This window comes from Oncorhynchus nerka, linkage group LG28 (assembly GCF_034236695.1).
Source record: "Oncorhynchus nerka isolate Pitt River linkage group LG28, Oner_Uvic_2.0, whole genome shotgun sequence".
NCBI classification, from domain to species: domain Eukaryota; kingdom Metazoa; phylum Chordata; class Actinopteri; order Salmoniformes; family Salmonidae; genus Oncorhynchus; species Oncorhynchus nerka.
The window spans coordinates 71,725,614-72,013,971 of NC_088423.1; the positions used below are offsets into that span (position 1 = coordinate 71,725,614).

General features: G+C 46.4%; 2 protein-coding genes and 1 long non-coding RNA gene across 3 annotated transcripts; 2 read left to right on the forward strand and 1 right to left on the reverse strand.

Moving 5' to 3' along the window:
- Nucleotides 1-27,840: 27,840 nt before the first annotated feature.
- Nucleotides 27,841-222,468, reverse strand: LOC115112749 (zinc finger homeobox protein 3-like). Its single transcript, XM_065013077.1, is given in 13 exon segments — nucleotides 27,841-34,522; nucleotides 35,702-41,263; nucleotides 41,640-41,766; nucleotides 52,366-52,566; nucleotides 53,133-53,272; nucleotides 68,187-68,294; nucleotides 112,379-112,610; nucleotides 150,097-150,599; nucleotides 154,041-154,067; nucleotides 154,359-154,697; nucleotides 154,700-154,946; nucleotides 155,219-157,708; nucleotides 222,113-222,468. Coding segments are annotated over 12 exon segments (11,673 nt in total). The 5' UTR covers nucleotides 157,673-157,708; nucleotides 222,113-222,468; the 3' UTR covers nucleotides 27,841-32,789.
- On the forward strand, nucleotides 220,451-229,431 carry LOC135565604 (uncharacterized). The gene is made up of 2 exons (XR_010461730.1): nucleotides 220,451-221,897; nucleotides 228,201-229,431. It is a non-coding gene; the product is annotated as an uncharacterized LOC135565604 (long non-coding RNA).
- A 52,223-nt stretch (nucleotides 229,432-281,654) lies between these two features.
- LOC135565517 (uncharacterized) lies at nucleotides 281,655-282,200 on the forward strand. Its single transcript, XM_065012564.1, has one exon. The coding sequence runs from the start codon at nucleotides 281,655-281,657 to the stop codon at nucleotides 282,198-282,200; it is 546 nt and encodes a 181-aa protein (XP_064868636.1).
- Nucleotides 282,201-288,358: the final 6,158 nt, after the last annotated feature.

Below are 288,358 nucleotides of genomic sequence, written 5' to 3' on the forward strand. Positions count from 1 at the left end.
GTGCCTGGATTAGGACCTGCGCCGCTTCCTGTGTGAGGCAGGGTCGTACTCTGCGGATGTTGTAGAGCATGAACCTACAGGAACGGGCCACCGCCTTGATGTTAGTTGAGAACGACAGGGTGTTGTCCAGGATCACGCCAAGGTTCTTAGCGCTCTGGGAGGAGGACACAGTGGAGTTGTCAACCGTGATGGCGAGATCATGGAACGGGCAGTCCTTCCCCGGGAGGAAGAGCAGCTCCGTCTTGCCGAGGTTCAGCTTGAGGTGGTGATCCGTCATCCACACTGATATGTCTGCCAGACATGCAGAGATGCGATTCGCCACCTGGTCATCAGAAGGGGGAAAGGAGAAGATTAATTGTGTGTCGTCTGCATAGCAATGATAGGAGAGACCATGTGAGGTTATGACAGAGCCAAGTGACTTGGTGTATAGCGAGAATAGGAGAGGGCCTAGAACAGAGCCCTGGGGGACACCAGTGGTGAGAGCACGTGGTGAGGAGACGGATTCTCGCCACGCCACCTGGTAGGAGCGACCTGTCAGGTAGGACGCAATCCAAGCGTGGGCCGCGCCGGAGATGCCCAACTCGGAGAGGGTGGAGAGGAGGATCTGATGGTTCACAGTATCGAAGGCAGCCGATAGGTCTAGAAGGATGAGAGCAGAGGAGAGAGAGTTAGCTTTAGCAGTGCGGAGCGCCTCCGTGATACAGAGAAGAGCAGTCTCAGTTGAATGACTAGTCTTGAAACCTGACTGATTTGGATCAAGAAGGTCATTCTGAGAGAGATAGCGGGAGAGCTGGCCAAGGACGGCACGTTCAAGAGTTTTGGAGAGAAAAGAAAGAAGGGATACTGGTCTCTAGTTGTTGACATCGGAGGGATCGAGTGTAGGTTTTTTCAGAAGGGGTGCAACTCTCGCTCTCTTGAAGACGGAAGGGACGTAGCCAGCGGTCAGGGATGAGTTGATGAGCGAGGTGAGGTAAGGGAAAAGGTCTCCGGAAATGGTCTGGAGAAGAGAGGAGGGGATAGGGTCAAGCGGGCAGGTTGTTGGGCGGCCGGCCGTCACAAGACGCGAGATTTCATCTGGAGAGAGAGGGGAGAAAGAGGTCAGAGCACAGGGTAGGGCAGTGTGAGCAGAACCAGGGGTGTCGTTTGACTTAGCAACGAGGATCGGATGTCGTCGACCTTCTTTTCAAAATGGTTGACGAAGTCATCTGCAGAGAGGGGGGGGTGGAGGAGGATTCAGGAGGGAGGAGAAGGTGGCAAAGAGCTTCCTAGGGTTAGAGGCAGATGCTTGGAATTTAGAGTGGTAGAAAGTGGCTTTAGCAGCAGCGACAGAAGAGGAAAATGTAGAGAGGAGGGAGTGAAAGGATGCCAGGTCCGCAGGGGAGGCGAGTTTTCCTCCATTTCCGCTCGGCTGCCCGGAGCCCTGTTCTGTGAGCTCGCAATGAGTCGTCGAGCCACGGAGCGGGAGGGGAGGACCGAGCCGGCCTGGAGGATAGGGGACATAGAGAGTCAAAGGATGCAGAAAGGGAGGAGAGGAGGGTTGAGGAGGCAGAATCAGGAGATAGGTTGGAGAAGGTTTGAGCAGAGGGAAGAGATGATAGGATGGAAGAGGAGAGAGTAGCGGGGAGAGAGAGCGAAGGTTGGGACGGCGCGATACCATCCGAGTAGGGGCATTGTGGGAAGTGTTGGATGAGAGCGAGAGGGAAAAGGATACAAGGTAGTGGTCGGAGACTTGGAGGGGAGTTGCAATGAGGTTAGTGGAAGAACAGCATCTAGTAAAGATGAGGTCGAGCGTATTGCCTGCCTTGTGAGTAGGGGGGAAGGTGAGAGGGAGAGGTCAAAAGAGGAGAGGAGTGGAAAGAAGGAGGCAGAGAGGAATGAGTCAAAGGTAGACGTGGGGGAGGTTAAAGTCGCCCAGAACTGTGAGAGGTGAGCCGTCCTCAGGAAAGGAGCTTATCAAGGCATCAAGCTCATTGATGAACTCTCCGAGGGAACCTGGAGGGCGATAAATGATAAGGATGTTAAGCTTGAAAGGGCTGGTAACTGTGACAGCATGGAATTCAAAGGAGGCGATAGACAGATGGGTAAGGGGAGAAAGAGAGAATGACCACTTGGGAGAGATGAGGATCCCGGTGCCACCACCCCGCTGACCAGAAGCTCTCGGGGTGTGCGAGAACACGTGGGCAGACGAAGAGAGAGCAGTAGGAGTAGCAGTGTTATCTGTGGTGATCCATGTTTCCGTCAGTGCCAAGAAGTCGAGGGACTGGAGGGAGGCATAGGCTGAGATGAACTCTGCCTTGTTGGCCGCAGATCGGCAGTTCCAGAGGCTACCGGAGACCTGGAACTCCACGTGGGTCGTGCGCGCTGGGACCACCAGATTAGGGTGGCCGCGGCCACGCGGTGTGGAGCGTTTGTATGGTCTGTGCAGAGAGGAGAGAACAGGGATAGACAGACACATAGTTGACAGGCTACAGAAGAGGCTACGCTAATGCAAAGGAGATTGGAATGACAAGTGGACTACACGTCTCGAATGTTCAGAAAGTTGAGCTTACGTAGCAAGAATCTTATTGACTAAAATGATTAAAAATGATACAGTACTGCTGAAGTAGGCTAGCTGGCAGTGGCTGCGTTGTTGACTTTGTAGGCTAGCTGGCAGTGGCTGCGTTGTTGATTCGGGGGCTAGCTGGCTAGCTAGCAGTGTTGATTACGTTACGTTGCGTTAAAAGAACGACAATAGCTGGCTAGGTAACCTAGAAAATCGCTCTAGACTACACAATTATCTTTGATACAGAGACGGCTATGTAACAAATCAAACCGTTGTACTGTAATGAAATGAAATGAAAATGTGATACTACCTGTGGAGCGAGGCGGAATGCGCCCGGGTTGTTAAGTTCTATTCGGTAGACGTTGGCTAGCTGTTGGCTAGCTAGCAGTGTCTCCTACGTTAAGGACGACAAATAGCTGGCTAGCTAACCTCGGTAAATTAAGATAATCACTCTAAAACTACACACTCTAAACTACACAATTATCTTGGATACGAAGACAGCAAAGACAACTATGTAGCTAGCTAACACTACACTAATCAAGTCGTTCAGTTGAGGGTAATAGTTTCTACAGTGCTGCTATACGGTAGACGGTGGACGTTAGCTAGCTGGCTAGCTGCTGGGCAGATAGCAGTGTAGACTACGTTAGGACGACGAAATACGATAATTACGCAATTATCTTTGATACAAAGACGGCTATGTAGCTAGCTAAGAAGAAATTGCTAAGATTAGACAAATCAAACCGTTGTACTATAATGAAATGTAATGAAATGTAATGAAAAGTTATACTACCTGCAGACCGAAGTGCAGACCGAAGACTTACACATTAATTATAACAACTTCCGGAGGACGTCCTCCAGGCTATCAGAGCTCTTGCAGCATGTACTGAAATGTTGTCCACCAAATTAAAGGATCAGAGAATTAATCTCGTAATAAAACTATAAGCTACAGCTAGCTAGGACTGCAGTGTATGAAATGTGGTGAGTAGTTGACTCAAAGAGAGCGAAAGACAATAGAACAAATTAATTTCTTCCAAAATGAAGGAGAAGCGAAAGAGGAATAGAGAAAGAGATTTCCTCATTTTTTTCAGTTTCAGTTTCACTTACTTAGCTAGCATATGCAGCTAGCTAGTTTAGCCCACTGAAACACCCTGCTCAAACAGAGGGATGCTGCTATGACTTTCCCACACAACACTTTCCCACACAACAACTCTTCCAAGTCAAGATAAGCTTTTGGTATTACTAATTTAATGCCACCGTGGCCCACCGTTGTAACTGCTTACTGACTGTACACTGTAACATAACTGCATGATTGTAGCAGGTTTACTAACGTGTTAGTTCTATTAGCTATGCTGATTATGACGTTACTTTAGCTAATATCGTGACAATGATGTAGGCTGTGTGTAGCGGTGTCACGTTCGTCATAAGGAGTAGACCAAGGCGCAGCGTGGTATGTTTCCATCCTTTTTATTTAGAATAGAAAACTCAAAGAACAAAAACAATAAAACAAAACGTGAAGCTAATAATAATGCTCACAGGCAACTATACATAGTCAAGATCCCACCAATCACAATGGGGAAATGGCTACCTAAATATGATCCCCAATCAGAGACAACGATAAACAGCTGCCTCTGATTGGGAACCATACCAGGCCAATATAGATATATAATTCCCCTAGATGACCCACCCTTAATCACACCCCGACCTAACCAACATAGAGAATAAACAGATCTCTATGGTCAGGGCGTGACAAGCGGTTTGGCTTGGAAAGGTTTTTTCGCCTGGTCACATACAGTGTGTGCATTGAAGTTCACAAGTGAAGGGAAGAGGTGAGAGGAGGAGAGTGCATAGATGCAAGAAGGAATACAACGTGGCTGCTATAATGTGAACTGTGTTTCCTCGTGATCAGGGGTGTATTCATTCTGCCGATTCTTTTGAAAAAACTTTTCTTAAACGTAAGCAAACAGAACAAAACGGGGATAAACATACCTTCATTTGTCCAATCTAAACTCTTGTTTGCAACTGTTGGACTAATGATTACATCCTATATTAGCTAGATGCAGGCAAGAGTGTGCAAGGCGATATTGAATGTCACTGTCTGTCACCTGATATTTGTCTCTCCACCTGTGTGTACCTACGTTGCAAACTTTAATTAATATGCTTGGTTGTAGGAACCTCATGATGGGTTTAGTGAAAATGTGAGTATGCCTCGCAAAGAAGGGCACCTATTGGCAGACACAGAAAATCTCTTTGAGCATGGTGAAGACTTTGGATGGTGTATCAGTACACCCAATTACTACAAAGAGGGGAAGGAAACCGCTCAGAGATTTAACCATGAGGCCAATGGTGACTTTAAAAAAGTTACAAAGTTTAATGGCTGTGATAGGAGAAAACTGAGGATGGATCAACAATATTGTAGATACTCCACAATACTAACCTAATTGACAGAGCGAAAAGAACTAAGCCTGTACAGAATAAAAATATTCAAAAACATGCATCCTTTTTGCAACAAATCACTAAGGTAAAACATTCCAACAATGTGGCAAAGCAGATAACTTTTTGTCCTGAATACAGAGTGTTATGTTTGGGGCAAATCCAATACAACACATTACTGAGTACCACTCTGCATATTTTCAAGCATAGTGGTGGCTGCATCATGTTATGGGTATACTTGTAATCTTTATGGACTGGGGAGTTTTTCAGGATAAAAAGAAACGGAATGGAGCTAAGAACAGACAAAATCCTAAAGGAAAACCTGATTCAGTCTGCTCTCCGCCAGACACTGGAAGATTAATTCCCCTTTCAGCAGGACAATAACCTAAAACACAAGGCCAAATGTACACTGGAGTTGCTTACCAAGACGACATTGAATGTTCCTGAGTGGCCGAGTTACAGTTTTGACTTAAATCGTCTTGAAAATCTATGGCAGGACTTAAAAATGTCTGTCTAGAAATGATCAACAACCAACTTGACAGAGCTTGAAGAATTTTTTAAAGAATAATGTGCAAATATTGTACAATTCAGGTCTGCAAAGTTCTTAGAGACTTACCCAGAGACTCACAGCTGTAATCGCTGCCGAAGGTGATTCTAACATGTATTGACTCAGGGATGTGAATACTTTTGTAAATGAGATATTTCTGTGTTTCATTTTCAATACATTTGCAAACATTTCAACCCTAACCCTGGCATCAACCCTAACCATAGCTTTATGTCAACCTAAACCCTAACGTTGATTTATCATACTTTTCTCCTTGGACCTGTAAGTGCTGGAGCCTAGTTCTCTCTTTGACCCAAGTTGCAGGAGCCTGGCTCTCTCTTTGACCCAAGGTGCAGGAGCCTAGTTCTCTCTTTGACCCAAGTTGCAGGAGCCTAGCTCTCTCTTTGACCCAAGTTGCAGGAGCCTAGCTCTCTCTTTGACCCAAGTTGCAGGAGCCTAGTTCTCTCTTTGACCCAAGTTGCAGGAGCCTGGCTCTCTCTTTGACCCAAGGTGCAGGAGCCTAGCTCTCTCTTTGACCCAAGGTGCAGGAGCCTAGCTCTCTCTTTGACCCAAGTTGCAGGAGCCTAGCTCTCTCTTTGACCCAAGTTGCAGGAGCCTAGTTCTCTCTTTGACCCAAGGTGCAGGAGCCTAGTTCTCTCTTTGACCCAAGTTGCAGGAGCCTAGTTCTCTCTTTGACCCAAGTTGCAGGAGCCTGGCTCCAGCTAGCTCCTGCACAATTAAAAAACTGAATATCACTCCAAGATAAATGAGACCTTGGCATATGACGAATGCTGTGATTTCCATTTCTTCTGAGTTCCCTGTTGTCGATTAGGGCTGAAAGCTAAAAATGAAGTAATCAGTTATATCTGAAAATGAAGTAACAAGGAATGCGCTCCTAAGGGTCAGTGGGATTTTTCTGGGCAATGAATGTGGCCACGCAGGCCCAGTGACTCACAAGCCAACCACGACTTGGCTACATCTTTGTTACAAACGCAGATTATTACAAAGATGTCCCTTGGCAACTCATTATACCATCAGCTCAGGTCATTTTCTCCCCCAGTCTTTAATTAAATTTGAATTATTACAAAAATAAAGAAGAATCAACAGCTACATGGCTGCCAGCTAGTCTTGTATTGCGCCAGAAGGCAGGTGCCTTATCTTTTTAATTTGTCTGTTTTTTTCTGTCCATCTCTACAGCTCATTTTTATGCTCGGTATCATTTGCCATGTCTCTCCACACTTTCCTCTTGTCCGAAGCCCATAAACCTGCCCTTTGCTTGTTTCTTTGGATGTGGGGGTGGTGGAATCTAGTAGGCGCACACACACCTCTCAATACATTGGTTACATGTCTCTAATCACGCAGTCTCTTCATTTCAGACTGTCAAACGAGAAACAGGACAAATAAGTCCTTTTGAAGAGGCCTCCTTACAACACAAAAGAACCAAGCCTACAATGCTAACTGGTGACACTTTTGCACTATTGTATACAGAACATTACTCAAGATAGTTGATTATAGTGGTGCTTTGAATGTAATCTATTCTTGTCTTGTAAAACATCTCATTCCACATTGCGGAAAGAAAATAATGCATTTGACTCATTAAGATGTAAAAATTGACAATGTATTTAATTGAGAAATAAATAATTGTTACAACTTGTCATCACACTGATAAGAAAAGCAGCCAGACAAAGGTTTGAATGTTCCAAAGCGAAACAAGATGTTGTCAATAAGACGTCTCTCTCTTTACCTTCCTGGGCATCAGCAGTGTGGAAACACTGGCTGTCAGGCTTTGTTCCACAACGAACCCTTTGTGAATGGCTCTTTACTCTAATAAAAGACAGTAATTGCTGCAATGGTTGGAAATGTTGAAAACCATGTAATGTCAAGGTTGCATTTGAATGGTTGCTGATTAATTTCTCCTTTTGTGTGTCAAACTTATTATGAAAGCTGGAGATTGAAGGAGGGAAAGAAGTACACAGTCCTCTGTCTCTCTCTCTCTCTCTCTCTCTCTCTCTGCTCTCTCTCTCTCTCTCTCTCTCTCTCTCTCTCTCTGCTCTCTCTCTCTCTGCTTTCTCTATCGCTCTCTCTCTCTCTCTCTCTCTCTCTCTCTCTGCTCTCCCTCTCTCTCTCTCTCTCTCTCTCTCTCTCTGCTCTCTCTCTGCTTTCTCTATCTCTCTCTCTCTCTCTCTCTGCTCTCTCTCTCTCTCTCTGCTCTCTCTCTATCTCTCTCTCAAGGATGTTGGGTGCACATGCTTTCCAATGTGATACACAACAACCAATAACACAATGTCCTAGAAAAAGGAAAGTGGATGGAAAATTAAAGATTTCAATTTACTTCAACAGAAATAGACAACCATTTAATACCTTTCTGTTTTATTTCCCCTATCATTCAATTTCAACCTGAGTTTTAGTGAAATAAGTTTTCGAGAGTCAAGGTAAGGGCTCCACACATGACATGTTGCCATCTCTACACGAGACCAAGTAGCATAGATACGTTGAATAATCAGACATTTGAAATAGTGAATGAATATGATTTATATACAGCAGTTTGTTCAATAGTAGTAATGTAGGCAACAATAATATCAGTACAGAACGAACATGTGAGAGAATTACCCGTAAAATGTGCGTCCGTGAAAATCTATGCAGACATTTCACAGAATGTGTGTGTGTATATTCCAACAGTTATAAAGGAATGCTATAGGCCTACACAACATATATTTTTGTACAAAGAAACCCCATTTCAACATATATATGCTTATTGCAGGAGTGATCTTTACCGCATAGCCAGGGTGAAAGCCAAGCTTATGAGCTCACTGGGGGGCCGACCTTTCCCTAGGCCTAGCCCATACTATAAAACCATCCCGGTGACACCCAGGAGAGCAGAAACACTATTCATTACACCGAGCAAAGATAGCAGGGGTTCACCTCTGACAAAACAGCAACACAGTGATACATAGCATCTGAAACACACTGAATATATAGAAAAGCATGCATATTGTATCAGGGCAACCATTTTTTATTCTTACCATCATGAGTGATTTCTTTATTACTCCGTATCCTGACCTATTCATGACATTATGTGTGTTTCATCTCTACTATGTTAGTAAAGCATGAATAACCTGCTCAGGTTGCAGAAAACCCAGCTAAAATTAGAATGTTGGTGTTGAAATGTTAGAACTACAAATGAATGGAGAAGTTGCGGTCTTACCAGACAGGGGCCCTCTCCCTGAGCAGAGCACTGTGCTGCAGTCAGAATAGGAAGCAGAGAGCAGAGACCAGGCTGTGTGTGTGGGAGAGTGAATTATCAATCTGCTTTACATTTGAAGGTAATTCAAATTCTTAATTTCTTTTGAACAGGCCCTGCAGAAAGACGTGGGACATGGTAGGGTGACAGGTTAATTGAGGAATAATACCCTTCAGAATGATGGATTTTGGTGACTTGAGATGTCAGAATCCATTATAGGAAATTCAAATTTGCAATTAAAGTGGGAGGTGGGGTGCAGAACTCCTTCATTTTAATTTCCCATTGCTCCTCCCCTGTTATTATTAATGTTCTGCATTAAATGTCCGGCCCCTCTCACCCATTTTGTATCCCTCCCAACACGTTGCGTTCAAATGGGACTTAATTAATATTCTAATGCATAAGTACAACAGCTTTTACAGAACAGGGACATTGGACAAGAGGGACAGGCAAGAGGTAATTTAACACATTTTACATGAGTAAAAACACATGGCTACCATTCCCTACTCTCATTCTGGGTCACACTGTAAGCTCTGAAAGCATTCCTTGTTTGTGTTGATATGACAAGCCTTTATTTCCTATGTTATATAGTGTGAGGACTAATACTGTGTGATATTTGATCCCCAACCTGAGTCGAATCTACTCAGGCCCTCTGTACATTGGTGAGTGGGCAGGGAATTTCTGTCATTGGGCAGATGTTTGTGGTTAGGAGCTGGCATATGACATGTACAGATGTAGGATCTTAATTTGATCACCTTGTTGCAGGAGAACTTTCCTGAAATGCTTGATTTTCCCTTACGAAAAATGTACAGTATCAACCCCTACAGAAATGTCCATTAATCATAATCTACATAATAATTCAAATTTCCTGTTGCTGCAGGATTATTTTTCTGCTGTAGCAAGATGGCTCAAATTAACATTCTACATCCGTAGAGTAATGTGATGCTGGCCGACAGGTGACTGATGGTGATCATATCTCTGTCAGAGCTCACCTGTTTACATATCTCATACCCAGAGAATGTTGAGCTCCTGGAACAAGTGACTGATGTCAACAGTTGTGTCAGTAAATTCTTCTATAAAACTATCTCTGCTCAACACACTCTGAGAGTAGGATTATTTTTAGACATGATTGATGGTTAATGAATAGCACTATAAAGTTGTTTCATCCTGAATTGCATCATTTCAAGCATGTAATAAGCATGTTAAAAACAGACATGTAAGCTATTGTTGACAGAGTTGCTGAGGTTTGGAGTGATGTCTTAAATCGAACTGATCAGCTTATCAAATAACAATATAGCTAGTCTTACTTTGTGTGATCACATGCCTTCCTCCCCTCCACTGGTAAGAACTAATGTTGTACAAGTAATTCGTACACACTTTTGCAGCAGTTAGATTCAACCAAAGCTGTTGTTAGAGTTATCTTAAATATGATTATTGTTCATCCAGATAAATGCACTATATTGCCTCTTCTGTTATCTGTATACATATTCTTTTCACAGAGCACCATACAATTGGAAAGTGCTGCAGAGATGATTTTCCTTATGTGTGTTTTAATCGCCTGGAGAGGAAAAGGACTGATGATGCACAAAATTTGGGTGACTGCTCTCCAAAAAGAGGAGTGGGGTGAATAAATGCAGAATGTCTCCTGCGAAGGCAATCTCCAGCAACAGCACACTAACGCAACAGCTAGTGTCAGCTACTATATCACTAGTCAAGGTGACGAATAGGAGACAAGAGCCTCTCAAATATTCAGGGTACACAGCAGCAGAGGGCGGGGGACTGTTCAAATGAGATAGAAGATGGATACATGCACTTTGTTTTCCTCATTTTGAAGGGAGCTGGTGGGAAGAGGAGAGATGGAGTGAATAACAAAGACTAAATATATTTTGTGTGTGTTTTGGTAAGTGTATGTTATCATGACAGTGTTTTTGAATCGGGAACAAATGCATATTTTATTTTCTCACCCCTTCCCTGCCCATCCCCTAGCCCCCCTCCCTGCTCCTGCTGGCCCCCAACACACACCCCACCCCCATTTGGACAGCTGGAAACAGAATTCATCCGATTCGTTCTGCTGCTTCTCTCTCTCTCCCAACTGCCCCCTTCTCCCAACCCCTCCACCCCCTCCTCACTGTCGTAATAGGATCTGCAGGAATCATTCAAAGGCTAGATATAATTTACTGCTCGCTGTGCACAATGCCCCCTCCCCTTTCACCCCCTTTCTCAATCACACAAGGTGCCCTGCAGATGAACTAATCATACTTGAAATATTATTTCTGCTTCTTATTCCTCCATTTTATGAACAGCTCCGGGTTTTATGGCGCAATGGATTTAACCACTGCATGATCCTTGTTTATATGTGTCTCTTCTGCTTGTTTTGACAGCAAGGTCTTTTCTCTCATTTCTGTTTTACCTAAACCACGGTTTCCCCAGATGATGCTTCTATCTGTAATGAAGCACAGGCATTACACAGTGAACATGGAAACACAGCCAGGAACCTCTGCCACAAACCATAAAACGCAACTCCTCCAGGCTCTTTTACCCACAATCCCCATTCTCTCTTTATACAATCCACATATTTAGACTGTTAACCTTTCTTCATATATAATATATAACAGCTTTCATGTGAAAAAGCTAGTATTAACATATGTACTCCTCTTTAAAAAAAACATGAAAGTGATACACAAGACACAGTTGTAAAAAACATATAGCAAAGTATTCCATATTTCATGTGTAATATGATTTAATGTTGTATTTTGTATGCAAACCTTTTCTTTCCTTCAAAGCTTTCTGGTTGACCCTCTCATTAACTAAGACAGCAGTATGCATGTGTTTACCATTATGAGTGTCTATTGGAGTCAGCTAGCCTGCTCTGCCCTGCTTTGGAAGTTGGCTGGGCAGCTGGCAGGGAGATATAGCATGTGCCAGCACAGTTTGGTGGGAAAGTGACATAGATTTGTATGTAATGCTATTGATCTGGCACCACCCCCATTGATCTCCTGTGGGACAACGGAGGTCTGGATTAAGAATAAAGTCTTCTAAACCTGTATGGGGCATTACATCATCAAAGCGCTCCCGGGGCCTCATTCTCCAAACATGGTAAATGGATTTGGAGGGAATTGACTCGATTACAGGAAGATCATTTAGAGAAGTATAAATCAGCTTTATTGTTTTGATTCTGCCCCCAACTTATGCTTCCTTCGCTTTGGCACATTCAGGACTACTCCCATATGCTCGTTTCCTGCCCACACTCTCTTATTTGTTATATTTCTTCTCTGTTGCAAAAGGTGCCTTGCTGCTAACTCTAAATGATCCTTTTGAAAATAATGTATATCTGTATGTGGCCCTTTCCTTCTGAAGGGGAGAGGAACACAATCAGGCTGCAGGGCTCCTCTCGCAGATTGAACATAGCCATTGGATATATACTTTTAATTGTAGGCTATATTGTGTTTGATCCTTATTATTCCATAAAATTCTACTCCATTCTGTTTTGTTCCATTCTATTCTGAACCGTTCTTTTATATCCAATTAAATCTGTGGTTTTGATGGTTCATCTGAGTGGTTGTATAAATTATCCAGCTCAAAATTTGCCAGGAGCCTCGACAATAGAAGCCCATCAGAGCAGATGTCAAGTGCATAGTCCCTGTGCCTCAGGCTAGGAGGTCCCCAGATGAAAGGGTTAAATGGCATTTGGGACTGCTATTCTCTTAACCATCTGGGACCCAGTGTTCAGAGGCCAAGGTCGAACTGAACTAACCCAACACATCATGGTCGTAACGCCACGTTCTCGGTCAGGACAGATTTTTTGGCTACCTGTACTGAGCATCTCCTCTGAGGTAAACCTGTGACTTAAAGATGTACTCTCAAACGTTTGTATAATTTCAGCCAATAGTTTTGAAAGTGGTGCTCACGAGCCAAAACAGGTCCCCGTTTTTTGTGTACTACATCATCCAAGTGCGTACTACGTCATCCATTTCGTGTGATATGTTACGAATCCAATTTATGCAATATGTTAGAAATGTATTATGCTTAAGATCCCAGAGTGCATCTTTAAAGGAGAAGGCTGCTAGGCCTACATGACCTATCCCTCATCACACTAGCCAATCAGATCAACGTATGGCCAGGCACAACTGGAAGTACTCCCTTGGCACTTCCTCTGCATCTTTTACACTGACTTGGCCTCCGCACTGGGGAATAGATTGTCTTTACTGCTCAATTTGGACACACACACACACTCCAGCCACTAACAAGCCGTATCAGCTATCTTTTCTCGACTGTGTACAGGTATTGACTCAGCCTGAGACAGAGATGGAGGGAGTGAGATAGGGAGTGTGTGTGTGAGAGAGGGAGAGAGAGAGAAAGGTAAGAAAGGAGAGAGGATGGAAGAGATAGAGGGAGAGAGAGGGGTAGACATAAGGCCGCTCTCCGCTGTTCACTTGTACTTAAGGAGCGCATTTACTTTCCATTGATTTCCAATGTTTTAGTCAATTTCCTGTCACTTTTCATTGCAAGTACATGGGATCTCAGTTTAGTTCCTTACAGGAAAAGGGAGAAAGTCCAGAGGGGAGATGTGGGAAAGGTCCTTAGCCTGGCTTTCACAAGTTCCACTTTAAAATATCCCTTTTCATTTTGACACACACACAAAACAGGCTCATTCTGCCATGCCCACAGACCTAATATGTTTTTAATCTGTCATTAATCCTTACATTATTCAGATGTGATTTAGTGTGATTGATTGGGTATGCAGTTGATCAAATTGATGCGTCAGTAACATTGTCTCTATAATCCAAGCAAAGCATTATAATTCTCTATGATTGTGTTGCTTGTGGTACTTGTGCTTGTGGTACACCGGTTGCTTGTGGTACACAGGTCACAGAGTTTGTTTCTGCCAGTGGAAGCACGGTGAACAGAAACCTGAGATAGACCTGTGTTGTATTCATGTAATAATGGTCTCCAATTGCGGACGTTCTTATAGCAAATGCAAAAACTCAAGCCATATAAATGTTGCTGCACATACGTTGCCAAGACAACCACTTCATAGATCTCCTGTCCAAAACTAACATAGATGCCTCAATGGCACTGGCTGTAGGGCAAAATGATTTTACCTTGTCTGTTAATGTATCTCTCTCTCTATATATATATATATATATCTCTCTCTGTTTCTCTCACTCAACCACTCACCTAATTTTCTTTCTAGTTTCCTCTGTCTGTTCAAGTCCTCAGGGAACAGAGCCAAGCGAATATTTCCTTTTGAAAAACAGCACAACTCCAAACAAAGGCCATTTTTTCCTAAGACATCTGCCTGTGAGCGAGACAGGGCCTTAACACCTGGAATAAATAAAGGAGCAACACAGAGAGAAAATAAGGTAGATTAATGTTCTGTGTGAGGAAGAGATTATGTTCAGAGAGAAGACGGAGGAATGCTGCTACACTTTCACCCCGAGACAACAGGACTAGAAAGCAGTGCCTGATTAAAACGGAAATGAAGGGAAAGGGAACATCTGAAAACGCGGCACATACATGCATCCCAAGACAACCAGACTGAACAACAGCGTCTGATTAAACCTGAAGCAAAGAAGAGAGCATCTGAAAGCTACTGCACCACCTGCACTATAACTACAGTATTATTACCTGTCCACAGCCAAAAATAACATTAGTGATGAAAAACCACCAGTGGGTTTTCTCAATGTTGATAATATCTTTCTATTGCATTTCACTCCAATTTACCTATTGTTCAATTGACCTGGTTAGTATAATACTGTAGTTCATGTTCAGCATTTCACCAACCAGAGCTCTTTCAACATCGAACACCAGAGGCAGACAGCACACCAGTTCAACAGTTCCCTCAACGCTTATGAGCACCTATCTCTGATGAATATTAATCAGTTATCGAACATTACAAACTCCTTTCACTGTCCCTGAACATTTATCCACTAGTCTACAGCAACTGGATTGCACAGTACACCTATACATTGTTTTCACTGTATGTACTATACAATGCCCCCTACACAATTGCATGTAACAAGAACAGTCCGAAATGCTTTATACAGAAATGTCTGCTACCATATGTTCAATTGTTTGTATACCAGAGGTGCGACTTGATTTCCTCGACCATCTAGAGAAAATGACCCCATTGTTCCTCAGAAGACGGAAGAGACGGTGTAGAAAGGGAAGAAAAGGAATTGCGGGAATCACAGGAACAGGCAATTATTTGAGGGAAAGAAGACTTCCTGACTCATCTGCAGTCCTACCTTGAATCATTGAAAGGTTAGAAGGAGACAGGGTAGGAGGTAGAAACTCCATTCTTGCTATATATTCTTCCCAACTCTCCCGCCCTGAGCATACCAGAAAGGGAATGGAACCAAAACCTTATACACAGCAAGCCATTTTCTCGCTGAGGAGCGGGAGAGAGATCCCAGCACACACACTCTCTCCCTTTCTCATCGCTCTTCCTCATGTTGACTGGAATGACATTAGATGCCAGTGCTTGTTTGTGCTCTAATGACAAGTAACAGGGGACTGGGGTCTCCATGGCAACAGCCAAGGCTCAATACATCATACCTCGTTACAGTAGTCAAGAGGGGACATTTGGTCAAAAATTCATATATCAAGGGAGGAGGAGAGGGATGGAGGAGAGGGATGGAGGAGGGGAGGGAGGGAGGGAGGAGGGGAGGGAGGGAGGGGGGAGGAATTGCCCTGCATTTGTTTTATGAAGCTGATAACCCGGCATTTAAAAAGGTGGCCTTATTAATTTCAAACAGCGGCCCTATACCAAAATTAAATTAATGTGCAATAACCTTGGTTTGATTTTCCTGCATGCATGTGTTTGTGCATGTGTGTGTAACTCTGCGTGTGTGTGTACGCATGTGTGTGTGTGCATCATTGAAGGGTGCTGAGGGGAGGACGGCTCATAATAATGACTGGAACTGAGTGAATAGAATGAAATCAAAGTTTGATGTATTTGATACCATTCCACTGATTCTGCTCCAGCCATTACCACGAGCCTGTACTCCCGATTAAGGTGCCACCAACCTCCTGTGGTGTGCATTTGACTGAGCATGTGACCCAGAGGTGCACTTACAAAGCAGCTGATTGGCTGCTCAGCTGGTCCATAATATGTTGTGTAAGAAGTAGGCCAAATCAGTAGCAACAACAGACGTTGCTAGGAAGCTCGCTAAAAAAACACAACAGCCGTGTTGCAACTAACATTCTATCATAGAAGAACAATCAAATCAAATGTATTTATATAGCCCTTCTTACATCAGCTGATATATCAAAGTGCTGTACAGAAAACCAGCCTAAAACCCCAAACCGCAAGCAATGCAGGTGTAGAAGCATAGGGGCTCGGAAAAACTCCCTAGAAGGGCCAAAACCTAGGAAGAAACCTAGAGAGGAACCAGGCTATGAGTGGTGGCCAGTCCTCTTCCGGCTGTGCCGGGTGGAGATTATAACAGAACATGGCCAAGATATTCAAATGTTCATAAATGACCAGGATGGTCAAATAGAAAATCACAGTGAACAGGTCAGGGTTTCATAGCCGCAGGCAGAACAGTTGAAACTGGAGCAGCAGCACGGCCAGGTGGACTGGGGACAACAAGGAGCCATCATGCCAGGTAGTCCTGAGGCATGGTCCTAGGGCTCAGGTCCTCCGGGAGAGAGAGAGAAAGAAAGAGAGAAAGAGAAAATTAGAGAGAGCATACTTAAATTCACACAGAACACCGGATAAGACAGGAGAAATACTCCAGATATAACAGACTGACCCTAGCCCACCGACACAAACTACTGCAGCATAAATACTGGAGGCTGAGACAGGAGGGGTCAGGAGGCACTGTGGCCCCATCCAATGATACCCCCAGACAGGGCCAAACAGGCAGGATATAACCCCACCCACTTTGCCAAAGCACAGCCCCACACCACTAGAGAGATATCTTCAACCACCAACTTACCATCCTGAGACAAGGCCGAGTATAGCCCACAAAGATCTCCGCCACGGCACAACCCAAGGGGGGCGCCAACCCAGACAGGAAGACCACGTCAGTGACTCAACCCACTCAAGTGACGCACCCCTCCTAGGGACGGCATGGAAGAGCACCAGTAAGCCAGTGACTCAGCCCCTGTAATAGGGTTAGAGGCAGAGAATCCCAGTGGAGAGAGGGGAACCGGCCAGGCAGAGACAGCAAGGGTGGTTCGTTGCTCCAGTGCCTTTCCGTTCACCTTCACACTCCTGGGCCAGACTACACTCAACCTTATGTCTGAAACACAGGCTTCCAGCGAGGGCAGTTTTGGGGCTTCACCATGTTTCATTGAAATGTACAGCTGTGTGTCATCCGCACAGCAGTGAAAGTTAACATTATGTTTTCTAATGACATCCCCAAGAACAATAAATTCATCACATAGGTGGACGTGCGTCATGTCGGTGAAACAACATTTTGGCTCTGAGGAGATTTTCAAGCACTGAACAAAAAAGGACTATAATCAGAGACACATCTAGAGCGTTACATTATTTTTACATGACATAAAAATCTATTTTCTCATTTTAATATTATCTTCAGATGAGTGTGAACAAGATTGATTTACAGAACCAAGCACTCATCATATCAGAAGAGAAAATGTTTGTGTAGGAGTGTTTGCCTTTTCATTGTTTGAGCCCATATGGGGGAGGAGGAGAGAGGACCAATATGCTTCTTATTAAAGTTGTGTTTAAATATCTCTCAACAGTATTAGTCAGAATGGAGACTGTAATGGGAAGGGCAGACAAGGCCAAGGTGGGTTCCTCCAGCAGGGAGACAGAGAGACAGAGACAGAGACAGAGACAGTGACAGACAGACAGACAGACAGACAGACAGACAGACAGACAGACAGACAGACAGACAGACAGACAGACAGACAGACAGACAGACAGACAGACAGACAGACAGACAGACAGACAGACAGAGTGAGTGAGAGACAGACAGACAGAGTGAGAGACAGAGAGACAGGGACGTTGGGACAGACAGGGGCCTGGGAGGAGGCCCTGACTCCTGGCAGCACAGAGCCAGACCCACAGACCTCAGCCTCCTAATCTGCCTGGACAAGTCAATATTTATTCTATCAGTGCCAGTCAGGTGCACCAAGAGCAAGGGAGGAACAGAGAAAAAAAATGTAATATCAGCCACTCAATTGGCTGAACAGAACAGCTCACCTTTCTACTGCAAACAACCTTATTCACAAAGTAATAGGGATCTGTCTCTGAAATCCTATTTGCCTGGGTTCAAACTCTCAGCACGGCTGCCTCGGCCAAAGTGCTTTTTTCAAGAATAACTCCAAATGTCTGTAAACAATTTCATGTCAAGATGATACTGTGCAGTGGACTTATTCAGGAGTGGGTCTGTTTGCAGGGTGACAGAAATCTTTCATTAAAACAGAGAGACACCTACTGACAAGACTTCCTCACCTCCCTTCTCTCCATTCTCCCTCTGTCTCCTCACCTTCTCTCTCTCTCTCTACCTTCTACTCTCTTTCCCCCATCTCTTGCCAACACATAGCCCCTTTTATGTTCTACTGTTCTGTATCATTTCAAATGTTTTCTTATTTGGAGGAGAACCATGTTTCTTTCCTGTTAAAAATTCTACAGTTAACACAATGCCAATATTTGATTTATATGGTATAAAAACTGACACGCCAAAAGTGGAATTACATTGTACCTCACCAGATAAGCAACCCTGAGCGAAAGGCCTTTCAATAACCAGACCAAATGAATCAAATAGAAATCTTATTTTGCAATATTCCCATATTTTTCTGAACTGATTACTTCTGTATCTGTCAGCTCCTTGTTCATTTGACTGAGAAACTGATTGGTGCTTTTCCTCCTGGAATAATCCAACTGTCTCCCTCTTAAATTTAAGGGCCTATTTGCCCTCCTATTTGAATGAAGTATGTGATAATCTGGTGGAAACTATAGCCACTGATGATGATAAGGGTCATAATCAGTCTGATATTTATACATAATCAGAATGTAATATTTATCTGAGATGGATTGGGCTCTTATGGAGGAGGTCCTAATGAGGACTCATTTTCAGACGAGTCCCTCTTTAGTCATTTTAACTCTCTCCAATTGACATTTACTGACCTTATATGGAAAAAAAGGAGGTAGGGGATATCCAATGTGTTCACTCTAGCATCTGCTTCTCTTTGGGCTGTGGAGCACATGTTCTTTGTAGAGCGCCTGTGAAGGGTTAAATTATTGATGTTAAATGGCATGCTGGATTCTGTCTGCTGCCTGTTAATTAGATTGTAATTACAGCGGAGCTTTGCAAGCCTGTCTGCTCTGATTAGAAACACTTTTGTGGCCGATCCGCATGACCTTTCCTTTAAAACTTCACTACTTCAGATTAACAATGGCTACAAGGGGTAAACGCTCAACAAGTAAACTTGTTCTGGATGAAAGATAAGGAAAATGCTCTTCTTTATGGTACCAACACCCTGCACACATTCATATCCATGCTCTCTGACAAAAAATCACTGTGTTCCCATGCAATCTAAAGATCGGAGATTGCTTCCCACCAGTATTATAACTGCAAAACCAGATGTGGATTGAATTCATTGCATTAGCCCCCGCCTAACAAGACATAATTCCCAGTTTTAATAATTTCCATGCTGGATTTAACACTTATTAAGTTAGACAAGGCTTCCTACTTCCAAATGAAGAAACAAAGGCATATCTGGCAGCATTATACCACTGGGGACTGAGGAGGTGAGAATCATCTGTTGTAAGGTTTGTCATAATTCCCTTTGTGTGTGTGTGTGTGTGTGTGTGTGTGTGTGTGTGTGTGTGTGTGTGTGTGTGTGTGTGTGTGTGTGTGTGTGTGTCAGTGTGAACGCATATGTGTGAGTCTGTGAGGGAGCTCCCTGTCAGTGTTCATGAAGTAAAGGCAGTGTGGCCTCCCTCTCAGACTGAGGACTGAGGAGCGTCTCTGGCCCCCACTGCACACCTGGACTCCATTATCTCCCCATTTCACAGGCCTGCACCCCCTAACAGGGCAGCCTGGGAATGGGCCTGGCTCTTTCATCTTCCCATCATTACTGCTGCCTGCCCAGGGTCAGGGCCCAGTCTGACAGGCATTCCAGCAGCAACAGACAACAACTGATTTTGGTTAAGGAAAAAAGTAGGATGAAAAAAACTTTTAAAAATATGGAGTCAGAGAAATATTAATAAGAACAAGTCTCAGAATAATTATTGCATTAAGAATTTCTTCCCTAAGCTATGTGTAACTTGAAGCTGCACCTCAAAGGCTCTGGGAGAGAGATCCCTCCCTCCCTTTGCCCACAACTAAACCAGGTCCTGCTCACACACACACCCTCCACCTCATATAGATACACACAGAGTACTGTAAACTGTTTCACACACACACACACACACACACACACACACACACACACACACACACACACACACACACACACACACACACACAGACTGTAGATTATTGTAAAGCATACAGAAACCTACATATGCCACAGATATTTGATGTAGGAATGGTGGTCCGATGCTGAGTGTTAGATTTATTCTGTAGGTCTATCCCTCTTAAAACCTCTCAGCAGTACAATGACTAGAGACATGTGGATCTAGGTGAAGGCAGGATTCTATCCCTCTTAAAACCTCTCAGCAGTACAATGACTAGAGACATGTGGATCTAGGTGAAGCCAGGATTCTATCCCTCTTAAAACCTCTCAGCAGTACAATGACTAGAGACATGTGGATCTAGGTGAAGCCAGGATTCTATCCCTCTTACAACCTCTCAGCAGTACAATGACTAGAGACATGTGGATCTAGGTGAAGGCAGGATTCTATCCCTCTTAAAACCTCTCAGCAGTACAATGACTAGAGACATGTGGATCTAGGTGAAGGCAGGATTCTATCCCTCTTAAAACCTCTCAGCAGTACAATGACTAGAGACATGTGGATCTAGGTGAAGGCAGGATTCTATCCCTCTTAAAACCTCTCAGCAGTACAATGACTAGAGACATGTGGATCTAGGTGAAGGCAGGATTCTATCCCTCTTAAAACCTCTCAGCAGTACAATGACTAGAGACATGTGGATCTAGGTGAAGGCAGGATTCTATCCCTCTTAAAACCTCTCAGCAGTACAATGACTAGAGACATGTGGATCTAGGTGAAGGCAGGATTCTATCCCTCTTAAAACCTCTCAGCAGTACAATGACTAGAGACATGTGGATCTAGGTGAAGGCAGGATTCTATCCCTCTTAAAACCTCTCAGCAGTACAATGACTAGAGACATGTGGATCTAGGTGAAGGCAGGATTCTATCCCTCTTAAAACCTCTCAGCAGTACAATGACTAGAGACTTGTAGATCTACGTAAAGGCAGGATTCTCTCCTTGACTTTTTAACTGTTAAAGTGATTTAGCAGACCACATCAGACCAGGACAACCTGTGAAACACATTTATGGAGGAAAAGCATAGACCAAAAGACAGTGGAGCGCTTACATGGTCAAGCCATTGTCCTTTTTACATACAAGAACAAAATGAGGTGTGATAATTTATCTCTCACGACTGTGACATCAACGCAGAGCTATGATTTTCAGGGGTTAAAACACTCTCAAGCAGAGGTCTTGAAAAGCTCTCGATGCATAACATTACTTTGAGGTTACAGAAATGACACCTAGGAAAGAACTTTGAAATGATTTATTGGATAAAGGAGAAAAGAGGGTGAAGAGAGGGGAGGAGAGGGCAGGAGATGGAGAAGGAGTTGAGAAGGACAAACACATTCCCAGCACATATTCTCCTCATTACGATTGAGGGGTGAGCCGATCACTCAATTATTGGCTGCCGTCACAGGCTAATATTTCTGCCTGTCAGGCCTGATTCAGGCTCAGTTTTGGTCAGAGTTCTTCTGATGGACCTCATTTCCTGTTAAGCAGAACCAGAAGGTTTTGTGAAAAAGGCGACACCTGATCCTGTGTCCAGGAGATGGGAAATACTCTAGCAAGACCCAGTGTCTGCCAAGGCACACTCCACACCTCCCCATGGCTTCCAGGCTGGTGGGGGGCTAAGGGCCACTAGTTTGTCCTGCACAGGATGGGGGGTAGTAGACTGATATGGGTAAATGTCTATGCAAAAAACTATTTCTCAAGTAACAATTTTGCTAGGACTGTCTGAGAATGGTCTGAGTGGGGAGGGGAAAACTGAAAACTAGAGGTTTGGAACGAGAAGTTTGGAACTCTCTTTGTTATTGGTCAATTAACCAATTCACCGCATGGTGATGTCACCATGGAAAGCTGAAATTCCCACCCATGCAAATCTACTGATTAGAAGGTCCTGTGTAGATTGTATTATTTCAACCAGCAACTATCAGAAAATAACACTGATTACATTTTTCTTTACACTTTTACAGTGTTAGTTTCATCAGCTGTTGTACAACATGATACAAAACACAGGATAAACAGAATTTTGACTGCACTAAAATAGTGTTTGATAATAGCATGTATTATTATTAGTCTGATACATTTACAAATCCTGTATAACTCTATCCATAAGCAGTGTCCAGTAAGAGGTCAGCACTGCCAGCACTGACCCTCAGAGCCCCTCCCACAGACCTGTGTGTCTGTAGGTCACATGACAGAGTCTGATAAGGTCTTCTTTCCTCTGACATTCCCGTCTATCCCATCAGATTCCCTGGAGGTGGGAGGGATGCCTGCTTTAAAACAAGGCCTCACCCAGCCGTCTTCAATTTAAAAAAGGAACCCGTCTTTGCGTTTTAAATGTTTTATCCCGTTCGCCTTCCCTCGGATGCCCCTCACCCATCATTTCTCCTGACAGATGAGATTGAATTAGTTTGACCTGTCCTCGCGGCTCTGGCGTGATTTGGCTTTGACATTGATAGGGGAGGAAGACATTGTGGCACTGCGTGGATGGAGATCCAGGGGAGCTGGGGAGAAAAGGGGGGGAGCTCACTGGGCTAGGATGTGGATGTAGGATGTGGTAGTCCTGTGGTTTTTAGGCCTGACAATGAGAAGAATCCTTAGCCTCATGGTGTACCCTGTTATTGTCCCAGACTGGCTGTCAGAGGTTAGCCCTCAACAGCAGAGAAACCTGCTCATGTGTAAAGCAGCCCTGCTTAGCCATACTATAATTTGTTCCTTTGATACAGTTCAGAACAGTTTACCTACAATTCCAAATGTAACATGTTCCCAAAACCTCAAAAGGTTTGATAGCAGTGACAGTCCTGGCAAAGGATCCAGAACTCTTTGTTCCAATTCTCAACAAATCATTACACTGCATTACTTTAAATACCGTGTGTGTGTGTGTGTGTGTGTGTGTGTGCACGCGCCTGGGGGAAATGGTGGTTTCATGGCATCTCATTATGGGTTTGGAGTCTTTAGGACTTTGTGTTAATGTGACAGAGGTGAAACACCACAGTCAGATGGGTTGGTTGGCAACAGGATGCCCTGAACAGCCCAGCATAGGATTAAAAGCCATGATGGAATGTTTGGTAGCGTGATTTCCCTTCCATCTTCTGCTCCTCATTTTCTACCTTTGTGGTCTCCAGGGCCTGTGCCAACTTCAAACCAAACAACCATTTAAGAGCCATGTTTTTCATTTAAACAATGTCCGTGGTTACATAGAAATGCTATGTACAACCATGCCTTTTGTAGTCACTTTGGCTTCAGTTGTCTAACCTTCGTACCCTTGATTCACTGCAAATGTTGAAAGCAGATCCTAAAGAGCTTAAGAAACCCCACAGAGACATGAGTGGGACCAGGCCTCAACCCTCTACATGGCATCACCACCCAGCTAGAGCCATCCAGTCATACAGAGCGACAGATATTCTATCCAGCAGAGCTCTAATCTGCCTGTAGGGCCTGAGTGGGAGTGAGCTCTGATACATCAGGGGCCTTTTCTGGATATGTACAGGGCAGACAGGGGTAGAGAGAGAGAGGAGCGGCAGACAGGATCCTGTGGAGCTGTCACTCAGATCGAGGCCTACATACAGACCCCCTCTACTCACTGTGGCCTGACAGGCTATGTGAGGAGCAGTTGGCATGATAATTAACTATTGGGCCCCTACATTTTGTAACGTGGGGCCTGTTCCTCCAGGCCAGGGGAGTGTAAGATTGGGAGCTCACCTTGCCCATGGCCAGTGTTAGACTCAGGCGCTAACCCAATTTCACACTTGCAACTTGGGCTGTTACAATGCTACATGTGAGTGTGGGTGCCATCTGGTCCAGGGCTGGGGAGGAAGCGGCCTGGCTTTTCACTCTGATCCGATTAAGGTGCTTTTAATTCATTCGGGATGTACCCTTGCGTGTTAATTGGCTCAGCATGGCCGATGAATCAGGCTCCTTGCTCTAGACAGGATGGCCCCTGCCTCCAACTCTCTCTCTCTGGGGCTTCTCAGAAACCCTTTACCCGCTTTCCTAGAACCCCATCATGCACCGTAGTTAATTCAGCATGCATGTGGTATGAACACACACGTTCACAGCACACTTCTCTTTTATAATATTCAGTTCAATACTCAAATCATATTCCAATGAAAATCCTTAAGGAACTTTCAAGAATTCAGTAAGGCTCTCAAGGACTCCGCCCACCCTCTTCATCCCTATTTATAGTAAAACAGACAGCAATTCAATCAAATCTTCTAAGACTGGAGCTCACTAAAGGTCACAAGGCAATAATAACAGCGTACTCCTTTATTAAAGGAAACTTCCAAAGGGGAGCGCATGCCCTCGTGTGTCACACCGTTCCTGACTGGGGCTGGATAGGAGGGGGCCCCACTATCAAGGTCCTCCCTTGTTATTTCAGTTTGGTTTCTCACAAAAAGCATCTCGTTTCATAAAGTCCTCCAGCATTACAATCAAACCAATATGGTACAACCATGTCACGTTTGTGCATGCAAACCTTGCAAAGACAAGAAAAATACAAAGAATGCATTGGAAATGTGTTACTGATGCAAAAGGCCCTTTCCTGTTAATATTGTAGGGTGAATCGTAATGGCCCACTAACCTCTGTGACTCCTGTGCATAAAGTAAGGGAACAGCTTGGAGCCTACTGCATGCCAAAAACTACAAATAATAACACTGTGAATATGATACCTACTCTAACACTAAATCAATGTTACATTCATAAGTCTGATGTCATGCTGTACAGTTGAGATATACAGGTGAAGTCGGAAGTTTACATACACCTTAGCCAAATACATTTCACTTTTTCACAATTCCTGACATGTAATCCTAGTAAGAATTCCCTGTCTTAGGTCAGTTAGGAGCACCACTTTATTTTAAGAATGTGAAATGTCAGAATAATAGTAGAGAATTATTTATTTAAACTTTAATTTTTTTTCATCACAGTCCAAGTGGGTCAGAAGTTTACATACACTCAATTAGTATTTGGTAGCATTGCCTTTAAATAGTTTAACTTGGGTCAAACGTTTCAGGTAGCCTTCCACAAGTTTCCCACAATAAGTTGGGTGAATTTTGACCCATTCCTCCTGACAGAGCTGGTGTAACTGAGTCAGGTTTGTAGGCCTCCGTGTTCATACATGCTTTTTTAGTTCTGCCCACAAATTTTCTATAGGATTGATGTCAGTGCTTTGTGATGGCCTCTCCAATACCTTGACTTCGTTGTCCTTAAGCCATTTTGTCACAACTTTGGAAGTATGCTTGGGGCCATTGTTCATTTGGAAGACCCATTTGCGACCAAGCTTTAATTTCCTGACTGATGTCTTGAGATGTTGCTTCAATATATCCACATCATTTTCCTTCCTCGTGATGCATCTATTTTGTGAAGTGCACCAGTCCCTCCTGCAGCAAAGCACCCCCACAACATGATGCTGCCACTCCCGTGCTTCACGTTTGGGATGTTGTTCTTTGGCTTGCAAGCCTCCCCCTTTTTCCTCCAAACATAACAATGGCCATGATGGCCAAACAGTTCTATTTTTGTTTCATCAGACCAGAGGACATTTCTCCAAAAAGTAAGATCTTTATCCCCATGTGCAGTTGCAAACCGTAGACTAGCTTTTTAATGGTGGCTTTGGAGCAGTGGCTTCTTCCTTGCTGAGCGGCCTTTCAAGTTATGTCGATATAGGACTCGTTTTTACTGTGGATATAGATACTTTTGTACCTGTTTCCTCCAGCATCTTCACAAGGTCCTTTGCTGTTGTTCTGGGATTGATTTGCACTTTTCGCACCAAAGTACGTTCATCTCTAGGAGACAGAACGCGTCTCCTTCCTGAGCGGTTTGGCGGCTGTGTGGTCCATGGTGCTTATACTTGCGTACTATTGTTTGTACAGATGAATGTGGTACATTCAGGCGTTTGGAAATTGCTCCCAAGGATGAACCAGACTTGTGACGGTCTACAATTGTTTTTCTGAGGTCTTGGCTGATTTCTTCTGATTTCTCCATGATGTCAAGCAAAGAGGCACTGAGTTTGAAGGTAGGCCTTGAAATACATCCACAGGTACACCTCCAATTGACTCAAATGATGTCAATTAGCCTATCAGAAGCTTCTAAAGCCATGACATCATTTTCTGGAATTTTCTAAGCTGTATAAAGGCACAGTCAACTTAGTGTATTTAAACTTCTGACCCACTGGAATTGTGATACAGTGAATTATAAATGAAATAATCAGTCTGTAAACAATTGTTGGAAAAATTCCTTGTGTCATAATGACTCCAACCTAAGTGTATGTAAACTTCCGACTTCAACTGTATGTGGTAGCAGGTTCCTGGCCTATGGTTGGCTACAGGAGTTACTACATCTACTTGGATCAGAGTGAGTCGTCTCTTGGCCTCCAGGTTGCTCATTAGAAATCATAGAACAGCCTGTCCCAGCAGCCCTCTGAAAGGTCTCTTTCAGAGTCACAAAGTTAGGACAACTTTACAATGTTGAATATTGTTCTAATTCTAGACATTCAATTACATAGCATTGTTTAAATCATAGAGATCATACTAAATTACTAATGAAATGTATCATTCTTATTCTATGGTTTAAATATTCCCAATGTAATGTTAATGGGGAGCTAACATAGCTACCATAGAATGAGCTAGTGTCATGTAAATGCATCATAATGATGAAACCTCATTGGTCCAACTCTCTAAATACATGGCTCTGGTCTCGTTGTGCCATGTGTGATCGAGCTCTGGTCTCATTGTGCCATGTGTGATCTGGCTCTGGTCTCGTTGTGCCATGTGTGATCAGGTACAAGATCATTTGCCTTTCATTCTCACATCCTCATTCCAATAGTCATCCAAACACATGCAAAACAATGACACACACAGACACTTGTAGCACATTCTCAAGGCTGAGAGCTGCAAACAGCACACACAAGCACTAATAATTAGAAATCCAAGCTTCTCAATGACTTAATTTTCAAATGAGTGCCCAGTACTAATACACAATGCACTTGAGTTCCAACATCAGTCAAAAGGAATTAAAAAGTACTGATGTTCATAACATACTTCACTTGGAGGTATAATTTTTCTCATCCTTAATCAACTTGAATTAGTCACAAACAGCCACTTCTAATTAAGTGAGATCCTGCATTCGTTCCTTAATATGTTTTAATTAATCATGTCCAGAGAGCGTCCCTACCAGGGATCTAAATATGAAGGATGACACATCTCAGGGCATGGAAGATTTAGAAGACTCTCAAGAGATCGGACAAGATCACACTTTTTATGCATGAATTAAAATAATGACGATGCGAATGATGTTTTCAGATTATTATTACCCTTAATAAGATACAAATGTGAAGGATAAGGTTTGATAATAATAGATATTATGGAGAATACTGCTAAGCTATGGCTGTGTAAGGTTACTGTATTTCAACTCTACACAGTAAATACAGAAGAAAGAATAAAGGATGAAATGTTCATGGTTGGTACAGAGAGTGCAGCTATAATAGTATCAATGTATACAAATCAGTCATGGCAGGAAAGGCCTTCTGATTTGAGCTAAATGTACAAACCGCTATTTACTGTTCAACATTCTCTCTCTGTATGTAAACACTCAACTTTTGCACTCATCTGCACTTTTCATTCATACAATACAACCGAATTCAAACAAAACACGCAAGGATGAGGCACACAAGTCATGCATTTTATGCTCATCCTTTTTTAATGTATCACAATGAGCAAGAAACATACTTGATGAAATATTTTCAAAGGAGTATATTCAATTACCATCTACAATCAACTTAACTAGGACAACAAGGTTTTTGTGACAAAAGTTTCTTTAAAAGTCTGAAGTTCCATGTGGTTGTATGTATGTTAGTTTCCATGTAATTTGGTACAGTTTGGAAATCTTCATCATATAATTACAGTAACAAAAAAGCTAACAAGACTACAGTATAGAAAAGACATCAAGAACAACATTTTTGGTTTAACTTGCTCTTTTTTGTACATTGCAAGGCTGTTTTTTCTACCCTCAGTGGGCTGCCTGGAGCCACGGAGCCATGCTTGTGAGGCTCGGAGGAGGAATAATTCAAGGAAACAAAAAGAAAAAGAAAATGCATTTAAAAAAACTTTGTGGCACCAGGAGTCACAAAAGGAACAGAGAGAGCTCCAAGTAACAGTTCATCTTTGAAGTTGGAGCAAACAGTTTTGTTTGGTTGTTTGTAAGTTTGGTTGTTAATTTTGGTTGATTCGCTTTTTTTGTGTGTATCTGCCTCTTTAGGAATGACAGCCTAGAAAACCCTTCCCCTTTCTCTCTGGCTCATTTCTCTTTTTGGTTGGTGTGATGAACAGAGAGAGGGGCGAGCCGCCATCTGACTGGAGAGCTTATACTTGTCCATCAGCGAGACAAGCAGGAGGAAATGAAACAGGTAGCAACAACATGAACCGGGAGAAATGAAGCGAGCATCTCTGTCCATCCCGTCCAGAAGTGCGGAAACATGTCCGTAAAAGAGCAGAAGCCGAGGCCGAGCTGGAGAAGAGAGAGAGACAGACAGAGCCAGGAAGCAGCTGGAGCCACTATAGTTCAGCTTCTTTATCTAATGTCTTTCCTCTCTGTGTCACATGTCCACTGGTTCCAGAGTCCATTCCCATCTCAGAGATGTAAGCAAATATGGTTGTGATATTAAAGCCGCCTTGAGCCGGCCTTTGGCTCCCATGCCCAGTTTTGGTGTGCCCACAGCCTCCCCTGTCCTCTCAGCAAGATCTCCAAAGTTTCCCAGAGTTCATTTCTTCTTTTCATTCCTTCTTTATCATTTCAAACAAAAAAAGTTGATGTCTTGTTTTAAATATATCTATATCTGTATACATGTTCATTTTCACAGTGGGCAAAAGATGACCTCTACAGCAAAACCTTGTCTTTTTATTTCTTTGTAATTGTCCATGAAAATCAAGTATTCCAATGTGAGTGAAAGAATCTCAGTTATCTATTGTTTTGTGCCACAATAAAATATACACTTATCTGGGGCACAAATTGTAATTTTTATTTTTGTTTTTAACTGCATAAAGCTTTGGCCACATTCATATATTCAATCAAAATAAAAACTGCTCAGTGCTTCGGTATCATCGTTCTCCTCTTTTTGATTATTGTTACCTTTAAAATTCAAATTTTCTAAAACTTCACAATTTTATTCATAATCCAGCTTTCGGTTCAGTACGTTTTGGTGCGTAAATAAAGGTACAGTATAAAATAAAATGTATAAAAACTCAAAACTGATGCTGGCTCTTATGAAACACACTCATACGCACACATACAAACTCACACACACAGTCCATGCTGGCTGAATCTGTTGTGAAGAAGACCATGACCGTCTTCCACGAAAGAGCCCAAAACAAAGATTACACTTTGTCAAAAAAGACAAACAAATACACCATAAAGTGGCCAGGTCATAGAATAAAGTTTTTTTTTTTTAATTCAGCAATTGAAATTAAAGCTAGTGTTAATTTATATGAGGAAAAGTAATATACAGAAACTAAAATAACATACAAATAGTTATAAGAAAATAATAATACATGTCTGACATCTGAAAACCAAAATAAAGCAAACGCATTCAAGAATAAACTGTACAACATTAGAATTCTCAAAAAGAATCATATGAACAATATTCTAGAGAACATGATTAGAGGAGTGGCAAGCTTGCAGACCAAATCAACCCAATTTCAACAGCATGCGTAAGGAAGTATTAACACCAAATCACATTGCTCTGCAAGACGTAACACTTTTAACACACTTCCTAGATTGCAGCTTTGTATGAATTATGGCAAATACACTTGCTATACACTAGTGGCCGAAAACCAGTTATTCACAAATTTAAATATGCCTTGGTTTTGGTGTAAAGGAATTAAATAAAAGTTGTTAATCTATGAGAGAGTGTGGATAATTAAGCACATCCATTTCCACTGCAATAAGATGTAGCGAGTGACCTCTTTGGACATGAAGGCATGACATACCTCTTAACTGCAGTATCTGAACACAAGGGACATCTTCAAAAAAACTCCTGCTTTTTCCAAACTTATAACGCTTTGGAATGAAGACGTCCCGTAGAAACCTGTAATCAACATCGTGCGTGAAAATGGTTTAAAGCCCTGCAGACACCTGGGCCAAGTCACAACTGGATGTGCCAGAAAGTTGGGCCAGCACTCCAGACTTATCAAAACAGCCATTATTTCCTTCTGAGAAATGTAAGTTGAGAGGCATGATGATGTAACCTAGGAGACGCATCAGTACCAGATGTATCATATACATGTATTGGTAACCACTATTACTTCCTGATCAAGTGAGTAACAAACTTAACTGGAAGGAGGGGTTCTTATCAACTTTCCATGCCAGACACAAAATGACAGATCAGGTAATTTTGTTTAGCAAACAGAATGTAACTTTACTACACAACAGCTTACAGTCACCTTAGAAATGAGAAAAATATGTAATAATAATTCAAATGATTAAAATTAAATCAGTCCTTGCTTAAGAAATAAACTAAAAAAACGTTGATGTGATATTTGGAATGCACTGTTCTTTACTAATGTTATATATAATTGGCTTTAAACATTGGTCTGTTCAAAAAGAAAATCAGCAAAAATGTCCTTTGGAACATATATTCACAGTCTTCAAAGTTCCGTTTTTGCAAGAAAAAGAAAAAAAGATGTCGCAGAGGCAGGAAAATGGTTTATTGTTGTTTTAGTTAAAGCTTAGCCAAAAAGCAAAATGAGCATGCATCTAGCTAGGTATTCTTTTTTCAAAATTCTACATTAGCAGCAAAACGTATGTCCTTGAAGACCAGACCTTATACATTTTCTTTAAAAAAAAAAAAAACTTTTTGTGAGTAACAGAAAAGTTCAAACAAAGACTTATAACCTCTATCTTACAACTGCAATGGCTCTGTAACACTGCTACTCCACAATGCAAGGACAAGGTTCCTTTTTTGGTTTTTGGTATTCTTGGTATTTTACGTAAAAAAGCCACCTGTCTGCTTGCAAAGAAGCAAAAACGGCAACTCTGATGCGTACTCATTTATTTTAAAACTTTGTTTTCTTTCCTCTAAAAACAGCAACAAATTCTCAAGTATAAAGAAGCCTCTTTTCTCATCTTTATGCACCAATGGTGAAAGTGTTTAGTCTTTGGATTTTCTTTTTGTTTTAAAGCGTGGAAATTATTATTATTATTATTTTTTCATTTTCTTCATCTATGACAACAACAACGTAAAGTCTAAATGAAAATAAAGCCGAAAAAATACTGTAGCCACACTACATGAAGAACAAAAGGCCTGCTTCGTAGTGCACGAGGAGGAGTAACTATCTTCATATCTACAAATGCAGGGGACAAGAAAAACAAAGTGAGGAGAGAGAGGAACAAGTAAAGTGAGAATTATGAGTCAGACAGAGTTAAGTGCACAAAGGTAACAGAAATAAAATTAAATATTGTTTAACATTTCACCCCAGGTCTTTTTTTCTTTTTTGGTTAGAACCATACCAACCAAAACAGAGAGAAAAAAACATTTTGAAAGAGAGGATCCTGCCTAGTGGGAGAGTGGCAGTTGGGTGAACGTTAGCCAAGAAGCCGAGAAGAAGACAGAAATAAAGTTCAGGTAAGTTACTGCTCCATAATCTAGTCTATCGGAATGACCAAGACAACATCAAATGAAGCGCCTTAAAGTTGGACGATACAAAAGCTAAATGTACAAAGTTTTTTTTCAATCTACCATACTGTTTAAATTCATTTCCAATGCAACAATCTACTTAACACCAAAAATGTTCATATCTATCATAAATACAGAAAGTTTTTGAATCAAAGAAATCTTTTTTTATCCCCCATCAACATGTCTCCAATGCTCTCCAGATTGCAAATTTCCCCCTTTAAGAGTATTTCAAATGTTTAAAATCAGCAGATCAGCTACCCTTTTAAATGCCCAGAAAGCTATGCCTTTATGATATTTTCACTCATTTTAAAACTTTCTGTCATTAAAATCAATTTCTGGAAAAAAATAAAATAATAATGTTTCTCCTGTTTGGAACGAAAGGTGTAAAACAATGAATTTCTGTAACAGAAAAACGTCTGTGAGCTGTTGACCTGAGAATAAAATAGACATTACATTATTCTTTTTACTTTTGCAAGCCATTGGTATTTGAATGCTTTGATAGCAGAAAACTGTTAGACTATTCTCCCATACAGTACATACTGGCTTTTTGTGACTGTGCTATTAAGTGGAAATCATTACACAAACAAGGGACAGCTTGTTGACTTTGTCAAAAGGGTTCTTGGGCCATTTAACAACTTTGAGGCAGTCCAGCATTCCTCCATCATTACCCAAAACTTAATTGCAGTGATCTTTCTATTCTTATACATATAAATGTATATATTTCAGTTGAAAGAAATGAAAACCAGCATGTTGATATGGGAAAACAATCCACTAACATTTAAATTTTTGGTTACAAGCTTTGGAATTGCAGTTAGTCTTTACACATCTTTTTCTGAAATTGTTTTGTATACTTTTAAACGTATTTTAACATCGCTGCTTTTTTGTTTGTTTTTCCCATTTGTGTTTTTTTTTTGTCTTTTGCGTTTTTTAAATATTGTCCATAACCGAAAGCTCTTTTACAATCTGATGGAGTCCGTTCCTACACTAGCAAGATTACTACTACAACTACTACTGTCTTTGAGACAGCCGGGCTGTTGCGGCACCTCTGCCGTCCTGCCCAGCCTGTCTGCTGACTTCTGACTGCTGTCAGAGTCAGACTCGTCGGTAAAGACGTCTGTTGGTATCGAGGTCTGAACTCCTGAGGTGCTCAATGAACTTGAGGTAACCGTTGAAGGTGAGGATACTGGAGGAAAAGAAGAAGAAGTAGAAGAAGGAGTGGCATTGGGCTTCCCAGCTAAAGCTCTGGAGAAAGGGGCCTGGGGCCAGGGTTTGCCGGCAGCTGTGGTGTTGAGTGGGGTGGCAGAGGAGGAGCACAAGGATGAAGAGACAGAGGAGGACGGCATGGTGGCTGATGTCGTTGGCGGGGGAGGGGGGGTGCTGATGAGATGAGTGGCAGACTGCGAGGTAGATGCGGTGTTAGGATCGGGGAAGCAGGCTGAAGAGTGAGGTAATAAACTAGTAGCGTGCTCTTTGGCATTTCTGGCTGATCGCTTGATTGTTCTGTGTTTGTGCAAAGCCGAATCCAGGTGTTGACTAAGCGCTTTGTCCCCATCCAACGTGGTGTCGCAGGCCAGGCAGTCGTAGAGGCTGCCCATCCTTGCACCTGCGCCAATGGGGACACGCAACAACACCTCTTGCAAGTTTGCCACAGACTGACCGAAAAAGCAGATAGACTTCAGGTGATTGACGGCCGCTTCTTCCTTGCTGAAGACTGCTTGACATTTGCGACACGCCAGCCTGTACTGCACCTTGGGGACGATGTATTGGTCTAGAAGGGGGTCTGCAACTTTGCCATCCATCTCGTTCTGCTTGGAGGGTAGGTTATTGTGAGAGGAGAAGGAGGAAGAGATCTCTCTGTGGGGGTTGCCTTTCTGCTCCTCTGTTTTCGCTGGATCTTTGGCAGATTCTTTGCGGTCCCCCGAAGGTTGAGGGGGTACTGGAGTTTGGCTTGCTTTGGGTTGCTGGATCTGCTGAAGCTGCTGCTGCTGCTGCTGTAGCGCCTCCTGCAGGCTCTGCTGATATTGCTGGTAGTGCTGAAGCAGGGACCCTGGGGACAGGCCCATCAGCGCTTGGGACAATGTTGGGTTGTAGGGGAACATGCTTTCCATGCCGTACATTGGCTGCAGATAGCCGCCTTGGAGAGTCCCAGGTATCTGCGGGGCGTAATACGGGGAAAATCCAGGCATGAAGTAGGGCAGGAACTGACTAGTCAGTAGAGCTGTAGGGTCTGATGCCAAGGCAGCCTGCAGGGCCTGGAGCTGGGCAGGGTCTACCACATACTCCATACCCGGCGTGGGCATGGAGTTGGCAGGCACAGCTGCATCTTGTTTTTCTTTCTTGGCGCTGGCAGCAGAGGTGGATGGGGCTGGGGTGCCTCCAGTGGAGGATGGCGTTGAGGGCTTCTCTGTCTTCTCCTTGTGGTGGGGCTTCTCCTTCTCTCTTGACCTCTCAGCATTACGCTCTTTGGGGTGTTCAGGGCGGGAGCCTGACTGGGTTGTTGTGGTGGTGGAGGTGGAGGTGGAAGTAGGGCTGGAGTGGGCGACAGATGTGTTGGCCTGTGCTGGGCTGGGTGATGCCAAGGAGGAGGAGGAGGGAGGCTTGTTGGGTAATCCAGACGTAGGGAGGCTGGGTGAAGGAACACTGGCGCCAGGCATGTTCAGGAGGTTTGGAGGTTTGGGAGGAGTTAAAGCTAGAGGATTTGAAACAGAGAAATGGGAGAATTCAGAGTTAGAGGGGGATTCAAGACATTAGTTATTCATAGATGCATGTATGTGTTTTTCTAAGTAAGGTGTTCTAGAGAGCTACTGTACGCACTAATTATTGGAGCTCAGTGCATTAATAATAACTGAGCCATTCTTGAAGAGAAATGTTTTTCACCAGAGGTAATTCCTTAGATTGCTTTTGATGACTCAACGTTAGCCAATCAGAAACTCTGCCTTTCCAGGAAGGCCCATAAAGAAGAGGTCTCAATCACAATATTTACTAGAGTTAATCAATCAAGATGCAGCTGGGCAATAATAAAGAAAACAACAGACAAACTGAGGATTTAGTTACATCTTAAGATAATACAGACTCGTGTCTACTACTTCAAACATGTGCAAATGGTTTCTTTACATAAAGTATGACACTGACCTTTAAACAAACTTAGGAAATCTTAATCAAAACATGTAATTTAAATGATAATAAGGCCAAGTACTACTAATGTTCCCAAGGTCAAAGAGGTTTGAGAAGGAAGTGAGCTATTATTATTCATTTGAGGACTTGTTTAATGTTCTCTAACTGAATGGTAACAGTTCAAGTAGCTCATGAAGTTGACAGCAGATGTCTGGAGATGTTCATTCTGATTTTATATTGTATTTGTTGGTTGTAGCAGCGTCTCTCCAATAACGCAGGCCAACACTGTCAAATGAACGGAATGAAGGACTTTTACTAGAATGCATGACTCATTATGAAATACAACGTGATGTAAAACATAACATGCTTACAGGTGCCTGGCAAATCCAGATTAAAACGGAAGGTTCCTTCACACTGTTACATTGTATTACATGTAGAGTATGTAGTACAATGTGAATATTTCCAGATGACAGATTGATTGATGACAAGGGTATTTATTCTGAAGAAGGTCAAAACGTTGCCTACTGGAAAACGTAGGAGAAATTCAGAGCCCTATTTAATCCAGAAGTGCTTACTAGTTTTCCCAGTTAATACCTAGTTAATTGTTTTACTTGAATGAGACCCTCAGACTAGTACAGCACTTCTTTTCAATTGTGGATATTACAAAATATTAAATTTGATCCAAGAGGGCTTCATTGGTTTAAGACAATTCTGATGAAACAGTGATCTTTGTGACGTCTAAGCGATGAAATACCTGAGTTTGATGAGTTAAAGCCAGGTAGGGAGGTGCTTCCGACACCTGGCAGAAGTCCAGGGGGCATCCCTTGCAGATTTGAATAGGCAGACTGAAGGTTCAGGGCCTGCAGGGCGGGGCTATCAAAGATCCCCTGCTGCTGCATGGCTTGCTGCTGTGCCAGTCCCAGGACCTCATTGGCTTTCTTGATGCGATCCATCTCCTGCTGGGCCATCAGCTGGCGAACAGTGGCTGGGTCAAAGTACTCCTTCTCCTTGTCCAGTTGGCTCCCAATGGTGTCCTTTACCTTGGTGATGTGTTGCGCAGAGAAGATGTGATCTCGCACAGAGAGGCGGGCACTGTACTTGACACTGCACAAAGTGCACTCCGTCTTCGGCCCCTCGTAGGACGTGTGGTTGATCCCGAAGTGCTTAGCCATGCTGAGCTTAGCCTTTTTCTCCTTGGCGCGAGCATTCTGGAACCACACCTGAACCACCCTTTTTGGAAGTCCGATGTCATTGCCAAGTACCTCACACTCCAGCATGGTAGGTGTCCTGTAGTCATTGAAGCAGGACTTGAGTAGCTTCAGCTGGAGGTTAGTCATCTGAGTTCGGAAGCGCTTTTGGCCAGGACGGTCTCCACTGTCGATGCTCCTGCTGCCGGAAGCTCCGGGGCTTGGTGAGCAGGGATCAGCCAGACTGGAGGTCTCACTGTAGTCGATTATATTCTCATTTTCATAGTCTCTAGCATAATAGCTTGTCGCAGGGCTCACCAGTCCTGATGACATCTGGTCGTCATTTTCAAGAGAGGGGGCTGTACCCACAGACTTAGACAGGTAATCACCACTATTTTGACCATGCTTTTGATCAGCACTGTCATTGTCAGCATTGGCCTCATCACCAGTGGTGGTATCTGTGATGGCCGTATTTACTGAAGAACAGTCGTCATTATCAAGTTTGTTCTGGTCAAAGCTAAGATTGACAGAGGACATAGATGGACTCTCAAAGTCCTCCATTCCTCCTTCAACTTTAATGGATGAAGGGCTCAAAAGGGCCCTGGGAGATAAGTCCATATTTTTGCTCACTGGTGACAGAGAGGAGCATTGTCCATCATTGTTAGAAGGTGCAAGCTGGGAATAGCTGGAGATATCCAGAGGATCCATCTTCATTTGCATCCCTTCCTCAGTGAACATGCCAGCGAGAGCTAGGTTGTAACCAGCACGTTTGGCTTCATGCCAATGGCGGGAACGGATATGCGCCTCTAGTGCAGTTTTCGCCTTGAAGAGAGCACGACAAAAAGGGCATCGCCGGTGAGCTTGGGCAGGCCCTACAGCCCGAAACTGACCCTTCCTTTCCCTGGCTCTGGTATTTTGGAACCAAACTTGCACTACCCTCTTCTTCAGTCCCACCTCATGAGCGATGTGGTCAAGCATTTTACGAGTGGGGTTTGAGTCCAACAGGTATTTCTGGTAGAGGATCTCCAGCTGCTCAGGTGTGATGGTAGTCCTGAGGCGCTTGTCTCTTTGTGGCTCCTCCCCACTGTTGGTGCTGTCATTCTCTCCTGGGCTAGTGCCTGCTTTCTCCTCCAACTTCCTCTTCAGGGAGTTCATGGTGGAGGTGGGTGTTGATGGAGAGGTGGCAGAGCTGCTTGGGATCTGTGGCATGGCCCCAGAGAGGAGTTGACTGGCCAACAGGGGATTGCTTGGATCGAACAACATGAAGGGCATATCCATTGGGCGGTCCAAGAACTGAGGGTGGATGAATTGGTTTTGCACAGAGAGGAAGTGGAGTTGCTGGTGCTCCTGCCAGTGCTCAAAGGATGGGAAGCCAAGCTTGCACTGCTCACACTGGTATTGGATCATTTGCTGTGCCAGCTGTTGCTGTGATGCAGAGCTCATGTGAGGGTTGGGGACCATGTGGGAGCTCTGAGAAGCTCTCTCAGCCTGGGTTGTCTGAGAGACTGAGGGACCACAGTCACGTTGCTGCTGAGAGAGGGAAGGAGAAGAATGCTTGTTTGTCTTTGGGGCTGTTTGTGGCTTCTCATCTCGTGCTTCTCTTCTCTGATGTTGAGTCTCAGATTGGGGCTGATGCACAGTCTCCTGTTTGATGGTGGTCTGGTGCTCACGTGGATCTGAGGACATTTCAGCCAAATGTTTGGGCTTCTCATCATAAGAGTTTGATGTGTTAGCTGGTGAGGCTTCCTCCTTCTCAGAGGATGAGAGGTGGGAGAAAGCTGAGGTGGAGGGAGGGAGAGGGCAGAGGCTTGAGGAAGAAGGCATAGGGGTGTGACAGGAGGACCCAGAGGGGGTGTAGTATTCATGAGAAAGATCCATAGAGTCCTCGTTTTGGCTGTCGTATTGCCCGTCATCGTCTTCATCTTTGTAACACAGCTTCTTTTGGTGCTTTATGAGGTCAAATATACGCTGGAAAACCAGACTGCATTTCTTGCACTGGTAGTTCAGATTGGTGGTGCGAATGTAACGGTCATTGGACAGCTCTCTTCGTTCACCATCTTTACTTCCATCCCCCTGGTTTTCATAATTCTTGCGTGCCTTCTGACGAGCATTTTGGAACCACACCACAATGACACGTGTGGGGAGGCTCAGAAGGTTGGAGAGCTGTTCAAATTCATCATCTTTGGGGTAGGCGTTAGCATCAAAGAAGTCCTGAAGCACCCGCAATTGGTAGTCTGTAAACCTTGTTCTTGAAGATCTTTTACTCCCATAACACTCCTGTCTTTGAGGCTCAGGGGAAGGGGGTTTAGAGTCAATTTTGGTATCCTCCAGAGTGGTAATGGGTGGGTTGTTGAAGTTGTAGGGTGAGTCTTTGTTGCGCTGGCGCTCCTTGAAGAGGGTGTTGCGGAACCAGTGTTTGATGACTTTCTGGGGCAGCCCTGACTTATCTGCCATCTCTTTAATCTGCTCCTCATTGGGGGAGTTGTTGATGTCAAAGTACTGCCGAAGGACCCTAAGCTGGTCATCAGTGATACGTGTCCGGGGCCTCTTATTCTGCTGCTGCTGTAGCATGGCTGGTGTAAGCTGCTGTTGGTAAAGCTGGGCCAGATCGTTAGCCAGTGACTGTGACTCCACAGATGACATCTGGGAATGCATTTGAGATGGCATAGACTGTAGAGACATTGACTGCATCATGAGTGGTGAGAAGAGGGGCATATCCATTGGCATGGACATTTGAGCCATTTGAACAGGAGGCTGTGGGGTCGACACAGTTGGGGGTGTGATGGATGGAGCAGAGACAGGAATATTTGGTGTTGGGGCTCTCTGCGGAGGGGGTGGAGGTGGAGGAGGAGGAGGAGGAGGAGGTGGAGGAGCAGTTGGAGCAGCCTCTGGTGTCTGGGGTCTGAGTGGATACAGTTTGTCATACTGCTCTCTGTATTCCTTGGCAAATCTCTCCAGGGAGCGGAATGGGAAGAAGGCCTGGTGGATGTGCTCCTGATGACTCTTCAGAATCAGTATGTTGGAAAATAGTTTTCCACAGGCCTCACATTCCAGCTTCTCCAATCCCTCGATGGGGTCCACCACTCTCGTGATCCCACCAGGCGTGCTTGTTCCAGCTGGTCCAGGCCCTGCTGGCTTCTTCTGAGCTTTCTGCTTGTTTTCATTGTATTGAATCACTAGCTCAAACCCAAAGTTCTCCAGAAGAGCTTTAGTGGCATTTCCACGAGCATCTGATGCAATCCTTGGTGGAGGAAAGCCAGGATCGTGGTTGGAGTTCATTGCAGTCTGTTGCATCTCCTTTTTTTCGTTTGACTTGTTGTCAGAGCTGTCTTTTGTGACATGTTCCTCATTTTTCTCTCTTAGGTCTTTTTCTCTTTGTATTTCCCTTTCTCTCTCTTGCTTCTCATTGTGGGCGGCAGCAGCCTTCTGCTTTTTCTCAGCCTGGTGAAGGAGATTGGCACTCTGCTGAAGCAAAGCCATCTGGCCCTGGGCCTGAGAATGGGCTTGGGCCTGCTGTTGTTGGTGCTGCTGCTGAAGGTGGTGGTGCATCAGCTGCTGTTGCAGGCAGCTCTGAGCCTGAGCCTGCTGGGCAGAGTTCTTCAGGTCCTCCAACAGAGAGTTGGCAGTGGAGCTTGACAGGCCAAGTGCAGAACTGTTGAGGTTCATCTCTGGGTTCAGTTGGAATTCTGCTCCAGGGATGTAGAAAGGGAAGAGCAGCTGCTGTTGCTGCAGTGAGTGAAGAGCATCAGTTGTCATGGGAAAGTGCTGCAGAAGTGCTGGGTTGAAGAGCTGGGACTGGATGAGGGCAGCTTGTTGCTGGAGCTCTTGTTGGAGCTGGGCCTGGGCTTGGGCTTGGGCCTGAGCCAACTGCTGTTGTTGTTGTTGCTGTTGAAGCTGCTGCTGCTGCTGCTGCTGTCCCCTTGCAGAGAGCATGTCTGCAAATTTCTTCTTTTTTGATTCATGGTTTTCAGACGGTGACGGATGACAAGTCATCGAGGAGTTCCCAAGGCTTTCAATGCTGTGAGACTGGCTCATGTGGTTGCCTCCAAGAATACTCTGTGTAGTCTGAGCCCCAGAAGAGCTGTGGTTGCTAGAGCTGGTTGTTGAGTTAGAAGCTGTGCTTGGGCTTGGAGTTGAAGTGCTGATGGAGGATCCACCGCCACTAAATCCAGAGCCACTGCTGGAGCTGGTGTTTCCTCCTGCTGCTTCAAGCTTGGCTGCTCGGGCCTTGGTCTGGTGGAGGACAGAGCGCATGTGGATCTCTAGAGTAGAGCTCTGGCTGTAAGCCACGTTGCAAGTGTTGCACTTGAATGGTTTGTTGTCAGGGCTGCTGGTGGGCTCTGGTTGACCAGTGGTGGACTCCTGTAGGGCCCGCTTGACCTTGTGCAGGTGTGAGACAGAGTTGTAGTGAACCAGAAGGATGTTCTTCTGTGTGAATGACTCTTTGCACACCGTGCACTTGAAAGGACGAGATGGGTCCAGGAACTTCTCCATAGTAAAGTTAGGACCTTTCCTGAATGGCAGGGCACGCTTGGGCTCCGATCCAAAATCTTCTAGCAATGAGCCAGAGTCGCTGCCTGTTGGGCTTTGCTTCTCCTCTTGGTCACTGTCATCTCCCTCTTTGTCATCTTCTCCCAGTCCTCCGTGGTCCTCTCCAAGTGATGGATCTCCCATGACCATAAGGTCTCCGTTCATCAGTAAGCCTCCGTAGAGCTGTTGGATGTCAGCCTCACTCAACTCTAGGTGGCTGGTCTCCAAATGTTTCTTCAAGGCCTGCAGGGTCCTGAAGCTGCGTTGACAGAGGCAGCACATGGTGGCTGCTCTGATGACGTGGTACTGCGAGTGCAGCTGCAGTTTCTCCACCGTCTTGAAGGCCAGGCTGCACTGGTTGCAGCGGTACTTGTAGACATGCCGGTCCGAGACAGGCAGCTGAGGCCTTTTGTTGTGAACCTCGTTGAAGTGCACCTGGAGGGAGTTAGAGGACTTGAAGACCTGGTTACAGCCTTTCTTCCAACACAGGAATCCTGTGTCTTCCCTTCCAGACTGCTGATCCTCCAGAGGTGACTTGCGAGCTTCAGTTATTTCTGTAGGCAGTGAGACCCCTTTCTCAGGCTCAGCATCTGATGGTTCTGTCAATAAATAAAGCGAAAGAAAAAATGGATTAAAGAGGCTCCCACATAAGCAGAGTCTTTGTGCAAGAAAATGTAATTTCAACAGAGGACATCTTATCTCTACTTAGGAGTCCTTGACGCATGTATAATTTCAGAATCCCCAGGGAGGGGGTAGTTGCAAAACACAGAAGTAATAACTAATTCAGACTCCTGCAGATGCAGGGATCATTCTTTTTCCTTTGTTGTCAATGATGGCCTTGGCATGATCCCCTGCATTTTCATTACATTTTTCAAAGGGAGACTGGGTAATGAGAACATTGCCATCGCTATCCTTCACATTTAAATGAAAGGAGGGACAATTAAAGCATAGGTAAAAACATGGTGCTATACTGACCGGCTTGTTTCTTGATATCTTCAGAGCTGGAGTTAGCCGGGGCCTGTGGGGTACTGCTTTGTGTCTCTCTATCTGGGCCTGGTACTGGTATGAACATGCTTTCTGGCAGAACCTCTGATGCCGTCACCTGGAAAATCAAACACAAGACACGTCCCATGTTAGTTACTGTCTGGTCCTATTATACAACTGAGTTTCTGTAAGCTCACAAAAAGATTGTGTTGTTATATATTCTTTCCATCTAAAACTTCACACATATTTTCCTGATGGAATTGATAGACGTCTTAAAAAAATCGTGGAAACCCTTGCACAAGGTTTCTCTCTCACATGCACTCACACACACATGCACAAATAATCACATTACTTTTGACTTTATTTGCCATCCCTGGAATTTGCACTTTGATCACTGCTGGTGTTTTGTCATGCGAATGGTAAGTTCTGCTGCAGCCAATTAGTGAGACGGCCTGAAAAGCCTACCTTGGCCAACTGAAAAGCTTATTAGGCCACCTAATTAAATAATTATTCCATGAAAAAAGCGCATCCAAATAAAATCAAATAAAATCAAATGTTATTTGTCACATACACATGGTTAGCAGATGTTAATGCAAGTGTAGCGAAATGCTTGTGCTTCTAGTTCCGACAATGCAGTAATAACCAACAAGTAATCTAGCTAACAATTCCAAAACTACTACCTTATAGACACAAGTGTAAGGGGATAAAGAATATGTACATAAAGATATATGAATGAGTGATGGTACAGAGCGGCATGGGCAAGATACAGTAGATGGTATTGAGTGCAGTATATACATATGAGATGAGTATGTAAACAAAGTGGCATAGTTAAAGTGGCTAGCGATACATGTATTACATAAAGATGCAGTAGATGATATAGAGTACAGTATATACATATACATATGAGATGAATAATGTAGGGTATGTAAACATTATATTAGGTAGCATTGTTTAAAGTGGCTAGTGATATATTTTACATCATTTCCCATCATTAAAGTGGCTGGAGTTGAGTCAGTGTGTTGGCAGCAGCCACTCAATGTTAGTGGTGGCTGTTTAACAGTCTGATGGCCTTGAGATAGAACCTGTTTTTCAGTCTCTCGGTCCCAGCTTTGATGCACCTGTACTGACCTCGCTTTCTGGATGATAGCGGGGTGAACAGGCAGTGGCTCGGGTGGTTGTTGTCCTTGATGATCTTTATGGCCTTCCTGTGACATCGGGTGGTGTAGGTGTCCTGGAGGGCAGGTAGTTTGCCCCCGGTGATGCGTTGTGCAGACCTCACTACCCTCTGGAGAGCCTTACGGTTGTGGGCGGAGCAGTTGCCGTACCAGGCGGTGATACAGCCCGACAGGATGCTCTCGATTGTGCATCTGTAGAAGTTTGTGAGTGCTTTTGGTGACAAGCCGAATTTCTTCAGCCTCCTGAGGTTGAAGAGGCGCTGCTGCGCCTTCTTCACGATGCTGTCTGTGTGGGTGGACCAATTCAGTTTGTCTGTGATGTGTACGCCGAGGAACTTAAAACTTACTACCCTCTCCACTACTGTTCCATCGATGTGGATAGGGGGGTGTTCCCTCTGCTGTTTCCTGAAGTCCACAATCATCTCCTTAGTTTTGTTGACACCACACTCCGAGGGCCCTCACCTCCTCCCTGTAGGCCGTCTCGTCGTTGTTGGTAATCAAGCCTACCACTGTTGTGTTGTCCGCAAACTTGATGATTGAGTTGGAGGTGTGCGTGGCCACGCAGTCGTGGGTGAACAGGGAGTACATGAGAGGGCTCAGAACGCACCCTTGTGGGGCCCCAGTGTTGAGGATCAGCGGGGTGGAGATGTTGTTGCATACCCTCACCACCTGGGGGCGGCCCGTCAGGAAGTCCAGTACCCAGTTGCACAGGGCGGGGTCGAGACCCAGGGTCTCGAGTTTGATGACGAGCTTGGAGGGCACTATGGTGTTAAATGCCGAGCTGTAGTCGATGAACAGCATTCTCACATAGGTATTCCTCTTGTCCAGATGGGTTTGGGCAGTGTGCAGTGTGGTTGAGATTGCATCGTCTGTGGACCTATTTGGGCGGTAAGCAAATTGGAGTGGGTCTAGGATGTCAGGTAGGGTGGAGGTGAAATGGTCCTTGACTAGTCTCTCAAAGCACTTCATGATGACGGAAGTGAGTGCTACGGGGCGGTAGTCGTTTAGCTCAGTTACCTTAGCTTTCTTGGGAACAGGAACAATGGTGGCCCTCTTGAAGCATGTGGGAACAACAGACTGGGATAGGGATTGATTGAATATGTCCGTAAACACACCAGCCAGCTGGTCTGCGCATGCTCTGAGGGCGCGGCTGGGGATGCCGTCTGGGCCTGCAGCCTTGCGAGGGTTGACACGTTTAAATGTTTTCCTCACGTCGGCTGCAGTGAAAGAGAGTCCGCATGTTTTAGTTGCGGGCCGTGTCAGTGGCACTGTGTTGTCCTCAAAGCGGGCAAAAAAGTTATTTAGTCTGCCTGGGAGCAAGACATCCTGGTCCGTGACGGGGCTGGTTTTCCTTTTGTAATCCGTGATTGACTGTAGACCCTGCCACATACCTCTTGTGTCTGAGCCGTTGAATTGAGATTCTACTTTGTCTCTATACTGACGCTTAGCTTGTTTGATTGCCTTGCAGAGGGAATAGTTACACTGTTTGTATTCGGCCATGTTTCCGGTCACCTTACCCTGATTAAAAGCAGTGGTTCGCGCTTTCAGTTTCACGCGAATGCTGCCATCAATCCACGGTTTCTGGTTTGGGAATGTTTTAATCGTTGCTATGGGAACGACATCTTCAACGCACGTTCTAATGAACTCGCTCACCGAATCAGCGTATTCGTCAATGTTGTTGTCTGACGCAATACGAAACATATCCCAGTCCACGTGATGGAAGCAGTCTTGGAGTGTGGAATCAGATTGGTCGGACCAGCGTTGAACAGACCTCAGCGCGGGAGCTTCTTGTTTTAGTTTCTGTCTGTAGGCAGGGATCGACAAAATGGAGTCGTGGTCAGCTTTTCCGAAAGGAGAGCGGGGCAGGGCCTTATATGCGTCGCGGAAGTTAGAATAGCAATGATCCAAGGTTTTTCCAGCCCTGGTTGCGCAATCAATATGCTGATAAAATTTAGGGAGTCTTGTTTTCAGATTAGCCTTGTTAAAATCCCCAGCTACAATGAATGCAGCCTCCGGATATATGGATTCCAGTTTGCAAAGAGTCAAATAAAGTTCGTTCAGAGCCATCGATGTGTCTGCTTGGGGGGGAATATATACGGCTGTGATTATAATCAAAGAGAATTCCCTTGGTAGATAATGTGGTCCACATTTGATTGTGAGGAATTCTAAATCAGGTGAACAGAAGGACTTGAGTTCCTGTATGTTGTTGTGGCCACACCACGTCACGTTAACCATGAAGCATACGCCCCCGCCCCTCTTCTTACCAGAAAGATGTTTGTTTCTGTCGGTGCGATGCGTGGAGAAACCAGCTGGCTGCACCGATTCCGATAGCGTCTCTCCAGTGAGCCATGTTTCCGTGAAGCAAAGAACGTTACAGTCTCTGATGTCCCTCTGGAATGCTACCCTTGCTCGGATTTCATCAACCTTGTTGTCAAGAGACTGGACATTGGCGAGAAGAATGCTAGGGAGTGGTGCACGATGTGCCCGTCTCCGGAGTCTGACCAGAAGACCGCTCCGTTTCTCCCATTCCAATAATAAGGACCAGAACAGAAAAGAGGCATTCTGGGTAATATAAGCACTATCATTTTGGGGAAATATTCTACATCTTTCAACCCCGCATACGTCACAATATAGTGGTTTAATGTCAATTACGTTAGAGTTATTTCAGGTGCATTAAGAATACAAAATTAGAGCTACTATGGATAAATCCAAACATGAACAGGTTCAATAAAGATGTATGAACAAATATGCAACAAAATGATGTTTCAGGAGGAATGCTATGCATTTTCCACTATACAATGGTTTAATTTGTTTCTACCATTTTAATTAGAACATTTCAAGGAGCAATGAATATTGATTAAAAATGTGCAGAGAAGCGGCCAGGTTTTCTTTGCTCTCAAAAGGTTGAAGTCAATCATGGGTGAATGACAGCCACCTCCCCCCGTATTATCTCCCCCCACCACTCTTCCTCTCCCATATCTCCCCCTCATAGCCCCTCTTTCCCCTTAAAGAAATACAACAATTCATCAAATGCACTCATTAAGCGGGTCCTATTTAACAATAATCGGTAATTGAGATTGAAAGAGGTCGGGAGTTGAGGCACTGTCTGCGTCACCTTCCTTCAATTAACTCCCCAAATAGAATAATAATCCTCACTCCCCACGCCGCATTTCAATTCACAGTACCCCAACCTAACCCAACCCACTCCACCCTTCTCCCTAGTCCCCACAGTCCCTCCCCACCCTTCTCCCTAGTCCCCACAGTCTCTCCCCACCCTTCTCCCTAGTCCCCACAGTCCCTCCCAACCCTTCTCCCTAGTCCCCAGTCTCTCCCAACCCTTCTCCCTAGTCCCCACAGTCTCTCCCCACCCTTCTCCCTAGTCCCCACAGTCTCTCCCCACCCTTCTCCCTAGTCCCCACAGTCTCTCCCCACCTTCTCCCTAGTCCCCACAGTCTCTCCCCAACCCTCTCCCTACTCCCCAGTCTCTCCCCAACCCTCTCCCTACCCCCACAGTCTCTCCCCACCCTTCTCCCTAGTCCCCAGTCTCTCCCCACCCTTCTCCCTACTCCCCACAGTCTCTCCCCACCCTTCTCCCTAGTCCCCACAGTCTCTCCCCACCCTTCTCCCTAGTCCCCACAGTCTCTCCCCACCCTTCTCCCTAGTCCCCACAGTCTCTCCCCACCCTTCTCCCTAGTCCCCACAGTCTCTCCCCACCCTTCTCCCTAGTCCCCACAGTCTCTCCCCACCCTTCTCCCTAGTCCCCACAGTCTCTCCCAACCCTTCTCCCTACTCCCCACAGTCTCTCCCCAACCCTCTCCCTACTCCCCACAGTCTCTCCCCACCCTTCTCCCTAGTCCCCAGTCTCTCCCCACCCTTCTCTCTACTCCCCACAGTCTCTCCCCACCCTTCTCCCTAGTCCCCACAGTCTCTCCCCACCCTTCTCCCTAGTCCCCACAGTCTCTCCCCACCCTTCTCCCTACTCCCCACCCTTCTCCCTAGTCCCCACAGTCTCTCCCAACCCTTCTCCCTACTCCCCACAGTCTCTCCCCACCCTTCTCCCTAATCCCCACAGTCTCTCCCCACCCTTCTCCCTACTCCCCACAGTCTCTCCCCACCCTTCTCTCTAGTCCCCACAGTCTCTCCCCACCCTTCTCCCTACTCCCCACAGTCTCTCCCCACCCTTCTCCCTAGTCCCCACCCTTCTCCCTAGTCCCCACAGTCTCTCCCCACCCTTCTCCCTACTCCCCACAGTCTCTCCCCACCCTTCTCCCTAGTCCCCACAGTCTCTCCCCACCCTTCTCCCTACTCCCCACAGTCTCTCCCCACCCTTCTCCCTACTCCCCACAGTCTCTCCCCACCCTTCTCCCTAGTCCCCACAGTCTCTCCCCACCCTTCTCCCTACTCCCCACAGTCTCCCCCACCCTTCTCCCTAGTCCCCACAGTCTCTCCCCACCCTTCTCCCTACTCCCCACAGTCTCTCCCCACCCTTCTCCCTACTCCCCACAGTCTCTCCCAACCCTTCTCCCTACTCCCCACAGTCTCTCCCCACCCTTCTCCCTACTCCCCACAGTCTCCCCCCACCCTTCTCTCTAGTCCCCACAGTCTCTCCCCACCCTTCTCCCTACTCCCCACAGTCTCTCCCCACCCTTCTCCCTAGTCCCCACAGTCTCTCCCCACCCTTCTCCCTACTCCCCACAGTCTCTCCCCACCCCTCTCCGTGCCTTTATTAATCCTCTACCATTTCAGGTTCTCTTTACTGCAATGGACCACCCTTCTTCTCTCCTATCACGCCACAATGGTCATCCTGGCTTTGCCTCTTTACTTAAATGTGTATGTGTGGGTGATAACATCAAACGAGGCTATACAAAATGAAAAGGAATAATGTCATTCAAATAGCTGTTTTGACCTTTACTATCTAACATGATATTCATATTCTTCAAAAAGAATCAGTCAAATCTTATCAACATTTATTTAACCTTAAGTCACCAGGAGTGATATATAAAGGCATAATGGATTCACCTAGTCATCTGAAACATAAAATAATCAAATGCCTCTGTCTATATTTGTGTATTTTAGCCTTTGGTCTGGCCTGTGCTTCTAAAAGGAACACACTCTCTGTCAGTCTGCAACTGGCAGTGTGTCCAGCAAATAGTGACAATGAGGACATGTCTGTGAACAAAGCATGGCACACAGCTCCAAACAGGTCCACTCTAGTCCTACACAAGGCTGAGTCCTCCTCAAGCAACAGCGGGTTTGCATAGGGCCCCGGGGTTAAGTGGAACAGTAAACATTCTCTAGTCCATCACTGTGTGATTAGTCTCATCAGAAATTCACTGGAAAATGTTCAGACATTTTCCTTCCTTTCTGTTTTCTTCTCCCTTCTCTCTCTCCTCCAAACAGAGAGTGGCAAATTAATGCAACCAGCATGGAGAATACCACAAATACAAAACACAGCAGCGATTTACATTACAAAGTGGACTGTTTCTAGACAACCTCTTCATTAGACGACGAGAGGCAAGACCAGAGAGTATCCCAAGGTCACTTCTAATTTGGACCGCCTAATTGGCAAGCATAGTTCAAAATGGCTATCATCTAGCCAGACTCAGAATTAATGAAGCACAATTATTTTCATTACCCCTATCTTAGACAGACAGAAAATGAGACATAGAAGGAGAGAGGAAAGGGAGGAGAGAGAGGAAGAGAGAGGGAGCGAGAGACGGAGGGAGGGGTAATGGAAGGATGGGGATGCAGGAGAGAGAGAGAGAGAGAGCACATGGTGGATAAAAATGAAGGTTGAGAGAGTGTGTGCATCTTTATGCACGGTCGGCATGAAATAAAAGTCTTCTATTTCCGAATTCATTAGGCTCGTCTGCTACACATGTGAACAAAATAGAGTACCGTTCCATCTATATCCACCAGTAGAGTACCATTCCATCTATATCCACCAGGAGAGTACCGTTCCATCTATATCCACCAGTAGAGTACCGTTACATCTATATCCACCAGTAGAGTACCGTTCCATCTATATCCACCAGTAGAGTACCATTCCATCTATATCCACCAGTAGAGTACCGTTCCATCTATATCCACCAGTAGACTCCATTCCATCTATATCCACCAGTAGAGTACCATTCCATCTATATCCACAAGTAGAGTACCGTTGCAACTATATCCACCAGTAGAGTACCGTTCCATCTATATCCACCAGTAGAGTACCGTTCCATCTATATCCACCAGTAGAGTACCGTTCCAACTATATCCACCAGTAGATTACCGTTCCATCTATATCCACCAGTAGAGTACCATTCCATCTATATCCACCAGTAGAGTACCGTAGAGTAGAGTACCGTTCCATCTATATGCACCAGTAGAGTACCGTTCCATCTATATCCACCAGTAGAGTACCGTTGCAACTATATCCACCAGTAGAGTACCGTTCTATCTATATCCACCAGTAGAGTACCATTCCATCTATATCCACCAGTAGAGTACCGTTCCATCTATATCCACCAGTAGAGTACCGTTCCATCTATATCCACCAGTAGAGTACCATTCCATCTATATGCACCAGTAGAGTACCGTTACATCTATATCCACCAGTAGACTCCATTCCATCTATATCCACCAGTAGAGTACCGTTCCATCTATATCCACCAGAAGAGTACCGTTCCAACTATATCCACCAGTAGATTACCGTTCCATCTATATCCACCAGTAGAGTACCGTTCCATCTATATCCACCAGTAGAGTACCGTTACATCTATATCCACCAGTAGAGTACCGTTCCATCTATATCCACCAGTAGAGTACCGTTCCATCTATATCCACCAGTAGAGTACTGTTCCATCTATATCCACCAGTAGAGTATCGTTCCATCTATATCTACCAGTAGAGTACCGTTCCATCTATATCCACCAGTAGAGTACCGTTCCATCTATATCCACCAGTAGAGTACCGTTCCATCTATATCCACCAGTAGAGTACCGTTCCATCTATATCCACCAGTAGAGTACCGTTCCATCTATATCCACCAGTAGAGTACCGTTACATCTATATCCACCAGTAGAGTACCGTTACATCTATATCCACCAGTAGAGTACCGTTACATCTATATCCACCAGTAGAGTACCGTCCCATCTATATCCACCAGTAGAGTACCGTTCCATCTATATCCATCAGTAGAGTACCGTTCCATCTATATCCACCAGTAGAGTACCGTTCCATCTATATCCACCAGTAGAGTACCGTTACATCTATATCCACCAGTAGAGTACCGTTCCATCTATATCCACCAGTAGAGTACCGTTCCATCTATATCCACCAGTAGAGTACCGTTCCATCTATATCCACCAGTAGAGTACCGTTACACCTATATCCACCAGTAGAGTACCGTTACATCTATATCCACCAGTAGAGTACCGTTACATCTATATCCACCAGTAGAAATAAAAAAGGTGCTGGTTTTAATGTGCATTATATTACCTATGGTTGTCTCCTGAGTCTTTGTAGGGGCTCGGTGCATTATTATCTCTATAAAAGATAAATACTGCTGCCTTCCATACTAAAGTGTTCGCCATTTGCTTTCTAGCTGGACCAGGAAGATGGCTAGGCAGCTAGGTAGAGCACCGTTCTCCTGAATGATTGTCCAGCGAGCAATTCTGTTCCACAGGCGAGAACAAACGTCAACATTTGCACAGTAATTTACAGGAAACCAAAGGAGAGCAAATAAAACCATATTTCCCTTTGATGATGATTAAAACAAAATGAGCTCTTTTGCTGGGGTAATGTAGCAGAGGTAGACAGAGTCCATGTTGTAAATACTGATATTACATTTGTGTGAGTCTATATCTAACTTTATATCTATATATCTAACAGAATGTATATTCATGCTTTAGTCTTTACATTTTTTGTACTGCTCTGTATGGATATGTATGGGAAACGCTAGGAGTGATTGTACAGACACACAGTCTCTATTGTCTCTAGCTGAAATTGGTGCATTCATTATTCACGTGAGATTAAAGAAATAGTGAATAATAATATTTCCACTGCCTGAACTTGCATTTCATTAAAGGAAAAACGTATTAATTACATTTAAATGAATCTGTGTCACAATAACTTGAATATATTGTTTATAAAAGCCTTTGTTTAGAACAGCACTGAGGTGATCACAGACACTGAGAGAATATCAATGTGCTCCTGAGAATAAATGGACTGGGAGGTAAGATCTAGCAAACAACAGACTTATCTGTCTCTCTCTCCCCACCGCACTCAACTGACTACGATAACAATGAGACCAAAAAAAGGGCTCATTGACCATAGGCACATTCGACAACGGCACCTTAGAATATGGCTAAAGCATCTGATCCCCATAATACCTGACTGGCAGTGAGTCAATGGGATGCCTTGGAGCCATTTCACAATTAACAGTTTCCTTTGTATTTTGATAAAGCTTCAAATGTCATCAATTTGGAAGAGAAGACTGGAGAGACATGCTCCATTACAAACAGCCAGCCAGGCAGGCAGGCAGGCAGGCAGGGGGAGTAACAGTCATCTCTGGGCTGCAGAGAAGAGACACAGCTAAGGCCTCCATTGGTCCTTGACCTGATGGGGCCCAGCCAGCCTGCCTGCATGGCCCTTCGTGTACAGACATACGCTACATGCGCTAAGCTCACACACACAGAGCAACAAAAAGGCTGTGCGTATTCCCATGGCCTCTTCATCACTTCCCACAGAGAAAATAAATGACTAAACAGACACAATGGTAAATATAAATGTGGTAAAGGATGCATACTGTACAGGATGGGCTGGGTATTAAAGGCTAGGTGGCAGAGCCATGACATCCTGTGTTGTGCCTTCCTCTCAACGTATTCAGTGTGTTTAAAAAGGCCCTTGAAAAAAAGATGTCATGAAGTCCCCATGCAATCCAGTGGCCATGGATTAGGAGGATAACAGTAATCAATGTACACATCTCAGAGGCAGGCGCCTACCTGTAACTTCACAAACAGAAAGACCACAATGCAACAGAAGAAAGGGCAGGAAAACCCAGCGAGAGGATTATGGACTGAACTACATTGAACATCTCAGAACCATTTACGGCTGTTTAGCTTCTAAAACACCATATTTGTATTTGTACAATAGCTGATGTGAGGTGAGCCTTCTGGTACTAAATGGTTGCAGTACATCACCCAAGTGGGTGGAAGAGGTGACTTTCCCCCCTACTATGTAAAGCTCTTTGAGCACCTACTGTAGGTGGAAAGGCGCTATATAAATGCAATCAATTATTATCAATATTATTACAACAGTTGTGTTCACCCTATTTTACAGAGATGGATGTGTGCAGGAGGCTTGGCATTGATATTTTAGGATGGTTTCGTTTAGCTTGAGGGGATGTGCATTCCCTGTTATAATTGAGCTGACTATTGGTATGTAACAGCATTGCAGGGGCCATGGTTAAATATTTCTAAAGAATACAGTGCCTACACATACTGTATCCACAGTCCACACAGACACACACACAAACACACACGAACACACAAACGTACCGTGGCGATTAGCTTTTCCACGCAGTCGGGCGCCACGCTGTGGAGGTGTGTGAGGTGGAACTGCAGATGGATCTTGTTGTTCAGCATGTCCTGGCAGAGTGGGCAGCGGAACATGGGCTGGACAGAGTGCTGCGTCATCACGTGCATTCTCAGGCGGTTCAGGTCCGTGTTGCTGAACTTGCAGTAGGGACATTGGTACATCTGAAGGAAAGGAGGAGAGAGGGGAGAGAGGAGCACAGGGAGGTTAATGAGGTGAGATGGAGAGCTGTAGGTCTGCTTTGTGAGAGAGAGGAATTGGAATGGGAGGATGAATGGAGGAGTGTTGCCCCCTGTGTCTCTACCAGGCAGGTCCCTCTGATCATGGACCACTAGGCAATACGCAGAGCAGCAGTCCTGGCACACACTTCAAAGCTCTCTCATCTGTCAAATACTATATTGGTTTTCCACCTTTTGCACAATTAGCAATGCAACTGCAGCAGGAAAGCAAAACTCATTTTAAGGAGATTTGAAAAAAATCATGCATAATGCAAAAAGGCCCGGCTTTATTCAAATGTCTTTAAGAAAAATGCTTAGAAGTAGCTATGTCTTTACATTCCTTTTCTCAATTAATGTGTAAGTTTTACTGCTTATAATGAGGGCATGGTAATTGGGGATAACCTTGAGTTGATTGGCAAGTTCAAATAGTTAGAATAGTGAGTCTTAATATGACCATCCTCTATAATTTAAGATAGTGTGTTAAAGATAGAGCAGAAGGAGTGGGCTGTTACCTGCTCCGCAGCAGCACTCTTCTCAGCCGTCCTCGGACGCTTGGAGGAGAGGGGGCTCCCTGTGGCCCCTGACCGTGAGGAGGGCCTCTTAGAGGGGTTCGGGGAGTCTGTCTGGTCCCTCTCTGACTGGCTGGATCCTGCTACGCACGCACACACACACACACACACACACACACACACACACACACAGAGAAGAGCAGAGAAGAGAAGAGAAGAGAAGAGAAGAGAAGAGAAGAGAAGAGAAGAGAAGAGAAGCAGACTCATCAAAGCAAGGTGAAGACTTGGCAACCAGAGAACAAGTCAATCAATAAGTGTGCATAAAGGGCTTTGAAATGTCTTTCTTCAATGTGATATAACCACGTTTAATGGGACTTGGGCAGGGAAGCAGTTGATCAGCCAACCCACAGCTCCACATCCAAACCACCAGTCTGTATACTTCTCCTGCCATGCCAATGCAGCAACACACAGCCAAGATATGTTTGACGGCCTCTCTCTCCCCATGTTGGATCGTTAGGACACCAGATAGCGCCACATATGGCTAATCAAAACATTAGTTTGTCACATTGGGCAGCTTTAGGTTTCTCTCTACCTCAGATTTTCCATTTGAAGTGGCGCTGGAGATGAGGGATTCGCCAAACTTGAGACGAGGCAAACATCTCCTCGCACTCCAGCATTAAGGTAACGAGGTCCGTCCTCAGTTCAACTTCAAATGTGACCGTTTTTTTAACTTAGTTTCTCCCAGGTACTCTTTTACATCTGCTCTTATACAGGTACCCAGCTCTGACTAACAGAGAGGTGTGTATTCATTCACACCTCTTTTTCTATGGTTCCATTTACACAGCTACGATAGAAATAACACCATCTATAAATAGTTGCATAACATTAGCACAGATTGTTATTGTCTACAATGGTAGAATGGTCCCCATTGAGACAGTACATACAATTAGCTAGCAAGAGGGCCTACTATAAGTGAGTGAATCTACTGCCAGACTTTCATCAAGAGATGTAAACCTCATCAATTCCCAACTGTAATTTCAATTTCACCAATTCACACAATTATCAAAACAGACTGTCATGCTAGGCAAGGCCATATATACTGCTGAGGTGGCTGTGGACTGGTTGAGAAGGGAGCAAGAAATTGGATTTTCGCTTTCAAAGCACTCATGATCAATGACCACATAAGCTTGCTCCTCATCAAAATACATTTCTGTTGAAATTTCTACCAAAGAGGGGTGAGGTCCTTGGATTCCTCTGCCAGGAATGAAAAAGGAATGGTGTCAGAGTAAGGAGAGATGAGGTCCTTGGATTCCTCTGCCAGGAATGAAATAGGAACGAAGTCAGAGGAAGGAGAGATGAGGTCCTTGGATTCCTCTGCCAGGAATGAAATAGGAACAGTGACAGAGGAAGGAGAGGTGAGGTCCTTGGATTCTTCTGCCAGGAATGAAATAGGAACAGTGACAGAGGAAGGAGAGGTGAGGTCCTTGGATTCCTCTGCCAGGAATGAAATAGGAACAGTGACAGAGGAAGGAGAGGTGAGGTCTTTGGATTCCTCTGCCAGGAATGAAATAGGAACAGTGACAGAGGAAGGAGAGGTGAGGTCCTTCGATTCCTCTGCCAGGAATGAAATAGGAACGAAGTCAGAGGAAGGAGAGGTGAGGTCCTTGGATTCCTCTGCCAGGAATGAAATAGGAACGAAGTCAGAGGAAGGAGAGGTGAGGTCCTTGGATTCCTCTGCCAGGAATGAAATAGGAACAGTGACAGAGGAAGGAGAGGTGAGGTCCTTGGATTCCTCTGCCAGGAATGAAATAGGAACAGTGACAGAGGAAGGAGATGTGAGGTCCTTGGATTCCTCTGCCAGGAATGAAATAGGAACGAAGTCAGAGGAAGGAGAGGTGAAGTCCTTGGATTCCTCTGCCAGGAATGAAATAGGAACGAAGTCAGAGGAAGGAGAGGTGAGGTCCTTGGATTCCTCTGCCAGGAATGAAATAGGAACAGTGACAGAGGAAGGAGAGGTGAGGTCCTTGGATTCCTCTGACAGGAATGAAATAGGAACAGAGACAGAGGAAGGAGAGGTGAGGTCCTTGGATTCCTCTGCCAGGAATGAAATAGAAACAGTGACAGAGGAAGGAGAGGTGAGGTCCTTGGATTCCTCTGCCAGGAATGAAATAGGAACGAAGTCAGAGGAAGGAGAGGTGCAATTTGGCTTGGCAGTTAGAGCTTTAGAAGTTGTGGACCCAATATCCTCTGAAATCCTGCTGGAAACACTGACCTATAGCTTGACCCCGCTTGGGTAAATCCTCCTGCTCTTTGTGCCTACACAGCAAGTGAGTGCCATTGCAACTCTCGACTTAATTGGAATTTCTGTAACCAGCTAAGCCTCCTCCAGTGGTTTGTGGGTCGGGCCAAGTGGACTGTGACAAAGAGAGAGTGGATAGAGAGACTCATTCACACCCCAGGGCCTCACAGCCCAACCATGGGTTCCCCTCTTCACAAACCAACACGGGCACCAGGCTTCAAAACCACAACACGCTATTCAGCTCTTAGAAAGAGCAAGAATTTTGAGGAGAAACAAAACCTTTTTCCAAAGACCCTTAGGGGGATTCAATAGGGAATTAGCCTACTGATTAGCATCCATATGCACCACAGGATGTACAAGACAGCCATGCTTTGGTACACACAGTAGGCTGAAATGTAAATAGCGGTTAATTGTCAGGTACCTGCCCATCTCAGGCAGGAATACCCCCTCTCTACTGTCACTGCAGACTCCAGTGGGCTCTGCTCTACTAGCCAGCTGGACGTATCACACAGCTAATCCTTTTAATTCAACCTGCAGCAGCATTAACAATGCAGCCAGCTTCTCCCTCCATCCCGCTCCCTGTCTCTCTCCATCTCCACTGAGCCAGGCCCCACAACAAGAAGCTTCTGCTCAGCTAACCAGAGAGGAGAGCACTCCCTGTAAGAAACCCAAAAGAGAGAGAGAGGGAGAGAAAGAGAGGGAGGGGGGCAGACAAGAGAGAGAGAGAAATAAAGCCAAACAAAATGGGAGCGGCAAACAGAAAAGAATCACAGCTGAGTAAAAATACTCAGCTAAGCCGGCGCTCGTAAAGGAGCTAAATCCACACGGAGCCGGCGTGGGGGAGCCAGAGCACCACAGTGCCCCGCCGCCAGCGGAAAGAATTCACTGTGAAACTTAAGGAGGTGTCTTGCCGGCCCTTAACAAGGCCATAAAGAGTTAAATTTGGCCTGATTTGTACAGTCCTGGAAGGGCAAATTGGGAACAGGGGGCATTGGGAAGGGGGCGAGGGGGGTTAGGGGGGGTCAGGTTAAGCAGGGCTGACCACGCTCCTGCTCCAGACATTAAAATGTCAGCTCCAATCAGGCCGGGGGCAGCTGAGCTGATTACCCTGTGGGGCCCTGCCTTGGCTTTGGTCAGAGCAGCCTGCTAGATCTCCCAGAGACACTGGGATTGGCCAGGGAGGCCCTATTAGGTCCAGTCAGACACAATCCCATTAAACACATCAACCAATAAACAAAGGAAATGTTAAACAAAGGCACCTCCCCATTCCCTGACATTAACATCTCAGTCATGAACTGTCCTCACCACTTCCTCATCCACTTCACTCCACTTCACTGCCTCTTCACTCACTGCCCCCTGTCCTCACTCCTCTCACCCCATTTCTCTTTCCTGGCCCACTCACTCTCTGGTGGTAGTCCCCCCCTCGTGTTAAAAGACTGAGGTAAACCCTCCTACCAGACCAGGTCCTTGCTGCCTTGCTAAGCAGCTATCAGACTCTAACTGGTCAGTATCAGGGTGGAAATCCTCACACATAAAGACCATAAATGCTCATATGTGACCAGGCCTTCAGTAGAGGGCAAACAGCTGGAGAAGGGGAGGCAGCTGAAGCCTGCAGCGTTACTGGACAACAGTCTTCAATGAGGCTGATATGATCAATCAGGCCAGAGTAATGGACAACATAATGCATGGGCTATGGAGTCCCGAGGCCAACACACTTAATACATATATTAAATAATACACAAGAAACCCTGTAACAATAACCAGCAGCTGCCTGGGTCTACCAGTGTATAATGCATGTGGGTGTACATGTACAGTGTGTGTGTGTGTGTGTGTGTGTGTGAGTGAGTGAGTGAGTGAGTGAGTGAGTGAGTGAGTGAGTGAGTGAGTGAGTGAGTGAGTGAGTGAGTGAGTGAGTGAGTGAGTGAGTGAGTGAGTGAGAGAGAGAGAGAGAGAGAGAGAGAGAGAGAGAGAGAGAGAGAGAGAGAGAGAGAGAGAGAGAGAGAGAGAGAAAGACAGAGTCTGAGAGCGGGGTGGGAAGGCTTGTTCAGGGCACAGCCTTACCTCGTCACGGCCTGTTAGGTGTCCATAAATATGATCAATCGCTCTCTCCTAAGAATCCAAACCGCCCACTCCTGCCACCAGCCCTGTGACTAAAGTCCAGCTACCGTATCCTGTTTTCGTTGTCGAGTGAAGAGAAAAAAAGAGAGACCGACACAGTGCGAGCCTGGGAACATACCGGAACGAAAAGGAGGCTGATAAAAACAGAGGGTGAGGGGATTTTAGCGGCGTGTGCGGTCTGAGCGTGGCATGGTTGGGCTGGTAAGAACGTGGCCAAGCATCGGGACCGACCAGATCCATTAACAGGGGCTAGGAGCAGAACATGGGCTCTGCCTCCTCCAGGATCCACACTGTAATTCATGTGCACTGGGCTCAGCACACAGCCACATTCTGGCTATGAAAGGCATTGGGTTCAGTTGGAGGGAAAGCGTACAGTAAGGTGAACTCTATTGCTCTCTAAAGTCCCACTTCTTTTGGCCTGCCCTTGGGACGCAATTTGAAGTTTAATATGCCGCATAAAATGGCAATCAAGGATGTCAAGTTCTTTAATATTCAAATCTCGCTGTCTCTCTTTGTCAAATTACAATTGGAGGACATTCTGTGCTTTCATATATGGAGTCCCTGTGTGACCTTGTCCTGGAACTGTATGTGTAGCTCACCTGTGATAGGGTGTGAATCAGTTTGTCATCAGAGGGGCTGGGTACATCTTTATGGCTTCATCCATACATGTGGATCACTGTGGGGCCTCCCCAGTGACCTCTCTGACTGAGAGGACCCTGTGTGTGACCCTGACCTCTCCTCTCCGCTCATTACACACCCGCCTCACATCCAGCCCAAACCAACTCTGACAGATACACAGAGTGGACTTTCATCTGAGAGCACAAAAGGTATAGCAGGAGGGAAAGAACCCTTAAGAGTCAATTAGGTGATTATTAATTCATGGGCCTTTTCCGTAAACCAGGGGCTTTTGTGCTGTCGAGTCCCGTAAGTGAATTGGACTTTGGCACCTAGTCTCACCTCCCTGGGCTGGGCTGCATTACTCAGGCTGCAGCGAGGGGGCTGTCAGCACACAGCCTGGTCTCTGGAGCAATCACAGCCTTGTTGTGCTTTCAAGGGGGGAAAAGATGGCAGCTGAAGTGAGTGACCGACACAAGCCAGGCTGAATTAACACAACAGGTCTTCTGCCATTGAAATCTTCGAGGAATGCAATCACAGCTGTCATTGTGTCATTGATCTGTCTCTACATCCTTGGGAAGGGATATTACACTAGTTGGAGCTAACAGGATGGAGCTAACAGGATGGAGAGGAGAGGAAGAAGAAAGGGGGAGAGAATGATTTCCTGTGGCGGGTGTCTGGGTCTGGGATGTTAGACCTGGTGGTGCCCTCTTCTCTCACAACTGGCTGGAGAATCTTGACCATCAGTATGGACACTGTCGCCCAGGAGGCCTGGGAAAAGGATGCATGTGGTCAACAGCTCCTCCCCTTCTACCGACTGGCCCTATCCTGTCTGCAGACCCAGCTCTACCTCGGAACCCAGAAGCCTCCGGTCGTAAAAACATAAGCCACAGTTTCGGCTGCAATGGAGCCAGGCCACATGGCCCTACAGCCTGATACCCACCACTCTGCCCTGGGCCCAGGCCCAGTCGCTTCCTACCCACAACCACCCCTCTCACAATCCCTTCCCACAATGGCCTGATCATTCAGGGACACTCACAGCCATCTACTGTACTGGAACTCCCTCCATCCCGTCTCTTCCTCACCCCCTCCCCACTAACCCTCCTCCCACTCCACACTTCACAGGGCCAAATTACTGAAGCTCTCTCCCCATGTCCCTCTGCTCTTCACTCGCCTCTAGTCCCTCAGCAATTTAACCATTAATATGGAGAAGCAGGTTCAACTCCCCAGTGCTACAAGTCATTCACTTTTAATGCATATGCTAACAATAACTGAATATGATCTCTCTTTTCCCTCCCCTTTCTGCCTGTCTTTTTAATCTACAGGCCATGTTAGAGCCCTGAGCGACAAAGGGCTATATTCCACTTCACCTCATATTTCTCAGGTAATTACTCTGTATCAATTAATTTCAAATAAAGAAAATTACAACCAAAGCCCCACGCCAAAGCGACTCTATATCGAGGCTCATCATTCCTCAGTATCCTTGGTGGATAACCCTGACTTTTATTAAATGAAAAACCAGCTCCACACTGCATGGGAAAAGAAGAGAGTGGTTTATATAGGCCTACAGGCATGACTGCAACAAAGACACATTTAAAATGAAGAAATTAAAAGGAGATAGTAATTAGTGTCCGCGTTATTAATCTTCAGGCCACTGAGCAGGCGGCTGACATGGCGTTCACCTTTAAAGGACACTCCTCCCCGCTCACCCGGCCGGCACAGAGGCAGTAGCAGCAGCAACACGGCTGGCCCATTACAATATAGCAGTACAACTCATAAACACTGATTTTTCAGGGAGTTGGCTCACAAACAAGGACAATTTATGGTCTATAATCTTCAAAGACAAAGGGAATTCTAATTTGAGGGATGACAAGCACTCAAAGGACATGATATGAATATGTAAACATTGTTTTGCTCTTCTCTGACTTCATGGGATAACAGTTGCACATTGTTAGAACTCAAGGGGGGTAAAGCAATAGACCATTGGCATGATACATTCCTTAGGCTGAGCTGTTAAAACATGTGAAAATATGAGATTTAAAAAACAAATGAGCACTGTCCATTGCTAACCTTACCCTACTGGCCAGCACAGCATTTCTGACAACTACTAAAACTAGAGTTGAGAGCTACCACATCCCCATATGTGTGCGTTCCAGTGTGAGCCACACACCACTCCCAAGACCAGAGAGCACAGGCCATTATATGTTCAGCCTGCAGTATCACTCCTCTGCATCCAGGGGTTGCTAATGTTCACTGCACTGACAGAGATGCATCCGTCGTCTAATTTCCCTTCACTCACACACACACACACACACACACAAATCTACACATACAAACCAACCCACACATGTGCACACACACTCACAACCATACACACACTCACAGCACCGGGCTCCTCCACACTCATCCAATCACAGAGATTCATAGGTAAAAGTAAATATTTAAGGGAAAAGAGATGGGACCAATTTGGTTGGGTGCTCTGCCGGTGACAGAATGCGGATGACCCCGCGCTGTAATATCATTCCCCCCTCCCTCGCTCCAGCTCCCATCATTTGAAAGTCAGGAAGAGGGTATGAGAGGAATTATTCATAAACCTCAATTGCAGAAGATTGCAACCCCCACTCCCTCCCTCCCCACACACACACACACTGCACCCATCCCTCCCATTTCTCCATATACACCACAATACAAACCCTTCCCATACATTTATGTTAAGCATGTCAAATCATATTGTGGCCATTCCTCCTAGCCCTTAAGTGTATTAACAATCCCTCTTTCCTCTTTCTGCCCCCCCCCGTCCTCCCCCCGTCCTCTCCCCTCCTCCTCTACCTTTCTCCTACCTCCACCCCTGTGTATTCAGCTCCTGCATTAATACTGTCCTGCTCTAATCTAGGTACAGCTCCCCTTGCCTTCCGGAGCAGAACCCCTCCATTTCACTAATGCTGCCTCAGCTAGGTGAACAAGGCATGAGTAGAAGGGGAGCAAGGCTCGGGGCTGGCCATTTATAAATATTTCATTGGCCGCATTAGAAACGACCCCTGGATAGCTTATTGGGGAAGTTGGCTAAATCGCAGCTTCTGCCAACATTCACTTTATTGTTTAAATAAGTAATGAATTCAATGTACAAACTAAACTTGTGGTTGTATGTCATCCCTCCCTCATGGAAAATCATTACAAAGTCTGGTGTGTGTGTTCACCTGTGTGAGCGGCATATTGAAGAAATCTTTCAGCAGGAGAAGACATGCAGAATACACATGCATTTCTAAATGGCTTTAATGAATTTTGAAGCGCTGTGGCACTAAAAAGGGAAATAAGATTGACAGTAGCTTTAAAAGGGAAGATTCCTTTCTTCTGCCTCCGCTAATGCCGCCTGCCTGATAGTGACTGTCACTTGTAAAGGGAACAACGTCTCCACACCAAGTTCCAATGGTTGTATGACAAGGATGAGACGAAACACTTCAATAGTTCTAACGACGGTCCTTGGGAGAGCGGCACGCCATCAGACAGCGGGAGACGAAACACTTCAATAGTTCTAACGACGGGCCTTGGGAGAGCGGCACGCCATCAGACAGCGGGAGAAGAAACACTTCAATAGTTCTAACGACGGGCCTTGGGAGAGCGGCACGCCGTCAGACAGCGGGAGACGAAACACTTCAATAGTTCTAACGACGGGCCTTGGGAGAGCGGCACGCCGTCAGACAGCGGGAGACGAAACACTTCAATAGTTCTAACGACGGGCCTTGGGAGAGCGGCACGCCGTCAGACAGCGGGAGACGAAACACTTCAATAGTTCTAACGGCGGGCCTTGGGAGAGCGGCACGCCATCAGACAGCGGGAGACGAAACACTTCAATAGTTCTAACGGCGGGCCTTGGGAGAGCGGCACGCCATCAGACAGCGGGAGACGAAACACTTCAATAGTTCTAACGACGGGCCTTGGGAGAGCGGCACGCCATCAGACAGCGGGAGAAGAAACACTTCAATAGTTCTAACGACGGGCCTTGGGAGAGCGGCACGCCGTCAGACAGCGGGAGACGAAACACTTCAATAGTTCTAACGACGGGCCTTGGGAGAGCGGCACGCCGTCAGACAGCGGGAGACGAAACACTTCAATAGTTCTAACGACGGGCCTTGGGAGAGCGGCACGCCGTCAGACAGCGGGAGACGAAACACTTCAATAGTTCTAACGGCGGGCCTTGGGAGAGCGGCACGCCATCAGACAGCGGGAGACGAAACACTTCAATAGTTCTAACGGCGGGCCTTGGTAGAGCGGCACGCCATCAGACAGCGGGAGACGAAACACTTCAATAGTTCTAACGACGGGCCTTGGGAGAGCGGCACGCCATCAGACAGCGGGAGACGAAACACTTCAATAGTTCTAACGACGGGCCTTGGGAGAGCGGCACGCCATCAGACAGTGGGAGACGAAACACTTCAATAGTTCTAACGACGGGCCTTGGGAGAGCGGCACGCCGTCAGACAGTGGGAGACGAAACACTTCAATAGTTCTAACGACGGTCCTTGGGAGAGCGGCACGCCGTCAGACAGTGGGAGACGAAACACTTCAATAGTTCTAACGACGGTCCTTGGGAGAGCGGCATGCCATCAGACAGCGGGAGACGGATCACTTTTCAGACAGTCCTTTAAAACACAGGTTAGCTCAGTCCCTCACAGTCTAGTCCAACAAACAGCAACGGTGTGTTGTCTGCCTTCTCAGACACCCTGAGACAATCATCAGCCGCAACAAGCATGCCTCTGTTCACCAAATGCATTCTGTGTTCCTCTGTGCTGTTGTTCGTACAGGGTTACAGAGGGTCTCTGTATAGGCGCTGTGGCTATCAATCATAATAACATAGAGGAGAAAAAGCGACCTTCCATTAAACTAGCGCTCCCGTCTCCTTTCTCAGCTGACAACACAGCCGTCCCTCCATCCCTCCACCCCTCCACCTTCTCCACCCACCCACCTCTTCACTGACAACACAGCCGTCCCCCCATCCCTCCACCTTCTCCACCCACCCACCTCTTCACTGACAACACAGCCGTCCCCCCATCCCTCCACCCCTCCACCTTCTCCACCCACCCACCTCTTCACTGACAACACAGCCGTCCCCCATCCCTCCACCCCTCCACCTTCTCCACCCACCCACCTCTTCACTGACAACACAGCCCCATCCCTCCACCCTCCACCTTCTCCACCCACCCACCTCTTCACCGACATCAAACAGAAACCCAGACCTGGTTTCCTAATGCACACGCTATTTTTAACTAAGCGGTTCTAATAAGCTGCTGGGAAGCTGTACATTTTTCATATGCAAGCACATCTTTCCTTTGTGAAAACACAGAAACACACTTATTTGGTGATTAGTGACTGACAGAGGGGAGGAAAGGAATTGAATATGCTTGTATCAAATGGCATGCCTTTCAAAAAGCAGGAATGCTAATGCGAGGACTCTTCCTGAGCACCACAGGTATGAGTGAATTATTAATCGCTTGGCTGATTTTAATGCTTTTTAAAGTGCTATATTTTGATGTGTTAAAATGTACTTTTAGCCATTTTTCAGGCAGGCATGCATATTATTATTTCTCCCATCAAAGAGGAGCGTCACCCTTTCAAAGAGCACAAACAACTCAGGCTCATTTAAAATAAAAGTTAGAATATCAAAGACCTTTTTACAAAGATGGGGCTTCAAGTGGTGTGATGAACTTTTTGCAGAACTTTCTTTAAAAAAAATGTAGGTACGCAAAAGGTCTGGATTGTTTTCCAGCTTTTAACCTCACTAATGTAAATGAAGACATCAGAACTCTAACCATCCCCCAGGTCCAGGGATGGAGCTGGTCTAGTTAAAATGCCATCTCTCACTCTGCCTGCTAGTCTGTGATGTTGGCTTTCATTACCACAACTCTGTCTATTGGATGGGAGGAGATTACAAGAAATCCCCCTACTCGCTTCCATCCTTGTCTGACAACATGAAACAAATAGCTAGATCAAAGCTAATTACTGATAATACTTATTCCCTTTTCTACTTCATAACAGTAAAAACTCAAAGTATAAAAAGGACCTTCCATTAACCCAGTGCTGACAAGCAGGATTCAACCCTGAACATAAGACTAGACCCCATTGTCCAGAGAACCATGCTGTATTATACTGTTCCACAGTACACCTGTATATTGTGTGCTAAATGGACAAGCATGCTGTATTAAACTGTTCCACAGTACACCTGTATACTGTGTGCTAAATGGACAAGCATGCTGTATTATACTGTTCCACAGCACACCTGTATATTGTGTGTTAAATGGACAAGCATGCTGTATTATACTGTTCCACAGCACACCTGTATATTGTGTGCTAAATGGACAAGCATGCTGTATTAAACTGTTCCACAGTACACCTGTATACTGTGTGCTAAATGGACAAGCATGCTGTATTATACTGTTCCACAGCACACCTGTATATTGTGTGCTAAATGGACAAGCATGCTGTATTATACTGTTCCACAGCACACCTGTATATTGTGTGCTAAATGGACAAGCATGCTGTATTATACTGTTCCACAGCACACCTGTATATTGTGTGCTAAATGGACAAGCATGCTGTATTATACTGTTCCACAGCACACCTGTATATTGTGTGCTAAATGGACAAGCATGCTGTATTAAACTGTTCCACAGTACACCTGTATACTGTGTGCTAAATGGACAAGCATGCTGTATTAAACTGTTCCACAGTACACCTGTATATTGTGTGCTAAATGGACAAGCATGCTGTATTATACTGTTCCACAGTACACCTGTATACTGTGTGCTAAATGGACAAGCATGCTGTATTAAACTGTTCCACAGCACACCTGTATATTGTGTGCTAAATGGACAAGCATGCTGTATTAAACTGTTCCACAGTACACCTGTATATTGTGTGCTAAATGGACAAGCATGCTGTATTAAACTGTTCCACAGTACACCTGTATACTGTGTGCTAAATGGACAAGCATGCTGTATTATACTGTTCCACAGTACACCTGTATACTGTGTGCTAAATGGACAAGCATGCTGTATTAAACTGTTCCACAGTACACCTGTATACTGTGTGCTAAATGGACAAGCATGCTGTATTATACTGTTCCACAGTACACCTGTATACTGTGTGCTAAATGGACAAGCATGCTGTGTTATACTGTTCCACAGTACACCTGTATACTGTGTGCTAAATGGACAAGCATGCTGTATTAAACTGTTCCACAGTACACCTGTATACTGTGTGCTAAATGGACAAGCATGCTGTATTATACTGTTCCACAGTACACCTGTATACTGTGTGCTAAATGGACAAGCATGCTGTATTAAACTGTTCCACAGTACACCTGTATACTGTGTGCTAAATGGACAAGCATGCTGTATTATACTGTTCCACAGTACACCTGTATACTGTGTGCTAAATGGACAAGCATGTTTCATATATGTGGAGCAGTAGGCTCCACATGTAAAAAAAGGTGTATAAACGCTCCACACACCCCACCAAGAACCAATGGGAAAGCACCTCAGGCCTCAACGCTCTATACACCCCACCAAGAACCAACGGGAAAGCACCTCAGGCCTCAACGCTCTATACACCCCACCAAGAACCAACGGGAAAGCACCTCAGGCCTCAACGCTCTATACACCCCACCAAGAACCAACGGGAAAGCACCTCAGGCCTCAACGCTCTATACACCCCACCAAGAACCAACGGGAAAGCACCTCAGGCCTCAACGCTCTATACACCCCACCAAGAACCAATGGGAAAGCGTTGGTGCGAAAGGGCTGGGTTTTGATGAATAAACAAGTTGTGGGTGTGTCGAAGGCTTGGCCCCTCACTGGTCAATCAGAACGAGGGCTTGGCCCCTCACTGGCCAATCAGAACGTGCTTCCTGGTGAAATATGTGGTTGCTTCAAGTTGTATATTTACAGCCTTTTATGTATTGCCTTGGAATCAACTCCAATTCCAATGTTAGTCCATTATAGTTTATTAAATGGCTTACAGAAATGAAATAACAAAATGTAAGCCTTTGCTAAGTAAAATTGTAGAACTTTGCTAAATAGGTTAACTTGAACCCATTTGCAGTCCACATTGTTCTAAGTAATTGCATGCCTTCAATAGCATTCACACTGATATAGGGGCTAGGCCTGCTGTAAATTACATTATGGCTGAGCATGGACATGCCAAACATTGTCAATAAGCAAGATTCAATGAATTATTGATTAGGCCTAAAAGAGAACAAATAATTCTAATAAAATGCTAAACAAAACTACAAACTTGTTTTAAATAGGCTATGTCACACTTACAGACACCATAATTTCTCCCCGTGGGCATATAATATTAAAAGAACACAGAATATGAAGGGTTTTCTGCACTTCCAAAACAGGACCTGCATGGCTAAAATAATGTGGGCCTGTCTACAATGCTTAGATAAAAAAGTAAATGTCAGCTCACTGTTTTCCTCCTCTCCAACTTTATATTTTAATAAAGCATCGGTGATTAAGATTTATTTCCAAGCCGTCTCAGGAGGCACAAACCCTTTATCGGCAGTCTTGACTACTTCGCAAATTGCATAGAGTAGACAAAAAAAGCCTAATTGAGAGGAGGGTAAAGGCTATGCTTGTTTTTTAACCAAATAAAACGAAATAGGAGAAAACAAAAAGGTTTTAATGTTTCTAAAGGCACCAAAAGCACATTAGGCTACTCTTGTTCCATGTACGTATGGGCAGTATGTGTCACGGCTGGATAGGCTGTTTCCCCTGTCAAAATACATGGTCTTAAATATCCCTATCAGCGCTGAAATTACCACTTTGGATCATGTTTTTAAGGACATGCCTCAAATACTTCCACGCTGCCCATCTGAACGCAAGCGAACTGATATAAGACAGATAAATTGCCGAACCTGGTGTTAGGGATGACAAACAAAAATATTGGCCGAAAATAGAGCCCTATATAGTATACTGCTATTACTAATGACTATTACTGTAACTATTACTAGATTGTTACCTAACTATTATTACTATCTTCTAACTAATTCTACCGAGTAAGTTTAGAATATTCCTGGTCTCGGAGTGCTGTGATTGGTTATCCAGACCAAACCCCCAACAGGGCTTGACACAAACCCTAGCTATGCTCTGACGTGAACATATGGCCACGGGGACCAAGCAGTGGGGGGCAGTCACAAACACTTCCTGTCTGTGAACCTCCTCCTCACACTCATACACCCACACACATTCAGCCTGGACCTGCTGACCTCGACGAGCAGCAGAAATCAGCTAAACCATTTCTAATGGAAATCAGCTAAACCATTTCTAATGCACACTGATGTAAACTAATCACATTAAAAGTTGATAGGATTCACCCTAAAAACCTACAACAAACAATCATGGACTCTCACCAAAACACAGGCCTTTAATCTGCAGGTAACAGTAGGCCTCAGGTTAGAATAGGCCCTAACACTAATGTCTCCCCTCAGCTCAAGCCCCACCTCTCCATGGAACTCAACACCTGCACCTGGCATCTGAAAGCCCAGGGAGAGAAATATCCCTATCTGATAACATTTAACACAGGTGTGTGTTTGTGTCACACACAATCAGTGCAGTGCAGGCAGGCAGGCAGGCAGGCCTGTCACATGGCCACCCACACGTGGCTGAGCTTGAATTATGCGCCCAGGCCCCTCTCCATAAAATCTACTGACAACTGACAAAACATGAGTCACCTGACCAGATTAGCTCAATTGACAATTTGGCCTAATTCATCAAATAGGATTTGATGAGAGGAGACCTGTCTCCCTCCTACAGTAAGAAACAGAAAGGCCTCCTTTTAAAAAAAACACCACAAACTGATTAGTGGATTTGTAACAGAGCAATATTAAAGGGACTCTGACATTTGTGTAGAATCTGTATAATTATTTGAGACAAAAGGCCTTCTGTTGAGAACAAATCAGGTGCAATAGCACATGATCCATGAGGGCAGTGTTGCCTAAATGTGTGTAGTGTAAATATAGGCCTTACCTGTCCCTTTGGTGAGCTCCTTCTCCCCCCCACTCTCTCTGTCTTTGGTTTGGTCCTCCTGCTCTGTGGTGGTCTCACTGGCAGCCTCCACATCCTCGCTCAGCTCTCCTGAAGGGGGAGGAGAGGATGGGATATGTAAATCAACACGCCATCAGAATTGGTGGAAGCACTTAAAGGGACAGCAGCAGTTTTTTTCTATAGGAGCTTACAACAATTACATTCGCTGACACGCAGTTAAAAGGTTACCAGACAAAGAGGGCGGGATCTGCGTTCTGCCCTGTGCTGCTTGATCACCATGAGTGCATTTTGCCATTTAGTTTCATTAAAACAATAAAATTAGAGAAATCATTTTTGTTAATCAAAACAGAGGAAAGGTATTATATTTTCTCTGCTGTATCCACACTAATATGAACACATTTAGAAGATAATTACAGTTCATTTGAAAATATTATAATAATAATAATAATAACCATCATGATTTTTTACACAAGCCCCAAAGTTATAATTCTTAATTTATTCAAGACCATGACACAAATATCTTTATGGCTTCCTCTCTTTAATGTGGACATAAAACTGCAGAAAACCGCACACATGTGGTAGAGACATACACACATTTTCCAAAGCAGTTTGAAGTATGCAGACAGGAAAAATTATTGTGTGAGGAGCGTGTTTCTAGAGAAAGAGCGTGTTTCTCTCTCTCTCTCTCTCTCTCTCTCTCTCTCTTCCTCTCTCTTTCCCTATTTCTCTCCTTCTCTTTCTCTCTCACTTTCTCTCTCTCCACATGCATTACTGTCCCCAGCTGCAGTCTGCTAGGCTACTTACCAATACAGGGCTCATTTCACCTCTACTTCCTCGCTATTGCGAAATAAAAAATCATAAATATTTAAAACTTTCAGACCGGCAATTCATTTGATTTTTCTGCCAAGTCAAATACAGAAATCCCTTGTAATGACCTTAAAAGCCTCAGCTCAATATATCAGCCCATTTAAAAACATTGAACGCCAAACAATATCCGATAATGCCATCTGTAAGTAATGCAGAGAGGGAAATATGGCAAAACACTGATAATAAAAAGCGCATCAATCTTCTTTATTTCTCTCCAGTGCCCCCCGAGCAGCCCCTCAGCCTGTTAAGTTTGTTTAAAAGTAGTGCGACTAGCACGCAACATCATTGATTTGACAACAGTAAACTGGGCCGCAGTCAATAAGGCCTATCAGTTACTACACAAGTCAGCTAATTCTCAGCAAATGTACTTAAATGTTCTTTTGAAAATGCTTCCACTCTCGGGTCTCTACTCGACAGTCTATTGATATATTGACAATACTACAACAACAGCCACTGAAATATCCTGTTCACATATTCAGCCCTGCAGTCAACACACATCTGATCTGAGCTCACCACTAGACAAGCCAATACGTACACGACTTTTATGGTCTCATATGATCTACTACAGCACTTACACCCCTATACTGTAGTTACCAACTATGTAACCTGGACCGAAACACAGAGCCAAAGTCCCATCAAACTTCACTAGCACAAATATCCTCTAAAAATAGTTTCTGAGTAGAACATTTTGAATCAAATGAAAGATGTACATTTCACTACCAGCACGGAATGGTTCAATGTTTTGTTTTGTATTATCTCTATTCATTCATGACTGGCAATCCGTGAAGTACTTCAAACATTTCAATCTCCTTCAGTTCTCATGGTAAATAGATATTTCCTGTGCTTCCATATTCACATGTAAATCAAAGAGAAATGAAAGCTATACGACGAGAGACACATGATAGCGTGTGTAAAGTGATTACACATTTAGATCAGGCTGAAATTGCGATGATAATGTGCTATTGGAGTTCTGCTATCCTAATCACTGATGCACCAAGAGAAACACACTCACTAAAGAGAGCAATAATATATAGCTCAATACTACAATATACAATTCCATCCTACAAAAGAACCTATGAGTTTGTCAATGTGATTTTCTCACTGACTTAACAAAAGGTTGGATTTAGAGGCCTGAAAAGCGCTTCTTACTGTGAACTGAAGATACCATACAAGCTTGCATCCTAATTGCAATAACTATAATTATACCAGGTATGATAATAACTACAGCATTGAGGAGATTGTCATTGACAAAGCTTTAACTCAACAGAAAACACCTCTGTGTCATGAGGCAAGAGCAATATCCAGGCGTTCCTGACTGTTTCCCAAAGTAAGAAGCCCCTCTCCTCACAACAGAATGATTGGTGTATGGATTATGATGTTAGACATTACTGCTAGCAGCAGACGGGGATCCTGTGTATAAATGAAGGTATTTAACAGGGATAACTGGCTCCCAGTAAAAAGCACATTTAAGTGATCCCCAGATCCCACTCGCATAAATACATTTTTTCATTATTTTATTATTGACCATGTCTCTATTATGTTTCCAAGGCAACCTGCAAGTTCCGTCCAGCGTAGCCCATCCTGTGCTGGCGAGGCGGTCCTAAACCGTTGCCTGGTAAACCAGAGGAGAGCCGCAGCCTAGCCCCAAAATCCCATCGAACTCCAGCCTGCACAAATCCACACAACTCCGCGAGAATTAGAATACCACACAGCCGCACAGGTGCTCAGATTACAAAATAATCCCCAGGTAAATTGTACACCTTTAAAAGGGTCTGCATGTCATTCTGAGCTGTCCTACTCTCACAGTGTGTCTAATTCCACACCTCCACACTTTAACATGCTTTTTCAGGAACATTGCAGTGATCCACAGTCCAGATTTGGACTCTATTCAACGTCACTGAATACAACAGCTGTCACCTCAGCATCCTCCAGGCGGATCTCTAGTGGGACGTAGCAGAGAGAGCTCCCCCCAGCCTCTGCTGCCTGCCTGCCCCCTCTCGCTCACAACACTTCTTCATTTGGGTTTTTAATCAAGATGTATGACACTTCCGCCACACACCGCACAGTAACCCCCCATAATGAATGTAGAAATGCAGACATTTAATTCCACAAGCGGCAGTACATCTTTAAGTGGCAAATGGCTGTGTCTATGATTAAAGCCGGGCCCAGCCATAATTAATGAAAGGTCACAAGTGGCCTAAGAGTAGGATGCAAATGGAAGAGCCTGTAAAACGGACTCATAGATTAGGACTGGAAATAGACGGGGAGAAACACTCAGAGCTTTGACAATAGGCCCTTTCTAACCTCAATCGTTCAAATGTAAAGGACAATAGCCTGGAGGTTGTCATTTAATGAATTGTCTTCATTAACCCTCCTCATACAGCGATATTAAACTGTTCCGTTAATCTAATCAGGCAAGCTGAATAAACCTCCGCTGCAGACACACAGATTACACCCATAACAATATCAGCCCTCCGCTGCAGACACACAGATTACACCCATAAAAATATCAGCCCTCCGCTGCAGACACACAGATTACACCCATAAAAATATCAGCCCTCCACTGCAGACACACAGATTACACCCATAACAATATCAGCCCTCCGCTGCAGACACACAGATTACACCCATACCAATATCAGCCCTCCACTGCAGACACACAGATTACACCCATAACAATATCAGCCCTCCACTGCAGACACACAGATTACACCCATAACAATATCAGCCCTCCACTGCAGACACACAGATTACACCCATACCAATATCAGCCCTCCACTGCAGACACACAGATTACACCCATAACAATATCAGCCCTCCGCTGCAGACACAGATTACACCCATAACAATATCAGCCCTCCACTGCAGACACACAGATTACACCCATACCAATATCAGCCCTCCACTGCAGACACACAGATTACACCCATACCAATATCAGCCCTCCACTGCAGACACACAGATTACACCCATAACAATATCAGCCCTCCGCTGCAGACACACAGATTACACCCATAACAATATCAGCCCTCCACTGCAGACACACAGATTACACCCATAACAATATCAGCCCTCCGCTGCAGACACACAGATTACACCCATAACAATATCAGCCCTCCGCTGCAGACACACAGATTACACCCATAACAATATCAGCCCTCCGCTGCAGACACACAGATTACACCCATAACAATATCAGCCCTCCGCTGCAGACACACAGATTACACCCATAGAAATATCAGCCCTCCACTGCAGACACACAGATTACACCCATAGAAATATCAGCCCTCCGCTGCAGACACACAGATTACACCCATAGAAATATCAGCCCTCCACTGCAGACACACAGATTACACCCATAGAAATATCAGCCCTCCACTGCAGACACACAGATTACACCCATAACAATATCAGCCCTCCGCTGCAGACACACAGATTACACCCATAAAAATATCAGCCCTCTACTGCAGACACACAGATTACACCCATACAAATATCAGCCCTCCACTGCAGACACACAGATTACACCCATACAAATATCAGCCCTCCACTGCAGACACACAGATTACACCCATAACAATATCAGCCCTCCACTGCATGTCAACAGAGACAGTCCACAGTCACACATCCTACCAGCTCTCTGTCTGCAGAAGGCATCACAGACACAGCAGCCAGGTGAAATGGTGTGACATGGAGATGAAAAAGACAAACTGAAGCATCTATTTCCCACAGGCGCGCGCACACACACACACACACACACACACACACACACACACACACACACACACACACACACACACACGGCTGCTGCTGCTCTCCTTCCCTCGCTCTCCCTCTGCCTGCCTGTAAGTGCAGGGGCTTAAGCAGACCCATAGGTGTCACCCTATACAAGCCGGGAGAGAGCGAGGTACTCACACACATTAATGGGGGGTGGGTGGATGAGGAGAGAGAGAGCAACAGAGACACAGGGAAGGAAAAAGGAGAAGAAATATGTGGAGATGTAAAAAGCAGATGCTCTGCAGGAAGCGGCCGGTGAAGATGAGACGGGGAAGACAGTGCGATAACCTTCAGATGAGGCCGAACAGCCTTCCTTCCCCCAGAAGAACAGTGATTACACTAATACTAATCCCACTGACAGGCACAAACGGACTAATAAATAATGGATGGTAACCACTGCACTTTCCAGTATTCCTTCTGAGACTGAAATAATAATATATATAGACAGTGTACATCAGCCAGTCAAACTCCATCCTCTGTTGCAGCTGAACACAGGCTAAACTAACAGCCATTCTATTAACACATAATCCAATCCTACCTGCTGCAAATGGCTCCAGTGCTCCTCACACACAAGTGAATCCCTGCTCATTTTTGCATGTCTGTCAGTCTCCCTTTCATGCTCAGCAGCAGACTCCTCTGCCTGTCCCTGTCTGTCCCGTTCTCCTCTCCCTAGTCTTAGAGTACCAGGAGCAGGGGTTGAGCTGTGCCTCTCCCTAGTCTTAGAGTACCAGGAGCAGGGGTTGAGCTGTGCCTCTCCCTCTCTTCTCCCTAGTCTTAGAGTACCAGGAGCAGGGGTTGAGCTGTGCCTCTCCCTCTCCTCTCCCTAGTCTTAGAGTACCAGGAGCAGGGGTTGAGCTGTGCCTCTCCCTCTCCTCTCCCCAGTCTTAGAGTACCAGGAGCAGGGGTTGAGCTGTGCCTCTCCCTAGTCTTAGAGTACCAGGAGCAGGGGTTGAACTGTGCCTCTCCCTCTCCTCTCCCTAGTCTTAGAGTACCAGGATCAGGGGTTGAGCTGTGCCTCTCCCCAGTCTTAGAGTACCAGGAGCAGGGGTTGAGCTGTGCCTCTCCCTAGTCTTAGAGTACCAGGAGCAGGGGTTGAGCTGTGCCTCTCCCTCTCCTCTCCCTAGTCTTAGAGTACCAGGAGCAGGGGTTGAGCTGTGAATCTCCCTCTCCTCTCCCCAGTCTTAGAGTACGAGGAGCAGGGGTTGAGCTGTGCCTCTCCCTAGTCTTAGAGTACCAGGAGCAGGGGTTGAGCTGTGCCTCTCCCTCTCCTCTCCCTAGTCTTAGAGTACCAGGATCAGGGGTTGAGCTGTGCCTCTCCCCAGTCTTAGAGTACCAGGAGCAGGGGTTGAGCTGTGCCTCTCCCTAGTCTTAGAGTACCAGGAGCAGGGGTTGAGCTGTGCCTCTCCCTCTCCTCTCCCTAGTCTTAGAGTACCAGGAGCAGGGGTTGAGCTGTGAATCTCCCTCTCCTCTCCCTAGTCTTAGAGTACCAGGAGCAGGGGTTGAGCTGTGAATCTCCCTCTCCTCTCCCCAGTCTTAGAGTACCAGGATCAGGGGTTGAGCTGTACCTCTCCCCAGTCTTAGAGTACGAGGAGCAGGGGTTGAGCTGTGCCTCTCCCTAGTCTTAGAGTACCAGGAGCAGGGGTTGAGCTGTGCCTCTCCCTCTCCTCTCCCCAGTCTTAGAGTACCAGGAGCAGGGGTTGAGCTGTGCCTCTCCCTAGTCTTAGAGTACCAGGAGCAGGGGTTGAGCTGTGCCTCTCCCTCTCCTCTCCCTAGTCTTAGAGTACCAGGAGCAGGGGTTGAGCTGTGCCCCCCCCCCTCTCCCCAGTCTTAGAGTACCAAGAGCAGGGGTTGAGCTGTGCCTCTCCCTAGTCTTAGAGTACCAGGAGCAGGGGTTGAGCTGTGCCTCTCCCTAGTCTTAGAGTAGCAGGAGCAGGGGTTGAACTGTGCCTCTCCCTCTCCTCTCCCTAGTCTTAGAGTACCAGGAGCAGGGGTTGAGCTGTGCCTCTCCCTCTCCTCTCCCCAGTCTTAGAGTACCAGGAGCAGGGGTTGAGATGTGCCTCTCCCCAGTCTTAGAGTACCAGGATCGGGGGTTGAGATGTGCCTCTCCCCAGTCTTAGAGTACCAGGATCGGGGGTTGAGATGTGCCTCTCCCCAGTCTTAGAGTACCAGGAGCAGGGGTTGAGCTGTGCCTCTCCCTCTCCTCTCCCCAGTCTTAGAGTACCAGGATCAGGGGTTGAGATGTGCCTCTCCCCAGTCTTAGAGTACCAGGATCGGGGGTTGAGATGTGCTAGTCACTGGTGCTCCTCTGTGGCGTGGAGCTGGCTGTGTGTCGGAGCTCTCATTACTCTCATTATGATTATTGAGGCTGTTGTTATCATTTTAACCAGGTGTCACAGTGCTTCAACTGGAAATCAGGGGTGCACTTCCCCCACTTTATCTCTGGACAGCTTCCTTTTCTTTAGCGCCGCGCTGTCGGATAAAAAGCAATCTTATTTCACACCTCACGGACCATCTTTCTCCTCTACTTTTTTCTTTTAAAATCCCCCCTGCTCCCCATCGTCCCTTGCACCCCATCCCCATATCAAAGCTGGCCTGACTCCGGACTGGGGGGTGTCAAATGAAAGTGACAGGAGGGTACCATGGGACAATGGGACACAGGCCCCATGCTGGGGGCTTTCATGCATTGTCCGCTCCTCATATCAGCACCTCTCTGCCCCATACACAAGCCCCCCTCCTCACTCCCTTAAACCACAACACACAGAAAAACACTCCCACCCCTCCCAAAAAGTATCCTTGCCCCGGCCCAGACCCCTCCTCATGCCCTCCCTGATGAGCTAGCTGTCAGAAAACCACGACTGAGTAAAACACGGCCCACTCCCTAACCAGAGAGGTGAGAGGTTAGAGAGGTATGGGCCATCACTTAGTAATAATAGTCAACCACAACATATGATACAACCACAGTACCACACAGCAACTACACCGCCATTCAAACAGTCCAACAAACTGCTGATATCAACATCTAATTGAAGATAGAAACAAAAAAATATATAAAAGTGATATACAAAATATAAGTGATAAATGCAGAACTCGTTCTAAAAAAATATTCAAATGCAAAATGTGTATAATTCATATTTAATAATATTTCATACTTAGTGGATGTCGACAGGAAACTTCCAAAGTGATTGTAAATACAAGCATAAGATACAATTAGAAATAAAGCAAGTCAAACATGTGGTGAGGATTGGGTGATTCCCCTGCTACCATAAACACAGTGTCTGACTCATGCGCTCTGCGACATAGCGTCACACCATCACACTGCACAAGCTGACCAACTGACTGCCCAACACTCTTACAGAGGAGTGTCATGTATCTCTAATGCTCTTTCAGTCTCTCTCACACACACACACACACACACACACACACACACACACACACACACACACACACACACACACACACACACACACACACACACACACACACACACACACACACACACACACACACACACACGCTCCTCACATTTAGGAAGGAAAGAAGAGTACCTTGGTTTAAAGGGCTGCGGTGTCTCTCTGGCGGTGTGGGACTGAGTTACTGCTAGATTCCTGACCTGACTAAGGAAGGACATGACACTCTCTCCCCACTGGCCCTGCCGTGACCTCACCATCTAAATATGAATGAATACTTTGTGTCTCCATTGGGGCTGGGGGCAGGAGGGGGAGGTGCAGGAGGAGCAGGTAGAGGAGGAGGGGTGGGGGTCCGGGGTTAGGGCAGCTAATAGCCCAAAAACTTTAAACAGCAAGTTAATCACAAACAGCAGGGATAGCTCACACTGCCTTAGAACACTACCAGTGGGCCCCATCCCCTCTCTCTCACACTCTCACTCCTCTCTCTCTCTTCCAGCACTCCCTCCTAACCCCCCGACATGCCCGGCCAACCCCTAAGCCTTCCAAGCAACACTTCATTTGATCCCCCTAGCCTTTCAAAGTCACTGGCCATTTCAGTGGACATTCAGCCCTTATTCAGGTCACCAAGGGTCATGCAAACGGAATGATTTTATCTGTCCGCAACGGCAGCAGCGTCTAATAGGGGGAAATCTAATTTACACATGCCACCGGAATATCCTGTTATTCTAAATAGACATCACTTTGTTTCAATACCTGATGTGACACCGGATCGCAAACACGACATGTCTATTGCAATGGATGCTCTACATCTCCCATAAGTAGGGAGCTGTAAACAGGACGTCAATCGTGATGAAACAGCTCCTTTCCCTTCAAAATAGAGCTCACAAAAAAAACATGACTATCTAATTGGGCAGTATAGTACACACAGCATATGGCAATTTAAAGTATTTTGTCCTAAAGTAGGAAGTAATACTAATTAGTAGAATTATTGCTTGTGTTATTGATATTTAGACACATTATAAATACATCTGTGAAGAGTGGAGTTCTATTTCTCTTCTCTTTTGTGTTTTAGTGGAGGAGAGGAGGAGAGGAGCGGGGGATGTAGGTTAATGTGCCTGCACAGGGACTGAGCATTCAGGGATCACTCTCTCCAACTAACCTCTACACACACACACATATTCAGACAGAATACACACAGGCAAACAGCTCTGACTGGCCATAACGCTGTGTCCTGTATGACGGTAGCCTTGCCTATACACACATTATGGACAAAGGAGGATGCAGACTGTGCTTTTCCCTGGCAGGCGATGGGCTAAAAGCCTGGGCAGGAGGCAAAGACATCACCGGACACACTACTGCTCTCCCCTCTCTCATGCCTGGGGGAGATCTGTCCTGCACAAAGACATCACCGGACACACTACTGCTCTCCCCTCTCTCATGCCTGGGGAGATCTGTCCTGCACAAAGACATCACCGGGCACACTACTGCTCTCCCCTCTCTCATGCCTGGGGAGATCTGTCCTGCACAAAGACATCACCGGACACACTACTGCTCTCCCTCTCTCATGCCTGGGGAGATCTGTCCTGCACAAAGACATCACCGGGCACACTACTGCTCTCCCTCTCTCATGCCTGGGGAGATCTGTCCTGCACAAAGACATCACCGGACACACTACTGCTCTCCCCTCTCTCATGCCTGGGGGAGATCTGGCCTGTACAAAGACATCACCGGACACACTACTGCTCTCCCCTCTCTCATGCCTGGGGGAGATCTGTCCTGCACAAAGACATCACCGGGTACACTACTGCTCTCCCCTCTCTCATGTCTGGGGGAGATCTGTCCTGCACAAAGACATCACCGGACACACTACTGCTCTCCCCTCTCTCATGCCTGGGGGAGATCTGTCCTGCACAAAGACATCACCGGGCACACTACTGCTCTCCCCTCTCTCATGCCTGGGGGAGATCTGTCCTGCACAAAGACATCACCGGACACACTACTGCTCTCCCCTCTCTCATGCCTGGGGGAGATCTGGCCTGTACAAAGACATCACCGGACACACTACTGCTCTCCCCTCATGCCTGGGGAGATCTGGCCTGTACAAAGACATCACCGGACACACTACTGCTCTCCCCTCTCTCATGCCTGGGGGAGATCTGTCCTGCACAAAGACATCACCGGACACACTACTGCTCTCCCCTCTCTCATGCCTGGGGGAGATCTGTCCTGCACAAAGACATCAGCAGACACACTACTGCTCTCCCCTCTCTCATGCCTGGGGGAGATCTGTCCTGTACAAAGACATCACCGGACACACTACTGCTCTCCCCTCTCTCATGCCTGGGGGAGATCTGTCCTGCACAAAGACATCACCGGGCACACTACTGCTCTCCCCTCTCTCATGCCTGGGGGAGATCTGTCCTGCACAAAGACATCACCGGGCACACTACTGCTCTCCCCTCTCTCATGCCTGGGGGAGATCTGTCCTGCACAAAGACATCAGCAGACACACTACTGCTCTCCCCTCTCTCATGCCTGGGGGAGATCTGGCCTGTACAAAGACATCACCGGACACACTACTGCTCTCCCCTCTCTCATGCCTGGGGGAGATCTGGCCTGTACAAAGACATCACCGGACACACTACTGCTCTCCCCTCTCTCATGCCTGGGGAGATCTGGCCTGTACAAAGACATCACCGGACACACTACTGCTCTCCCCTCTCTCATGCCTGGGGAGATCTGGCCTGTACAAAGACATCACCGGGCACACTACTGCTCTCCCCTCTCTCATGCCTGGGGGAGATCTGTCCTGTACAAAGACATCACCGGACACACTACTGCTCTCCCCTCTCTCATGCCTGGGGGAGATCTGGCCTGTACAAAGACATCACCGGACACACTACTGCTCTCCCCTCTCTCATGCCTGGGGGAGATCTGTCCTGCACAAAGACATCACCGGACACACTACTGCTCTCCCCTCTCTCATGCCTGGGGGAGATCTGTCCTGCACAAAGACATCAGCAGACACACTACTGCTCTCCCCTCTCTCATGCCTGGGGGAGATCTGGCCTGTACAAAGACATCACCGGACACACTACTGCTCTCCCCTCTCTCATGCCTGGGGGAGATCTGGCCTGTACAAAGACATCACCGGACACACTACTGCTCTCCCCTCTCATGCCTGGGGAGATCTGGCCTGTACAAAGACATCACCGGACACACTACTGCTCTCCCTCTCTCATGCCTGGGGAGATCTGGCCTGTACAAAGACATCACCGGGCACACTACTGCTCTCCTCTCTCATGCCTGGGGAGATCTGTCCTGTACAAAGACATCACCGGACACACTACTGCTCTCCCCTCTCATGCCTGGGGAGATCTGTCCTGCACAAAGACATCACCGGACACACTACTGCTCTCCCCTCTCTCATGCCTGGGGGAGATCTGTCCTGTACAAAGACATCACCGAACACACTACTGCTCTCCCCTCTCTCATGCCTGGGGGAGATCTGTCCTGCACAAAGACATCACCGGACACACTACTGCTCTCCCCTCTCTCATGCCTGGGGGAGATCTGTCCTGCACAAAGACATCACCGGACACACTACTGCTCTCCCCTCTCTCATGCCTGGGGGAGATCTGTCCTGCACAAAGACATCACCGGGCACACTACTGCTCTCCCCTCTCTCATGCCTGGGGGAGATCTGGCCTGCACAAAGACACAGACACCCTCTCTCCCTCTACCACCCCCCCCCCCCACACACACACACGCTCACACATTTATGTTAATGTTCCCCCCCTTCTTGTCTTTCTTTTAAAATCAACCCTTTTCTTAATGCATCCCTCTTTTCCGTCATCTCACACCACAATAGCTTCAACTATTTCTAGACTATTGAAGGGGGCTAGCTAAGCAGGATCCAGAGGGAGGGGGGTTAAGAGAAATGCATCACCGCTGTCATGAAGGGCAATCACATCAACTCTGAAGTATTCACCAGTGGGTCGGAAAATGCGATGGTACAGTTGTGACAGGCGAGTAGCCCCCCCTCATCCTCCCCCTCCCTCTCCCCACTCCCCATCAGGGAGGAAGCATGGCGGGCACTCTGAATATGTATAACCCGGAAAAAATGTATTGATTTTTCATTTGGCAAAAAAGGGACATAAAAATCACATAACCCAAAACTGTCACAGCTCTTTTGTTCATAGCTCATCTCTCCCGATGTCTGGCTTTTGCCACAAACTCCCTTTAATTACCAGGTACAGCACAGTACAGCTTACCTTCAGAGCCTCACTCTCTGCACAGACACACACACAGCCACACAACACAGCCCGCTGTGCTGAACAAGACAGCACCATTCTTACATTCACACATGTATTAAATATGACCTTCACCAAGTTGTTGAATATCTGACAAATAAAGCAGACTGAATGTGAATATACACACGGTATTGTTATATATACACAAATGATGTCTGCTGTAGAAATTGAATGCTAACAATATCCTTGAAGAAGCCTTTGGAAAACATGTGATTTAATATACTGTGTGTGAGTATTTTTATATTTAAGTTGATGCTACTTTACATTCACATTCCGTAGCCTAGTTCACTAAGGGGCTTCGTTTCAATGTGGAATTATTGAAACAGGCTTCTTCAGTCCCACCGCACAGCAAGCTGCCAGGTATGTGTGCATACACGTGTCTGTGTGTCCATTACCAGGTACTTATCTGTTTACGCCTCTGTTTAGAACTACCGACCCACCAGTACAGCGGGCCATCTGAAAAAGATCTCTGCCTGTCGGTTTATCGAATGCTTCATTTGCATATCTTTGTAGTGCATCCATCCAGCCTGTGGATCGCTCTGTGGAGGCATCAGCTGAGAAAATCAATGTGGCCATGGTTGGATGTATGTAGCACCCACCTCGATGTGTTAGGAGTCCAGCTCACAGCCCCCACATGGCTCAGTCTACACCAGTCCTCCCGGGCCTGCCACGTACATAAACATACACAAACACACTACCCACAAGCCCTCTCTCTCCAGACTGGGCCGCTCCAGCCCTCCCGCCTGCCTGCCTCTCTGGCTCGGAGCACGCGGTCAGCACCGGGCTTGACGGGCTGCTTGTTTATAAAAGCATACGCCTAGCTAGATAAAACAGAATTGACTAGGCTTCTGAATACCAATATGGCTAATCAATTTGATTAAAAAAATATAAGATATGGGGGCTATCATTGATGTGTTTTCTTTCTAATACTATCTGTCTGCTATGCCTGCTAAATCAAATGTGTTGGAGGGAAATCTTACTGGGGAGAGGATGAAGAGGTGGTTCAGCACTGAACTGAACTGGACATGGAAATGTTTCAGTTGGGTCAATGTGACAGGGTGTCAGCCAGGCACTGCCAGGCCAGCCCACAGTGTGACAGGAGCGTGTACTGTATGTGTGACTCACTGAGCACAGTGACAGGTCCACCTAAATGTACCATCCCTCAGGATAACACGTACACTAAAGCTCAGTCCAAACAGTAGCACTGTGGCCAGGTACTGAGGATATGATGCATTACTGTAGAGGAGAATATAGTGGATACACTGGGTACCTTCCTTTCCATTACTGGGTCTGTGTCATCAGGATTCAACCCCAGTTGGCTGCTAATAGCAATCTGCTAAAGGAATTCAATGAATACATTGTGGAGGCACTTTAAAACATCCACAAGACTGCCACCACTTATTGAGAAAAACATTCCGCTCCTTCCTCCCTCTATCAGGTCGGTTTCTAATACAAATCAAACACGGGAGCTTACTTCCTCCCTCTATCAGGTCGGTTTCTAATACAAATCAAACACGGGAGCTTACTTCCTCCCTCTATCAGGTCGGTTTCTAATACAAATCAAACACGGAGCTTACTTTCTCCCTCTATCAGGTCGGTTTCTAATACAAATCAAACACGGAGCTTACTTTCTCCCTCTATCAGGTCGGTTTCTAATACAAATCAAACACGGGAGCTTACTTTCTCCCTCTATCAGGTCGGTTTCTAATACAAATCAAACACGGGAGCTTACTTTCTCCCTCTATCAGGTCGGTTTCTAATACAAATCAAACACGGAGCTTACTTTCTCCCTCTATCAGGTCGGTTTCTAATACAAATCAAACACGGGAGCTTACTTTCTCCCTCTATCAGGTCGGTTTCTAATACAAATCAAACACGGAGCTTACTTTCTCCCTCTATCAGGTCGGTTTCTAATACAAATCAAACACGGGAGCTTACTTTCTCCCTCTATCAGGTCGGTTTCTAATACAAATCAAACACGGGAGCTTACTTTCTCCATTTGTCTTTCTTTCTGATCCTCTTTACATATCCCATCCATTACTTTCACATGAAATATGAAAAGGCAATATCCTCTCTGTGTTTCTACTGAAGCGTAATGTGATTGTGTTGTCATTTATAGGAAATAATTTATTATTAAATAATTTAATTATAATTTTTGTTTCTAGCTTTCTTCTTTTAACCTCTCCTTTACTTAATTAAAAAGTTCTGCACTTTGATCAGAATAAATCTCTCCTTGTTCGTTACTTGTTGTGAAGGAGGGGTAGGTTGGGTTTGTATGACGGGGTGCGGGTGGAGTGGGGGATCTTACTCTGGTCCCCTCTGCCCCTCATCAGCACCTCTGCCCCTATCTGCTAATTGCTGTCCATCCGTCCATCAGGAGGAGAGATGTCGCCAGACAGCCATGGTGGGGCCTTGGTCTCCGTGGCTACGGGGCTGCAGCCTGGATAAATTATTTAGCAGCTATCAGACTCCCTGGCAGCAGAGCAGAGCCAGTCCCAAAAACACACACAGACTCAGGACGTCATGTGTCACAAGGCCTTCTCCACCCATCAGCATTTAGCCCTACAAGTGATAACAATCCACCAGATCTCTAACTGCACAAACACTCACACAATTATCCCCTATCAGCAGTTAGTGGATCCTTTCTATTTAGAGAAATCTTTATTTCCAGTGTGAGAAACTATTGGTAATTGGATTGCTTTCTGTATTACTGCCATTCGAGAGCAGCTTAATAGGCACACTGTTTTTTCCACAGTAATTATGCACTACATAATCAGCCCATCTCGGTTTAACCGTGCAATTATTACAGATAGGTCTTATCAACTCCGCTTATCTTGTGTTCACAGCACCTGATAAAAATAATACAAAATGATATGCAACATATTGTCGCTCGTGGATTGTAAATAGGTACTGTCAAAACAAAACTGCTGTCAGTTAAGTGAAATATCATCTATCATCTACCATATCTTCTAATGAGCCATGCACTTCTTCATCTCTGAAATCATCTGCCAAAACAAATAAATTACTTCATAAAGAGCAATTTAACAATCCTAAACCCAAATCTCAAAAACAAATTTACCCCCAGAATCTCAAGGTTAAGTGATTATTATTACTCTCCACCACTGGTGGTCTGAAACACAGAGGGGTACAGGGTACAGTAGAGGACTGAACACAGGTGGACACGTTTTACTGAGTAAACAGGCATGTCTCTGCCCAGCCCAAGGGACCTGGGCAGTACTCTGTGTGTACAGTGCACTACTAACTGCACAGTGTAAACAGAGAGTGTTTGAGACTACAGCTGTCTCTTTGGAAACTGGGGTCGTCACTCCACTCTGGTTGGTAGTTTTGCTACCCCCTCGTGATTTCCTTCACTCAACAGAATGTTTGCTAATTTACATATTTCTAAAGCAGGATTTCATCTGGCATTATAGTTTGTGATGCATATAATGAGATTTCCCCTGAAAAAGCTCACGAAAAAGACTCATCTCATGCAATTAGCTGCTGCTTGCTTTCTTCACTTCTTGTCATGTATTAATTCATTATCAAATAATTCTTACACTATTTATTTATTTGATTATGCACACACCTTAATTACAAAAGGGACTAGGAGCCAGAGGAAGGGATGCACCAACTCATCTATCAGTCAATCTATTTATCTGTTTAATCTCAACAGTATATCCATCCAATCTCTTATCAGCCTGTAGTAATCTGAAGCTCATCAGTTTACCAATTTGCTGTATGGGCGCAAGCTCATCTGAGAAAGAAGAGAGACTCAAAAAAGCCCTGAAAAGATCATCTTGTCAAAGTAGGCAGAATTTGGCCTCCACAATTCCCTTGCCCTCCCATCCGAACCCTCTCTCTCTCTCTTTTCGTCCTCCATCTCGATGCATTTCCTCTGGAAGTCCTCATAATGTAAACTGACTGCAGTTCCACAGCCGGTTCAGCTGCATTCAGCTACACCAGCTTGGGTCACGTGTCAAGTGAACACACTTAATTTCACCGTTTGGCTTTTAACAGCAGCCAGACTGCAATGGAGACTTCATTCTTAGCTAAGACCCCCAAACCCTACACGTTTACAGTACTTTAATGTTGTAATTTACTCCGGCTAAGCTACTGTCACGGCCTGCTGTCACCTAAGACAACTACTTCCTGTAGTCCAAGACCAGGGTTTCCCAGACGGTCTGTGTTCATGCTAAGTGGAATTGTGTCATTGTGTATTCAGGACCCCTATGCTTCCTCATGCACATGTGTCATAGCAGAGTGAAAAGGGGCTGAGATCTGGTGGTGGTGCAGAGCTGGGTTGCTGAATGAGGTGATGCTCTCCTGAGGAGGGGAATTGAAGTGATTACAGTCACACACAGCTACTCAGTGAGTTATCTTTGGCTCCTCGGCTCGGAGAGGGAAGAGGAGAGGAAGGAGCAGAGCCGTGAGTGATCACACCGACACGGCCAGAACATGGAACAGCTGCTTTAAAATAACCAAAAGCAAAAATACCTCTGACCCTGTTCATGTAGTATTTACTCCTCCACGTTACAGCCCCTCACCTCCTGACTCTGTCATGTCCATCACTGAGCCCAGGACAGCATTCCCTCAGTACAGACCAGAACAATGACTCACTATCACTGGGGATAGCTACAGGTTTAAAACTGTTACGGGAAAGGAGACATTATTAAAGAGCCATTCCCAACGCCCTTGGATACTGAAATGGGGGCCAATTAAATGGCTTGGCGGCATCCATTTTGTGCCGAGTGAACAGGTATGAGCAGCGAAGGGGAGGGGAAGGAGGAGAGGGAGGAGGAGGGGACAGCGGAGTAGCACAGACAGTGCTGTGCGTTCGGCCCATCAGCGGGCTCTGCTAAATAGGCTTATTAATTTATGCAGTGTGGAGAACATTATGAGGGATGCACTGCCACATAATTGAATATTACTTTCTAACTTTCAGAGGAAACTGTTAGCCTAATGGTCTCAGGATCACATCAGCAGCATTTGTGAAATGAAAGGTTAGCCAGCGTGTTCCTTCCTCCTCGCTCCTCCGTTTAGTGCTGACTGTGCACACATGCATGGAAATGAGAGGGTGGGCCAGAGCCTTCATTAGTCCCTGGTCTCTCCCAGGCATGGCCAGGGATTAACAACCCCCTGCCCTGGCCCTCTGAGACCACGGCCTGCACCGCTAAATTGGTCCTGTGGTACACTGCTCGCTTCCGCTAGCCTAGGTGCCCCCACATCTAGCCTATTTCCATGTGCCTTGGTATGCATATAGCTGTAGCTGTTAGCGCTGTTGTTGTTTGTTGTTGTTATTGTCCCCGCTGCAGAACACCCTTCTGTTTAATTAGCGAGAGGGCTCGTTGAGGAGAGTTGGGCAGGTAGGGCATAAGTTATTCATCCCAGAGGCATCGTTTGGGCGATAGCTGATGAGGAGACCAGTGAAGGAACTCTTAACTAGAAGAGGCGTCTCTCCTGAGGCCCGCTGAATAAACGATTGAAAAATCTTCTGAACCGTGTGTCAGTTATCAAGAGAAATGAAACACTAATCACTAAGACGAAGCAACACACCGGCAACAATAAATAAGGACCTCTGTGGATTTGGGGTGTTTTCCCTCAGTTCAGTTCAAATCTAGGCCCTGGCTTCATAAGGTCTGGGCCTCCCTCCTACTCCCTCCCTCCCTCCATCCATCCAGTCCAAGCCTCTCCTCTCATGGCTCCAGCCAGGACCAGCAGCCTCCTGAGAAGGCTGTGATAAGAATTCATTTCTCCCAATTATGTGCCCTTGTCTACTGTCTCAGTTCATCAGTTCAGTGCAGCCAAGTCAATGAAAAGGCCTGTAATGAAGCAATCAGATGCAGGCTGGTTCCCTGGGCCAGGCGCTCTGTTCTCCGCTCCCAGACCCCAACTCCCACTGCAGGGGGCGGAGGGGGCAGAGGGGGGGCATAAGGAGACAGGCTGCACACTGGCATTAATTCATGGCCCTGTCTTCATAGACTGAAGGATAAGCGGCTCTCATATGTGCCTCAACCTCAGGTCTCCTGTCTCCTGTGGGTTTAGAGAGTCGGCCAGTTCCACAGGCTTCCATTATTGTGGCTGAACTGGCCACTAAACCGGCCAATCGTGTTTGAGCAGGAGGATGTGTTGCTGTCACCTGTGGAGGTGGGTTGATGGAATGGCAGCAGAAGGCTGGGTTCCCTCTCGCTCTCTCTCTTGCTCTCTCCCCGTCTCACTCTCTTTCTCTCGCTCTATCCGTTTGCCTCTCTCTCTCTCCCGCCTCCCACCTCTCACGTCTTTCCCTCTCCAACATGTGGAACCCATTATGGGAAGTTTGGGAGAGGAATGCATGTGTTGAATCTTAATCTGTGCCTTAAAGTGGAGGATTCTGGTTCTCCTTTGTCTCCTAATGCTGTGAAAGTTTCATCTCAAATTAAAGAGGACCCGTTTGAACTACCTAATATTGTCCAAGTTATCTCTGATCCCACAACGTCCTGCCCCCCTCCGTCTTTCTTTCCCTGGCTCACAGGGGGGCACATGGCTGTGCTATTTTATGAGCTATTGCTGAGTTTTGAAATGCTCAGAGTTCAATCTTAGGACACAAAAAGCCTACGGTGGTATTTTCTTTTATTAACTCCACAAACAAACATAAAATACAATGATTATTTTCAAATTAGGCAGCTTAGTTCCAAACTAAGAGCACTTAAAACCACTATGGCAACAAGAAAATCCTGAATCGTTAGGGTATCGTTCGTTAGGGAGTAAGGATAATAATGATAATATTTCCTGTTCAACACAATCATCTCTGGAGGAGGTAACTATGCTATTTTTATTGAGAAATCTTGGCGGAAGAATTTATTACCAAAAAAAAGATCACAAAATAATATTCCATAATGCCTGCTGTTTGTCAGTCATAGGGTAGAGCATGTATGTTATTCAACTCTAAACAGGAAGCACATATCAACATTATAAACAACAATACCAACACGAGAGATGTCTGCCTGGATGTCAACTTTTAAGATTTACCCAAGAGTCTATTCTTTTGGAAAAAACACATCTACCCTTCTCAGTGGGTGATGCAGCAGTGATGCTTTACCATCCTGAAAGTAGCCTCAGTCTATTCAGGCTTCAATACAAGAGCAGAATGTAGCTCCATCTCACCTCCAAACACTGCAGAGAAGGTGCCCAGACCCCCCTCACTCCTCCTCCTCTACCCTCCACCCCCGCCTGCTGCCAGGGTTGGGTTTGGCAGGGAGACCCCTGCGGCTGGATTCCACCTGACAGGAGCTCCTTAACAAGCGCCAGTCATTAACCTCTGTGGCAGGCAGCTGGCATGTGATGTAGTACGTCGGGCCCGCTGCAGAAGGCCCTATTGATCCCACACATACTTGGTGCCTTCCTGGATGCTTATAATCAATATGCAAATGGCCCGCGGCATTGATTCAATATTAATTTTCAATTAGGGAGTTCTCGGGGGTCCTGAGTGGTCAATACAGAACCATTCAGAGCAAAGGCATGAGCAAGTTGCAGTTGCATTGACGTTCTTCTACCCAAGACAACATACTTACTGTTTATTTAGCCTGCCTTGCTGTAAGCACCGATTACGGCTCTGACTAACAGGCAGAGAGACAAATGGGCCTTTCTCCACTTCCACAACACACACTAAATAAACTGGATTCTGGTGAAAATATATTGTACAAACTAATCATCTTACACTTAGTTCAATATTTGTGTATTTTAAAGGTGGGGTAGTTTCAGGAACAGTCTGAGTAGATTTCCTCAGCATGTTATCAGTTTCACCTGTTCATATCAGCTTTCAGTTAGGAGCTGTTTGATGAGTGAGAAAGGAGAAATGACTCACTGTCCCCTGACATTACTTAACCATGCAAGACATCACACATTTAACGTGTATCATACAATTCCTGATAGGCCTTGCGACAGCAAACAAAGACCAGCCTCTATAATTTATGAAAAACAATTACAGAGGGCCAAGTCACCATGTTAGTACTCTCACTAAGAGAAAACCCACATTTACTCAGCTACTTACTCAGACACCAGGGCTTAGGAGCAACGGCTGACCAAGCACCATTAGTCTTCTTTCCTCGCTTTCTTTTGTTTCCAAATTCAGAGTCCAAGTCTTCAATTAGATTTACCAGGTGTCACCCCATCTTCAATATCAGCTCCTGTAGTAATAACCCTGCTCTGGAATGAGGAAATAAGTACTTTCTTCACATCAATCAAGAATGTGGAGGGAGAGAGGGAGGCAGAGCGAGCGAGAGAAAACATTTTCTCTGTTGAAACGTCGTTCTCTGATAAGTGAGGTAATGGATTCCAGGCAGGACCAGTCCTGCTCTTCAACGTGAAAACAATAGTATTGATTTATAAGCGTGTTGTATTTCCTGTACAGACTGCATGTCTATCAGAGGCCATTTTATTGAGTGCTTGGGCTTGTCGCTGCGCAGCCTTTCACTTGCTTCCAGCTGTTCGACGAGGCAGGCGCTCACAGCTGGGCTGTGTTCACTGGGGGAGACATTCTGTAGAGATAGGTACCACCCTGTGACTGCGCCAACCCTCCTAGCCTAGCACCCAAGACGGGTGACATTATCAGAAAACAATGTCTGTAAAGCAACACTTCCTGTACAAAGGGATTAGTCTGGGTCGAGGACAGGAAGTAGCACTATATAAATGACAGAGAATGAAACACAGGAAATGGAAATGAGGCCCCTTACAATACAGATAAACTGTCAGGTAGGGGAAGAAACCTAAAAATCCAATCAGTCAACAGAATAGACCAGAATGCAGTCACATCTAATCCAACAGCAACAGAGACGAAGAGAGGATTGCAGGGAGGGAAGTACCAGTAGGTCCACTGGCTGTGCTCACCAGTTGCTGCACTGCCTGCTCTAATTGGTTTAGGGATAACATCAATTACCACATTGCTCATTAATGGATGAAGCCTTTATTGGTTCCATTGATCAGCAGGACTTGTTAGCCATCATCCTACGCAATGGTGGATGTAACAAGCTTACATATTGGCATATCAATTAATGCAATCAATTCCTGCCTAGCAGCTGACATCCCCCCCCCCCCACCCCCTATTCTCCTCCTCGGCCTCTGGATGACCAAGACAAAAGGCCATGTCAAAGCAGACTTTCTAAAGAGATTTTCAAATGATTGCTTAAGTTGAGAGGCGCACGTTCAATGGACTGGGTGGAGGTGTGGCGAAGCAGCAAGGGAGGCAGAGCGGAGTGTAGACGTCTGGTTTGAGTTCAGTAACACACCAGTGTTGGGAGTGTAGACGTCTGGTTTGAGTTCAGTAACACACCAGTGTTGGGGGTGTAGACGTCTGGTTTGAGTTCAGGAACACACCAGTGTTGGGAGTGTAGACGTCTGGTTTGAGTTCAGGAACACACCAGTGTTGGGAGTGTAGACGTCTGGTTTGAGTTCAGGAACACACCAGTGTTGGGAGTGTAGACGTCTGGTTTGAGTTCAGGAACACACCAGTGTTGGGAGTGTAGACGTCTGGTTTGAGTTCAGGAACACACCAGTGTTGGGAGTGTAGACGTCTGGTTTGAGTTCAGGAACACACCAGTGTTGGGAGTGTAGACGTCTGGTTTGAGTTCAGGAACACACCAGTGTTGGGAGTGTAGACGTCTGGTTTGAGTTCAGTAACACACCAGTGTTGGGGGTGTAGACGTCTGGTTTGAGTTCAGTAACACACCAGTGTTGGGGGTGTAGACGTCTGGTTTGAGTTCAGTAACACACCAGTGTTGGGGGTGTAGACGTTTGGTTTGAGTTCAGTAACACCCCAGTGTTGGGAGTGTAGACGTCTGGTTTGAGTTCAGTAACACACCAGTGTTGGGAGTGTAGACGTCTGGTTTGAGTTCAGTAACACACCAGTGTTGGGAGTGTAGACGTCTGGTTTGAGTTCAGTAACACACCAGTGTTGTGAGTGTAGACGTCTGGTTTGAGTTCAGTAACACACCAGTGTTGTGAGTGTAGACATCTGGTTTGAGTTCAGTAACACATCAGTGTTGGGAGTGTAGACGTCTGGTTTGAGTTCAGTAACACACCAGTGTTGGGAGTGTAGACGTCTGGTTTGAGTTCAGTAACACACCAGTGTTGGGAGTGTAGACGTCTGGTTTGAGTTCAGTAACACACCAGTGTTGGGAGTGTAGACGTCTAGTTTGAGTTCAGTAACACCCCAGTGTTGGGAGTGTAGACGTCTGGTTTGAGTTCAGTAACACACCAGTGTTGGGAGTGTAGACGTCTGGTTTGAGTTCAGTAACACACCAGTGTTGGGAGTGTAGACGTCTGGTTTGAGTTCAGTAACACACCAGTGTTGGGAGTGTAGACGTCTGGTTTGAGTTCAGTAACACACCAGTGTTGGGGGCGTAGACGTCTGGTTTGAGTTCAGTAACACACCAGTGTTGGGAGCGTAGACGTCTGGTTTGAGTTCAGTAACACCCCAGTGTTGGGAGTGTAGACGTCTGGTTTGAGTTCAGTAACACACCAGTGTTGGGAGTGTAGACGTCTGGTTTGAGTTCAGTAACACACCAGTGTTGGGGGCGTAGACGTCTGGTTTGAGTTCAGTAACACACCAGTGTTGGGAGTGTAGACGTCTGGTTTGAGTTCAGTAACACACCAGTGTTGGGAGTGTAGACGTCTGGTTTGAGTTCAGTAACACACCAGTGTTGGGGGCGTAGACGTCTGGTTTGAGTTCAGTAACACACCAGTGTTGGGAGTGTAGACGTCTGGTTTGAGTTCAGTAACACCCCAGTGTTGGGAGTGTAGACGTCAAACGTCTCCCTTTAACAACAGGAAGCTAGAAGATTCCAGTGGGTGAAAACAGACCGATTCAAAATGGTTAACGCTACAGGAGAGTCCACTACTCACTGACTCTCCACACTCCTCGCAGACAGCCGAGGAAGTTCAATCGGTTTATCTGCCATACACACCATGGCAAGTGGCACATCTCAAACACCCGTCCCTTGATATTCCCAAGCAGATCACAACTAACTGCACTCAGCCCCTGTTCTTTAACTTTATAAGTCTGCTTTGACTGGCTAAACCGACGGTTTTGTTTCAAACTTCCTTTTTCAAATTGAGATCAATGTAGCTTTTTAAGACTCATTGATTAGCACTTAGAATCCTCTTCTCTGTCACGGCTGTTCCACAGGGATGGCCGACTTTAAATACTACTATGCCAGTGTAGTGTCGCCCCAGTAAAACGTGGGCAGAGTCGGGGAGATGAATGAGGGAGCAGGGTGTGATAACTGAAAGCACACCATGACAAAGTGGAGGGATTTAACGTTGCGCCCGCAGCACTTCATTTGCTTAATAACAGATCATTCTGTAAGAAAGGGGCTGCTCTGAGGGGGATATCGCCCAACGAGGATGTCTCACTCGCAGAAATCCTATTTGAAGACAACACCTTGTGAGGGCTCATCCTCCTCCACGCCTAAGACGATCAGTGCGCATGACAGGCCGTATTAATATGATGCTCCAGCCAACTTAAAAACAGGAACCAAGATGACAGCCAGAGAGGAGGAGGGGCCGTGGGTACTGACTGTGCATGTAGCAGGGCGATGGTGTGTGTGTGTGTGTGGGGGGGGGGGGGGGTAATGCTCTTTTTGAAAAGATGTCTAATATTTCCTTCTCAGAGCACTGGTGGGGGGGGGGGGACCACTGCAATCTATGATGACCACACATGGAGCGGAGGAGCGCAATCACCCCCCTTGAGTCTTGTTAAAAAACAAAGGCCTTCCTTTGTTATGGGTACAGCTCATTCTCTCCTGTCTGCCACACTCCTCACATCCATGACTGCCTGATCAAAACACCTCACCCCGAAATGCACACCCTGGCCTGCTTCCACATATACTCATCCCAGACACATGCCTGACTGCACCCACGCACAGGCTAAACAGGCTTGAATGTTTTGTCCTGTTTAAAGTGTACTTTTTGCCTTTCCACACTAAAGGCAGAGGTTATAGTGTTTTCTGGCTTTTTCAGGGTAGAAGAAACCTTATGACCAGTTTTCACATCACTGCCTAAAACCTTGTCTTTCAAACAACCTTGTAGCAACGTTAGTGAGATAACTCAACATCACTGAGGAGTATACTACTGCATATAAATGCGACAGGAACATACATTTGTACTAAACTGTTGGCTAAAACATATCTCAAGACTGTAGTACAGATATTAAAAGGTGCCTCTGGTTACTACATTTCCACTTTATGAATGCTGTGAAGGTCAGGGAGAGAGGGGGAGGGGGTGGCTGTTTGTTTCACAGTGTTATTGCTGTGTCCTATACTGAGGCCAGACGTGCAGGCAGTTAGTCGGGCACCCCACGCTCGCTGGATCCGAGTCCTCCTGAAGGCTCTCTCAGTCCCTGTCCCCAGAGCAACACAGAAGTGGGCTGAGCAATTAACAATTTCATGCTGATTGCCTGAAGCATGTTTTGCTATGCTATAAAGATAATAGCATGAAGGGCGCAGTAGGCCCCCTCCTCCTCCTCCTCCCCGGTGTTCCTCCATTGCCTCCATCTCTCAATTCTCTCCTGCATGATTCACATCCCAGATAATAGTGTAATGGCTGCTCTGCCTGCCTGTCTGCTTTATGAAGGACTCTGGTCGTTTCGAGGAGGGCATTTAAGGACGACTCCCTGAAGAGTAAACAGGTATGATTATTAAAGGCAGAGGCTTTCACCACTGGCTTCTTGATTTGAAAGTCTAATTTTGCAACAGCACAACAGGTGGGCAGGTAGACACAACAAACAGAATCCCTCTTCCCGAACACACTGAGCATGCTCTGTAGTAGGCGCTGGTGACAGCCCTCAACCCTCCCCGCGTGGCGCTGGTTGGAGGACGCTGGTTGGAGGACGCTGGCGTGACAGCTTTCCACACACACCACTGTGCTCACGGCTGCACAACAGGGAAAACAGGAGCGTTGGTAAACCTTTAAGCAATATTCTACATGAGCAGTTGCACATCAAAGAGTGATAAAGACTGGAGGCATGTAGCTAACATTCTTCCCAAGGTAGCATCACATGCCAAACTGACAATGAAAAGCACACATCAAAATGCTAGCTAGTGTATGTACATATATAGTTATAAACCACATGGGGTTCAAACAATACCTTCCACATCAGTTTATTAGGTTCTGGAAAACAAGCAGGGAAGTAGCCATCTAATTTCATTCATTTCTGATCCACTAGCTAGCCTTTTGCAGAGCTGTCCTGCTTTTCCAGAGGTCATATTTCCCATTTTCTAATGCCTCCACCTGCACAGTATGCACACTGCATACATGAACATGGGTTAACGCCAGACACATGAATACACTGAGAGACAAGCAGACACCCACTCACACACACCAGGGAAGCGACCAGTCACTGCGGCGTTGCTAATGAGTGGACAACACCTTCAGTAGCACATTGTCCTCAGCCCAGACAGTTCACGTGACCCACATTGCGCATAGAGGGCATTGAGCTGCCTCATTTTTAAACTAAAGTGCTGCCTTCATATCACTAATGATATTTCTGTGTTAATGAGTGCATGTTTTTAATGCAGCGCCTCGTCGGGCTGCATTGGCAATCTGAAGATTTATTTATTTAATGTTATGACCAGGACAGGGAAATTTATGAACTTGGGAGGTGGTTTAAAATCAAAACACAGCTCCGATGTGCATTAAACAAGGAAAGGCTTCCAAAAGCCTGTGATTGATTTCTCATGTTATTTCAGATTGTACTGACAAATCTCCCCCTGGGTACAGACTGTGTGTGTCCCTATATTTTTCTGAATCTGCCAGCGAAAGGTAATGAGGTAAATAAATTCACATTTTGATTAAAAATATAATAATAAATGCTTGATTGCATTTCCCCCTGATGGAGTGTGAGTCCCTGATCCTCTTCAGTATTCAAATGGCTACATTTTTAACAATCCCAGCTCTCGCATGATCATCATTATACCAGGAAAAAACCCCAGAGCAGATCAAGAGACAAAATAAATGTGGACTTGAGAGAGAAGTGGACAAAGCGTTGCAGCTCCAGCCCCCTCTGCCCCCCCTGGCCCTCCCACCCCCCGGCTGTGTGTGAATGTCCAGCTGGCGTGGTGACCTCGGCTCCTGACACAGGCATTAGAGGCCACATATTGTTCATGATACGGGGCCACCATCAATTTGCACAGTGCAGTAATCATGACGGTTGGACACACACGCACACCAACATACAAAAAAAGAAGAAGAAATCTGCACAACCTGAAACTACATTCCCCCCACCACTATCACACACACATACATATTAATGCCCCCCACCACCACCACTATCACACACACATACATACTTAATGCCCCCCACCACCACCACTACCTCACACACACGTACCTACTGCCCCCCCACCAACTAAATTGCAGTCACATCCCCCCGTTCGTAGGCGATAATAATTGCGGACGGCCAATAAATTACTACTGCCTCCATATCAATTATAAGCATCAAGTCTGGCAATGAGGAAAATGAGATCTTGTGACAAATTTCATGAGGCTTCGCTGCCCAGCAGCCTTTCTTAACATGCTACAGATAGCAATCCCTTATCTAGCCTCTGTAATGGGGAGCTACGGATAGAGAGATGGAGCTGCAGCCATTTAATTAAAAAGCTAGGGGGGGCGGTGTAATTCATTGAAGAGGCCCAGGAAGGAGACAAAGCCTTTGTCTCCAATACATATTTTGCTCTACATTGTCACTCATCAGGGACTGAGCTTTCTGTATTTCGTTTGATAGCCATTCGAAAGCATTTCCCCCTTCTTCTCTCCCTGACATTTTTCCCTCCATTTTCTCCTCCTCCTTCTCTCTCTTCTTCCTCTGCTTTTTTATTTCCCAGGAGGCCACTGGACTGTTTTCTCCACAGGGACTGCTCCAGAGTTTTTTTACGAATGACTGTGGTGGACGGACAGTGACCCTGAATGAAATGGCCCCTGCACCGAATCGTATTCCCAACTGGGGAGCGAGGGCGAGGGCGCTAGCTTCAAGAGCTCGGCGATGAGGATTTATGGCGGACAGGGAGACGGCAATATAAAACACCAAAAGGGATGGCCCTTAAATCTCATTCCCAATATTCACTGCAGTTGCAATCGGGTGCCCTGATAGAGCGTTGACAAAACGACTGCTGCGTTCAAATTATGGCTTTACTCTCTACTAATATTTAACATCATTAGAAAATCATTAGAAAACCATCATAAAACCTGGGATTATGACTAGAGCATTAAACACAATGATTATTCAGTGTGTTCCTTCCCCGCTTTGCCTTGGAAATGAGATTTGCTTCACCGTGGCTATGTAGGTGAATGCAAGACTATTTCTCATAATTACTATAACATTTGAAAAACATTGCCCTGCATGAATAAATATACCATTTATGCGATTGTGTTTTCTTCCACAAAAGCAACTTTTTTCAAGATGCTTGTGATACTACAGAAGGACAGTAATGCAATTCTACAGAAACATTAGCAGACTAATTCAAATATCTCTCCATACCTGCACCTACGAGGCGATGGCCGATCATATATAGCTTTTTTGCATTACCAGACAGACGTAGACAACATCCCTGAATACAAAACAAGATGCTAAATAGCTCAAATGTATACACACACTGCATATCTTATTGGTTAAAAATAAATCATCATTCAAACACCATCCGTTGTCAGCAATATGGTGAAGGGAGGGGGGCATCACAGTTGTTCAGCGGGAGGGGCTGTAGAGTGTTAAGGCAGCTGACACCAGTGCTCTCGCTGTAGCCATGGCTGCCACTGCGGTCAGGCCACAAACCATTAGCAACACAGCAAGCCACAGCAAATAACATTCACAATGCTGTGTAGTATTTTCTCATTAAAAAAAATACACCCCAACACATTCTCATAACCATACGGCTTATTCAGCATGGACTAATCTGTACACGGAGGATGGATGGATGTGCTATTCCACTTATAGGAGGAGGAGGGCTGTGTGTTACTTTTTGGGGCTTTTCTCGGCAGCCCCATTATCAGCAGCAGCCATCAGCACAAAGATAAAAGATCCTAATGGAGCAGACCCCGGTGGAGATGCAAGGTGCAGAGGATGGCACACTCTGTTTTGAATCCCTAATGCGGCCCATGTTTCTAGGGGAACGGTCGTCTCTCAGGCCCCTTTCATAGGGCTCCCCGCCGGGGGCCTCAGGGATAATGGGCTCCTCTTCCTTGTCACGGAGCGCTAAGGTACTGACCCCTTGACCCTGCCCTCAAAGGCTCTTCAAAACCTCCTTAGGAGGCACGCAGATTTCGGAGGGGAGCATATCCATGTCCTCCAAGAATCAATCTAGGCACGGACAATGGAGACACAGCGTGGTAGGGTTAAACCCAGCAAAATACACCCTGTGACATCACCAATATTAACCTCACATGACCAATGACTGGTACACTGCATATGAATGGAAGGCTCAATGATCACAATGAGGATCGGCAGAGAGAGAGAACGTGACTGTGCCAGGCAATCCACCATCTAACTAAATGAGTTAACATTGCAGAAAAGTTCAGAGTAAAAAGATAATACAACTTTTCTATACTTGGAGATAAAACATGATCTTCTTGTGTTCTTGGAGATGGGGTGGACTGCTAGCTAACTCTCCTTGCAGCTACACATTCTTTTGGGGGCAGGAGAAGAGACAGGCTAATATAAGAGCAACTCCTTGTCAAGCCTTTGAGAGTAATTCAACTGACACTGATGAGAATCAATGTTCCTTTGAATGCATTACTTGGCAGAATCCGGGGCTTTTGTCCCTTAAACTTAGCCGGCGAAAAATTATGCCCTTCGAACAATGGGGGGAGAGGTGAAAATATAGAGAGTGAGTGAGAGAGGGGGGGAGAGAGAGAGGGGGAGAGAGAGAGGGGGGGGGGGAGAAAGAGGGAGAGAGAGAGAGAGAGAGAGAGAGAGAGAGAGAGCAAGTCTTCTCTCCCATTCCCTTTCACAGAGCCAAATGGATTCCGAGCACTTTATGCATTAATCAATCAATATCTCTCACTGTACATCAACGGCGCGACCAAGTTATGAATGACCTTTGCAACAAAAAAAGGACACTTTAATGCACACAAGAGAGCTCGTAGCTTAGTAACTTCAGCCCGGTTTTTATCACGCATGATTACACCTTCACAAGGCACAGGGCCATTAATAGTGCACTAAATATGACGAGGTTAGTCGTTATTCAATTTGCACATGGACAGGGTTGGGGGTGGTGCCACTCACCAAGCTCACATGTCTGCCTGCCCCCAGCTATGCACTTGTATAAAGAAATATTATATTAACACAGATTTGATCATTATTATTATTTTTGCTATTAGATTTGTTTAGTGCTTTAGAATATGATAATGCAACAAAATGAAAAAGGGAGACAGTCACCAATCACAGGGGATTTGTATTGGGACTCAGTCACCAATCACAGGGGATTTGTATTGGGACTCACATAAGCGTTAAGTGCACTTCTTTGTAGTGAGGCTCAAGTGCTAATTTAAAGACGGTTCCTATCTTTAGATGAAAGAAGACTAACCACCATCACACTTGAGAGAAATCACAGGAAGTGCAGGGGTGCACTCCAAACCTGCCTGTTGACAATCAGGTACAATGTCACCCAACAGTTTGGGTCAATTACACACAACAACAACTACAAATGTTTCTGCCCTCTCTTCACTACAATAGAGAAACATTCCAATTAACTATGTTCACTAATATGTTGTATTGGCAGGTAAGCTGAAGTAACAACTTCTTCTAAGTAGTAATGTATCACAAGCAACCTCTCAATCAAATGAGTCACTGCCCAGTATTCTCATGATGTTAGGAATTTAAAGTATTTTCTTCTTTTTGATGAAGACACAAATCTTTCATCGTGCATTTGGTCACCCCTCATGGCAAGTACTGACTCTTAACTTACTGAGCAATCAATTCCAATCATTTCTCATTAAATGACAGAATTCTTGAAATCAGATAACATGTACCAGGAAATGTAAAGATACTTTTCCGGAGGCGGGAAACGGAGGGCAGACAAAGAAGGGAAAGAATGAGTCTTTTCTCAATTTCTTTATTTTTAATGGTCTGGAATAAGAAAACGGGGCAGGCGGGCTGGGAAAAGGGTAGTAGTGGTGGAGGGGTCTCTCTGTGCCCCGTCCTCAGCGCTGTTGGAGCGTGGAGGTGAAGCGTGGAGACAGAGTGGAACGGACAGGAGCTGACTGCACAGAGAGCAACAGAAAGGAAGAGCTCAGGCCAGGAGCACACATTAATACTATTGTGGGCCACTCACAATGGGGCCTGGAAAGTGACTGCGGAAGGCCCTTAAACAAAGGAGACATCGTTCTCTCTCCCCCACCCAATTAGATTTTCTCGCCCCGTTTTACATGACAAAAACACGGTCCATTTTTCCCAATTCCCCCTGCCATATTGGGCCCCGTTGACAGAGGACCAGAGGAAACCAAACAAACGGCAGATTAGCGCTCCGTCTGGCTGATTGACAGTGACCTGCACCGTCCATTCAGACACCGCCACTGTAACGCCATACTGCTTCTCGCCCCCAAATATGTGCCCCGTCTCAACCTTCCCACGTGCCTGAGATATTCAACATATAAACGAGAGAGACACTCATTTCCAAAACACACCCCATAATCATGCCTTTTTTCTCACCAGGTCCTCTGAAATGATATTTCACACAGCCCAACAGGAACTAAGTACATTATCTAGCTCCCAAACTGTTGCAGATGTGTACATATTATCTCCAAACAAACGGGCTGCTCTTGCTTGGGGTTAGCCCCTTCCATCTCTCTACAGCAGGGTTTCTCTAGTCTAGTTATTTTAACTGTGTGTGCTGGCTGTTTGACATTGACTTGCCTGTCATTTCCAACACAGTTCCCTATCCGTGGTTCATTAAGGGAACAGGGAAGAGTGACAAGGACCTGGATGTTAATACTACTCCCTGAGTGCCACGCCACCCTTCTCAGACACCATTAGTCCCTGTTTTAAAATTCAGATGACCACAGACCATATCCCCCTCCATTTCTATTAAGAGCCACACAGGGGAGCAGCACCAGCTCCATCCCCTACAGAGGGCTGTGGGGCCTGGGGAGAGGAGAGGCCTTTAGCCTGTCTGGTGCACTGGGCTATGCTTCCTGACGCACACTGACCTCTCTGCTCTCTCTCTCTCTCTGCATCTACATCATCATCAGCGTGTTACAGCACTGTCTAACCTGCTCCTGAATAGACAGAGGTTGCTCTCACCTGCATTGACACCGGCTGTGGGAACACTGGCTAAAGGCCCAGACTCTCTCTGGATGCTGTGGGTTTATCCTGTACCTTATGCCTCTGAATAAGGCTGTTGTTGTGCATTCTGAATCTCAGACCAAGGACTTATATAAAGGCAAATATTGTCTTTTTTGGGGCCAAGTTAATAAACTAGTTCTAAACTGGCCATCCAAGTCTACATTTATCACGGTAGGGAGAGCATTAAAACTTCAAAAACAAGTGCATGAGACCATCAGCCTGAGTGAGCGAGGCAAAAATCTTTTTATAGCAGCACTTGGTCTAACATAGCGGCACAACTCTAAAGTGGGCCTGAATTGCGTGTCCTTTCCTCTTGACTGTGCAGCGTGGCTGAATCGACTCGATACGCCGGGCTCTCCTGTATGCTTACTGAGCAGGTAGCGTGAAAATTGACCTTTGCTTGCTTTCTTAACAGTGGATTATTCATCTTAATGGTTCAAATTGGTCAGGGTGGTTTTTCTGCTGCCTTCCAACATATTTTCCTCTCTCTCTCCCATCTTCGTGTCATCCAAATTCATTTTTAAATGAAAGAATATGCTTTACAGAACTCTGAGGGCTCAACAAATAACCACGCCAAAAATCCCAGAACAATAAAAAAGGAAAAAGCCCGTATAAACTGCTGCAGGGATTGGAAATCAACAGGCAATGATTGCATATGCAGTAACCATTTTATAGGCAATGTGTGAAACAAAGACCATAGGAAATTCAGAAAACAGATCTGCCCATGCTTTAATCTGAGTTATTTCTACTCATGAGTAGAAATGAGACACTATTTCACGAGGAAATGCAGAGCTTTAATCTGAAACCCATGAGTGACACAACAGAGAGAAACACACTTGTCTTCTTGGCCATATTCATTCTGGGTAGTGTTTGAGAGGCAGGCCTTTGTCTCCGTGGCTGTGCCCTGCATACTGTAATGTAAACAGACACCAGGTCGAGGGGATGGCCAAGACACATAATACAACACGTTTCAGAAGCAGATATAATCCCTCAGATGGGAGCTATGTCTTTGATGCAGTGCTTCTGCTCTAACGACTGGTGAATCTCCTCTCCACCGCCCCGCCCTGTCTGAGGGGCCCGCGCCCAGACTGCACTAAAATAATACGCAATAGTCATTTTTCTGGGAGTTTCTGCACTTTAAATACCATCCATCAGTGGGCCCGGGCGGCCTCCTCTGGCCCATCTAAACAGGCTTGTGGGTGAATCTGTCTAGTAGCAGCTAATAAAATAGCAGTGACAAGGCAGCGGGCCCAACCAGACAAAGAGACAGTGTGAGGGCTATGCCTTCCACCGGACCAGGAGGGATGCCATAAATCTAGCCCAGTCAAACAGCAGGAATGTCCCAGTTTGTCAAAAACAAATACCATCTTGTCTTGGATCGTCACTGGGCAGAAAAAGGGCCTCACATCTGGTTAAATATAGTCAGCCAGACTTCCACCCAGCCCAGGCCATGGGCACGACTGACTTCAAAATCCAGACTCCGGCCCTTCTTTAACAAACAGGCCATCACACGGAAACTGCTGTCCAATCAGCAGCCACAGAGCACCACCACATTACCCCACAACACTCTGCATCTAAACATGAATCCTCTATTAGGGCCAATGTTAACACTTTGTTTGAGGTGGGGAGGGAGATTCCCCTGCAGTATGCAGACACTGGGCCAGGAGCTGAAGATGTGCTGTGATCAATAGCCTGCCCAGTGCGGGTGGTGTATAGGTGAGGCCAGAGTGGTCCTTTGAGGCCGGGGGGACAGTGTGAGAATCCCTGTCTCTGTACTGTTGATACCCAGCCTATCCCTGTGGGGAGAAATGTGATGATGGTTGCCGGGGGTAACAGGAGACATCCCGAGCTGAGCCAAACACCTGCTCCCCCCTACGGACTGCTAATAGATCGTACTAATGTCACGACCATCACAAACCTGGACTCTCTCTCTGTCCTCTCTCTCTCTCTCTCTCTCTCTCTCTCTCTCACCAACTCATATTTCCCCATGTATTTTTCTCCTCACTCATCCATACCCTCCCTCCCTCCTTAGAGAATAATCAGACGCAGGCTGAATCAATGGCAGGCGTGCAGGCCCACAGGTAAAGGTTGCAGGGTTCACTATTGAATTATTCCTGCTCCTCTCTCATCACTGCCATCTGCCTGGCTGCTATTAATTGATGAAGTGGAGGGACAGACAGCACAAGGCTATGACGCCAACACACATACACAACGCTGTATGTGTGTGTCAGAGAGAGAGAGAGTGGGTATGGTGTGTAAAACACAAACACACAACCAGACACCACAGTGGTTTTCTCCGCCAGTCATTCACATCTATCACGGGACAGATAATGAATCATCTCTTGCTTTCAGCCAGTGTTTGTTTCATCTGCCTTTATTGTAATGGAGCCTTCAGAGTGTGAGGGCAGATTGGCTGCTGGAGAGGGCATTCTTTACTCCCTGGTTTTGTTCTGCTGTCAGGCTGGGAGAAGCTGGGAGAGTCGGGGCTGCTGAGCTGAGACTGAACTCATCCAGAGCAAAGATCATGGCCTTTGATCTGCCAGTGCTCTCTGGGGGGACAAACAGGCCTTATTAAAAAAGACTAAATAAAGCTTTCCCTGCCTCCATTCTAAACTTCCCAAACTTCTCCACTCTCTCATGTTGCCTATGGTCAAATTGAGCTGCCTTGATTCTGACAGTGGGTGAACTGCTTGGTCTCGCAACACCAAAACATAGCAACAAATAAAGCGATCTAACGGCGTTTAAGAATGTATTGGCTCTTGTTCCCAGAATACCTGACATAAACAAACAGCGCAATCAATAGCAAATGTATCCGAACAAGGGCCTACTGGGCGTGAGATCAAAATGTGTGTCTTGGGGGAAGTCCAAGTAAGCTACAAAGAAAACTTATCTGCTGATGTCAAATGAAAAGAGGGACAGACAGCACAAGGCTATGAAAAGTTACAAGTGCTTAGTGATCGGCAGGAGAGGTAGCCACATTACAGACGTATCGTATAGCGATCAAATGTTAGGTTGTGATTGATTTATGGATGTGCCTATGTGGGCTGTCCAGGATGGCCTAAAACAGAGCTTTGATTGGATGGGATTTATATGGAACACTTGGCGTTATTGGTGTAGTGTGATTACAGAGCCAGTGAAATGAGTCACACTGGGGAACTGACTGTGATACACTTACATTACAGCATTTCCTCTAAATAAACCAAGATGGCTGCCAAGCCGCTGTCTGCACTAGTGGAACAACAGCCAGCCATGTTGCACATCTGCAAAGACGCTGCAGTAGAATCATATAAACATTCACCTCGACTAAACTCATAATAACCTAGTCACTAAAAACTCATATATTCTTTTCACACTATCAGAAATTATACAATGAACATGAACTCACTTCTCTCACAAAGCACTTACGGCTTTTCCTCTTCTCCTCTTCTACTTCCTGTCTGACACTGTTGCTGCTGCTGGTTTAATCAAACCCATCAGAGCCCTTCTCTGTACGCCAACGCATCTATTCTCAGTTCCCCTTTCTGCCACCACAGAGCCTGCAACCCTCTGTGCCCTCAAGCCAGACTGACAGGCCCACAGGAGTGTCTGTGGTCACTCTCTCGCTGAGTGACAGGAAGGCAAGCAGGGCCCCCCCACAGACCCCTCCGGAGTGTGCAACCCAGCACCCTAAACCGCTGCTCCCCACCTCTGCTCAGACATGCAGCAGCAAAGCCTCAGGGCCTGGAAATAGAACTCATTAACACGGTTAGTAAGTAAAAATGAGAAGACTGTCTCCTGATGGACTGTCTATCTTTTGGATCAGCTTTCAAGGAGAGCATCTGGTAATGACGGGAGCGAGGGAAACCAATATTATAATGCGCTGCCTGTCTCCTCTCTGCTGATGGCGACGCACCTCGTCGGCGGCTGAAATAAAGGCCTGAAAACGGGCTCGATGACAGGGAGCGAGGGCCTCTCTCACCCACACACCCGCTAACTCTGTGTGTGTGGACACCTATGTGTGCACTCATTTATGAGTGTGTGCAACATAAAATCCAGTTCAGGTTTACACCCATGTGCCATCCCTGATGCTGAAAAGCCCACACAGAGCACAGCACACATAGTGAACAAACTCAATAGTGTATCTATGTAGAAATCTGATTATGCTAAACTTTTCATGTTAAAAGTTCAGGCTGAAAAGTAGACATTTTGTCTAAACTTTGTTTTTGAATAAAATATCTTTGTAGTTTCTAAGTTCACCCTTCACTTGGCCTCCTCTCACTATCCCTCTCTGTTTCTCTCTCCCCCCTAAAGCCTAGTGCTCTACTCCATAGGCCATCTATTGGATTGACTGACAGACACACAGTGGGCCAGTCTTTGTTCACCTGCCAGGCAGAGATAGGCTGAGGCAGTGCAGCCAGTGGTCAGTGCCATCCAGCCCAGTGCTTAGTGCTCTGGGGTACAGTCATGAAATGCAGGAAGAATGAATATGGACATAGGACGTTTTGATTCATAGTCTATCCCAAAATAGGATCGTGGCTTTCTGGTCAATTTGCTATTGCAGGATGAGCCAGCAGTAGAATATATACAGAGGCCATCTATAAACCAGGGGGAAAGAAAATACTTCCTTGTGTGAGTTTGGACAGCAGGGCCATATGAGTGCGACTGTGTAATGTGCACAACTGGAAAGTCTATAAAGTCATTATTTCAGCTTTTTTTTATAATAAAAGGCTAGTTTTGTTTTTTCAAAATGAAAGCTAATGTATTTATGAAATTCCTGCCACGTTCTGCGGACAGCAAACAATTTCCTCTGCTCCCTGTGCCCCTGGGTCCTGGATTAGAGGCCAGCCGTCTGACAGGAGCCAGACTGGGCACTGGGCCCTACTGGGGCCCCTCCTCACCCTACTAACCCTCCTCACCCGCCATCGCCCAGACCTCATCTCCACTCTGCATCACCGCAATAATAGCCTTTATTAAAACAGCATACAGCAAAGTCAATTTCAGATTGGACATAATATGGCGTGGAAGAAGGGGCTGGTGGTTAGGGGCTATAATATCCTGTTTCTGGGAAGGTTTACGTAGCATTTTAACAAGCATGAAAAAAGGATGACATTCCAGGGATGGCTGCTGTCCGTCTCCTGTGCTCCTCCCGTCTGTGGGAGGGAGCTGTGCTGCATGTCACCCCCACAACGCCATCGGAGTGTGGCCAGGCTCACCCCTGCTTTCCCCTGGCTTCTGCTCTCACAGCCCCGCCACAGGACCCGCTCCTTCAGGAACACTGTGGGAGCTGGAGAAGGTAAAGCTCAAAGCCCAGCTAATGTGCAGCTCTCAGGGGCAGGCAGGGGGTGAGAGGAAGGGAGAGGACCTGCCTTCTATACTGCATGAGCGTGAGATATTCCAACCCAGTTTAGGTGAGGATGGTTTTAAAGCCCACCATTCCCCCCCTCTGTTGACATATCCTGTCAGCTGTCCAAGAGCCTCCGTAAGGGCTGCCAGAGAGCTAGGGGCTCCAGAAGATGAGTGAGGATCTGGTATTTGCCTTATTAGCACATTTTTTTAGGCACAAAGCTCTTTGCCAGCTTTTTTGGGACCATGGAATGATGTATGAGACGGAAAGACAGAGAGGTGCGTGGGGATAAGAGGGATGCCTCTGTTGTCAGGACAGGGTTTGCTATTAAGTGTGTGACCCTGGAAGTGCACCCCTTTTAGTGAAACAAGCAGCGGGTTTCAAATTGGATTCCGCCAGTATGCAGTAATTCCACGCATCTTTATGCCTCATTTCCATTTGCCCATGCAAACAGCCTGCATGCTCCTCTGCCCACTCGCTAGGCCACACCCACTGGGATGTGCCAGCCAGGCTCTTGTTACTGCGCTTCCTGGTTAGAGACCTGAGTAGCAAGCTCTGCTGGTAGGGTTTTTACCATGTCTACTGCAGTGTCACTATCCAGCCCACCCGTCACCGCTCTATACCCCCCCTGACTAATGCTACACCCCTGACTGACCAGGCAGGCCCCTGTGTCCTGAGAGACTGGAGACAATGAGTGGAGGCTGCTCTGACGGGCCCCGGCCCCAGCCTCCCTCCCAGCCACCTCACAGACAGGGATTTCCTCCTGCGATGAGAGCCAAGCCGTCACAGACCAGTGATCAAGGGCTTGCCATCTGTGACTGAGGCAGATTTACAGCAGGGGCTAATCCACACCGTCAGCCCTGTTTGTTCTCCTTCTCAGCCTCCTCCGCACACACACACACACACACACACACACACACACACACACACAAGTGCAGGCACACACCACAGACTCCCTCTGTGAAACACACACACACTCACACTGCTTCCCTCCATATCTGTGGCCTGCTCCACTCCACCACACCTTCACTAGGACCCTAGTCACTGGCAGAAGGGCACCCAACATGCAATAACTATTTAACTTTGCCCTTTTTAAAAGGCATGATCTCATTCTCTTCAGTGCTCAAAAAATAACTTTAGTCCATTAACTGTTATGAAATGAGAAACCCCAATGTGTCAGTGAGTTATATGCCCTGGTGAACATCACTCATAAGAAATAGTGTCATCCAATGCCCGAGTATCACACTAGCTATCAGTCCCCATGCACACACTAAAAACCCACACACACATACCTGGAACAAGAGTTTCTCCTCTCGTCTCTTCTCCCCTCCCTCTCTCTGCTAGTGTATCCAGTGAGGTGTCGGTGTCTGGGCTGTGTGCAGTGTGTTAGTACAGGGCAACAGCGGGCTGTGCTCTGTGGCCTCTCCACCCAGGGACAGGACAGCTGTGTGGCTGGGTGTGGGTGTGGCTGGGGTCCCTCTGAGGCCTCCTTTGTTCCCCCCCGGCCAGCCAGAGAAAGGGTTAAAGAAGACAAATGGAGGCAGATCCACAGAGGAACGTGCTTAAGCAGCACATTTTCAGAGAAGGGGCAGGAATTAAAAACAATGGCTGCCTTTTATCCCAGCGTTGGTCTAATTGGATGGGAAATTCATTTCTGCCGCCTTAGCAGCACTCTCCATTGACAGAGGGGAGACATGGCACCAAAAACCTCTGGCCTTCAGATTCTACCTACCCAGCCGCACGCACCCCACAGCTTCCTAAAAACACAGACCTTTCCCCCAGCAAGGCTTCCTGTGTGAGTGCATGTGTGATTACACACCTTGCAAACACTGTCCTAGTCTCTGTGCTGCCTGCATCTGTTTGCAGAGACAAGCCTACTTGTGTTGTCATCTGTCATTTTTCCTTTATGACGTCACTCTGGTCTTTGATACAGTGGTCAGGGCTCCTAGGGCTGCTCATTGGAGGCTGCTGATTGGGGGAAGCCTAGTTCATAGCTAGCTCCTGTGGAGACTAGTAGCCCAGCACCTAACACCAACAGAGCAGCGCTCCAAGCCCAGCAGCAGTCAGGGGAATTACTGCCTAGCTGACCCAGAAATCCAGGGTCAGCTTTGTTTTAACAAGCAGGGGAACCTTCCACCACTTTAGCAACTGTGCCTCGACCACAAGAAAGGGTCCTGCGCCTCCGAAGAGCTAGCGGGGAGGAAATTAAATATTACACCAGGAGGGAATGGTTCAGCTCTAAAGGGGGTGGGGGTGGGGGGCTGGGTCATTCACTGGTGCTGGGACAAGGCATTAGGAGGTGAAGCGGTAGTTTGGCAGAAGGGGGGAGGAGTCTAGGAATTCACAACAGTTCATTCTCGCTGATGAAAAGGTATGTTCATTATCAGCGTAATTCGATCAAGATGCTCGAAGGGGGGGGGGGGGGGGGGTAGGAGAGCGAGAAAAGGCTGACATTCTTTATTACACACTTCATTTCATTTAACGGACCTTTAAAAACTATATATAAAGGAAAAAAGAAAGGGCGAAGGAGAGAGGGAAAACTTTGCCCTGGCTCTTAAAGGGGAGGTGGCGTCCATTCCAGACGCTCTTGGTCTGCGCCCAGTCTTTTCCTGGCAGAGAGTGTCCGCTGGCCTGTAAGGCGGGAGCGAGCAGAGGCTGACTCTATAGCACAATCAAACAGGCCTTCAGCACTGAGCCTCGCAGAGCTCCGTTTGGTAAACATCAAGTCACAGGCTATTAAAGGATCCTCTGGCTTTCTAAAGTCCCAGGATGCCAGACTGTTCAGGAGCATGACAACAACGGCCCTTAGCATGGTGCATAGCCGCTAACAGAGTCACTAACACAGGATAGGGACTGGGAGAGACATTAGGAGATCTCTATGCTTACGGTTAAAGTACCGGATCATAATGATCTCTGGATGTCTTGATAAAACAACGCCCTGTACACATGAGCAATTCCACCCTTTGACCTTGTGATACGTTTCCAATGAACTCCCCTTGCCTTTCATCAGTGTGTTACAATCAGCCAAACCTAGTGATCTAATTCCTAACAACCCTCCCGTTCTGTTTCTCAACCTCTCAGGTCAAAAGTAGCTGAATTACTTTAGGGAAAAGATGAGGTGATTAAATTAATCAACTGAAGGACCTGACAGCAAGGCAATCAAGTCATCTTAAAAGTACACACTTCAGGCAGGCATTAACCTTGAACTAAACCCCACTAGCGGCCTGAACAATTATCACAGAGTAGAACGTTTTTTATCCACCATCTTGTAGTGTTTGTCGTGTGTTTACTGTGGGATAACGTGGTCTGGAAGACTGTAGTTTGATGTATCTCCGAAGGGGGGCTGGAGGGAGCACCCCCAGCGTATGTGTACAGTGTGTGTGTGTGTGTGTGTGTGTGTTGCTCTGCCCACACCACCCCCGTGCAGGAGCCCATTACCTAACCTACAGCCTCACTCAGTTTCTTACAAACAGGGTTATCCATTAACGCACATCAAAGGTTAGGAAAGAAGATATATAAATAAACAGAACCTCAACCAAAAAAAGAGAAAATGAGACTTGTTTGTGAACCACACCACAGCCCCCCTCCTTCCTCTAACACAAAATCCCCAACCCCCCCACCCTTTTAACCTAAGTGGGCTTCCTCTTGCTTTTACATGTTCACTTGTCCACTGTACTGTAGTCATTAACATATTTGGAGTGCAGTGAGCAGAAAGCTTAATTGTCCTTAATTGCTCGTCTAAATGTGTTCTCTAATGATTTGCCTCAGATCTGTGACTGCCTTTTGCGCAATTTCCCGGCCGCTGGCTTCATTATCCCTGCCTCCTTGGAACAAAGCATCTTCAGAGGCCCGGTCTTTTTTTTTTTACATAACAACACACAGAGTGAGTGTGAGGGAGGGAGGGCAGTGACGGCACTCTGCGGGGGTACACACAATGGAGGCCCTTTGTCAGGGTGCAGAAGTTAAAGTGATTAGAAAACCAAATCTGTGCTAAGACACAGTGTTAATTGACCGCAGCTCACTCCTTTTGAAATCGACCCCTAACAAACAACCAATCCTGGCTTTTGTTTGTGCCTTTTACTGCTGCTGCTGTGGGTGTATCTGTTATTGCTGCTTTTCTCCTCCTACCTCTGGCCTGATGGCATCTCTGAATGTGTCTTTATTGGCTGAACAGCAAGGCCCTGTAGCTCCATTCACTGCAGGCACGGCCTGTCCTCAGAATTATTAGTATTATTTCTCAGAAAGCATCCAACTGAATTGTGCATATATAGGAAAAAGGCTGCATTCAGAAATAATTAGTTACAGTTAATTTAGTTTTGACTAGGAAAAAAGATTTGAATATGCATTTTCTGAATACATGCACTATTCTGAACTAAAATATATAAATAAACGTAGAGTGTAGGGTTTGTGCCTGACAGAACGGGGGCACAGTAGCTACTTCCTGCCTTCTACCTGTGTGGGAGGAGTTACAGAGGGCAGGTGGCTTTCCTGGTAGATATGCACTGTGTCCCAGCAAAAGTAAAACAATCTAGAGCACGCTGTATTTTGAATCTGAGGTGCCAAAGAAAATATATTGTCCACCATTTTATAATCGTTTTACCTGCTTATATCAATATCATAGCACAGACTCAGTGGCATTGGGAACTGTTTGTCTTGTTTGAATACAATACGGCACAGACACTTACTCACATTTCAACCACTTACTTTTTAAAATTAGTTTATCAGTATGTTTTTGATTACATTTCCCTTGCAGGGAAAATAACAACACCAACAGCAGCACAGTCACTGTCTAAAGGTGGCTGGTTCCATGAAAGTAATCAAATTATCTTTGATAATTAACATAAGCACTGCTGCTCTTATCTATACCGCAGACGACATAAAATAAAGCCCACTTTAGTCCCTGTGTGAAGTATTATGAAGCAGCTACAGGTACAGCCAGTAGCTGGTGAGTGTCTGTATCCCCTTGTAAAATATAGTAGAGAGTAAGTCCTCCCATTGTAAAATATAGTAGAGAGTAAGTCCTCCCATTGTAAAATATAGTAGAGAGTAAGTCCTCCCATTGTAAAATATAGTGGAGAGTAAATCCTCCCATTGTAAAATATAGTGGAGAGTAAATCCTCCCATTGTAAAATATAGTAGAGAGTAAGTCCTCCCATTATAGAATATAGTAGAGAGTAAGTCCTCCCATTGTAAAATATAGTGGAGAGTAAATCCTCCCATTGTAAAATATAGTAGAGAGTAAGTCCTCCCATTATAGAATATAGTAGAGAGTAAATCCTCCCATTGTAAAATATAGTAGAGAGTAAGTCCTCCCATTGTAAAATATAGTGGAGAGTAAGTCCTCCCATTGTAAAATATAGTAGAGAGTAAGTCCTCCCATTATAGAATATAGTAGAGAGTAAGTCCTCCCATTGTAAAATATAGTAGAGAGTAAGTCCTCCCATTGTAAAATATAGTAGAGAGTAAGTCCTCCCATTGTAAAATATAGTAGAGAGTAAGTCCTCCCATTGTAAAATATAGTAGAGAGTAAGTCCTCCCATTGTAAAATATAGTAGAGAGTAAGTCCTCCCATTGTAAAATATAGTAGAGAGTAAGTCCTCCCATTGTAAAATATAGTGGAGAGTAAATCCTCCCATTGTAAAATATAGTGGAGAGTAAATCCTCCCATTGTAAAATATAGTGGAGAGTAAATCCTCCCATTGTAAAATATAGTGGAGAGTAAATCCTCCCATTGTAAAATATAGTAGAGAGTAAGTCCTCCCATTGTAAAATATAGTGGAGAGTAAATCCTCCCATTGTAAAATATAGTGGAGAGTAAATCCTCCCATTGTAAAATATAGTGGAGAGTAAATCCGCCCATTGTAAAATATAGTAGAGAGTAAGTCCTCCCATTATAGAATATAGTAGAGAGTAAGTCCTCCCATTATAGAATATAGTAGAGAGTAAGTCCTCCCATTATAGAATATAGTAGAGAGTAAGTCCTCCCCTTGTAAAATATAGTAGAGAGTAAGTACTCCCATTGTAAAATATAGTAGAGAGTAAGTCCTCCCATTGTAAAATATAGTAGAGAGTAAGTCCTCCCATTGTAGAATATAGTAGAGTAAGTCCTCCCATTATAGAATATAGTAGAGAGTAAGTCCTCCCATTATAGAATATAGTAGAGAGTAAGTCCTCCCCTTGTAAAATATAGTAGAGAGTAAGTCCTCCCATTGTAAAATATAGTAGAGAGTAAGTCCTCCCATTATAGAATATAGTAGAGAGTAAGTCCTCCCATCATAGAATATAGTAGAGAGTAAGTCCTCCCATTATAGAATATAGTAGAGAGTAAGTCCTCCCATTATAGAATATAGTAGAGAGTAAGTCCTCCCATTATAGAATATAGTAGAGAGTAAGTCCTCCCATTATAGAATATAGTAGAGAGTAAGTCCTCCCATTATAGAATATAGTAGAGAGTAAGTCCTGCCATTGTCCAATTTGTAAGTCGCTCTGGATAAGAGCGTCTGCTAAATGACTTAAATGTAAATGTAAATGTAAATGTAAAATATAGTAGAGAGTAAGTCCTCCCATTATAGAATATAGTAGAGAGTAAGTCCTCCCATTGTAGAATATAGTAGAGAGTAAGTCCTCCCATTATAGAATGTAGTAGAGAGTAAGTCCTCCCATTGTAAAATATAGTAGAGAGTAAGTCCTCCCATTGTAAAATATAGTAGAGAGTAAGTCCTCCAATTGTAAAATAGTGGAGAGTAAGTCCTCCCATTGTAAAATGTAGTAGAGAGTAAGACCTCCTATTGTAAAATATAGTGGAGAGTAAGTCCTCCCATTGTAAAATATAGTGGAGAGTAAGTCCTCCCATTGTAAAATATAGTGGAGAGTAGTCCTCCCATTGTAAAATATAGTGGAGAGTAAGTCCTCCCATTGTAGAATATAGTAGAGAGTAAGTCCTCCCATTGTAAAATATAGTGGAGAGTAAGTCCTCCCATTGTAAAATATAGTGGAGAGTAAGTCCTCCCATTGTAAAATATAGTGGAGAGTAAGTCCTCCCATTGTAGAATATAGTAGAGAGTAAGTCCTCCCATTGTAAAATATAGTGGAGAGTAAGTCCTCCCATTGTAAAATATAGTGGAGAGTAAGTCCTCCCATTGTAAAATATAGTGGAGAGTAAGTCCTCCTGCTCTATATCTTACCTGTATCAGCAGACGGACACTTGCGGATGGTGAAGATGGAGCTGAGCTCCTCCTCATCCTCAGGCAGGCCCTTCTGCAGGAGTTGGAGCTTCCTCAGGCTCTCGCTGCGCTGGTGCTTCATGGAGCGCACATGCTGGACCAGGTTGAGCTTGGCCTTGGTGGAGTAGTTACACAGCACACAGTGGTAGTAGCAGGCATCTCCCTCCACCGCGTTCTCCTGATGCTGCAGGTGCTGTGGGAGGAGAGCGAGAGAGAGAGAGAGAGAGAGAGAGAGAGAGAGAGAGAAAGAAAGAGAGAGGAGAGGGAGAGAAAGGGCTTTTAACTGATGGCAGACAGCTAGCCAGGCACCACTGACTCACTTTCACTCACACAGTTCGCAAATGAACAAATCAATTACCAATCACAGCCCTGTTGTTTAACACCCAGCCCTCTTCCACACTGTTCTGTTTGGACTGAGCCCTGTATCTCTCTCTGTGTCTGGCTGTATCTGTCTGTGGACTAACAGGACAGGAGAAGAGAGGGGTGGGAGCCGGGCTGGTCTCAGGGGCCTAGGCGCGGGGTCGAGAGACACACATCACGCACCCCTCAGAGGACCGCAGGACCACAGACCTGGCAGACGGAAGGGAGCATTGATCCCTTTCACTCAAGAGAAGCCTCTCGTCTCTGAGAAGGAAACTCCAAACATCTGCCTTTTCATGCATGGGATGCTAAATATTGATCAGGGCCAGTCAAATCCTCCCTATCACAGCAAGCACCAGGGAGAGAGAGGGGGGGGCACACCACATTCTGAAACTAACTAGAACATTCCTCAACAGGGTAGTGACCTTCAGGGGACAGAGACTCCACAGTATTGACCTATCAACCCCAACATTTCCTCTAAGTGCCCCACACTGACAGTCCAACTCCACTCTACCCCACACCCAACACACACCCCCTGACACACAACGTGCCCCACACAGCACAGTGACACCATCTCTCCCAACACCACACCATGGACCCACACACTAATTACCCCCTACAAGGCCCAATCAATGGTACAATGCCAACACAATATGGCCCTGACTAGGGGATCGGCAGAGGTATTGATAATTATCCTATAAAGCAGGGCCCTGATCATTTCATGTTTACAATGGAAGGGCCAGACTCAGTGTGGCCACTGTTCTCACGCCTGTCATGTTCTGTTCATACGGCCCACTCTGGAGTCTAGCTGTGGATTTCTGGGGCTGCAATCAATGTCAATCATCACAAGATGTTTCTTTCTATTCTAATCTTCATGGCCTAGTCTCTTGTGAGATTCAGTGGCTGAGTGGGTGAGTGGGCTGAAAACAACAAACACTTCACTGCACGATGAGGACTAGATCAGATAATGAATCCAAATAAATGTACTTTCCGTCCATCATTAATGCTCCATTAAAAACTGCCAGGAAAATAAATACATGTAAAAATTGTGATTTATTTGTAACAATGGCCAGGTTTTCCATGCATGGCTTTGAAAGCTTTTGAGAATTGCATGTATAGGCAACAAAAATAAGGCAATTGGAGCTTAGTGGAGATACAATTTGATAGGTAATTATTAATCCTATCCAAGACTATTGCTACTGCAATTCGTCATATCATGTGAAATCTGAAAAGGCTATGATAAAAATAACTTGGATACACAATGCAAGCACAAGCAGATTATAAGAAAGATTGCTACATTTCAGTATCGTTTTATTTGAAACAGGCTTCATTTTGAATGTGTGGCTTCATACTGAGAGAGAGGAAAAAATGGCTGTTATCCTGTATCTGCCTCCCACCACGACTCTCTTAATCTCCCATACAGGCCACCCCCCACACTTAGACAAAGGTCGGGAAAAACAAATTGATTAATTAAGAGGAGCCTGAACCGGCTTGCCCTGCATTGAGGCAACATGTTTAGATGGCTGGGAAATGCAAAAGCAATGGAAACATTACATTTTTAACCACATTACATCTGAATCAGGTGTTGACAGCCTGGGCTGAGAAAAAAACATAACAATATTATGTTCCCAGAAATGCTCCCATATTTTTCTTCTAATGTTTAATTTTCTGCTAATATTGTAATATCGCTATGGGCTTTTCTGGGCAATTGTATTCCATTCTCCCTGGTTTTATATTTCTCACTTCTACACCTAAACGTACATTAGGACACTGCTTCCAGGAAAAGGAAGGGAGTTTTTATTTTTTGCAAGCCCCACAGCACTGTGTAATAGAATTATTAGGTGATTCTAAAAGGGTCTGTCTCTCTCTCTGTGCTCTCCCTCCTCGCCTCGTTTGAAGCCCTCCATGATGTCATTGAATAGGTGCTGCTGGATATTCTGCTGGTGCGAGCTGTATCCCTCATTTCTCCTCCCCCCCCCTTCTCTTCCGTCCACACATATTGCATCAGAGCTCAGGTACAGAGAAATCTGACAGACAGATTTACTCGTAGATAACACCAAATCCAGTGTGTGATTGCTGAGCTGAGAAATGGCACACTGTTTTAAAGTCATAGCAGATGTCGAACAAAAAAAATGGAGCGAGAGGGACTTCTTACCGCATTACGACTCAAGGCTGCAAAAAAGGAGACAGTGAGTTCACACAAAAAAAACAGACGACACCTGACCTAAACTTCAAAGTTGGTTTCAAGAGGTAGAAAAAAAATCCTGGGAGTTTTACAGCTTCCCATAAAAAAATCAGGATTTATGCAGGAATGAACCTGAGACTGCCTGGCCTAGAACAGGCTGTATATCACCTCAAACTGACTGGGCTGTAGGCAGGGCCCGACTCAGACCAAACCAGACCTCATCCCCTCTGTATCACCACCTCTTACAGACCACAGACACCTGTAAGTGTGTTTACAACCACACTTACTCAAACAGCACCGGGCCGTACCAAACAGAGTGTGGGGGTGATGGAGGACTGTTGTTAGAGATATGGGGCCTGATCAGTAAAGGGCCAACACAGCAGTGCACCCCCCTCCCCGGACTGGTCCATCTGACCAGTTGTAGGTGGGAGCTCTATATGAGAGACGGGATTAAACACTACCCATGGGAACAGGGGCTCTCTGAAACACCCCCATGCATGTGCACGCTCACAAACACACGGGATTCCATCAACATTATAGATGTGAGAGAGTCTAGTGATGCTATCTAGGAGCACACACACACGTACACATAAACGTTGGATGTGAAACACAGTAATGCATTAGACAGGGCCTGTGTCTGTTTCCTATGATCCTGCAATGAAGCCCCTAGCTGATAAATCACCTCCAACTGGAGTGCAGGAATTCAGCGGTTTAATTAAAAAGTCATGTTGGGAGAGAAAGCTGGGAGGAGCTGGCCTGGCTGTTCCAAAGGAGAGGAGAGGAGGCTGCCTGGGCTGCCCTGCACCGGGGCCCCTGAGCACCAAGCACCCCACTGAGGCCCTGAGAGGAGCTGAGCTACAGAGCTGGGTGGAGGCTGGAGGCTGGAGGACGGCTGTCAGCCCCTCCTCAACAGGCCGCATGGCTTCAATTTCTCTTCAGTTCCATTTAATTGGCTGGGAATTTACGACAGCCGTACAGGAGACAGGAGTTTTAGCCGAGCATGGATAAGAGAATGGGAGCATGGAGTGCTGGAGAAGGATAGGGCGAGGGAGGCAGAATGTGTGTGCTGTTCTGTAGCCAGGCCTCTGTACTCTACCTCCTCTCTCTGTGGAGGTTGAAGCAGGGCTCTGTGCTCATACAGGTGGAGAGGGACTGGGGCGGTGTGGGCGCCACCACATCATCTCTCTGGCAACTTAACACTGCACCCTGGCCTCTCAGTGGGCAACATAAGGACAGATCAGTTACAACACCCACCCAGAGTGCTGCATACACCTGCATTTCCATCCACTTCAATGGGATGTAAAAATACACCTTTAACCAAAACAGTAGCTGGGAGAGGAGAAGAGAGGAGAGCCAACGTGACATGGACATGGGTATTACTGGAAGGGTGGAAGGCAGCTAGAGTGCCAACACAAGCCGGTAATTCCACAGAATGGTCCCCAATGGAGCAGTATAATACATGCACACACATAAACACACACGTGGAAATTAAGGTGCACACACACACACACACACACACACACACACACACACACACACACACACACACAGAGAGAGACAGGCACGCACACACTCTCCATTATGATCATACCCCAATTTCCACCATTACATTTGGCAGTGCTGTTAATACAAAATTAATGCATTAAAACAGATGACTATCCACGGGCTAAATGGCTATCAATTCAGCGAGAGCTGCCAAATTCCCTGTGTGAACGAGCCAGTGAGTGTCTGGCTGTGTATTGCTTTGTAATTATCCCAGTGATTCTCAGCACTTAAAGGTAAAGCTGGACGCTTTCCGGACGGCACTGAGTGTGTGTGTGTGTGTGTGTGAGCGCTGGTGACAGGAGGTGAACATGGGACAGAGACAGGGAGTGGACACAGAACCTACAGGCCACAGAACCTACAGGCCACAGTGTGCTGCCATTTAAACCTGATCCATACTCTTTACCATATCAATGAGGATACCATATCCGGTGATATCATAGCGCCATGGTTTCACCATTGACCGAGGGGCAAATTGATGAGCTGGTTCCAGGCACAATGCATGTTGATGAATAATGTCGAGTAGCACCTATGTTATTCACACACACTGATGTCATGGCAGCAATTACATCCAACAAGGTCATTGTATTTACTGTGAAAAGACACAAAGAAGATGGTCTGAAAAACCCACTCTGAGCCGGGTGTAGAATAAAACACCACTCCTGTCTTATATGTCAACTAACATCAAGGCGGTGGCCCGTTCTTGTAGGTTCATGCTCTACAACATCCGCAGAGTACGACCCTGCCTCACACAGGAAGCAGCGCAGGTCCTAATCCAGGCACTTGTCATCTCCCGTCTGGATTACTGCAACTCGCTGTTGGCTGGGCTCCCTGCCTGTGCCATTAAACCCCTACAACTCATCCAGAACGCCGCAGCCCGTCTGGTGTTCAACCTTCCCAAGTTCTCTCACGTCACCCCGCTCCTCCGCTCTCTCCACTGGCTTCCAGTTGAAGCTCGCATCCGCTACAAGACCATGGTGCTTGCCTACGGAGCTGTGAGGGGAACGACACCTCAGTACCTCCAGGCTCTGATCAGGCCCTACACCCAAACAAGGGCACTGCGTTCATTCGCCTCTGGCCTGCTCGCCTCCCTACCACTGAGGAAGTACAGTTCCCGCGCAGCCCAGTCAAAACTGTTCGCTGCTCTGGCCCCCCAATGGTGGAACAAACTCCCTCACGACGCCAGGACAGCGGAGTCAATCACCACCTTCCGGAGACACCTGAAACCCCACCTCTTTCAGGAATACCTAGGATAGGATAAAGTAATCCTTCTCACCCCCCCCTTAAAAGATTTAGATGCACTATTGTAAAGTGGCTGTTCCACTGGATGTCTTAAGGTGAACGCACCAATTTGTAAGTCGCTCTGGATAAGAGCGTCTGCTAAATGACTTAAATGTAATGTTAAATGTTATATCTCAGTGTGTGAGTGACTGAGCCGTGTGCTAGCACATGTAGCCCTGGGGTTGTGTGAGTGACTGAGCCGTGTGCTGGCACAGGTAGCCCTGGGGTTGTGTGAGTGACTGAGCCGTGTGCTAGCACAGGTAGCCCTGGGGTTGTGTGAGTGACTGAGCCGTGTGCTGGCACAGGTAGCCCTGGGGTTGTGTGTGTGACTGAGCCGTGTGCTAGCACAGGTAGCCCTGGGGTTGTGTGAGTGACTGAGCCGTGTGCTGGCACAGGTAGCCCTGGGGTTGTGTGAGTGACTGAGCCGTGTGCTAGCACAGGTAGCCCTGGGGTTGTGTGAGTGACTGAGCCGTGTGCTAGCACAGGTAGCCCTGGGGTTGTGTGAGTGTGTGTGAGTGACTGAGCCGTGTGCTGGCACAGGTAGCCCTGGGGTTGTGTGAGTGACTGAGCCGTGTGCTGGCACAGGTAGCCCTGGGGTTGTGTGAGTGACTGAGCCGTGTGCTAGCACAGGTAGCCCTGGGGTTGTGTGAGTGACTGAGCCGTGTGCTGGCACAGGTAGCCCTGGGGTTGTGTGAGTGACTGAGCCGTGTGCTAGCACAGGTAGCCCTGGGGTTGTGTGAGTGACTGAGCCGTGTGCTAGCACAGGTAGCCGTGGGGTTGTGTGAGTGTGTGTGAGTGACTGAGCCGTGTGCTGGCACAGGTAGCCCTGGGGTTGTGTGAGTGACTGAGCCGTGTGCTAGCACAGGTAGCTCTGGGGTTGTGTGTGTGACTGAGCCGTGTGCTGGCACAGGTAGCCCTGGGGTTGTGTGTGTGACTGAGCCGTGTGCTAGCACAGGTAGCCCTGGGGTTGTGTGAGTGACTGAGCCGTGTGCTGACACAGGTAGCCCTGGGGTTGTGTGAGTGACTGAGCCGTGTGCTGGCACAGGTAGCCCTGGGGTTGTGTAAGTGACTGAGCCGTGTGCTGACACAGGTAGCCCTGGGGTTGTGTGAGTGACTGAGCCGTGTGCTGGCACAAGTAGCCCTGGGGTTGTGTGTGTGACTGAGCCGTGTGCTGGCACAGGTAGCCCTGGGGTTGTGTGAGTGACTGAGCCGTGTGCTGGCACAGGTAGCCCTGGGGTTGTGTGAGTGACTGAGCCGTGTGCTAGCACAGGTAGCCCTGGGGTTGTGTGAGTGACTGAGCCGTGTGCTGGCACAGGTAGCCCTGGGGTTGTGTGAGTGACTGAGCCGTGTGCTAGCACAGGTAGCCCTGGGGTTGTGTGAGTGACTGAGCCGTGTGCTGGCACAGGTAGCCCTGGGGTTGTGTGAGTGACTGAGCTGTGTGCTGGCACAGGTAGCCCTGGGGTTGTGTGAGTGACTGAGCCGTGTGCTGGCACAGGTAGCCCTGGGGTTGTGTGTGTGTGTGAGTGACTGAGCCGTGTGCTAGCACAGGTAGCCCTGGGGTTGTGTGTGTGTGTGTGAGTGACTGAGCCGTGTGCTAGCACAGGTAGCTCTGGGGTTGTGTGTGTGTGTGTGAGTGACTGAGCCGTGTGCTAGCACAGGTAGCCCTGGGGTTGTGTGAGTGACTGAGCCGTGTGCTAGCACAGGTAGCCCTGGGGTTGTGTGAGTGACTGAGCCGTGTGCTAGCACAGGTAGCCCTGGGGTTGTGTGAGTGACTGAGCCGTGTGCTGGCACAGGTAGCCCTGGGGTTGTGTGAGTGACTGAGCTGTGTGCTGGCACAGGTAGCCCTGGGGTTGTGTGAGTGACTGAGCCGTGTGCTGGCACAGGTAGCCCTGGGGTTGTGTGTGTGTGTGAGTGACTGAGCCGTGTGCTAGCACAGGTAGCCCTGGGGTTGTGTGTGTGTGTGTGAGTGACTGAGCCGTGTGCTAGCACAGGTAGCCCTGGGGTTGTGTGTGTGTGTGTGAGTGACTGAGCCGTGTGCTAGCACAGGTAGCTCTGGGGTTGTGTGTGTGTGTGTGAGTGACTGAGCCGTGTGCTAGCACAGGTAGCCCTGGGGTTGTGTGAGTGACTGAGCCGTGTGCTGGCACAGGTAGCCCTGGGGTTGTGTGAGTGACTGAGCCGTGTGCTGGCACAGGTAGCCCTGGGGTTGTGTGTGTGACTTGGCGGGTTGTGTGGGGTGCAGGAGGCTGGGGTCTTGTAAAGAGGGGCTCTGGGATTCACCTGGAAGGAAGGTAGGCTGTTTAGCAGAGAGAAGATAGGGAGAACGGCTGGAGTCTGAGTGATTGCAGCTTTGCCTGTGATTCCCACTCCGCCGGCAGCAGCAGGAACAGCAGCCACGACCACAGAAGCCGCTGCGGGTGCCAAGTTCAGCGGCTGGTTCGAATTAGCCACTGCGAGCGGCGACAAGCCCAGACATTGCGCTGTGGCTGGGGGGACTGCATGTATCCGCACCAAACTGCATACCTACTGCTTCCTGTCCCCCTCCCCTTCCCCTTCTCTCCTCCTCTCCTCTCCTCTCGCTCCCTAATCCCTCTCTGCCCAACCCTGGGCTCTCCCCTTTTGTCTAAAAGCACACCAGACAATTAGTGACTCTCCCTCCTGCCAGTGGGGCGATGATCAACTGCTACAAATGAAAAAACAACAGGCTGCATATTTGTCTGAGAGAGAGAAAGGAGGCCTCTTTGTCATCGGGGAGGGCAGCGAGGTAAAGATGGATGACAGTAGCTCTCTACAGGCTGGGCAATAGGTAAACACAGGCTGCTGGGAGCACAGTGGGAATCGGGGGGTCACAGTGCCTTAATACAATACTGCTGCTGGCTGGGCCTCGGCTTCAGGCAGCCACTCAGCCTAACTTTAACATTAAATAAAGCAATAATTATTGAATTCCTTTTTAATAAGTAAGATGCTGGAAAGTAAACAATGGGAACATAATTGCAGAGAGAAGGCAATCAATGCAGCCAGTCATTTGGCCCATGTTGATTGTGTATGCTGTGGTAGCATGTCTCTTTGTGTGGCTGGGGAGCGAGGAGGGGGGGTGGGGTGTAGTGACAAGCAGCCGAATAATACATTCTCACATACACAGGGCGAAAACAAGAGTTGGATAATAGCTTCTTCAATATTGACCCTGGGCTCGAAACAATGGCTCTCAATCAGCTGATCAATGTGTTCATATAATTCATGAGTGAGTCACTCTGCTCTAAGAGAGAAGGAGGAGGCTGAGCGGAGAGAGATCAATGCCCTGCACGGTGATAACGAGCCTGGGCCTATGCCCACCGGAGCCCCACGCCGGCATCCCGGGTCCCTCTCATTAACAATATTTGGATAAGCATGGCCATACATACATAAGGTCCACTTCTAATCTCAGCCAGATAAACACATTTCCCCCCTCTTAATGAGACGGGCCCCTACTTTTGCGACACACTGCAAATGATTCTGAGACGGGGAGGAAATGATGTCAAGCACCTGAATAATACGGAAAAAAAGTATGGTAAATTAATAGCGAGCCGTCACCCTTCTCTCTGAGCAGCTAATTAACAGTTTAGCCTCATGGTGCTTTAATGAATGCTAGCCTGGGTGAGCCGAGCAGAGAGCAGAGCCGACACTGCAGTACAATAACTCTGCCTGCAGGAGGCGACAACTGTGTTGCACCACGGGGGCACAAAGCAAACAGCTGTTCCGACCACTCAATGACATCTGCACCGGCTCCATGCCATCTGGAATATCAGGAGGGCAACTCTGGGCCTGCCCTTGTGCTGCTCTTCCCAGAAACCTACTGCCTCCCACTGCCTCGTCAACAACACAACCCTCCATTTTGGACAGTGGTGATGGTAATTATTAGGACAGGACTGACTGGGGAAGAATGTGTTTCTCTGGTTCTCATTACAGCTCCAAACAGGAGACAGACTCCGTCAAACCCAAGCAGCAGAAATGTTCACATGCATTTCAAAGGCCCTGATGTTGTCTCGTCTTCTCTTTGAATAAAGACTAGACGTCAGGAGGTATCAAGGGTTTACTAACACATGTCATATCTATCCTAATGAGAAATAAGGGCTTCGGGAGGAGGGAAAACAATAAGCTGGTCAGAGCTGAGGCCTTGTACAGTAGTCTAGGCTGGGGTGGTGTGTCTGGGATAGTCTGGTAAGTGAGCCAGCTGGTCAGAGCTGAGGCCTTGTACAGTAGTCTAGGCTGGGGTGGTGTGTCTGGGATAGTCTGGTAAGTGAGCCAGCTGGTCAGAGCTGAGGCCTTGTACAGTAGTCTAGGCTGGGGTGGTGTGGAGTGGTGTTCTGGTATATGCCTGTTCTATCCAGTGATGAGATATTGTCTCACCAGCCACCTCCTATGAGTATAAACACCATGCAGGTCAGTTTTCACACGAGAGAGAGAGAACAAGCAGGTCTGTGGAAAATCCACACCTGCATTTGGCAGCCACAACCCAGAACCCCCCTCCTCCCTTACATTATCTGCCCCCCTTCCCAACCCTGCTGACAGCACCCTGTAGGATTCTGACAGCATCATGTACCCAGACCACTCAGCCTCCCAGCTAGCACTTGGCCTGTAGGCAAGGCTTAAAGCCCAGCCATGGTTAGCATGGTAAGCCGGCTACTCTGCACTGGGCTGGGGGACAGGGACGGGTTTAGTTATAGTCTCTGCGATGATATTCTCCTCCCTGCTTGAGGCAAATGTTTATTTTACAAACCTTAGAGGCACTTCCAACACACTGCTAAAACGCTACACTAAAGAGGCCTAGAGCCACGTATAAAATGAAATCCTTCAAAAATATCTGCGACTTCCATGCAAGTCAGCAGGGAATCTGAGGAATGCATTACAACACATTGTAATAGGACTAGTGCTCTTGAATGGCAATGCATTGACTAGCTGAATAGGGACGTCTAGTGTTTCTGACGTGTGTGGGTGCTAAATGAGACAGATGACGGACTTACTGTGGCTGTACATGAGAGTACTTGGCTTCATTGTGAGTTTGCCTGTTACGGAGGCAGAGGTAGAGGCAGCCATGGCCTGGCGACCACACAGGTGACAGAGACCCTGACAACCACGGTACCCCATTTGTCACTTGCCAGCCAAACAATTGCAGCATGGCCTTGTGGGCCGGCTGGAGGTGTGGGCCACAGGCTGCTTATTAGGTGGATGGGGAGCAGGTGGGGGTAGTGGAGGGTACGGTAGCAGAGAAGCCATAGGTGCTTGGGGGTGAGGAGTACAGACAAATGGCACTTGTGATGATTAATACAGTCAGTGGAAATTTAACTCAGAGCCAGAACATGACCAAAACGCCATTAGTCTATGACAACAAACATCCTAGTTGTCCCCGCTCAGATCTGCTGCGACCCCTTTATGACTGGGACATGCGACAAATGCGTCACCAGACCCAGCGCTGCACCCCTAGGGTCAAACTGGACCTCTCAGTCAGCACCACACTGTCTGTCACAGTGTCACCAAGATGGCTGCCCTTCCTTTTCTCTACCAACCTCTCTAGCTACCATGACCCAGATGAAGCCCCTAGATGAGCCAGTGTATCTTGTCAGGGGAGAGGAGGAGAGGGGAAAAGATAGAGGAGGAGAGGAGTCCATAGGGCTGGGCTGTAACTCTGACCCTATACTTTAGCCTCTGGGCTTGGTGGTGTCACTTGTTTCTCTCCTCCTGTTCCACCCAGCCTGGCTGGCTGAGATGAGAGATGCTGACGTAACGGGAGGAGCGATACAGAATACAATCTCCTCCAGGCTTGTATTATCTAGCTTTCACCTCTGGCATTCCCAGTTTGGCTGTGTAAATATTTCATTACCACATAATTGGTTGCTGCTTCGGGCTATGCAATAAGGCAGTGAGAGTGTAATGCTGTGTGTTTTCTCTCATTACTTTCCTGTTCTTCTTTATATAAAATTCACTATGAAGTAGTTGGAGTGTGGGTTTGAAACCTCGATAGGGGAAGTGTTTCGCTCGCTGTGCTTTGCCCTAGCCTGCCCCTCTTCAGTGCCCTACCCTAGCTACATCTCTACACTGGTGAGATAATTAAGACACCAATGATGGGACTGAGTCAATATTTAACCCAGTCTTAAGGGGACATCTTTCATTAGCAGCAGCAAGCTGACAAAAGGACCAAAAAGGCAGTTGAGTGGTCCCCTTACTAAAATGCAAATGAATGAATGGGGGCGGAGCAGTTAGATAAGGTGCTAGTGTAAAGAGGAAGGCTTGGACTGTGATGTTATGTATGGAGGTTAAGTACCCTGTTGGTGGAGTGAAACTACTGTCGAGAGTTCTTCTACCAGCTCCGTACACCCACCAACTGGTCCATGCCAACATCTACTATGAGGCCGATAGAACTTCAACCCTGCACCTATTCTACACATCACAGTCCAAGACTTCCTCTTCACACTAGAACCTACTAATAGCTAAGATAAGCATACAACATTCAAAAAGGGTGTTATAGTGTTAAAAACACTATGTTGTTACCAACTGTATGCGTCTTCATACACTAAAAACTAATTATTTTCCTAATCACCTGATACTCATTCAAAGTTCATATAATGAGTCCTGTTCTCTATCAGTAGAGATACTATCTGATGGAAAAAGCATGCCCTGAAGCCTTACTTCTTCTGCCCCCCCAACTAGACATGAATTTGAAATGAGTTCTTCCTAAGACCCCCAGCAGCCTCTAACCCATGCCCAACGGGAGTGTGTACACTTGTGTTGAAAAGTGGTGCTCTGTGAAGGTCTAACCCCTCTATCCCATAATATCATCGAATACACCAGGGCCCTGCTAACACAAAAAGCCATTCTGGCTTTATAGGGTCATTCTGTCCAGCCTGCTTATTAGACATAGAAAAAATGAGAACCTCACTTTCCATAAAAAGACAAACAAAGTGCTCATTGATCAGTGTGATCAATGGAGGATCAATAACCTAAACCCTCATCATTCCCAGCGCAGCATAATTACAGCTGAGATATGGTGGTCATCACAAAAACCCAGCACAGCCCGGTCTAATTGGAGGCAGCCTACTGCTTTAGTCACGCTGGCAGAAGCTTTTCCAGAGCAGAGGAGCCTAGTGCTGAAAGACCTCTGCCGGCCTGGCAGGGCATTGGAGATTCCCAAAATAACCACAGCGAGGTCGTTGGAGCTGCTTGCCCAGGGCACAGCAACCTTCTGCTCCCCACCGGAAAGCTTTGTATCCCTTTTAATGTCAATTACGCACGTAGGTTGTAAGATCGTATTAAGCCCCTTTTTATAGGACAACTTGTGATTTTAATTCATTCATGTTTTGGAGGAGTGCCCTTATTATGCGATGTGTTGCTGACCTTCCTTGTTGTTGACCTCCCATAATGTTTTCCACTCCAGTGACTGTGGCGAGGAGAGACGTTAGAGGAGCAGGCACAGCTAGGCGGTGAGCTCAACGTACCGCTCAGGCATCGGGCAGGCTGGCATCACAGTCCCGCTGCCCTGTCCACCTATACACCCTGCTTACTGGTGCACAAAGTCACAAACTATACCTCAAAGGCCACCACTTTCTCCCCTTCCTGTTTATTGATTAGGTAAACCTCTTGTTCAGTTATTGTGCAGTAAATCAAGCATGGTGAGCACTAATCTCAACCCCCGGAGGAAAGTGGTAAAGGTAAAACCTGCTAAAATGCGCATAATTAAGGAGCCCGTGTTCAGCCATGAGTGAGGACATACTCCTACTCCCTCTCAGCTTTCTGCCCTGTTCCTGCTTTACTCTGTTCCTCTCTGCTGTGCTGTGGCCTTTGCCTGCCTGCCTGCCTTCCTGCCTCTCTGCCTGACTGACTGCATGACCGTGCAACCAGAAGCTGGAGGGAGTGGGCCTGACAGAGGAGCCACGGGAAGTAGATACAGTTTCTAACCACCTCTCCCTTTCTCTCCCTCCCACTATTCTCCACCAAAGCGCCGGGGGCGCCATACTTGTAAAGTAACCACAGCCCTTTGAGTGCCTCTTGTATTTACAAACAGAGGTATGTCGGAATCAAAGGAATTACATGACATAACACAAACAGTCGGCAGATTGAGAATTTATAGCATGGATATGGCGTAGGTGGGGCTGCACCCAGGAATTCTGCCATTGTTGGATTAAGCTACACTCAGTAAGAGAACTGAATTTACCTAGAGGAGAGAGCAGGGCAAGAGTCCACTGCAACAGCACTCCGCCCTTTCCCAGACACACAGGCAGGCAGACAGTCTGCTCCAGGTGGAGAGCAATCACTTTCCCATCTACTTCCTGGACCTGTTGTTTCTCCTCCCTTTCTCTCTCTCTCCCGCCTCTCACTGGCTCTTTTCATGAAATCGTATCTATTGGTCTATGCCTCCATGAGGTCTCTACAGTATGTTTCTGCCGTAGTTAAATCTGGCGTTTTTCCTCTCCTGGTCTAAAAGCCCCTTTCCCTCTCTCTTTCTCCCTTTCCCTTTCCCTCTCTTATTTTCCCCTCTCCCTTTCTCCCTTTCCCTCTCTCTTTCTCCCTTTCCCTCTCTCTTTCTCCCTTTCCCTCTCTTATTCTCCCCTCTCCCTTTCTCCCTTTCCCTCTCTCTTTCTCCCTTCCCCTCTCTCTTTCTCCCTTTCCCTCTCTTATTCTCCCCTCTCCCTTTCTCCCTTTCCCTCTCTCTCTTCCCCCTTTCCCTCTCTTATTCTCCCCTCTCCCTTTCTCCCTTTCCCTCTCTTTCTCCCTTTCCCTCTCTCTTTCTCGCCTCTCCTTTCTACCTTTCCCTCTCTCTTTCTCCCTTTCCCTCTCCCTTTCTCCCTGTCCCGCTCTCTTTCTCCCTTTCCCTCTCTCTTTCTCCCTTTCCCTCTCTCTTTCTCCCTTTCCCTCTCCCTTTCTCGCCTCTCCCTTTCCCCCTTTCCCTCTCTCTTTCCCCTCCCCTCTCTCTTCCCTTTCCCTCTCTCTTTCCCCCTCTCTTTCCCCTCCCCTCTCTCTTTCCACTCCCCTCTCTCTTTCCCCTCCCTCTCTCTTTCCCCTCCCCCTCTTCCCCCAGCACTTCCCCTCTGTTGCTGTTCTGCCCAATCTCACCTCAGTTTTTATTTCTCCCTCATCAGCAGGGGACTAAAAATAAATGATAAATGGAACATGATATTTTAAAGTCTTTTAAAATCTTCTTACAAAGGAATAATGGGCTAGTTAATCCTGCAGATCTCAGATGGATTAATCAGCACATGCAGACAATCAAATAAATGATTAATATTCGCCAGACCTGCGGTCAGACAGTTACCCTGAAACCATCAGTAATAATTCAGTAACCCTTCCCAGACCACGGGCTGGCTCGTCTGACTCACTCTGCCTCACTCAGCCTCATTCAGCTTCAGCCCTGTGATGTTCCAGCAGGGCTTTGAACTCAACTCTCACCATGCTGGAGTCAGACACACTGGGGAGAAGCTGTCTGCTTTCCATTCTCTCTCTCTCACACACACACACACACGCATACTTTTCACACACGCACACACCCCTATGCAGAACAGAGAACACCCACCTACCTGGGCAGACTCATCCTGCAATACCCTCAATCTTCTGCATAAATACAAGGCGTAACTATAATAGAATATTCACTCACAGGCTCTGTCTTCCATGTCCACACCAGCGCTGCTGTGGTTTTCCTATCAAACATGTCCTCGCTTGGAGGTTTCCACTAAAATAACTGGTTCCTCCAGTTTCAACTGTTGGTAGTAAACAGTTATACAACCAAACACAAACATACAGTATAAAACCCTCTCACATTATAATACACAGACAAAGCCCAGTGGGTAAAGAACATGGGCAGCGCTATTCTGTCTGTGAGTGAGTGTTCACACATGAGAGAGACAGAGAGAGATAGAGGCTGGCTGGCTGGCTGGCTATGTGTTATGTAAGGGATAAGGTGAAGTGTGCAGTGAAAACAGTGTCACCATGTTCCCTGTGAGCCAGGGGGCCAGATGTCCTCAGACAGACAGGCTGTTTAGCAGTCACCCTCCCCATGAAGCCTAGCCCCATCACCACCACTGTCACCCTGCCTGGCTGCCTGGGCACATGTCCTGGTGATGGATCCCCTGTTTATTCAGCTATTTTTAGGACAAAGGGGGGAATCTCCGTTGAGAAAGACTTTCTTTCTCTCCCATTACCCACCCTGCTCTCCCTCCCACAGAGGTCAACTAGCAGGTGTCCCCACGGCCCTCCCTGCATCTGCCAGTCTCTGGTGTTATTAATCTGGGAGAGGGCCGGGGTCAGCAGAGAGAGAGCAGTGCCTCTCCTCTCATACCCCCACACTCCCTCACTCCCAGGGGGGCCGAGTAAGGCCAAGGAAAAGGGAGGTAAACACTGTCTGTAGGTGTGGAATGTCTGCCCCACTCAACTCTTCTCCCTGCACAGTGGGCCTAGGGGGTGTTGCTGTGTATGATACTGCAGATCTCAAGCCCTCTCTCTCTCTCTCTCTCTCTCTGTCCAGGCTTGGACCCATAAAGCTGTCCCATGACAGAGCTGACCCCTCCCCTTTCCCCCCACCCATCCTCCCTCTTCTGGAGATGGCATGGCCTTTGTGTTGGCTGACCGGCTGGCTGCCTGAACCAGCCTGTGCAGCTGTCTACTCCCCTCTTCCGTAGGACACACTGACTCCTCTTGTTAAACTGCTGTATTACACGGCAGCATATCATTTACTGGCTACAGACATTTACAAAATATCAAACGTCCCACTGAACTCAGACAGAGTTTACAGGCTGAGTGCAGGAGAGTGCAAGCAATAGCACATACAGTGGGGCAAAAAAGTATTTAGTCAGCCACCAATTGTGCAAGTTCTCCCACTTAAAAAGATGAGGCCTGTAATTTTCATCATAGGTACACTTCAACTATGACAGACAAAATGAGAAAAAAAATCCAGAAAATCACATTGTAGGATTTTTAATGAATTTATTTGCAAATTATGGTGGAAAATAAGTATTTGGTCAATAACAAAAGTTTCTCAATACTTTGTTATATACCCTTTGTTGGCAATGACAGAGGTCAAACATTTTCTGTAAGTCTTCACAAGGTTTTCACACACTGTTGCTGGTATTTTGGCCCATTCCTCCATGCAGATCTCCTCTAGAGCAGTGATGTTTGGGGCTGTTGCTGGGCAACATGGACTTTCAACTCCCTCCAAAGATTTTCTATTGGGTTGAGATCTGGAGACTGGCTAGGCCACTCCAGGACCTTGAAATGCTTCTTACGAAGCCACTCCTTTGCCCGGGTGGTGTGTTTGGGATCATTGTCATGCTGAAAGACCCAGCCACGTTTCCTCTTCAATGCCCTTGCTGATGGAAGGAGGTTTTCACTCAAAATCTCACGATACATGGCCCCATTCATTCTTTCCTTTACATGGATCAGTCGTCCTGGTCCCTTTGCAGAAAAACAGCCCCAAAGCATGATGTTTCCACCCCCATGCTTCACAGTAGGTATGGTGTTCTTTGGATGCAACTCAGCATTCTTTGTCCTCCAAACACGACGAGTTGAGTTTTTACCAAAACGTTCTATTTTGGTTTCATCTGACCATATGACATTCTCCCAATCTTCTTCTGGATCATCCAATGCTCTCTAGCAAACTTTAGACGGGCCTGGACATGTACTGGCTTAAGCAGGGGGACACGTCTGGCACTGCAGGATTTGAGTCCCTGGCGGCGTAGTGTGTTACTGATGGTAGGCTTTGTTACTTTGGTCCCAGCTCTCTGCAGGTCATTCACTAGGTCCCCCCGTGTGGTTCTGGGATTTTTGCTCACCATTCTTGTGATCATTTTGACCCCACGGGGTGAGATCTTGCATGGAGCCCCAGATCGAGGGAGATTATCAGTGGTCTTGTATGTCTTCCATTTCCTAATAATTGCTCCCACAGTTGATTTCTTCAAACCAAGCTGCTTACCTATTGCAGATTCAGTCTTCCCAGCCTGGTGCAGGTCTACATTTTGTTTCTGGTGTCCTTTGACAGCTCTTTGGTCTTGGCCATAGTGGAGTTTGGAGTGTGACTGTTTGAGGTTGTGGATAGGTGTCTTTTATACTGATAACAAGTTCAAACAGGTGCCATTAATACAGGTAACGAGTGGAGGACAGATGAGCCTCTTAAAGAAGAAGTTACAGGTCTGTGAGAGCCAGAAATCTTGCTTGTTTGTAGGTGACCAAATACTTAATTTTCCACCATAATTTGCAAATAAATTCATTAAAAATCCTACAATGTGATTTTCTGGATTTTTTTTCTCATTTTGTCTGTCATAGCTGAAGTGTACCTATGATGAAAATTACAGGCCTCTCTCATCTTTTTAAGTGGGAGAACTTGCACAATTGGTAGCTGACTAAATACCTTTTTGCCCCACTGTACCTATAGCCTTTTAGTAGTGTGAGCAGCTTACAGTCTAGCGCTGTGAGACCTAGAGTCATAGCAGGGGCAACACCAAGCTTTAAACTGCACGGGGCCACTCAATAGTCTTGCCAATATGGCGTATGATATATGGCTTTGTCTTTAATAGGTATAAGCATGGTGTGTTGTAGGGCAGTGTCGTGAAAAGCCCTGGTTTTACATAACCGTTACAGTTCACTTTGATCTTGTCTCTCGCTCCACTGTTTATAAATCAGCCACACAAATATTTATGAGCAGGACGAGGAAAATGGCTAGTCTGGTTTGTATCTCGCCCTCCCTCCCTCCCTCCCTCCCTCCCTCTCTCTCATTCTCTCTCTCCCTCCCAGGCTGATGTGTCGATGAGGCCACTACAGAGGCAGAGCGAGGGCATAGGCCCCGGGCCACATTTATCATGCCTGATGCCTGGATTTGGCTATTGTATGGCCAGAGGGAAGACCACTCAAATGGGAGCGAGAAAATAAATAAGAAAGAACATTGCTTAGATTTTCGGGCCACTTTGAAATCTTAAGAGTACTGACGTTGGTAAGCATAAATAACAATAACCGTGGAAAACACTGAATGAGTGCATTATGTGTACTCCTAGTAAAGATAGTGTGTGCATGCATCTCTCCTTAGTGCAGCTCCAGTTCATTTGGCTCAATACATTTATAAAGCCATGTTCAATATGCACTGCCTTTCTCTTGCTATCAGCTCACCTATCAGTTGGTGCCTGCAGCACACACAATGGGACGGGCCCTGGGCTCCTGGATCCATACACTTTAATTGCTCCCCCCAGCCCTGACCTCTGCTCCCGATCACTCCCTGATACACAGCATCTCTATTAAGCTGGGAAGTAGGTAAATATTCTTCTAATGACCCTTAGTCCCAACGACACCATTGGAAATGGAGGAAAAAATCAATCCCCCCCTTTTTTCCCTCTTTTGTCCTTGGCTGACTATTAGTTTTCCCTTTTTATCTGATGTCGGGCTCCAAAAATGTTGAGGGAAACGGATGAGTGGTGGAGTGTCGGCGCTCACTTGGTGGCAGAGTTCCTTTGGGGTGATTTTTAGATAGAGAGAACGCAGGGTTGTGTTTTAAATTGAAAATATCTTAAGCCGCGTGACTGTTCTTCAGACAACATAGACAAGGTAAAGAGACAACCTCTTTCTTACGTGGAAGGTAGCAGCTAGATGATCTTTAGATCATTCAACGGGTAACGCTTAAACAGAGAGCAAGAGAGAGGAGAGAGAGGCGGGGAAAGGAGTGTACTTTCCTCTGATGAGTAGCCTAACCTCTACATTTCAGACTGGTCTAACCAACCAGGCAGTATGAGGGAAGTTTGTTATGTGACTGAGTGTGTGTTTGTATACAGTAAGTGCTTATATGTGTGAGTCTGTGAGTGTGTGTGGGGGGGGGGGGGTGATGCTAGTGGTGGACTGGCTTGTCGATCGATACAGTGATTGGCAGTTAATGGCTTTTCCTGTTGTGCCTTCGTAACCCCGGCCTGAAGGCTGTTGCCTCTGATCAGAGATGGCAGATGGCGTTTGATTTTCGTATATAAACCCCTGACTTTGCGGAGATGGCTTCATCATGTTTAATGATTTCAAAGTTGAGTTGAATACGGGGAATACTCTGTTGCTGGGGCTCTTCTTTGAAAGGCACTAAACACCTCTCCAGATGTACGGGCAGGGCGGCTCTCACACCTAACTGTACGATTTACAGGTAGTAATCTACAGTAATCTATCCTAGAATTTACTGGTATATCCTCCAAATGAATTTAAAAACTCAGACACGCCATATTTCCATTGTCATTTACTCTACATGTGTAATATGCTGTGTATATAAGTGGCCTCTGAGGCCATGCAGCCTACAGTATATATAATATCCCCTAATGGTGTTACAGTCCACTCTACTAACACACATAAAATGACCAATCAAAGAATGCCAATGATCAAAGGTGATTCTAGAGGGATGTCACAAATTGTTCCAACCTGTTCTGTGTCAGTGAGTCCACCATGATAGAGCAAACTGAAATGAGGCCAGAAATAGCCGGAAATTGAGGAAAATTGAATGATAAGCCCCATTTGGAGTGAAAGAGACGAGGTGTGTTAAAACCCACTCTTCGGCAGGAAATCACAGTACAAACAGCAGGTCCTGAGAATGATCAGGTTTTTGGAAGGTTGTTTCATGTACTGAGGGATTTGTAATAATTTGTCTCGTCACTCCTATAATCCCGATTTGATTCAATCTGATATTCTGTTTTGATCCCATAAACTCCCGTCATTCTAACATTTCATCTTTTCGAAAGTTCAAAGGTGCCTATTGCAGCACTATGAAATGGAAGAACTGAGAAGAAACCCCCGTCAGGTTTGTCTAAGAAGAATAAAAAGGGGCTACATTTATTTTTCATAAAGAAGGAAAAACATCTAATGTAGAGCGAGAGGTTCCTGTTCCCAGCCATTCAGGAACAAAGGCCGTTCCTGCAGGGACCATGGAGGCCAGTAACTGGATCCTGACTTAAAGGAGGGGGATATTAGCTGGCAATATGGAGGGAATCATCTCCAACACAGACCGGTGCTCTCATAACTCATCTGTGAAATGATGTTGGGAAGAGCAGTCTGGAGACACAGGAGGTGCATCAGAGGAACAGTGGAGAGAACAAAAGCAGGGATTGTGTTCATGGAGATCTGGGCCCATTGGGACACGCCACTGCAAGAACTAATATACGCTACTCTCCCGTGCAACATAAACAAATATTTAATAAAGCCTGGTTCACATAACTCATTAAACTAGACTCTCCGTTCAGTTGCTTAAATTAATATATTGATGATTTGAATAATAATTTGCAAACCAGATTTAGCAATCGACTCTCATGGCACGTAAACGTACTGGCTCCAAGAGACCCCGTTTATACAGTAGCACAGAGTCCTTATGGTTCTAATTACTCCAACAAGACCATTCCAACCGTACAAGCATAAATTAAGGACATTCCTAAGTAGTGACAGAGATAGGCCATTTGAAAGAAGGATCCACGTTTGAATCATTCAGCGGGCCCTAATTTTAGGTCTGGTGTTGATTGAATGTGGTGGCGTTATAAAGTGGGGTTTGTGGGCCTGGCACGGGACTGGCGAGGAAGGAGATGAGGAATAGTCCTCAGTGATTTGGAAGCGGTCCTGGGATCTGGGAGGGAGCTGAGAGGAGAGGAGCTGAGAGGCTGTGATGAAGACTTCCTCTGCTGTCTGTATTTCTGATCTGTGCTCACAGGGAACACAGAGAGAGAGAGGCCCTCCAACAGGACAGCACAGCTCCGTAAATTACCCAGAGATTGAAAAGTGCTTTATAAAATACAAATGTGTGAAACCACTTATTTTGAACAAAGGTCCAATCCCCCTCTATCGTGCTTTCACCAGCTGTGACTAGTAAAAAAAACACTCACCTCAGAAAGTTTGACCCCTAAGTTTGCCACATAAACAAAAAAGGGTGAGGTGGGGGGTGACTGGTGATGATGACAAGAGGGTGGCGCTTATGGGGAGTGAGGGACAATCCCGTTTCTACACAGTGTTCTTTATTCCAGGCATCACTTTGTTATGAGGGAATGTGAAGGCTATAAACTATCACTGTCCTTGAGAAGTTGAACAGCGTTCTTGTCCCTAACCCGTAACTCTGTGCATTCCCTCCCTCCCTCTCCCTCCCTCTCTCATTCCTTTAATGAGTTTAAAGTAGAGCACAGGTGGAAACTGAGACACCAGGAGGAAACGATAACATTTGTGAAAATTCTCTGTATTCTAATTGAATCTTTTTATTTCCTCTTACTGTTTTCTGTCTGAGAAAGTCTCTGATTGGCCCCTGTGCTTCCCCCTCCCCTTCCCATCTCTGTCTCCTAAATCAATACCCAGTCATTTCCATATAGAAATTCAGATTTTCTTTTCTTTCCTTTTTAAAAATCTCCTCTCTCTCTTTTATCCCTCCTTTTATACAACAATAAAGGGCATGATGAGAAAACAAGGTGCGAAATGATTTTTCCCAGAATGCCCCAATAAAAACCATATGACACCCTGGGCTGCACTGCTTAATTACAAAGGGATGAAATCTTTTGTCTACATCTGGAGAAAACATTGCCCCCATAACACTGATAGATTTACAGCTCCCAGTCCTAACGCTGGACTCCAGAACACGGCAATTAGGCCAAACATACGCCACTTGGATGGACAGTCATCGCCATGGGGGAGGGTGGGGTTTACTTTTTATCCCCACACTATGGAACTAAGGCCTTGAGGATCTCTAGGTTAGGAGTTCAAATCTCCCCAGCAATTGTGTTTGGGCTATGGGGTTGGCTCGGTGAGTTCCCATCTTTAAAGAAAAAATGCCCATAGAGAGAATTGTCTAATGTTAGACTAGTTCTGAATATTAAAAGGGACACTTTGGGATGTTGGCAATAAGCCCTTTATCTATCTAAGATGAACTCATGGATAAAATGTTTACGTCTCTGCAGCCAGTATGAAGGAAGTTAGAGGTAGTTTCAAAAGCCAATACTAACTAGCGTTAGCGCAATGACTGGAAGTTTATGGTATATACTAGCATGCTAGCTGTTACCAAATCTATGGCATCTACTAGCATGCTAGCAGTTAAAATATACTTCCAGTCATTGCACTAAAGTTATTTAGCATTTGTGCTAACACTAGTTAGCAACTTCCTTAAAACTGCATGCAAAATCCTGAAGCGTCCCTTTAATATATCAAATAAAATGCATACCACCAGCATTAGACTTATCCCATCAAATACCCATTTAAACTCACTAGTGGGGCGTTACAAGGTAATGGGAGTGAAATTCAAACAGCTAGGTCCATATTTCCATTGCACTCCTGTTATTGATCTGTCCCCAGACTCTCCTCGGCAGCCCAAACCTAAACAGACAGGGCTCCCTGTGTGCTCATCCTGATGACTGAGATCCCCCCTGTCCCTACTCCCCCTCACCCCCTGCCCGCCCCACAGCCACACTGAATAGAGAGGCGAGTTGAGCAGTTTTGTGGCCCTGACCACTCGCAGGCTGTTAATCTGGTCGCTAAGCCACTGATGTATTGATGGCGGTGAGCCGGTAAGCCAGCCTGCCTCTCTCTCCATCCCCTCAGCTTAGGAGCCACACAGATCCAGAGGAGCTCCGGTCCAGGCCTCATCAAGGCAGCGTTTACCTGCCCATCGACTGCACTTACTCTCCTGGTCGTCCTGGCTACGGACTGGCCAGCCAGATGGCCCCAGGAGAGACTGGAGAGGAGAGGCCACGATAGACAGAGAGACACCATCCACCTGGCCTGTCATTTCACTGCACTTTGACTAGCAAATATGTGCAAAGTTAACACCAAATTATAGAGCCTGCTGATTAAATGTGGCTCTTATCTGGTCTTTTTGAAGACAAGGAAGGGGATGCAATCTCCCGGTTATCTCTGGGATGGGGATGGTGTGTGTGTGTGTGTGTGGGGGGGGGTAGGACTCTGGCTGATATAGGAGATAGGACTATGGCTGATATGTCTGTAATATCATCTTTACAAGATTGAGGCTGGCAGTGGCAGTGTAAAACACTGATTAGATGATAGAGAAGGAGACCCTCTCGTCAGGCTCGGCACAGGAAGTTAATTCTGTAAGATGTAATTGTGCTCTCAATAATTCCTCCTCTCATCATGTTGAAAAGTACAGCTCTCAGTCTTACGGTTGGTCCGTCATGACTAGGGGAATAGAGGGAAAGTTAGATTTGTTTGCTCTATTTTTATGGTGAGACCCTGTGTTTATCCTATATAAGCTGTTTTATGAAACTCTGTTGAGTGAATAAATTAACCAGAGCATAAACAACAAACGTCTTGTTCCAAAGTGAAGAGTGAATAAATTAACTAGAGCATAAACAACAAACGTCTTGCCCCAAAGTGAAGAGGGAATAAATTAACTAGAGCATAAACAACAAACGTCTTGCCCCAAAGTGAAGAGGGAATAAATTAACTAGAGCATAAACAACAAACGTCTTGCCCCAAAGTGAAGAGGGAATAAATTAACTAGAGCATAAACAACAAACGTCTTGCCCCAAAGTGAAGAGGGAATAAATTAACTAGAGCATAAACAACAAACGTCTTGCCCCAAAGTGAAGAGGGAATAAATTAACTAGAGCATAAACAACAAACGTCTTGCCCCAAAGTGAAGAGTGAATAAATTAACTAGAGCATAAACAACAAACGTCTTGCCCCAAAGTGAAGAGGGAATAAATTAACTAGAGCATAAACAACAAACGTCTTGCCCCAAAGTGAAGAGTGAATAAATTAACTAGAGCATAAACAACAAACGTCTTGCCCCAAAGTGAAGAGTGAATAAATTAACCAGAGCATAAACAACAAACGTCTTGCCCCAAAGTGAAGAGCGGGCAACTATAAAGAGAGAGAAGACTAAGGGGAGAATAGAGAAAGAGAGGAGGGTGGAGTATGAGGAGGGGTGGGGGTGTTGGGGGGGTGGGCAGAAAGAGGATTTGGCTAGGGAGAATATTTAGTTTTCCAGCCTGGTTGGATTAAAGATATTTAACCTTAAGCAGAGCCCAATACAAGACCACCCACTGGCCTACAATCTGTATTGGTTTGTTTTGTGGGTGACGGGTATTTGCCTTGTTTATTAATTTTCAGGAGACAAAGAATGGAGAGGAATGGAAGGGGGAGGAGAGAAAGAGGGAAAAAGGAAAAAGAATGAGACAGAGGGAGAGTGAAAGAGGGATGCGGGTGTGCTGGTGTGTGATAGCGGTGTCAGTAAGTCCTGTTTGTAGGTGGAAGGGAGGGAGGAGGAAGGAGGGTTAGACCTGTAGATCTAGGTTTGGGCTTGAAAACCTCCCCAAGCCCAAATATAAAAAATGATGCTATTAAAAAAGTGTGCAGCGCATCAACTCTTCATTTAACGAATTACATTTTGAATCGGACAGCAGCCAATCAAATTGTGCCAGCAAACATACCTCCTAGTATATACTGACAACACAAAACATACCTCCTAAAACTCTACTAACTACCCCCTCTAGTATACACTGACAACACCAAACATACCTCCTAAAACTCGACTAACTTCCCCCTCTAGTAATCACTGACAACACAAAACATACCTCCTAAAACTCTACTAACTCCCCCCTCTAGTATACACTGACAACACAAAACATACCTCCTAAAACTCTACTAACTCCCCCTCTAGTATACACTGACAACACCAAACATACCTCCTAAAACTCGACTAACTTCCCCCTCTAGTAATCACTGACAACACAAAACATACCTCCTAAAACTCTACTAACTCCCCCTCTAGTATACACTGACAACATAAACTCCTCCTAAAACTCTACTAACTACCCCTCTAGTATACACTGACAACACCAAACATACCTCCTAAAACTCTACTAACTTCCCCCTCTAGTAATCACTGACAACACAAAACATACCTCCTAAAACTCTACTAACTCCCCCTCTAGTATACACTGACAACACCAAACATACATCCTAAAACTCTACTAACTACCCCTCTAGTATACACTGACAACACCAAACATACCTCCTAAAACTCTACTAACTTCCCCCTCTAGTAATCACTGACAACACAAAACATACCTCCTAAAACTCTACTAACTCCCCCCTCTAGTATACACTGACAACACCAAACATACATCCTAAAACTCTACTAACTACCCCCTCTAGTATACACTGACAACACCAAACATACCTCCTAAAACTCTACTAACTTCCCCCTCTAGTAATCACTGACAACACAAAACATACCTCCTAAAACTCTACTAACTCCCCTCTAGTATACACTGACAACACCAAACGTAAAACTCTACTAACTCCCCCTCTAGTATACACTGACAACACCAAACATACCTCCTAAAACTCTACTAACTTCCCCTCTAGTAATCACTGACAACACAAAACATACCTCCTAAAACTCTACTAACTCCCCCCTCTAGTATACACTGACAACACCAAACATACATCCTAAAACTCTACTAACTACCCCCTCTAGTATACACTGACAACACCAAACATACCTCCTAAAACTCTACTAACTTCCCCCTCTAGTAATCACTGACAACACAAAACATACCTCCTAAAACTCTAAACTCCCCTCTAGTATACACTGACAACACCAAACATACATCCTCCTAAACTACCCCCTCTAGTATACTCAACACCAAACATACCTCCTAAAACTCTACTAACTCCCCCTCTAGTAATCACTGACAACACAAAACATACCTCCTAAAACTCTACTAACTCCCCTCTAGTATACACTAGTATAAAACTCTACTAACTCCCCTCTCTAGACACTGACAACACCAAACATACCTCCTAAAACTCTACTAACTTCCCCTCTAGTAATCACTGACAACACAAAACATACCTCCTAAAACTCTACTAACTCACCAACACTACATCCTAAAACTCTACTAACTACCCCCATCTAGTATACACTGACAACACCAAACATACCTCCTAAAACTCTACTAACTTCCCCTCTAGTAATCACTGACAACACAAAACATACCTCCTAAAACTCTACTAACTCCCCCTCTAGTATACACTGACAACACCAAACATACATCCTAAAACTCTACTAACTACCCCTCTAGTATACACTGACAACACCAAACATACCTCCTAAAACTCTACTAACTTCCCCTCTAGTAATCACCAACACAAAACATACCTCCTAAAACTCTACTAACTCCCCCTCTAGTATACACTGACAACACCAAACATACATCCTAAAACTCTACTAACTACCCCTCTAGTATACACTGACAACACCAAACATACCTCCTAAACTCTACTAACTTCCCCTCTAGTAATCACTGACAACACAAAACATACCTCCTAAAACTCTACTAACTCCCCCTCTAGTATACACTGACAACACCAAACATACATCCTAAAACTCTACTAACTACCCCCTCTAGTATACACTGACAACACCAAACATACCTCCTAAAACTCTACTAACTTCCCCCTCTAGTAATCACTGACAACACAAAACATACCTCCTAAAACTCTACTAACTCCCCCTCTAGTATACACTGACAACACCAAACGTACCTCCTAAAACTCTACTAACTCCCCCTCTAGTATACACTGACAACACCAAACATACCTCCTAAAACTCTACTAACTTCCCCCTCTAGTAATCACTGACAACACAAAACATACCTCCTAAAACTCTACTAACTCCCCCTCTAGTATACACTGACAACACAAACAAAAACATACTACCCCTCTAGTATACACTGACAACACCAAACATACCCTAAAACTCTAACTTCCCCCTCTAGTAATCTAACACAAAACCCCTCTAGTATACACTGACAACACCAAACATACATCCTAAAACTCTACTAACTACCCCCTCTAGTATACACTGACAACACCAAACATACCTCCTAAAACTCTACTAACTTCCCCTCTAGTAATCACTGACAACACAAAACATACCTCCTAAAACTCTACTAACTCCCCTCTAGTATACACTGACAACACCAAACGTACCTCCTAAAACTCTACTAACTCCCCTCTAGTATACACTGACAACACCAAACATACCTCCTAAAACTCTAAACTTCCCCCTCTAGTAATCACTACAACACAAAACATAACTCCCCAAACATCTAGTATACACTGACAACACCAAACATACCTCCTAAAACTCTAAACTTCCCCTCTAGTAACTGACAACACCAAACATGACAACAGTAATCAAAACATACTCCTAAAACTCTACTAACTCCCCTCTAGTATACACTGACAACACCAAACATACATCCTAAAACTCTACTAACTACCCCCTCTAGTATACACTGACAACACCAAACATACCTCCTAAAACTCTACTAACTTCCCCTCTAGTAATCACTGACAACACAAAACATACCTCCTAAAACTCTACTAACTCCCCCTCTAGTATGACAACACCAAACATACCTCAAAACTCTACTAACTCCCCCTCTAAACAACACCAAACATACCCTAAAACTCTACTAACTACCCCCTCTAGTATACACTGACAACACCAAACATACTAAAACTCTACTAACTTCCCCTCTCTAGTAATCACTGACAACACAAAACATAAAACTCTACTAACTCCCCTAAACACTGACAACACCAAACATACATCCTAAAACTCTAACTCCCCCTCTAGTATACACTGACAACACCAAACATACCTCCTAAAACTCTACTAACTTCCCCTCTAGTAATCAACAACACAAACATACCTCCTAAAACTCTACTAACTCCCCTCTAGTATACACTGACAACACCAAACATACATCCTAAACTCTACTAACTACCCCCTCTAGTATACACTGACAACACCAAACATACCTCCTAAAACTCTACTAACTTCCCCTCTAGTAATCACTGACAACACAAAACATACCTCCTAAAACTCTAACTAACTCCCCAAACATACATCTAGTATACACTGACAACACCAAACATACCAAAACATACATCCACTGACAACACTACTCCTAAAACTAACTCCCCCTCTCTAGTATACACTGACAACACCAAACATACCTCCTAAAACTCTACTAACTTCCCCCTCTAGTAATCACTGACAACACAAAACATACCTCCTAAAACTCTACTAACTCCCCCCTCTAGTATACACTGACAACACCAAACATACCTCCTAAAACTCTACTAACTCCCCTCTAGTATACACTGACAACACCAAACATACCTCCTAAAACTCTACTAACTTCCCCTCTAGTAATCACTGACAACACAAAACATACCTCCTAAAACTCTACTAACTCCCCTCTAGTATACACTGACAACACCAAACATACATCCTAAAACTCTACTAACTACCCCCTCTAGTATACACTGACAACACCAAACATACCTCCTAAAACTCTACTAACTTCCCCCTCTAGTAATCACTGACAACACAAAACATACCTCCTAAAACTCTACTAACTCCCCCCTCTAGTATACACTGACAACACCAAACATACATCCTAAAACTCTACTAACTACCCCCTCTAGTATACACTGACAACACCAAACATACCTCCTAAAACTCTACTAACTTCCCCCTCTAGTAATCACTGACAACACAAAACATACCTCCTAAAACTCTACTAACTCCCCCTCTAGTATACACTGACAACACCAAACGTACCTCCTAAAACTCTACTAACTCCCCCTCTAGTATACACTGACAACACCAAACATACCTCCTAAAACTCTACTAACTTCCCCCTCTAGTAATCACTGACAACACAAAACATACCTCCTAAAACTCTACTAACTCCCCCCTCTAGTATACACTGACAACACCAAACATACATCCTAAAACTCTACTAACTACCCCTCTAGTATACACTGACAACACCAAACATACCTCCTAAAACTCTACTAACTTCCCCCTCTAGTAATCACTGACAACACAAAACATACCTCCTAAAACTCTACTAACTCCCCCCTCTAGTATACACTGACAACACCAAACATACATCCTAAAACTCTACTAACTACCCCCTCTAGTATACACTGACAACACCAAACATACCTCCTAAAACTCTACTAACTTCCCCCTCTAGTAATCACGTACAACACAAAACATACCTCCTAAAACTCTACTAACTCCCCCCTCTAGTATACACTGACAACACCAAACATACCTCCTAAAACTCTACTAACTCCCCCTCTAGTATACACTGACAACACCAAACATACCTCCTAAAACTCTACTAACTCCCAGACTAGTATACTCTGACAACACCAAACATACCTCCTAAAACTCTACTAACTCCACCTCTAGTATACACTGACAACACCAAACATACCTCCTAAAACTCTACTAACTCCCCCTCTAGGATACACTGAGCTGCTCTAGTCCTCCTCTCCCTGAGTCCTCCCTTAACCCTCTCCTTCAGCCGCCAATCTGCCTTTTCTGCTGATCAGGCAACAGATAATAGGATCAACGGCTTCCTTGCACACCGGCAGGAGCGTGCTCAGTTGCTCTTGTCCGGCTGCCCAAAGAAAAAAACTAAAGTCAAAACAAAACAACCATTAACACAATAACCAAGAACTCCAACTCCCGACTGAACCAGAAACATAACATCCCACTCCTCCCCCCTCTGGCCCTCCCTCTGTGGGCCTGCAGAGACATGACGCAGTGCTGGACACGTCCCTATCTCTAACCAGACACACAGTGAGGAGGGAGTACAGGCCAGGGCCCATTTAGCCATTCTATTCGTCAATCTAGGTAAACAGCTTGTGAAAAAGGCTCATATAAAGCTGGGCCTACCCTGCTTGGGCGCCTCTCTCCCTCCCTCTCGCTCTGTGCTGGCCCTGGAAACACCCACGGAGGGGCAGATGCACTCCCAATCAGCAGCAGCAATGTAGCAGCTGGGCCACGGGTCAGCGCCTGGCCTTCTCCGAGGTGGGAGCTGGAGGACTTGTGAAATTCCAACACACTGCCAAACACTAAGTCCCGAACCCTCCCTCTCTGCTCTGATACCACACCCCTCACAGCCTGACTGATAGCCACTACAGCCAATCATAGACTGATCCTCTGAGCTCTATTCCTCAGAGAGAGCCCTGTGGTCACACCCACCCTCTGGAGTGATTGAGTTCTGTTTAGGCAATGCAGCCCAGAGTTCACCACCCTGCAGGCAGGCTACAGACAGAGGGAGGTGGGAGGGGGTTCTGGATCATTGCTGTGTTGACTGAGGGAGTGTAAGGAGGCCCCACACACAATTTAAACACTTCCTCAGCTTTACATTACGCCGGCTACCACCCACTTGCACCCGAGCTACACAATATCATATGACCTGCACTACGTACTAACGAATGTGATCTGTACAGCCGCGTGTAGCTATTCCCCCTAGCCTCTGTAAAGGTGATTGCTGTAAAGGGGGTGCGCGTGTGTGTGTGTATGTGTATGTATGTGTGTGTGTGTGTGTGTGTGTGTGTGTGTGTGTGTGTGTGTGTGTGTGTGCGTGCGTGCGTGTGTGTACAGGGGAATGGGCTGTCTCCCAGGATGTGCAGGGAGCGCTTTATTAGAGCGGTAGTACCAGTAAATCCCAGCTCTTCCTGGAACCGCTGCAACCTTTCCCACTGAGCACTATTACTGAACAATCACAGGCCAGCCATGATAATTAGCAGAGTATCTCTGTCTAAACGAGCCTCTCTCCTGTCTCCCTCTCCCTCTCTGTATCTGTCTGTCTGTCTGTCTGTCTGTCTGTTTCCCCCTCCCCTCCTCTAACTGCTGTCTGGTGGTGGTGGTGAGTGTCTGTCTGTCTGTATGCCCCCCCCCCTCCCCTCCTCTAACTGCTGTCTGGTGGTGGTGGTGAGTGTCTGTCTGTCCCCCTCCCCTCCTCTAACTGCTGTCTGGTGGTGGTGGTGAGTGTCTGTCTGTCTGTCTGTTTGTCTGCCCCCCCTCCCCTCCTCTAACTGCTGTCTGGTGGTGGTGGTGAGTGTCTGTCTGTCTGCCCCCCCTCCCCTCCTCTAACTGCTGTCTGGTGGTGGTGGTGAGTGTCTGTCTGTCTGTCTGTCCCCCTCCCCTCCTCTAACTGCTGTCTGGTGGTGGTGGTGAGTGTCTGTCTGTCCCCCTCCCCTCCTCTAACTGCGGTCTGGTGGTGAGTGTCTGTCTGTCTGTCTGTCCCCCCTCTAACTGCTGTCTGGTGGTGGTGGTGAGTGTCTGTCTGTCCCCCCCTCCCCTCCTCTAACTGCTGTCTGGTGGTGGTGGTGAGTGTCTGTCTGTCTCCCCTCCCCTCCTCTAACTGCTGTCTGGTGGTGGTGGTGAGTGTCTGTCTGTCTGTCTGTCCCCCTCTAACTGCTGTCTGGTGGTGGTGGTGGTGAGTGTCTGTCTGTCTCCCCCTCCCCTCCTCTAACTGCTGTCTGGTGGTGGTGGTGAGTGTCTGTCTGTCTGTCCGTCCCCCCCTCCCCTCCTCTAACTGCTGTCTGGTGGTGGTGGTGAGTGTCTGTCTGTCTGTCCGTCCCCCCCTCCCCTCCTCTAACTGCTGTCTGGTGGTGGTGGTGAGTGTCTGTCTGTCTGTCTGTCTGTCCCCCCCCTCCCCTAACTGCTGTCTGGTGGTGGTGGTGAGTGTCTGTCTGTCTGTCCCCCCCTCCCCTCCTCTAACTGCTGTCTGGTGGTGGTGGTGAGTGTCTGTCTGTCTGTCTGTCCCCCCCTCTAACTGCTGTCTGGTGGTGGTGGTGGTGAGTGTCTGTCTGTCTCCCCCTCCCCTCCTCTAACTGCTGTCTGGTGGTGGTGGTGAGTGTCTGTCTGTCTGTCCGTCCCCCCCTCCCCTCCTCTAACTGCTGTCTGGTGGTGGTGGTGAGTGTCTGTCTGTCTGTCCGTCCCCCCCTCCCCTCCTCTAACTGCTGTCTGGTGGTGGTGGTGAGTGTCTGTCTGTCTGTCTGTCCGTCCCCTCCCCTCCCCTAACTGCTGTCTGGTGGTGGTGGTGAGTGTCTGTCTGTCTGTCCCCCCCTCCCCTCCTCTAACTGCTGTCTGGTGGTGGTGGTGAGTGTCTGTCTGTCCCCACCCCCTCCCCTCCTCTAACTGCTGTCTGGTGGTGGTGGTGAGTGTCTGTCTGTCTGGTGGTGGTGGTGAGTGTCTGTCTGTCCTCCCCCTCCCCTCCTCTAACTGCTGCCTGGTGGTGGTGGTGGTGGTGAGTGTCTGTCTGTCCCCCCCTCCCCTCCTCTAACTGCTGTCTGGTGGTGGAGGTGAGTGTCTGTCTGTCTGTCCGTCCCCCCCTCCCCTCCTCTAACTGCTGTCTGGTGGTGGTGAGTGTCTGTCTGTCTGTCTGTCTGTCTGTCTGTCTGTCTGTCTGTCTGTCTGTCTGTCTGTCTGTCTGTCTGTCCCCCCCCCCTCCTCTAACTGCTGTCTGGTGGTGGTGGTGAGTGTCTGTCTGTCTGTCTGTCTGTCTGTCTGTCTGTCTGTCTGTCTGTCTGTCTGTCTGTCTGTCTGTCTGTCTGTCTGTCCGTCCCCTCCCCTAACTGCTGTCTGGTGGTGGTGGTGGTGAGTGTCTGTTGGTCTGTCCCCCCCTCCCCTCCTCTAACTGCTGTCTGGTGGTGGTGGTGAGTGTCTGTCTGTCTGTCCCCTCCCCCTCCCCTCCTCTAACTGCTGTCTGGTGGTGGTGGTGGTGAGTGTCTGTCTGTCTGTCTGGTGGTGGTGGTGAGTGTCTGTCTGTCCCCTCCCCCTCCCCCTCCCCTCCTCTAACTGCTGTCTGGTGGTGGTGGTGAGTGTCTGTCTGTCTGTCTGGTGGTGGTGGTGAGTGTCTGTCTGTCCCCTCCCCCTCCCCTCCTCTAACTGCTGTCTGGTGGTGGTGGTGAGTGTGTCTGTCTGTCTGGTGGTGGTGGTGAGTGTCTGTCTGTCCTCCCCCTCCCCTCCTCTAACTGCTGCCTGGTGGTGGTGGTGGTGAGTGTCTGTCTGTCCCCCCCTCCCCTCCTCTAACTGCTGTCTGGTGGTGGTGGTGAGTGTCTGTCTGTCTGTCCCCCCCTCCCCTCCTCTAACTGCTGTCTGGTGGTGGTGGTGAGTGTCTGTCTGTCTGTCTGGTGGTGGTGGTGAGTGTCCGTCTGTCTCCTGACAGGGCTGAGGTTGGGCTGATCGGCTGGCAGATGAAAGAGCCATGACGGATTGGATCCCAACAGCGATTAAATGCTCCCCTGTGACTTTAACTCCAAATTACTCTCTCCACTTTTATTTGATAATAAAAAACAATCCTTTCTGGAGTGAAACCATTACTTATTCGTTACGATGATGATGGTTTCCCCTCTCCTCTGATGGTCAGGAGAATTTGGAATCAATCCTGATAATTATGATCATTAATGGGGCAGGTCAGTGTGTAGTCTGGGGCACAGGAGCAGAGTGCCTGTGCTGAGTAGGATCCTCACTGAAACACCTTAATGCATTTCCATGTAGCAGCTAATCCCTTCATTTACATTACACACATTTTGCTCCTATTATACTTTTCAGACATGTTCTTTCCTAACCGCTCAGTTATCCAGTTGGATCGCACTGGAGGGGAAAATAAGGAGAGGAGAGGCGTCCAAGATACAGATGCTTTGCTCTGGTTAGTGGGCCAGGCTTGGGTCCCAGTCAGCAATGCGTTAGTCTCAGCAGCTAAGACTTGAGAACATGTGATCTGCTCCGAAGGTCTGTTTTCGGGGGTAAGGTAGGCAGTCGCCGTACACAGTCTGTGTGTGTATGGGAGAGTTTGTACAGTTGTGTGTGTGTCTATGGGAGAGTTTGTACAGTTGTGTGTTTAATAGAGCAGGGCCAGGACAGAGGGAGGGGTGTCGGGGCTTTCTTGGTTAAAGATTCCCCATGTGATAGTGACGGCACTTTCTTCCTCTCTTTCCGCGGCCAAGCGGCATCTGGAGTGGATTTTGTGCGAGCAGACACCGAGGAACATGATTACATTCAGCTAACTGCGCTCTAAACTGATTATGCATGTGCCAAGCTAATGGACTACATTTGCAAGAGGAAAAATAACATCCAATCAATCTCAATTACCGCAGATCGCACCGGCCCCCGAGACAAGGAAGGTAGCCAGCTAGCCCTCCATGCTCCTCCCCTTTCCCCAAACTCCTGCATGGAAGCAGAGGCCTGGCCGGCCCAGGCTCCACCCATCCTGTGTGGGCAGAAGCAGAGTGAGGCAGAGTACAGCAGCTCAGGCCTGGGACTGGGAGAGAGCTGGGAGAGGAGCCCAGCCTCCTCTCCCCTCCACTCTTACGCATCCTACAGACAAGCACCTGAGGCCTGCTGGGAACGTTTAATAAACCTGTGCGAGGAGGGATGTGTTACTACTACTACCATAAGGTAACTGTGAATAACTGTAAATCAGGAGTAGAAGGTGGATTTCTCCAGGCCAGAGTGTCTCTAGGGAGAGTGGGGAAGCTGAAGGTTCCAATAAATAGAGCTTAACTTTGGGGTGACCTGCATATTGTAGTGTAGGGCCATCTGCTTGAGCTTATGGGTGACCATCATGACATCACTACCGCCACTACAAAGCCGACAGTGAGTGGGGAGACGTGAAGGGAAGGTGAAAGTTCAGAGGGGTGTGTCAGGGGTGTGTCAACTGCAGCCAAAGTGATGCTCCAGTTTGAGTGTCTCCAAACCCAGCACAAGGGAGTCAGGAAGAGGCTGCAGCATCACCCCCACTGCGTGGTGGTCCATGCGGTGAGGACGCCTCTCTCAAGTTTTCCGTGGGCTTTCGGAACATTCCAATACGTGGGGTGGTGGGGGGGGGTATTTTTAGAAAGCCCTAATATGGGCCACATACCACAGACTCTCAAATTATCCCATCCAGTTTAGCCCTCAGTTTAAACCTTACTTTTTAATTTCAGTAATTACAGGCTCCAATTTATACGGAGCCGTGGACACAAAGGGCCTGTTTAATGCAAACCAGTTTTGAAGTGTCCCAAGGATCTCCCACATCTTACAGCCTGTTTATGCTGACTTGATGATTTATTTTCTCCCCAAAAAGGTTTAAAAAATGCTGCTATTCGCATCACATTTCTTTTGGGAAGAAGAAATTATTTTCCTTTTTTCCCTTTCTTCATCCTTGCATAATCTGCCAGGCTGAGCCGAAGGCTGAGGCTGTGGCTGAGCTCAAGGGCCTGCTGTGCTGTGGTGTTCTGCCTGCCTGGCTGGTTGTCAGCCTACAAGGACTGGAAATCCAACACGTCACAAAGGCTGTGACATTGTCAAGTGGGGAGCCAACCTGTGATGCAGTGAGCTAGGCCTCAGAACCATGTACTTATCATCCACTAATCACATTTGTGGGTTGTGAAATGCAGTAATAATTCTTGTCAAGTTGTGAACATCTTTTTTTCGCCACTACACATGTCTGGAGTGATGGGAGCTGCCTGCTTCGTGAGAGCCAGCCGGGCTCTGTGTTCTGGGGGTGAGAGCTCAGGTCATTCCTGGGCAGATACTTCCCTTTGTCTGGAGATCAATTGGCTTTAAGAAGTATGGAGCCATCTTAAGAGGCTTAAGTGGTGGAAAACGATCATGCTAGGATGTGTTGTACATATTTAATCCAGTCGTATTACCACATACAGTATGTCAACTTTCTACAGTAAAGCACCATTTTGGCACATGATAAAGTGGAAGGCAGACAGATAGACAATGTAATATAAACTCTTCACTCTCCTTACAGACAAAACATTCGTTTCCACCTCAGGTGTGGGGAGGATATGCAGGATGTCAGGGCCCATCTATTTCGGTCAAGTGTGAGCAGAGTGCCCCGTCTGTCTCAGTGGCACAGAGAACACCCAGGGTTACCCCTGCCCCGTGAGGATGAACCCAGCCTGGGGCACTAGGAGGCCCCTCTCAGCCTCTCTGCCTCCACAGGCCAGGCCCAACGTGTCCTACAGATTGTGTTACATATTTTAATCAGTGTGGTATTTGTAAATATCCTGGCTACATGTCTGGGCATGAGTGGTGGAGACACTGCTCCAGTCCTGCTACTCTATAGCCCTGCTCTCTGTCTCTCTACAGGCCCAGAGGCTGCTGGGACGCCGGCCGGGCCCCTACCCTGACCAAGCGTCAACAAGGCCTGCTCCCTCCGGCCCTCCTAATGGTCAACCTGGGAGCAGTGCCTCACACCTCCCTCTAAGTGTTGATTTTAATTTTGGTATCTGTTACTGGGCGGCAGGGTAGCCTAGTGGTTAGAGCGTTAGAGCGTTGGACTAGTAACCGAAAGGTTGCAAGTTCAAATCCCCGAGCTGACAAGGTACAAATCTGTCGTTCTTCCCCTGAACAGGCAGTTAACCCACTGTTCCTAGGCCGTCATTGAAAATAAGAATTTGTTCTTAACTGACTTGCCTAGTAAAATAAAGGTAAAATAAAACTGTAGGATCTCTCACTACAAAGACCTTTCAGACAGGAAACCTGAAATAAAAACATCAGTGGATCCCAGGAACCATTCATAAAGCAGGGGGCTTTCACTAGGGCCAGAGAGACAGGTGTTTGGAGAGGGTTTTCAATTGGTATATTTTACCCTAGCTTTCTTAATGTGATTAAAAACACAATAATGTCTCCTCATTTCCCCCCCCTCCTATATTACACTATTTGCCAAGAGCAGTTATACTGCAAAAAGACAGAAAATAAGAGTTAAGCTTGTATAAAACCAATAGAATATATTGTTTGTTTTGCCCATTTACTTTCCAATAGCCTAACACTTGAGAATGGAGTGGAGTCTTTGTGTAAATAAAGGCACAGTGTGTTTGGGGACAGAGCAGTGTGATGAGCTACAGTTGTGTGGGTGTGTGAATGCGTGGGTGACCGGTATGTGTTTGTTTACGTCTTAGTGTGTGTGTGTGATTGTGTTAGCCGTCTATATAGCCATGCCAGGTTGGGTTAAACACAGAGTAGCCCTAGTCTAGCCGCAGACACACAGGATAGGTGCCTAAGTGGAATCAGGCCTGTTAGATTTATGGCCATTTGTTCAGAGAGTGTTCATCCATTGGCTATTATGGAATGATTAGAGGAGAAGGTGAAGCTCCAAGTCCAGAGAAAATCAATACGGCTGTCGAGAACAATTCTGCCTTTCCCGCTCCGAGGAGTGTTAACACCAAACCTCTGTCTCCTCACACTTCTTCATCCCTCTCCTAGTGATTTCACCCCTTATCCTCCTTACCCGGATCCACCTGCTATGTTCTAGCCTCCCCCCCCTCTGTATGGGCCCTGTGAACAGAAGGGTTAGACAACAGGGCCATCATTCATGACCGGTGGAAGAGACTAGCAGCGGAGCAGAATCCAGAGGTCTGCAGTGGAGTACCGTGGAGGAATGTAACGTTAGGAAGGAAGAAGAGAAGAGGGATGAACGGTGGAAGGGGAGAACGGTAGGGTGAAAGGAGGGATGAGAGGTGAAGGTGAAGCACGTACCTTGTACAGCTTGAGGCTGGCCTCGTGGCGGGAGTTGATGGTATGCATGCGTAGCTTCTCCAGGCTGTTCGTGTAGTAGTCGCAGGCGTTGCACTTCAGGTGCACCGGGTTGCCGATGGCCACGCACTTCAGGCGCCACTCGTTGCCCTTACCCCCCTCCTTGATGTGGGCCACCAGCTGGTACTTCTGCACATGCTTGTCGGTCTTGCAGTGCAGCTGGAAGTTGGCCTTCAGCTGTGTGGTGTAACGGCACAGCTTGCACTGGTGCGAGTCGCCCACCACGGCGCGCCACTCCTCCTCGGGCAGGCTGCGCTCAGCACCCATGTGCATGCCCAGCACGTCCAGGTTGTCGGTGGTGAAGCGGTTGCACACGGCACACTGGAACAGCTTGAGGGAGGGGTCACTGGTCTGCGACAAGCTCTCCCCCAGGGTCATCAGCTCCTCAGACACCAACTGACCACCAACGCTGCCCAGCCGCATGTCCATGGGGATCTCCCCACCTACTGAGCACCGGGGACAGAAAGAGAGAAAGAGGGAGAGGGGGGAAGAGAGAGAGAAATATTGTGTGTGTGTGTGAGAGAGAGAGAGAGAGAGAGAGAGAGAGAGAGAGAGAGAGAGAGAGAGAGAGAGAGAGAAAGTGCTTAGTTGGTTACACGCACACGATCAGTTGGTTATTTTCAAATTTCACAAACATTGAATTCTAAGTACAGCTTTCAGGGATTACTCCTATCTAGCTATCAATCTATTTCACTTTGTGTTGCATGTACTTTTCTGGACATCAGGAGTTATTTAGAGTTTCTTAGAGGGGTGGAAGCATGGGGTTTTCCAAAGGGGCTCTCAGTTCTTTGAGCCTCCCTCAGCATGGGAAAATGTCCTAGGAAAAGTGAAAGGTGTACGGTTCAACTTTCAACAAAGAGCCATGTTTGCCTCTGCAGTCAAAGTGGATTTGCTCTCTAGTTCCAATACCCCTCTGAGGATAATGTGCATGTGTGTATTTATGTACCTAATTTGATTAAATCAAGATTATCCTTCCTTTGAGCTGAGAGAAAGAAAGTCTGGACTTTTTCGCAGGGTGCAGAAACGTTGCACTGCCAGAGTAAGGATATACACGTTGTCCTGTTTGGACTGGTGCACTTTCACGGCCCGGCACTAAATCAACTCCAGAGGCCGTGAGCTCCGCAGAAAAAGAAAGTTATTCTATCATTACAAGAGAACTAAAGAGTTCCCAAGCATACATTACTGTAAATCAAATCCAGTGCCCTTGTCCACAGAATAATAATACAAAAAATCCACTTTTCTCTATAGGATTCTCCTGCCTCTTTCGACTCCGCATAGCTGCTAAATCGATACAGACACCTACCAGATGAATCCTACTCGGTACTGAGCGAAGAGGGGGAAGTAAAAAAACAACGCATCCAGATCCAACAACAGAAACAACCATATCTACAGTCTGAAGAGGAGGAGGGGAAAAAAATAAAAGGCGGTAGAAATGAGGTAAGAGTGGCTGGGGCTGATCTTTAATCTATCACTGCCCAGACTGAGCGCACCGGCTGACCCTGCCTGGCTTTACACTAAATTAATTCCAGCAGCCTCTTTTTATTTATTGCTGCAGTATGCAGCCTGCTCTCTGACTTTTCTCCATTACCTGAGTTTTTATAGCCGGGAAAGGGAGACCTCTGTGAAGCCCTCTGAAATCACTCACAGATCCACCTCTCCAGCCAGGGCCCCCTTCTCTCTCTCTCTCTCTCTCTCTCTCTCTCTCTCTCTCTCTCTCTCTCTGTCACCTCACTAGTTACTACCCCTATCTCTATCTCTTCCTCTCCATTCCTCATCCTTATTCTCTCATTCCTGTGCGGCCCTCACACTCTTTTCCACTGTAGACTCCATGCTCCGACACAGACACAGTGATTACCTCTGCCTTCACGGCTGTGTGAGAATAGGTTCAGCCTGCGGTCCCTACATGTGTTTTAGATGTAAGCAGGCCTCTGTTAAATATAACCTAGAATATTTTGACTGAGACGTTGTCAGTCCGTATCAATGTTTAGGGAAAGGGAGGCAGGACGCGGTGGAAATATTTTCACTTTCAAAAAACATTAAAAGGCTTGAGATAAACACACATCATTGGGAAATCTTGGAAACTCTAGTCTTTGACATAAGCAGAGTCCAAGTCCAGGCTGTAAATATATTAACGTGTCTCTACAGGGCTTGGTGGAACTTCCAAAAGATTAGTGGTGGACCAGCTTGGCTGGATTTTCAGAGAGCTCTACCTAGATGCTGCAGCATTCAGGCAGTATATTGGACAACAAAGTAGAGCACACAATAACTAAGCCCCCCCCCCCCCTCTCTGTATCTGCAGCAGCTCAGTCCTGAGGATAAGGATTATCAAGAGGGTGAGATCATGTGAGGTCAGGATTTGTCATCTCCCTCTCTGTCTAACAATGTCCTCAAAAGTCAGAAATACACAGTGGAAAAGAGCACTAAAGGGGGGGAGGTACAGACGGATACTATCTGTCCTCGAGCTGCACAGACAGAGATATGACGTGTGTGTGATGGAGAGTATCAGTGTGTACAGTCAATCAAAATGTGTGTGGCTCGGGATGACACTGTGGTGGTTTTAGGGCTGAGAGTAATGCCTCATCATTGCCTCCCTGTAACATGCTTATTAAACGTTCCCTCACAGGAAAATGAACCAGATGGCAAGAGAGGGGATACAAAATTAGTCACAGCAATCAATTCTTGTTCGTGTCTTTGAACCGGCGACAGTTGGAGACAAGTCTGTACAAACTGTGGGGTTGTAACTGGCACGCCAAACACTCAGCTATGCCGCTGAATTACCCATACTGGGCCCTCTACTCCTCCCTTCTTTGACCAAGATAAAATTTATAGCTGCAATTACAACGTTGGGGGAAAAAAAGAGAGCTCCAGTGGCGGAGTTCAGTGGCAGTTTGGAAATAATGGCATGAAAACGCTGATGTTCAGAGGAGCGGAGGCCTGGAGGACATGGGCGAACAAGAGGAAGGCTCACTGAGCTGCTCTCTCTCCCTCCCTCCCTCTCTCACACTGCCTATTGTGAGGGAAACAAGGTATCACATGGGACTTTCCCAGTCAGTGTGACCCAGATAGAGTGACATGGACAGGAAATGTAAACTAAACTCCTACGTGTGTAATGAAGTGAAGTGAAGTGTGGATGTGTGAGTTTGGGGGACATATTTGAGGCTATTAAGGAACGTTCAGAGAAGTTCTACCTACACTGCTTAATAACTGATGGAGACAGAAAAGCTTTCATAACTCTAATGGCTTGGGTCGTTTTTTAACCAGGGGCCGCTTTCTCTAAAATCAACCCAAAAAGTCCCTAACTGAAGCTCCACCGATAGCTTCACTAGCCTTGGGTCTAAAGGTCCACTCTTCTCAGCCGAGCCGGAGTGAAACACTATCCTAATACCAAGGCCACAGCCTGGAGAGGATCCCCTCTTTTACGGGGAAGATATCGATTCCGCTCCAGCACATTGGTGAGAGAGAAACGGTCATATGGTAACAACTAACAAGTCGTCTGTTACACTAAGTCAGAAAGGGACTGTTGTGAGTCAGGTCCACCCTCTAGAAATATTGTGTTTTATACACTGCCGTTGTTTCACCTCCCCTCTTTTATCTCAATGGGGCTCTTTGCTTGGAAAGAGGGCGAATGATGTTAAGTTCAGTAGGCCAGGTGTACCTTCGGGCAACAGAAACAGAAAGAAAGAGACCGCTGCCAACATGAAAGATAGGATTGTGTGTATAGAGTGTGTGTGAGAGGGAGGGAGGGCTAATGTGTTCCCTGGTTAACCCTTTGCATGCATGTTGGTTCAGAGAAATGGCTGCTCTGCTGTTTCTCATGGGGATTTTTTTATATTCTATATTCATCACTAAAACTAAAAATCATTGAATGTAAATATAAAATGACTTACCATTCATGCATTCATTTACTGGCCACGCTACACACATTCAGTAAATAAATTAACACAATTAGCCTATGTCTAAATGGGTTAAAAAGTTAAGCATTTTTTAAATCAAAGCTAATCTTCCATTTAGACACATACTGTTTATAACTGTGTATTTCATGGTTAAAAATAAACAGCTGGTAGCAGTGAGAGCGATCCCACCCCTTGTGAACTCGTACTGAACTGCAGTCTGCCTTCTCTGTGGTGACCTGAGTCAGTACTGAGGGAAGAGCCAGAATGGCTCCCACTGTTCCACTGTTGCAGAGGCAGACTGAGCGAGCTCACCTAGTTGGGGGGCCAAGGCGGCCATGTTGGGGTCCAGGTGGAAGCCTCCCAGCAGGAACTGGGCCTCAGCTCCAGCCGGGTCCATCTTGAGGCCTGGGGGCAGGCTCATGTTCTGGGTCAGGTAGTACTGGTAGAGCTCGGCCTCGGAGGGAGAGGGCATGGCCCCCAGGCCCAGCCGACCATGCTGCATCTGGGTCACATTTTGTTGCAGCAGCATCATGTTGTGCATGTGCTTCTCGCTGGTCATGTGGATGCGCAGGTTCCGCGCCACGTTGGTCTCGTAGTCGCACACTTCGCAGCGCCACGTGGGCTTGCTTTTTGGCTTGGTGGGCGAGGGGAACCGCAGGGCCCCGCCAGGTGGGTGGAGGACTGGGTGGGGTGGTGGTGGTGTGGCGGGTGGTGGGTGCTGGCCTGGGTCACAGAGGGCACGGTCACCACTCCGACCCCTCCAGGGTGCTGGCCAAACACCTGCTGCTCGGCGGAGGGGATGGAGCCTCCGTTCTGCAGGGTCTGCATGTTGTTCAGATGCTTGTCCGACTGCATATGGATGCTCAGGTTGCCCTTGGTGGTGGTCGAGTAGTTACACACCTAGAAAATAGAGAGAGGACGTTCATTTTTGCTCATGTTGTAAAGTGGAAATCTTTGTTGCCTCTAACTTATAGTCCATGAAATATAAATCATATCATGACATGTTGATTGATATGTCATATCAGTCAACATGTCAACATATCAACATATTTCACATTGTGCTAAAGTTCTATTCAAAGTCCTACCACCTGTCAGTATACTAGTCATTAAGCTGAGGTCAGTACTTCAACTGACTAGGTTGGATCTTCAACTGACTAGGTTGAAGTACTGACCTCGCAGCGGAAGGGCTTGTATCCGCAGGTGTAGCTCTCTCCACGGGCCAGACGCGGGTGGCTCTGGCCACTGCTGCAGTACACACAGGAGCCACCGGAGTCTGGGTGCTTCTCCTTCATGTGGGCCTCCAGGGTCTGCTGGTACTTGTAATGCCAGTTGCACTTGGGACACTTGAGTGTCTTGCATGAGTTGCGCGAGTGCATCATGGTCATGTGTCCGCCCAGGGACCGCGAGGAGCCCAGGACGGTGTCGCATTTGGGGCATTCCACCCCACTTCCTCCAGGCCCGTGGTTCTGAGGGCACTCACCGCCACCGCCCATTTCACAGGACCCCCCTGGGTGGGGGTGTGGGTGAGAGTGGGTGTGGGCTGAGGGGTGGAGGTGGTGGTGGTGATGGTGTAGGTGGTGATGGTGCAGAAGGGCTCCGCTGTCCTCCTCTCCCTCTGCCGGGCAATCATTTGGTTCAGGAGCTGTGGCACTATCTCGATTGGCACTTTCGTCGGCGGCAGAGTTGGAGGCCAGAGGTGAGGAGGTGCCCGCGGCGACGTCCTCGCTCCCTCTGCTGGCTGCAGCTGCCATCACCATGGGGACAGTGGGCCCCTGGCAGTTAAAGCTCAGAGGGAGCTCCGAGGCCCTCCCTCCTCCGTCTGCCGCCGAGCCCTCTTCCCTGACAGAGGAAGAAGAAGTGGAAGCTGGGGCTTTGCTGTTGAGCGTGGGGCTGGCTGCAGATGGGCAGGCAGTAGGCTGGAGAGCGCTACTAGGTATTAATAAAGGAGATTTGGAAATGCTTTGGTTTGATACAGCCGGTTTCCCCACTTCTCCACCGCCACTGCTACTGTTACCAACACAGGCCAGCGCAGTTCCTTCTTCCTCCACCTCGTCTTCCTCTTCCTCTAATAACAGTTCCTCCTCTTCCTCCGAGCCCCCCTCCTGGCTAGCAAAACGTACCTTGCCTTCTCGCCCCTCCTTGTCCCTGTGCTCCCGTCTGCGGATCCCCTCTTTCCCAGCAGGCCCCTCTGTTCTCCCTCCCTGCTTGGGCAGGGTGTTGGAGTCTTTGGCAGGGCCTGGGGTTGAGGTAAGAGCAGGTGCTTTGGGGTTGCCCAGCCCCCCCAGAGAGAGGAGGGAGCCTTGCTGCTGCTGGAGGCCAGAGGAGTCAAAGTCTTTATTCAGGAGGGCCTCGCTGCCCCCACTGCTGCTCCCTGCCTCCAGGTGGATCCCACTGAACGTGCCGTAGAAGCTCTGGCCAGAGTTCATGGGGACCATGGTGGAGGGTGCCGGCATAGGAAAGCTCTTGTTTTTTGGTTCCAGGAAGCTGATGAGGGGTTCTTTGTCCTTCCCGATGCCCTGGATGATGGCAGACGCCTTATTGTCCCCCAGCAGCCGCCTCTCGTCCTCACACAGGGTCATGCGGTGGTCGTGGACGGCATGAGTAGCGAAAGACCGCGGGTAGCCGAAGGACAGTTTGCAGAGAAAACACATGAGGATGGGCTTTCCCTTGCCATAGAGGGCCAGCCCATCAAATTTGGAGAAATCCACGTTGTTGGGAACATCTTTGGATACGCAGGACTTCTTGGCAGACCCGTCGCTGTTCAGGTAATCCTTGTTGCTTTTGTGCCGCACATCGAAGACGCGGAAACTGTGCAGGACAGGACTGAGGCCTGCCAGGGTGGAGGTATTGGGGAAACCTTGGTCTGAGGAACCAAACCACTTCCCGAACGACGAGGCTATGTGGAACGTGTTGATGATCTGAGGGTATACTGAGGATGAGGTCCCAGCAGGTTCCCCCGGCTTCCCCGCCACGGGGAGAGAGTTTGTGGGGAGCAGGCCGGGCACTGCACCCCCTCCACTTTGGATCAGCTGGCTGAGACTTTCAACAATGTAGGCTGAGCCATCCGGCTGGTAGACTATCTCTCCAGCCAGGTTCTCCACATCACTGTTCTCCTCTTCTTCCTCCTCCTCTCCTTCCTCACTCCCGCTCTCCGCCACACCCCTTCGTCGGTTGGGCTGCTGGCGTAGCAGCGTGGGCATGCCCCCTCCTCCAGGAGCTATGGGTACTCCGGGGAAGGGCTGCAGACTTGGGAAACAGCTGTCGATCTCCATCTCATCCAAGTCCTCCAATTCTTCTTCTTCCTCTCTGCAGCTCACTCCCTCCTGCTCCTCGTTGAGCTCCTCTCTTCTGGGGTGCAGCTGGCCTGAGGCGGAGCTGTCGCTGTGGGCCAGGGGTGGGGTCCGGGTTGGATGCTGCTGCTGCTGTGGCTCTCTCACAGAGGGGTAGGGTGCAGAGAGAGACAGGGGCTCCAGGGAAGAGGGCTGGCTGCTGGGAGGGACCTGCGAGTTAGAGTGATCGTTCCAGGTCTGCAGAGGGTAATGCTGCTGCTGCTGTTGCTGGGAGGTGGTGGAGGAGCCGAGCCCATCGTCTGTCCCAGAAACCACGGGAGACTCACAGCTGTCCATGCTGATGCCTACATGAGGTGTTCATCGCATCCAGGCCTGAAGACACAGAGAGAGAAGAGAGAGAGAGATTGGTAAGAGACTAATGGTAATGCATATATGAAAGGACCATGGTTATCAACAAGGACACATATACAGTCTCTCTTCTTAAGATTGTATAAACTCCTTTCATAAACATAACCCATAGCATTGTTCTCATCCTAAGTACTTCCATATTTTCCCCTCCCCTAATGCTCTCATCACGTAAGTGGGGATAAAAAGCACCTTCATCAAAGGAACATCTATCTATAGAACCCAGGCGAGAAGAACACATTTAATGTATAGTGCATCGGGTGAGAGCCAAAAGTGTGAGATCTAATTAGGTAAATGACAGAGTGCTCATTATGTTAGATTAGGTACTTAAACACAATACCTGAGACGAGCACTAATAAGTCGTCCCACGATTCATCTTCCTGCCATATCAGGAAGTTACCATCTTTTATCTTCACCTTCCAAACAACACCCCTAATCTTACATTCTCCAAATCCTACATCCGTTTTTAATTAACTTCCAGTCAGAAAGAGAGAGAAACAGGCCTAACTTAATGGATAAAATAGATTCACTGTGCGATAATTAGACACAGAGAAACCACCCATCAGGACATGATACATTTACATAACTAGAGAAAAAGTGAAGGGTACTGCTGATAACTTCACAGCCATTTTACAGCCCTCTCCCTTCCTACTGAAATAAGAGAAATCATGCATAGAAAAACACATCACCCACTCCTCTCTCTCGTTGAGTGCACACAACGCAGTATGCAACGCAGGTAATTACTTGTGTCCTCACATACACACTCTCTCAAAGAGGAGGAGAGGAAAAAAGGCAATGTTTTCAGTAAAGCCCAAAATACACCATCTGGGTTGGGTCTGAAATGCAGCTGTGTTTAGGTCTGGCATCCACCTCCTCGGTCAGCCTGGTTTCAAACACTCCAGCCATCCTCTGCTTCTGAAAGAATAAATGGGAGCTGTGCTTTCAGGAGCTGGCCATGCCCTGAGCACCAGTGGCCCAGCAATACACAGGCCGCAATTTAGAGTGGCGAGGAGATAAAATGATAGCGCGAGATACTGCTGAGCTAATAATTGTATTAAAGGGATGCAGGCAGCATTGATTAAAGGGGGGCGACCGGGCTGAAACCAATAACTCTGGCCTGCCCTTTAACCCAGCCAGTACTGAATATTACATGAGCAAAGTTTCCCGGCAGCATGCTCAGCCCAGCCGCCATGGCCCGGCTGATTAGCACATTCTCTGCCGCCACTTGATTTATTTACTTATTTACTTACTTAGGGATGCAAATTGTAGCTGTGATCAGACAGTGTGGCTCTACCCCCACCCCCTATCATATTAACTAGAGAGGGCTGGCCCACACTGGAGAGATTGATCATGTCTGCCTCGCTCTTCATTCATGTCTGATAGAAAATACCCCCCCACTCTATATGCACTTATGCTACTCAAACAACAGGGCGAGTCTTTTAGCATGCACCTTCGTATTTTGACTGGATTTGCTAATTATGACCGTCTGCCCTGACTGGAGGAGTGAATTCTAATCAGGTGTAATTAATGCACATAATTGGTTTGATAAGAAGCCCGATATTGTATGTTTAACTGCATTATCTGAGCGTAATGAAGACAAGGCGGGTGTAGTAGTTGCAGGATCTTCCACTGAAAACAGTGAAGGTAGGCAACCATTTGGTGTCAGCCCATGTCCACCTGCTCTCATTGTTTGTACTCCACACAGACAGAGCCACACTGATGACCTCTCTGTTGCTTTGCATTCAGAATGAAAGATAGTAGGCTTATTAAGAGGATTACTTGATCCAGACAGACATGATTTGTAGCTGGCTGCTATATTGAGAGAGGGGATAGTAACCAGGTCAGTCTGCATTTACTATCTGCTCCATTAATAAGAGAACACTAGGCGCTCTGCCGACATTTCAACCAAATGGACTGAGGTAAACGAAACCACAGCGAATTAATTTTTTTAGTCAAAAAAATCCATGCCTAACAGAAAAATAAAATAACTAATTCATTCATTAAACAAAGGACACCTGGATCATATTTTGCAGCTAACTACAAAAAAAGGAACAAACTTTCCTGTGGGTGATTTGTCTAATGAGAAGAAGTAGCAATGGGATGAGCACCCATCCTGTCTGAACATGGATCTCCTTCACACCTTTTCCTGTAATCTGTTGTTCCATCAGCTCCTCCTCCAGATTCCACTGCCTGTCCTGACCATGCCCCGAACACTGTGCCCACATCACTGCCTGTCCTGACCATGCCCCGAACACTGTGCCCACATCACTGCCTGTCCTGACCATGCCCCGAACACTGTGCCCACATCACTGCCTGTCCTGACCATGCCCCGAACACTGTGCCCACATCACTGCCTGTCCTGACCATGCCCCGAACACTGTGCCCACATCACTGTCTGTCCTGACCATGCCCCGAACACTGTGCCCACATCACTGTCTGTCCTGACCATGCCCCGAACACTGTGCCCACATCACTGCCTGTCCTGACCATGCCCCGAACACTGTGCCCACATCACTGCCTGTCCTGACCATGCCCCGAACACTGTGCCCACATCACTGTCTGTCCTGACCATGCCCCGAACACTGTGCCCACATCACTGCCTGTCCTGACCATGCCCCGAACACTGTGCCCACATCACTGCCTGTCCTGACCATGCCCCGAACACTGTGCCCACATCACTGCCTGTCCTGACCATGCCCCATGAACACTGTGCCCACATCACTGCCTGTCCTGACCATGCCCCGAACACTGTGCCCACATCACTGCCTGTCCTGACCATGCCCCGAACACTGTGCCCACATCACTGCCTGCTACATGGGGCGTCTAGCTAGCCCACAGAGGGGTGGGGTGGAAAAACACACAGCACACCAGCCTAAACTACTACTTTTACATCCCTCATTCACTACATTTCTCCAGTTCTTTGTCCAATATCCCTTTATGGCTCCTGGAGTTTAAACAGCGGTGCTAGCATGTGGCTACTGTATAACTATATGTGTGTGCACTATGCATCTATTAGCATCACGTCCTTGTAATGTGTCTAAAGCAATTAGAGTGGGAGAGGAGAGGAGGATGACCCCTGGCCAGTGATGGAGGCCTGAGCCAGCTCAGCGTGTCCACTGCTTACTAGAAAACAGGATTGCCCTTTAAAATCAAGATGGTCTAATTCAATAACCTGTGGTGGTTACTGATGTGCAATGGGATTGTCTGGAGTCGGAGAGTCGCAGATGGGCCGGCTGATACAAAGCTATCTCTCTGTTTGTCTTCAGGAGGTCTGCTCGCTAAGCGACACCTGTTTAGAGCAGGAAAAGCTTGAATCTTTCAAAGGCACTAAATGAGGGAGATGGACAGACTGACAGGAGCGCTGGAAGGGCAAAGAGGGAAGTATGGGGCAAAGTGTCTCTGTGCTGTAATAAACACACATTAAACGGATGAATCATGCCAGTAAAGGTAGTACTGCCTGCAGTATGTTAACATTAAAGCCCAAGGTTAGGTACTGTACTATGCAAATGACTTGGACTTTTCCTTTGCATACTGGTATCTGAGCTGCTGCTAAAGGAAAACAACAGGATTCCTGCCATGGCCTGTGCTTTCCAACCCTGCACTTGTGTTTTCTCCCCCCACCCCCCCCTCTCACTCTCTCTGTCTCTCTCTCCCTCCCTCACTGGGCCCACTGGGCTGAGAGACAAACAATAAGCAGCCAAAACAAGCCTCAACTCACAATAAGAGATAATCAGAGGGAAGAAAAGCATGGATTCCTGGACTCTGGGAGAAAGGGAGGGAGCATGTCCATACACACTACACAGGGCCTGGCCATAGGGGGCAGTCCTCCCACCAATCCTCACACCTCTTCTACAGAAGTCAAATGCCAGACCTTCTTTTCTCCTGTCTCTGACTTAGAGGCATAAAAAGCATTATGTTCTCCTCCCGCACCTTAACAGAGCAGATAAGGTTGAGCCTATTGAAAGGGCCCAGGTCCTAATGAACCCTGTCAGAGAGTGGATCTGTTTGTCATTTTGCAGGGATGGAAAATGAGATAAGTTTTTATTTATGGGCCCTTTCATTATGTGGGATTTAACGGCCAAGCCAGGGAGGAATTAAAGGCTAAGGATCCATCTGATTATAAGCATGCACAATCACCTGCCTGGGGGCCAGGCCTCCAGAGGACCAGGGAGAACCAGGGTCTCCTGGGGAATTAACTCTGGCCCAGCCCCAGCTGAGAACACCCCCATCGGGCTTGGACCTGAACCCCACCTTACCCCCCCTCCATTTACACCTAGACCACAGGCTTTCTAGCTGAGGGGAGACCTTGAAAAATAGAAATAGCCCCCCCCCCTTCATTCACCCCATGAACCCCCCAAAAAGCCACTACCCCCCCATCTCCCATTGTCCTTCAGGAGGGCTGTCTGTGTGAGTCTGAGCCATCTCACAGAGCCTCGGCCTGGCCAGCCACCGCAGGGTATGGGTGCTTATTGGAAAATCAATGGTGTAAATGCTAAGCAAGTTAAAGGAAAATGTGGGAAGGAAGGCTTCTTATTGATAAATCAGGGAGGGCCTTTGATGTTGCACAGGGGACGTGCTTATCGATGGGGGAACCATTGTAGTCCTCAGGCAGAATGAACAGGGGCTCTTCTCCAAGGCTTGCCCCAGTTAATCAACAATGAAATGTATGCATACATCTCACTCTTTGCCTTAAGTCCATGGTAATGCCCAACATAAGGCCCCTGTATTACCCTTATCCCTAAGCCTTAGATGGTGGGATCTTCGTAAGGGACTACATTGAGGCACAGGCTGCTTCTCTCCTCCTCGCCGCCTCGGCCTTACACCGGCTGTCCCTATCACCCCCAGACCAATTTTCTCTACTATATACAGTACTAACATCTAGGCCAATTAGTTTTTACACAATTAACAAAATATGTTACAATGCTAATTAAGTATAATTCCTAACACAGTACATCAAAGTGTTTCAAATCAGGCCAGTGTTTGTCTTTGTATAACACAGACACAAGGATGCTCCAGTGCTGCTCCTACTTCAGGAGGCAAAAAGTCACCTCAGGTCGATGGCACTCAGTCTGTAAACAGGGCTTCCCGTAAAATCAATGATCTGCAGTTGGAGCTATCAGTCTGTGGAACAGAAATAGCCGTGGCTATGTCAAGACCGAGGCTGAGGCTAGGGCTCTGACTGGGTAGGAGAGAGGGGAGTATAGTGATGTGTGAGGGGGGTCAGTGTAGTGTGGCTGGGAGTACTGTACATTAAGCAGCTGATAGCAGGGCTATCTGAGGCATGCTGCATCTGTCATGCCACAACCACTACACCTTCAGGTCCCAGGCTCTGAGGAGAGGATGTGGGCCAAACTACAATTCCCAGCATGCATCACTGCAGTTACAAAACATTTCCTGCCAAAATTCTGGAATGAGATGAATATTGGGCCAAAAATGGCCCTGCTCTACTGCTATATGGCACAGTAAAGCACCCTGGAGGTGTACTGGTATACTGCAGGCCATTCTGTATTACAGCATTAATGCCATTCAGCTCTTACACTGCTTTTCTTTGGCCAGAGAAAGTATGAGCAAATTGATTTTGTAGTATCAATTGCCTCCTTTGTTCATGGACTTGAAATAGAACCTTGAAAATGCTGTTATCGTTTACGCAACATCATCAGATTCTCTTAATCCATTCCGTGTTGCACAACAGAGGTGAACTGATTTGAACAAAGTGGCAGGGCTGTGATATAGCTCCTGACAGTCTGAACAACCTCACCAATCAGAGAGCAGGTAGGTTCAAAGCCTTCCAGAATGGATTGGAACGTGGCGGCAGAGAGTCTCCTCACTTTTGGAGGGTGCGATGGAAACAGTGTGGTGTGTAATTAGAAGTAGTTCATTAGCTGTGGGTTAATTACTCAGTTGTGGAGAAAGAGCTGGTGGGGTGGCAAAGTGAAGGGAAGCAGCGAACGCACAGCAGGAAGCTCCCAGTCTCCCGCCAATTAGCAGACAGCATGGGGGGGCCGTTGAGCTGTGGCAGACTGGGAGTACAAACGAGAGAAACCTCACTCACACCACAGAGAGGGAGAGGGGGAGCAGACTGAATACATTCAGATTAAAAATGCATACTGTTAGACATTGGTTTTCCTCGCTGTGTTCTTTTTGTTAAGCGATTCGTTTGCACAAAAGCCACTCTTCTGTTTTAACATTGTATGCAATCACAGTCGTCTTTAATTGATCTGTGACCTTGGACTCCAGATTAGGGAGGAGAATGCGAGTTTCTGCAAAGTGTCAGGTAGAAAATGAAACAGAGAAGACACTGTTTTAATAACTACAAAAATAACCTCGTTACTGCAGCCGCGAGCTATCTTTCTTTTGAACAAACCATAGTGGATGTCGGCGCTGTGTTATTTCCATGCGCTGTCCCCAGTGGTTCGTTTAGATAAAGCTTTGTGTTCAGTAAATGCATAAATTATCTCTGGGATAAAGTTATGGATGTATAATCAGAGATGGGCGATCATGCTCACACCGCAAAAACCTACGTTGGCCCCCAGGCAATCTGGTGCACAGAGCAGGCACAGCATGCGCCACAACACAGCAGGGGGGTCCTGAGTTAGCAGGAGGAGGAGCGTGTGTGTGTGTGTGTGTGTGCGTGCGTGCGTGCGTGCGCGCGTGCGTGTGTGTGTGCGTGCGTGTGTGGGCCCTCCTTTACCTGCTAACAGAGGCTCACAAATACCTGGCTGATCAGTTAATTACACGTCCACCCTCTCTGCCCCAGTTCAGACAGACAGACAAGCAGGCTAAGTTGACTGATTAGTGATGGTCTTGTATAAAAGGTACTCCTATTGCATAGCATGCTGTGAACATTTTCTCACAGGGCTGAGTGTGAAATGCACAGGGACACAGGGGGCATTCCAGAGCCCAGTGGAAAGGTTAGTCTGGCACTAATCAATCAGACTGTCGTCTGATTGATTAGTGCCATGACTACCCATTCCTACCTATTCCTGGGAAGATCAGCTTAGAAGAGACTCCCAGAGAGAGAGAGCGAGAGAGATAAGACAACTCCATAGTCCAAGCTTCCTCCACTCCCCACTCACAGACCCACTCACCTTTCCAACCAAAGGTCAAAGGTCAGCAGGGGAACGGGGAGATGTTGCTGATCAAAGTCTGCCAGGCCTTTTATTCATTTTCACTAATTATCAAATCTCCCCCTGTTTAAATATGAGGGAAGCAGGCCTTCTCTCCAGAGAGGATGGAAGTTAAATGTGCTAACTACAGGGCTTTTGGAGCCTTCAACTTCTCTGTTTTCACTCAGTCCATTTCATTTGGTTGCAACAGGATGAGGGTGGAAAGGGGGGAAAGAGGACTGACCGCGAGAAGCGCAGGACTGTTTTAGTGTTATAGGCGTTTAGATGCTTGTAAATGATAGGCAGCCATGTATAGAGCAGGACTGAATGGAACGAGAGAAGATCCCACATAGTTGTTCTATGAGGTGAGACGCTGGTCTGAGGGTGTCTATACATGCTAAACAGTCATAGCTGCAGAAAAACTGTATTGTAAAGAAAAACTGCTTGCTCACCCCCCCCCCACACACACACACAGACACACACATTTTTCCTGCAGGCCTGCAGTAGAGGCAAGCCAACCGCAAACACAGTTGTTAAGATGATCAATACTATTGAAATATTAAACCTTAAGAAGCCACATTATTGATTGGGAGGCTGATGATAAAACTGTTTATTATCATAATCGCAAGGCTCTAGGTAAACGTTTTGGAGAGGACTTCAGCTGTCCAGCTACTGGAGACTGGGACTAGACTTCTTGACCCCCACTACCCCCAAGGCCCCTAGCCTCCCAGCCAGCTCCCCTGTCCTGTCCAGCCCATCCTAAACCCCAGGGATTGAGGGGATAGGGGCGGACAAGGAAAAGTCCTTACCACACTACTTCTCGTCCCATTAAGGACGGCTGGGTGAAAGTCTGATCTGCATACCCAGCCTCTGTTGACAGGGACAGCTCCTGTCCTTCCTCCTCCACCACCCTTACAGCCAACAGTGGCCCAGGCTGGGAGGTCGGTTATTCTGGGCTGTGGCGTGACAGATCCCTAACCAGGAGCCAGGTGTAGCCTAGCCTAGCCTCCAGTGTGACTGAGGCAGGACACAGGCAGCCAGGCCCCACACTGAGGATCAGGGCCTGACAGACAGAGGGGGACAGGGATAACGCGCCTCTAATCCTGGGCCGCACCATGTAATCTGGAAAACAAATACCTTAGTAATGATCCAGGCCTGCACCTGGTAAAACACAGGGATCGCTGGCACCTGGAATTAGACAAATATTCTCAGAAGAGCATTCTTAAAGGGACACACTCTCTTTCTGGAACACCCTGAAGGGGCATGGAACACACGCCAACACATCCATGTACACACACACACACACACGCACGCACGCACGCACGCACACACACACACACACACGCGCGCGCACACGCACACGTATGGACTGTTGAGGGGCTTTGAGCAAAACTAGTGGGCAAGGCCTCATAAATTTTAGTATATTACATAGACACAAGTGGTTAAGCTGTGACAATAAGCCAGCTATATGAAGGCCAGGGAAGCCCAGATCTGGTCCACCCACAGGGGTATTTAGGGATATCAGGGGGACAATGAAGGGGGGAGCTGGAGGGTTACATAGAGCTTCCAGGCCTAGCAGACAATGGCTGAAGCAGTGCCACCAGACAGACTGGGGGTTCGGGTTAGGACCAGAATTTTGTTAAGAGTTTAAACCTGAGGAGGGTGATAAGATAACCATTTAGATGGCATGTCAAATCAAATCAAATGTATTTATATAGCCCTTCGTACATCAGCTGATATCTCAAAGTGCTGTACAGAAACACAGCCACACACACACACACACACACACACACAGAGAGAGAAAGCAGAGTAGGGATTAGAGGGTGTCCCAGTGAAACCATTCTGTGGAAATGATTTCTTTGCAGAAAAAAGGCATGAAAGCCAATGGTGACCCAGCCTCTAATTCTAGAGCGGGATATCCTGGATAAATAATTACAGGGTTCCTTTGAAGACCCTGGACAGCCTCTCCATTCACTCTCCACTACACATTTGCTAAAGTCATTAATGACAAAGATTTGGGAAGAAAAAACGAAAATCTTTCTGGTACACAAATACTTATTTTATGAGGCCTGAATTCCTGTCTGCTTAGTTGAAGCTCTTATGCTGGGAAAGAGCTGTGCTTGTTTTAAACAATAAACCTTGAGGGAGAACTCATTTCTGCAGCTTTCCCCTCCTTTAAAGAATTATGGAGTGTTAATAAAGTTAACGGAATGATGTGTCCTGTGCTTAAATAGAAGGAAGCGAAGGAGGAGTGTTGGGACACTCAACGTCCGGGCATTTGGAGAAAACAAAGACGAGAGAACAGACCCAGAGTTAGCCAGAAATGTGAAATGCCGCTCCATTTTGAAAGAATAACTCAGGAGTGGGAGTGGGAGTTGGGACTGCCAGGGAGAATTAAAGAGATGCACTAGTGATCCCACTGGCGCGTAATGCCTGGCTATTCTCATTCAACACTGGACTACAGCTCCAATTAGGTACCCGTGCTCACACTTAGCGACAGGCTATTTTTACATGGAGCTATGCAGCTTCCCAGGCTAGTGAGGCTACCCAGGCTCATTCTCACTGGAGACATAAATAAAGAGGAGATGACAGCTGAAATTACAGTCGTCATATCCGGATCCCTTTCATTTTCAACTGGGACTTTTGGGCGACTACTATCTGCCATTTCTTGTCTAGTTCCATTTAAATGATGAATGTCCGGGGAGGGAGGATACTGCAGTTGGAACTATGAGAAGGTGCATTGGGACTATATGTCTCTGGAGTCAAGGGCATTCAGCACCTGTCTACTTACAGATGGTACACGTCATCGTTAACAGTGTGGCGGTTTATACACAGAACACTCATAAATCATATCTTGATGCAATCACCGTGTTAGAAAAGGTTCAGAACCTGCCCCACGGTCTACAAGGACAGAAGCCAAGTTAAACTTTGAGAGGTGACGCGCATTCCTTCAGAGCAGAGCAGCGGTGAGGAACTGTCAACAGAGGAAGAGGGAAGAAAAACACAAAGAGAAAACAAGTTGTTAAGTGTGTAACAAGGTGGCCTGGAGGGCGGCGCTGAAAGAGGGCCTCGACGCTCTGCGTTCAGTGTTAGAACATCAAACAACATTTTAGTCTCCGCGGAAAACTGCAGCTATGCAAAAACAATTGAAGGAGTAAAGCAGAAGTCATTCACAAGCGTTCCTAATGTAACCAAACCATGTAGCTGGTTTTTGTTCAAGATGGCTGAGGAGCGATGAGATTCCAAGACAGACAGTCCCGGCAGACCACTGCAGTCCAGGCCAGCACTGAACCCCAGACCTCCTGAGGGACCTGACTCACTATACCCAGGGTGGGAACAACTGACTGCCAACAGCAGAGACAGAATGACCTGCTCATAAAACAAAACACTAAACAATGGACCGGTCTCATCTGGCTAATGTCCTAACGGCCTGGGCTCTGCTCTGGTCTGGTCCTGGGGTAATATCCATCTATGTATCAGGACCAGAGGAGAACGGACCCCTGGGACTGCTACTGGAGCTGGGAGGGAGGAAGAGAGGGAGAGAGTGAGGGCATCTCTCAGTAGTGATCCCTCTAGCAGGGAGACAGTGGGGGGTGAGAAGGGTTGAGGAGGACACCACAGGGCTCTGATAGGCGGCTGGGGGGGAAATCCGACACCGCACTGCAAAACATAAGACGATCAAAGTTGTTGGCACGTCAACTCTCACAGACAAGCCGGGCATTGTGATGGCTGCCAGGGCTCAGAGATTGATGCCTGGGCTGGAAATTCACACACAGTCCCTCAGCCTCTCTGTGTGGGGAGAGATAGAGAGAGAGAGAGAGAGAGAGAGAGAGAGAGAGAGAGAGAGAGAGAGAGAGAGAGAGAGAGAGAGAGAGAGAGACAGAGGGGACAGGGGGGGGGGGTACAGAGAGAGAGGGGGTGGCAGAGCGAGAGGGAGGAAATGGAGAGAGAGAGGGGGAGGGAAACAGAGATAGAGAGAGGAAACAGAGAGACAGGAAGAAAAACAGTCTGATATTGTAAGAAGCATGAGAAGTGTTTGTGAGTCCCCTCTTCCTCCTCCCTCTATTCATTGGGCTTGATCTAGGCAGTGAGTGAAGTGACAACCAGCCAGGCAGGCCAAGCTGAGGGGCCGTGGACTGTGGCTGTGTTTGAGAAAGAGCAGAGTCCTGCCCCTCGTCTCCATACACACACTGTAGCCCTTGTTCCCCTTGGCTCTACCGCCTTAATGAAATGGCCACATGCCGTCCTCTCCTCTCGCTCTCCACCGCTCCTCTCATCCCACTCCCTGCACTGCCTGCCCACTGCAGCACCTGTTAGATATAAATCAACCCTACTGAGCTGTATTTGGGAAGTGAGGCATTAAGCATGACACAACCTGTCAAAGTTCAGATCGTACCGACCGCAACATCTAGTTGAACCGCTGCGGAGCAGACCCGAACCAGAGACCGGGCCCTGCCTCTCTTATCTCCTGCCTTCCAGCACCACATGACATGCCTGCCACATCTGGCTCCCAGCTGGGCGGCCCGCCGAGCGCAGCTAGCCGAGCCGAAGGAGAGAAACACTACAGTACCCACGCTCCACAGGGAGAACTACAGCCCCAGCACCATCTTAGAACAGTCACTGGTCCTCCACCTATAGCCAATTCAATGCTCTTTATTTGTTTGTGGTTTGAGTCTTATCTCATTGGGGAGGGCTGTGGGCACAGTGCAGGATTTTACTACTGCTCCCGAGTGACTAGCTTCTATTTCAGACAGGCTAGATACAAGTGTGTGTGTGTTGTGTTTGTGTGTTGTGTCTGTGTGTGTGTCCTGCAGCCCTCTGTAGAGCTGAAGAATCTCAGTCACATGTCAGCCTGGGGTCTGAAGGTCAAAGGCTGGAAGAGAACCCACACATTCCTCAGAGAACAGACACACATCTTCACTGAGCCGCTGTGTGTTCGTTTGTGTGTGTGTGTCCAACTAGCCTAGTTCTCCGCACTCCACCAGTCTACCCCAGGACCTAGCAGTTAAATATTAACCAAAGATGTTTTCACTCTGAACTTCACATGCGGTGCAGGGAGTAAGCAGTTCAGATGGAGAGAGGGAGAGTGAGAAAGAGAAGGAGAGAGAGAGAGTAAAGAAAATATCATCTGCTAGGGATTTATTCCCGGGTTCCCTCAAAGAGGGGTGTATACTAAGATGTGGCTTGTTCTGTTTAGCTGGGAGCTACAGGGGAGGGTGGAGGGATGGGAGGAGAGCTGGGAGGGGAAAAGAGAGGAGAGAGGAAGCTGATGGACAGGGCCAGTAGGGGCCAGGGCTCAGCTCAGCCCTACTGTAATTTACATTGCTGAGTAATTAGCTGCAGGATCAGGGGCTACAAACCAATGAAAGATGCATCTCTCAGGGAGAGGGAGACATGGGGAGAAGCCTGAAGGCTTACTGTGTGTCTCGCTTTCTCGCGCCCTCTCTCATACACACACACACACACACACACACACACACACACACACACACACACACACACACACACACACACACACACACACACACACACACACTTTATCCACCCAGGGTCTCCCAGATCCTCCTTCATCACCCAGGATCTCACAGGCTCTTGCTCACAGGCCAGGAGGGACTTGAGTAACACTAACACACCTATATTAAAGGAAACGACGAACATGTTTAGAACAAACAGACAAATTAGATCACACCCTCGCAGTTATCCTTGGCAGAGGTACACCAAGTAAAGTCAGAGGGAGAGAGAGACAAACTGGCCCCATTCACCAAGCTCAGATAAACAGCTGTCCATCAACTCAAACCCAGATGATGGAACAGCCCCCAGGGAAACAGGATCAGGTTGGAGTAAGCCATAGCTAGGCTAACTGTAGCGCTGCTCTAGCTAGGCTAACTGTAGCGCTGCTCTAGCTAGGCTAACTGTAGCGCTGCTCTAGCTAGGCTAACTGTAGCGCTGCTCTAGCTAGGCTAACTCTATCTGCTCTAGGTGGGGGTCGGTGACTGTTGGTTCTGTTACCAAACAGGCTCACTAATTCGCTCACTCACCCTCTCCCTCGTTCACTCACTCACTCACTCACTGGGGGTGGTTGTTCTGTGTACGTGCAGGCAGTTTGGCTGAAGTTCTTCTTTATTGTGCGGCCTGAGTGAGCAAACTAAGGTGTTTGCAATGTTGACTTATCTCATATGTACATATGGGTACATGCACGCACACGGGTGCACACACACACACACACACACACACACACACACAATTACGACAGACGGAGATGGGCATCAGATCAGTGACCAGAGACGCCACACAGCAGAGATAACCCATGCTCACTTACGAACAGCACGGAGGAGCACGGCTAAAAACTAAAACTAAACTAACAAAAATACCACACAGTACTGACTACTGTTACTCACATAACTCCCCATGTAAGAAATGCAGGGCAGAAACTGGGGGAATGTGCGTGGCTCAGAAGCACTGCCTAGTGGACCTTGAAAATGGTGCATTTAATACACGTTTAATTAATGATGTCATTGTTTTGACATTGAAAGAGCATGCCGGCTAACAAGATAAACAAGCTCTAGCTCTGGGGAGAGTGCTATCTGAATACTAAAGGAAACACCAGGCTGAGAGATCACAACCAAAGCACTCTGAATCTTAACCCCGGGCCTTTGGACTGCTCTACTCAATCCCCCATACGATGAGATAATATGTTACAGAGGAGAGCAGAGGAGAGCACAGCTGCCAGGTCTCCACTACTCACACTCTGTGTGTGTGTGTGTGTATGTGTGTGTGTGTGTGTGTGTGTGCGCTTCCGGGTTGGAGCGAGCGGTCGCATCCGCACTCGGTCCGCAGGTAGTATTACATTTCATTACATTTCATTATAGTACAACGGTTTGATTTGTCTAATCTTAGCAATTTCTTCTTAGCTAGCTACATAGCCGGCTTTGTATCATAGATAATTACGTAATTATCGTATTTCGTCGTCCTAACGCAGTCTACACTGCTATCTGCCCTGCAGCTAGCCAGCTAGCTAACGTCCACCGTCTACCGATTAGCAGCACAACTATTACACTCAACTGAACGACTTGATTAGTGTAGTGTTAGCTAGCTACATAGTTGTCTTTGCTGTCTTCGTATCCAAGATAATTGTGTAGTTTAGAGTGTGTAGTTTTAGAGTGATTATCTTAATTTACCGAGGTTAGCTAGCCAGCTATTTGTCGTCCTTAACGTAGGAGACACTGCTAGCTAGCCAACAGCTAGCCAACGCCTACCGAACAGAACTTCCGCACTCAACAACCCGGTCGCATTTCGCTTCGCTCCACAGGTAGTATCACATTTTCATTTCATTTCATTACAGTACAACGGCTTGATTTGTTTGATCGTAGCTAGCTACATAGCTAGCTACATAGCCGTCTTTGTATCAAAGATAATTGTGTAGTCTAGAGCGATTTCCTAGGTTAGCTAGCCAGCTATTGTCGTTCTTTTAACGCAACGTAACGTAATCAACACTGCTAGCTAGCCAGCTAGCCCCCAATAGCAGCACAGTAGAAACTATTACACTCAACGGAACGACTTGATTAGTGTAGGATCATTGTCAACAACGCAGCCACTGCCAGCTAGCCTACATAGTCAACAACGCAGCCTCTGCCAGCTAGCCTACTTCAGCAGTACTGTATCATTTTAATCATTTTAGTCAATAAGATTCTTGCTACGTAAGCTTAACTTTCTGAACACTCGAGACGTGTAGTCCACTTGTCATTCCAATCTCCTTTGCATTAGCGTAGCCTCTTGTGTAGCCTGTCAACTATGTGTCTGTCTATCCCTGTTCTCTCCTCTCTGCACAGACCATACAAACGCTCCACACCGCGTGGCCGCGGCCACCCTAATCTGGTGGTCCCAGCGCGCACGACCCACGTGGAGTTCCAGGTCTCCGGTAGCCTCTGGAACTGCCGATCTGCGGCCAACAAGGCAGAGTTCATCTCAGCCTATGCCTCCCTCCAGTCCCTCGACTTCTTGGCACTGACGGAAACATGGATCACCACAGACAACACTGCTACTCCTACTGCTCTCTCTTCGTCTGCCCACGTGTTCTCGCACACCCCGAGAGCTTCTGGTCAGCGGGGTGGTGGCACCGGGGTCCTCATCTCTCCCAAGTGGTCATTCTCTCTTTCTCCCCTTACCCATCTGTCTATCGCCTCCTTTGAATTCCATGCTGTCACAGTTACCAGCCCTTTCAAGCTTAACATCCTTATCATTTATCGCCCTCCAGGTTCCTCGGAGAGTTCATCAATGAGCTTGATGCCTTGATAAGCTCCTTTCCTGAGGACGGCTCACCTCTCACAGTTCTGGGCGACTTTAACCTCCCCACGTCTACCTTTGACTCATTCCTCTCTGCCTCCTTCTTTCCACTCCTCTCCTCTTTTGACCTCACCCTCTCACCTTCCCCCCTACTCACAAGGCAGGAAATACGCTCGACCTCATCTTTACTAGATGCTGTTCTTCCACTAACCTCATTGCAACTCCCTCCAAGTCTCCGACCACCTACCTTGTATCCTTTTCCCTCTCGCTCTCATCCAACACTTCCCACACTGCCCCTACTCGGATGGTATCGCGCCGTCCCAACCTTCGCTCTCTCTCCCCCGCTACTCTCTCCTCTTCCATCCTATCATCTCTTCCCTCTGCTCAAACCTTCTCCAACCTATCTCCTGATTCTGCCTCCTCAACCCTCCTCTCCTCCCTTTCTGCATCCTTTGACTCTCTATGTCCCCTATCCTCCAGGCCGGCTCGGTCCTCCCCTCCCGCTCCGTGGCTCGACGACTCATTGCGAGCTCACAGAACAGGGCTCCGGGCAGCCGAGCGGAAATGGAGGAAAACTCGCCTCCCTGCGGACCTGGCATCCTTTCACTCCCTCCTCTCTACATTTTCCTCTTCTCTCTCTGCTGCTAAAGCCACTTTCTACCACTCTAAATTCCAAGCATCTGCCTCTAACCCTAGGAAGCTCTTTGCCACCTTCTCCTCCCTCCTGAATCCTCCTCCCCCCTCCTCCCTCTCTGCAGATGACTTCGTCAACCATTTTGAAAAGAAGGTCGACGTCATCCGATCCTCGTTTGCTAAGTCAAACGACACCGCTGGTTCTGCTCACACTGCCCTACCCTGTGCTCTGACCTCTTTCTCCCCTCTCTCTCCAGATGAAATCTCGCGTCTTGTGACGGCCGGCCGCCCAACAACCTGCCCGCTTGACCCTATCCCCTCCTCTCTTCTCAGGCCATTTCCGGAGACCTTCTCCCTTACCTCACCTCGCTCATCAACTCATCCCTGACCGCTGGCTACGTCCCTTCCGTCTTCAAGAGAGCGAGAGTTGCACCCCTTCTGAAAAAACCTACACTCGATCCCTCCGATGTCAACAACTACAGACCAGTATCCCTTCTTTCTTTTCTCTCCAAAACTCTTGAACGTGCCGTCCTTGGCCAGCTCTCCCGCTATCTCTCAGAATGACCTTCTTGATCCATATCAGTCAGGTTTCAAGATTAGTCATTCAACTGAGACTGCTCTTCTCTGTATCACGGAGGCGCTCCGCACTGCTAAAGCTAACTCTCTCTCCTCTGCTCTCATCCTTCTAGACCTATCGGCTGCCTTCGATACTGTGAACCATCAGATCCTCCTCTCCACCCTCTCCGAGTTGGGCATCTCCGGCGCGGCCCACGCTTGGATTGCGTCCTACCTGACAGGTCGCTCCTACCAGGTGGCGTGGCGAGAATCCGTCTCCACACCACGTGCTCTCACCACTGGTGTCCCCCAGGGCTCTGTTCTAGGCCCTCTCCTATTCTCGCTATACACCAAGTCACTTGGCTCTGTCATAACCTCACATGGTCTCTCCTATCATTGCTATGCAGACGACACACAATTAAGAACCTTGGCGTGATCCTGGACAACACCCTGTCGTTCTCAACTAACATCAAGGCGGTGGCCCGTTCCTGTAGGTTCATGCTCTACAACATCCGCAGATTACGACCCTGCCTCACACAGGAAGCGGCGCAGGTCCTAATCCAGGCACTTGTCATCTCCCGTCTGGATTACTGCAACTCGCTGTTGGCTGGGCTCCCTGCCTGTGCCATTAAACCCCTACAACTCATCCAGAACGCCGCAGCCCGTCTGGTGTTCAACCTTCCCAAGTTCTCTCACGTCACCCCGCTCCTCCGCTCTCTCCACCTGCTTCCAGTTGAAGCTCGCATCCGCTACAAGACCATGGTGCTTGCCTACGGAGCTGTGAGGGGAACGGCACCTCAGTACCTCCAGGCTCTGATCAGGCCCTACACCCAAACAAGGGCACTGCGTTCATCCACCTCTGGCCTGCTCGCCTCCCTACCACTGAGGAAGTACAGTTCCCGCTCAGCCCAGTCAAAACTGTTCGCTGCTCTGGCCCCCCAATGGTGGAACAAACTCCCTCACGACGCCAGGATAGCGGAGTCAATCACCACCTTCCGGAGACACCTGAAACCCCACCTCTTTAAGGAATACCTAGGATAGGATAAAGTAATCCCTCTCACCCCCCACCCCTTAAAAGATTTAGATGCACTACTGTTCCACTGGATGTCATAAGGTGAATACACCAATTTGTAAGTCGCTCTGGATAAGAGCGTCTGCTAAATGACTTAAATGTAAAAATGACTTAAATGTGTGTGTGTGTGTGTGTGTGGTCAGGGAGAGCAGCCAGATATAGTGCCATATTGTGAATGAAATCCCTCTCTGGAGCTGTGAGTTTCCACTCAGGCGAGGGTGCCAGTGTACTGGGCATAGGCAGGAGACACTACAACTGCCAGCAAGAAACTGGCAAGGGGCCACGAGTATGCACATACAATACAGTGCTACCACACACACACACACACACACACACACACACACACAAAACAGTGACAAATATACACATACAGAGTGTACAAAACATTAGGAACACCTTCCTAATATTGAGTTGAACCCCCTTTTGCCTTCAGAACCACCTCAATTCGTCAGGCATTAACTCTACATGGTGTTGAAAGCATTCTACAGGGATGCTGGCTTCGCCTATTTGTGTCAAGTTGGCTGGATGTCCTTTGGGTGGTGGACCATTCTTGATACACACAGGAAACTGTTGAGCATGAAAAAACGCAGCATCGTTGCAGTTCTTGACACAAACTGGCTCCTACTACCATACCCTGTTCAAAAGCACTTCAATCTTTTGTCTTGCCCATTCACCCTCTGAATTGGCACACAAACACAATCCATGTCTCAATTGTCTCAAGGCTTAAAAATCCTTCTTTAACCTGTCTCTTCCCTTTCATATACACTGATTGAAGGGAATTTAACTGGTGGCATCAATAAGGGATAATAGTCTTCACCTAGATTCACCTGGTCAGTCTATGTCATGGAAAGAGCAGGTGTTCCTCATATTTTGTAAGCTCAGTGTACATAGTCACAGAGGTGAAAAGTACTGCAAGGCCAACTGTCTTTCCCTAGAAGTTCAAGTTGAGTCTCACAACAAATTACAACTTGACAGCTTAAATTACCCAGAGTTCATTTTTTCTTCCAATATATGTGCGTGTTGGGGTTTGTCGATGAGACCTGCAGCGTGATTCATGTTCTGTTACCGGTATTTACATCTCCACCACCATCTCTACACCATATACACAGGAACAGAGAACATTCTTTCTCCTGCCGTGCAGTTCAGAACATCACCCCCACCCCCACCCTCTAGTAGGGCGTTCAGCTCCATCCCTGACAGATGCCCTAATATTAGCGATGTGAGGGGGAGGGGAGGGGGCAGTGTAAGATGAGAGGGTGACTAATTGGCCCAGGACCTGTAATTGGGGAGTCCTAATTGGACTGGACTCTATAATGCCAGGTGCACCTTTAGGGGGTGGGGTGGCGGGGCGGTTTGCCCTTTGACTGGCTATAGAGGGGTGGAGGGTTGAGGAGGGGTGGGGTCTGCACGTGGGGGGACAAAGAGTACTGCCACACTCAAGGCCCCAGTAGAAAAGAGCTAAGGAGTGGCGTGTGCCTCACGCTATTAGCCCCCTGAAACCACATGAAAGCCCCCGTACTGAGCCCTGTCACAACGACACACACACCCACGCCCAGTCTACCACCTACACACACACACACACACACTCAACGGCTACCAGCAGCAGCAGTCACTCCGCTTGCACTTTCTCGACACTCTACTGCTAGGAAAGAAAGCTCCAGCTCAACAGTTTCCATTTCTCATGGTTCACACGTCCGGTCAATGTGATCAATGTGTTCATGGCTCACCTATCCAATACTACACCCCTCCCAATCAATGTAATGGGGGCTGAGTGTTAATTGGGACAGAGGGAGTGAGGGAGGGAGAGAGGTGCTTTCTGCAGGGACATCAAAAACGATAGGCTCTTACAGAGAGCACCTTAATGCCTATTGTGTGCTTCTTTAATACGTTATGCTCTGGAGTTCTGTTCTTGTACTTTGAGAGAAAGATGTGGTGGGGAGTTGGAGGGTGTTTTGACACTCAGAGCACATAGGTTACACCTGTTTGTCCTGCCACCACTATATGATTATTGGTAATTAGCAGTAGATAGCGCCTGCAGTTGAGTTGCGTGGGCGTGGCAGCGGTGCATTCCCCTCTATGGACAGGTATGTGGGGAGCGCCTGTAAAAACAAAACACCCTACCCTACCTCCTGACTCCTTCCTCCTGCCTGCTGTCTCAGGATCCAGGCTGGCCTCCACACAGACACACCACTCACACTTCCTGGGCACAGCCATTACATTACAGGGAGCTGGGCCTCCATCAATCACTTTCATTCGGAGGCTCTGCCATCATTTAACGTCTGTACCATCATCTGGAAACTGATGAAAACAATGGAAGACAACAACGTGCTCCAACACGATGACAGAGAAATCTCCTTAATGATCCAAATATAGCGGTCAGTAAATAGGCCTGGTCTATATATAGCCTGAAGTGGGATTGATGAAGGCTGATTATGGACAGAGGTGATTGTTCAACCCTCTGGGGCCCTCTGGCCGTTCCCATTTGGTAAAGCAGCAAAGCTGGATGAAGCGCAATCAACAAGCAGAGCCTTTCCAGAACCCGGGCCCAGTTCTGAGGAGACCCCCCCCCCCCCCCTCTACAAATCTGTCTTTGAAGAGGACTAGAGGATCCACTTCAAACAGCCCCCTTCTCCTCTCGCCATCCCTGCCTCCTGTTTATCAGGGAGAATGAAACAGCTTAACATTGTGATGAGAAATATAACTGCATTGTAAACAGGGGAGAGGGAAGGAGCCATGTTGCTGTTTGCAGGTACAGTAGAGGAGCTGGGATCGGATGTCTCTCAGATCGTTAAAATAAGACTCCGTAAGTCAAACATTTAAGCCTTCATCCTTCTCTCTCTCTCGACGTCCCTTTGAGGGAAACCTTGGAAGCTGCTACTGAAGAAACTAACAAATACAACAAAGATAGAGAATAAAGGTAGAGAGAGAGAGAGGGGGGAGACATGTAGCAGAAACAACTGTTTATTTACCAAGCTTGTTTAGTGCACGTTTTATCCTTCTGCTGTGCTTGTCTGGAGCCCCTTGATGAGGAGCAGGGACTGACAGCTAAAAGTATGGAGTTATAGCAGGAGAACCTTTCTGTCTGTCAAGGGGTGAGACAGGGAAGGGGGAAAGGAGGGGGGCTGTATGTAAGCAAGAGGAGCAACCCCTGTGCAGCCTCCCCTCTTTCCTTGTATTTGGGGTGTAAGGTTAGCCACTATGGCCTCTACCCCCGTAAAACTAGGCCTGCAGCTCATTTGCCTGTGGTTGAATGCAACAGAGAGGGCATGGGGTTCAGTTCTACTGGGTGTAGTGAAGCCACAGTGAAGCTGTGTCTCTAAACCCCATCTCGTCCATATTTCATGATAAATGGGCTTTTTAGCACCGTGGCTTGGTGTAAGGACTATAAATCTCCTTTACTAAGAGAGCGCCCCGGCCGTCTGCTTGACCATTAGGGCTGAGGTGAGGACGGGTGATGGAGATGTATTGATTATGCAGTGTTTTTGGTGTAATTTGGTGGAGATGAATGATCATTTTGTCCCTGGTCTCGATCCCTCTCCCATTCTGCTGACATGATGAACAGCGCCAGGTCATCTCTGGGGTCTAGAGGGTCTGGATTCAGGGCACATGGTCAGTCCTGTGGCAGGGCGGCTCCGGCCAACCCCCAGCCTCTAAATTACCCAGCAGGCTGGCCTGACACAGAGAGAAGAGATGAGGAGTACGCAACATTAGCTGTCCTCTCAGTCCAGCGTTTGGCTGGGCAGGTCAACCCCTTCCCAATCAGGGATCAGGTCAAAGCCACATAACTCTTTAGCTAAGGTGAGGGTCACTGTGGCGCTGCGGCCAGGCCAGGGTTAACCAGAGGTCTCCGGCCACTGAGGTTCATGGCAATACAATAAAGCAATCAATCCTGCCACTGGACCCTGGTCAATAATATACTCCTGGGCCGCGCGGTGTCACCACCTGTTCTCTGGTCTCTCCTTGGACTGTCCTGGCCTCTGGAGGTGTGCTAGGGTTTCACTGTCACCCAGGGGTTGAGGAAGGGGGGGGCTGCGGGGGTGCATTATCAAACCCTCAGCCTGCTCGGACACAGGTGCTATAAAGCATCTGATGCATTACGTAGAGGGAGGCTTCATTGGCTGGAGATGGAGCCAGTTTCTGTTTCATTACTGTAATGCGGCCTGACACAGTGAACCTTGCTGTCTTTCAGATAGAGGATGCCCATCCTGCCACAAATCTGGGATTTTCTCCACTCCCACTGACAAACATCTGATGATATAGCTAGTCTCTGTAGCTATAGCAGACGGCTGCTGGCGTCAGGCCATGGGCCAGTGGTGCTCTTTCCAGACATCCTCAAAGACAAGAGGACAAAACACCCTTAAATGTTGTTTTATAACAGAGAGGTTTACATAGACAAAGCAAAAAGAGAGAGCGGTGCTAAAATGTGAAACGTTGTGTAATCGGACACCGCTCCCCAACGCCAGCCCAGCCACCCCCTCTCTCGATGAGGAAGTGCAGACGTGTTTTATCTATTTTACTTCAGAACACTGTCTTTCTTCTTGGCAGAACCTGACCAGATACACTGAGCCCCCAGACAAAGATACATAATTCCTCGCTCAACTAATCCACCTTTTCCCTCCTTTCGAGGTTTAGAGGGACTCATCAGCAGCACTGTTGAACTTTTTCTCCCCCCTCCCTCCCTCCCTCCCTCCCTCCCTCCCTCCCTCCCTCCCTCCCCTCTCATGTTCACCATGAATGGAGGCAGACAGCATGGTCGTTGGCTGCCAGGATGAAGCAGCAGTTCATTCTTGGCTGCGCTCCCTCTCTTCGTAAAGGCAGGTATAGAGTTTCTAACAGCTCTGGCTGGCTTGATACAATGGAGACCTCAGAGGTGCAGGCCGAGCTCCAAACAGGTGAACCAAACCAACCAGCCTCCCCACCCGGGCCCTACACCCCCTTACACCCACATCCACCCCTGTACACCCCAACCCTTCTGTCCCGTACAACCCCCATCTATCTCTATCTCTGTCTCTGTCTCTGTCTGTCCTGACATTCACTGTGCTTCTCCCCTGTCTGCCAGAGAAATATAAAACTCCAGCCAGATAAGATCTGATCCAGGAACTAACTTGCTAATGAAACACTGTAAGTTCAGAGGCCAAACACCACTCACATCCATTGTTTCTAGGTAGGTAAACATTTAGTCTAGAATATTGACATTGTTCAAATAGATTTCTTTGCATACTCATTCGCATCTCTGGATTTGGCACCTTGACTTCCACCCTTCTCCTTCCCCCTCTCCTCCCAGGTCTCTTCTGCCAGCAACACGAGGCGTCATTAGGCAGCATAATCAGCATGCTGTTTGCATACATCTGCCTTATTTTATTGATCCCTCTTCATTCATTAAGATGCAGGGTATATAATTAAGGCCCCCCTGCCTCACCCCAGGGAAGGCTAATTCCCCTGCATGCCAAGGGGATTTCAGCAGAGGGCACAAGTGGGCTTGTCACGACGGGCACAGGGCCAGTTCCAGTCCCAGTCCCATCCCTGCCTCCCCTCCGGCTGTCCACAGCCCCAGCCAACTCCCCTAACAAGGACAGCCTTTTCCTGGCCGTGTTAACTAAAAGGACAATTATCTGGAGAACAATGATGCTTTTCACAGGGCCTGTGTTGTCATTAATGCACTGGATCTGGTTACAACAGGCAGCTTAAGCTAATTAAGGAATGCTATCTGTGGCCTCTCATTGCTTCTTAATTAAGTAGGATTCATTTAAAAATGGGGACAAACAGAGTCACATTTTATGGTTTAGTTTTTCTGCTGTTCTCACCAGTTTTGGATTCTGTTGTGATCTTTTCTTTCCTTTTCGCTCTCTCTTTTCACTTGATAAAAACTGACAACTGTGTAAGGGAACCTACGGTACCATTCAATAGCATTCCTGTTCAGATCAAATGAACCTCAGTAATTATGAACACAGAGAAATAATACAATATGCATTATGCGTATGTATAAATGTTTTATAAACACAGGCCCAGCCTCAGGCCCCACTCAGCCCCAACAGGGTAACAGGACACCTGGCCTGTCTGCCTGGCCTTTGTCCCTCTACAATGGACCATGTGGAGTGGTCCAGGCCCTTTCACCTCCTGACACAGCCTACTCACCGGCCCGGGCCCCAGCTCCATCCACCTCCAGCATCAATAACACATTCCTATTAGGCCTGGCTGAGTGCTGGGCAACTCTTTATTTACTTAAAGACAGATCACTCTTTATTTCCTCTAAGACAGCTGACTTCTCAGGAGAGGCCTGTTAGTCACCAGTCACTCACCACTGACTGACAACGTGGGGAAAGGTGAACGAGTGAGGGAATGTGAGGGAGGTAGAGTTGTGAGAGAGGTTGTGAGAGAGGTCTTCCATGGTCTTGAACTCAAGTCTCTTTAAAGGGACTGACCCCTCTGAAGAGGTTAAAATGATATCCAGGCCTTTTCTAAGGGCCAGCTCTAAAGGGGACCCTGCAGACCAGGGTCTAACACTCTGTGATGGGAGACAGAGGACCTAACATGACGGACAGCTAGTCAGCCAACATTGAGCCACCTTAGGACTACAGGACTACACAGGGCTTCAGTGCGTTAGCGCTAGCAGAATGTTAAGAGTGTGTGGTAGTTCACATTGGACAGAGCAAACAAACACACACACACAGACACACCTGAGCAGAGAAATCTGGTTTGACAAGTATATGTCCATACATGCTAGCTAGGCATGGTACAGCAGGCTACAGCTGTTAATTGTGATTAAAATGTAAACAAAAGCAGAGTTCAGTGAGAGGCCGGGTGTGTGTGTATATTCTCAGAGCTGGGGTGGATCCGGATGGAGGTCACACACAAACACACTTACAAAGATACACTCACACACCTCCCATATCAGGTTCCAGGAAGGTTAGCTCCAGCCCAGCTCACTCTGTTCTTCAGTGAAAGACTAGATGGATGAAGAGCTTATGACCATGTATATTTATTACTTTTCCCTTTCACCCCCACAGCTCTCCAAACCCACTCAAAACACTCCAACCATTCACACAGCTTCTCATGGCCTGGCAGCACCTTAAACATGCTGCAGGTACCTGACTTCTTTCTCCACAACTACTAGGATCCATGTCACTGGAGTCAAACCAAAAGTGAGTGTCATTTCCCCTTTTCCCAGCTCTTAAGTATGCTAAAGTTTTGAGCTCTACAAATCTTCAGATGAGCCGATGTGCAGCCATTTGGACCGTCCACTACCCGTGATGCTGCTGGAGTGTTGTCTCTGCCTCGCGGCATCCTATGTCTGGAGTCACTGTGACCCCTGGTAGACTCTTCTTATCAACGGCAGCGCCGCTCCCTTAGTTTCCCCTGCTTTTAGCCTCTAAACAAGAAAAATGTAGTGTTTTAAGTAATCCTAGTTGGTACAGGCCATAATTGATTGGGTAATCCTGGTTTAACATGCACTAAAGCCCGTGCTTAAGAATCTATTAAGAAAGCTAGCAGCTTAAAGAGGCAGGATCTATCTCACGTTGGCTGGTTGGGATGGATCTCACACAGCATGACATGTTACTGTCTCGAGCCCAGAAGGTGGAGGCAGCGATGTGTCATTTTCAGCCGACCCACATTTGGTGCCCAGTGGTTTAGTCCCTCTGTCTTGTTTGTTTGCCTACTCAGGCCCGCTGCTTGCTCCTTTAAAGACAATGCCAGGCTTTGCCCCCTGATCTCTGGCTGACTACAAATCCCTCCGTAAGAGGCCTTGCTCGTAAGAGGCCTTGCCCCTCCATTAATCTGGTGCCTGTTCCGGCCCGGCCCGGGCGCCGCCCCGTCTCCACAGACGTGACACCAAAAGGGCCCGTCAAGTCGACATGACACACGCCACGCCGCCCGCTCATCACTGTGACAGCCCTGTCATAATCACCACAAATCTCCCCACATCAGCACGGAGAGGGAGAGGAGGAGGAGGAGAGAGCAAAGAGAGGGGGGAGGAGAAGGAGAGAGGGAAAGAAAGAGGGAGGGAGGAGAGAGAGGTGGTGGATGAAGATAGTGGACACAGGGGGATCAGTCTGGGGGAGGCCCCTCTCTTCCTGCTCCTCTGCCTGGCTCTGTGGCTGTGTGACACAGGAAGAGAGGGGCTCCCTGCTGTACTACACACACATGCTCAGAGCAGAGCTACACAGCCTCCTCATGACCAGGAAGTGAACAGACTATCACTGTGAGTGGAAGCTTGGAGACTGACCAGCCAGCTAGATAGACACCACAATGACACCACGGACACAAATGTGCCTGCATTCACACACCTACACACACTACACTACACACTCTCGCTCAAACCCACATAGACACACACAAAGGAAAGAAGAGAAGGAGCATAATCCCCCCCAAGACCTCTGCCCTAATGGGGCCCACTACTGTAATTACAAGGCACAGATTTGGGATCAGGCACTTAAGTAGCCAGCTAAAAGTGCCCAGAAAACAAAAAGCTCCGTAATTATCGTCTGCCTCCTCTCTCCCCTGTGCAACTTCGGTTACCTGTCATGCTGCCGTTTTGTCAGGACCCCGTTGTTTCCCGGATTCTCCCTAATCCGTGGCTGGAAGCGGCACTGGCAGAGCGCCTGCCTGTGTGAGATGTGGGGGCGAGTGACGACACGGAACACAAAGATAGCAGAAACCTGAGTCCTCGCAGCCCCACAAGCACATGAATGCATTTATTTTACAAGAGGGGGAGGAGGAGGGTGGGTTCAGTTTGCACTACACAAAAGATCCATTGTGCAGTGAAACTTTATATACATATTAGAAACTCGAAACCCATAGCCTCGGCGCGCAGGATTCTTGTAAATGTGAACAAGATAACATTACCTACCATTCTTTTCCTCTGAAAAAAAAAGAGGCTTCAATCCTGTTTTTCTACACAGGTCTTATTCCTCATGATGGATTCCTCTTTTTCTGCGCTTTTCTTCTCCAGCTGGGTCATATAATATCTATGATAAGAGATGTGGTCTTGGGGCAGTTTGGTGGCCCATTAGGTAACACATTCCCCAGGTGGAAGAGTGCAGCAGGAGACATCACATCCACACAGATTTGCAATCAACATTCTCTTGGCCTGCAGTCACCATCTACCTCACCTCTCAGGTGTTGCGGGAGGAATTCAAGTGCCTGTATACATCCGTTTCTTAACGCCGTTCATTCAATGCAGTCTACCTCTTCCTCACGCCGTCTGGTTCGACGACACAATTCAAACACTTCCACCAACAAGAAGAAATCAACATCTTTCCTCGCCCTTTTATATACATTTACATCTCAACAGTGTGTAACCTGTAAACATTGCAAACTCAGAGAGGATGATGGGAAATGATGCGGATAACAAGACTGAGAGACACACACACTTTATTCTCCCTCTTTTTTGGCACAAGTCCATTCTTGTCAAAACAGTTGTAGAGCTCCTTATCTACTTGTTCAGCAGGGAAGTTAAATAACCACGTCCACAGAACAAATAATCACATAGGATCCCAGGCGCACACTAAACATCAGGGGGGGGTATGAGGAACACTAGGAGAGAGAGGACACCTGGGGTAAGAGAGAATGGGTAGAAGGGGAAAAAGGTATAGAAGGGGCAGAGGTATAGAAGGGGCAGTGATATAGAAGGGGAAGAGGTATAGAAGGGGCAGAGGTATAGAAGGGGCAGTGATATAGTATAGAAGGAAGGGAAAGAGGTATAGAAGGGGCAGAGGTATAGAAGGGGCAGAGGTATAGAAGGGGCAGTGATATAGAAGGGAAAGAGGTATAGAAGGGCAGAGGTATAGAAGGGGAAGTGATATAGAAGGGGCAGTGATATAGAAGGGGCAGAGGTATAGAAGGGGCAGAGGTATAGAAGGGGAAGTGATATAGAAGGGGCAGAGGTATAGAAGGGGCAGTGATATAGAAGGGACAGAGGTATAGAAGGGGAAGAGGTATAGAAGGGGCAGAGGTATAGAAGGGGCAGAGATATAGAAGGGGCAGTGATATAGAAGGGAAGAGGTATAGAAGGGGCAGAGGTATAGAAGGGGAAGTGATATAGAAGGGGCAGGGGTATAGAAGGGGCAGTGATATAGAAGGGGCAGTGATATAGAAGGGGCAGTGAAGGGGCAGTGATATAGAAGGGGCAGAGGTATAGAAGGGGCAGAGGTATAGAAGGGGCAGAGTATAGAAGGGGCAGAGGTATAGAAGGAAGGATATAGAAGGGAAGAGATATAGAAGGGCAGAGGTATAGAAGGGGAAAAGAGTATATAGAAGGAGCAGAGGTATAGAAGGGGCAGAGGTATAGAAGGGAAAGAGGTATAGAAGGTATAGAAGGGAAAGAGATATAGAAGGGGCAGAGGTATAGAAGGGGAAGAGGTATAGAAGGGGCAGTGATATAGAAGGGGCAGAGGTATAGAAGGGAAAGAGATATAGAAGGGGCAGAGGTATAGAAGGGAAGAGGTATAGAAGGGGCAGAGGTATAGAAGGGGCAGAGGTATAGAAGGGAAAGAGGTATAGAAGGGGCAGAGATATAGAAGGGGCAGAGGTATAGAAGGGAAAAGAGGTATAGAAGGGGCAGAGGTATAGAAGGGAAAGTGATATAGAAGGGGCAGAGGTATAGAAGGGGCAGAGGTATAGAAGGGGCAGAGGTATAGAAGGAAAGAGGTATAGAAGGGGCAGAGGTATAGAAGGGAAAGAGATGTAGAAGGAGACAGATGGGTATAGAAGGAAAGAGGTATAGAAGGGGAGAGGTATAGAAGGATACCAGTCATGGGTAAGACAATGGGTCTCCAGCCATGACATACAAGAGTCCCTGTAGGGCAGTTGAGAGCTGAGGGATATGGGTGAGACAAAAGATGGGTGAGTCAGGGTAAACCTACAGAGGCGATGAGAGGAGGAAGAGAGACAACTCAGCCCTGTCCATGGGCCCGAGAGTGTCAGGGAGACGCCACAGCCATGACATCATCATTATGAGATCTGTAATTACGTTGAGAGCTGAGGAAGACAGTGTCAGCAGCACCGAGTCAGAGAGACAGGGAGGAGGCTGGACAGCCATGTTCATAATGACAGCTTAGCGTGGACCAGAGAGACGACAGAACCTTACTGTGGCAAATAATTATTGGTGTGACATAAACATGCACGCATACACGGGACAGACATACTGTACATAAATACTAGTACACCTTAACACTTACGTCATGAAACAAGGTTTAGTGGAAATAGGTGACAAAATGGACCCATTACAATGACTAACTACCTACTATTGTCTAAATCAAGTCAGGCTCAAAGCATGTGGTTAACTAAAAGAGTAGTAGCAGGGGTTAGTGTCCGAAAATGTTACATCTCCTAAAGCATTTAGGGTTAACTAAAAGAGTAGTAGCATAGGAATGGGTTAGTGTCCGAGATGAATGTTACACAACTCTCCTAAAGAGCAGTTCCATTAAATCTCTGCACAAATCAGCCCTGATTCAAACTAAGCTTCACCGTCCCCAACAGAGTGGGTTTCTGATCATTTGGGTGCAAAAGGAATTCATTGAGCAGTTCCACCTCTGCTGTCCCCTGGTCTTGTTTTGTTACTGATATTTATATCAGCTGCTTGTGTTCTGAGAAGGCCAAGAGGGGCGGGCGGCGGGCGGGGGGGAGGGGGGGGGACGTGCTCTCAGTTTTAACTCTCTACAGACTGTGTGCATAATACGCCTTTAAAGTTTGACGTTTTTTTTCTTCTCTGTGCTGCTGACTTTTCAGTGTTTAGTCGGATTGAAAATGTGCATCCCAGAATGGGCCTCTCTGAGCCCATTCGAGCCATAGCTCATCTACAGAAATAAGGCTGCAGTGTGCGAGTTATAGGCCCCTCTCTCATAGTTGACTTTACTATGTTCCCCATGCGTGATGAAGCCCAGTCGAAGGGAGGGGAGGGAGGAGGGGAAGGAGGGCTCTGATATGGCTTGGCGTTCATATTAAAGAAGAGAAGACCATGCAGTCCACTGGGGCTGAAGGGAGGAGGGAGGAGGGGAAGGAGGGCTCAGCTCTCCAAGGGAGAAAGAGAAGAGGAGAGGGAAGAGAAGAGGGAGGGGAGGGGAGGACTGAGTAGTAATAATGCCATAACGTTTGTAACTGGATGTGTTTGAAATGAAAATGGGGAACTATTTTAATAGGCTCCAGAAATATCAGGGTTGAAGGTGATTCAGGGCGGTTTCTGTTCACAGCAGCTCCATACCACACATTCATTCATACTGCATCACATATTCAACCTTGGTACATACCGTACACTGAAACACCGACCATGCGTTGATTCAAATGTTACATTATGTTACCTTCTTCCAAGTGAAATACTTCAAAACGCCTACAAAGGGCTTTACTATGGTGCCAGCAGTGAGCTAATCAGTAGTGTATAATCAGTTATGTGTGAGGCTCCATTTGCAGAGCAGTGAAGTGACCTGCTGATGAAACACAACCAGTGGGCGCGAAGGCGTCTCTGAGGTGACCTCTCTGTTAGAGCACTGCATCGTGGGAAGATCACATCCGTCGGCGAGAGAGAAGAGGGATACTGTATAGTAGGGTCAATGTGAACAGTATCTTTGTGTTGTCTCTCCTTCTTCTGCTAGACATAGTTGGGCTGGGCTGAAGGGGAGACATAGCTGGCCTGTCCGTAGTCAGATTAGCTAGGCCCAGAGAGCCACAGGAGTAAAAGGGGCTTTAAGTAAGTTTTAATAGGCACATTATTCCCCCCCCACCCCTCACCCCCGTTCGGGCTCCACTCTGAACGAGCGGCCTTTTGAAGTTGGTAACAGCTGTAGTGTTCCAGCCCTTATTTAAAGGTCAGCTCACTGACTTCACTTAAAATGAGAGGGGGACTAGGGGAGAGAGAGGGAGAGAGAAGGAGAGGAGGGTGTGGGAGGAGAAATTAAGAGCGGGACTGAAGGAGAGAGAATAAGAAGAAAGAACAAGAGAGAGTTGCTAGTGTAGGGAGGGATTAGTTGAGGGAGAGGTTAAAAGTTTGTAGAGTTGCATCTGGCCTCCTGCCTACTCCCCTGTTAATTGCCGTAGGCCTGGAGATCTGGTGCCAACGGTAACCGCACCTGAAACCGCTCCACGGCACACTGACTGAGAAGACAGAGGAAGGAGCGCATGCGTGATTCATACGCCACAGCCCTGCACTGGCATGGCCTGCATGTCTATGAGCCAACCCAGAGGAGGTGTGTGTGTGTGTGTGTGTGTGTGTGTGTGTGTGTGTGTGTGTGTACTACAATCACCCTTGCCAAGTCATGACTTCTCCTTACTCATTAATCCTTCCCCCCTTCCTTCTCCCCACACTCTTCTCTCTTCCTTCTCTATCTCTCTCCAAGCCTCGTCCCCCTCTCTCCCTCCTCCATCCAAGCACTCTTGAAAAGTCCCCCTCTCTCCTCCCTCCCTCCATCAACCTCCCACTCTTGAAATGCCTGGCTGCACATGACTGGCCAATCCCTCCGAGCCAACCCACCAACCTCCCGAGTCTGCAATGGGCTGGACAGGACTGGCCAATCCCTCCGAGCCAACCCACCAACCTCCCGAGTCTGCAATGGGCTGGACAGGACTGGCCAATCCCTCCGAGCCAACCCACCAACCTCCCGAGTCTGCAATGGGCTGCACAGGACTGGCCAATCCCTCCGAGCCAACCCACCAACCTCCCGAGTCTGCAATGGGCTGGACAGGACTGGCCAATCCCTCCGAGCCAACCCACCAACCTCCCGAGTCTGCAATGGGCTGGACAGGACTGGCCAATCCCTCCGAGCCAACCCACCAACCTCCCGAGTCTGCAATGGGCTGGACAGGACTGGCCAATCCCTCCGAGCCAACCCACCAACCTTCCGAGTCTGCAATGGGCTGGACAGGACTGGCCAATCCCTCCGAGCCAACCCACCAACCTCCCGAGTCTGCAATGGGCTGGACAGGACTGGTCAATCCCCTCCGAGCCAACCCACCAACCTCCCGAGTCTGCAATGGGCTGGACAGGACTGGCCAATCCCTCCGAGCCAACCCACCAACCTCCCGAGTCTGCAATGGGCTGGACAGGACTGGCCAATCCCTCCGAGCCAACCCACCAACCTCCCGAGTCTGCACAGGACTGGACAGCAAGTCTCTGGCCAGCCTCTTTTACACGTCCACAACAACAAGGTCCTAACCACAGAACTAGACAACTAGAGGCAGATGGTGTTCCTGCTCCATGGAGGAGGCCTGCACGCCAGACTACAGTCCTGTACTGAGTACATGAGTTTCTAACAGACAGACTGGGCTTAGACTAGACACAGCTCTACAGGAGAATGGTATGATGTCCCCCACGGCCACGACAGGCCCAGGAGACAGACCATTCTCTGTTCACTTCACATCTCTATTTCACTGGAATTCCCCTTAAAAACCTGCCAGCTCACATACTGACATACTGTACACATATACTGATACACACGAACTGATACACACCATCACCTTCCCATCAGCTGGGAGGGAGACAGGAGGGAGGAGGGAGGACACATGGGGGGACTCCTCTTGCCCCAGGCAGTATAGACAAGCCTGCCTGCCAGCCAATTAGTGTAAACTGAAGCCACTGCCATCGTCCCTCATCAACCCCTCCTAATATAACCCTCCCCTAGCCCCCTCCCCTCCCCAGCCTGGTCCTAGCCCTCTGAACTTGGCGAGGGCTGGAATTCTGAACCTGCTTGTGTTCACATGCACATCAAAAGCGATTAAGCACAAGCCTCCTGGATTAAGATGAGTCTGTAGCCCCTCACATCTTGGGCTAACCTCTAGAAAGCATTCGGCTCCCTCCTGACACAACAGTATCCATGTTCACTTTGGCCCGACTCCGGCCTCTCCTTTGCTTGTGGAAGTAATACCAGATTACAGAGCAACTGTTGTCAAACGTTTATATAAAGTGTTTTTCTTGTTCTTTTCCCCCCTCTGTGTGTTTGGACAGCTGTTCTTTAACAGCGGGCCATCTTAAGATGCTGCTCTAGCATGACTTTTTTTTGTGTGGAATTAACGTCTCATTTCTACTTAATAAACATAAAATACATTACGGATTTGGCAGGGAGAGGGAACCTCTGCAGCTGGGGGGGGGGGGGGACGACGGGGGGTAATTATGTTCCTTGATTCATTTTTGTACCCTGCTCCGGCTCTCTGTTATGGGGTTGTCTGCCTGTGTGTTAAGAGGTGTCAGGAGTCAGCCTCAGTGTGCTGTGGCATGGCAGGGGTTAACTCTCCCCCTGTAACTCAGGTACATACAACGTGTCCTGACAAGCAGCCCAAACCCCAGCGCCGAACTACACAGATCCACACAGCCCACAAAAGAGGGGGGGAATTTCACCGGAGCGAGAAGTTCTACGAAAACAAAAGGAGAGGAGGAGAAGAACAACTCCTTGACAACATTCTTTTCTTTGTTGAATCAAAGTAGGGAAGCTTAAAAGAAACACCCATCAAAACACCCATTGATAAAAAGTGCCAGCTTTAGGTGTCTGGATGGATAGAAGGAGGAAGGAGAGGGGGGGGCATTGGGTGCAGACACAGGCCAACAGACATCAGAATCAAGCCCAGGGAGTGAGGAGTACCTCGAGGGGAACTCCAGACTGGAAGCAGTAGTGTGTGGAGACTGGAGGACCAGCGGGCTGGAAGCTCTCCCAGAGCCCAGATGCTCTCTGTCAACATAGAGATTCCAGAGAGGAAGTAGGGCTTTACAACAGCAGGCTGGAGACAAAGCCAGGGCCTGCAAAGACCAGGAGCTCTGACTGAGGAGACAACCTGCTTCACACTAACAGTCTAACACACACCCCTCCTCCTTCTCTTCCTCCGCTCTGAAGAGGTCCTGTTCCACTGGTTCTGGTTCCTGGGCCTGAACGGGCCTGTTTCAAAGCAGGCTGCCCCAGCAAAGAGGCCCTGAGAGAAGGGACTGAGCTGCCGAGTCTCCCTGTCCGGGCTGGGCCCCTCTCAGCCTGCCACTGTCAGGAGGTAAATAGCTATTGGCTGCTCAATAAGTGGCTTCAGTGCGTTGGAGTGAGGGGCCTTTTCCCCTGCGCTCTCCCCAGCCTTGACAAGCATGTATTGACAGAGCAGTTACACACTAACTCATTGGGGGAAATCCTCCACATTGTGCCCCAGGCAGCTGATAAATGGAACTCATACACTACTTGTAAGCATGAACGCATGCAGACAGACACACACACACACACACACACACACAAGGGTATACACTAACACAACAAAACGGTTCAATACCAGACACACACACACACACACACACACACACACACAGTAAAAGGTGAGGGAGTGTGTGTGAGGAAGGGGGACTTTATGCTAATGTAATCTCCTAGTATATAAATCAAGCAGAAGGACATGGGAGACAAAGACACATACAGAGAAGAGAGTCAGAGATTAAGGGTAAAGAGGCCCAGGGTCCCAGGTCACCAATCTGTCTGATCAAATAGATCCTGTAAAACCCCCTCTTGTGACATCCTACTCCATAACAAAATAAGTTCCATAGTTGTGTTGCCGCCTCAGGTGGTGTGAGATTACAGGGACCTCAGCTCAATATCTACAGCAATGATCAAAATACTCTATTCAAAATTCAGCCATTCGATAGCTAAATAAGGGCCTTGGAAATATCTCTCCAAACCCCAAACAGAACGACTTGTATTGACACAGTAGGGGAGGGAGAGAAATGGCGAGAGAGAAAGAGGGAAATCATGTCAGTGCACAGTTTGGCCATGCTGAGGTATCAGAGGAAGCCGTCAATGCCAATACCTCTGGCTCCATCTGGGTCATTCAGCCACCTCTCCCTCTATCCCGCTTGTCATCCGTCCCTCTCTCCATCTCTCCGCCATCAGGGAGCCACAGCAGCCAGCCACAGATGTGGGAGGAAGCAGGAATGGGAGAGGAGAGGGGTGGGACTGAGCCCCCAGCAGCGGAGAGTGTTGTCCTCTCTACCCCCCTCTCTCCCACACCTCCACCCCATCTGATTCACAGCTGATAAATAGCTGGGGGTGCAGCACTCACTTTCACTTTGTGATATGATGTCAGTAACCTTCATTGATCTGCGGGTGGGGAGGCCTTATCGCTGCCTTTCCCCTGTGATATACTGAGATCTAGGGCCCTGACTGCTTTTTAATACACTGCACTTTGGGTAACAGTGTCACGGGTTAACCTCCCTGCCTGCTAATACCTGGGGCCATATTTTACCCTCCCAGTCTGACAGACATAGAGATTACACTGAAACTAACTCAGAGAGAGAGAGAGAGAGAGAGAGACCACCTGAAAGGAAGCGATTCCCAAACATTCCATAACAAAGCCATCACCTACAGAGAGATGAACCTGGAGAAGAGTCCCCTAAGCCAGCTGGTCCTGGGGCTCTGTTCACAAACACAAACACACCCCACAGAGCCCCAGGACAGCAACACAATTAGACCCAACCAAATCATGAGAAACAAAAGAGAATTACTTGACACATTGGAATTAAAAAACTGATTGCTATTTGGCCCTAAACAGAGTACACAGTGGCAGAATACCTGACCCAATGTGACTGACCCAAAATTAAGGAAAGCTTTGACTATGTACAGAATCAGTGAGCATAGCCTTGCCATTGAGAAAGAGAGCAGGCAGACCTGGCTCTCAAGAGAAGACAGGCTATGTGCACACTGCCAACAAAATGAGGTGCTGAGCTGAGCTGCCCTTCCTAACCTCCTGCCAGACTGAGACACATAAATCCTCCTGCACAGCAGCAATATTTGTGACTGACCATATTAGAACCTGAATTTATGTTTATTTATTTTCTCCTTTGTATATTTCCTATTTAGATTATTTATTGGAACACAGATCACAAAGAATTTGAAAACACCCGATTTGGATAATCTCCCATATCTACTGCACAGCAGCAAATATTTGTGACCCGTTGAAAGGGCAAAGTGAAGAACAAACACCATTGTAAATACAACCCATATTTATGTTTATTTATTTTTTCCTTTGTATTAACCATTTGCACATCATTACAACACCGTATATATATGTATATTTCTCTGACATTTGTAATGTCTTTATTCTATTGGAACGCCTGTGAGTGTAATGTGTATTGTTCATTTTGATTGTTTATTTCACTTTTGGTAATTATCTACCTCACCTGCTTTGGTAATGTAACATATGTTTCCATGCCCAAAGCCCCTTTGACTTGAATTGAATTGAGCGAGAGAGAGTGAGAGAGCATGGCAGAGGTGATAACACAGCCCTATGGAGGATGTGGAAATGGGGAGGTGAGATGATCGGCCATGTTGGTTCTGGGGGAGGAGGACTACACTACCCAATATCTGAGGGCTGAATACTACACACTCACCTGGCTTGGCATCCCTAAGTGTAGTGACTAAGCACTACTGACCATATGGCAGGTCCTCACCCTGTGTGTGTGTGTGTGTGTGTGTGTGTGTGGCTCTGGCTGTGCCCTGATTGTGTGGGGAGCCCAAACCAACACCTGTGTCAGGACACTGACCCTGTGTTGACAGAGAGCACAGGGTTCTTACTCGATTAGAAAAGTGCTGACTGGGACTTCCTCCTCAGATGTACACACCCCTTCACCTGACCTAAGAGCTGTTCCCAGCTCCCACTGCACCTCCCAGGAGCTGAGACCCAGCTCATCAACCCCTTACCCCCACCTTCCCTCCTAGTCCGTGGCTGGTCAGCTGGCACTTCTCCAAGCATATGGGAAACAGAGTGCAGAGAGGGGGGGAAACTGTCACTCTTTAGTAAAGCCATTAAACACATAGAGGGAAAGACAGAGATATAGGTAATTTAAAGTCAATGGAACAAGGCCAATATTGGGTGTTAGTGGACTAATGACATCAATGCCACCACCATAACCCACTATAAACGGATAGACACGGGCACACACATACATCCAAGCACACACTAGCTAACCCCTACCCTCCATGTACACAGGTTGAGGAAAGCTGAAGATAAAGGAGACCGGAGACTAGCGGCAGAATTATCCCGCCTATTGATTTTAGCTGTTGGGTATTACAGAGGGAAACAGCGGGTTTATCAGGCCAGGATCCCCCTGCACTTTCACTAACTAAACGAGTATTTTCAGGGCTTATCAGACAAGGAGCCTATTACCGACTCCCTCAGCCTCCTCCTACTCCCAGCGAGAGAGCGGCGAGAGAGAGAGGGTGGCCACGACACCTCCACCATTATCTACCCACAGACTCCATTTTGGCTCTTATAGGGCCTCTATCACTAAACCATTCACACCACACTATGCATACTGCACTAACAGAACAGATCTGTGTAGGTGTGATGGGCACCTGAGTCCGTCACTCTGAGCCTCTTCCTTGCCCTTTTCCTGCACTTCCTCCATGCCAGGTTCCATCCCTCTCTTTTTCTGTTGGTTGCCTGCTGATGGACACCGGTGGCCTTTTAAGCGAGTGTGTCTCTATATCACCGCTCTCTCTCTCAGGTTTAATATCATTCTACTGGTTGACGTATATGATGCCCATCATCAGAGAGATAATGGCAGCGTTCTAGTCCCGGAGAGGGGGCTCATACTGGAACTAATCACAGAGAAACATGTATGTTTTAATGAATGAAAAAAGATCTGGAAATCTTGATCCACGTCTCCTTAGTGAACGTGTCTTATCTGTGATGCCTGCTCTGAACAGTCACACTTCTCCTTTCTCTGTCTGGGGTCAAAAAGGACTAGAGGGCTCTCATTCTTTCCCCAGATGAAATGATACCTAGGGAGATATTTTGAATATATAACCATTTCCCAATATTAATAATGAAGGCAGGTAGAGAGAGAACGTTTCCCTCAGCAATTACTGTAAAATTATTATCTAATCAATGTGCAACCCAAAGGATTGTCTTAATACATATAAAATATAGACCACACACAGCTTGTGTGTATATGGGTGGGCTGGTAGCGTGTCTGAAGGTGCATGAATTTACTGTGGTGTAAAATGACCTCATCAAGATGAGAACATTATTGAAGAAATAAAGACTGGTTTAATGATTTACATATTTAATCTAAGACAGGAAATGGGTGTTTTAGAAAGGAAACTTGGAAAGAGAGGCAACGACTGCTAACCAGAAAAACATTGATTGTGTTTCTCTAAGTCTTTTCCTAACTTCAGAAAACACTGGCAGTGAAATGTACATTCATTATTCCAGCATGCTAAAGATACCCTGGTGTCAACAGTCATTCAAGAAGGGATTCCAGCATGGGAAAGATACCCTGGTGTCAAGAGTCATTCATTATTCCAGGGATGAGCATCAGAGAGTCTGTACCTGGTTTGTCAACAGTCATGGAAGAAGGGGGAGGCTCTTTGAGACTCCCTGTCTCCCTGTCTCCTGTCTCCCAGATTCAAGAGAAAGACTTGAACTTGGTTCAATAGGCAGCGGAGGGGAGTCTGTCTCCCGCTGTTTGTCCCCTGACTCCCTGGCACCCTCTGACTCCCTGTCTCCCTGTGCTCTCTCCCTGTCTCCTGACTCCTCCTGTCTCCCAGTCAGCCCTGTAATTTGCTTGGGAGGAGATAAATCTTATCTCAGAGACCTGATTAAGTTTTTAATTTACACTCCAATCAATAGCCCAGGTCTATTGGCAATGTGTCTAAAACTCTATTTACCAAAGGATTCCCTGCTATCAATTGATCAAGGACCCGGCAGCCATAAATTATAGACGTGTGTGTGTGTGTGTGTGTGTGTGTGTGTGTGTGTGTGTGTAAGAGAGAGAAAAAGATAGAGTGAGGGGGCAGTGTGTGCCTACAGGAATTATTAGGCTAGAAAAAGAAATATCAGGGGCATTTCACTGCAGACATAGTCACTACATCCTAGTGGACATTGACATATGTACTGGATATTCTCACACATTTTGAAAGCAACTACTCAATCGGTTTTGACAGTATTACTAGTGGCAGCTGAAAAGCCAACGGTTATCCCTGTCCAGTTCAGCTAATTGTGTACCGTGCTCTCCATTGGCAAGGCTGGGGCTGGAATCCTATTGAACAGTGACATTAAAGCAAAAAAAAAAACGCCCACTAACTAACTCCCACACAACTTTCCTAAGATTGGCACCCAGAGTGCCCCAGCTAAAGGTCTGGACTAACGAGACCTCCCACTTCCGGTCCATTCTGCTTGAGCACCGTTATCTGTTTACAGTCCCTGCTTTCCCAACGGAACTGTTAAAGATAAATCTGCTGAAGTCGGGTCTCCCCGCACTGTGAAGTCCTGAATGCAGTTCCTGCGCCATGCCTCGGATATCGCATTCCGCCTCGGAAACAGAGGGAAGGATTGTTCAGGCACCAGTTAGCACCACCATGACATCCAGGAAACGGCCCGTCGGCTATTTTCAGCAGTTCAGATGTTTGTTTAGAATTAAAGGGGGGTCCATGCAGCTGGAGATAGTCAGTAAGAACAGTAAAGATCTCATTTATCTAAACAGGGAAAAGCTCAACCTGATTTCTGACAGCACCCTCAGATAGGACTGGGAGAGAGACATGAGTTAGAGACACTCCTCTCTTCACCATATTGAGCAGTACCTACCCCTTACCCTACGCCCCCTTACCCCTAAACCCTACCCCGCCTTACCCTACCGCTTACCCTACCCCCCTACCCCTTACCCTAAACCCTAACCCTACCCTACCCCCTCGTTACCCCTTACAAACCCTTACCCTACCCCTTACCTTACCGCTTACCCTACCCCTTACCCTTACCCTACCTCTTACCCTAAACCCTTAGCCTACCCTACCCTACCGCCCCCTACCACTTACACCCCTTACTCTACCCTACCCCTACCCTTACCCTACCCTACCCCCCTACCCCTTACCCTTACCCTACCTCTTACCCTGCCCCTTACCCTTACCCTACCTCTTACCCTACCCCTTACCCTAAACCCTTACCCTACCCCTTACCCTATACCCTACACCTTACACCTTACCCTAAACCCCTACCCTTACCCATTACCCTAAACCTTTACCATACCCCTACCCTAAACCCTACCCTACCCCACCCTCTACCCCTTACCTTTACCCTAACCTACCCCTTACCCTAAACCCTTAACCTCCTTACCCTAAACCCGACCCTTTACCCCCTACCCTAACCTCTTACCCCTTACTCTAAAGCCTTACCCTACCCCTTACCCTAAACCCTACCCTTACCCTAAACCCTACCCTACCCCTTACCCTACCCTTACACTAAACCCTTACCACCTCTTACCTTACCCCTTACCCTAAACACTTGAAACCCTTATTTGAGGCCACCTCTCTTTATTCATGATTTTTGTTCAGTCTGATGTTTTGTTTTGACAGTTTTTTTGTTTGTTTTCTTTTCATTTCTACAATTGTAATGCAACTTTGGGTTCTTGAAAAGCAAATTAAGTCCCATGTAGTATTGTTATTAGGGATTATATTAAATATCAGTAGCCTCTTTTAGCTAAAAATGCCAACATGTTCCCTGTGGTCCCTTTGACAGAGTACAAAACCGAGCAAAGCTGATGTGCATACCTATAAAACGTGGTAGATGACGTAGAGTACAGCCATGTAAAATGTTGCAGGCATCCCTAACTCCCACAATGTCTGCTGTGTGGATCGAGCAGTCAACAAGTCAGAGCAGTCATTTGAAAGGTAAGAACATTTCAGCGAGACAACTCAAAGACGAAATCCATTAAAGCCAAGATAATGGAATTCATTGCCCTTGACAATCAACCATTTTCTGTCGTGACAGATGTTAGCATTCGAGACAGGTCTGAGGCCGGTACACACCCTAGGTGTATTTTTCAGATGTTGCCCTACAGAGTTACACAATAATAGAGCAGGCTATTAGCTTCATGACATACATACTATGGAACCCTTTGGGTCAAAAAATATACAGTAGTCAAAGCTGTACAAAAACTCTGAAAACAAGCAAACACCGGCAACGAACGATGTGTTTTCAATACCGCGTTGGTAATAAAGCATCATTTGTTCACAGCAACTTCTGGGATATCTAGCCCTGGTACCTAGCTAGCACCAACACAACCAGCCTGAAAACAATGACAAGTAGAAATTGCAGTAATTTTCATTATTCTTAGCAATGATTTAGGAATCCTTGTGAGTAAGCTATTCCCCCTGGTTGTCACTTGTTGTTCGCCTATTGAAATTGAACTTCAGTTCATGAAAATAAATAGCTAGCCAGCTACTTAACCCTGTTGCCCAAAGCTAACGTTATACAGAGCCAGCTAGCTTCATCTCCCCTGGTTATGTGTTGTGAAGCTAGCCACAATAAGAGCAGGCTGTGGAATTTGCCCTTTACCTTCAAAATAAAAAAAATTACTGACAGTGATGCAAATTAATACAAACTGTAGAACTATGCCATACTTTTATTTTGAAGGCTAACCGACAAAGTCCACTGTTGTGGCTAATCCTTATTGTGGTAGCTTAACATAGAGTCCAGACACCATTAATCAAATAAGAACTCTCTTATAAATTATTGTTATTTTAGATGATGACACAGGTATATAGTTAGCTGGCTAACTATAGCTACTGAAACTGATTGTCCCTTTGGTAAGTTTTGACAAGAACATTGTTTGCATCCAAGCTTTTTCAATGACAAGTACTGTAGGTCCCTGTGAAAACTTTACCAGCATCATAGCAGACGTTGTGACATATGAAATACAAGCTGAAAGTGTAATCAATGTATAATAACTGTAAAAAATGTATGAACATGTTAAATTATTATGTGACATGCAGTCATGTTTAGGTCCTGATTGGTCAACAAGAATAGACATGTCAAATAGTGTTATTTGACCTGGTCAAATGTGAAATAGTATATTTTCAACACAAAGCAGGCAAACGGCTCTTCCATAGAAATCCTGGTTGAGAATGAAACACTGAACAAACTGAGGCTCAAATGTACAACAAAACAGCACAGCAAGTCCCTGTGAAAGAGTGAAAGAAATAGGTTTTGATCATGTTTTACTGGTAATGGGGACATACGTAAATGCCAACAAAAATACATTTTTGGTGAGTGTGGTGTGTGTAACCTTTATTTAACCTTTATTTAACTAGGCAATTCAGGGATCGGTCCAACGGTCCAAATAAGGCTGATCGATTTTGTATGGGCGGCCATCACTTGAAGGACTGTATCTTTGTCAGAGTACAGACAATCAGAAGCAAAGCTAGCTAGATAGCCAATGAGCTGGGCTTTACTGAGTATCAGAAACTACGAGGTCAAAATGTAGGCTCATCCTTTTCCTTTTCACCTGTAAGAATATTCAGAGTTAAGAAAACTGATGTTTTGCAAAAGTTGATCTTATAATATGGCTACTAATACTTGGTCCCTGCTAAATCAAAGTCCAGACACAGATTTGACATATTCTGTAGAAAAATGGAATATGAATGCGAATGTCCCTTCACGATTTGCCCAAATGTACTTGGGGACTTCCCACTAAAAGTATTGTTGTTTACAATTTTTTAAAGTTATCCATCTGAAATTTGCACCACTGCTGCCATCTTGTGGACACTATCGGAATTACAACCAGAGTGATGGCTAGATGTGGGACCTTTCTCTTGCATTTCAAAGACGGTGGTAGAAAAAGACAGGTTGGTTTTTCCTTTGTATTTTCTTCAACCAGATCTATTGTGATATATTCTCCTACATTGAATTAACATTTCCACAAACTTCAAAGTGTTTCCTATAAAATGGTACCAAGAATATGCATATCCTTGCTTCAGGGCCTGAGCTACAGGCAGTTAGATTTGGGTATGTCATTTAGGCAAAAATGGGAAAAAAGGGGGCTATCCCCTAAGAAGTTGTAAGAACTAATTCTTATTTATAATGACGGCCTACCCGAAACCCAGACAATGCTGGGCCAATTGTGCGCCCCTGGGACTCCCAACCACGGTCAGATGTGATACAGCCTGGATTCGAACCAGGGACTGTAGTGACGCCTCTTGCACTGAGATGCAGTGCCTTAGCCTGCTGCATCCGTGTGTGTGTTAACTATTCAACTGTACTTCTACACCTGCATTGCTTGCTGTTTGGGGTTTTAGGCTGGGTTTCTGTACAGCACTTTGAGATATCAGCTGATGTACGAAGGGCTATATAAATAAATTTGATTTGATTTGATACTGGAATGCTTAAAAGGCCGCTCAAATTTAAAAATATCGGTTATCGTTTTTTTGACAAGGAAAATATTGATATCAGTATGGGCCAAAAATGTCATATCCCTGCATCACTAATGATTAAGAGTATTAGACAGAGCATATTTTAACTCCTCTGTTTCCCGTGGTCCCTGTGAAAGGGTACAGACACAGAGCAGGCTGAGTCTCTGTCTGTCTCTGTGAAAGAGTCTACTCAGAGCTCTGTCTCTCTCTCTCGCTCTCTCTCTCTCTGTTCCCATGAAAAGGAAGTGGAGGGGGAGGAAGGACGGCAGGCAGGCTGCGTTATCACCGTGGAGAAAGTGTCGTCATGGCGGTTCTGCTCTGACCCTGCTGACTCGCCGATTCCTTAACATGAGATCATTTTGGACAGCTGACCTCAATATCACTGCACTCCTAGGATGAAAGGGATCCAATGGGGCTTCTTCTTATTCCCCCCACACTGTACAGCCTACTACTGACAGAGCACTGCAGTCCCAACCAGCACAGGCATTTAGCTGCTATGGCCAGAAATATCCTTTATATTCACACACCACCATTGAGAGGAATTAGAGGAATTAACTGTGGTAAAGTAAACAAGTTCTTTTACTTCTCCTTCCTTCATCCACAGAAATAAACGAGAGGAAACACAAGCTGGGATTTATAGACACTGTCTGTTCACAACGTTTATCCTCAAAAGATCACATTTCACTACGCTACCCTCCACCAAACTCCCTCTGTTAGACAGGACATCATGGCATGTTCATCTAATTATCTAACTGCAAATATCACATAAATACCATTGTTTTCCCATCAAACGTTTCAGACTCTGACCTACAAAAATAAAAAAAGGTCAAAAAAGAATGCGGTGATAAATGTTTAGGAGGAATGTTAAGTGCTACTTAGTCATTAGGAGAGAAGTTCTCTGGCTGGGCCCAGCATAAACATGCGTCAGAATTACATGTAATTACAGCTGAGAAACTTCCGCCAGCGAGTATGAATCAGCTCAGCAGCTGGCTGGCGTGCCAGCGGAGATTATAGTGCCATGCTCATCTCCACGTCAATACCTGGGGGGTGGGGGGCAGGAGGGACTGACACTGGGCTAGCATGGGAGACATATCAGGCCTAAAACCACAACACTGAGTCATGGGGAGGGGCACTGAAAAGGTCATCACATAGCCAATTGAAAGGTGTGCTCACTGAAACAAATAGCTTTGGGTCACGCTCTGTGCTGGACCATACCAGAGTCCATGAGAGCTTGTCCTTTCTGAGAATCACCCATGGGTCTGTGCAATCACGCCATCCTCCCTCTCGGTCTCTATCTTTCTCTCAGTCCCAGCGTCCTCCTCGCTAGCTAGCTAATGTCTCGGTCTGATTCGATTTAGGCAATTAGGCAGTAATCTATAGACCCTGGGAGTGATGGAAACATTTCCCACTGTCCTCCTCGTCTTTCTCCCAGCTGCTATAATTAGCCAACTTTGTTTCTCATTAAACATCAGAGTGTTATTTACATACCCAGATCCAATTTGTCTGCATCGAGCCTTTTAAACCACCAAGAAAACCCTGGGATGAGAGGCTACAAACCTAGTTACTTATTTACATAGGAAATCATATATCATGTGCTGCAGAAAACCATATGGAAGATGGCGCAGCATAGACATCTAGCTACTAAAACTATCCAGAGGTGGCACCCATGTTGACTGTTCATGATAACAGTATATAACAATGTGTGATGCTGCTGTTGTTGTGAATGTAGAGGAGGTGTCTGGAGGCCTGTCGGGGCATGTGGTCTGATCCTAAAATGGAGGACATTCCTCAGGTCCCTGGTGTGAATGAGCACTGATAGGGGCTGAGGACAGCCTTGTCTGGGCTGGATACAGAAGAGAGGAGAGCACATACACAATGTATTCAACATTTACATTTACATTTAAGTCATTTAGCAGACGCTCTTATCCAGAGCGACTTACAAATTGGATGTATTCAAAGTCCCCTATTGTATTTTAGGGGAGTCCCCATAGCGTCTGAACACCACAAGACTGACTTCTGAAGGAATTAACATGCACAAGGACAGAACTGGGCGACTCGCTCATTTGAAAAATTCCTTTTGAGAAATGTAAGATCTAAATTAAATGAACTTTGTAATTCACATCCGAACAACATAATCAAAAGACACATCTGATATAAAGGGAAATAATTCAAATGGAAATGGGACTACTGTGAGCACTAACACATTCATTACTTGTTTTGTCCTCTCTCCTTTAAACTAGCCGTGACCATTTGGCACCATCTTGAATATTGGGGGAGAGCTTTGTTTGAAGACTATTTGTCTGTTTCTGCCCACTAACAGGCCTGTCAGAGGAGGAGAGGAGAGGGGCTGAGAGAAGGGCCTGTTCCATGGAGCTCTCTTAAGAGCCAGGCAGGTTGGTTGCAGTTAAGGCCTCCACCTAGCTCTTGGCAACTTTTTCTGTTGATATGCAAAGCAGTGCGGATCATTTGGGTCCCCATGGTAACAGCGACTCTGCTTCGCACAAAGGTAATGATTAATCGTGGCTTTGATAAAAATGGCCAAAATAGCTCCAACATGAACGATGCATTGGTAACACCTCCCTGCTATTGGCTGGCCAACTCAAAATGGGGAGGTTGAAATGAAACATAACCTGTCATAACAGTCTAGCTAGTCATGGAGTGGTGACACACACACACACACAGACACACACACCCCTCCCTCCCTGGACACAGCTGCAGATATTGCATTAAACTCTCACCACATTTCAAATGATTTCAATCAGGCGCAGGGTGTCCATTTCAGTTAATCTCCCATGCTGTCTGTCTGTCTATCCACGAGAAAGACCCCAATAATCTCTCCACTCACACTCACTTTCCTTCCCTTCTTTAATTATGCCGGATTCAACAACAGACAGTGTCAGTATTTTGAATGAATTCCTTCTAAATTATCACTGTAATTTCCCTCCATCTTGTGAGGCTCGTTACTAGACGCTACATTTGCATTTGCCTCCAATCTGGGAGCTCCGCCTCCTGCATGGGCCTGTAGCTCCAAGCCCAGCCCCCGGCCATTAGAGAGGCTGTGGGTTCTAGACATTATCCATACCTGTCTGTGACCCACAGAGATTCTCCTTAGACAGAGAGCAGAGCAGGGCCAGGCTCTGACAGGTCCCATATCACAGACCTATCAAAGCTATAGAGAGGACATGGATGAAGAGGGAGAGGCAGAAATCTAATATGTCTGTCTGTCCATGGCATGGTGGAGTTGGAGTGCATATGGAGGAATGTGGCCAGGACTGGGACTGACTGGGGAGAAGTGTAATTCAATCAGCAGCGCTGCGGCTTGATGCAGATTCACTTTGTCAGTTGCGCTTTACCAGTAATTCATCTTTTTGAAAACGGAGACAATCCAAACAATCATTTCTTTCAAACTCAAAAACCTGGCAAAAGGGGCGGGTGAAAATCTAATAACAAGGATTTGATAGGCTAACACCCCCACCACCCATCACATCTCATCCTATCAAATAACAGTTTGCCCTGCCTGACGTACGGACTAGGTCTGTCCATTATGTGACGTCCAATAGTGGGACACAAAGGATAAATCCTGCAATTACGCCTTAACTCACCATTAGCTATATGGACAGAGAGCTTGCAGTCTGTACACTTAAACAGATTGCCTCAACACACACACACACACACACTGTGAGTGAGTAGTGGTGCTGAGGGGGGGGGGGGCAGGTGGGGAGGTCTGTCCTGGGAAAGGGTTGTTCCTCCCAGGGCCCTGATTGCACCCCTCCTCAGCACCATTCTGTCTCCTCTGTGAGTAGCAGGACTAGGCTACATGGGACTGGGCTGTGCAGCAGAGGGTTAACCGCCCTGCACCGCCCAGTCACAGGCGTGAAGTGAAACAATGAAATAATGGCAGCGAGTGAGCGGCTCAAAGGGCCTGGGTGGAGGGGGGCCCTCGGCACAGGCTCCTGCAGATGTTGCTGGGCCCGGCGAGTCACACACACATTAGCATTCCTGATGGAGGGAGCCCGGATTAGGGAGCTGAATGCCTTTCACCCTCTCTGTCAGAGCCTGAACACACCGGAGAGAGAGCCAGGGCCAAGGAGAGAAAGCACAGACAGGCCAGGAGAAAAGGGGGAAGACAGAGAGGAATAAAAGCACCTTCAGAGGAAGTTAAGGACAGACTAGTTGAGAGAAAGACTGAATTGTAGACGTTGGGGGAGAGGTGGGGAGAAAGGCAGATGCAGAGCTAGAGGGAAGGGGAAAGGCCCACAAATAGATTAAAACAGCAAATGAAAGAGTGGCATTAAATGGGCAATAAAGAGAAATGAAGCGTGTGAGAATGTAATGCTTTTGTATGTGTGAGAGAATATGTAGAATATAATGAAATGTATTCTAAGTCTATTTGTATTTGTGGCCATGTGAGCGAATGAACATAGACAAAAGGCTTTCTTAGTGTGTGTGTGTGTGCAGAGACAAAAGCTTTTGTGAATGTGTGTGTCAGGCCGTCCTCTTTTCCCAGGCCAGAGGTCCGGAGAGGCCTCATATTTCTAGCTGCTGTCAGGCCGGGGTGAGAGGGAGAGACAGCGAGGAGCAGCTGCTTTCTACGAGGTGCCCTGGCTCCCTCATACACGCCCTTTGATCCAGCCTGCCTTGGCCAGCCAACAGTCTCCCCCACTGTGTGCGTGTGTGTGTGTTCATGGGTGGGTGTAATTAGCGTGGTGAGGGCCACAGGTGCCGGCTACCCACGCAACATGGCGGCGAAATCCAAGTGGCAGAACAGGGGAAAAAGCAACACCAAAACCTGATCTCTCTCTCTTCAGCTCTCCTTCTTTCTTTGTCTTAGCGTAAGCCAAATGATTCCCCAGGAATGCAGCAGGCCCGGTCTGAAATGGCTGTTTATTCAGCAGAGATTCAAGAATGTGGTGAGATACACACACAGACTCATACATCACACACACACACACACACAATAGTTGTTTATTTGGAATAACAAGAGGCACCACTAGTAATTTGTTTTTAATTGCAGGAGAAATGGCTGCAGAGGGATGACCTGTACATCTGCCCAGCAGAGAGAGACAGAAAAACAACAGCAGAGAACTACAGCTCATCCAGCTGCTCCAACTTTGATGAGGTCAACCTTTGTCTTCAGTACCGGGGGATCTGGCCAGGCTCAAACTCCACGCTGCTAACCCATTTTGTCTCATGTCAGGATGCCTGGGACTACCTCTCTATTCAAAATGGAAGGTTTCCCTCTCTCCTTCTACCTCGCCCTCTGTAGCCTCTTTGCATCTCTAGTCCCTTTCATAATTCTATCAATGGTAATTACTGACAGCACTACTGTCATTTCTGAGGGAGGCAAGGCGGGGGAGAGAGAGAGATACGTCTCCATCAACAAGGCAGCTCATTCTGTGGATTGGCTGTCACAGTGGAGTCACGCTGTAGGACAGCTGGGCGGCTGGGCCTGGTCCTGGGTGTCCAAGGGGCATGCTGCCCCTGGCCTAGCCTGGCCCTGACTCCCCTGGCCTAGCCTGGCCCTGACTCCCCTGGCCTAGCCTGGCCCTGACTCCCCTGGCCTAGCCTGGCCCTGACTCCCCTGGCCTAGCCTGGCCCTGACTCCCCTGGCCCTGGCCTTATTGCCTGGCTCCTGGCCTAGCCTGACTGACTCCTTGGCCTAGCCTGGCCCTGACTCCCCTGGCCTTCTATCAGCCATCCATCCTCTTTATTCCAGAGTCCATGGGGTCATCAGGGCTTGACACTTCTCAGTGCTGCTCCACTAAGCCAAGACAGACACCATCAAAAGTACAGTGCTGTGCTGCGGCGTTCACCAAGTCTGTACTATACCATCTTTCACCTTTGCCATCTGACATACAAACACAGTGGGATGTAGAGGAGGTCAGGAAAAGGTGTAATATCTTTACCTGTTTCAAAAATGAAAACTACAGTGAACCAGCTAGTTATGTTTTGTGAGTTTACTCTGATAGTACACACGCAGCAATGCAATAAAGGACAAGATAGACTATGGTAACAGTGTGCATAAGCATTGACAGTAGGCCTGAGGAAGCCTGGGCCTCTAGTAGGAGCCTGAGCTGACTGTGTGCTCCCAGCTCCCCTGCTGCCCTTACTCCTCCTGCCTGCCAGCCCCTGACAACAGCTAGCGCAGGGAGACGACACCGGAGCACATTGAGGAACCCTGCCATTTGTCAGTTAAGATTGGTGTACCTTTGTCCCCAGTCAATGACTCTCAGTAGCTCTACAAGTTAATATTTGCTTCCGTCTTCTCATAAATTTGCATGGCATTAAAAACCTGACCTAAATGCATTTTTAACACCCCCAGTAATTAGCAGAGCATTTCATAGTGGGAGGGAGAGAGATAACAGGCTGCTGATTCCTCCCTGTCTGTGACCTGGCTGGGCTGGGAGAGAAAAGAAGAGAGGGAGAACAGGGTGGGAGGCAAGGATGAAAAGAGGGAATAAACAGGGCTGGTGTACTGCCTCTTTAATCTAGTACATTAACTCCACACTACACCAAATGGGGAGGAGCCAGCATGAAGGGAAATAGCCCCTCCAACACAAAGGGGGAGTGTCAATGAGGGGGCAATAAGGAAAGACAATGAGTAAACAAGCTGGGGGAAGTCCAGACCAGGCCTGGCGTGTTAGTAAAACTCCGAGCCTCTCCTCTCCTCAAACATGCTCGCACTGACACAATAGCCCCAGTGTAATTAGCCACCCAATTGGTTGTTTATCATTTGCATATAAATGCCCTCACAGACCAGTGCTAAACACGCTGACACAAGCTGTGCCCAAAACAGACGTTCGCCATACCTCTTCCCCTCTAGGGGTCCCAGGGGCCCTCTTCACAGGGTAGCCTCGTGCCTGCTCTGGCTGCAGGCTGGTACTCATGGCATGGCAGAGAAGTGAATGGAGCGATGTGGTAAAGGGTAGCCGGGTACTCAACTTCACTTGGTTCCTGTTTCTAGTGAGGTTGTGAAACAGTGCAGCGAGGCTTCCTGTTGAAGGCCCACACAGCCGGTCGTCATGACAAAGTACATTTTCTGACACTAGCCACAGTACTGGGGGATAAACAAGGGGTGCAGGTGGTGTGCACACATACACACAGGCACCACACACACACACACACACACACACACACACACACACTCCCTCTACAGTACACACACATGCACCGGATTGTTCTTAGGAAACCAGAGGTCTGAGGAGTGTGAGAAAGACTGTTCTTTGCTGATCAGGGTCAAAACACACAGGCTTGTTTAATGTGACCTGACTTACACAGAGAAGGAGAGAGAGGAGAGATAGGGGGATTTGGCAGAGCAGACCAAGCTCTGAGATTAGACTAGTCAATCAGACCACTTTTACACGATGCTTCACATTGAAGAGGAGATACACCAGATGCAGTGCTTTAACCGTGTCTATAAATCTGGAGTTTCTCTACATAATGTTGGAACAATGTCTTTGTATGAGGGCTCTTTTGTTCCCTCATTTACATGTCATTTTCTGTCCACACTGTTGTTATGACAATGGTGGTTCATAAAAAAAAGCTAAAGAACGGAAGGAAGTGATGAGACTGGTGTCTGTGCCCTCCCCCCACCTCCCCCTCCCTCCCTCCCCTCCCCCTATCCTCGCCAATATAAACAAAGCCTGTGTCACCTACAAACTGGCCTTGCTGTTGAGAGAGGACAAGAGCCAGAGCCTCTCTCCCAGGCCTGCTAATAACTAGTCTGCTCTGGCACAGAATAGAAGAGAGAACCACCACACAGAGGGGACACTTCCTGTTTCATCCCCCAGCCCTGTGCAACCCTCCACAGGCCTCTACAGCCCCAGAGAGCAGGCCCCAGGAGCCCTGCTGGAGGCAGGTAGGAAGAGAGCTGTGTGAGCGCCGGAGCCCTGCTGGAGGCAGGTAGGAAGAGAGGTGTGTTAGCACCGGAGCCCTGCTGAAGGCAGGTAGGAAGAGAGCTGTGTTAGCGCCGGAGCCCTGCTGGAGGCAGGTAGGAAGAGAGCTGTGTTAGCGCCGGAGCCCTGCTGGAGGCAGGTAGGAAGAGAGCTGTGTTAGCGCCGGAGCCCTGCTGGAGGCAGGTAGGAAGAGAGCTGTGTTAGCGCCGGAGCCCTGCTGGAGGCAGGTAGGAAGAGAGCTGTGTTAGCGCCGGAGCCCTGCTGAGGCAGGTAGGAAGAGAGCTGTGTTAGCGCTGGAGCCCTGCTGGAGGCAGGTAGGAAGAGAGCTGTGTTAGCGCCGGAGCCCTGCTGGAGGCAGGTAGGAAGAGAGCTGTGTTAGCGCCAGAGCCCTGCTGGAGGCAGGTAGGAAGAGAGCTGTGTTAGCGCCAGAGGCCTGGTTCTCACCTGCAATGATGCAGCCTGTTTCTCCACACCGGGACAGGACCCAACATGAGGGAACACCTGGCTTATAGAGCACAGAGGAGAAATGAGGCCAAACCTAAACCTACCACCATGCTCTCACTCTGTCCTACACAGAACACCTCACCTGATCTGCAAAAACCACATTGAGCCTCAGCAGAGATGCTACACAAATTAGCCTAAGCTCTGTGGCAATTTCTACATTTCCAGCAACCGCAGGCGATTAACAACCTACTCCAAAGGAAACCTGCTTAAACATTGCCCTGAAGTCGTTGACTACTGAGAGAGCCAGAGAGGAAGAGATAGTGATAGTGTGTGCGTGGGGGGGGGGGGGGAGAGTAGCTACAAAGAACACTGGCACCTGACAACTAAATACTGAAAGAATTCAGTCTTTGAGCTCCCAGCCCAACGCTCACCTCTGGCTGACCTGGTGAATGTGTCCAGGCTGTGTTCAGTTCCTCTGCTGCTTTACACAGCAACACTTCACTGCTATTTGTTTATGCCTGCATTCAACAAGAAGGCCCATTTGTCCTGTCCGGTATGAAAATGGAAGGGGAAAAAAGCTGCCTTTTCTTACCCAAGTATGAAATGACAGAGAGATAAACTGATACTTGGTCATTCTACCACGGGAGGATTACCTCATCATTAGATGCAGTAGAACGTCAGAGGCTGTGTTTTGTTTTCACATGGCCATCTACAAATAGGCCACAGTTCTCTGCTGCTGTATGCATCCTTATGAATCCTATCACACAGCCGTATGAAGCTAGGATCTGATCAGCCTTATGAAGCTAGGATCTGATCAGCCGCATGAAGCTAGGATCTGATCAGCCGTATGAAGCTAGGATCTGATCAGCCGCATGAAGCTAGGATCTGATCAGCCGCATGAAGCTAGGATCTGATCAGCCGCATGAAGCTAGGATCTGATCAGCCGTATGAAGCTAGGATCTGATCAGCCTTATGAAGCTAGGATCTGATCAGCCGCATGAAGCTAGGCTCTGATCAGCCGCATGAAGCTAGGATCTGATCAGCCGCATGAAGCTAGGATCTGATCAGCCGCATGAAGCTAGGATCTGATCAGCCGCATGAAGATAGGATCTGATCAGCCGCATGAAGCTAGGATCTGATCAGCCGCATGAAGCTAGGATCTGATCAGCCGTATGAAGCTAGGATCTGATCAGCCGCATGAAGCTAGGATCTGATCAGCCGCATGAAGCTAGGATCTGATCAGCCGCATGAAGCTAGGATCTGATCAGCCGCATGAAGCTAGGATCTGATCAGCCGTATGAAGCTAGGATCTGATCAGCCGCATGAAGCTAGGATCTGATCAGCCGCATGAAGCTAGGATCTGATCAGCCGCATGAAGCTAGGATCTGATCAGCCGCATGAAGCTAGGATCTGATCAGCCTTATGAAGCTAGGATCTGATCAGCCTTATGAAGCTAGGATCTGATCAGCCGTATGAAGCTAGGATCTGATCAGCCGTATGAAGCTAGGATCTGATCAGCCATATGAAGCTAGGATCTGATCAGCCGCATGAAGCTAGGATCTGATCAGCCGCATGAAGCTAGGATCTGATCAGCCGCATGAAGCTAGGATCTGATCAGCCGTATGAAGCTAGGATCTGATCAGCCTTATGAAGCTAGGATCTGATCAGCCTTATGAAGCTAGGATCTGATCAGCCGCATGAAGCTAGGATCTGATCAGCCTTATGAAGCTAGGATCTGATCAGCCGTATGAAGCTAGGATCTGATCAGCCTTATGAAGCTAGGATCTGATCAGCCGCATGAAGCTAGGCTCTGATCAGCCGCATGAAGCTAGGATCTGATCAGCCGCATGAAGCTAGGATCTGATCAGCCGTATGAAGCTAGGATCTGATCAGCCGTATGAAGCTAGGATCTGATCAGCCTTATGAAGCTAGGATCTGATCAGCCTTATGAAGCTAGGATCTGATCAGCCGCATGAAGATAGGATCTGATCAGCCGCATGAAGCTAGGATCTGATCAGCCGCATGAAGCTAGGATCTGATCAGCCGTATGAAGCTAGGATCTGATCAGCCGCATGAAGCTAGGATCTGATCAGCCGCATGAAGCTAGGATCTGATCAGCCGTATGAAGCTAGGATCTGATCAGCCGCATGAAGCTAGGATCTGATCAGCCGCATGAAGCTAGGATCTGATCAGCCGCATGAAGCTAGGATCTGATCAGCCATATGAAGCTAGGATCTGATCAGCCATATGAAGCTAGGATCTGATCAGCCGTATGAAGCTAGGATCTGCCATTACAGAGCATAAGCTGAAGGGAATTCAGCAGTGACCAGACGGGCTACGTGACGTCACAAAGCCAGGGTCACCAGTCTGTCACGGCCGTCTACCCTGGCATCGGTCCCCTGAGGCCTGCCTGGGCCCCCAACCCCCATCTAGACTCAAGCCCCAAACCCCCAGCACAGCACAGCCCCGTGCCGAGGTAAGTGAACCTGCAAATGAAAACCAAACAGTCATGGGAGTGAGGGATGATGCGTGTTGAATATGAAAAGGCCAGGAGGACACTGTCGTCTGTCACCACCACGCCAGACACCGGCCACAATACAGTGACCAGAGCGTGGCTAGCCAAAACACCCAGAAGGGGTGGGGAGAGGCAGACGGTCTGCCATTAACTTCACTAGGGTTTGTGTGTGTGTGTGTGTGTGTGTGTGTGTGTGTGTCCTCCTCAAGCCAAACACAAACACACATAGCTCCAGTACTGGGTGCTACTGTGTGGGAGTCTGCATCTCTCTAATCAATTTATTATGAGGCTCCGAGGTCCTTGTGTTTGTTCATTTAACACAGGGAAAATGAGCAAGTAGCATTTGTTTTAGGTATAGTGAGACAGAGAGAGAGAGAGAGAGAGAGAGAGAGAGAGAGAGAGAGAGAGAGAGAGAGAGAGAGAGTGACCGAGAGAGTGACCGACAGAGAGAGAGAGAGAGACAGAGAGAGAGAGAGAGAGAGAGAGAGAGAGACAGAGAGAGAGAGAGAGATGGAGAGAGAGAGAGATGGAGCGAGGGATGGTGGGGAGGAGGAGAAGTGGAGTGGGGACACATACAGGACAGACGCCCTTCATATGACAGTGGATGTGTAATAATGTGGCTTTGAGGAAGTGTTGATTTAATTGCAGCCCAGTGCAATGCTTGATACAGTCTGTAGGACACCTGGCATAAACAGGTTCCACCCAGGAGAGAGGGGGGAGGACAGGGGCAATTAACCCCCCCCAGCCAATCAGATGGCTCTCTTGACATCTCCTGTTTGACATCTAAATGCTCATTTGATGAGAGGAGACAGACACAGACAGCGTATTTCTCCTTTTTAATTATAATGTCTGCGAGAGGACAATGTGATATAAACAATCATCAATTCCAGCACCATACGTGGAAGCCTTAGCATAATGTAGGTCCCACCCTAAATAATGATATTACTGTGTGTCTCCTTATACCACTATCCCCATAGCTACTACCATTACTGACAAAACAACATCACATAAAATAACAAAACCCCGAAGAAAAACTGATCATGTTGCCTCATTGTGTATAAATATAGTATATCTCATCATAAATGAATAACAAGGTGGCAGAGAAAATGTATAATGCAACAACAGCATTATGAACAAGTCTATGTAAAAATGTCATTTGAAACTAAAATGGAATCATTTCCTCTCCTCTGTGGTTGTGTTAATAGAGACCTCTAAAAAGGCACCAAAATGGCTGCAGCACTCAGGACAGATCTGATGTCTGAACACACATTCAGAGAGGGGGGCAGACATTGGCCTTGACATTTTCACACACACAGACACACACACACAGACACACACACACACACACACACACACACACACACACACACACACACACACACACACACAGCACTAACCCAACACAGTCGCTAAATAGATAGCTGACGTTCCAACTGAACACAATGCTATAGCATTACCTTTATGCTCATGAAATACAAGCAGGGCCATTGCATTGAAATGACTTTAATGATCAATTTAAATATGCAGCACAAATGCTGAATGTCTCTAGATATTAAAACAATTATTTCATGACAATAGCTGTAAATGCTTCCTTGCTTACATTCACTGAATGTTTCTACATGCATCAAAATAACACAACACATATTTATATTAGGAACCTGTGTAATGTCTCTCACAATGAGCAGGCTAATATAATGACTGACAGAACAGGAAAATAAAAAGTACCACAGTCAACTAATGCTTAGAAGTATCAGCTACATGCATTTCAAGCACCAGTGTGCACTGTGACACAATAAAAAATATATCAAAAATATATAATTTATATTTTACTCGTTAGCGCTCGCTAAACTAGAAAACAAAAATTGCACTAAATAATAAGCTGGTCTGAGAATGCTAGAGGAAAAAAGGTAGTTAGCAACATGTGTGTGTGAGCGTGAACGCGGTGAAAGCCCGGTGGACGGCTGCCATCAGAGGGCTAGGGAGGCTGCAGCACTTAGAGGCCATTTTATTGCTTTGCTGTGGTCAAGTGAGGTGCACCGAGCTCAATTCCACCGCAACAATGGCAAAGAGGGCCGCAGAGACAAAGGGGGCTATCCCCACTTCTTAACCCCTTCACTGCTGCCCGACGGCCCCCTGAACAGGGGGATAACAACAACAGACCACCTCCCAGGAACCCGGAGAGAATGGCAATATTACATAAATACTACACTGGCCACAATGGCTGTCAAATGCATGCATACACACACACACTGAGTCTCATCACGTGCATAGCGTACTCTAAGCCCAGGAGGTGAGATGCTAGGGATGTGAATAGCTCGGGAGCAGTCGTCGTTTCCTGAGCGTCAGACAAAAATAGTAGATGCTAGAGTCCTATCAGGCCTACCGTTGAGAGCAGGCCTCACACTCCAGGAGACTGGAGGTTAGGGAGCATAGCTGCTACCACCTCTCTCTCTCTCTCCATCCGTTGCTCTCCGTCCGTTCTCTATTTCTCTATCCGTCTCTCTCTCTCTATCTCTCTCTCTCTCTCTGCCCCATGGGGGATCTGGACAGGCTGCCACATTTGCAAGTGAATCACGCTTTTTGTTAGAGTTTTTTTTTTACACAGAAAAAGAGAAAGAGGGTGAGTGAAGGAGAGGGGGGCACCTCCAATCCCTACTTTCTTTTGTTCTCTCTCTAATCCTGAGGAGGATAAGCTGTGAGGTACACAGAGAGGAAGTGCAATGGGCCTGCTGGGGTCCAACACATCCCCACGACGCATTCCTGAAGCCCAGCCTAACCTAGACCCGGCCCAGCCATGAGACTGAGACTGGGACTTGGATAGCCCCACACGGCCACCACTATTATAGCCACTGAATCATAGTATTAACTGACTGTAAACACACAGCACTGCTAGCCTCTCAAATTAATGCTTCCTCCACCTGAAAATAAAAAGAATATCCAGCAGAAATTAATATTGAGTAAAAAACCTGTAATCATAAACAAAACAAGACCGTACATGGATAATATCTTGGATGGATAACACCACCTGAACAAATACACTAACACCTTTAGGCAAATATATCTGGAACCTTCAAATTGTGTCATGTGAGTTAGACATGTGGAGCTAAGGGAGCAGTGTAATGGAGGCAGAGAGAGACTGTCTGACTGTCACTGGCTCTTTCTGTGTCCTCACACCCTCCCTGGCCGGCCCACTGACCGACAAACAGAGGCCATCGCTGCAGCTGACAGGCTTGCATGCTCATACACACACACACACACACACACACACACACACACTACCTAATAATACACACACACACACACACACACACTACCTAATAATACACACACACACACACACACACACTACCTAATAATACACACACACACACACACACACTACCTAATAATACACACACACACGCAGCCAAAGCAAATCCTGTTGCATCCTTGAGCTAACTAGCCATAAAAACAGTGAGGTCAAAATAACATCTGCTGCGGATGGACGTATGAACAGGATCACCTGACAGAACAACAGAAAAAAGAATATTCCTACTGGAACCATTTACCATAATGTTAATGAATTAATAATTATAATACTCTTTATTTAAGTTGATGGAAAATCGTATTTATGCCTTTGTATATGCTGTAAAAAATATATATATATATTGTTATGAAATATTAAAATGATCAAATGAGCGTAGTCACATTAGAAAAAATAATATTGTATTAATGTTGCTTGTCTCTTAAAAAAATATGACAGAATTATGCAATTAATCCAAAAATATGTATTGATGAAATGTCATAACACATGGCCTTTCTGGAACCCGGTGTACATAGCACAGCACACATGACACACACACACACACTTCTTCGCTGGGGAGTCTCACTCCGTGAATTTTTAACAGCAGCGTTTCAGTTACATAATACACATTTGACTAGCACTGACAATAACATATTACTGATAGACACGGCGTAACTAACACAACAATATGTGGACAGGCATCACTGCATTGAGCACAAGTATACGCAGAGGAAGAGGAAGAAGACGACAAAGAAAGAGAGGAGGATGAAAAGAGCGTGAGCGTGTCATCAGAGTCACAGGCCAGAAGGCTCCATGCATTGTTCCATGGTTCAGTGTGGGGAGAGAAAGGCCACCTCTGTCTGTGTGTCCACCATGTTTTATGCATTCTGTCCTTTGTGATGATAAGTGTCGAGGGTGGAATGCTGGTCTCCGGGGTCCAGGAGAGGAGTGGGCTGGGCTGGGCCTGGCCGGGTGTGTGGGGGTGGGGGTACTGCGGAGATCAATTGGGCAGCCCCTGGAGTGCTCCCTGTCGCCCGGGTACGTGGCTACATAGGCTACATACGCATGCTGCACAGCCCGCCTGCACAGCAGGGAGATACAGCCAGCCGCTACTGTCCTGAATATGAGACACGGCCTTAGCTACTATGTTACTGCTGTCCAGGCCTCCACTAGCTGCTAACCGGCTATGCTACTGCTGTCCTAGCCCCCACTAGCTGCTAACCTGCTATGCTACTGCTGTTCTTGCCTCCGCTAACTGGCTATGCTACTACCGTCCTAGCCTCCACTAGCTGCTAACCTGCTATGCTACTGCTGTTCTCGCATCCGCTAACCGGCTATGCTACTGCTGTCCAAGCCTCCGCTGCCGCTAACCTGCTATGCTACTACTTCTCCGGCACTCGTCTGCATCACATCACACAGCACTCGTGCACCAGTCCCTGCCAAAATACAACATCCTATCAGCATGCCTTAACACTGCTTTACAACCATCACACACATCACTACACACTGATGGGGGAAATGACAGCAGCTACCAGTGCTTCTGTTTGTCAGTGTGTGTTTTTGTAATAAAAATATAATAATCAGAAATGATTTCTACAAATCATATCCCTAACATTAACGTTAGAGTGTACAATAGCAACGGTATTTTCTAATGATTAGATGGCTAATTATGCTGATTGAGAAGAGTGTCTAATTTTAAAACATACACACACATACTTCCACACGTGTACGGCATAAAACATCTGTATTTGTTTTCAGAAAAGTATAAATCGCTCTCAATAACCATGTTTGTATTTGGATGCAAATCTGAGTGTAGCGTAATGCATTCTAATAGGAGCACCAGGTGTAACTCTCAATCCGCGCGTACCAGCCAGTATTTTTACGTAGTGCTATATAAATGACAACGAGGCCGGGTGGCCAACGTGGAAGGCCATCTATAGCTGCTTAAACATGGAAAATATAGTGAAATAGCGTATAGGAATTCTTACCTATAAATCCGTATCTAACCCTCTTCTCTCTCTAGCACATTAATCAGGTGAGGTGTGGGTTTTTTGGTTCCTCTCGTTCTCAAGTTCAGACAATATTACCAAACAAAACATGTCTGCTTTGTTTTGTATTTTGGAGATATGTCAGCGATAATACCCAACAGCTCATGTGGTGTATATACACAGACAGCAGTAATATTCACAAGGGGGTCGTCGGCATTTTATAAGGATTACTCTGAAATTCTCTCAAATTGACGACATGACATTGCACACCTCCACCTAAAAAGGAATAACGACAGAAAAAGAGAGCAGACACACACATACAGTACACACACCTTCCCAGGTGTAAATCTACCCCACAATGATTTACAGAATGTTAACACAATAACATATTGTGAAACAGCAAAGCTCAGAAATTCCTGCCAAACTTCACTTCAAGAAGATAAAAGAACGACAGCAAGAACAAGAGCTCAAAAAGAGGACAGGGAACAGGGAGGGGAAATGGACTGAAAATCGGTTCGCTGCTGGCATAGAGGAGCTCTCGTGGCGTTTCAGGGCTGCTGGGAGCAGAAACCAGGTAGAGCATGCACACACACACACACACACACACACACACACACACACACACACACACACACACACACACACACACACACCTAAGAATCACTGTCATCTCCTGGCCCCCACCCCATGTCCCACCCCCAGTCCGCTCCTTAATGACACGGCTGACACGTATGCCACTGGCCTGGGCTACGGGACAACTGGAAGAACAGGTCCTGGCTGTACAAGCTTGCATATTCAAAACCGTAATCTGTAATCTGAGCCACTGCTCCTGCTGAACTCATTTACACACAGCCCTACAGCAAATGGAGGGGGGAGACGCCTCTTTCTCTCTCCAGTGCTATCAATGGAAAACTAATCTACACAAACATATTCATATTTATACTATCCTCACCCTTACAGCAGTTCAACCAAGTGTAAAAGTAATTTCTCATAAATACAATCACAAAACAAAATCTAAGATTGTGATAAATAAACAAAAATAATCTAAAATATTTAACTGGTTTAAATGAATGTAATAATAATACCAAAAATGTTATTATTAATAATAATAATAATAATTAATTGCTATAATTAATAATAAATCATTAGTGATGTAAATTATTTAAATATCAATGTATCGGGCATCATCGCTGGTAAAAACAAATATTTTTGGGAGGAAAAAATAAGCCTTTTTGGATTTGATTAGGCAACGTGACCAACGGTTGGTGAATATATTGTGATAGTCCATGCGTTGGCTGCCCCTTAGCGGCCTGGCGCTGGCCCAAAGAGGGCTCTCTCTGACTAGGGACATGGCAAAGAGCTTCCCTAGGGGTGCTGCCAGCCCCCAAGAGCAAGGGAGAGAGGGAGGGAATGAGAGAAAGAGAGAGAGGGAGGAGGAAGGGGGCAGTAGAAGACCAGGGTAACTGTCTCTCTGCCTCACGTTACCCTGTAACCAAGGCACCACTCAGCTCTTTATTTCATCACTACTAAACCCCTTATTTCCGTTCCCCTCCAATCACATGCCCAAATAGGACCTGCACACGCAGTCTCAGACACACCAGTAATCAAATATGCTCATGGAACCGGACATAGGGAGATAACACAGGTAGTATCACAGGATAGACGAATAGGGCGTCATCTACAGACTATCACTGAAACAGGAACCTCAATCAAATACCTAACGTCACCAGACTACTGACTATTCACTGCTTATGATATTATAAACAAAGATCCCGATAAAGAACAACATAACTGTGATATGAATGTCCTTACTCCTAGTATATTACTACTTGTAATAACAGTAATAATGTTGATCATAAACATCATACTAATAATGATGATAATTACAATTATGGAACATTTCACATTTTATCAACAGCATCAGTTAACTGTCCATATCATAATTCCCGTCAGAATACATACCCTATCCTACACATAGAGTGATAGAACATTCTGCCAGATGTGCTGGCATTCATATACTGCAGGCTACGCGTTCTGTCCTATTATGTGTATCCTATGGTTTAACACCGTTATCTAACATTACATGGTGATAGTGAATAGTAAAGTACAACATTTAACTATGGGTAAAGACAAATTGCAAGTGTAGAAATGTACACCAAATATATTTTTATGTAAATATATCTATAAAATAAATATTGTTCTATGTCAATACAAATACACTGTGTGACTCACAATGAATGACCTTAAAACAAAATATAGTCTTGAGATAAAATGCAATAAAGTCCTTGTAAATAAATGTAATAAAAATATATATGCAAATTGAGGATCATGCTTTAAGTCCCCCCCCCTCCTTCCGTCTGTCAAGGATTAATGAAACGTAATACTTTACAAAAACACAACCCTGGTCATTACTAATGAATTGGAAATCAAAGTTGAGTATTTACAATGATTGTCAGTGTGCTGTAGCTATCTATGCTGAAAACATAGTTCCTTGTGACATCTACCCAACCCACGGTCCCCTTATTAAGCAGAATACACAGCATGGTCAGACTGATACAGTGGTTTACCAAATGCACATACTACACCTAACCATAATGTCTGCTATGTGATTCCAACAGAGTACAACACAAGGAAATCAAGAACCATCTTAAACTCCCATTCAACCATACCTGAGCTGGTACATGCAGCTGACATAAATATTATACATTGGATAATTACTTTTCAAAAATATCAAAACGCATCAAAATCCTCCTAATCTGTAGTACACATATTGTAGTTGCTTTTCAAATGTTTCTACCAAAGGTTTTGATATCAAATCCAGGAGTCTTCTAAGAGCAAGTGAGATGACACCGAGTAGCGTTGCTATTTGTTTTGTAAAGGAGGAGGACAGAGAGATCGAGAGAGGAGGGAGATGGGCGAGGGAAAGAGAGATGGCGAGAGGAGAGGGAGTCCTGGCACAGCACATGTACTATGCTATATTTCCTTTCCTATGTCACGCCTCTACAGAGCAGAGATACATGAAAACAGACTTACAGGCCCAAAATCTACTGCTCCAAGTATCCCCCCCTGAAATACATAAATAATAATATAAGCAAAAAATAAAGAGGTATTCTATTTTCTCTTGAAGTAAAATTTTTGTTTTAAATGTCTCCACTGCGCCTGCTAGAATATTTGTTTTCCCTCTCTCCCACTAGTATCTTCTGAGTCCTGGACATACTTACTGCTGGTCTGAGTTATCTATGCGGGAGCTACTGGTCCCTCTAGTTGGGGCAAGCCTGAAAGGTGTTAGGATCTGTTTTCCTGCACTCTTCCCTGATTTCTTCTCCATGGCCCATGGCTATCTGACCCCTTCTATCCCTCTCCTCCTACCCCCTCCCTCGCTTCCTCTCCTTCTCTTTCTGTCTTTCCCCTACTCTCTGTCTGAGTCTCCAAACCCCATTATAATACTTTTCTTCATCCTACTAGAAACCCATAGAAACATTTGTATAGTGTTTCTCTCCTGTTTACCAAACTAGAGGCATGCTTTTTTTAAATCTTGCACTTGCTGACCCCCACAATCTCAGTGTTATGCTTCGTGTGACCCCTCAACATACCCCCCCCCCCCCCACCCCTCTCCTTTCCCCCAGTCTCACTCTCCCACTGCCTTCCCTCGTTGTTTGTGTAGGGTTTTTCCTTCTTATCTCTCTTGCACTCACTCGGTGACCCCTGCTCCCCTGTTTCTTGCCGTCTGACCCCAGCCTTTCAACCTCCCCCTCTTTCTCCCCCAAACCAGCACATCCCTGCCTTGCCTTAGCTTGCAAAACGCTTTTCTTTTCCATCCCTCTGTCGCGAAAACTCGTCGGGCTGGCTCATTCTTTCACTCTTTCTTCGAGAGTCCTCCATTTCGTCCATGTGTTCTATGTTTTCTGTACTTTTTGGGCATCTTGGCGCTGCATTCTGGGTCTTAAACGTCGGGAGGTCAATAGCATTTCCGCTTTTTACTGTCTATCCGTCCGTCTCCTGGAAGGACTAGTTATATTCTCACTCAAACCTAAACTGTCCCAGCGTCGTGTTACTAGTCGATCTATTGCTTATCAATTCAAATCTGGCCTATGTTTAGATATTTCTTGTAAAATTCTCAAGTAATATTTTTTTCCAAACAATCCGTCGTGTATGATTAATCTATTTCTTCTGACAGTAATGCATCCAAAGTTGATTTAGTCTCGTGTCTGGTTGTTTTAGGAAAGAAATCGTTAGGTTTCCTTTAGAAATCAGTAATAAGGTGGTTATTATTACGCAGGGAAGCATGTTAGGTGATAGAATAACGTCATACAATAGCTTTTCAGTTTTCATTTATAATGTTTACTTTTTGTAGGCCTATCTAGTATAATGTTTGTTATTTGTTATGAAGGTAAGCTATATCCAGTGGGAAGGAAATGTTATATTATTGCTCTTACTTATTCCATAAAAATCCATACGAGCTGTCATCTGTCTCGTCGGACAGCCAACCTATTCTGTAAATCCCTTTCTCTGCTCGCATCAGCATTATATTCGCTCCATGCAACCCGCAGCTCAACTCTCTGCTTCGGCTATGGGCTCCCCGGTACCCGAGGTCTTACTGATCGGTTCTTGTCATGAAACACACTAGACTTACAAAACACACACACACACACATAGGCCTACCGATCGATTTGCATGTGACTCCGTCAGGGAATCAGCAAGAATCGACTTTAACATCGCTTCAAAGAAGCAAACAGGAATGAAAAATAAAAGAAAATGATGGACAAAGTGGGGGGAGAGAAAAGTAGAGGAACTGAGATGTAAAGCGGGGCGGAGGGAAATACACATGTAAGAAACGAATCGGAAAGTGATAATGTTGCTTAATTATAAAGGATTTTATCAACCCGTGATGGTGCTGAAAACAGCGGACCGATCAAGTGGTATATCTGTCAAAATAAGAATGCGGACGGTGTTTCTCTTTCGCGGGACATACACGGACCCACAAGCTGGACTAATGTGCTCCTTTCCTGGCTACGCTCATGTGCAGCACCCGCTACCCTCCGTAGGCTGAATGTAACCCTTTCACATCGTAATCGTCCTCAAAATGTGTTTCTTGACACCAATAACACTTCTCTGTCTTTCCTGATTCCATCGAAAAGCACAAATGTGTTTTTAAATCCATGTTTTTTGTGGTCTACTTCTTGGAGAGGAATCGCTGACCATTTCTTTTCTTCCAGTCATGAGGAGAACAAGGACGAACGCAGATGTAAACACAGGTAATGATACGAATAAAACCGAGAATAAACAAAACTACTTGCATGAATATAACTTGTGATCGCCTGTCATTTCTCAGAATGTGAGAATAGTGAAGATCGGTGCGTATCTGGATAATAGGAGAAACCTTCGGTTAGCCCACTACTAAAAGTGAAAAGAATCGAATCGTAGAAACATCGAGAGAGGAAAAGAGAGAAACGGCAAAGTTGTAACTTACAATTTTTCGCTGCCGCTTTGTGATCCTTGCTTTTTAATCCAGTATTGAGACGATTCGGCTAAAGATCCCATCAAGGCAGTCCCTTTTGGTCAGTTTGCGTTTAGGATGGCAAAAGAAAGATCATTGTTGTTGCGGAGTGTAAAAAAAACAAGTATTAGTTGTATAGGGCAATATAAAAATAATTTGGATGCAAAGCAGGCGATGAGTCTTGTGTTAGAGGGAGCGAGGAAGAGGTGAAAGTGAGATCTGATGATTGAAAAGAAAAAAACTCTTTGGATCTTTATTCCTGCTAATTAGTTTCCTGCAAAAAATGGCTGTGATTAATTCAGTGCGCATGTGCTTCATTACACAGGCACGACGGGAAGGGCTAATTAGCCACCTTCTGGATCAATAAGATTCAGCAAAGGAGAGAGCTAGGGAGAGAGAGAGGGAGGGAGGGAGAAAGAGGAGGGAGGGAGGGATGGATAGATGGAAGAAGAAAAGAGGAAAGTAATGATCAGGAATTGAAAATATGGAATTAAGTACAGCGGAAAGTAAGAGTTTGATTAGAAGGAAGACAGTGAAAGTTAATGCTGGAATAGACGCCGCAGCCGCAGCAAACCACGCAATACCCCGCGCTTCGCTGCATTTTGTCCGTTCTTTTTAGTTGTTTAACTTTAGGCTATAACGCATTTATATTTCTTATTATTAACATATTTATATTAAAACACAGTAAAGGCCTATATTCATTATTACATTTTCCTATATTGTCACTTGTGTTAGTAGTGAGACTAGATGCAATCTGAGACAGCAGTGCTGACTGCTGGAGTTTGAGATACTTTTTAAATGTATTTATACAACTTATAGACACGAGTCAATATTTTTATGATAGGCTGAATTTGGACAGTACGGGAAATCAAGCAACCAAGACATAAAGCATTGTGCATGAGGAAACTTTGACAAGATATGCACATATTTGCTATAGACAACTAAATAGCTTGTTATTTCATTTTGTTTTGTAAATGAATGCCTAGTCTCATGATGATACATGTCTAACGTGTGGGATAAGACAGCATGCCACTTAAACAAGAATGCATATTGTAAGCGACTGAATAACACCTATGACAATACTAAATAACCATTTAGTTACATATTTGCAAACGTAATACGCTATTTAAACATGATCCGTGCATTTTAAGCACAAAACGAGACGCAATGGCTCTCTTTGAATGCCTTAGAGATGCAAAAGCTTGTAACACTACTTCTAATGATGTGCAAAGTTTAAAAAGGCTTATTCCACACTATCAAGTCTAGGGATCACTACTTGTATATGTCTACACATATATCATTTGAGCTAAGATGCACCTGATAAGTCTGCCTTAGCCTCACTGTGAGTCAGACCGATACGTTCTGTAACTAGTTTCATGCATGTGTAATAACCGACTTCTGGATACAAACATAACTCCGTTTCGTGAGAATGTGGAATCCTTCAATGAAAAACGGAGATTTGTCTCGATTAAATATGCTTTGTCCCAGGATAGTAGTGAGAGGGAGATAGTGAGATGAGAGACCAGGGTAGTAGTGAGAGTGAGATAGGGAGATGAGAGACCTGAGGGGATTGGAGACTATAAAGTCTACTGTCAGTGTAAAACAATAGTTTACAAATAACACTTGAAAACACCATTGTAAGACAAAACTAAATCAATTTGGCGATATGTTACAATACCTCGACAGCATATCGGCGATCTATTTAAAATAGTTACAGAATTGAAATTGAAGTTGTGAAAAGCATAGACTCCAACTTCCTGTGTGTGTATATGGTATAGATATGGCCCACGTCCAGTCCACTAGTTTTGAGTAGCTAGCCTCTGTGTGTGATATTGGCCACGAAGCTAACGCACTGAATTCTGCATTTGATAATGTTTATATGTGTTTGAGTAGGCCTATGTATAGAAGATGTATACAACAAACACTCAAGCAGCAGAGGCTACTGACAGTAAGAAATGCATTGAGGGAGTTTGCATTGCATGATTCTCATATCTAATATTCCTGTGCAGGTTAATACAGGTAGAATATATTGGATTGAATTCAGTCATAATCAATAACATTTCCTAAGTGTCCTAATCCTATACTTTGTAGGCCTACTGATTTTCACCTGTTATTACAAATTATAACAATGTATCTAATCATCTCACTGCGCTTGATATTTCACTTCCAAGTGGTTTTTGTGAATGACTTTCTTATAGTGGTTAAATGTTTAACTATGAGTGTATGGTTTCAATCAAACAGTTATCTGAAAACAAGCATAATTGGCATTACTCAAGTCATATCTGTGCATTTAGAAATTATTCCTGATAAATGGAGAAACTTCCAAACGACTGCGTTCAAAGAGGTGACAGTTGATCAATACTAACAACTGTAGTATAGATCGGTGAGGTTATCCACAGGTTTGCCTTTTTCCCCTTCACTTTCCCCCCAAAACATTTCGCCACTTATAGAGATGGTCACTTACCACGTTTGGTTTCCCCCACATGGAAATATTGTATTCTAGAAATCAACCTTTGAGCTTGTCCCATTGCCTTTTGTCATGATAATTCTATTGTTGATTCTCTTTAAAGAAATGGACAATCCCTCACTTTCAGTATGCACATTTTCTGTTCTAACAGCTCCAAGCCGCCCTGATCCGCACAAATAAAACTAACCCGCTTCATTTCATTGATTAGGCTACATAATGTTTATTGGAGTAACATGAATCTGAGTCAGTCTATTTTTTGATGACGAAGTGCACGTTTAAGTTGATATAATATGTAGATTGTACAAAACACATAGGCCTATCTTATTTTTCTCCTTGACGTAATTTCTGAGATTCCAAACGCAGCTGTAATTCTAGTTTTAGGCTACTTAGATGATTTTATACGAGAATAAACGCCCTTAAATGTAACCTTAACTAAGAGTAATATTAAATGAGAAGTTAATGTCTATATTTTAGCGTCTATATTTTTCTTCACGATATTAAGCTAACATATAGCCTACTTAAACGGCCACACACATGTAAGTTGTTTTATAATAAACACACAATACTATTTAGATTCAAATAAGGCATGTCAAAAATAAAAAATAAAAATCGATGTTTTAGTCTGAATGCTCATGTTGCATGCCTATTAAAATCTTCATTTGTATCTTGCTCTGAAGTACGGTGAACCTTAGGGATGACAATCAAAATGGGGAGCCTCACGTTCAATGTGAGCTCGTGCAGGTATGTCAGATCTCAGAGCCATCTACTTATTTGGGAAAAATCCTTACTTTGTCCTCCACAGCTGAGCACTGCTTGACTATTAGGACCAAAAAGAGAAAACGCCTGATGCAAACAATAGCGCGTGTGTGTGTGTGCCTCTGTGTGTGTGTGTGCCTCTGTGTGTGTGTGTGTGTGTGTGTGTGTGCGTGCGTGCGTGCATGCGAGCCTAAGCCAATATTTGCAATGTTACAAGTTTTTGCACCCATATAAAAGCATATTTGAGGCCACATATTTGATAGACCAATCGGAATGTATCGATACAGAATCTTAGCACGGAGGCCTACTTTGCATGTTACCTGTACCAAAACCATAATGACCAAGTGTGTCAAACTGAGATGCTGATTTAGCTGTGTGAATGGCAGACTGAAAGGATTTGCGATGTGTCTACTCTCTCGGGAAAGGGAGATTGTAAAACTGAATGGGTAGAAAATAGAGTGCGAGAGGAGTTCGAGAGCCAGTGAGCTAATAAAGAGCCTTGTGTGATTGGGGCTGGTGAGAGACATAGCCTATCAGAGCCAGTCTATCGCTCTAGCAAGCCGAACAATGCCAATCTTAGTTTACAGTTTATGTTTAACTAACAAGCATTAATACCGTATAGATCTGACTCGTTAGGATAACTCACGTTTCTGAATATACAGACCAATTAGTACGAGTCCCGAAAAAAATGTGACAGGCTCACGAGCCTTTGTGTTAGGTGAATTACGATAACTGTCCACGTGCTATAACCTCAATAGGCCTTCATCGGTGAATGGTTTAGCAAATTCACCACAACCTGTATGACAGCCCGTGGAATGCTCACTCCATTATTTGGGTCGCATTAAAATACTTGACCATCACAGAGCTGCAGGAAACAAAACAATATATTTAAACACTAATGTATGGACCCTTAATATTGTGTAACATGGTTATAGTTTGGAATAATATGTTGGTATTCTACATTTACTGACGTTAAGTGATTGTATTCATTTCTATTTCAGAATATGCATGGATAGGCCTACTGTATATATGTGTGTGTGTGTGTGTGTGTGTGTGTGTGTGTGTGTGTGTGTGTGTGTGTGTGTGTGTGTGTGTTACTTTATCTTAACCTCATGCACCGCGCGTGCCATCCCAGGATAACAAAGCACAAAAGAGAGCACAGAGGAAATGAGAGCGGGGTGAAAGCGTTTACAGATAAAAGCTGCTGTCTGGAATAGCTCTGTAACTTTATAAAGGGATAATGAACATTTTAGTCCGGAGGATTTGGGGATTTGGGCTATTATATTAACATATGAGGCACGCAAGTCCAGGTTTCCAATATTTAGGTAAATAGAAGAGAAGAGGGCATAGCACATTCCGCAACACTTAAACAGTTTTCCAAGAAAACGTTCATCTTATAACATTATTTTCACCTCACCACTGAATGACACTAACATGCTGGAATAAACAAAATGCTGGAATAAACGAGTATGATTAACAGATTAAATAAATGGTCAAATGAAAAATGTCACCTTTGTATAAATGTGCATTTGAAAATGTGGAGGGGCAAAGTTAAATGCTGTTGCATATGTTCCTTCTAAAACAAACGGACTATTCTTCAAGGGTTTAGTCAGTAAGCAGCAACGTGCTTTTGTCCGGCCCTGCTGCGCCTGGGGTAGATGGGGCATTGCATGCTACCAGGTGCAATGGGAGCGCCCTCTTATGTTCAGTCTGACCACGGGGATCAAGGAGCATATGAACCTGTCTCACCAGAGTCATGTGCCTCTCAGAAAGATAATCATCCCCGGTGCCCACCTGTGCGCCACCGCGCCAGCCCATGCTATCAGACTGCGATAGTGTCTTTATCAATTTACATATGGTCAACATGCAAATCACCAGGTACAGTCCACCGCCCAAAGGAGATGTGCAAAGGACAAGACCCATACAGGCTACTCTAAAGGTGTTAGTTTAAATAAACAATATAGCTCATTCATCAGTGTTTACTGTTATCTAAAGCCATCTCTGCAGTGTATTTCCATACGAGTATTCAGTGGTGGGCAAAAATATTTTTGAGAAAAAATAAATTAATCAGTGAATAGAGATATAGATGTTCAACCCATCATATCAAAAAAGGCTATAGTCTTGCTTTACAGCAGTTTTATAGTGTATATCTACTTCTTTAGGCTAATATTTAACTAGTGAACTCAATGTGATTACATTTTATGTGCTAGTTAGTGATGCCATGCCATCCAATGTTAATAAAATATGAATATTAATTAATATAATTATAATTTTATTTTAGGTTATATCATAATACGACCTCATTCGGGACCTTATACATATGTTAGAATGATGTATTTTTTAAGATTAGAGTGAAGGGTTCCCCTATCCCCTATGTATGGGGGTGTCTTACACTCAAGTGAAGATGAATATATTACAATTGAGTCATTATTTAAACATGTGTTCCTTATGAATGCACTACAGCGACCGAATCTTTACGGAAGCGTTTTAAGTAGGCCTAGAGGTTATTTTGCATTGAACTGTTAACCCTGGAGTAAGATCTGCCGTAGCCTGATGTTTGCTAAACTGTGATGCACGATGACTATTTCATCCGTTAGTTCACAATCCCCTCTTCTTCTCTCCAAAGACTATTCTCTTCGTCACACGCAGCACATACATTTAAGATACACAAAATGCATCTTTTGCATGATATTTTGCATGCCCTGCGTTCCGTTTTGTATCAAAAAGCGTCCTGTTCTAAATAATCTTATAGCAAACCCACTTCATCTATGTATTGTATCGTAACTGTGTTTGGACAACAAAAAAATAGAGAACAGTGTTTTTCTTTGATCTATGCAGGGCATGGAAAGGAAAAAAGTATCAAATATGAACAACATCCGGCGACCAACCTTGACCTATTGTTGTTCATTTCCCATGTGTCATACTGTCTTTGTAATAGCATTTCATTTCTACATGTGTGCATATAGGCCTATGCCATTTTACTGTTTCTAAATAAATATTATTTCCCAACCTGCGCTACTTAGATAGGGTGGACAAGTACCAGCCTAATATATGTTTATAACATGTTAATTACAAAACTCTACATTTGATTACTTAATTAGAACTTAATTTGTTTGAAAAATAGCGAAACCTTTTTGTTTGTGTATTATGTGCATACTCCACTCACATTTCCATTGCTGATTAATCATTCGAAATTGCAATTCAAATCGTTAATTTTTTGCAGAGAAAAACACTTCATTGAAATGAAGGATTGTAATATTCACCACATATTCACAAACGAGACGATTTCGATCTCAAAAACATCCATTCTATGCATTTGTAATTGTTTTTGTCTGTTACATGAATATATTGTGTAAACGAAAATTAAACGCAATTAAAAATATTTATTTTTGTCTCTAGTATTAAGTTTTGTTTGAGTAAATGAAAACAATAAACCAGCAACGTCAGAAAGTGGGGACAACACTGACATCGGTTGTGTGGATGCTAACTGAACTGGGAGCAGGACGACCTGTTTGTTGTGATAACCATGATTTAGAGATAGTGACGTTGGAGGGTAAATATGACTACCGTCCATCTGGTCACTCTGTCTCATTCACATTAAAAATAAGGAATATTCATTAATCTGGCTCTATTCTTAAATACTACTGCATTGCACTGTTGGAGCTTGGAACACAAGCATTTCGCTACACCCGCAATAACATCTGCTAAATGTGTATGTGACCAATAAAATTGGATTTGATTACTTGTGTCCTCCTGCTTCCAACTCACTATACCTCTTCAGAATGTACATTATTATTTTAAATCAAATGTTGTATTCGTTGTTGGTGAGTGGATATAGGAAGCTACATGTTTTTTTGCTAATGTCGATTTTAGAAATGTGCATTTCAGAAAACGAAGGTCAGCAACGGGGTTTGCTTATGTAAATACTGTAGGCCTATGCAAAATGCAACGTGTGTGTGCGCGCGCACACGCGCGTGCCAATGCCCCCTTACCAGGTAGGTTTGCTACCACCGTATAACCCTGTTTTTTTGTAATCAACTAATAATGTCCATTAAAATATGAAACATCAGCTTGATTTCCTTTGTTTATTATTGAAGTTGGTTCTATTCTGCATTTTGTTTTGTCTGTTCACGCACACAATCCTCTGTTCCAACGTCAAAATAATGTGTTGAGAAACTATAAGTGATGCAAGGGGACAATATTCGTCTCTGTGCAGTAAAGTAGTACAGATGTCTCCTCATCACCCGTGCAAAAACAAGATACAAATGTATTTCAACCTGCCTGGAGCAAGCCTCGGTCCATCCAAGCAGCCTCATCATCCCTTATCACTGTCTGTCTGCGCTTCAACCATTTCATCTCTCTTCAGGTAAGAACATTATTTTCAAAAACGACATTTTAAACCAATTCGTTTCCATAGACACTGTGATGAATACACTGGTGAGATAAACCAATTCAACCAAGAGACCGGCGCACAGTTCAAATTTACGGACTTTCAATCAAAATCAAATGAACAACAATTTGATTTTCTTAGTTGCATTACAGTGTCGATATACAAAGTTGGCCAATGCTACAAAATCAAGTCAATAATTGTATAAATGCGCAGAGTACAACCAAGATTACAGTTATGGTATAATTCACAGGCCTTATGCACATCTCCATAGTTCCGGTTACACGTCGGCTAAAACAGGCCTAGCGCATACATTTCAGGTCTACGGGGACATACCGAATAATGGACAAATCCTGAGAGCTGCTGTCAAGTGCTCATGGAGACAGACAGAGCCATGACAACATGAGCTTTACGCGCTCTAGAGAGGAGAAGGGAGAGAACCGGGCGTCTCCAAAGACCAGGGCAGAGGGCTCCCAAATCAGAGCCATATGACCACTGTACTGCACTGTGAATGAGAGGGAATATAACTGCTGCAGAAAAGAATAACGCATGTCCACCCTTAAATTATCAACCTAAAAGGAAACATTACATCGACGCAGAATGTTGTGCCTGCTTTGGCTTTGCGCTAACACATTCTAGGCCTAAATGGAGAGTCATTTTCTCCGAGATGCTACCGGGGAAAGCCCCCAAATCGCACACGATGAGAGACGACAGGTGGAAGCGGACACAGAAGGGCAACCGAGATCTAGGATATCGCCAAGGGTCACCATCTAAATCCTGTGCCTCTGGATGCTTCTCTTTCAGCTGACATATATGGCTGGCTTATGTGCCAAGCTATGGTCATGAAATCATTTCATCCACGCATGAACGCTTTCTTGAATTTGCCGTCAGGAAATCCTGCCTTTTCTACAACCCAAATACCAACAAAATAACCACAAATACTTCAACTGAAATGACAAAAATACAAATGCATGACTGTTTTCTTGATAAACATTCGATATGGAAATGAAGGCTTATTTACTAATTATATTGAACAAAGTATATGTTTTCATTCTCTTCTGATGTCATAATATCAAGGTAGAAAAAAGGAACGGCATGTATAACTGTTACAACTCAGATTCTAACTCTTATAGCCGACTGATTATTGAGCATCAACATTCGTCTTTGAATGTGAACAAACTAACCATTTCAATAGGCTATCATAATTTGACAGCCATCGATATGAATTCTAAATCCCCAAGTGTGTAACCTACAGGTATACCTACTGCATTCCAGGTAATAGTTATTATGCATGGTAACAACGCCGTAATAGAAACACATGCAATGACGATTGAGTCAGGTGCATCAAAGGGCACACGTTGCGAATAACCTTTGATTTCCTTATTAAGTTAGAGCTCATCAAATTAAAGTTAATCTAATTTAAATCAGAAGGGACTATGGTGAAGATAATGATGATGGTCTTAATGCAAATGACGACATTGATGATGATGTTGATAATGATGATGATGATACTAATAATTACGCTGATTATGCCAATGATTTGTAAATTAGTGAAACATTTTAATCTTATCCTGTTTTTTTTGTTTGTTTCCCCTGCCTGAAATATCATAGCTTCTTATTTAAATTGCTTCTTGTTCACGTATATAAAGATAAAACTAAATATTCAATGAGGCCACATGCATCTTCAATTGTTAATTGAAAATAAAAATGCTTATTTTCATTGTAAAAAAAACGTGAAAGAATAGCATTTAAGGGATGTGGAATGATCATTCAATCTGAGCCTACTGTACAATTGATATTGGCATGCACTACACAAAACACACACACACACACACACACACACACACACACACACACACACACACACACACACACACACACACACACACACACACACACACACACACACACACACACACACACACACACACACACACACACACACACACACAGGCCTGGATCTGTATGAACCAATGGGGAAACAACTGAAACACAAACTCTGTTAGTCATAGCCTGAGCAATGGAGCCATGTGGACTGGGAGTAATTGCAGGTGACCACAGTGACTATCTCTGAATTATGGGACGCTTAACCTCCGCCAGCTCCTATACCCCCTCGACCTCAGCTACATGGCAGGTGATCCCACCTGTATTTGGAGAGGAGGGGGGGACTGAACGCTGAGCGCCCCTTGTTAGTGTGCTGCCTGTGGCCCTAGAGAGGCGGTGCCTAGCTGGCATTTGGGGCCTCTAGGCCAATAAAAGCAGGTGATTAGTGAGGCCATTCCCTGGCTAGGTGTGAGCTTGTTAACACAATTAAAGACAGAGGTGTTTACCTTGGCACTACATTAACACTATAGGAGGGGTGGGTTCAGACCATACCAGGGACAACACACACCTAACATGTACATTTTAGTAATTTAGCAGACACTCTTATCCAGAGCAACTTACAGTAGTAGTGTGTGGATACATTTTCATCCTTTTTCCATACTGGTCCCCTGTGGTAATCAAACCCACAACTCTGGCAATGCAAGCGCCATGCTCTACCAGCTGAGTCACATAGGACCCTCTAGGTAATACAACATTTCTACAGTTTATTCAGTCAGAAATGTTGAAAGGGTGCTTAAGGCATCGACCTGAATCTGGTGTCTGTATGTGACCTGCCTGATTTATTAGTTTCATTTTAATGTGATTAAATCCACATTATTTTGATGCATATCTATACAATAAAAATACACACACAAACAACACAAGATAATGTAAAAGGTCATCTCCTCCCTGTGGTCAACTGACAGGCAGCTTTGTGACATTCCCCTCATTGCTTAGAGGATGAAACATGTGCATTTGTTTAACTCCAACGACTCCAATGATCACAGGATGATTACTGGCCTGTCTTGAACGTGACTTAAAAACTTGAACTTGAAATCATTAGATGTCTACTATTTAAATGGTTTAATTCTGTGTCCTGAAATGTAATATACTATCAGGTTCGGCTCTTGGTATAATAGTGAGAATGTGCACACTATGTTCTCTACTAAAACTACACAGAACACAGCAGTCTGAACCATGCTGGGATCAACTGGAACATACAGATAGATTAACTCCATCTGTTCTCTTTCAACATCCACATGTAATATCAAGCATGCAAATAAAAGTGTGATAATCTGTGTTGTGTTGTTTTTTTTGTGTTTTGTGTTTTATGATATGTGCAAATACATTTCCGGAAAAAATAGGAGCGACGGAGATAGAGGGGAATTGGTTTCAACATATTCTGTTTAGAATTGTAAATGTGTTGTATAGGCCCTGCTGTCCAATTACATATATCTTTCATGTATGAAATCATGCATGTCTTTTTTTTACCGCGAGGCCAAAGAGGGCCGGCACAAAGGGAGCGACCCTGACTGCAGAGCAGAGCAGTGTGGAGCAGCAGCCCACATGCAGAACAGAGCAGGGCCTGGTGTGGTGGGAGCTAGGAGCCCTGGGCTAGGAGCACAGCTCCATCAGCAGCCCACAGGCCAGGGAGGAGGGGTGGTGGAGGGGTGCGAGGGGGGGAGTGATCCCCCTGACTGGAGCCTTCTCCGTCTCTGACTCCTGCTGCATTATCTTTGTCCTATTGTGAACCAGCTGACCCTTCAGGCCCCGCAACGCAACGGGCTGCTCACAAAATACATTTCAGATCACATCCTTAATTAGCTCCACAAAGATGGATATTGTCTCTCCTAATGCTTAGAAGTGTTTTATTTTCCACACACTCACACAAAAAACAAACATGTCACCCTTAAAGACATAAGAAAGCTTAAAATCAGGTGTGTTAGGTTACTTATCTTTCCCTCTCATTTTCTCTCTCTTTCTATCACAATGATGGCTCGCTGCAGTGTATTTATCATTTGCGGTGACCTAAATTTAGCAAAATGACTTTGAACTTTTCAAACAAAGGCCCTCAGCTCTGCAGAGCCTGGCTGATAGTGATCCTCTCCTGCATCCTGCATGCCGCTTTGTCTGCCATGTTTTCTTTTTATTTACTTAATTCTATAAACACCATTTACTTTCAATCAGGATTATTTAGAGCAGAAAATAACCTAATTCACAGTAGCTGAAGAGCTAATATGTCTTTGCTGTTTTGTCTATTGTGTTGAAGAAACCCTTCCAGCTTTGCAATACAGGTATACAGTGTATGTGCTTCAGAAATTTGCAATGTGCCCCAGAAGCTTTGATTCAGAGACATAATAACAAAGAGTGAATGCAAAAATACCAAATGTGCTCCTAAATCATGCAGATTTCCTAATCACATAGTGATTTAACATAATCCAGGTAAAGTGGGATTTAGTGTTTACCACCGACTAGCAATGGTTGCACGATGCCATGGGAACTCATATTATGTGTAACCAACATGCTATTACAAAATAGTGCTGTGAAATATATGAGTACAAAATACTATTGATGACAGGTAAGGTGATAATTAGGTTATGAATCAAGAAGAGTAAAAGTTAAATGACACCTCCATTAGTCTGACCGTGTTCATAATGTATCAGATCCCAGTAAAGCATCACTGTATCTCCTTCATCTGTGCAGCTAGGTAGCTGTGCCAGTAGCAGATTGAAACCCAGCCCAGATCTATCTCTCCCAGAGTCACTCTGTATGGAAATACGGACCTCTGAACCTATGCGCCTCACAGCGCAAACATGCATGTCCACATTCCCTGCACACATACATACTGAAAAGCTTACACACACATGCATGTGAACACCCACCCACGCTGGGCTTTACTAATGACCAGAGATGACATTTTATATGCTGGAAAATGCTTTTTCGACAATAATGAATTGAAAAGCACCCGTGTCTTGGGACTGTCAATCCCCTTTACTTAAAACACCAGAAAAAAAGCCTCTTGTTACAACATGAATGTGTGTATTTGTGTGCCTTGAAAATAATATGCGTACGTGTGTGTATATGTTCCAACAAACATTTATTTGTGAATATACAGGACCAGTCAAAAGTTTGGACACACCAACTCATTCAAGTTTTTCTTTATTTTTAATATTTTCTACATTGTAGAATAATAGTGAAGACATCAAAACTATGAAATAACACATATGGAATCATATAGTAGCCAAAACAGTGTTAAACAAATCAAAATATATTTTATGTTTGAAATTCTTCAAAGTAGCCACCCTTTGCCTTGACGACAGCTTTGCACATTCTTGGCATTTTCTCAACCAGCTTAACCTGGAATGCTTTCCAACAGTCTTGAAGGAGCTCCCACATATGCTGAGTGCTTGTTGGCTGCTTTTCCTTCACTCTGCATTCCAACTCATCTCAAACAATCCCAATTGGGTTGAGGTTGGGTGATTGTGGAGGCCAGGTCATCTGATGCAGCACTATATCATTCTACTTCTTTGTCAAATAGCTCTTACACAGCCTGGAGGTGTGTTGGGTCATTGTCCTGTTGAACAACAAATGGACTATCTTCTGTATACCACCCCTACCTTGTCACAACACAACTGATTGGCTCAAACGCATTAAGAAGGAAAGAAATTCCTCAAATCAACTTTTAACAAGGCACACCTGTTCATTGAAATGTATTCCAGGTGACTGCCTCATGAAGCTGGTTGAGAGAATGCGAAAAGTGTGCAAAGCTGTCATCAAGGCAAAGGTAGCTACTTTGAATAATCTCAAGTATAAAATATATTTTGATTAACACTTTTTTGGTTACTACATGATTCCATATGTGTTATTTCATAGTTTTAATGTCTTCTCTATTATTCTACAAGGCAGAAAATATTAAAATAAAGAAAAACCCTTGAATGAGTAGGTGTGTCCAAACTTTTGACTGGTACTGTAGGTACGAGAGTGTGTGTATGTGTGTGATGAGCTTCCCCCACCCTCCCCTGTCACCTTGGCAGAGAGGCCACACATTTCCCCGCCATATGTGCAGCAGCTCTGCTCTCTGTGGTCAGTACCTGCAGGGGGTCAGTAAAGAGCTCAGGGTGAGCATCTATCAACCAAACAACGTCCATATATTCAGAGCCTCTAATCCAAGGGGAACAAACAGGAGAGCAGAGCATGAAAGCAGGCCGTTTATCAGCAGCCTTTCCTACATGCTGTCTCCTAGGGGGAGCTGGCAATGTGAGAGGACACAGGCTGGGGGGCTGCTGGGAGGCGGCTGGGGGACTGGCCAGCTTCAAAGTCCAGAAGGAGTTAAAGGGCTTAGGGCCTGGTCAGCAGGAGCAGGGGGGACTTCACAGCCTTACCTGATGGGGTGTTTGGTTGGAGTCGCCGCCGCACGGCAGCCTCTCTGACTGTGTCCCGCTTTTCAAGTGTCTGTTTGAAGCCGTCAAGCAGAAAGGTCACGCCCTCTCGGTCACAGCAGGTTGGTTGGTGGTGCGCTGGTGGACGGATGGCCACACGCTATTGCTGACGTTCAGACTTTGTACTCTTTCTTGGTATATTCAAAAATAATAAAGCTATAATGTAAGGCTATAGGATCCGGTGCCTGGGCACCTTAATAACTTTGGTGATGTACTCCTAAAAATAATCCAGGTATTTCCAGGGTTTTCGAACGCTATTAGGTTGGGAATACAAGATTCCTGTGTCACAAGAGATACAGACTGCCTATCAGGATGACAGTGAACAGACTGCCTATCAGGAAGACAGGGATACAGACTGCCTATCAGGATGACAGTGATACAGACTGCCTATCAGGATGACAGTGAACAGACTGCCTATCAGGATGACAGTGAACAGACTGCCTATCAGGATGACAGTGCACAGGATGACAGCCAGACTGCCTATCAGGATGACAGTGATACAGACTGCCTATCAGGATGACAGACTGACTGAACAGACAGCCTATCAGGATGACAGTGATACAGACTGCCTATCAGGATGACAGTGATACAGACTGCCTATCAGGATGACAGTGATACAGACTGCCTATCAGGATGACAGTGATGACAGACTGCCTATCAGGATGACAGTGAACAGACAGCCTATCAGGATGACAGTGAACAGACAGCCTATCAGGATGACAGTGATACAGACTGCCTATCAGGATGACAGTGATACAGACTGCCTATCAGGATGACAGTGATACAGACTGCCTATCAGGATGACAGTGATACAGACTGCCTATCAGGATGACAGTGATACAGACTGCCTATCAGGATGACAGTGATACAGACTGCCTATCAGGATGACAGTGATACAGACTGCCTATCAGGATGACAGTGATACAGACTACCTATCAGGATGACAGTGATACAGACTGCCTATTAGGATGACAGTGATACAGACTGCCTATCAGGATGACGGTGATACAGACTGCCTATCAGGATGACAGTGATACAGACTGCCTATCAGGATGACAGTGATACAGACTGCCTATCAGGATGACAGTGATACAGACTACCTATCAGGATGACAGTGATACAGACTGCCTATCAGGATGACAGTGATACAGACTGCCTATCAGGATGACAGTGATACACACTGCCTATCAGGATGACAGTGATACAGACTGCCTATCAGGATGACAGTGATACAGACTACCTATCAGGATGACAGTGATACAGACTGCCTATTAGGATGACAGTGATACAGACTGCCTATCAGGATGACAGTGATACAGACTGCCTATCATGATGACAGTGATACAGACTGCCTATCAGGATGACAGTGCCACCTGGAAAAATAAGAAGAAAAAGAAGAAAAATGAACACACGAACCAAAACAGTTGAGGCCAAAGATATAATACAGTAATGTATTGTAGTGTATGTACAGTGCATTCGGAAAGTATTCTGACCCCTTTACTTTTCCCACATTTTGTTACATTTCATAAACCTGTTTTTGTTTTGTCATTATGGGGTATTGTGAGTAGATTGGTGAGAGAAAAAAATCTATTTTATCCATTTTAGAATAAGGCTGTAAAGTAACAAATTGTGGAAAAAGTCACGGGGTCTGAATACTTTCTGAATACACTGTATGTGAAGCACTTTGTGTGTTCCCAACCCTGACTCATAGAAGAAAAATACATCTTTCATAAAAGGAAAAACAGGACAATATGGCTTCTATCAAGCCTCAGAAATCTTTAATAAGCTGTTTTAGAACAAACTAAATGAATATATAATTATTTGTATTACTGCAGGACAGAATCGCATGATTTCCAGATTGTATTAAGTACTAAACGTATTGCTCTGTGTAATTTCTCCTCTCGTACCACTGTAGGCTTTTAAAATCAGAAATGAAAAAGATTTCCGGAGAAACGTAATTTCCCTGTAACCAGAACAAGACATATTCCTGTAATAACGCTCATAATTGCGTGTTCTGCAGAGGATCTCTCATACACAACAACAAAGTCACTTAGACAACACATATTTATTCAACTGTCAATTCCTTATAAATAAATATGTACACAAGATATTTGAATTCCACATGGGCCTGGTGTGTGCGAGGCTGAGTAAATGCGCTTGTCATATGTTAGGGTTGTGACAGCTCCAGAGTGACAGAGCTTTAGTTAGGGAATAAAGGACGAAGGGAGGCAGACAGTCTGTGATATCTGAATGGTCCCTTTGGAACCCCCTCTATTTGGCAACATTTTTTTACGATTATTTTTACCTCTGTGGTTAGACCTGAGTTGAAGCCCATGTTTAATTGTTCCCACGAGCTCTTATTACGTTGTTGATGAGGAGCTCCGGGGAGCAGCGTTTAAAACTGCAACAAAAACAACTAGGCCTCAACTCATTGGCCATGGCAATGAGAGGGCGGGGTAACTCCTGAGAGGCTCCTCCCATCAGCGAGCGAGAGAGAAAGAAAGAAGGAGAAAGAGAGAGAAAGTAAGAGAGCAGAGACAGAAAGAGCAGAAAGGGGGTGGATGGAGAGGCGCGGGGAGGCGCGGGGGCTGTGTACTTTCAGGATCATCTAACATCTGGTGCACTCATAGCTCACAATACTGAGTTAATGAAGTTGGGCCCAGCTTTACAATGTATGGTGCTATAGCATTTCATTACATTCATACCAGAAGGAGCCTTTGAGTCTTTTCTTAGGCATAACCCTTTTTTATTTTAACTATGAAATGAGCATTACTTTTATCTTTGACCTTCACTTTATTTTCTTTGAAAAAAGCACATTGCATTTCAGTCCATTTTTTAAACCCTCCCTATCTATTTGTCATACAGGTTTGAAGTACTCTCAGAGAATATGCTCTTATTACCTTATCATTTATTTAATCAATTGGACCATTCGTTTTTCAAAGTTGTATTATTTTCATATTTATGAGACCAATAACAGCAACACTCAGACATAAATAATAGTTGTCTTTGCTCAAGTTGAGTGGCTAAAATGTGAAAGGGTTTTCTATGTAGGATACATGTATAGAGAAAGGGTAAGTGCAGAGGCATGTGTGAGCATGACTCATTGCAAACACACACACAGTGGCCATGTGTATTTGTCTTACAGGCCCTCCCTCGCTCCCTCACTCTCTTTTTTTCTCTCTCTCTCCCTTTCCCTCTCTCTATCTCTCCCTCTCTCTCTCTACCTCCTCTCTCTCTCTCTCTCTCTCTCTCTCTCTCTCCCCTTTCCCTCTCTCTCTCTCTCTCTCTCTCTCTCTCTCTCTCTCTCTTTCTCTCTCTCTCTATCTCTCTCTCTCTCTCTCTGGCCATGGCTCCACGGTGAGGCAGGCAGGGCGACCTGTGGGAGTGTATGAGGGATCAATACGTCCCACCGTGGAGCACAGCAGGGCCGTGGGCCATCCCTGACCTGGCTATTGATCAGGCCTGGCTCAGCTGCCAATAGCAATGTGCTGGATGTGACACCAAGTTAAGACAAGACACGGGCTGGGGAAGGGGGAATGTGTATCGCCGGTGGCAACCCCACAGCACTCTGCAGATAAAAGTCAATTCCACTTAACCAAATCACTGATAACTAAATAGTTAGTGGACAGAGGAATGTGGAGGGTCTCAGATGGTGGCAGCTGAGCTGGGCTGACTGGTTGGGCTGACTGGGGGGATTCCCCAGCCCCTGACCTGACCTGTGAGAGTAGTTTACATGTCACTTTACTGGTCCCCTGTCTGCTCAATGCAATTTTCTGGAATCCATTTTATTGTCTTGTTCTGCATTCAGCACCTATCTATAGCTCCATATCTCTCCCTGTAATTACTGAGTGACAGAAAGGCAATAGTGGCTACTTCATTATGGGACAGGCCCACTGACAGGACCCTGAACCCCCTGCCCCTGAGCTCCTAGGCCACTCTGGCCAGACTGACCTTATCTGCCCAGGGTCACCAGAGGTCAATCAGCCGGAATTGATCAGACAGGAATTGACTGGTCATACCGGAGTGGTGGGGTCAGCTGACCCTGGCAGCCTGCTTACAGCAGGTATTGATCGCTGTTCGTCTACTTCAGTTAAGGCGGGACTAATCCCCCAATACTCCGAGGTAAAGGCTTCAGTGGGAAGTTAAGTACGGGAAGTAATGGAGTCAAGGTGGAGAGGTTGGACACTAGAGTCACCATGAAAGGCTTAGGAGATGGAGAGCTGAGGAAGGCCACTTTTTCTGCTGATGGGGAGTGTGAGAGAATGCAGTGAAGGGTTTTGAACAGAGAAAAGCGATGCGCTTTCTGACAGATAATAATCATTCTCAAGCTGGAGGACTTATATAAGTGTAACAATCATGTCAATTAAATATGTATAGATTCATGATATCAATGAATAGACCATTTACTACTATGGAGAACCTCATGACTTGAACAACCAGATATCTATGCTACTTCAGTCCCTCAGTGGGTCTCCATCCCCTCTTGTTTAACTCTACCAAACAGATACAGACAGCCACCTCACTGGGGAGAACAGATGCTCCTGTGTGTAAAAACTAGACATGTTTTCACGTTTCCACTTCTGTTTGCGTTGAAGTCCCTCACTCCCCAGCCAGTCAAGTTAAAGGGACATGGCACTGATCAATATTTGAACAAATCAGTATTAGTCACTCACTGGGTCCCATAGGGTTAATTCATTTGCAAAATCAAGTAGCTGTCACTCTGTGGTTACCCATGACATATGGTGGGGAACATGCATGTGTGTGTGTGCATGTGTTTGTGTTTGTGTGTGTGTGTGTGTGTTGTAGTTAGTGTAGTAGGCTGTGTTTGTGCACTACCCTGTACTGTATGTACATACTAAAGCTTCAGTGACACTCGTCAGATCTCCTCTGGAGGTTGGTGGCTGGTGCTTGGCATCTCTCGCATTAAATGACAATAAAGGCAGCCGAGCCGCAGCGCTGGAAAGACGTACAGCCATATGAAACTATGCTTTATTACGCTTTGTTCCTTTTAATAAAAAAAACTACGGCACAAAGATAACCCGGTTTAAAAACTCCCTGATAAACAGCGACGATTGCGTCTTTAAATAATAAATGATCCCCAGCTTCATACAGACGAGAATATAACAGAAAATAATTGAAGACAACAATGTCCTCTAAGAGCCCCAATGTAGCAGTGCTGACTCAGAATCCCTCCAAACTTCAGACGCTCCGTCAGAAAGTATGGATAATCCCCTAAAAATTGTTTTTGAAAGTCATGCGTCTGTTTACAATTTCCTTCTAATTAAGGCTACAGGATAGGGTATACCTTTCTTAAAGTTGTTGTGCGTTTGTTAGACTTCCACAGAAAACTGTACAACGGGCAAATTAGGGGTAGAATACAAAACGAAACAAACAATAAAACTCTAATAGACAAGGAATAAATATTTCACCATCTGTCTACGGATGACACACTTTCACATGAGAACAAAGGATTTCTAAATAACAAATGAACCAATCTTATTGAATAACCTTTGTGACCTGCATTAATCAACAAAGCTTGGTTGAGACTTCCGCCTCTGATTTTGCGCTGCTCGTAATGTGTCCACAGTTTGTTTAGACTTCGCTCAGAAACGTGGACACTTTCTCTTCTCTTCTACTTCTACGTCAACTGGAACTTTTTTGTTGTTGTTGCCAGTTATGGAACAAATCAAAACAGATCAAGAAGAGAACAAACAAAAGCCCAAACTAAGCCAAATGAAGAAAGAATGACAATTAGAGACAGACTCAATGACTGCAGGAGCTCAGCTCTCTTGTCCATAGCCATATCTACAGGGATCGCTAGACTTCTCTAATACTTCAAAGCAATATTAGAGTAGGGAACAAAAAGTTCCTAACAACAGTTAAAAAGTGACTATGAGCAGAGCTCAATGAAGAGTCAATGCCTGTTGTTCACAGCCATAACCACCCTGCACGCTCATGATCATGACGCTAATACCAGTACTGTTATGTAGGAGAAGAAGGAGGGTGTTGATTATGATAATGATTATGATACTGTCCTACTGGGCGTGAATGGAACACAGAGGTAGGAGGCCCGTCTGGTGGTGTGTAGAGTATGGATAAGGCAGGGCTGTATAATTCATCACTGGTCATAATAAACCACAGTTAAGCTGATACCCTGATATGATTGGAGCCGATTAGAAAAGAGAAATCATTCCGGAGTCTAATCATCTCTGCTGATTGGAAGCTAGCGGAGAAGATAATAGGGGTTCTTCTTCAGAATGAACTGCCAGATTACTCCTTGAAGTTCATGGAACAGGGGGCCACACCCCTGTAGGCCTGAGATTTCAGGATTAAGATAAACTGACCTTTCATATTGCCATGTATAAAAGATGAAGTTTACTGGCCCATGATCACATTAGACCTTATCAATGGACAGAGCCTCTGTGAGGCTGCTTTGAACACCACAATGGACTTTCAGGGCAACACACAAGAGGCCCCTACCCCCTACTGCAGGATTAGTGTGTGTGTGTGTTTGTGTGTGTTGTTGGGTTGCTTAATAGTGTGTCTGCGTTTGTGTGTGTGTGGAGGGGTAGGGGATATTCCCAGAAAAGGCAGTTTGTGAAAGCAGTTTGACAAATGTGATGTCCATTGAAGGCCACTATGGATGAACTAAGCCATGAGCCACCCAGTACGAAGGCCTGTGTGGGGTAGGCCCTGCGCATCAGGCTGGTACCTCAAATCAAATGTAGGCAACAGTATCCACCTCCTCCATCACTCCACTACAGCCCTGGCCCATTACACTAAACAGATGACTGTGGCTATATTACACTCTCCCTATCAAACTATCACTACATATCAAACCCTTTATCTGTCACAGAACAACACTGTGCCTGCCAGGCCCTGTAGGCCCACCCTGACATATCACAGTGCATAGAAAAATCCCCATGACTGAGGGGCCTGCTGTCTGCCAGGTCTACATCTCCACACTGGTCTGTGAGAGGTTAGCTCTGGGGCCAGTGGGCAGGGCAGGTCTGGGGTCAGTTGGCAGGGCAGCTCTGGGATCAGGGCCAATATTCACAAAGTGTCTCAGAGGAGGATTGCTGTTCTAGATCATTATACTGTATGAAGAGGGAAGAAATGACATCCTACTCTGAGATATTTTAGAAAATAGGCCCAGGTCTCTGACTGATTCTAATGTAAGACAGGGAGCCACAGTCAGACATGGACATCAACTGTTCCTCTGACGATTGAATGAGTCTAAACTCTCTCCTGTCAGTGGTCCTGTCCTGCAGCTCCACAGCCATACATGCGTCAGATTAGCGCCCAACATCTCCAGGACCCGTTGATGTGGGGAGGCAGTGAGTGTTTACCCCCCTTCCCTGTAAGTTACAGCTGAGCACCGGTGGGACATTTATAACCTCCATCATTTTCTATTGTAAATATTTAAATCCAGATCTTAAATCCTCGGCTTAGTGAGGAGAATAGCCAAAAACAACATCTCTTCAGCCATACCCCCACTCTCAACCCCTTGATAAAGAAATCATTATGAAAATGAATACAGGAATCATATAGAATGATGAGAAGAGTTTGTACATCCCTGTTGCAAACAATACAGTCATAGAAAACAGCACTGAAATGTACATTTGGTCAGAGGGGTTCTTGTGCTTTTTTTGTTTTCTTTATTTGTTTTGAGTGTTTTGACACATTCTGCATTTCCTTCCTTTTGGCTGGAATTAATATTTGGAGGCTTGAATATTAATCCCGAATCAGGGCCGGATTAGTTTGCTATTGTCCCCTCTGAACTGAGCTCCAAATAAAGATGCTGACACGGGGAGGAAATCTATACGTCTCTGCCCTGCAAACAAAACCCCTGCACCCAGAGATAACACACACACAGCCCTCCAACACAGACCCCCTACTCCATCAGTCCACAAACACACACACAGGATGCGCCCTCTCTCTCTCCTCTAACCCCCCTTCGCCTCACCACTTTCTTCCTCCCTGTCTCCCTTTCTCAAAAAAAACTTTGCCATGGTAGATTTGAAAGGCAAGTGTGCCCTTAAACCGTGTCTCTTCCCAAGCTTAGACCATGCATTTTCCAGAGTTTATCAAATAATACAATGGGGTTATGCTTGAACCATTATTCTCCAGGCAAGAACAGTAATTTAAATGCAGTAGTACTACTGAGGAAGGGAGCTGCTGGCCCGTCTCGCCGTGGAACAGAGAGAGATGAAAATGCGTTACAAAAACGCACTGCATTACTGTGTTGACCTTTCCTGTTCCCATAGTTTACAAACAGCTGTGAAGCTCCTTCCTCTGGGCTCTTTGTACATCAGAGACTAGGACTGATGGAGGCACGCCATGCTTAAATAGAAAGGCTTCTTCTAACTCGCCTCGATAGCAACTCACAAATACATCTTCACAAACACAAATTCTCCCTGCCGCAAAGCAGCTGTTCAGTGTGGACATAAACACTGAAACAGATATGCTAGAATCCCTCTCACACACACACACACACACACACACACACACACACACACACACACACACACACACACACACACACACACACACACACACACACACACACACACACACACACACACACACACACAATCTGGACACACTTTTCAGCAACGACTTAACAACACACACACAAACCACCACCCACACAAAGACGCATGTCTAATTTTCTCCTCCACTGACATATAATGGCATGGGAAAGTCATTTGTCAAATGATGCTATTTTCTACATCCTGGAACCTAGCACAATACAGCGAGCCCTTTGAGATGCTATTTTGATCCAACCAAAATTATAGAACTTATTTAAATGTCGATCCCCGTCACAAATAAACTACATACTACTCTCCACAATGACAGCAATCAGCACATTCCTGCAAGCCACACACACACACGCACACACACACACGCACACACACACACACACACACACACACACACACACACACACACACACACACACACACACACACACACACACACACACACACACACACACACACACACACACACACACACACACACACACACACACACACACACACACACAGTACAGAAGTTTATCATGGCATTGTGAAACCAGATGGGAACAGAGAGTGCCTGGGTTTTAATGCTTGTCTACATGTGTGACCTAGAGGCACTATGTTACGTGTGTTATAGCAGGGAACTGAGAGGAGGAGGAGACAGAGGAGGAGAGGGAGGCTGACGACTGGGAGGAAGAAAGGAGGGAGATGATGAGGGGAGGGAGCAGGAGGAGAAGCGAGGAAGAGAGTGATGGGAGGATGAAGAAAGAGGAGAAACATTGAGCTCTGGGTCTGCTCTGGGTGACGTGACCGTCCAGCCGTGGTTTACTGATATCAGTCCATCAATCACATGGGTGTCTGTGTGTCTGGGTGGGCAGACACTCCCAGTCTGGAAGGGGTTAATGGGAAATCAATAAGAAAGGGATGCGTCTATGAGCGGGATAGGGGACAGAGAGGATCGAGGGAGAGAGAGAGGGAGGGGCGGAGAGGGCTAGATAAGGACCTTGTTTCCTGTGATAGCAACAGACTTCCCAGATGTTATCTGTCATTCAGAAGACCAGTGGTGGCCAGATGTTTAGTCTCAGTGTGTCTGGAGTGGGTATACATCATACACAGGAATCAATAGAGGTCAAGTGCATGGAAATATTTATCTCTGCGCTGCACACACTGACACTCTGGCACTCTGTCTGCACCATACACATCCTGACTCTCTGGCACTCTGTCTGCACCATACACATCCTGACTCTCTGGCTCTCTGTCTGCACCATACACATCCTGACTCTCTGGCTCTCTGTCTGCACCATACACATCCTGACTCACTGTCACTCTGTCTGCACCATACACATCCTGACTCACTGTCACTCTGTCTGCACCATACACACCCTGACTCTCTGGCTCTCTGTCTGCACTCTCCTGACTCTCTGTCACTCTTTCTGCACCATACACAGCCTGACTCTCTGTCATCTCTGTCATTCTGTCTGCACCATACACACCCTGACTCTCTGGCTCTCTGTCTGCACCATACACATCCTGACTCTTTGTCAGTCTTTCTGCACCATACACATCCTGACTCTCTGTCACTCTGTCTGCACCATACACATCCTGACTCTCTGGCACTATGTCTGCACCATCTCTGACTCTCTGTCACTCTTTCTGCACCACATCCTGACTCTCTGTCACTCTGCTGCACCATACACATCCTGACTCTCTGTCACTCTGTCTGCACCATACACATCCTGACTCTCTGTCACTCTGTCTGCACCATACACATCCTGACTCTCTGTCACTCTGTCTGCACCATACACATCCTGACTCTCTGTCACTCTGCCTCTGTCAGTCTGCACCATACACATCCTGACTCTCTGACTCTGTCTGCACCATACACATCCTGACTCTCTGTCACTCTGTCTGCACCATACACATCCTGACTCTCTGGCTCTCTGTCTGCACCATACACATCCTGACTCTATTTCACTGTCACTCTGTCTGGCTCTCTGTCTGCACCATACACATCCTGACTCACTGTCACTCTGTCTGCACCATACACAGCCTGACTCTCTATCACTCTGTCTGCACCATACACATCCTGACTCTCTGTCACTCTGTCTGTACCATACACACCCTGACTCTCTGGCTCTCTGTCTGCACCATACACATCCTGACTCTCTGTCACTCTTTCTGCACCATACACATCCTGACTCTCTGTCACTCTGTCTGCACCATACACATCCTGACTCTCTGGCTCTCTGTCTGCACCATACACATCCTGACTCTCTGGCACTCTGTCTGCACCATACACATCCGGAATCTCTGTCAGTCTGTCTGCACCATACACATCCTGACTCTCTGGTACTCTGTCTGCACCACACACACACTGCCTCTGTCAGTCTGTCTGCACCATACACATCCTGACTCTCTGGTACTCTGTCTGCACCATACACATCCTGACTCTCTGTCACTCTGTCTGCACCATACACATCCTGACTCTCTGGCTCTCTGTCTGCACCAAACACATCCTGACTCTATTTCACTATGTCTGCACCATACACATCCTGACTCTCTGGCTCTCTGTCTGCACCATACACATCCTGACTCTCTTGCTCTCTGTCTGCACCATACACAGCCTGACTCTCTATCACTCTGTCTGCACCATACACATCCTGACTCTCTGTCACTCTGTCTGCACCATACACACCCTGACTCTCTGTCACTCTGTCTGCACCATACACATCCTGACTCTCTGTCAGTCTGTCTGCACCATACACAGCCTGACCCTCTGTCACTCTGTCTGCACCATATACACACTGACTCTCTGTCTCTCTGTCTGCACCATACACATCCTGACTCTCTGTCACTCTGTCTGCACCATACACATCCTGACTCTCTGTCAGTCTGTCTGCACCATACACAGCCTGACCCTCTGTCACTCTGTCTGCACCATATACACACTGACTCTCTGTCACTCTGTCTGTACCATACACATCCTGATTCTCTGGTACTCTGTCTGCACCATACACATCCTGACTCTCTGTCATTCTGTCTGCACCATACACATCCTGACTCTCTGGCACTCTGTCTGCACCATACACATCCTGATTCTCTGGTACTCTGTCTGCACCACACACATCCTGACTCTCTGTCTCTCTGTCTGCACCATACACATCCTGACTCTCTGTCACTCTGTCTGCACCATACACATCCGGACTCTCTGTCACTCTTTCTGCACCATACACATCCTGACTCTCTGGCATTCTGTCTGCACCATATACATCCTGATTCTTTGTCACTCTGTCTGCACCATACACATCCTGACACTCTATCACTCTGTCTGCACCATACACATCCTGACTCTCTGTCACTCTTTCTGCACCATACACATCCTGACTCTCTGTCACTCTTTCTGCACCATACACATCCTGACTCTCTGTCACTCTGTCTGCACCATACACATCCTGACTCTCTGGCACTCTGTCTGCACCATACACATCCTGACTCTCTGGCACTCTGTCTGCACCATACACATCCTGACTCTCTGGCTCTCTGTCTGCACCATACACATCCTGACTCTCTGTCACTCTGTCTGCACCATACACATCCTGACTCTCTGTCACTCTGTCTGCACCATACACATCCTGACTCTCTGTCATTCTGTCTGCACCATACACATCCTGACTCTCTGGCACTCTGTCTGCACCATACACATCCGGAATCTCTGTCAGTCTGTCTGCACCATACACATCCTGACTCACTGTCACTCTGTCTGCACCATACACATCCTGACTCTCTGTCACTCTGTCTGCACCATACACATCCTGACTCTCTGGCTCTCTGTCTGCACCATACACATCCTGACTCTTTGTCACTCTTTCTGCACCATACACATCCTGACTCTCTGTCACTCTGTCTGCACCATACACATCCTGACTCTCTGGCACTATGTCTGCACCATACACATCCTGACTCTCTGGCTCTCTGTCTGCACCATACACATCCTGACTCTCTGTCACTCTGTCTGCACCATACACATCCTGACTCTCTGTCACTCTGTCTGCACCATACACATCCTGACTCTCTGGCACTCTGTCTGCACCATACACATCCTGACTCTCTGGCACTCTGTCTGCACCATACACATCCTGACTCTCTGCCACTCTGTCTGCACCATACACATCCTGACTCACTGTCACTCTGTCTGCACCATACACATCCTGACTCTCTGTCACTCTGTCTGCACCATACACAGCCTGACTCTCTGTCACTCTGTCTGTACCATACACACCCTGACTCTCTGGCTCTCTGTCTGCACCATACACAGCCTGACTCTCTGTCACTCTTCTGCACCATACACATCCTGACTCTCTGTCACTCTGTCTGCACCATACACATCCTGACTCTCTGGCTCTCTGTCTGCACCATACACATCCTGACTCTCTGGCACTCTGTCTGCACCATACATCCTGACTCTCTGTCACTCTGTCTGCACCATACACATCCTGACTCTCTGGCTCTCTGTCTGCACCAAACACATCCTGACTCTCTTTCACTATGTCTGCACCATACACATCCTGACTCTCTGGCAGTCTGTCTGCACCATACACATCCTGACTCTCTTGCTCTCTGTCTGCACCATACACAGCCTGACTCTCTGTCAGTCTGTCTGCACCATACACATCCTGACTCTCTGGTCACTCTGTCTGCACCATACACACCTGACTCTCTGTCACTCTGTCTGCACCATACACATCCTGACTCTCTGTCTCTCTGTCTGCACCAAACACAGCCTGACCCTCTGTCACTCTGTCTGCACCATACACACACTGACTCTCTGTCTCTCTGTCTGCACCATACACATCCTGACTCTCTTGTCACTCTGTCTGCACCATACACATCCTGACTCTCTGTCAGTCTGTCTGCACCATACACAGCCTGACCTCTGTCACTCTGTCTGCACCATATACACACTGACTCTCTGTCACTCTGTCTGTACCATACACATCCTGATTCTCTGGTACTCTGTCTGCACCATACACATCCTGACTCTCTGTCACTCTGTCTGCACCATACACATCCTGACTCTCTGTCTCTCTGTCTGCACCATACACATCCTGATTCTCTGGTCACTCTGTCTGCACCACACATCCTGACTCTCTGTCAGTCTGTCTGCACCATACACATCCTGACTCTCTGTCACTCTGTCTGCACCATACACATCCGGACTCTCTGTCACTCTTTCTGCACCATACACATCCTGACTCTCTGGCACTCTGTCTGCACCATATACATCCTGATTCTCTGTCACTCTGTCTGCACCATACACATCCTGACACTCTATCACTCTGTCTGCACCATACACATCCTGACTCTCTGTCACTCTTTCTGCACCATACACATCCGGACTCTCTGTCACTCTTTCTGCACCATACACATCCTGACTCTCTGGCACTCTGTCTGCACCATACACATCCTGACTCTCTGGCACTCTGTCTGCACCACACACATCCTGACTCTCTGGCACTCTGTCTGCACCATACACATCCTGACTCTCTGGCACTCTGTCTGCACCATACACATCCTGACTCTCTGTCACTCTGTCTGCACCATACACATCCTGACTCTCTGTCACTCTGTCTGCACCATACACATCCTGACTCTCTGGCACTCTGTCTGTACCATACACAGCCTGACTCTCTGGCTCTCTGTCTGCACCATACACATCCTGACTCTCTGGCACTCTGTCTGTACCATACACATCCTGACTCTCTGTCACTCTGTCTGTACCATACACATCCTGACTCTCTGGCACTCTGTCTGCACCATACACATCCTGACTCTCTGTCATTCTGTCTGCACCATACACATCCTGACTCTCTGTCATTCTGTCTGCACCATACACATCCTGACTCTCTGGCACTCTGTCTGCACCATACACATCCTGACTCTCTGTCATTCTGTCTGCACCATACACATCCTGACTCTCTGTCATTCTGTCTGCACCATACACATCCTGACTCTCTGGCACTCTGTCTGCACCATACACATCCTGACTCTCTGGCACTCTGTCTGCACCATACACATCCGGACTCTCTGTCACTCTGTCTGCACCATACACATCCTGACTCACTGTCACTCTGTCTGCACCATACACATCCTGACTCTCTGTCATTCTGTCTGCACCATACATATCGTGAAGAAGAAATCCCACCTTTGTGATACTCTCATCTCTTTCAGGACCAGAGATCTGGCATGATGGGGCATTCTCATTAACATGGAGTGTGTTGGTTTGACCTGGATCAGCAGCACTATCTATACCTACTTCCATTAGGAAAACAAAGGGGAGAGCACATTTGGAAGGAAATGCAAAATAAATGCATGGAAATGCAGCCAGAGTACTTTCCCAAAGGCATAAGGGGGTTGTAGGGAGTTGGTGAGGGATTGATGGGGGAACCAAGAGCAGGCCCCAACACACTGAGGCTTTTTTGTAGTTTGTATTTTGTGAGCTAGCCAGGGCCTCACTTCAATAACCTCTAACTCTCAGGAAGGCTGTTTTGGGAAATGACACGGTGGTTTAATTAATAGAGTCAATGCAGCGCTGCCTTGATTTGGATTCATTAACATATCATCAAAGATCTATTCATCAAATTCAAATAAATACTTCCTCAGATTAGCTACTTCAGGTGTATTTCTACCCTGGCTGAGAACATGTTGAGTTGTATTGGAGAAGTAGGGGTGGGCAGGCAGAATTACACTGAAAGCAGTACAGTTTTGCAGCAGTTTGAAACAATATTTCTCTGCTCTGATCTATTCTGATTCATTAACCCCTTTTATCATCACCGACAGCTATTTATAGGGCTTCAACCAAGAGGCATAATATAATCAATTCTTATATTTACATTTAACAATATCATCACACAAAATAAATAAACACAGACATGATATAGCACTGAGAACACAATGCACATCATTTGTGCAAAGCTACTTTGGGCTTGATTTCCCCAACCAGCTAAGTGGATTGTGAAAGAGTTACTTTTATCAGCAGAGGAGACGAATCAGCTTTGCCTTTGTATTTTCCCTTTAAATGCATGTTCTGTTTTTCTCAGATAAGTTGTGTTGTTTAAAAGCATCCGTTCTCTCCTAACGCTTTGTTCATCAGGAGAACTTCATGCCCAGGGATTTTCTAAACACAATTCATCAAAGTGGAACGGCAGCCCCCCCCCCCCCCCCCATTCCTAATCCTTTTTGCTGCAGATGAGAGATTTGCTGTTCAGACTCATTAAGATTAGAGCGTTTTGCCAGAGTTATTTAAGAATGCAAAGTTCCATGTGAGACCTCTCAGAGTTCACAACAGAGGAAAATCCCAGAGACACGCTCAGTGCACTGGGGGCTGATCTTAACCCATATTTCTATATTTGGTGTCAGTGATTGAGTGATAGCATGTGAAATGGCTTTCCCTTCTCTATTCTCCTATAGAGAGGCCAGAAACACACTGTTTACCACTGCTCTTACTTTCCTCACTTTCACAACGAGGCATTGGCTGTGGTAAGGTTTTTCACTTGGGAGAATATAGTTCTTTGGCTCTGTAGTATTATTTTGAGTGGGTTGGTGATAGTGTTTTGTGTGCAGTATTTTGGTTGGAAGTAGGAGTCTTTTGGATGGAAAGGCAGTGGTATTTTGGCTGGAAGTAGGAATATTTTGGATGTAAAGGCAGTAGTATTTTGCCTGAGGAGTTACACTTCTTTTGGGAGTTAGCAGTGTTTTTGGCAGGGGACGGGGTAGTCTTTTGGCCAGAGAGCTAGTAGTCTTTTGGCTGGGCACTTGGTAGTCTTTTAGCCAGGGAGTTAATATTGTTTTGGCTGGGGTGTTAGTAGTGTTTTGGCTGGGGTGTTAGTAGTAGTCTGTTGGCAGGGGAGTTAGTAGTGTTTTGGCTGGGGTGTTAGTAGTGTTTTGGCTGGGGTGTTAGTAGTGTTTTGGCTGGGGTGTTAGTAGTGTTTTGGCTGGGGTGTTAGTAGTGTTTTTGGCTGGGGTGTTAGTAGTGTTTTGGCTGGGGTGTTAGTAGTGTTTTGGCTGGGGTTTTAGTAGTAGTCTGTTGGCAGGGGAGTTAGTTTTCTTTTGGCTGCGCCCAGCTTCAGTGGAACTCAGATCCCGTTGTTGTTTGAACACACAGCTCCAGTCTAGGCACCTTTCCCAAACTTTCCAGCTCCAAGTGGTTCCAATCTGGTTCTATTTTACAGCTGGCCTTGAGATTGTAACAGAGCTCCTTTCTCCCCCTCCCAAACCGCATATTTAATCCCTGTGCTTATGTCAAACTTAATTACGGGACCTTGTACGAAGAAATAACAAGTGTGCCTTGTAAGAGAAGGAGAGAGGAAGGAGGAGAGGGAGAGAGAGAGAAAAAAGACAGGAGAGAGAAAGCCAAAGGTGTGAGGAAGAAGAGGAGGAGTAGAGAGACATAAAATCTATAAATTCAGGGGTAAGTGTATTGAAAAAGAGAAAATGTATTGGTGGATATGTCTAACAAAAACCGTTTTAAGACGTGGAGACTCCTACCTCAATACAAAATATTAGGTACTGTATTATTAAAATACATATTCTAATTGTTAGTGGTCCTGTTAGAACAGGAGTGGGGACTCATAAACAACATGTTATTGGCTCCAGGTATTGTCACAGCTGACACAGAGTCAGTAGAACAGATGACATGAGGATGTTTGTGTCAATGCTTCAGTTCCTGTGTAGTAAAGCGTCGCTGTCTGATAAACTTTTCAGGAAATTGAAAAAAGAATCCCATTAACGAACATTCAATTATGAATCTTTAGAAGCTGTTTTGAATACATTTTCTCGGATCTAGAGTTACAACATTTTCAGAGTACATTGAAAGAAGCTACGTTTGCTCAGACAACGACTATATGTAACCTAAAATGTCTGATTCAGAAAGAAAGAGAGCGAGAGAAGGGAGAACTTACGCAAACCCTCTAAGAGTCCCTCTACCCATATTTCTTACACTGACAACACCACAAGCTCTCCATACCCGCTTCAAACCGTGAAGAAAGAATCATTAGACTAAGCCAGTCACCCACGGTGTGTATGTGTGTGTTTATATGTGTGTGTGTACGTCTGTGTGTGAGAGTAAAACTATTTACTCTGCAGAAGTGGAACAGCCAAGGAGAGAGATGTTTAGTCTGTCAGTTTAAAACTATTACCTCAAACTCTGAAAATATGAGCCAAACCCGTCTCGCACCGACACTAGGAGACAGCACTGTGAAGAACAAACCTTTGAAAAGTCTAAATCAATTTTGGGGGGGAGTAACAAAACAAACGCCTCACCGGAGTGAAGAAAAGGGGATTTATTTTTTTAACACTTTGAAAAGCACATATTCATACAATCTTCATAAAGCAAAACAGCTTAAATGCAGTATACATGCAGTCTTTTGAACAGGGAGACGAACCACAGAGCGGAGGCAGCCATGGATGAAAGACAGGGATGCTCCTCAGAGAGACACAAGAAACAGCAACACAATTAAGAAGAGGAAGACCTTCCACTCTACCCCACCCTGTCCTGCTCTGCCCCCCTCCCATGGATACCCGCTGGCCAGAGCCTTCCCAGACTGGACCCCGGTGGCCCTAGCGCTGGGCCTGAGGAGGGAGAGAGGTTCCCATGCCACTGGCGGTGAGACCGGCGCGCCACCCTGAGGTATTTATAGCAGGTCAGCTCCAAAGGGCCGAGAGAGAGGGCACGCTTGTTTTCCTTTCCATTCCCCAGGCGCCCTCGCCAGGCCTCACACAGGGGTGTGAAATATATACCCAAATACTGGGAGCAGCGCCGCAGGGGAGAGGAGGAGGAGAGAGGCAGCAGCAGACCCCACAGAGTATATACCTCTACTCAGACAGACAGAGAAAGAGAGAGAGGGGAGAGACGGAGAGACAGAGAGAGGAGAGAGAGAGGGAGAGAGAGAGAGAGAGAGAGAGAGAGAGAGAGAGAGACAGAGAGACAGAGAGACAGAGACAGAGAGAGAGGAGATGGCGAGAGAGAGAGAGAGAGAGAGAGAGAGAGAGAGAGAGAGAGAGAGAGAGAGAGAGAGAGACGGAGACGGAGAGAGAGAGAGAGAGAGAGAGAGAGAGAGAGAGACGGAGAGAGAGAGAGAGAGAGAGAGAGAGAGAGAGAGAGAGAGAGAGAGAGAGAGAGAGACAGAGAGAGAGAGAGAGAGAGAGAGAGAGAGAGAGAGAGAGAGAGAGAGACGGAGAGAGAGAGAGAGAGACAATGAGGAGGATATGTTCTAAAAGAAACAGAAAAATAAAAGAAACAGAGGACTGATGAAAAGGATAGAAAGAACAAAAGAAGAAATTAAATTAATAAAAGGGAAAAAACAGAAAGGAGGACAGAAATAAAGAAAGTGAGACAGAGAGTGAGACGGTACAGACAGGACAGTACAGTGTGTGGGGAAAGTCTCCTGGAGGGGTGCAGAAAGCTGAAACGGGCTCAGTTCCAAAAGGCCCAGGCCTCAGTCCCAGGCCCAAGCTCAGCCCACTTCAGCCCATTAACCAGGGCCAAGCTCAGCCAGACATCAGCACCACATGGGGGACTGGAGATGCGGGGGCATCCCTGGAGATGAACAGGGTCACTCACAGGCAAGCAGTAGACCAGGCCTGTTGGTGTGGCCTCTGCCCCAACATCAAATGATGTCTGAGAGAGTGAGACTGGATCTAAGAACCATCCCTCCCATTCTCCCTCCTCCCTCTTTGTCTCTCTGTCTTGCTCTCTCTCTTTCTCTCTATGCATGAGAATTCCAGAGTGACATTATTACTATGATGAAAACAGACCCTATAAATACTGAACACTGTGATGAATATAACAGTGATTACGGAGGCAGAGATAATTAGATCAGCGGAAAAAAGAGAGAAAGACTCATTGAAGTTTGCTCTGTTTTTGTGTTTGGGAATTCCTTTCAAGATGGTGTCTTAATTTATGAGGAATTACAGAGGCAACAGTAGCGTGATAATCATCAGGGTGTTTGGGAGGGCCTCTGGGGGCCTCTCCAGCGATCCTTTCTCCTGTTTTCATCTCTCTGGCTTTCTCTCTCATTTTATCTCAGTAAAAGCCGCACTGCCGTCTGCTTTTTTAATGACGGCTTGGCCAACAAACAATTAATAGGCTGCCCCCGCAGATGCCTGTTAAAAAATGAAACAGCAGGAACCATGGAGCGCTCCCAGAAGGGGTCTGATGAACTTTCAGCGGCTCCGTTTGTTCCCTCACCCACCTATCCTCCTTCTCTCCTCCTCTCTTCCCCTTCTAACCACACATGTCACTGTAGCCTCAACAAGCCCTCTCTTACCCATCCAGCCAGGGCTTAGGTCCTAAAGCTGTGGGGCTACGTCTTTAACAACCCCCCCTGTCCAAACCTCGCCGGCCAGCGTCCAGCCCACTGTCTGATTGCGTCAGATGGATTCCACAGCAATAGTCTGTGTTTTTTCATGCTTGTGGGAAAATAGCAGCTCATGTTTCCTAGGATGCTTCATACATTCCTCACCCTGTCTTCACATAGCAGGGCCCCAGAGAGTAGGAGGGCCCATAGGGGGAGGGGCTTTATTATGGAGAGGCGGGACCAGATGAAAGGGAAGTGGATAGAGTCGACAAAGTTTATTTAGTAGTGGGTTGCTAGGCAATGTGAAACTCTGAAACTCTAATTGCATTTCCCTTAGTTTGATGAATAAAACAGAGAACTTGGACAGAGCCTTTCCAGCTCATTTCACCTATCTCAATCCAGCTGGGAATGATAGATAACAGAACATCTGGCCGTCACAAAAATACTGCTCTAGTATCTGATCCAAAATGACTTTTTAGTGTCCCCACATCCTGCAATAAACTCCACGTGCAAAGCTAACTGTAACAACTTCAATATTTCAAGTTTTTTTCATGTAAAAAATTTGCTTGAATTCAAGATGATATTTCTGTCCTTTGGGTCCAAGTTTCATACATTTGATATCAGCTGATTTATAGATGCTTGGTGAAATGTGTAATCAGATTGAATTTGGTGGTTAGAAGTATTAGGAGTCTGCTTGTCAATCCCAAGGTCAGAACTGCTGTCTGCTGGGAGGAGGGAGGTCTCAGTGGAGGCTTGACATTTGGCATTGACGTTCAGTAACAATAAATCACCTGTTTAGCTGTTTCATGCTAAATGCCACTCCCACTCTACTCAGTCTGTGTGGACAAATACACACACACACACACACACACACACACACACACACACACACACACACACACACACACACACACACACACACACACACACACACACACACACACACACACACACACACACACACACACACACACACAGGGTTCAGGTTTTGTCCACATTCCTAGCCTCAATACATTAAGATAAAGACAGTTTGTGTTTAAACATTTAAGCCATGGCTCAAGATTAACAGCATGTGGAGTTCGGGATTTACAAAGTAATTCATTTTGATGTTGAAAACATTATTAATGGTAATGTTAAAAACATCAAAGCTGAGTTCGATGTAGACACAGCAGATCAGTAGTGACACAGTGGAACAGATGAGCTCAGTGGAGTCAGGCAAGGTGAGGAGCAGAGCAGGGGGAAATACAGTTTGTCTCTCCATTGATTTTCATTGAGATTTCTTGGAGATGTGGTAGGGTCAGTGTGGGTTAAACTCAGTGTAGTGTCTGTCTGTGTTTGAGTGGGATTGGCCACCTGGTGAAGTGCTTCCCTCACTCTTTGAGAGGCCTGTTAGCTGTTAGCTAGCATAACGTTACCGGTTCCATCCTCTGACCTCAGCAGTGTGAGGAGGGGTGGAGGGGAGGAGACTCAGCCAGTCCCCATCATTACAGCCCAGTAAAAACACATCTCCATAGCTAAGCGCTGCAAATTCAGCGTTTTACAAGGCCTGTTCGCTTTCAATTTTTAATGAAAGGAGGTGGGTGAGGGCCAATTACGACCAACAGTCTGCTCTGAAGACCAGAGGGTTAAACCTCACCGCACTGCATCAAGCCCAAGCCTCTGAGCCCCCAGCCTGGACATGGGATGTAGAAGAGAGCAAGGCGGAGACTCGTGAAATTAGCGAGTATGAATCTTAAGCATGGTAATGACTGGGAGGCCCGTTGGATAGCCTCCATACAGCTGGGTGGACTGCTCTGAGTTAGCCTTGGGCAAAGTGATAACCCCCCACTCCGACAAATTCATTTACCCCCGTCACCACGCCAATTCAACAGGGGGTCCGGGGGGAGCCGTATTGAGATTCACATCACATCTCCATCCTCACTGGAAACATGATTTCACTACATTTATTATGCATTCAGCATAAGGGAGTGGGTGAATGTGCAGTGTGTGAATAGTTGTGTGGGTGTGGGAGAGCACAAACATTTCCTTCTATGTATACACAGGCTATGACAAGCATGTGGTGAAAGCCTTTGTTTAGGGGGTGTAAAAGCGATAGAATGCTTCAGGGGGTTTATTTTAATGGGACTGAGTTTACTTTGAGAGTGTGGAGAAAATATTTATTTCAATATGTTTGCATCAAGATTATACAAGTGATTTGGATCTTCTACATGAGGAAGACGGACAAAACTTTTGTGCACACAGGGTGCATCCATTTCCTCAACTTTGGAAGTGTTTCAGCTATGTTAGCTTATCTCACTGTTTGAGTGCTGTCATAAGCGTGTCCTTGTGTGTGAATACATTCTGTGTTGGGGGAATCTCTGGCACTTGGATGAGCATGTGAGAGAAAAGCCCTTTCATTCAGCCCTTTGCTCTGAAGGCTCCAGTCCAGATGTCAGCAGAAACGTTTTTGTTAGTTCATGTGTCCTGTTTTATAAACCCTCCTCAAAGCGCCTCGCTCCCTCCCCCTGTCCCCCCTGAGTCCCTAAGTGTCTCAATTAAGACACAAGACGGCTCTTGTCTGATCCAAACTGGAATCAATTTAGAAAAGAAACCATTTCACCTCAGATTAAGCGCTCCTCTGTCTATGCTGTGGTATGCTGACCTTTAGCAGAGGTCTGTCTTGTGCTGCTGGGAGGGGCCAGCCAGATGATGCTCTAGGCTAATTAGCACTCTTGACGTCAGAGAGCCAGCCTCGGCCTAGCTGAGTGACTTATGGTTGAACCCCTGGCCAGGCCGTTAGTCAGGACTCACAGTCCCCTCTCTGTCAGGAGCCAGGCTGGGACTGGGGAGGCCACCAACATCACACACACTGCCACACTCATCCTTATTTTAAGATGCACTATGCAGAAACGCTCCGCCATTTCCTGGATGCTAAAATTCTAATAGTTCACCTAATTTCAGTTTATGTGACAAACCAAGCAGTCATTGTGTAGAGAATCATTGTTCCATCTAAACCGCTGTGAAATATCTTTTCAGTTACGCAAAGATTGTATATTCAGCTGTTTGAAGCTGGTGTACAAAACCAAAAGTAAACGAGGCAAAAAACTTAACTTCCGAACGAGAAGCATAGAAATAGCACACATTGAACAGATCTACCGCTTATTAGACTTGCTTTCAATGGAAATGAAAGATCTATACCTCACACTTCCATGTGAATTTGGTTGGGTTGCCCCCTTTCAGAATCTTGTTCCTCCTCTCTTTCTCTGTTTTACACTAGCTAATTTTCCCTCCCTCCCTCCCTCCCTCCCTCCCTCCCTCCCTCCCTCCCTCCCTCCCTCCCTCAGTGCCTCTTGTAGTGACCTTGCAGCCCTGCCCAGATGTGAGGGCAGAAGTACCAGCTACTAACATAGGATAGACAGCAGCCTGGTGAGAAACCCTTCTCCCACAGTATGTTGAGTCACAACCCCTTAGAAGTGAGGAAAGAGGAGGAGACCAGCAGCCCTGCACTCCAACCAGCCCTCAGCCCTGAGCTCTAAGCTTCATACGCCCAGGGGAATGTAACAGACAGAGGATGCTTGGCGAGGAGAAGAACCTGAGCAGGTCGAGCCCATTCCATTCCTCTGGTCTATTATACAGACTTGTTTGGCTGCGGAGGAAATGCGCTCCAGCCTGACCCTGGGGAACTCATCCAATCAGCTCGCTATCTCCTGAAAGGGCCTCCATAATAGTGACATTTTTTCACCTCGTCAATAAAGAGTTGAAAGCCACCCTCCACCCGCTACTTGACCGTTTAACTTCTTCCTGAAAAGGCCCTTTCTTTCAGCCTGCCTCTGTGTCTGACTGAAATCAATAGAAGTGGAGCAAGGAATGAGGCCGATCAGGAAGGTACATTACTGGTGTTCTCCTTCACTAAGAGGCCTGGCAGGCAGCAAAAGACGGCTGCAGAGCCGGCGGGCCTGGCCTGGCCCACTCATCCAGCACTGGGTCAGGTGCAGGCTGCTGTGTACATACGGGCCAGCGCTCTCACACAGGCCTCTACACACGGGCCAGCTCCTCCACAACGGTCACAGCACAACAAACAACAATGAGGCTACACATTCACAGGCATGCAGACAAAGTTGTACACATTTCATATGTATATGTAGTATTCACATACACACCCACACACACAAACACTTGAAGACAGACAGACTTGAAACAAGCAGACACATATGCCACGATGATAGATGTATAAAACATAAAGCCAAACTATCTTCCTATGCATTCCGACTAGCCGAAGACAAAGCCTCATGCACAGCAGCACAGAGGCTGAGATATACATTAGTGGGTGGGAACACCCAGCTTTGTCTCTAATGATCATTGCCTGCCATGATCCATTTAGCAGCTGCGTTCACACATCATCACATGTCTGCAGTGATTGACATAATGGCGGCAGAGTGAGAACAAAATGTCTCCCAATAAAGGAGGGGGGCTGAGCAAGAGAGGTTGCATCTACGATCCAGCTGAAATTAGCTCAGTGCTTTGTTTGGTTACGCTGCCTGAGTTTAAATTGATTTCTGTGTAACGCACTCTCTAACAGAGAGGGAGAGAAAGAGAGAGAGAGAGAGAGAGAGAGAGAGAGAGGGGGGATAGAAGGGAAGAAACAAAGAAGGGGGATGTCAAAATGAAATTACAAGGAGAAAGACAGACGTGGGGAGGATAGAAAAAGGGAAGCAAATCAATCGAAGGAGGATAGAACGTTACAGCAGTAAGATAGCATAGCATGCACTGTAGTGTGAGAGCTTAAACACCGTCTGGCATTAGGCTGTGAGGATCAGTCTCACACCCCTCCGAGCTGACATCACTCTCTACCACAGGGAACATGACCAGGGATTACAGTTCATTACATCTAAAAACATGTTCTGGTAATGAATGGGATGTGGCTCGCCTTGCATGTGTTACAATAACTACTATGTTTCTCTCCAGTGTGTGAGACTCATCAGCCGTGTGTGTGTGAAAGAGAGAGATGGTGTGTGTGAGTGTTTATGAGTTTGTGCTTGTGTACATTTGTGTATAATGTGTGCGTGCTGTGGATATGTGTATATGAGCATGCATATGTGTTTGTGTGTGTGTTTGCGTATGTGTGTGTGAGCTGTTAGTTTATCCCAGTCCTGATGATAGGAGCAGAGCAGAGCTCAGGGCCAGTACTGTGGAGGAGACCCCAGGCTGTGTGGTACTCTCTGTTACTCCTCTGTTACTCCTCTGTTTCTCCTCTGTTACTCCTCTGTTACTCCTCTGTTTCTCCTCTGTTTCTCCTCTGTTACTCCTCTGTTTCTCCTCTGTTACTCCTCTATTACTCCTCTGTTTCTCCTCTGTTTCTCCTCTGTTACTCCTCTGTTTCTCCTCTGTTTCTCCTCTGATACTCCTCTGTTTCTCCTCTGTTACTCCTCTGTTAGTCCTCTGTTTCCCCTCTGTTACTCCTCTGTTACTCCTCTGTTTCTCCTCTGTTAGTCCTCTGTTACTCCTCTGTTTCTCCTCTGTTTCTCCTCTGTTACTCCTCTGTTACTCCTCTGTTTCCCCTCTGTTTCTCCTCTGTTACTCCTCTGTTTCTCCTCTGTATCTCCTCTGTTACTCCTCTGTTCCTCCTCTGTTTCTCCTCTGTTACTCCTCTGTTACTCCTCTGTTTCTCCTCTGTTACTCTGTTTCTCCTCTCTGTTACTCTGTCTGTTTCTCCTCTGTTACTCCTCTGTTAATCCTCTGTTACTCCTCTGTTACTCCTCTGTTTCTCCTCTGTTACTCCTCTGTTAATCCTCTGTTATTCCTCTGTTTCTCATCTGTGACTCCTCTATCTCTCCTCTGTTTCTCTTCTTTTTCTCCTCTGTTACTCCTCTGTTTCTCCTCTGTTTCTCCTCTGTTACTCCTCTGTTTCTCCTCTGTTACTCCTCTGTTTCTCCTCTGTTACTCCTCTGTTACTCCTCTGTTTCTCCTCTGTTACTCCTCTGTTAATCCTCTGTTACTCCTCTGTTACTCCTCTGTTTCTCCTCTGTTATCTGTTTCCTCTCTGTTACTCCTCTTTCTCCTCTGTTACTCCTCTGTTTCTCCTCTCTGTTTCTCCTCTGTTACCTCCTCTGTTACTCCTCTGTTACTCCTCTGTTACTCCTCTCTGTTTCTCCTCTGTTAGTCCTCTGTTACTCCTCTGTTAATCCTCTGTTACTCCCTCTGTTTCTCTCTGTTTCTCTGTTTCTCCTCTCTGTTTCTCCTCTGTTTCTCATCTGTTACTCTGTTTCTCTGTTACTCCTCTGTTTCTCTGTTTCTCTCTGTTACACCTCTGTTACTCCTCTGTTTCTCCTCTGTTACTCCTCTGTTACTCCTCTGTTTCTCCTCTGTTACTCATCTGTTTTTCCTCTGTTTCTCCTCTGTTACTCCTCTGTTACTCCTCTGTTTTTCCTCTGTTACTCCTCTGTTTCTCATCTGTTACTCATCTGTTTCTCCTCTGTGACTCCTCTGTCTCTCCTCTGTTTCTCCTCTGTTTCTCCTCTGTTAATCCTCTGTTACTCCTCTGTTTCTCCTCTGTTACTCCTCTGTTTCTCCTCTGTTTCTCCTCTGTTTTTCCTCTGTTACTCCTCTGTTACTCCTCTGTTTCTCCTCTGTTTCTCCTCTGTTACTCCTCTGTTACTCCTCTGTTTCTCCTCTGTTACTCATCTGTTTCTCCTCTGTTACTCCTCTGTTACTCCTCTGTTTCTCCTCTGTTACTCCTCTGTTAATCCTCTGTTACTCCTCTGTCTCTCCTCTGTTTCTCCTCTGTTTCTCCTCTGTTTCTCATCTGTTACTCCTCTGTTACTCCTCTGTTTCTCCTCTGTTACTCCTCTGTTACTCCTCTGTTACTCCTCCGTTTCTCCTCTGTTACTCCTCTGTTACTCCTCTGTTACTCAACTGTTTCTCCTCTGTTACTCCTCTGTTAATCCTCTGTTACTCCTCTGTTACTCCTCCCCTCCTTACCGCCACCAGTCAGGGGACAAGAAGCTGCTTCCTGACGCAGTTAATTAAAAACACAGCATTAATTAGACAGACATCTCTCACCACCACCTCCACCCCCTCCACCCACCCCATTCTCCACAACAAGGCCGGCTGGAGCAGCTGTGTGGACCAGACTGTGTGGTTTGGGCCGGTGTCAGGGTCTGGAGCTGAAGCCAGAGAGGGAGGGGACAGGACGAACCACACACCCCAGAGGGAGGAGGTTGACTCTGGGTCACAGAGGCTGAGTTGGCTGGCCCTGATGGATGACAGCTGGAGTCTGGCTGTGCTCTGGAGATAGTTACACCGCACTCTGCTCATCTCTAACCTCTATGTAGATCCGACTCATACATACCCTGAACCAGTGAGACGGAGGGGAATACCGGTCATAGTAGGCCATTATGTATTTACAAGTTTCAGGCATATTCTCAGGCAGATTCTCACAGGGTGTAAAACAAGCCTCACCCAAGGACGCTACACTTGGCGTCACAACCAAGTCCTTAAAAACCTTGCGTCCGAGCTCGAGGACAAGTGAGCTGCCACCAACTCCCTACCACCCCCAGCAGCATCACACCCCTTATGGACGAACTTTGTCCGCGAAGGGGCTAAACCACCGAAGAGCGGCTCTACACCATTAGAGCGAGACCAGCTGCGCTTGGCCCGCGACTGGAAAATGCTAGCTGACATTGGCCGGCAACTTGTGTTTCCTCCGGAGATCGCAACCACCACCCTAAGACTTGACATGATGCTCTGGTCCCGTTCGCTCAAGACGGTCTTCATCATTGAGCTCACAGTACCCTGGGAGGACTCAGTAGATGAGGCTTATGAGCGAAAACATCTGCGCTATGCCGATCTAGCTGCCGAAGCACGGCATCATGGCTGGAACACAGAAGTCCGACCAGTGGAGGTGGGCTGCAGAGGTTTTGTGGCAACATCTACAACCAGACTGCTCAGAGACCTGGGAATTAAGGGCCAGAGCCAGCGTTCGGCAATCAAAGCTGTATCGGAGGCGGCAGAAGGCAGCAGTCAGTGGCTCTGGATGAAGAGGAAAGACCCCAGCTGGGCCCCGAAGTGAGAGGGCCAGGAGGTATGCGGTCAACAATGCTTGACTCAGGGAGGAGGACGCCCCTGCCATGCATAGTCCCATGGGATGTTGGCTATCAACAACAAGGCAACTCCTATGACTAATTGGGAATGGGACGCAAGCGTAGGATTGATCACCCTGTCGCTGGCCGCCTTTGGGGAGGGTGTATAGTGTGAAAGGCCGAAATACCCTAGGAACCAAAGGTACACTACTGACGATGTGCTCCCCAAATTTCACCAGGCTAACTGTTCATTAACTCTTGGAAGTGCTTGCACAAAGGATAGTAACATCTCATCCTGTGTTATTGGAATCAGTGTAAAGAACATATGATTCTCAAAATATGCCTCAATAAGGCCTCTAGTAAAAATCTGAGTCAGCTACATGTATCTGGGTCTGTGAGTGACATGGTCCCTCTGTAACATTTCCAAGCACCTGTCCTGTCCCACTGTAGATACAGCAGCCTGCTGGAGTTGCTGCTGCTGATAGTACTGCTCCCCTGTATTCCTTAGACAGTAGCAGTGACGAGCTGTGTGTGTTCCCTCAGACAGACTGTAGTGTGTGTGTGAGTCAGGAGGGAGAGGCAGAGGGAAGCCCAGGCTGTTCCAAGATCTCTGGTCCCTTATGGCTGTATGACAGGGACACAGAGATCCCCATGGACAGCTGCTGCTCGCCTGCCTGACTGCCTTGCCCGCCTGCAGGTCCCCTCCTGTTTGCTCATACTGAGGTGGCAGAGGAGGGAAGAGAGGCGGGAGCAGGGGCGGTGGTTCCCCGTGCCGGGGATACCCAGAGGGAGTGCTGAGGGTACACGTCAGCCAGGCCAATGCCAGTGTAGTGCTACATTGGCCAGAAGGCGGGCACGAGGGCGGGTACAGCGACGTGCGAGCCTCTCCCTGCCGAGGGAGGAAATGATACGACAGCGGATCGCTAAGAGATTGGCATTGACTGCGGCGTGCTAATTTATGCAAATTAAGGTCTGAGCCCGTGGGAGAGGAAGGGGTGGGGAGGCGGGTGTCGCTGTTTGGCTGGGAGCCAGCATCTAGCAGGGAAAAGGTTAAAACAGCCGAGCTGCGCTACATTGGAGGTTAGGAAAGTTCTGCTGTGTGAGCCGGGAGCGCCATGACGCGCTGGGAACAATGACAAAGGCAAACAGAGCCCCGTCCACGCCAGCCTTCTCCTTGGCAAGGCGGGCAGACAGGCGACCAATCAGTGGGCACGCTGGCTCACCCCTACGATTGGCATGGCCCCCCTGCCGCCCCTCCTCCCCTCCCCGCTGCTCCGCAGCTGCCCAGGATGATTTTGTAAACATTTTGCCAGCGGATCAATAGCCGTATTGATCAACAATTGTGAGAGTGATCTGTCTAAAACCCAGAGCAGCCTAGAGCTCAGAGATGGGAGGAGCGAGAGAGAGAGAGGCTGCGGAGAGGATGAAGAAAGGGAAAGAGAGAAAGAGAGGGAGACAGAGGCTGCAGAGAGGATGAAGAAAGGGAGAGAGAGGGATACAGAGGCTGCAGAGAGGATGAAGAAAGGGAAAGAGAGAGAGAGAGGGATACAGAGGCTGCAGAGAGGATGAAGAAAGGGAAAGAGAGAGAGAGGGAGACAGAGGCTGCAGAGAGGATGAAGAAAGGGAAAGAGAGAGAGAGACAGAGGCTGCAGAGAGGATGAAGAAAGGGAAAGAGAGAGAGAGAGGGAGACAGAGGCTGCAGAGAGGATGAGAAAGGGAAAGAGAGAAAGAGAGGGAGACAGAGGCTGCAGAGAGGATGAAGAAATGGAAAGAGAGAAAGAGAGGGAGAGAGAGGCTGCGGAGAGGATGAAGAAAGGGAAAGAGAGAAAGAGAGGGAGACAGAGGCTGCAGCCACAGAGAGTGGAAGAAGAGGCAGAAGGGAGAGAAGGGGATCTCAGAGAGAGAGGCAGACGGAGGGCTGAAGGTAGGGAGGCACATTTTGGACGGCGCAAGGCGAGCAAGAGAGGCCATTGCGATTGTGGAGAAATGCGTTGTAATCGTTTTCTCGTTAAGGGAGGGAAGGAGGGAGGGGCGACTAACGAGCCTGGCTCTAAGTATGCAGGGTAAGTGGCAGATGGTGAGACAGGGAGAGAGATTGCCACACATGGGGTAACTGGTGCCTGCACTGGTTCGGCCTGGTGTGTGTGAAACCTACTGTGAGTGTAAGTGTATGCGCGTGTGTGTGTGTGTGCATGTGTGTGCGCGTGCGTACGTGCCTGCGTGCGTGTGTGTGTGAGGTTGCAGGGGTATGGGGAGTCCAGTTGAGTTGTGTTGGCCTCGTTCTGAGAAAGCAATACGGCTTTATTTATCACTGATTGCTTTTTAAATTTAATTTTAATTTCTTCTCTCTAGGAAAATAAAACGCCTGGATGAGAAGCACCAGTAAATAGATTTGCAAATGTCTTCTCAATTTACCCAACGACGACTTGGGTCAGAGGAGGCCCAGAACATACAACAGTCATCAGTGACAACCAGGAGGCTTTATATTGGAGCAGAAGGGCATTCCTTGATGAAGATGGTTGAAGGCCAAACTGAAGGCCCATATCCATGGAATTGCATCTTTGAGATACAGACATCAGGACAGAGGAGGACTACGCTAAATGTAGGATGCTCCACTCAGTATGTTCAGATACTGTTACACTGAAAAAAAAAATCGACATCCTTGGAATGATGGACTTTGGACTATTGGGCGTCTGGTCATGGAATTGAAAGTCCTCACTAGGGTAGAGACGGTTTTCCTCTGGAATAATGAGATATTTACCTCCTACATTAGATGGATAGGGATGGAACTTGGATTCTGTTTTTTTTTAATCCATTTTTGTATTTTGGGGATATATCTATTTTTTGTGGTCAGGCATGAATCCAAAAGACATGCACATGACCAGCCTGATGCATTTTCACCATTTTATGGAGGTGCTGGTCTGGATTGGCAGCACAATGGATGTACAGCACAACGCTCCAAGGCTTAGCACAGAGGAGGACCAGTCACATGACCCAAAGGGAAATCAAGTTTTTATTGATTGATTTTAAACGTGTTTTTTTTTAAATCCCATGCATAGGAGTGGATGTTTGGGGACTGATTCACCATAATATCGAGGACAGACTTTGTATGATGCTGCCCTGAGACCTGGCCTACTCTGTGCAGGATAAATACTTGTCTTAGGCAGTATTGAATCCCTGATCTCAGACCAGTGGATATGACATGCGCTCTGATTGCTGCCTTCCTGTGTTCCAGAAGGAGCCTGGGGAAAAGACTGAACGTTGTGTGCTGCAGGAGCCAGAAAAACCTGCATAGAGTTCTAGTTACTTATTTGTAAAGTCAAACAGTCAAACTATAACAAAGATAACAAATAACAAACACAATACACAACCTCCACAATAAGAAAACCTCCTATTTGTCCTTGCACTTTGAGCCTATTTGTTTCACAACATCTCAAGGACATTTAGTGAATAATATGTCTATCATTGAAACGCGCTAACATGAGACATTAAGACTTTAACAAGCTTTACACCCCTCAGAGTAAACAGGAGAACTGTCCGCATTCCTTAAAGACCCTGTCGTGTTTCTTCAATACACGCTAAAAGTAGTAGGCCTGGAACAATGGCAAAACATTCATTGCCACAAATCTTCTTCATTTGTTGACCGTACCATATTCATTTGGTTTATTTGTCCGTGCTGAGCTGTTTAGAAGTTGAACTGTTTAGATGTTGAAGTTGAACTGTTTAGATATTGAACTGTTTAGATGTTGAACTGTTTAGATGTTGAACTGTTTAGATGTTGAAGTTGAACTGTTTAGATGTTGAAGTTGAATTGTTTAGATGTTGAAGTTGAACTGTTTAGATGTTGAAGTTGAACTGTTTAGATGTTGAAGTTGAACTGTTTAGATGTTGAAGTTGAACTGTTTAGATGTTGAAGTTGAACTGTTTAGATGTTGAACTGTTTAGATGTTGAAGTTGAACTGTTTAGATGTTGAAGTTGAACTGTTTAGATGTTGAAGTTGAACTATTTAGATGTTGAAGTTGAACTGTTTAGATGAAGAAATCACGGTGAGGCTTAACATTGAGAGGGCACTTTCTATTCTCTGCTAGGTTTATTCTAAGGGGCATCAATGGCTGTTCACTAAGTGGAAATAATGAAGAACATACTCAATAATAAATAACAAGACTACAATCAGATGATGAATCATGAAGAACTTAATGTGGATATTAAATGCAGGTTTACATTCAATGGGGCATAATTACTGTTCACGGAAATAATGAAGAACATACTCAATGTAAATATTACTACAATCAGATAAGGCTGAATCATGCTGATTTTAATGTGGATATTACTGCCTTCACGGTCTCTGTTACATTTTAATGTGGATATTACTGCCTTCACGGTCTCTGTTACATTTTAATGTGGATATTACTGCCTTCACGGTCTCTGTTACATTTTAATGTGGATATTACTGCCTTCACGGTGTCTGTTACATTTTAATGTGGATATTACTGCCTTCACGGTCTCTGTTACATTTTGATGTGGATATTATTGCCTTCACGGTCTCTGTTACATTTTAATGTGGATATTACTGCCTTCACGGTCTCTGTTACATTTTGATGTGAATATTACTGCCTTCACGGTCTCTGTTACATTTTGATGTGAATATTACTGCCTTCACGGTCTCTGTTACATTTTGATGTGAATATTACTGCCTTCACGGTCTCTGTTACATTTTGATGTGGATATTACTGCCTTCACGGTCTCTGTTACATTTTAATGTGGACATTACTGCCTTCACGGTCTCTGTTACATTTTAATGTGGATATTACTGCCTTCACGGTCTCTGTTACATTTTGATGTGACTATTACTGCCTTCACGGTCTCTGTTACATTTTAATGTGGATATTACTGCCTTCACGGTCTCTGTTACATTTTAATGTGGATATTACTGCCTTCACGGTCTCTGTTACATTTTAATGTGGATATTACTGCCTTCACGGTCTCTGTTACATTTTAATGTGGATATTACTGCCTTCACGGTCTCTGTTACATTTTAATGTGGATATTACTGCCTTCACGGTCTCTGTTACATTTTAATGTGGATATTACTGCCTTCACGGTCTCTGTTACATTTTAATGTGGATATTACTGCCTTCACGGTCTCTGTTACATTTTAATGTGAATATTACTGCCTTCACGGTCTCTGTTACATTTTAATGTGGATATTACTGCCTTCACGGTCTCTGTTACATTTTAATGTGAATATTACTGCCTTCACGGTCTCTGTTACATTTTGATGTGGATATTACTGCCTTCACGGTCTCTGTTACATTTTAATGTGAATACATTTCTTTTCATTTGATTGATGTAATGTTTAATTTCACATAAAGAGAGTTTTCTTTCTGTTTTAATCAACTATATTATTCAAAGGCCTGGACAATCCAGAATGTTTCAAGTCTACAGTACTGTCTTAAATCTTTGTCGATTTTGTTGTTGTAATTTAGTTTGATGTCTACCCACACAGCGTTTACATCAGATGTTAATCTGCAGGGGAGACATCAAATCTAAATTAGTATTCAATTAACAGGTCAGTCAACCCTACCTAATCAACCAATTAGACTGTTTTGTTGGAACAAAAGGCAACAAAACACAGTGGCCCCCTGGGAGAGGAGGAGAAACACATTGCAGAATAGTGACAGCGTAAAAGAGGAGATTCTGCCAGAGAAATGGAATAAAGAGTGAGGGGAGGGGTGAAAGAGAGAAAATGAAAAGAGGAGAAAGAGGGAGAGAGAGGGAGGAGGGAACATGTCTAGAAGAACAGGGGAACAGGTTTTTATGGAAATTAGTGACGACGTGAAACATAAACGTACGTGGGTGTGTGATTTGGGGTTTGGGGTGGTGAGAGTGTCGATATCAGAGCCTCTGGCAGGGTGTGTGAAGAAGAGACACAACTGGATTATGTCAGTGAAACCCTGGAGGGAGTGTCTCTCCTCTCCCCATTTCATACACTCTCTCTGGGATCTCCCTCACAGGGAGTGGTGGAGGGCTGCCCTCTCCTAGAAGCACCAAAGGCCCAATCAAACCTTCCTAACCACTGCTGTCGTCCCAGACTTTACACAGCACTCCTGTTGTCCTCTTTATACTGACACTACATCTCATCTGCTTCAGAAATGAAAAAGCTCTCTCCTTAGAGAGAGACGGTCAGAGACTTGGACCTAACCTCAGTACAACGATCATACATGAACGTTGTGCTGAAAAGGAGAGTTTGAAGAAGCAGGAGGCAAGAACAGCAAGAGTTTCATTGTGTGTATTCTTGTGTGTTTGAGTGTGTAGATAGAGAAATACAATACTCACTTTATATACAAACTAGAAAAAAGTCAATAAAAACATCTGATTTAAGTAATGGATAAGAAATAACCGCCAAGCGGTAGAATGATGTTCCCCCTGAACTGTATATTGTCAGTCATTTATGGCGTCTACTGTGTCAATAGTAAAGAGCTTTTTGTAGCCCCATTCAGTCAGTGAGTGTGATGTGTATTGGGAGTGTTGTGTTGAAGTGGAGGAGGCAGTCCACGTACCGTCAGGCCGCAGGAGATCAGAATGTTTCAAGCGCCTCCCTCCTTACACAGTGGAACTGAACCTGAGACAGACAGACATACACACACACACACACACACACACACACACACACACACACACACACACACACACACACACACACACACACACACACACACACACACACACACACACACACACACACACACACACACACACACACACACAGGGAAACAGAAAGAGAGAGAGAACAGAATGTCAGTACACAGTATCCTCACTCCAGGAGTCCTCCTCAGTCAGAGCCAGTGCAACCCGACAGCGGGGGGCTGGATGTCAGCTGACGGCAGAGAGTGAAGCTCCAGGATACAGCCAGCAGGTGCAGCCTGGGAGAGAACTCTCTGGTTCTTTGTTCCCTTTTACCTACACTAGCTATCTTCCGTAGCCTCCATTTCCTCCTCAGCCCCATCCTGAGATCTGACAGGGAGATCTAGCACTGGCCAGAGGGGAGCAGGGCCCCAGAGAGGAGAGGAGAGAGAGAGGAGAGAGGAGATGAGTGGGAATAAGAGAGATAGGAGAGGAGAGGAACACCATTATTGTACCAGTAAATGCCAGAGCAACCCCATCTAATTGTGCCATTACTAATTCATGTTTATTAATGCAGTGATGTATGATGGCGCCTGGTGACAGATTGTGGCTGTCTGGCCCTGTTGTGGAGTGCGTGTAGTGTGAGGGAGGGAGGGACATGGGGAGCGGGTGCTGGGGGGTGGAGTGACATGTAGATGTGGCGTGTGTGGTGACAGTGCCAGGTTGTATGTGACACTGTGGTGATGACGGGGCGGGTGGTGGGTGGGTGGGGGGTTGAGTAATGATGGTGCTGATGCCTTCCCCTGGCTCTGTGCCAGGCCCCTGTTCCCCAAAGCCATGGCCCCAGAGCCCCTCAGCACCCCCGGGCACACACACACCACAGCAATGGTTTTCACTGCCACACAATTAGCAGCGCAGACGATTTGTTTTGTCGTGATAATCACCTCCGGGCTCTGACAAGCCCCACGACGACCCCATCCCTCTGTCACTCAATACCAGTGACTCAGCAGGAGAGCGTGAGGGAATGTGAGGAGGAGAGGAGGAGAGGAAGGGAGGTGAAATGCTGGAAAGGATTACAGGAGCACTAGCAGGACCCGGCTCTGTGGATCAGCACTTTTTAAGAGATCTTTGGGGGCCTGTTGGCTGAACGGTGTTCGCCTACCAGGAGGAAAGGCCAAACACAGCCCAGTTACACTTTTATAGAATGCTTTATGGAAAAACACCCCTGACACACACCTCGGCGTGGCAGCTCGGTTTGTCATCCGGCCCATGGGGCTCCGCTGCCCCTTCACATGACCAGAGCAATGACCTCATAGGGCAGCCTCCTCAACAAGAACAGGCCACACCTAGCAGCTGCACTGCTCTCTGGGAAATGAAGTTTAGTCGGTCACTGTGATGTATTTTGGCATCAAAATGCTATAAGACAACCACCTTTGAGATATCTAGCCACAGAGAATACTAAATAGGGATAGCAAAAAGCTGGGAAAGAATGTACTAGAGGCGTCCCGAGTGGCGCAGTGGTCTAAGGCACTGCATCGCAGTGCTAGCTGGGCCACCAGAGACTCTGGGTTTGAGCCCAGGCTCTGTCGTGACCGGGAGGTCCATGGGGCGACGCACAATTGGCCTAGCGTCGTCCGGGTTAGGGAGGGTTTGGCCAGAAGGGATATCCTTGTCTCATCGTGCACTAGCGACTCCTGTGGCGGGCCGGGCGCAGTGCACGCTGACCAGGTCGCTAGGTGTACGTTGTTTCCTCCGACACATTGATGCGGCTGGCTTCCGGGTTGGATGCGCGCTGTGTTAAGAAGCAGTGTGGCTTAGTTGGGTTGTGTTTCGGAGGACGCATGGCTCTCGACCTTCGTCTCTCCCGAACCCGTATGGGAGTTGTAGCAATGAGACAAGACAGTAATTACTAACAATTGGATGCCACGAAATTGGGGAGAAAAAGGGAAGGAAAAATAAAAAATTATAATAATATATTAGAAAACATGTTAATGTTTTAATCAAATGTTGTTCCTCTCTACGTATATATATATTTTTTATACTTCTATTAAAATGGGCTTGTGACTTGAGGAGAATCAACACAAGGTGCATTGCAGATTATTTACCCAGAAAGAACACCACTTGATATTCCGTTTCTGGGAGGGAGCAGATTTAAAACAAGATGTTGTGATGTGATGGAGGAGCGCAAAGCCTCTATCTGTGAGCAAATGAAGGTCAAAGGCCAGCTCAAACCCACGTGCATATCTTATACATATTCATAAATGAGGCCCATCAATCTCTGTAGGCTGCAGGGGCTGAGAGGAAATGTGTAGGCCCCAATAATAAAAACGGCATACGCCTTTGATAACAATGAAAATGTGCTGACATCAGAGAGGCTTTATGGGCTGTACAATGTCTGATGGACCCTCTCTGATCATCACTGAAACACAGTGAACAGTAGCAACGTTATTCAACGACGCGCTAAAATGGTTACACAGTCCACAGGGGACGTTATAGAGATTAAATCAAGGGGGGGGGGGGGGGGGGTCAGAGAGATGTACGCACGCTTAACACCTGCTAAATTAAGGAAAGTTGAAATCGCAGAGTACTTTTTTTATTTGATTGACTCTACCGGAGTCATCTTAACCATCAACAGATTGATACACTCCCTGGAGTTAGTGTTGATAACTGGAGTTGATTGGGACTGAGTACTTTTAACTCCACAAGTGTAAACAGAAACAGGGAGTTAAAATGATGGATTATCCACAGATGTGCGAGGGGCGTCATTGTCATATTTCCCAGCATGCTCTGTTGTAGGTCGAATTTTAGAATGGTTTATTTTAGTATCTGTGATTTCACATGTACATTGATTGTTTTTGATCTGATGTGACACAATGATACGGTCTGTAACATACATTTTCCTAAAATAATCTAATCTCTTATTTTGAATGTAAATTGTGGGTGATGTAACATTTCTGGATATTCTCCCTCTTAAATGGATACCAATTGAGCTTGGATGTCATATTGCAAGCCTCCATAATATGACACAGTAAGAAATCTGCAAATGCAAACTCTACACCTTTAATTCTCAAATGGGAACATATAATCCCCAGAAATAGCGTTGAGTTTTCTCCATAGGCGTTGAATTAACTCTTGCGATTATATTGTGAGAGTAAACATTACTGTGAATAATTAACTCTAGTATACTGAACAACACTTCAGAGAGTTGAAAAGGTAACAGAGTTATTTTCAATTAATACGGTACAGAGTGAAATGCAAAATGCAACACTAAATTGAACGTTTACAACGCTGTTGCCAGAGTGTGTTTAACTATTTTTTAGACTGGGACCAAATGTTATCTGAGGCAGAGTTACATTTACTTCAATTAGAGTTATATTTACTCTGTCATTTTTACTGTGCAGGAGTGTGTGAGTGTATCAACTGTGGATCTGTTGGGGCGGTATGCAAATTGGAGTGGGTCAAGGGTTTCTGGGATGATGGTGTTGATGTGAGCCATGACCAGCCTTTCAAAGCACTTCATGGCTACAGACGTGAGTGCTACGGGTCTGTAGTCATTTAGGCAGGTTACCTTAGTGTTCTTGGGCACAGGCACTATGGTGGTCTGCTTAAAACATGTTGGTATTACAGATTCGGACAGGGAGAGGTTGAAAATGTCAGTGAAGACACTTGAAGGTTGGTCAGCGTATGGTTGCAGTACACATCTGGCTCTGCGGCCTTGTGAATGTTGACCTGTCTAAAGGTCTTACTCACATTGGCTACGGAGAGTTTGATCACATAGTCTTTCGGTACAGCTGGTGCTCTCATGCATGTTTCAGTGTTATTTGCCTCGAAGCGAGCATAGAGGTAGTTTAGCTCGTCCGGTAGGCTCGTGTCACATGTGCATGTGTCTGTGCGTGTTTTTTGTTGTTGTGCATAATGGTTGATGTCTCTCTTTTTGGCTAGTTGATGGGGTTGGGTAAAGGGAATCACTGTATCTGTATATGTCTGGAACAGTCAAGTGCATATGTCTGCCAGAATAGTGCATGTTCCTCAGTTAATTTTTTCCCCCTCATTTTCATTAAATGAGCAGCTTGAATGTTCCCAATGTTAAGCACACTTGAAAGAAGACAAAAATAGTAATTATAATTCCTTGCTTTAAGTGGTCTCCACGGGCAGCGTAGGGTATGCTGTATTTCCTGTAAACATTGGGAGGGAGAAGGATGAGAAGAAGAGAGGAAGAAGAAGAAGAGAGGGAGAAGATGAGAAGGAGAAGAAGAGAAAAAGAAGAGAAGGAGAGAGGGTGAAGAAGAGAGGGAGAAGGAGAGAAGGAGAAGAAGAGAAGGAGAAGAAGAGAAGGAGAGAGGGTGAAGGAGAGAAGGAGAAGAGAAGGAGAGAGGGTGAAGAAGAGAAGAAGAAGAGAAGGAGAGAAGGAGAAGAAGAGAAGAAGAAGAGAAGGAGAGAGGGTGAAGAAGAGAGGGAGAAGGAGAGAAGGAGAAGAAGAGAAGGAGAAGAAGAGAAGGAGAGAGGGTGAAGGAGAGAAGGAGAAGAGAAGGAGAGAGGGTGAAGGAGAGAAGGAGAAGAAGAGAAGGAGAAGAAGAGAAGGAGAGAGGGTGAAGGAGAGAAGGAGAAGAGAAGGAGAGAGGGTGAAGGAGAGAAGGAGAAGAGAAGGAGAGAGGGTGAAGAAGAGAGGGAGAAGGAGAGAAGGAGAAGAAGAGAAGGAGAAGAAGAGAAGGAGAAGAAGAGAAGGAGAAGAAGAGAATGAGAGAGGGTGAAGGAGAGAAGGAGAAGAGAAGGAGAGAGGGTGAAGAAGAGAGGGTGAAGGAGAGAAGGAGAAGAGAAGGAGAGAGGGTGAAGAAGAGAGGGAGAAGGAGAGAAGGAGAAGAAGAGAAGGAGAAGAAGAGAAGGAGAGAGGGTGAAGGAGAGAAGGAGACGAGAAGGTGAGAGGGTGAAGGAGAGAAGGAGAAGAGAAGGAGAGAGGGTGAAGGAGAGAAGGAGAAGAAGAGAATGAGAAGAAGAGAAGGAGAGAGGGTGAAGGAGAGAAGGAGAAGAGAAGGAGAGAGGGTGAAGAAGAGAGGGAGAAGAGAAGGAGAGAGGGTGAAGGAGAGAAGGAGAAGAGAAGGAGAGAGGGTGAAGGAGAGAAGGAGAAGAAGAGAAGGAGAAGAAGAGAAGGAGAGAGGGTGAAGGAGAGAAGGAGAAGAGAAGGAGAGAGGGTGAAGAAGAGAGGGAGAAGAAGAGAAGGAGGAGAGAAGGAGAGAGGGTGAAGGAGAGAAGGAGAAGAGAAGGAGAGAGGGTGAAGGAGAGAAGGAGAAGAGAAGGAGAGAGGGTGAAGAAGAGAAGGAGAAGAGAAGGAGAAGAGAAGGAGAAGAAGAGAAGGAGAAGAGAAGGAGAAGAGAAGGAGAAGAAGAGAAGGAGAAGGAGAGAGGGTGAAGGAGAGAAGGAGAAGAGAAGGAGAAGAGAAGGAGAAAATCCTCCTGGTAACAAAGCCATTATATGTGAATGAGGCTGGTGGGGACTGGGCTGACATGACGCCATGCCGCTCTGTGTGATTGTGCTCTGCATGAGAGCATCCAGAACATTCCACACCCCTTAGCGCACACATAAACACACGCACACAGACACAGACACAGACACACACACACAACCATGAACCTAAAAATGAAAGACTTAATGGCCAGCAGAAATATCACTATAAGTATTCATTTACATTATTCAAAAGAATATGAGCTGATAACCAATCATTTCATATTCCCCTCCCCTATTTATTGTGACATTTTCCAGTGAAACTGGAACCTCAGTAATATGGGGGTACTTCACATACGTATATATAGCTTTTTTCAAACACTATGTCCTGCTCTCAGTGCGTCCATGCAAGAAGGAGGTGTTACTGCTCATGGTAATGCAGTGGCTCTAATGGCCTTGGAAATATTTAGCTTTTTCTGAAACGCCATAAAACAGCTGGAAATCGCAAGCTTCCATCCAACATATGTCAACAGCAGGATGTAGTTCCTAAATATATGAATACATGAATATTTCTATTTTTTTCCACCCAAAATATGAGGCCAAAATGATCCATTATGATGCATAAGGGTACAGAGAGAGACAGAGAGGTGCATGGGGCGAGGCTGCTTTAAATGATATATTTCCATGATTGGTTCATTCTTTCCACTTCCTGTCCATTGTGCCATTGCAAACGCCATTGTCTGTGCTGTGGCTCTGTTCATGGCTCTGTTCGGCCTTCAGAAAGGCCGTCCCCTGGGAGCTCTGCATCTTTTATTAAACAGGGCTACAGCCCAGCTTATCTAATTTAGCAGCCCTACTGTCTCAGATGGAGAAGGGCTGGCCTGGGTGTGGGGAGAGGGGACTGGGTAGTGGGGTGCCTCATTCAGCCCCTGGGGGGGTGAAGGAGGGGGGGCGACCTATCAGACACCTCGTCACCAAGCTTTCGGACTGAATCACAATAGAGCAAATTACCTTCTGCTGACAAGAAAAAATGAACCCGGCGCTCGTATGAAAAAAAAATAGGACTGTCAGGGAGAGGTGACACATTGATTGCTTAGTATGCGCATCCTGGAGGCTGGGGTTCAGACCCTCCTCCCTATTTATATGTAGAAGAGGCACAGCAGCGAGGGAAGATGAGAAATTGAAATGCCATGTTAGATTGGGGGGGCCCCCTCTCAAGCCAAGCTCCCCAGCCCAGCACAGCTCAGAACTGCCTCACTGTGGTCCAGAGGATGTGTTCTAGAGAACAGCTACGCTCATACTACCACTCTACCATTACCACACATACAGAAATGTACAGGATCACAATGGAAAAAGACAAAAGGCGCTTATTAGCATCACCAGCTACCTGAATGAGCTCTCACACACGTACACTAGGTTCCAACACAGATACATAATACTCTCTAGTGAGGGCCTGTGTATCGTCACAAGACATGACACGACCTGGTCTCTAAGTTATTTTTTATTCCCTCTCTGGTTCCCTGTGTCTGTCCCCCCTCTGTCCCCTCTGCCCCCTCCTCTCTCATCTGTGTCATGGCTCAGATGAATCAGTGTCACCGGTGTTGAGAGCACTTACTGTCAACCCCAACGCCCCAGGCCATGCCACTGATGGACACAAACTATAAAATATCCCCCCCGGGGAGGCATTGCTCAACTACTGCCCCACAGCCCCGAGCTGGAGTGCTACTATGGGTTTGTGCGCACGTGTGTGTGTGTGTGTGTGTTTGTCAGAGAGTTTGTGTGTATGTGTGTTTTGACCATGTAGGTATGGTTTGTGTGTGCAGTCCTGTGTACAATAGTGTGAATTGGGGAAGAGGAATGGCTGGGGGTGTATATCAAGCTAGAAAAATGTCAGTTTGTCATGTCAGAGGATAATGCTCATCCTGGTTTTAAGGCTCTTGTTGTAAGAGGAGCCTGTCTGATCCATGCTGTGACTCCTCCACAGAACAAGTACCATGCTCCTCCCTTGGTCCCGCTCTCCTTCAGGATCCAGGCTCAGCCTCAGCTCTGCTCTGGACCTCAGTGGATGGATGCTGGACATCCTGGCTGAAATACTATGCTTGTCTCTTGGCCGCTATAGTGCAGCAGAAGGTTGGCTGGCTATGCTATAGATGACAACTATCAATCATGGCATCTGAGGACGCGGGTCATATCTGCTGATAAGTAGTGTGGAAACCCCCCTGTGTGCCGGCCTCCTGGCTATGGGCTGGATGGAGAAGGGTGGGGGAGGGCTGTGAGGGGCTGCAGGGCTGGATGGAGAAGGGTGGGGAGGGCTGTGAGGGGGCTGCAGGGCTGGATGGAGAAGGGTGGGGGAGGGCTGTGAGGGGGCTGCAGGGCTGGATGGAGAAGGGTGGGGGAGGGCTGTGAGGGGGCTGCAGGGCTGATGATGGAGAAGGGTGGGGGAGGGCTGTGAGGGGCTGCAAGGCTGATGATGGAGGGGGTGGGGGATGAGAGTCCTTGGGCATCTCAAGGAGGAGGAGCACAGGGTTAGAAATGGACAGAGTCAAATGCAGGTCACTGATTACAATTTTTCCTCCTTTTCTTTTGTCTTTGTGACGAGGTCAGGTGGAACTCAGACAAACACACAGCTCAATGTGGCTTAGCAGAACAGACGTGTGATCAGAACAGTTCTTCTGACAAAAGAAAGACGAAAACAAACAAATAAAACCAGCAAATACAGTAGTGTTTAAATATATACTTTTTATTTATTTGTTAGCTCTATTAGCACTCTAGCTTCAGAGAAATACCCATTAGTCCTGAAAGTGTTAGTAAGTCTATGGTCCTCAATACAGTATAAACATCTGAACTGTCATCCTATTGTCCTGAATTGAGTATCCTGTATGTGTTTGGGACAGGTACAACAGCTTCTTATAATTTAATGGTAACTTCAAATCCCTGGGCTCAATAACCTGAGTCGTATTGTAGAACTAGATTCCATCTCTGATAGCGCTCTGAGCCAGCCAAGGTAAGATGGCGGCAGACGCCTAAGCAACGTCTTGTGCCTCAGAATGAAATAGCCGCTCTGATTCTCAGATTTGGTTTGGTTTGTACAGTGCCATTTGTTGAATGCTTGGTGCGTCTGACCAAAGCCTTTCCCTGTGGTTTCGGGAGGGGAGGGGTGGTGTGCGTAGTTCCTGTCCCTGTCGGAGGGTGCAGGGGACTGAGTGATATAGAGGTGGAGGCCCTCGCTGTGACCCCTCCACCAGTAACCCGACCCCTGCCACTGTCCCCCAGGTCCCTGGGCCTGTGCCCGCCGGACCTGCCTAGGCGCCATAAAACTCATCTATAATTTCTGATGAGTGCAATGCCATCTCCACTTCATGATTATATGATATTCCTCACCTCAGCCACAGCCGATGAGGCCAGGGGGCCGTTGTCTTAATGAGGTGCCTCAGAGTTCAGGATGGGGGATGGAGAGATGAGGAGAAGGAGGAGGGAGGGATGGAGAGCTAGGGGAGCCTGTATGCACAGGCGAAAAACCAAGCGAGCCAGATTGCAAAATACCACACCAGGAGAATAATTTATCATTTGTTGCATTGTAAGACATTGCTGTCTGAGTTCACTGTGATAATGCGGCTGCAAAATGTGTAAACATAATGTACCTCAAAAGCAGTGGATGAGGAAGAGACCACAGGCCAGACAGAACAAGCCATTCCAACCACAGAGCCCACATAACAGAGAGACCAGACATTAAAACCATGCTTAGGGATATAGCCGACCACTCCTTAATACACGCATAATCAGTGATCACAACAACATCCTGTTCCTGACGAGGACCACCTACGTTAGTCAGATTCCCTGAGTGACATTCCATCTCTAGTGCATAGCTGTGCTGATGATAGTTCCTCTGGATGATATGAATAAGCAAATAACACATTTTTTCCCAGTCGTTTAATCTCTGAGCAGGGCAATTAGTTAGAATGTAGTTTGTGGGGCTTTTTTTCTGTCCTTATTATTGTTACTGAAATGTCAGGCTCTTATTTAGCTGTGGGATGAATAATAAATATGCTGTAATTACTGTCCTCAATGAGCCAACAGGCTGGATGTTTTAAGGGTGGAGGAGGGAGACTGTTTCTTTCTTTATACCACCTTTCTCTCTCTCTCCTTTCTCGTTCTCTCTCTCTCTCTCTTTAATTGGATCTTGTAATTAGTTTCTCTGATGGATCTGGGAGGTCTGAGGCGTCCTCTGCAGCGTTCATTAGCGTCCATGGCGGAGGGGGCAGCTCTTTAAAAGCTCTCCCTGTTTCTGTCCCTGCTCAGCCCAGCCCTGACAGACACAGACCAACACACTATGAGCTTAACATACTGTAGAGGAGGGAAAGGAGAGGAGAAGAGAAGAGAAGAGAGGAGAGGAGAGGAGAGGAGAAGAGAGGAGAGAGAAGAGAGGAGAGGAGAGGAGAGGAGAGGAGAGGAGAGGAGAGGAGAGGAGAGGAGAGGAGAGGAGAGGAGAGGAGATTGTCCCTTTCTGCCTATAATGTTTTAACTTCCTGCTATTAGTTTTTGTTCAAATGAGCATATGTGTGTCAGTTACTAAATGATTTTGTTTTAGAACAGGCACCAAGCTAAACAAAGGCATAAAGGAGAGAGCCAAACGAGACAGCAGGACAGGCAGATATGAAGATACAGTGACATATAAGTAGTCTGACAGCATATTGTTGTTACTCTGAGGTAACGGTTAGCAGTATAATATCAAATCCAGCTGCAGAGATCTATCCAGTACAGAGTATGATTGTTATGTGTGTGTGTCAGAGTGATCTGAGCTGGTAAAAATGTCATACATGTTCTAATTATAGTCAGCAGAGCAGGTTTACACATTCTATTTAAATAGACACATATAATGTCCAGACATACACAACCCCTCCTCAAGCACCCCAATCTCTCCCCCCCCCCCTTCCTCGTTCCTTCTCTCCGCTGGCCAGGCTACACGAGACATCTCTCCCTAATCAGCAGCCTCACCACGCACAGACTGGTTGCCATAGTAATATGCTGGCTGGTCGACATGGCAACCGCTCTGAGGTCCACTATTAAAATGATGAGAGAGAGAAAGGGAGGGAGGGAGGCAGACAGACTGTCCAAGATGGCGGGGGTGGGGGGAAAAAATATGGCAGAGCAAGAAATGGGAAACAGCAGAGAAAAATGAATAGGAGGAGAGAGAGGGGGGAAAGGGAGGGGGAGACGGGGAAGACGGAGGAGAGAGAGCATCTCTGGAGCTGTGTGCTACCTGAGGCATTGTATTCAGCTCTCCTGATAAAATGTGTCGCAACAATGCCATTAACCTAATGTATGACGTCATTTACTTTATGGCTTAGTATTTATATGTATGAAAATGCACGTGTAGCTCTTCCTAATCTAGAAAAAGGATCGTAAACTACTATTGTGTTTTAAGAGCTACTTAGATTATTATTGCCAATATACTTTAGACATACCTGAAATATGATATGAAAAAATTCATATTTACAAAGTATAAAAAGTTTTATGGACTGCAGGGCCATTATGATGATCAACAGTGACACGTGAACACTTTGTGTTAAAACGGACAAAGGGGTTGTCATTTGCAGTCTCCTATGATGAAGTCTCCTATGATTAAGTCTCCTATGATTAAGTCTCCTGTGATGAAGTCTCCTATGATTAAGTCTCCTATGATTAAGTCTCCTATGATTAAGTCTCCTATGATGAAGTCTCCTATGATGAAGTCTCCTATGATTAAGTCTCCTGTGATTAACTCTCCTATGATGAAGTCTCCTAGGATGAAGTCTCCTATGATTAAGTCTCCTGTGATTAGGTCTCCTATGATTAAGTCTCCTATGATTAAGTCTCCTATGATTAAGTCTCCTATGATTAAGTCTCCTGTGATTAACTCTCCTGTGATTAAATCTCCTATGATTAAGTCTCCTATGATTAAGTCTCCTGTGATTAAGTCTCCAATTGTTAAGTCTCATGTGATTAAGTCTCCTGTGATTACGTCTCCTGTGATTAAGACTCCTGTGATTAAGTCTCCTATGATTACGTCTCCTGTGATGAAGTCTCCTGTGATTAAGTCTCCTTTGATTAAGTCTCCTATGATTAAGTCTCCTATGATTACGTCTCCTGTGATTAAGTCTCCTATGATTTAGTCTCCTGTGATTAAGTCTCCTATGATTAAGTCTCCTGTGATGAAGTCTCCTATGATGAAGTCTCATGTGATTAAGTCTCCTATGATTAAGTCTCCTGTGATTAAGTCTCCTATGATTAAGTCTCCTGTGATGAAGTCTCCTATGATGAAGTCTCATGTGATTAAGTCTCCTATGATTAAGTCTCCTGTGATGAAGTCTCCTGTGATGAAGTCTCCTGTGATTAAGTCTCCTGTGATGATGTCTCCTGTGATGAAGTCTCCTGTGATGAAGTCTCCTGTGATTAAGTCTCCTGTGATGATGTCTCCTGTGATGAAGTCTCCTGTGATGAAGTCTCCTGTGATTAAGTCTCCTGTGATTAAGTCTCCTATGATTAAGTCTCCTATGGAACGAAGACTAGGAGCAGTCACAGTCTCAGCACTCACTGCTTTTACAACAGTCAGGACCAACAACAATAACACAATCAGCCTTTCAAGAACATGCTAGTCTTTAACACACTAACGCTCTTGGTACCTATATGCATGCAAACATATTAGATACATTGAGTTGTCAGACTGGGGTGCGGTGTGTAAAATGCTGCTGTCATTTTACACTACTAGTGAATACACCCAGCAGTCTGGTTCATATCCCCAGCCCAGCTCTGTCACTGACTGAGCCTTAGTGCACTTTGTATGAACTGGGGGAAATACACCAGGGCACACATCTATATTGCTTTCAATCTCTCTCTCTCTTTCTCTATCTTCTTCTATCACTCTCTCTCTCCTTTCCTCCTCTCTTCATGTCTCTTTTCACTTTTTTCACCTCTATCAGTCTTTCTCTATCTTCTTCTATCACTCTCACTCTCCTTTCCTCCTCTCTTCATGTCTCTTTTCACTTTTTTCACCTCTATCAGTCTTTCTCTCCTTAAATTCTTCCCCTGCCTCTCCTGACCCATCTTTTGGTCTCGTACTGCATCTCTCGCTCTCATTCTCGCTCTATTCTCTCTCTCTCTCTCTCTCTCTCTCTCTCTCTCTCTCTCTCTCTCTCTCTCTCTCTCTCTCTCTTTCTCTCTTTTCATTAATCTCTCCTCTCTTTCTCTTTGACTAAATCTCTCTGTCTTTCTTTGCCTGTATGTCTGAGACCCTAATGAATTAAATATCATTCCATGAGGATGCTACTCCAGTAGCCAAACCCAATGGCATTTTGTAGCTTTTTTTCCTTTTGTGCGTGAAATTCCTTTATGAATCAGAGCCCTCCCCCGCCCGAGAGCCTTATGAAAGATAGCTCATTGATGTCCATATTGCGCCATCAGCCCAGGCTTCACTAGCACACCATTCACAAGCAATTAAAGTGAGCTCAAACAGAGTAAGAAAGTGCGTCATCCTCTTAATGCAATTAAGGAAGTGTGCACAAACAGACGCACGAGAACACACACAGACCCACATAGAGCGTACTGAGGAAAGGCTAGCAGAAAAGGTTAATTTGTCAGGCAACACAAGCCCTTGGCCAGGCCTCACCCTTCACAACTCCAAAACAAGAGAGGGATTCATCAGAGAGAGAAACACACTCAACATCATCAGAGTCGCTGCCTCTTTACTACGGCGCTAAAAAAACACCTTATCTTCCCTTCCCTGGCGTGGAAGCCTTCCACAGCAGCAGCTGACCACTGTTCCAATGACAGGGCTGCTTCTCTGGCGTGGAAGCCTTCCACAGCAGCAGCTGAGCACTGTTCCAATGACAGGGCTGCTTCCCTGGCGTGGAAGCCTTCCACAGCAGCTGACCACTGTTCCAATGACAGGGCTGCTTCTCTGGCGTGGAAGCCTTCCACAGCAGCAGCTGACCACTGTTCCAATGACAGGGCTGCTTCCCTGGCGTGGAAGCCTTCCACAGCAGCAGCTGACCACTGTTCCAATGACAGGGCTGCTTCCCTGGTGTGGAAGCCTTCCACAGCAGCAGCTGACCACTGTTCCAATGACAGGGCTGCTTCCCTGGCGTGGAAGCCTTCCACAGCAGCAGCTGACCACTGTTCCAATGACAGGGCTGCTTCCCTGGCGTGGAAGCCTTCCACAGCAGCAGCTGACCACTGTTCCAATGACAGGGCTGCTTCCCTGGCGTGGAAGCCTTCCACAGCAGCTGACCACTGTTCCAATGACAGGGCTGCTTCTCTGGCGTGGAAGCCTTCCACAGCAGCAGCTGACCACTGTTCCAATGACAGGGCTGCTTCCTGGCGTGGAAGCCTTCCACAGCAGCAGCTGACCACTGTTCCAATGACAGGGCTGCTTCCCTGGCGTGGAAGCCTTCCACAGCAGCTGACCACTGTTCCAATGACAGGGCTGCTTCTCTGGCGTGGAAGCCTTCCACAGCAGCAGCTGACCACTGTTCCAATGACAGGGCTGCTTCCCTGGCGTGGAAGCCTTCCACAGCAGCAGCTGAGCACTGTTCCAATGACAGGGCTGCTTCCCTGGCGTGGAAGCCTTCCACAGCAGCAGCTGACCACTGTTCCAATGACAGGGCTGCTTCCCTGGCGTGGAAGCCTTCCACAGCAGCAGCTGACCACTGTTCCAATGACAGGGCTGCTTCCCTGGCGTGGAAGCCTTCCACAGCAGCAGCTGAGCACTGTTCCAATGACAGGGCTGCTTCCCTGGCGTGGAAGCCTTCCACAGCAGCAGCTGAGCACTGTTCCAATGACAGGGCTGCTTCCCTGGCGTGGAAGCCTTCCACAGCAGCAGCTGAGCACTGTTCCAATGACAGGGCTGCTTCCCTGGCGTGGAAGCCTTCCACAGCAGCAGCTGACCACTGTTCCAATGACAGGGCTGTGGTCTGACACAGATTACTTTCACTGAGAGACTCCAAGTGGTCCAACACTTTAGCCCAAGTCTCTGACATTCACAATTACAAGCACTGGCCGATCAATTAAAATCAGCACAGGCCTCATTAAAACATCCGGCCACTCTTCACTTAGACCAATTTAAGATGTGAATGGCTGCTAGCTCAGGGGATATTTTGCCTTTGCAGATGGATGCCTTATTATTTATGGCTAGAAAGCCCTGGCTCCATCCCGCCCACCCTCCCGTGTTGGTGTTGCGGTGAGGGCATCCCACAGCCCCACCACGTCAGACAGCTGGGAAACAGCTTCAGAAAGCTCACTGCTAATTTCCCTCACTTTAGCATCTCATCTGGCTACTGGAGACTGCCTCCTCCCCTCCACAGCTTCATTAACACTCACCGGGCCAGCCAAGCCAAGCCAGGCCCAGCCAGGGGATAGGGCCAACCAGGTATAGGGCTAGGGGAATCAGAGGTATCAGAAGGTATGCTTCTACCATGCCTCACACACACGCCACATTCAGATATCCCCTTGACAGAGGCATCAGTGCGTGTGTGCACACAGTGGTATCTTTTGTTGGACATAGTTAGTATTGATCTGCCCATTATGGTGTATTATGCACCAATTGGATTCATCTAAGTTTCAAGTCAAGTTCATTGGCTGGTAAGTGACTGGACATAAAGTGCCACGCTTAGCCAACACTGGAGAGTACAGCATGACATAGCTGACCCACTGGTCTGATACACACACACACGCATTCACACACGCACATACACGCAAGCACGCACACACAAACACACACAATGAATGACAATAGGGCACTTTACAACCAACACAGACTAAAATAGATTTTCCTAAAAGTGTCCAATCAATGGAATCACTACAGGAGTAGATAACAAAGAGGGAATTGAACATTGAATTGAATAAAGGAAAATCATGAGTGTGTTCAGAACAAACTGAGACCAGTAATGAGCAGGCATGTGGCTTCCTGACAGGAACAGATGGCCTAACTTTACCTTAAATAATGCACAAGAACAAGAATTAGGCAAGCTTCCTCAGTGCATTTTAGCAATGAATAAAACTTTTGTATTCAACCCTAACAAACAGTAGTCTCACTAATGGCAATAAGTAACATTCACAGGACAAAACAAGTTATGTATGTCTGTGAGGAGGCTCTTGGAGGGATACAGTAGCATGGACAGGCGCGGGCCAATAGGAACGGAGGGAGATCATGTTTGTACAGATTCAATTAGAAATTGCAAACAAAGCGGGGCCTTGATGGACCAGAGTAATACAAAAGCTCAGCAAGGCCCTGTGACAGCAACCTATTCATTAACGCTCTTAACTATTTAATCAGACCCCCGTCCCCAGAACCCTAAGATTAGGGCTACAGATACAGACATACAGACATACAGACATACAGACATACAGACAGACAGACAGAGAGACAGACAGACAGACAGACAGACAGACAGACAGACAGACAGACAGACAGACAGACAGACAGACAGACAGACAGACAGACAGACAGACAGACAGACAAGCACTGGGAAGTACTCAGAAGTAGAGAAGGTACGTCAGGCCATGTACACTGCATTATAGGTATCCTAATGTGTCTGTGTGTATCTGTGGACTGTGTATGTTGTCATGGCAATGCCCACAGTGTCTGAGCAGGGCTGGAGGTGGGTTTGTAAGGTGAACTCTCTCCTTCTTCCGTCCCCGCTAGGGTGATGTGCTACAGGGGGAAACATGTTATCTGTACAGAGTGAGAGTAGGGAACGAAAGCCAACAACAGTACCCTCTGGTGAGCACAGCCCTCCTCAACTAGTCCCCAGCTGGGTCTCCCTCCCCGAGCAGGGAGTGGCCATTTATCTACCACTTTTTAATTGGGAGAGTTTCTACCCCAAACCCCTGATCCTCCTGTCCATCCCAAAGACAGCCTACCAGACCCCCATCCCTGGGCTAGGATATCAGTCTTCATTTAAACCATCTCTGGAAGCATTAAATGGAAATCAATCGTGTAAGTTTAGCAAATAGTTAATTACTGTTGGGCTTCAGATTGATCTGGAGGGGTGTGCTGGCAACTGAGCCATTTGTCTCCATCTGCCATTAAAAATGAGAAAAGAAGGGAAGAGAGGAAGAGATGGAGAGATAGTGAGAAAGACGGGGGGGATCATGGATGTTAGATGTTGGAGAAGAAGAAAGGAGAAGTCGATGAAGGGTGAGGGTGTGTTAGAGGAATGGGGTGATACACACTTAGACTACACACACACACACACACACACACACACACACACACACACACACACACACACACACACACACACACACACACACACACACACACACACACACACACACACACACACACACACACTTTATAATTAGTCTTGATTATTTTTGTATTACTCATATTGCATTGCAGGTAAGACTCATCATTATCCTGATTTTGCACAGAAAAGGGAGTGAAATTAAAGCTTCATTTGTAAAGATCCAATATGATTGGTGCCAGTAACAATGTAACAGTGACTATTTTGTCAGTTTAAGAGCTTTGTGAAAAACACCTAATTGCCTCTGTCTATTCTCGCTCCGGTGAAATGTTCCTTTATGCATTAATTACTAGAAATGAAAGCTTTATCAAACCATCTGCAAAACTGATTGTAAAAGACAAAAGTATCTGAGTAAAGATAGCCTTGTTTAATGTCAATGTGAGTTATTAGAAACCCCATGTTAACACTATAGAAAAAGAGAAGAGCTGCTGAACACGAACCAAACCCTAGTTCATCACAATTTGTACTGTAAACAACATCCTTAAACAGCCATGAATTAAATATTTTGTAAGCGTGCTGTAACAACAACAGATCAAACAGGTTCTGGCTTTGGTAAGGCAGGCCCTCCGTGTGATTTAGTGAGGAGTACATCTAAGAATACACTGATGGCATTCAGGCCCATGCTGCTGGATCTGGAAGCTGTACATCTCTCAAATGACGGAACACTGATGACTAAAGAGTTCTGGGATCCTCCTGTAATCCTGGCCTGGAACAACCATTTCTCTTGGCTTCCAAAGATATGTCACATCACTCCCAACAACAAATAGACAGCAGACTCCCCCACTCCTGCCGCCACAATGAGCTTCTTCACTGCAGCACGCCAGGGCCTATCGCTGCCTCTTTAACCCCGCCCCACCCCAACACTCTGACACCAAATGTAAAGTCAAACTACCCCCCTTCCCCCCAAATCCCTCCCAATTATAAAAGGTCCTTGAGTTGCTGTTTCCCCCCTCTCTCCAGTCTCTCTCCAGCTCCTGTCTGATTGCTGAGTGTGGGCCAAGCGACACAGGCAATGACACGCAAAGCAC

Bases quoted from the DNA above. Each gene is read 5' to 3' on its own strand.
- LOC135565517 (XM_065012564.1), top strand. From the start codon at position 281,655: ATGAAGTCTCCTATGATTAAGTCTCCTATGATTAAGTCTCCTGTGATG.